This window comes from Colletes gigas, unplaced genomic scaffold, assembly GCF_013123115.1.
Source record: "Colletes gigas isolate AHSC1104 unplaced genomic scaffold, ASM1312311v1 Colletes_gigas_Sc00007, whole genome shotgun sequence".
NCBI classification, from domain to species: Eukaryota; Metazoa; Arthropoda; class Insecta; order Hymenoptera; family Colletidae; genus Colletes; species Colletes gigas.
In genome coordinates, this window is record NW_025106636.1 from 5,898,372 (window position 1) to 6,186,729 (window position 288,358).

General features: G+C 38.9%; 19 protein-coding genes across 30 annotated transcripts; 11 read left to right on the top strand and 8 right to left on the bottom strand.

The window, feature by feature from the left end:
• The first annotated feature begins 29,543 nt into the window (after positions 1 to 29,543).
• On the top strand, positions 29,544 to 33,665 carry LOC122396588. Its single transcript, XM_043395126.1, has 8 exons — positions 29,544 to 29,693; positions 30,120 to 30,236; positions 30,302 to 30,419; positions 30,725 to 30,947; positions 31,614 to 31,698; positions 32,675 to 32,808; positions 33,305 to 33,437; positions 33,511 to 33,665. Exons 1-8 carry the CDS (start codon positions 29,544 to 29,546, stop codon positions 33,568 to 33,570), a joined length of 1,020 nt encoding a protein of 339 aa, XP_043251061.1. The 3' UTR covers positions 33,571 to 33,665.
• LOC122396058 (sister chromatid cohesion protein PDS5 homolog B-B) lies at positions 30,434 to 53,954 on the bottom strand. Of its 3 annotated transcripts, XR_006259010.1 has the most exons (18): positions 53,695 to 53,954; positions 52,875 to 53,029; positions 52,603 to 52,797; positions 52,290 to 52,480; positions 52,004 to 52,211; positions 50,768 to 51,916; positions 50,585 to 50,689; positions 50,076 to 50,495; positions 49,629 to 49,991; positions 49,263 to 49,494; positions 48,902 to 49,149; positions 48,532 to 48,828; positions 48,082 to 48,117; positions 47,924 to 47,974; positions 46,688 to 47,866; positions 33,693 to 33,697; positions 30,622 to 30,625; positions 30,434 to 30,444 (listed from the first exon to the last, which is right to left on the bottom strand). XR_006259010.1 is itself a non-coding variant. In XM_043394162.1 (15 exons), the coding sequence occupies exons 2-15, from the start codon at positions 52,953 to 52,955 to the stop codon at positions 47,810 to 47,812; spliced, it is 3,633 nt and encodes a 1,210-aa protein (XP_043250097.1). In that variant the 5' UTR covers positions 52,956 to 53,029; positions 53,695 to 53,954; the 3' UTR covers positions 45,766 to 47,809. The 3 variants fall into 3 exon arrangements, 1 of the variants encoding a protein (XP_043250097.1); XR_006259011.1 differs by lacking the exon at positions 48,082 to 48,117; XM_043394162.1 differs by lacking the exons at positions 30,434 to 30,444; positions 30,622 to 30,625; positions 33,693 to 33,697 and having other exon boundaries at positions 45,766 to 47,866.
• On the top strand, positions 34,283 to 38,308 carry LOC122396060 (reticulon-4-interacting protein 1 homolog, mitochondrial-like). The gene is made up of 9 exons (XM_043394164.1): positions 34,283 to 34,416; positions 34,541 to 34,690; positions 35,265 to 35,502; positions 35,770 to 35,915; positions 36,359 to 36,508; positions 36,589 to 36,878; positions 37,268 to 37,453; positions 37,522 to 37,699; positions 38,105 to 38,308. Exons 2-9 carry the CDS (start codon positions 34,643 to 34,645, stop codon positions 38,306 to 38,308), a joined length of 1,440 nt encoding a protein of 479 aa, XP_043250099.1. The 5' UTR covers positions 34,283 to 34,416; positions 34,541 to 34,642.
• On the bottom strand, positions 38,642 to 43,070 carry LOC122396061 (flap endonuclease 1). Of its 2 annotated transcripts, none has more exons than XM_043394167.1 (8): positions 42,950 to 43,070; positions 40,585 to 40,687; positions 40,328 to 40,494; positions 40,138 to 40,247; positions 39,464 to 39,667; positions 39,153 to 39,371; positions 38,861 to 39,043; positions 38,642 to 38,774 (listed from the first exon to the last, which is right to left on the bottom strand). In XM_043394167.1, exons 2-8 carry the CDS (start codon positions 40,659 to 40,661, stop codon positions 38,697 to 38,699), a joined length of 1,038 nt encoding a protein of 345 aa, XP_043250102.1. In that variant the 5' UTR covers positions 40,662 to 40,687; positions 42,950 to 43,070; the 3' UTR covers positions 38,642 to 38,696. The 2 variants fall into 2 exon arrangements, with proteins under 2 accessions (XP_043250102.1, XP_043250101.1); XM_043394166.1 differs by lacking the exon at positions 42,950 to 43,070 and adding an exon at positions 40,814 to 41,116.
• Positions 42,049 to 45,448, top strand: LOC122396059 (probable ATP-dependent RNA helicase DDX27). The gene is made up of 13 exons (XM_043394163.1): positions 42,049 to 42,187; positions 42,306 to 42,488; positions 42,617 to 42,707; positions 42,770 to 42,915; positions 43,002 to 43,307; positions 43,395 to 43,522; positions 43,613 to 43,810; positions 43,898 to 44,042; positions 44,119 to 44,300; positions 44,363 to 44,694; positions 44,805 to 45,059; positions 45,139 to 45,220; positions 45,314 to 45,448. The coding sequence occupies exons 1-13, from the start codon at positions 42,101 to 42,103 to the stop codon at positions 45,405 to 45,407; spliced, it is 2,229 nt and encodes a 742-aa protein (XP_043250098.1). The 5' UTR covers positions 42,049 to 42,100; the 3' UTR covers positions 45,408 to 45,448.
• Positions 53,955 to 55,353: 1,399 nt separating the features above from the next.
• On the top strand, positions 55,354 to 56,305 carry LOC122396169 (40S ribosomal protein S20). The gene is made up of 3 exons (XM_043394332.1): positions 55,354 to 55,478; positions 55,847 to 55,952; positions 56,026 to 56,305. Exons 1-3 carry the CDS (start codon positions 55,476 to 55,478, stop codon positions 56,280 to 56,282), a joined length of 366 nt encoding a protein of 121 aa, XP_043250267.1. The 5' UTR covers positions 55,354 to 55,475; the 3' UTR covers positions 56,283 to 56,305.
• Positions 56,306 to 56,416: 111 nt separating this feature from the next.
• LOC122396168 (eukaryotic translation initiation factor 2 subunit 1) lies at positions 56,417 to 58,345 on the bottom strand. The gene is made up of 6 exons (XM_043394331.1): positions 58,177 to 58,345; positions 57,704 to 57,949; positions 57,367 to 57,598; positions 57,060 to 57,292; positions 56,849 to 56,964; positions 56,417 to 56,757 (listed from the first exon to the last, which is right to left on the bottom strand). The coding sequence occupies exons 2-6, from the start codon at positions 57,939 to 57,941 to the stop codon at positions 56,584 to 56,586; spliced, it is 993 nt and encodes a 330-aa protein (XP_043250266.1). The 5' UTR covers positions 57,942 to 57,949; positions 58,177 to 58,345; the 3' UTR covers positions 56,417 to 56,583.
• Positions 58,346 to 59,547: 1,202 nt separating this feature from the next.
• LOC122396167 (ubiquitin carboxyl-terminal hydrolase 20) lies at positions 59,548 to 66,263 on the top strand. 2 transcript variants are annotated; one of them, XM_043394328.1, is made up of 5 exons: positions 59,548 to 60,133; positions 60,292 to 62,043; positions 62,134 to 62,405; positions 62,508 to 62,798; positions 66,045 to 66,263. In XM_043394328.1, the coding sequence occupies exons 1-5, from the start codon at positions 59,715 to 59,717 to the stop codon at positions 66,110 to 66,112; spliced, it is 2,802 nt and encodes a 933-aa protein (XP_043250263.1). In that variant the 5' UTR covers positions 59,548 to 59,714; the 3' UTR covers positions 66,113 to 66,263. The 2 variants fall into 2 exon arrangements, with proteins under 2 accessions (XP_043250263.1, XP_043250264.1); XM_043394329.1 differs by lacking the exon at positions 66,045 to 66,263 and having other exon boundaries at positions 62,508 to 65,611.
• A 672-nt stretch (positions 66,264 to 66,935) lies between these two features.
• On the top strand, positions 66,936 to 70,831 carry LOC122396205 (vesicular inhibitory amino acid transporter). The gene is made up of 4 exons (XM_043394397.1): positions 66,936 to 67,193; positions 68,085 to 68,388; positions 68,553 to 68,685; positions 69,217 to 70,831. Exons 2-4 carry the CDS (start codon positions 68,102 to 68,104, stop codon positions 70,399 to 70,401), a joined length of 1,605 nt encoding a protein of 534 aa, XP_043250332.1. The 5' UTR covers positions 66,936 to 67,193; positions 68,085 to 68,101; the 3' UTR covers positions 70,402 to 70,831.
• A 6,638-nt stretch (positions 70,832 to 77,469) lies between these two features.
• On the bottom strand, positions 77,470 to 79,831 carry LOC122396109 (ER degradation-enhancing alpha-mannosidase-like protein 2). Its single transcript, XM_043394236.1, has 2 exons — positions 79,654 to 79,831; positions 77,470 to 79,540 (listed from the first exon to the last, which is right to left on the bottom strand). The coding sequence occupies exon 2, from the start codon at positions 79,537 to 79,539 to the stop codon at positions 77,470 to 77,472; it is 2,070 nt and encodes a 689-aa protein (XP_043250171.1). The 5' UTR covers position 79,540; positions 79,654 to 79,831.
• Positions 79,832 to 80,015: 184 nt separating this feature from the next.
• LOC122396154 (protein phtf) lies at positions 80,016 to 85,462 on the top strand. Of its 2 annotated transcripts, none has more exons than XM_043394311.1 (17): positions 80,016 to 80,605; positions 80,703 to 80,799; positions 80,893 to 81,032; positions 81,163 to 81,374; positions 81,444 to 81,630; positions 81,713 to 81,849; positions 81,998 to 82,100; positions 82,185 to 82,394; positions 82,673 to 82,737; positions 83,355 to 83,524; positions 83,685 to 83,821; positions 83,879 to 84,188; positions 84,384 to 84,612; positions 84,744 to 84,839; positions 84,905 to 85,048; positions 85,128 to 85,223; positions 85,296 to 85,462. In XM_043394311.1, exons 2-17 carry the CDS (start codon positions 80,774 to 80,776, stop codon positions 85,443 to 85,445), a joined length of 2,412 nt encoding a protein of 803 aa, XP_043250246.1. In that variant the 5' UTR covers positions 80,016 to 80,605; positions 80,703 to 80,773; the 3' UTR covers positions 85,446 to 85,462. The 2 variants fall into 2 exon arrangements, with proteins under 2 accessions (XP_043250246.1, XP_043250245.1); XM_043394310.1 differs by having other exon boundaries at positions 80,016 to 80,333.
• A 3,235-nt stretch (positions 85,463 to 88,697) lies between these two features.
• LOC122396144 (microprocessor complex subunit DGCR8) lies at positions 88,698 to 92,870 on the top strand. Its single transcript, XM_043394291.1, has 6 exons — positions 88,698 to 89,247; positions 89,516 to 89,599; positions 89,741 to 90,125; positions 90,211 to 90,488; positions 91,284 to 91,720; positions 91,823 to 92,870. The coding sequence occupies exons 1-6, from the start codon at positions 88,806 to 88,808 to the stop codon at positions 92,153 to 92,155; spliced, it is 1,959 nt and encodes a 652-aa protein (XP_043250226.1). The 5' UTR covers positions 88,698 to 88,805; the 3' UTR covers positions 92,156 to 92,870.
• Positions 92,871 to 95,328: 2,458 nt separating this feature from the next.
• Positions 95,329 to 98,157, bottom strand: LOC122396099 (RILP-like protein homolog). Its single transcript, XM_043394223.1, has 7 exons — positions 97,905 to 98,157; positions 97,166 to 97,510; positions 96,949 to 97,090; positions 96,721 to 96,848; positions 96,171 to 96,541; positions 95,966 to 96,061; positions 95,329 to 95,886 (listed from the first exon to the last, which is right to left on the bottom strand). The coding sequence occupies exons 2-7, from the start codon at positions 97,475 to 97,477 to the stop codon at positions 95,763 to 95,765; spliced, it is 1,173 nt and encodes a 390-aa protein (XP_043250158.1). The 5' UTR covers positions 97,478 to 97,510; positions 97,905 to 98,157; the 3' UTR covers positions 95,329 to 95,762.
• A 3,080-nt stretch (positions 98,158 to 101,237) lies between these two features.
• On the bottom strand, positions 101,238 to 109,697 carry LOC122396649 (FHIP family protein AAEL005291). 2 transcript variants are annotated; one of them, XM_043395239.1, is made up of 12 exons: positions 109,621 to 109,697; positions 108,690 to 109,284; positions 108,379 to 108,590; positions 107,667 to 107,918; positions 107,447 to 107,597; positions 107,108 to 107,353; positions 106,387 to 106,434; positions 104,994 to 105,161; positions 102,930 to 104,207; positions 102,649 to 102,847; positions 102,269 to 102,425; positions 101,238 to 101,990 (listed from the first exon to the last, which is right to left on the bottom strand). In XM_043395239.1, the coding sequence occupies exons 2-12, from the start codon at positions 108,837 to 108,839 to the stop codon at positions 101,828 to 101,830; spliced, it is 3,024 nt and encodes a 1,007-aa protein (XP_043251174.1). In that variant the 5' UTR covers positions 108,840 to 109,284; positions 109,621 to 109,697; the 3' UTR covers positions 101,238 to 101,827. The 2 variants fall into 2 exon arrangements, with proteins under 2 accessions (XP_043251174.1, XP_043251175.1); XM_043395240.1 differs by lacking the exons at positions 104,994 to 105,161; positions 106,387 to 106,434.
• Positions 109,698 to 110,309: 612 nt separating this feature from the next.
• On the top strand, positions 110,310 to 113,206 carry LOC122396329 (translation initiation factor IF-3-like). Its single transcript, XM_043394627.1, has 2 exons — positions 110,310 to 111,072; positions 111,521 to 113,206. The coding sequence occupies exons 1-2, from the start codon at positions 110,539 to 110,541 to the stop codon at positions 111,683 to 111,685; spliced, it is 699 nt and encodes a 232-aa protein (XP_043250562.1). The 5' UTR covers positions 110,310 to 110,538; the 3' UTR covers positions 111,686 to 113,206.
• A 177-nt stretch (positions 113,207 to 113,383) lies between these two features.
• LOC122396328 (spondin-1) lies at positions 113,384 to 137,140 on the bottom strand. 6 transcript variants are annotated; one of them, XM_043394623.1, is made up of 17 exons: positions 137,006 to 137,140; positions 129,147 to 129,348; positions 123,487 to 123,730; positions 122,095 to 122,281; positions 121,642 to 121,806; positions 121,318 to 121,441; positions 120,949 to 121,079; positions 120,011 to 120,200; positions 118,447 to 118,615; positions 117,710 to 118,055; positions 116,258 to 116,474; positions 115,878 to 116,048; positions 115,523 to 115,645; positions 114,695 to 114,846; positions 114,548 to 114,626; positions 114,414 to 114,482; positions 113,384 to 113,832 (listed from the first exon to the last, which is right to left on the bottom strand). In XM_043394623.1, the coding sequence occupies exons 1-17, from the start codon at positions 137,006 to 137,008 to the stop codon at positions 113,657 to 113,659; spliced, it is 2,748 nt and encodes a 915-aa protein (XP_043250558.1). In that variant the 5' UTR covers positions 137,009 to 137,140; the 3' UTR covers positions 113,384 to 113,656. The 6 variants fall into 6 exon arrangements, 5 of the variants coding, with proteins under 5 accessions (XP_043250558.1, XP_043250557.1, XP_043250559.1 ...); XM_043394622.1 differs by having other exon boundaries at positions 117,710 to 118,052; positions 119,975 to 120,200; XM_043394624.1 differs by having other exon boundaries at positions 117,824 to 118,055; positions 119,975 to 120,200.
• A 2,435-nt stretch (positions 137,141 to 139,575) lies between these two features.
• On the top strand, positions 139,576 to 143,853 carry LOC122396589 (paramyosin-like). The gene is made up of 11 exons (XM_043395127.1): positions 139,576 to 139,659; positions 139,739 to 139,957; positions 140,034 to 140,435; positions 140,493 to 140,947; positions 141,076 to 141,195; positions 141,312 to 141,424; positions 141,486 to 141,625; positions 141,772 to 141,890; positions 142,008 to 142,360; positions 142,585 to 142,783; positions 143,829 to 143,853. The coding sequence occupies exons 1-11, from the start codon at positions 139,576 to 139,578 to the stop codon at positions 143,851 to 143,853; spliced, it is 2,229 nt and encodes a 742-aa protein (XP_043251062.1).
• A 300-nt stretch (positions 143,854 to 144,153) lies between these two features.
• Positions 144,154 to 145,578, bottom strand: LOC122396274 (splicing factor YJU2). Its single transcript, XM_043394510.1, has 3 exons — positions 145,437 to 145,578; positions 144,628 to 145,353; positions 144,154 to 144,554 (listed from the first exon to the last, which is right to left on the bottom strand). Exons 1-3 carry the CDS (start codon positions 145,458 to 145,460, stop codon positions 144,222 to 144,224), a joined length of 1,083 nt encoding a protein of 360 aa, XP_043250445.1. The 5' UTR covers positions 145,461 to 145,578; the 3' UTR covers positions 144,154 to 144,221.
• Positions 145,579 to 243,793: 98,215 nt separating this feature from the next.
• On the top strand, positions 243,794 to 286,943 carry LOC122396587 (G1/S-specific cyclin-D2). The gene is made up of 5 exons (XM_043395125.1): positions 243,794 to 244,932; positions 252,856 to 253,071; positions 275,675 to 275,837; positions 281,059 to 281,204; positions 283,216 to 286,943. Exons 1-5 carry the CDS (start codon positions 244,735 to 244,737, stop codon positions 283,432 to 283,434), a joined length of 942 nt encoding a protein of 313 aa, XP_043251060.1. The 5' UTR covers positions 243,794 to 244,734; the 3' UTR covers positions 283,435 to 286,943.
• The last annotated feature ends 1,415 nt before the right edge of the window (positions 286,944 to 288,358 follow it).

Here is a 288,358-nt window from a genome sequence, read left to right on the forward strand (position 1 = left end):
GAGAAAAAAAAAGAGACACGAACGTCAACAACCCCGAGCAGGATGACAGTCCTCGAAAGCCCGCTGGCCACTTGTTGTCCACCCCCGACTTCCTCAAGCCGCGTATTTCCCAGAGGGTGGAACCGAGGCCGGTCGGTTGCATGTCTACCACTTCCTTCTCCGCAGCCAGGAATTATATTCCGTCCGGTAACAGAATCCCCCCCGCCCCCGCCAGGTCCTCTCGACCAACCACCAGTCGTTTTCAACGAACATCTTTCCGGACGCTGACGAAGGAAGGGGTTTGCTGAATCCGGAACGAGTTGACCTGATCAAGTTACCGTTAATGTATGTGCACAACATGGACACTCAGAACCTCAAAGACAACAGGTGCACGGGAATTTATGTAATACCCTTTCTAAAAGACACGATACCATCCTTATAACTCGAATAATGAACGCTTCAAATACTATCTTATTGCTGCTTTAGCCCAAATTGCAATTTATGGTGGATACTCCCCAGACCAAACGGTTGATCTGAAACAAAATTCCTTTGAAATTTCAACAAATGTGGCGAAGGTTCGCATAAAATTGGGACAATATGAGAGGGGACTGTTATGGTCTTTTGATAAACAGAATTCTATATCCACTTTGTTGACTTTGGCTAGCCTATATGAAGAATGTGTTGATATCGATGACTCACCTAAGTAGAAGGACTTACGAACTATCTTTTTATTACTAGTGATGCAGTAGGTAGCCTTTAGGTTATGTGTATAGAGAAGAATGTAGCCTTGACCTATTATTGATACCTAAGGCTATTACCAGCGAAGTTTAAAGATAGCTACAATCAAGAAGAGGAAGACCTATCATTTAGTCTGATGCTTAAAACTCTACACTCATTTTGTTGGCTACTCGAGGGTAGTCAATATGAAGAATGTATACAAAGTCTACCAACAACTCATCCAGAGTAACTTTTCACCTTTGCAGATTAATCATTGACGACGCGATGAGTGACCATTGGTTTGCGTGTGCAAAATGGAATCCTACGTCCTTGGCCTCGTCTCGTGGCTAAGGCTACACTTGTCCTGATATACGAAATCTACATTCATTTCATTAACTAATAATGCCTAGCGACCTTAAGTGACCCTGAGGTAACTCCAGCACGACATGAAGACTATTAAAAGTACGGGAGAATATTCTACATTTCCGTTGACTGATTCCCCAGACCTTGCTCTAGTCTCCCCAACTAAATATTACTACCAAAGTTGTAAAAGAGGGCAAATAAGATCGAGACATCTACCACTACATAAATCGCTTTTGGTCGTTGGCCAGAGTCTCCGACGTTAATTTGCAAATATGGACACTTAGAGCGTCGTCGTGGTCTTAGAACATTTGCATGCCGACCGCTTACTTATCCGCAGACAGGAATTATATTCCGTCCGGCAACAGAAACCCCCAGGTCCTCTTCAACAGCCACCGGTCGTTTTCATGGGAAATCTTTCCGGATGCTGACAAGGGAAGGGGTTCGTTGGATCCGGAATGAGTTGAACGACGACTCGGCAAGTAGTCCGGGACGAGGTGAAACGGGTGAGCAATCACATTACCGAGGGAGCCCACCCTAGCCCTATTTCGATGTCCCCGTGTCGCCCGTCTGCACCGAACCTTCGACCCTACCCGCTTCGATCCACCACCCAACATCCCCTGCCGCGTCCCCGTTCCACCCCCAGCGTTTTCTCGTCCCGCTTACCGTGGCAGCGCACTGGAATCGAGCCGTGCTCGCTGGATTATCAATCGAGAGCCACTTTCGGCCGGTCATGAATAACTCCGGGGGCTGATGGTGTCCACGGGTCGACGGGGGGAGAGGGAGGGTGCGACTCCGCTGCGGGCCAGAGGAAATCGCGTCGGGGGGAAAAACGCAGCCGGAAGCGTCGATCGATTTTGAGAGACGGTTTTCCGCTCGAAGTGTTTCGAGGTCTTCCTGTCGGGGGGTGCGTAACAGGGGTGGGTTTTTTACGCGATATCGGAATATTCGCGAGACACGAGACGAATGCAAATACCAAGTTTGCAATGATAATTGTTGGTACGTGGAAGAATTCATTTTTAAACGTAATAATGATTTAACGCATTAATTTTCCGCGAAACGTAGAATGATATATTTCATATATTTTCTTAGAAACTTTGAAAGATCTTTGCCTGTAACTTTGATAAAACTTCAATGGATACTTAGAACGCGTCAAAGAGTGTAGAAAACAATTTGTCTTTTGAAAATTGATTCCGAAAGGACGAGACCACCCCTTTAAAGCTTGAATAATCCATGTTCCCACGCATTTCCATGAAAATTTGAATTTTCGTCGAAAAATGTCCCCTCGGGCGTCAGTGTACACCATCGGAAACCTTTTCCTCTTCTTGACCACCGGAGTTTCATCCGCATAATATGAAAATAGCAACCGATGCTCAAGATCCTCACGACGACAACTTTTTAATTTTAGATCTCCGTGCTCGCTATGAATTTAATGAAAGCTAAATTTATCGCCTAAGGAAATTCTGCAGGAAATCATTAATTGACACAAAAATAGAGAACCACGACCTGGACAATTAGCTACGTCGATCGTCCGCAATATCAAATATCTGCGCCTATACTATTTACGTTACTATCTCTCATTGTCAATTCATCGTTCAATGTAATTCTGATCTTCGTATCTTCTGAATTTCTTATGGATCTCACAGTGATTTTCGTTTTCGAGTGACAAAATCGGAATCGGGACACTTAAAAGCGACCGGTGGCGAGTTTTATCTTTAACCGAGGTCAAGTCTCGTGGTAAACTGATTTTGGATCGCGATAAATTTTTCTCAAGGTCGTATTTCTCACGATTTCAAGGTCATCGATAGTTTTTAACGACAAAAGAATAAAACTGTTAACAAAAATTGTACACGGTGTGCAACTATTTAATGGAACTGAAACTGAAAAATTTTGTTTCTTTTTTCCTTTTGTATCGAAAATATCGCGTCCTTCAAATTGATCAATTTCGTTCTGCGCGGGTCAATTCTATCTCTGGCGGGTTTCTCAGTCGCCTGGAGAGTCGCAAAGTTCAAAGAAGCTTCGAGTTTCAGCTGGCTCGATAGCTCGTAAATCGGGGTCGCAAGATTAAAAAGGCCCGCAGAGTAGCTGTCAGGGATTAAGTAGTGAAAATCGCATTCACGTGGCTGCTCGCGAAGACGAGAGAGAAGGTGTTTCTTTGAGTTCTTCACGGTACTTCGCCGTGGAACGTCGAGATTGCTCGTGGTGCTTTCTTCCGCGGTGAAAATACGCCGCTCTAAATAGTTAAGGGTTCCACGGTATAGGCGGTACTGAAGCATAAATCAAGTGTGAAAGACGAGGAAAAAAACTGCGATCTCTTTAATGGGAAATTTTCTACTAAACAATTAATCATATTATAACACAGCTAAAGTTACGTTCGATTCTAAAAAGGTATTAAACCTACAAAAATTGTTTGACCCGAAAAAGTTTTATTCGAACAATGTGGATGCCCGATACGATCGATACACAGCAATTTATTCGACCACCTAAATTCCTATTTTTATTTACGATATATCGAGCAAGGAATTGTCTTCCATTTATTCGTTGCTTAAAATACTTATTTAGATCGGAATATTACGTCTCTGCCCGGTACCGTAAGTCTTCCGCGGGCTCTAAACTCCAGCTGCCATCGCCGCATGAAGATGCAAACAGGCCCATGGTCGAACTTCCCGTCCCCCTTCTTCGCCATCAGCGAGCGCAATAAACAAGCCTTGTACGCGTTCACCGGACATCCACGAACGTCCCGGTCCAAAGCATAAGGTATTGGACACGAAACGTCAGTGCAGCACGTGAAAGCGTCCCCCTCCACCCCTTTCGTCCTACACGCTAGAGCCGGCCGTGTACCGACGGAGTCGCACGGACACAGGCCCGCGCCTGTACCGACGGAGCGGCACGCACACAGACGCTCGCGAGCGCGCCAGGACGGTGTCAGTTTGAAAGTGCGAGCAGGCATCGGCCCGCGGCGCGACGCATCGATCCCACTTTCCATCTCTCACCCTCCCCGAGCGTCATATCCTCTCGGTGGCTCGCCTCCACCTCCGCCCGCCACTTCCACCTCTCTAACAGCCCTCGCTCGCCCCCCAGCACCGTGCCCGGTTTTCCACCGTATCCCGACCTCGCGCTCGCAGCGACCATTTATACCACTCCACCCCCGCGTTACGTACGACGGCTAACCATGATACAGATACCAGAAATCCACTTCCACCATCGTGCAGGAATGAACGAACGAACGCTTGGGCGTGGGCGCGCGTTTACACGCGGCCGCGTTACCCGCGTGTTACACGCGCCGCCTCGTCCCTACGCGTCCTGCTCTCCCCTCTGTCCCCCTCCCCTTTCCTCCTCCCCCTCCCGTGTACCTGGCGCCGCTGCAACACGGCTCGCCATCATTTTAATGAAGATGTAATTACGGCCGTTTCGGCGCCGGAATCAGCAACGCGGCCTCGCCGCGCCGCGACACATCGACTCGCGTTATTGGCTGCCTTATTAACCGGCGCCGTGCACACGCTACGTGCTTAGCCAGGTGCACGATCCCCTGGGGGGTGAGAGGCGCCGGGGGAATCCAGGTGGAACGGGGGCGGAACGGCGCAGGGGGAGGCTCGTGAAGTAGGATCGGGAAATTGAGTGAAGCGGCCCGGCGTCGGGAAGAGGGCGAGACCTCGTGGGGGGAAAATTGGGAAAAGTTTGCATTCGGATAGAGGGACACTTTGTCTTGATCGTCTATAGAAATGTGGTTCCATATTTGGAATGGGATTATTACACGATTCGGGTGTAAAAGGAAGCGGTGGGTGTTTATTGACTGCAATTGGGTGGGTGGTGAAACCCGAGACTCGAGTCGGGTTGGGCGCGACTTATGGAACCCGGAAAGTTCATGGTGCTCGGGTTACTGAAATCGGAGTCTGGTTGGAAACCCGACTGGAACCAGAGATATCGGGTTACCGCCCACTGGCTGACGGAAGCCAGCGGCACTACGAGTCAAATGTGCGAATACCCTTTCTAAAAGACATAGTTATTATCGTTAAAACCCGAATTATGAACGCTTCAAATAGTATCTTATTGCTACCTTAGCCCAAATTGCAATTCATGGTAGAGACTCCCCAGACCAAACGATTGATTTGAAACAAAATTCCTTTGGCAAGAGCCTTGTGCACTTATTGACCTGCCGAGAAGTTCAGTTATAGCACATACAAATATCGAGGTTGCTGTCACCGAATGTAGTGAAGGTTCACATAGCAGTACACAAGTCTACACAACTGTTACCTAAGGAATTTTGTGTTGAATCCACTCTACTTTACGAAAGGGTAACTACCAATGTCTAATTGTAAGCCTGTAGAACGAATAGAATGTTTAAAATTCCTATAATAATTAAGAAAATCATTCCAAAGAGAAGTAGCCTCACACAGTGAATCCCCCATTACTTATGGACCATGCGTAGCGTATCCAACCTTACTTGTTGCTCAGCGACCATCCCCTCCACTTATCGACACCATATATCCAACAAATATCTCGCCCAATAATTAAGATTTTACCGTGTATAAGAGAAAATATCTTTCACAGGCAATAAAGGTTGTGGATCTCGTTTCGCGATGGATCATGAAGAATCAACTCTGCATGTGCCCGCGAGAAAAACTGAGTCTGAATTGGATCCTGGGAGAAAGTTGTACGTAAATCCATGGAGAAAACTGGAAGAAGCGAGACTTGGTTCAAGAAACAGACTCCTATAAACGGTTCTACTTGGGAAAATAGGAAAAAGTTAAAACCAGTAAAGCGAGGGAACGATTCTGTTTACCTCCGCAAGGGAAAGGGATAGCTCGAAGTTAAAGACGAAGTGGAGCCTTGAGAATCGAATCTATTTGAACTCGTCGAGGAAAAATGGGAAACGTTGGAATTGGGGTAAAACGTGCGCGAGAAATGGCGTCGTATTATAGGGAAAACATCTGTTCTACGCCCGTCCGTAGGGGGAAATTCAAAGAGCGCACGGTTTTTAACAAAAAATTTAGGGACCTTCGGTCGTTCCTCCGTTTGCCACGGCGCGTTCGAACCGCGGCTCGCGGTTTTCCATCTGAGAACCGTGATGAATGTCCCCAATATTTCCGCTCGCATAAAAGTGGAAGCTGCGCCGTCAATATATACGCCGCGGCAGACATTTGTCATCATCGGGACGAAGATGTAATTACGGATTTCGGTATCGGAACCAGCATCGCACCTACGGGTGCGACATATCAGTCGCATTATTGGCTGCTTTATTAAGCGCTGCCACGCACACGTCCCCTGTCACTCGATTATACACCGCCGACCAAAAGTTTGGAATCGTTCCGCCAATTAAGAGAAACCGGGATCCAATCAAAGAAAAATTCACACGACCAAAGTAACCGATGAACATTTAAGAAATAAACTAATAAGCGACGAATACGTTCTTGTACCACTTTTTGATCCCCCCTTTTTTCTCATAATTTTACTATTTTAACTATGCTTTGTAAAACGACTGTATTTCGACAGTAAAAATATATAGTTCTATTTTTAAAAATGTGTGCTTCTTCCACCCCCGAAAGAACCTTTCCCACCCAACGAATCCTTCCCTCTGGTAAAAAAAAAACACAACTGCAAACGCGAAACGACCCTCTAAAGAGAAAGGAGCTAATTTTGCCAAAGGAAAGTCTTTTTGACCGTCGTTTTCGCGGTTCAAAAACGACGATCAAAGATCGTTCTAGCGACAGCGAGAAATACTTCCCACCGCAAGGGGGTTAATTTGCCCGCGACCGAAACTGCCGGCTCATGCATAATTGCAGCGACTCTTCCAAGATAAATCGACCAGTCCATTTCGAGGTATAATTTGAAATCAGATCTTAAGTCCCCAAGGCGACGGCCGCAGGCAGCCCTCCGCCAACACCGGGGACCGAAAGCCAATCGGATACTGGGCGTACGTGCGCTTGTATACGAACCCCCGCGAATAGGGGCGCAACGATAGGGGTTGGAATCGCGCGCGCGCGCGCACCGATGTGTACAGACGGGATTGCATAGCAACGCCAAAACCTCGCGCGCACGTCCTGTAATCCCGTTAGGGGAACGAATCAGGCAAAGCACATTAACCACCGTGAAGGGGATAGTTGCCCTTAACTGCTCTAATTAATATAAGGGTTTCCTCCCGGTCATTCGGCTATCGAGAGCATACGTGAGTTACCTGTCGTGTTAAACTATTACAAACTCAACTGGCTGGCTGCGTTCGACGTTCCCATTCGTTTTGTTTCTACATACGAGTCCCCGAGTGGTTAAGTTGCCTCATACGAAATCCATAAATTAGTTTAAACCATTTCTTCTCCACATTGTATAGCTTCTATTAATTATATTTTGGGACTGTACGTTAGCTACAAAACGAGGTTTCATAGTAATTGTCCGTGCCATAGCAAAGTATCTCTAGCTAAAACATTTATACTTAATAAATATATTTATAAAGATATTATAATTCTTGAGGAGGGGGTTCCTCCATTGTCGAAGGACGATTCTAACCCTAACCTCGAATCTGGTAATCTGATCCAATGGCGGAAGCGAATCAAAACTATTAATTGCAATTGCATAAAGACCAAGTACAGTCGAAGAATGATTTTAACCCTAACCTCGAATCAGGTAGTCTGATAGAAAGAATCAAGGTCAAACTCGATCAGTGCAGGCAGAGAGCGATCAACTTGGCTAAGAAAGGGGGATAAAAATGGCGAAGAAGATCGCGGAATACTAATCCCTCGCACTACCCCTTCCCAGGTGGCGAGTGCATCATTAGAGTTCTCGAAGAGACCCATCGTGGAAGGTATTTTGAGGGAGCGAACGATGCTCGTGCAAGGGACTCGGCGACGGTGAAGTGCTTACAGTGCCCTGACCCTTTTACAACTTTCTTTATGCGCTGTCACCGACAAAAAACGAGGAAAATGTAATCCGTTAAATCACTTCCATTGTAAAACTCTTCGACGAGAAGGAAAAGAATGTACACTTTTAATGACGCCGGTAACTTCTTGTTCCAAGCACCTCGGTTCGATGATAACGTGTTAGGTCGTTAAGTGCACGGATGCCTCGACTGAGCTTGTTTTATTAGTTTCTTTGACGGAGGCGTAACCACGATATTATGAAAAATTCTCCGGAAAGGTTCTAGAAAAATTTCAATCGCAGTCGTTGGTGAAATAATTCAGCGTTCGAAGTCGTTTGGGGAAATTTTGATACTCCGTCTTTAGTTTCGAAAAACTATTCTTAGGAAGATCAAGCTACACGTCAACGTGTTAAATTGACAATTTCCCCCATAGTTCGTTTGATTTTTATATTGTTGATATCGAGCACACCCTAACTGAGAAATTTCGTAGAATTTTGCAATATGTGTAATCGCGTATACCGCAAAGTAAAAGAGAAAGAAAATTTTCGCGCCTAGGAAACGTTCCTCGAGGCTGAACTGCTCAACTTTTAATAAAAAGCAGCTCCCATTACTCTCTCGAGATTTCGTCCCTCGTATCTGGATCCAAGGGGTGGAATCCAGTGACCCCAGTGACGGGAACTACCCCATCCAGTTCGGGGATGCTGCGTGGTCCAGCGCAACCGAATCTTGATCTCGCAGAGAAAGGTCAGAAGGTCGTCAACGAACTTCTTCCAACGGTCACCAGCGGACCAGCTCTGCAAAGCATAGTTAAATCCTCTGCGGACTCAAGTGTCAACACGGACCAACCAATCCCTGCAAACTTCCCGCAGGGACCTCCAAAAATTATTGTATCGTTGCTTACGGGAGAACCGTACAATTTGTAATACCAGAAAATTCACGAGATTCATTAGACTGTCCAGAAAAAACTTAATGAAATTACCAAATCTAATTTAATGTGTCGACCTACTTTCTTTTGGGTCAGACATTGGAATCAATATTACATACTAAATGTAAGCTTATAATATAAAAAAACGAAGACTAAGGTTACGCAACCTACTATCTATGCCTTGTTATTTTTATTTTAATCGACTACAGTTATTCTAATTCTAAACGACTTGTTTTGTTACATAAAACTGTACAATATAAACATTCCTTCGTATCTACCATAATTTTAGTTTCTGACGATGGTCCAGAAAAAGGAGGTAAAAACATTAAATAGAATTTGATAATTTAATTAAATGTTTCAAGTTCGTAGCTTCTATTAAACAACAGTTAACTTGTGAGAATCTCTGTGAAAATTGACTTACTACCCTGTAACGCGGAGTGCATTTAATTTAACCGGAATTTTTAGAAGCAACGAAGAGCCGGTTCCGTATAATTTGAAACAAACGAAAAATTTTTTGCATAGCACGCGCGCGTGCTTCGCTCGAATATTACCGTGGAGGACACCTTTTGAATTTTGAATGATCCCCAAGACTACTGCAGTCGTCATTGATATGAACACCCACGCCCTTTCCCCCATTCGCGACGTATTCGCCCCATCAACTATCGCCACTTCGTGCTCTTCTCTTCCGTTTCCCGTCTGACGAGGCTCCCGAGGAAATTCCCCGGCGCCTTATGCCTTTCCGCGTCAACTATTATTTATTTACCTAATTGCGACAGCGTTGCTGCAGCGCCGACCGCCATTCCCCCCTCGCGGGACAGAACGATTATTTTCTGCGACGCACCACCCCTCCAGTTTCCGGCTACATTAATCATTGGATTAACGTTGCGAAGTAGCGTCGTGTATATTTCGAAATCGCGGTCGTTTTGGATTTGCTGAAGTTGAAATTACGCATTGCCCCGAGCGAAGATTATTTTCTGGTCGCAGATTCGAACGAAAAATAAAACTATTGCATTAACTTTCGAATGGAACACTGTTTCTATCAGACTACCATAATCGACGTGACTTTCTGAATACGTGAAAAATTCAAAATTTGAAATAAGAATATACGGAGCGATCGATAAAAAATAACGTAAGAAACGATAGTATTAAATGTCGTTGGAAATTATTAAATTAATACCTGAAAATTAATCTGTCTAAAACGTGGGAAAAAGTATTATTAATATCGTCGTCATATTATACGTATGAAATTTATTAACTTGCAACTTGAAACATTTTCAACGCACCCTGTAGCCGAATAATTTATGCGCGTTTCATTGGATTTTATTTATGACCCCGAAACGTAATGTCTCGCGACAAAACATGCAAATTCCCCGCGACTTTATTTACTGCAAGAAGATCACTCGATAAAGTGCTTATACGTGTCGGTGAAAAATTGTAATTGATAAATTTCCATTGAGGGAAACCCCCGTTGGTCGCTGCGATCGAGCACACCTTGGCTAACGTGTCTGTTCATTACTCGTTATTTCTACTTACAGTGATCCCTCGTTAACGTTCGCTGACTCCAGTCCGCGCCGTGAACGTTATCGAGGGAGGTAACTGTTCTGGAAATTGCCCACTGTTATCTCTGTGTTAGGCTTGATCGAATTGCAGGCGAAACCGAGAAACACTGAGTAAAATAGAATTGTTCGGCATCTATTTGCGCTACTGACTCCAAAATCGTTTAGAAATCAAAGCACGTGTAGTTTTTTTATAAATTCTAGGATTCTTATATATGGGAACTCGACATTGAAACAGTGAAGTCTGATTTGTTAATAACGTTACTTATTTTTGAACTTCATTTTTGAGATTGATCATGAAAGTTTGATTGGTTCTGTGCACGAGCATTTAATAACCAGGTTTGCAACGTCCATCGATGCAGTTCTAGGAATTGATGGGGATAATTCAGCGAGCAACGTCGAGGGACTACGTTGATGTTTTTAAGTGAAAATGGTATTCCTCGTTGCTCGAACGATATTGAAAATGACGTAAAGCTCCAGGACGAAGAGTCCATTGTGAAAACCGACCACGCTCGTGAAAGCAACGTATTTTATTCTTTTTCCATGAAGTAAGGAATACCGACGCAACCGGGCGAACTTTGTTCAAGCTAATTCACAGCGTGGCTAATTGCCCCCGCGTTCCACGCCGCCTCGTAGATCCTGCGAGTCTCGCGGCGCTAATTTCCAACGGGACGGAATTTTCTGGCGACAGAGCGATCGCGATTAATTATTAAACGCGTCGGCGCTCGCTGGCGCACGGTGATTAGCAATCGTAAAAGACAAAACGGTCGACGAATCGGTCATTGATTTTCGACGGTCGCCCGAGGTGCCAGTTTGGCGCGCGTTCAGCCAGGTATGATTATCGATTATCGCGTCTAACCGGGTCGAGCAGCCGTGACGCTTTCGTCCACCGATCACGCCAGATAATTCGAATTGTAAAACCGTATTTCTGTCGTTCGTCGACCACGCAATACGGCTTTTCGGTCCCATTGTTGGCGCGCTTTTAAAACTCCGCAAGACTCGCTCCACGGACGTTGATCCACGCGTTACTGACTTTAAGAACATCGCTGGGGAATAACTATCCTTTAACTTTTTTCAAGTTAATCATAAACAACCAGCACTCGCTTCGTGGTTACTACGGGTTGCAGCGTCTGACTCATAGTAACCGAGTTATGATTTGGGTTCGGTAACCCGCTTCGAACGGGTTACGGATCGAGTTACGGATCGGATTACGTTTAAAATCCGAGTGTCAAAGTCGCGTTACTCATTTCCCCGCAGAATCCGTCCGAAAGCACTGCATGCTTATTTCAATATTCCTCGACGTCTCCGCGTCGCTGTAATAATATCCCCCAACGGTCCCTTTTGCGCCTATTACACGGCCTGCGGCCACGAAATTATGTTATTCGAGTAGCTAGACTCCGAGGTATGGCGCGACGCGTCGGATATATATCGAAATCGTTGAAAATTATGGGTACGGTGCACGGGCTGAAAGCGTAAACACGCGGACCCGCTCCATACCGTGGATGAATGGATGGCGTTAAGCCTCTATTATTAGCAGATGGTAGATTACATCGATCCTTTTCTCGTCCTCGTCGTACTGTCACCCCGGATCCCTCTATTCCTGTTCCCCCTCGTAGCTACACTTGGACACCCCTCCCCCTCCATCCCCAGGGGCATCCCTTCCGCAGTTTATGCGCCCTACGAGGGCGTCGTCGCGCTGCCAATTACTCCGCGACGCGGCCCGTGCTTCGCTGCTAATTAATTTCTAGCGCGCCGAGCGGAAGTTGCCACGGCTCCAAGACGTAAGTGGCGCCCGTTAAGCGATACCGGTAGTTCGATTTTCCGTCTCGCGAACTTTTCAACGACGAAAATCCTTTAAAATTACCCGCTTTCAACGAGCTGACGGGCACAGTTCGATCTGGAATTCTGAACAAAAAATTGTTTATTTTATTTTCGTAGCAAACTTAGACGTTGCAAGCAATCGTGTCCCATCGGTGTCCGCCCGTCGGAAGTACGTAAACCGAGCACAGGTATTCGGAAGTCGACTGGCACGAGACGGCTTATCAGCTTTCGAATGGCTTTGCCGAGCGTTAATGGAATTTTTGTCATTCTCCGATTTTTGTGGAGAGCGTTAAGAGGCCTTGAATGCGGGTGGCCAGTAATTCGGTGATCCGTATTAGGAAGTTTCCAACGGGCGCAAACGCATCCGCCGGGGTATTCACTTTTATCCGTTTTATGCGTGAAATTAAAATTCGTTTGACGTGGAACGGTACCATTTACATCGGTTTACTACCGTCTATCTCTTCGAGCGCCATTGATTCACCTTTAAATTAATTCCTGCTATCTTAATTAACCGATGTTTCCGCGCCGACTGCAACAAACTCTCGATGCCTCGGACCACCGGAAACCGCCCGGTTCCCACGTTTTTTTTCTCCTCGTTTCTCGCTTTCGTTTGTTCGCCGAATCCCGCGTATAAATAAATAAAACTGACCGAAGGTACGTATAAAAATCTGCGGTTTACTCGGAGGAACGTAATCTGAACCGCCTCCCCTCGCGCCAGGTTTGTTGAAACGTCGTTGAAAAAGATGGAAACCCGCCAGAAGCACCTAAACGCCGTCACGATCGTAACCAGGCGTCGCCAGGAGCCCCGATACCACCGATCGGTCCCGCGATTAACCCCCTCGGTCCCCCTACGCGGTCGATATCTCCTTTTTTTCGAACGACTGCTAACGCTACCGAATCCCCCGGCTCCGAGAACACGCATCGCGTGTCCCGAAAAAGGCTTAATCCTAGGCATTCCGCGGGATGGGTCGAGTCACTCGGCCCGAGGAAGATAGCCGTGACGATAACAGGATTCCAAGAGGGCCACGAGGAAGACGGAGAGACCGCCGGGACAGGACCAGTCCTCTCCTGGAACCTGCCCGACCGGACGTCTATCCTCGAGGTGATTCTCCGAGGGGAGCGACAGCTATACGGTCGGGGTAAAGATCAGAGAGAGAGAGAGGTAGTCGCAAACCGAGAGGATACGAGGGGCAAGAGAGAGGATTCTGCTCGGGGCCAAGGATGAAGGGAGCAAGAGAACCGAAGGAACTGAGAAAGGATCGAGCAGGGCCAAAGAAGGGAGAGGACAAGGGGCAGTCGAGAAGAAACGAGACGGAAGAAGAGGCAGGGTGATAGAGAGGATGCAAGAGGCTTATAAAGAAGGGCTGCAAGCGACAGAGACCCCGTTCAAGGGACTCGAGAAGAACGGAGCGAAAGAGACGTAACGCTGTAAGCGAGAGGAGAAGAGAGAGGTAGAGCCGAAGGAACGAGAGATTTAAGAAAATTGTAGGGGTGGTAAGAGAGTACGGATTAAATAGGGCCCAAGAAATAAACGAGCAAAAGCGATGGGCCAGAGAAGAAACAGAAGGAACGACGTCGAAAAGGGCCCGGGAAGATATCGGGAACGACGCTAAAAATCTAGGAATGTCTTTGACTCGATGTCACTTAAGTTAAATGGGTCTGAAACTCGATTGTTCGGAAGCAATAACGTGTTATAACCGAATTGAAGCCTCGACACCTTAAATCGAGAACATTGTTAGAGACGTGTAAGATGTAATTAGTAAATAGGAAGAGGGTACACCAAGGAGGCTGAGGAATATCTAATTAGTGACCCAACGGTTTGAGAAATTTAAGGCAGTTCAAGAGGTGCTAAGAGAATACGAATTAAGTAGGGCTCGAGAAATAAACGAAGAGGATACCAGGGCTGAAATGGAAGGGAGGACCTAAGAAGACGTCAAAAGAGGACTAAAGAAGAAAGAAACGATGACAGAGAATTGTTAAGAAGGTGACTGTAGTGCTGCTTCATCTGATTTGCGTATATCACCACGGACAGAGAATTTTTATTCTAATTAAGACATAACTAAATCTATGAGTACCACTCACTCTTTCGCACCCTGTACTAACGTAAGTCGGTACAAGGCCCCAGGGGCCCCACGTGGAGGTGAAATGAGTGGATTTGACCAGAGTGGGCCCGCCAACTTCGCCGAAATTCTCTGCACCAGGCTACTATCAAGACAATAGCCCAGATATAGGAGAACATCAGCTAGATCGGGGTTTTCGACCTGACCAAAGCCAGGAAGTCCCACTCCAGCCTCATGCCCCCTTAAGCGTGAAAGAGATATACCTAGATTGCCTGGAAGATGCAACTGAACAGGAATAGTGTATGTTGGTCTGGGTCATCTTTGCTTTTTGGTCAAATGGTTTATAGGGCCCAAAAATGAGGGAAGGCAAGGCCAGAACAAAAGGAAGGCATCGTCGACAAAAGACCCAAGAATCGTAAAAGGACCGAGGCTGGAAAAAATGACAGATAGTGGATATCCAAGGATGAAAAGATCCAGAATAGCGTAAGGGAGGTATGCTAAGGAATGCGTGGAAGATGTAACTAAAATGGATTCACGATCAAACGGTTCTACGGGTCCGAGGAAGTTGACGATCTGGTCAGAAAGGAAGGATTAAGTAGGATCCACGTAAGAAACAGGAATGAGTGATCGAGAGGGCCAAGCCAGGGTTAGAAGAAAGAACGTCAAAGAGGACTCAAGAAGACGTCAGAAGGCTGAGCAAACATGGATGAAGTGACGCAGACTGGGTATTTTCAAAGGGATGGAAAAAAAATCCAGGAAATATGGAGGGAGATGTGCCTAGAATACCATGGAAAATGCAACTGGAAGCGAGCTAGGAAGAGGACCGGGAAAAACGTACGCTGGAAAGGCTTTAAAGAGGCTTGGAGCTTCGGAGAGGTTTTATCTTTAATTTGTGATCAAACTGTTCCGCGGGTCTGAGAAAGTTCAAAATATGGTAAAAAAAAAGAACGAATTAACGCGACAGAGACGGTCAGGCATAGCTGGAACGAGAGAAAGAATAATCAGAGAAGGGCCAGAGGTGTCAGAATAAATTCAATTTGTTATAAAACTGTTCCACAAAGGTAAAAGAGTATCATGACAATCAGGATCAAAACAAAAGGATCATCGAAAGATGACTTGATAAGATGGAAAGGATCTAGAAAATTGTGGTAGTACGCCAACTATGCGACGGAAGATACAAGTAGGAGAAACGGTGCAACTAGGGAGGGTGGGGTATCTTTAATTTGTGGCCGAACGATTACAGCCCGATTCCCGAACGGTTCGTTTGCGTCGCGGAGCCTTTTCGTGGTATTTAGCCGAACGAGTAGCAATTTCAGCCGCGATACTCTCACAGGACCCGGGCATACGGAGGATAGGGAAACGAGGGTGGTAGAGATATGGGGGTGGCGTAGGAGGGAGAAACTGGCAGAGAGAATTTCGAACGAGAGACCTTCAGCCAAGCGCGAATTAATTCAACGCGCACCGTACTCACTCCCCCTCTCTTTCTCTCCTTCTTTCTCTCTCAGTCACTCTTCCTTCGATTTTCCCCTCTTCGTCCTACGCGTCGCTCGGTCTCCGTCGCGCACGCACACACGCGAGCCACCCTCTTCGCTCGTAAATTTGCCCTCGCCGCACGAAGGGCTTCGGGGAAAAAGAGAAAGCCGGGATGACGGACGCCCGGGGATCCTGGCAGCTCGCGGAATGATACAAAAAAAATGGGACGAGATAGAGGGAGGAGCCAGGGGAACACTGGTGGCGAAATACCATACGTCGGAGGGTCAGCAAGAGCCGGAACGATGAAGCGGACCGACAACGGGTTTTAGTGGGGCCCGGTCCCGGGGCCCTTTATCTCCCGACACGTGTTTTTCCAGATTCGAAATCGGAAAACTCGTTTACGACCGTGGAAACTGTCTGAGGCGCCTAGGACAAGCGATAGACGATATAAAATATGTACAACACGTGTATGTTTATCAAAAATGCATAGGGCAAAAGTACCTAGTATGTTCACTCGTAGTATCTTGCAAAGCAACCACTAAAACTTATCGTTCGTGGTACGAATTAGCCCTTGGGGATTTTTGTGAATTTTAGTAATATATTGGTCCATCATATTAAGAGAAGATAGATCTAAAAATTCTAATGCAATCATTGTTCTCACGTTGTCACTTGTATGTAGGAATAGGACTGCTAAAACGTTCCGTTCGTGTGCCAAAAAGTATAAATGTTAACGCTATTTCAGACTATAAATATGATTATTAAGTTTCTCAAAAACATATTCCAAAATTTCAACTTTCAGCGAGGATCAAGTAGTCTACTTTTGATCTAAGATCCACAGATATGAATGTACGACTGTGTGTCGATTGAACCACACTGGCGACACCTAGCGCCGCAACGTTCACTCGATCAGTGCATTCTGTATGTTTTAAAAGTAGAAAAACTAATCTCTTTAAATCGATATTACTTAACCCCCTTACTAATGCATTGTTTTTATAATTTTATAATAATCATTCCCAACTGATTCAACGTTCAGAAGAACTAGAACTAGTCGCAGAACCTCGACCAGAACGCAGGTTCGAAGGGGTTAAAAGTGGGTCGTGGTGCACAGTTTTGCCCCAGAAGTGTTCCAGCGCGACGCGTCCCAAATGTCTCGAAACATCATCGCGTCAATAACCTCGAGCCCGGTCCCGAATCCCCGAAACCTCTCCGCGGCCGCTGGAACGTCCCCCCCTCCCCGCGACACCGGTCCGCAAAAAAGGAAAATTCCCCATAAATTGCAATCCGCCTGCGGCCTGGTTCCGCTATCGACGCCGCGGTGGAAAAGGCGTCGAATAAGAGAAACGACGTGCTAATCGGCTCGTTTACAGTCACGTGCACGCCCACCGTCCGCCTGTGACGTTCGATTTGCATCGGCCATTTAACGGGTGTACATAATATATGTATCGCGGCTGCGGCGACCGCAATTCCGATGTCTCACCGCTTGGACCCTCGTCGATTCTCACCCACCCTTCCTCTCTCTCTGTCTCTCTCTCCCTCTCGCTTTGTCTCTCGCGTTGTCTTCGTCGAACGACTCCCCCGCCCACCCTTATTTTTCTCACCCGCTGTTTCGCTCTTCATCCCACGCCAGAATCCGTCCGTTTCTTTCTATCTCCATCGATTCCCTCTCTCTTTCTCTCTCTTCTACATACATATATATCTCTCTCTCTCTCTCGGTTGTTCGTCTCGGTCCGATCCGCGTTCCTCTCGTTCCGTGGCTCTTCGTCTGGTCCGCGTCTGTTTCCATCCTCTCTGTCTGAGTCCTCACCCTCCCGTCCGGCACCCACCCGCACTCGAGAAAGCGTTTCCACCCTCCTGGCGGCGAGAGTAAAGTGAGTTGGCCCGGAGAAACAAAGACAGGGGGTGGGTCGCGGCGCGAGTGCCAGAGGGCAGGGGCAGGCCACCCCCTACCTTAACAAGCAACAAGGGTGGAGAATTAATGAGAGAGGGCGCCCCGGCAGACACTTGTGGCTACCGCCCAACCCCGGCCATCAAACCGAGCAACGATCCACAGAAAACCCTCGAACTTAACGCACCACGCCTGCCGCTTTTCGATCGCGTGCCCCGGAAGTAGCAGAGAGGAAACTCGCTCGGTCGACGCACGACCGGATGTAGTGGGTTTTCGGCCAGCCTTCTCCCCTCCTACGCCACCTTTACTCGGACTCTCGTCCCTGGAAGAACGGTGCAAATAATGTAAACCCCGTTCGAGTCATTCGATTCAAAATGGTCTCACCCTCTTATCGCAATAATTTCTGAACGGTAGAGACTGTCTTCGTGATCTTTGGATTAAGAGTTCGACTGTTTGAAATAGAAATTTCGAAAAATCGAAATCGAAAGTCGGGGGTGCAAAAATTTAGTTTACGGAATGACAAATGTTTTTTTTTGGGGGCATTTTATGCAACAAACGAGTCTCTATAGTTGTTCGAAAACAGCACAATTTTTATTTCAAAGGTAACGATTCGCAGAATTTGCGTGCTCGTGTAGAACCGGAGGGAGGAAACTCGATCGACCAACACATGACTGGATGTATTGAGTTTTGCCCCAGTTTTTTCCCCCGCGCCTTTTTTCCTTCGTCGGGATTCGAAGGGGGTATTGAATTTTCGAACGAATTTGGAACAGAAAGGAAGGGTTACTGATGGAAGCTGATGCAAATTATGGCCAAGGAAGAAATTAGTGGGGCTCGCAGCCGCGAAAAAATTGTGATGGTGTAACTATTACTGTCGAAAATGTAACATGGATAAAAGATATACAACCCTCTATTCGTTAAATAAAAAGTACAGTCACGGTTTACTTTATCCGTTATTAATTTTGATGGAATTCTTTTATTTTTAATTTCTAACCATTCTTGTTACATTTATTTAAATTAAAAAAAAAAATTGTTTAATTAATTTAATTTGTATTTCTATATACAAACGTGAGTTTTAGACTAGAAAAACACGCTCATGCATACATAAATTTCAAAAGCAAGGAACAAATTTTCATCCGTTTTCCCCTGTGGTCTTAAAGTTTTTGGGTAGACGTTTTAATTATTAAAAGCGAGGAAATATGATACGTTCTAAACTAGTACCTGGAAAGTTCTGCAACCTCGTTGTCAGCTTTTTCACCCTCAATTTGCATTTTGCTACCACATCGCGGAAAGCAGATGTTCAATTATTTTGCAACAATGAAATATATTATATAGGCCATTTTTGATGTAACACCGGTGACTATAAACACGTACGAGATTTAATCGAAAACAATGATTTCATGTATTTCTATATGCAAATATTATGAACAGATAGAAATTAAACAAATAATAAAAAGATAGAAATGACGTTAATATTAATATATATTTATTATTTGTATTTGCATGTGAAAATATTGCAGCATCTCGGTTTTGATGCACGGAACAAGCAACGGCTTAAATCCCACGCGTCGAGATTGATCCGTTCGACGTCAAACGCCCCCGCGAAGATACTAACTGAAGAATCGGGGGCAGAAGGAAGACGATTTTCAACGAGGGTGTCAACTACTTAACTGGCAATATTTAAAAAAATTTTAGTTTAAAATGATCAATTTTAAACTAAAATCAAATTTTAATCATATTTTTTCGCTTTCAATGGCGTAGAATATATCTTTCTTAAAAAAAGGAGTCGAAGAATTGCAAAAACAAAGCAGCTTACAAGCGACTTGCGATAGTAATTTCACATCGTATTATTTCAAGACGTCTAAATATACATATACTGCAGCACGCGTTAAGCACTAGCAAAGCCGCCAAAACAATGCAGCGTAAACATATCCCAGAACAAATAATATATAATATACGACTGACGATACACTTTAAATATTCATGAAGGCTCGTGTTTCATACGTTCATGTACTATTTTATAATACATAATTAGCCGGGGACGTGCAGGGCACGTTGCTGCGAAATTCTGCAGGTAATACGAGAACGCGTCAGAGCCGACGCTGGGCGTTAAGTGATTAATTTACGGAGTGTTAATCACGTGGGTTACATCACCTGCGCGATTTCGGAAAATCGAAAACGATAATTCAGACCGTCCAAACTAATATGAAAGAGGTATTATTGAATAATTAATTGCAATAGAAAAGATTTGGGTCGATGGGTGGCCTGGGACAATGGACCAAAAAATAGTTGTCCTACTATTAGCACCACCAACGGAGGGACGATGAAACACACCTACTATACGTGCGCAAGATGCACAATGTGTCTCCTGCGCAGGTGCATTAGTTGCGTTTCATCGTTTTTTCGCTGATGGCGCTAGTAATGGGGGGGATCCCTTCTTTAATGTTATTATCTATCGCGTGACGTATGAGTTTTCCTCATTTTGCATTAGTTTTCAAAATGGTGGAATTAAAATTCAGTAAAAGACTGATTATGATCGTTTGAAAGGAAGGCTTTTTGGTAGAAGCTATCGTGCATTAGTTGCGTTTCATCGTTTCTTCGCTGATGGCGCTAGTAATGGGGGGGATCCCTTCTTTAATGACATCTATCGCGTGACGTATGAGTTTTCCTCCTTTTTAATTAGTTTTCAAAATGGTGGAATTAAAATTAAGTAAAAGAGTGATTATGATCGTTTGAATGGAAGGCTTCTTGGTAGAAGCTATAGTTTAGGTATTTGTTTCGTAGGTCCTCGCGAAGGGGACGTTGGGGAAGGTGGTGGAAACGGGTAACCAGATGTCCGAGGCTCTGCCGGTCGCGTGACACATCGCCGTCGCGTTTTTGAACCGGGCAGTGCCCATGAATGCGACGCGCTGGTTAATGCGACCACCTATGGACGCATGCTTAATTGCTTTAATTAAAATTCATGCCGCGCGCCGGGACATCGGTGCGCCGCGCGAGGGGCGTCGGGGGGAGGGGTTCGAGGGGCGGTCAGCGCTGCGTTGGGGCACAGGAGGGAGGAGGAATGCGTAGGCACGTTTATTCGAATGTTTCTGTGCGTACGCGAAAGGAAACGGTACCGCTCTTTCTGCCTCGACCACGGCTCCGGGCGGCCAGGGAAAAAAGGAACGGCAAGAGCGCGGGCGTTCATTGGTCTCTCCCCGGCCGGTTCTCTCCGACCGCTTCCGGTGAGATTTTCTGACCGGCAGCCCGAGCTTCGTGAACCGAAAATTGTTTCACGTCGAAGGATTCGAGAACGGTCCAGCTGGAATATCGTTAAATTCGACTTCCTGCGAGCGTCAATTAATCCTCGTGAACTATTCAAATAATTGCTACGCCCGGAGCTTTTCGAATCGAATCGGAAAAATATCGAAACGCTTAAACGAATATAATTGTTCGCGATAAGTGGTTCATCGTAAACGCGGACCAAACAATTACGAAAAATTTTAATATTATGGTCCTCTCTAGGTTCACTTTTAGTTTGAACACTAGTAGTTGTAAAGGGCATATACATATAGTAGAATTGCATTGAGGATATATTATAGTAGAACCACGATTATTGACCAAACAAAAGGAGTATTGTAACATCAAAATGGCGATGGCTGAATTATTAATACGAATCGGTGGAGATGACTCCGCGAACTATATCGAAGGAAAAGCTAACAAACATTAACGAGGGACTACCCCATTAACATAATCACATCTTGAATGTTTGTTTCGTTCAGCGTAGCTCCATGCATTTTACGTTTACTTTTGGAATTGTTTGAAGCTGGCTAATTTTAGATTGTACCGTTCTGTGGCTCTCCGATTAATTTATAGAGGTAAAAAGAATGGAACCTAAACACGTTAGCGCAGGAAGAGGGCGAACCTCCCGTTCCCACAATCCGTCCACCCTCCCCCTCGGTTCCATCCGGTCTAATTCGTTGTCCCCTGGCGAGGGACAGGACGGGAGGGCTGGAAATGCAAAACAAGACGATTTTCGCGAGGACAGAGGCAAACACGGGTGCACGGTAACTCGGTTTCTCGCGTCGGGAACGCGACACCGACGCACACACGTCGTTGCCCAGGTAGACGTCGCGCTCCGGTATCGCCATTTTTCTAGCCTCCCCGTCCGCGTAACTTAATTCCTCGATCAAGTCGGGGAAACGAAGGCGGCCGGGCATCAGAGCCGTGGAAAAAGAGAGAAGAGAGCGATTCCGGGGTGGAATCGGGAAGGGAGCAAAGGACGTAAAAACGGTGGCAGGTACAAGGGACGTACCGTGGGGCTCTCTGCGCGTCTCGTATCGTAAAAATCGAATATTTCCACGAGCGTGGGTGAGCACCGTCACACGCGAGCCGGGCTAGAGCCACCTTTATATCTGTAGACGTGACTCCGGTGCCGGCGCTGCCTTTAGAAATATATGGTGCCATAACGGTCGCTGGTGCGAGAGCTCGTGCATGGGCCGAGGAAGAGACAACGGGGGATGGGGAGGTATAGCGTGACAGAGAACGACAGAACAGAGAGGAGGAGAGAGAGAGGCGAGCTTATACCTTCCTGTCCGTTGACCTACGGGACCCTCCTGGCTCTGGCAACCCTCGCGACCCTGTTATTTGCATACGCTGACCTCCTTTGCCGATTTCCATGGACAAACACAGACATCCCGCGGAATCTCCGGCAGCCTGCTCCCCGGCTCCCACCTCCTCCTCCTCCTCCCGCCCGGCGTTTTCGCAGCCCGTGAAGTGTCGCCCGACCGTGGAAAGTCTGAACGCCGTGACAAAGTCGCCGTGAAAACGCGCGACTCGCGGGACAGCGGGGAACCCGTGGCATGTGTCGCGAAGGACTCCGGAGGAAATTGTATTGGAAAGCGTGGCTGAGAACGGTGTGCCCGTTTCTGGATCCCCGTACAAGGACGAATGCTCGCGCGATATTTTTTCGATAAGTTTCCACTCGCGAAACGGGCCCCGTCTAGGATAGGTCTGGGAATTTACTATTCAAAACTGCAGTGGTCACTCGAACTCACTGTCAAATTACTTGCGTTATCGAGCTTTTGTCCAGGTTCCTTGAATGATACAGGCTTGAGTCAGAAAGAAGAGACCTGAAAGAAAACGTGGTTACTTACGACTGTGTTTGGAGTCACGATGGTGTCAATTGAGTACCTTTCCTCGTTGATATGGAGAATGTTAAGGGAGCTAATACTTCTCTGTATCTCTTGGGGCAGTCAGGGATCTCTGGATTAGGTGGTTGCAGACCGTATAGAGTCCGGGTCCGGGTGCACCAACCGTCGACACGCGAAGCAACGCTCACTGTTCTTGCTCCGTCTCCCTTGACTGCTTGGTAGGTACTGCGCAGAGTTGGGAAAATGATTAGCGAGACAAGGACCCAATCCCCACCTTTGGGATCTCAGCGACACGCTTCGATACATCATTAGTTTGGGAGATACTTTTATTCTAACGTTACAGAAATGATTCTTAAAATGAATCTCAGTCCTTGATTCGCAAGTTGAACATTTTCATCCCTCACAACTTGTATGATGCGATTCCAAGGTTCAACGATATACCTGTGTATAAAGTTCTGACAGAACGGTGTTCGTTTTAAGAAAAGATTTGTATGATTTTGGCAAAAATGCTTCGCAAATCTCTTGTAAACCTCGTTATCGAGAGTTTCGAAGACCGTTACTTGTCAAACTGTTTTGGGTGTTAGTCTTACCTTGCAAATTAGAAGCACATTTTTATCTATTTGAAAGATTTCATCATTTTTGGGGGGAGAGGGGGCGTCCTGTGGATCCGCCCCCTGAAAGGGTTCGATGAAGCGGGGGAGTCTACGATTTCGCGTCGCGACACGAAGCTCCCAGTCCCGGAACCAGGCCGCGGTGCTCGTGAACCCATTGTCCCAGGCATGGACAATGAATTAGCGGTGGCGTGATAAAGGCGCCGCAAGAAGACGTTCCCCGTAACGAGACGGCACGATGGGAATATGAGATTGGCCGTGGTCTGGGTGTCTGCGCGTTCCACGAACACGTACGTATCGGCGTGTCGTCAGCTTTTTGGCAGTCGCGCCATACCTCATATTCGCCTCGTCGCCCCTTTGTCGCCCGAAAGTCGTAAGCGGAATGCACTTGACAATAAAGGAGCCCAGCGTGTACGTACGTACCGCGCGGTTAGACGCTATTGCTCCGCATATCGCACAATAGGCCCGTGCACATTTACACCCCTCCCCTCCCTCTCGCCCTGCCAACCCTGGGCCACCCAGCTCTGTCTACCTTCTGGCTCCTCTCGGATCGCTCTTCGTCTCGCTACTCCCCTCCCCCCTTTTTCATCGCCTCTCTTTGCTTCTCCATTGAGCTCCCTTTGTTGCACGATCCTCTCTCCTAAACCTCTTACTTCCCGAATCTCTCCTTTTCTACATCGAAAAGTCTTTCTCCGGCTTGGTCCATCCTTCGATCCCTACGTCCTGGTATCTTTCTTCGTGGGGAACACTCTTTGCTTCAAACTCTTGGTCCTCGGAGCGACGATGGCCAAGATAGAACGAAACGCGTCCCAAATAGACGAATCTCCTCTACGAACGATCGTGGATGAAATAATACGAACAATTATATCGTGTTCCGAAACCCCTAACCCGGGAAAATCAAACTGGGAAGGAGGAAAGTTCTAGTAATGGTCGAATCTACCGAATATGCGTGCCAAATGTTTTATTATTAGCAGGTCTAGTTCAACTCGTACCTTCCTAGCTCTCCATGATAGGAACTTGGCGACGCCTCCTGTACTGGCCGGCAGAGGGCTATGCTCTTGTCTCTCTCACAAGTACTCGACTGATCATCGAATATCCCCAGCGTCTAAGGCTGTATTTGCTATGGTTTCTTTACCAATAAGTCCACTCGATTGCTACAACAAGAACAGAAGAAGTATTTGGAGAGCCTGACGTCTGTCTACTAGCGTTGCTACATATTCCAGACAACAGCCCCAGATCAAATGGACTCGAGGAGTGGGGGGGGTTGGACTTTAATCGTCCAGACGCGGTGACACGCAGCCGTAAAAGAGGGAATCGGTTCCTGGAAAGGGGCCAAGGCGCCAGGAAGCACGAGTGAAAAACGTGACCCACGCGACGACCGTGTCCGGGGGACGGTTTTCCTCGAGATCCCCGAAGACTGTTCCCGTGAAACAGTGGCCTACGAGTCGCCGATACGTGGCTGCGATCCGCCCCGAAGAAAATTACACCACGTAAAGTTTATAGCCGGGAGCGACTGTTCCAAGCGCAGCTGCTTCACGGATACGATGCAATTTCCGCAGTTAGAGTCGCCTAGGCGGCCCACCTCTGCCGGGATCCAATAATCGGCGCGTGTCAATGTCGACACGGAGGATGGCCATTCTGAAAGCACGGCGGTTACGTTCGTTTCGCGCGTTTGTTGACCCAAAGATTGTTACTCGCCGGCCCGCTAATGATAAAAAAGCCACGCCCCTGTTGACATCGTATCTTACGAACGATGTCTGAAATTTACCGACCGACCAGGTCATCCCAGGTGATTCCGTAAACTGGGCCAAGTCGTACGTCTTCCGTCGTTGCTGATAAGAAAAAAATACTGATGGAAAACGTCGAATGACTTAAGAGGTTGGGTTTGCCGCCGGTGGGACGGGATCGATTCTTCTCGCTCTGGGGGTCTGAAAAATGAGTGGGTGGAAGCGAGAAAGGAACGGAAGGACGAAAGTGTTCCGTCCTGTCCGCTCAAAACAGTTAAGGAGCCCCGTCGCAAGTTTTGCCCCCTCCCACGGTTGCCCTAACCGATGGGTTAGGTTGGTTGCTCAAGAACCAAGATTTAAACCTTGAAGAATGTATTGTTTAACGCGTTTCTCTATAAATTTACATACACGAGAAAGGAAAATAAATTGTAAATATTTTTGATAACTTCAAGAGTCGAAATTAAAATAAACGATCGATGTTTTGGTAACGCTGAAAAATACACGAGGAATTCCTTGTTTGTTTACACCGAAACAGCGTGATGGAGAAATTTTTGTTCCATGGGGGGATGGTCGATTTTTGAACCGTGTTTTCGGAATATTGTGTTATAAGAGGGTCGAGTGCACCGCCACTTGGAAATTTTATTTGAATTTGCGTTCACTATTTTGGACTCGTATGGTTACAGTGGAGAGTTAGGCATTTGCAAAGTCTTAACGCAACACTTGCGATTAATATCTTCCACGATGGAAGGTATTAATCCGTACGATGGAATATTATTGTTATTCGAGTGTGACTAGGTAGTTATTATTTGCCTAACTCCAATCTAACTTGGGTGTGCCAAGAAACGGTTGTTGGAACTCCACTGCACCATAGCAAACCCTACCTTAAACCATTGCAATGCCTGGCGTGGGAAAACATGTACAAATACTGTTACCGTTTTCTTCGTATTGGTAAGTATTGAGACAAATCTATGTGTACTATTCTTTTGTCCTCGTAATTAGAATTAGCTCCCAAAGTTTGATCACTTCCGGGACACCATGTATGCAGGAATCGATGACTGGGAACAGGATCGGTTTGGATGGCTCTCTAGTGGCGAGTTCGAGAGGCGCCATCGGCATTTTGCGTCTGAAAATATTAAAGAAAAATATTACTAGAGACCCTAGGCGCATATAATGTTTCAAGTAAAATTTGTTACTGTGAGAAATAAATCGTCGTTTGCAAATAGGCTCGTCTAATGGTCTTGGGAAGAGACTATCGACAAAGTTGCGAAACTTAGCAGTGACTGCACGCGGGGGACGCGTTCCGGTGCGGCGAAAACAGGCGCCATGTTGGTTCTTTAAGTGGCATTAGCGATCTTTCGCAATTTCGGGGAGGATTGTTCGCGAATTCGACGCACACCCCACAATGGCCACCGATAATCCGCGACAAGAAGCCTCGACGACGGTCCTACTTGGACGCTTCGACAACTTTCAAGCAACCGGCCGCCGTGATATCCCGTAAAAGGATAGGTTGCTCGCTGGAGAGAAGCCAGGGCTCATTCGGAAGAACGTGCCTGGACGGTTACCAACTTGCTAATGTGCCACGATCCCCGAGCGTGCCGCGTGACGTACACCCATGCACACGTCAAAAGAATTTTTTTCCCCCCGCAATTTTATAATAATCAATATTTAGCTGGCTGATAATTCGAACGAGCACCGAGAACCATTTTTGCTTGTCCAGGAGACACGATCGTCCAAAACTCTTGTTAACTCTAATCCTACAGAGTTTGGGTCGTGTGCCAAGTTTGAGTGTGGAATCTGAAAATTCATATGGCAATGTTATTTTAGTTATTAATTAATTATATTTTTACATTATTGTATTAGATGATTGAGCACTTGGTTTGAAAAATAATACTTTTGAATCGTTGCATTGGCGCCTAACGTCGGAGATTTATTTAATTTATCTGTAGAGAAATTTATCATCTAGCGGCAATACGAACGAACTAAAATGGATTCCAGCTGATACGCAACTCGTAGTCGTCGCTTATCATCGATAAACGATGTTATAGATTTAAAAAATGTGTATGAATTGCAAATCATTCTGTTTGTTGCAACGATTGTCAATGATCGATATGATCGTGTTTGCGGGTGCATCGAAGATGTGTTCAATTTACTGATAGAGGAACGCAATTACCATCCAACAGTCACGTGCATAGATGTGTCCAATTTATTGACAGAGAAACGCAATTACCATCCAACAGTAACATGCATATAAAAAGTTTTCGCAAGATTAATAATATTAGCGTGTAAGATTATTTGCAAAAGATATGAATTGGTAATTTATAATGACGATACCTCGTTTGTGATGGTAGCATTCCAATTTAAAAAAGTATGATTAGTAAGGAAAGATTGCTCGAAAGCTATCACTTGCTATTACTTGCAACGATTATTATTTATTTAATAAACTTAGTCCGAAGCTTATGCTTTAAAAATGCATTATTATGCACTATTGCACCGTCGATAATATAGATTTATTTATTCAAGAAATAAAATGCAACGCCATCTACGGCAGAACATCCAAGTTTATCGAGATATAGTACGTACTGCATCAGTTTTTTTCAATACTAGATGGCGACTAATATTCAATGAGTATATATTAATGATGCACCATCTAGTATCGCAAAAAACGTACTATTTCTCAACAAACTTGGACGTTCAGCCGTAGATGGTAGTTCAATTGTTCGCCCAGAGCCGAGGTATACTACCCTCTAATGCAGAACAGAAATAAGCTGTTAGACTACTAAGGAATGGACTGAACTTACCATTCAGTATCCTTAAAAATAACAATCTAAAAACGTAACTTAAGTGTCAAAGCTATGACACTTATAAATAATAAGAATAAGCCAAAAAACTAATAACAATTATGACTGGTATCTCTAACCCTAAGTTTAGATTATAGCACATTCCTTCTAAGCCTGACAATACTGCAAAGTTAACAGAAGACCTTCACACAGGCTATACTTCACAAGACTTTATATTTATAGTTACATTTTTATGTATATAATTATATTTACATACTAGATAAAATAGAAATTTACGTATATTTTTACACTGTGCAATATTATAATGTACATTTGTTGTATAAGACTGTGTAACAATAAAGTGAACACATAGGCCTGAGAGAGGCTGAAGCTGAACTGTCATTAATAAAAAAAAAAAAACAAGGTATACGAGTAAACCTTACATCCAATATATTTTTTCTACCCATTTTTCTGAAGCTCTAAAGTCCCAATACCATCTTCGTGTCACTCGCAACATTATAAACAAGTTACAGAAATTAACACAAAAGGACGTGACACAGAAAATGAAATTACAGAAACATTTCTGGCCAAAAATTATATTTTCGGTAAAGAATTTTTTTCTCGAAAATGGTTAGGATTTCGAGAGTATGTCTAATAACCAAAAATGATTGTAATTAACCCCTGCGATCGAAAATAATTTTTACAGAGTGACTTGACACTTTTCAATTTCGCTGAAAATTTTGCCCGCTTATTGAATTTTTTTCTCGAAACTGCGTAGGATTTCGGGGGTATATGTATTCACCGAAAATGATTACAATTGACCCCCGCAACCGAAAATAATTTTTTTAGAACGATTTGAAAATCTTTTTTGTCGAAAAATTTCTGCACTTACGGAATTTTTTTCTCGAAAGTGCGTACAATTTTGGGGGTATATCTATTGACCAAAAATGATTGTAATTGACCCCTGCAACTAAAAATAATTTTTTTAGAATACATCTATACGTGTCGATACTACTTTTATCACTTTCAATTCTCCACAGATTTGCAATACAAACACACAATTGTATTTTTCCAAAAACATAAACTGAACAAAAGGATAATGTTTACGCAACGTACACTTTTGTCGACTAACTATAGACGAACACGACAGCTATATTTTTCCGCGCTTCACCCCTATGCAAGATTCGATGCAACGGCAGAACAAAAATTAAAAGCTATACTTCAAATATCACTTTAAGTGCGAATACGCTGTTTGGCAGGTGACATTAACTCTTACGTTACGTATGCATTTCATCCTGTGCTCTGTTCGAATTATATATAATTATAGCTGATAAAGAGTACCAATTGCACTAATGGGAATAAAACGATAAAACGATAAAACGTTCATAAGCATTAATTTCGTTAATAATTTAATACGAAGCGATGTAGAGTTACTCAAGCACGCAGTGAATAAATGATGCACGGCGATTTTTACATCTTCGGAACGGTAGCCTCGATGTCGACTCTCTTAAGTAGGTACGAAATAATTCAGTAATCGGAAGAACACCTTATTACAAAGTACGACCGCTAATGGGGGGAATGAAAATTCATTGGAAATAAAGTAGTTTCGCTCCCGCGCAAGACTACACGTTCGGTGTGTTAGTCTGATATTGCACTCGATAGCTTACGCCAGTATGGACGTGAGGGCGTTCGAATACCAACATTTCCGTATTAACAAATTCTTTGGACAAATAATCGGGATATGGCCTGGTCAGAGTAAACTTTCGAGAAAAGTGGCAATATTCACTATGTATACCGTTATAATAACAGCAGTCGGTGTACAGGTACAAAGGGTACTCGTTAGGGGTGCGTGGGATTCCCAAAAATATCCGGGATTCCCACTAATGTACGCTACATAGAATAATATCTGGGATTCTTGGAACGCAATTGTGTGATTGACTATCCATTCAGAAATATCTACCGATATTAAAATTCTACATTGTCAGAATTATCGAAATTTGCAATTATTTTCTACGATATTACTAACATTAATATTCCCGATTAATAAGATATGTAATCTTCGAGAACACAATGGCTTTCAGATTCTAATAATTGTTGGAAGTATGGAGAAACTTAAAATGGGAATCACAGATGTTTTCTCGAGAAAAATTCCCGTCCCGATCGGGATCTCGCACACCCCTACTATTCGTTAATTTACAAAATGTCGGATACAATTGGTTGAATTACCAGATTTATCGTTGAATCCGTAGATAACAAATGTATCGAACAACTACACGTTCAAAAACTTAACAGATCAACTTCCTTACGTGCTTCTGGGTGTAAGTATGTGTGTAAAGTATTCCAACTACGTCATCAATTCGACTAAGGTCAGGTAACGATTAGAATTTTTACATTATTCCAACAATATTACGAATCATCCTTAAAATCATAGTTAAAGGATCTTCTGCATAGTATTATACAAGATTGGCAAGTTGAAAGGTCACAAGTGGAGGTGGTAATTTTGGAATTATATTCACGAAAAGCAGTAACGTTGTCGTTGATATACGCAGGTGACGAAACATTTTTATAAATATTCTATATTAACACTTTACCGACCGATAGCCTATTAATCGACTGTTTTACCGGCCAACGCTTACCGACCGATAGCCTATTAATCAACTGTTTTATCGGTCGACGTTTACCGACCGATAGCCGATTAATCAACCGCTACCGGTCGGTAAAGTGTTAATTACGTTAATTGATCTAATGTACTCAACTCCATTAATGGCGTTAGTAATAGGCGGGACAGCTATTTTTTTAGCCCCTTTTTGTCACGATTTATAATCTCTCTAAGTACAAATTGATTGCTTTTCAGTGACTATATGTTTCACGGCGTTGATGTTCGCCATTTTGCCGGCTATGCCGCGCGTCCTGGATATTTTTCTACCTCTGAACGAATCGCGAGACCGTGTGCTCATATTTCCAGCGTACTATTACGTGGACCAGGATAAATATTATTATTTTATAATCGCGCACGAGATCATGGGTGCGATGGCAATCGCTTTAATATTTAGCGGCTGCGATGTGAACTTGATTTGGTTTGTACAGCATGCTTGCGCCTTATTGGCTATAAATTGGCGAGTAATATTTTATACCAAATAAATCAAACGACGTTAATTACTTTAGTATCGTCCGCTATACAACGCTCTTTGTTTCATTTCTTTGAGGCACAAATAAAAAGAACTTTACCGTTCCTGGCTCTTGTAAAACTATTCAACACAAAAGTTGAAGTTTTGTTGAAGAAAATTTCTATTCGACGCAAACAGTTTGCAAATTAAAGATCAAACAGTTTTTGTTCGTTGCATTTTTTTACTTTAATAGAAACAATTAGCGAGATATAGTAACTTTTCATAGTCAACATCCTGCACGTTCCTCCTCCTAGCAAGAATTTCGTGGTATCGTATCGCTTACATCTTAAGTCCAGCTACCCTTAAGATACACTCTATCTTTCATGATAATTGTCCGTGTAAGACTATCCATGTTTTAACAAATGCAGTATCGTCAGAGGTTTCACAGATAGTTCCCTATGTATGAGTGGAATGATACATGTAAACTATGTGTTTATTGTTGAATTGTGCATGTCAATGGCTTACAATGCACGTAGTGTAAGTAACTATGTCCATTTTTAATGTTTCTGAGAGAAACAAGCTTTGAGATTCAATAATACTTTAAAACTGAATAACGAAAAACGAAAATGACTGCAGGTATCGTTTCCAACACGCATTGGGCGAGAAATGCACTTACTATGAGGAGAGCGGACGTGCAGTGAAGGCTAAAGATTACGTGAATGTATGCGAATCTATTAAAGATCACCAAAAAGCATTCGAGTGAGTATCATCGCATACAATATCCGTCTCTTTGATTTTAGATAAAAAATAGTTTGGCGGAACGCTTATAAAGTTCTTAAAAACCATTATTTCTCTATTACAATATCTATGATTAATGTCTATTAAACTGATAGAACTTTGTAAACATCCGTCTATGTACCCGATGTCTTATGTCTACTTGACTACTTTATTTATATATAAAATATACAAATTTATAAAAAATCCCTGGGAAAAATTTTGATGACAAATTCTAGAGACCAAAATAAGACGAAAATCAAGAATACCAATTTATTGATCGAGACTTCGTTGAAAAGTTATTAACGTTTAAAGTTCCCCCTGTAGCACGCGCAGTTGTTTGCAGACTGCCGTCCTACATGCGTAACTTTAAACGTTAATAACTTTTTAACGAAGCCACGATCAACAAATTGGTATTCTTGATTTTCGTTTTATTTTGTCCTCTGGAATCTCCCCTCAAAATTTTTCCCAGGGATGCTCGAACACCCTGTATAATTACATGCTAAATGTTACATGTTGCTTATTATAACATCGGAACAGATATATACAGAAAATTGCAGCTTGCCACGAGGTACTTCTCGTCATCATCGTACTACTAATTATACTGACTTTGACGGTTACACTACTAAAAGCAAGTATTTGATCGATCTAAACGTACAGTGGTAAGCATATAAATACAGTAACAATTTTATAGGTATTGTGAACCAGCATCTTTATGCAGATATTTTGGACAAATATAATTAATTCCGTTTGGTCAAGAAAAATAAAAAAATTCCTAATTCTGATTAACAATTAATTAATTAATAAACCAATGTATTATACTTGAAAAAAAATTTCACCCTATTTATATACTCGCCACAGTACGTACTTCAACGATTTGTATCGCAACGCGTGTAATTTAATCTTCGATTTAATTCTTCAAGGTAGCAGACGTGGAAATGACTCTTCAGTACTTTACGTTTTGTGTGTTCATGGTAGCCCAAGTAATTCATGTTCTTTTTTTCTGCTTGATGGGACAGTGGATTACCGACGCGACTGAAGAAAGCTATGACAAGATGTGAGGAAAACATTTATATATAACATTAACGCACACCGATAGCCCATGCATATTCTGTTGGAACAGACGCCATATTGTTTTACGATGTATCTTCCAACTTAGACGCTCCTTTGTAACTCATGTTATACAAATTAAAAATAAACGAAACTGAAGCTTTCAAGTTCCAAGTAATTTAGATACGAATTATCGTAGTCTCTTCGTTAATTTTCCTACTGTTTCTTCTTTTGTTCATTCTTGCAGCGGTGTTCCGATACGTAGCGTCGTTTCCTTCCACGTAGAGCTCTGAATCTTACTTATTAGAGAGATGGGAAATGTGGTGCAATCCTCCTAGCAGCTTATTTATAGATATTGTCATGTTTCTGTCTTCCTACTCATGATGCTTTAGTAAGCATTTTTAATCATCCATAATACATCTTGGTTTTCATTGCGAAATTATGTAATTGTCGCAATGCATTATTTTCAAGTGATTATGATAAAATGCACCATATTCTCCTAGATACGAATCGTACTGGCATAACGGTTCAACAAGGACACAATTATTGTACATAATGGTATTGCGAAGAAGTCTGATGCCTCCAGGAATAAAAGCTGGAGGATTGCTTCTGATGAACTTGAATACCTTTGTACAGGTAAACTCTCTGTTCCCATAGTATATCTAGAATCATTTTAAAACTCTTGTACGAGTAACCAATTTCTTTTCAGCTGCTAAAAGCATCCTTTTCTTATTACACGGTATTGCAGACCCATGATGAACTGCTTTAAATGTAGAAGATCCAATAATTTTTATTACATACAGTTGATATTATGTATTACATACGTATACGAACATAATGTCCACTTAAAATTATTAATTTAATAACCTGCTTCGACCTTGTATAATAAACTAGTACTTATTTGTTTTAATTTCGTATATGATTAAAGATAAATAAATCTCGTTAGAAATATCTACTCTTTACGCCTGGTGATTACAAGTGCTACACATTTTCGTAAAAATAAAATTTCTATTTTTCTTCAAATTAAATGTATCGTAAAAATTAACGGAACTATTTTTAAGTCTCTTTTATTTTTGTAAAATTTTCTCCACGAGTTGTTAATAAACGATTAAAGATTATAATATGTAATCGTTAATCACCACGGAACGCAATTACAACTGGTAAAAAATGTTGTGAAATTCGTCAGAATCGTCTCTTCGAAAAGTTCTCCACTAATCTTTTGAGCGTCGAGCGTAACGGTAACGAAGGAACTGTTTATTGGAAATAAGTGGGACACGGAGACACGTCCGAACAGTTCGAGTGTCGAACAAAGACTGAGCGCAACATGGCCGCTTCCCCCACTCTCGCAGCTAGAGTGAGAGGGAAGACCGCAGTCCCCAAATAGGATCTGATACCATGTCCTCTGGCGGTTCGTTCGAGAGATATTACCACTGCAGGACCACGTGATAACAATTGCACAACCGTCGTTACATCATGTCCATATTCAAATAAATTTGTATCAAATAGAGAACATAACCTATTTAAACAAAGCACCGTTGAAATAAATAATAAGTTGTAGGATTCATAAAGGTTACCAGATGATGACGGTTAAACATATGGCATACATCACAATGAAGTAAGAATTCTAATCCTCGATGCCCAAGAAGCTGTCATGCTTTAAATCAGACTTTATAATCTATTTCGAGTCATATGCAATGCGTTAATCGTTTATTTATATCACTACTGTGCTGCATTTCCAGCTGACTGGCCGTTGTGTACAAAGCTGTATCACCGCAAGCACGAAATATAAAAAAAATGTTACATTAAATTTAAACTGTCAATAAAAACAAGTTTGTAAAATCATGGACGAAATCTGGTTTCATCTATCAAGTCAATTTGAAGCACTTCAGGTAATTCCACGTTTCCGAAAATTGTAAAACAGTCTCTTTTTTTTATGTTTACACGATTTATGTAATAAGCATACACGTTTTTTTTATATAATAAATCTGTCGTTATGCTGTAAAATCAAAATAATAAATTTGTACTCTATTTTGTCAAAATAACTTACATGCTTCCAATAATTGTTATTATTATTATTAAAATGTAATTTCATTTTTGTCTATCCTTTAAACTGTTTAGAAACAATTAACAATTTTTATCACTTGCACATAAGTTTTAGACTAATATAGTATCTATATTTTATTTCTATTATTACTTTTTCTAATAATATTATACAAAATTTACAGATTTAATCTACATCAAAATATAAAAGGACAATCTAAAGTACAAATAACATAATTATTATATTTGTCTGTATATATCTAAATCTATATTATATTACTTTTAATTATATTACAAACATTAAACATTGCAATACCCCCCGTGCGATACAACATAAATATGTAATACAAATTTGTGAACACTACCAAATGAAGCTACTTGTCAAAAGAATTAGTATAGTATGTGATAAATTTTTTGGGAAAGGTTCAAACATCGGTAGTTGTACAACAAGGGCAACAATGGATCGCAACATTTTTAACACATGCACATCAATTTCTTCATGAATTAAACTACCAATTCATGCAAAATGCAGATGATGTCATGCAACGTGTATTTACTTGGTTTCAAATAGTTTGGGAACAACTGCAGAGTCAGTATTATAACTCATATTTCAATATCAAAACATTTTATCGACAAATGAGAAATGAATTTCATAATGAAGGTATTGCTGTAACTAAAAAAAATATAGTAAGTTCTCAACTTGTGCAATTAATTCGATCTGGAGCTTTTTTTTTTTATAAAATAATTACTGTACAAATCGAATTGTAAAAAAGAAAACTATATTTAATGTATAAATACATACATAGAACATAAATGGAGTGCAATTAGGTATTTCACATATTTGCATAACTTGAGGACTCACTGTATCAAGGTTATTTGTTATATGAATATTAAAGATCAGCAATGAACTATAATTTCTTTTTTTCAGTCTCAAAAAGAGAACTAGGATTTTGTCTAGCAGGTATAGCTATAGGTACTATCATTGGTTATTACATAAGAATTAACTGGGGGTATGGCTCTCATCATATGCATTCTATAAGAGCTATTATATGCCATCACTATATTGGTATTGAGGTATTGTATACGAGGATTGAGTTATATTGACAAAAAAGTACTTATATTAAGACATTAATTGTTACTTCAATACCTTCATCACTAATAATACTTGTATGCATGCAAGCCAAAGAAAAGTCACGAGTAACGTGAAAGTACCTACATACCATGTTTTTTACTTATTTAAAATAGCTAGAATTTGTTAACAGTTTAATACCAGCTTGTTTTAGTCATTGTTCAATTCTAAGAATAGTTTCCAGCTCCTGTATCTGAAAAGACAATACTAGATCAATGGCTTCCAGTCTGTAGAAATGAAAATTCACTGTTACAATATTAAAATAGACAATCACGAGTGAAATTCTTGTATAAGTACTTTTTAATGTTTTACTTAAATAATATATGTTCAATATAGTGTATCTCAATAACTTATATCGTGTATATATATACACACACACATGATACAGGGAGTGTCCATGATACATGACGCAGAAATGCCTATGATTAAAAAATCTAATGAACTATTGATACAAGTTAAAGCAGCCTCCATTAATATTGTCGACACAAAAATTTGTTATGGCTATTCCAAAACTTATAGAAGACTTCTTAATTCTGGAGTATGATATTTCGAAACTTGTTTTATTTTAGTATTCACGTTAACGTGCATTATTAATCAACTTTATCTGTTTATTCTTAGAGACATAGGGAACTCCCAGTAATATTAGGCAGAGATTGCACAGGGAAAGTGATAGGTATCGGACAAAGTGTTATTAATTTTGATATTGGAGATGAAGTATTATTAGCTGTACCTTCATGGGCTCCTGGTACAATGGCAGAATACATAGTTGTCCCAGAAACTTATGTTGTTAAACGACCGAAGTATTATAGTTTTGAGGAATGTGCCAGCCTTCCCTATAACGGATGCTTAGCTTGGGATGCCTTAATTAATAGGTCTACGATCGAAGAAGGCAATGCAAAAGGAAAAAGGTACAAATAATTTAAATATTATTCATGTAAAAGTTGTTTGTCATATTAGAAATCAATAGAAATCAAATCTGAAATGGAAAAGCTTTTTAACATCGAAAAAAAGTTACATGTCGTTTCTCGTTTAAATAATATTATATTCAATTGTTTTAACCTTACTTTGGACAAAAAAAATTTTTTATTAGCCCGCTAACAGCAAAATAGTTTAAACTAATCAAGGTCCGCGGTCAACCAGTATATGGTGTGGTCAAAAATTGACGTAGAATTATTGAAAAATCATTATGTAAACTATGCTTATGTAAGTCATTGTATTTTTTTCCTCTGACATAATTTTAAATGGATACATATTATTACCTATATGCAAAAATCAAATTTAATTTAATTTTGTACAGAGTACTAGTATGTGGTGGAAATACTCCAGTTGGTTGTATTTTAATACAATTAGTTAAACTGTGGGGTGGACAAGTAGACATAATATGCAAACCAAACGCAGTTCCTAGAGCAAAAGCATTAGGGGCCAATGAAATCATAACTTTAAATGGCTCAAATCTCGAAAAAGAGTTACTACTTTACGACAAGTACGTGTGACACTGAAACGATAAATCGTTAATTATGAATTAAACGATAAGAAATTACGTTCTTTTAGATACGATGTTATTTTTTATACTGGCGGTCAACCAATCGATGAACGTATACTAAAGCAACGCTTAGTACCTTATGGTTCCTATATATCTACACTCCCGGAACAGTTAACCTCCGATTCGTTAGGTTTTCTGCTTGGAAGCATATTTGCTGGTTACGTACGAATAAAACTGCTCATACAGGTATATAAAATTTTGTACAGTGCTCCGCTGACTTGAAGTCCCGCGGGACGACACAGGGGCAACAGGAGTAAGGACGTCCATCTTTCTCTCTCGCTTCGTAAGTATAGGTGTATCCCTTCTACTTTTCTCACATTCCTGCCACGGGACTTCAAGTCAGCTGTGAACTGTATGTACTTGTACAGTAGTGCCCATTTAAATGTCCGCAGTTATCCCCACCAATTCTTGGAAGCTGGTTGTTATCGATAATATGGTTTCGAGTGCCAGCTATTGTATCTCACTCGTACTTATCCTTTTTCTTTACCATGCCCACTTAAACGACCGCAACCGGTCCCGAGCGCGGACACTTAAGTGGGCACTACTGTAATTTGATTTTGAACTATTACTAATTAATTGCTCGTGTTGCAGTATATACTTGGATTTAATTCAAGACAATGGAAAGATGGTTCTAAGCTTAGTGCAATATACTTGCAAGCATTATGCGACTTAGTCGATGCTCAACAATTACAAACAGTTGTCGATAAAATATATAGACCTTATCAAATTGAACAAGCGTTGAATAGTATATTAGATCCTGACGCTATTGGTAGTATTATAATAACATTTCAGTGACAAATAAATGTTATAAGAAAGAAAGTTGTTTGGACTTATTGTATACAATAGCCTTCTACATAAAATCATAAATGCAAACGTAAGTTACGTGGTACTAAGATCAAGACTGAACAACTATTGTAATAAAAACATCATAATTGCACATTTTCTATGATTATCATTGTTATATACTGTTTATACGTATAAATGAAGTGAGCTCGCGTAATGAAGAACTATGAATTACAAAATGTGACAAATATTGTTTAATATACATATACAAAATGAGAAATATTGATAAATCTGTACCTACGATATTTTATGAAATAAATATACAAATGTGTAAATATGTATGTAATTATTCACAACGATTTTATCCGAATATAAAAAACCTCCAGTCTTTTATAACAAATTATTTTGGTTTTCTTCCACGTGGTTTTCCTGTTGCACCTTTCTTAGCTTTTTTAACTGTTCCAACTTTTTCTTCAGTCTGTTTTTCAACACGGTACAGACATTAGAATTAATAAAAAAAGAGAAAATATAACTTGAAAAACAGTTATTATTGAATTTACTCACCTTACGTTTAATAGGATTTGAATTTGGTAAAACCTTAAAGAATGTATCTAATCTACCTTGAGTAGAAGTATTTCGTGCTTTAAATAACTTTTTTGCTCCGTTTCTTACTCTTTCCTCATTGAATTGCTTATCGCCGCATAAGTACGCAACTAAACCTTCTTCGTCGGGTTCTGTCCATTTTAACTTAAATAATTGTAAATACAGAGAAATCAAATTTTTTTTATCGGATTTCAGTTTCCACCGAAGTGTTCTAATATTAATATAAATCACTATGTAATGCATATTTCCTTACATCAATTTCGTTAGGATCCAACACTTCGGGCTCTTGAAATAATATTCGAGCTTGCTTATAATTCCAATCCTCTGGTATTGGGAACTTTTTCAGATCTATATTTTCTATGATCTTCTCGAGCGATCTATGTGTTTTAATTAACTCAATGGCTCTTTTTGGCCCAACGCCTTTAATACTGCTTGTATAATCACAACCCAACATTATACAAAGATCAATAAACTGAAAGTTACCAGAAATTTAAACAAATCATATATAAATAAATAACCGAGATAAAAATCATACCGCGGCTCCAACGCGATAGGCTTACATACTTCGTCATGATTTAGTTCAAGATCTTCTAATACTTTATCAAAATGAAACTCTTGTACAGGCATTTTCCTGCTTTCGCTGAATGTTAATCGCCGTAGCAATACATTGCATCCGAAAGTAAGCGCGTCCATATCTTCAGTGGCAGTTGCAAAAACCTTACCAGCTTTTACTAAAGCAGAGCACTGAGCCTCGGCTTCGCACGGTGCCTTAAAAAAGTATACACGCATAATCCCTCAACAACGGACTCTGTGTCGCGCACGGACGTAATTTAAGTTTGTCTACTCTGCCTTAAAATTAATTTAAAAAATAATACTGCTTAATTACTAGGGACGTGCAGGCTCAGATTATCAGGAAAACAGTGGATTTGGACGAAACTCAATACAGTAGTGCCCAATTAAGTGACCACGGTCACTTATGTGGGCATGGTTACTTCTCAGAATTCAACGGAGGTAAGGAAAGAGGATAAGTGCGAGTAAGATACAATAGCTGGCACCCGTAACCATATATACAATGTATCTTCTAAGAATTGGTGGGGATTACCACGGACACTTAAATGGGCGAAACTGCGGTCACTTAAGCGAGCACTACTGTATATCTCTGCCCAAATTTGCTGATTTTTGGCATCAGTACAATCTGAAAACAGTGCTAAAAAATTACATGTCTATTTTTTACTTACATCGACGTAAGGAATACCCATTAACTGCAACAATTGTTTAACTTCTTCTGCATGCTCTTTCGTAACTTTTACCAACCGCCTGTTAAACTTTTCCATGTCCTCGACATTCCCTGAGGAAATACAACAGAAGAAAACTTAAAAATGATACAAATGTGTTAACAAATGAAAACACATCGCTATCTATGCTTACCAGCTTCTTGTGCAGCTTGTAAAAGCTTTTGTGCTTCGTCTCTCTTTTCGGCACGTTTAGCTAATTCACCGCCTTTCAAGTTTGGAGGTTTTCCATCGAATACGTATACAGGTTTTACTCCATTCTCTACCAAGCGTATTGTTCGATAAAACGTGCCCATTAAGTGACTATAATAGAAAGGAACATCAATGTGAAATGTTATACCTTAAAAGTACGGGACTTTAAATATAAATTAAAATACACTATGAAAAACGTACCTTGTTGTTTCACCATCGACTGTTGTTAACTGAGCACCTTCGCTTCGAACGGCAATAAGAAATTGATACAAACACATAGATGCATCTATGGCTACTTTACGACCTGCCATAAAATATAAAAACATTAAGAATTCCCATTATAATAAAGTTAATTGATTTACAGTAAATTCTTCAAAAAATATATATAATCCGCTTTGATAATAATTTGGTAAGATAATAAAAAACGTACCGAAATAATGCTTCAATTCTCGTTCCTTAATAGCATGCGGTGCTATATCAGCTATTAGTTTTGATAAACCTAAGATACCCATGACGTTAACTAACAATTAATTAAATTACAATCACCGAAATGACGAGAACAAGATCGCATAAACTACTACGATTCGCGCCAATATTATTCACGATTGTGACGTAGCATCCCACCGGATTTATTGTAGTATATGTTGTTGCCGGGCTTTTGAAATCACTATTCTACGTTTGATGCAACTTCATGTAAGTGAAACCAGTTTATAAACTGTACTAAAATTATGTAACTAGGAGAATATGTAACGAGATCATTTTCTCGTCTCCCTATTATAACCTTCAGAAGGAACTAACCTAAAATCTATTGACTGGTGGAATGTGACGTCGCTAGTGTTGCTCCACCAATCAGTATTAAAATACTACTATGGAAATAGTGATACTAGGGAAAACAACCGACTGTATTTAACGGTTATGAGTTATATATTTTTGCGCCAATATACTACGACACCACAAAATAATATGAGACTCTGTGACTCTGTTCTAATAACGTAACACGACTCATGTTAATCTGCGCCATCTTGCGAATACACTTCGAATAGTCACTACACTTGAATGTTACCAGACGGCAGACCAATGCACACTGAGCACTGCGCAGAGGACTACCCGTCGAATGTGAATCTGTCCTTCTCACTCTTGAAGTGGTTTAAGTCCGATTTGCATGAACCGACATATGTATACCCATTATACCATAAACGAAGTAGATACAGAATAGATCTATCGATTAACACAGTTATAATTCTGTCAACAAGCAGTCTTTATAAACAAAATCTCGTGATTTATGACAGGACAGTAACGATGGGACGCTGTGCCCTGTATAATTACTATTTATGAATAAGAATTATAGTTATACAGTAAAAAAAAGTAAATAAAGGAAAATATGTAAACATATCAAATAAAAATAATATTTCAAAAACATAAAATAACCGCCTGCAAACATTGAGGTCCCTATTGATTCTCGAACATTCAATATTATTATACATTCAAAATTTTAAATGCCTGATAAAATATTAATATATTTATAAATAAAGAATAATATTTTGTTTTAATTTATATATCGTTTTATTAAATTGACATTAACGAAAATGGTTTTATTCAATCAATATTTGACGACTTATGCATAGTATTAAATATATGCACAGCGCACGTGTGTTTTATATCCACGTGGGTTAAATATTGATAATTGAATGTGTCTTCGTATTATTTGTTATGGAAAATGGATAATTCGTACGATTTAATAAAAACTATCGAAGACGATCAAGAAGTACCAGATTATTCTGAAAACTCTGACGAAGAAGACGATGTGAGATATTATCATACAAACTATAATATTGTGTTGTTTAGAAATTCCAAGAAAATCAAAATGTAATTTATGCATTTTACATATTTGTATACACAAAAATAATTTTTTATTCCCATAGTTTCAGCCACGAAAACAAAAGAAAAAGGAAAACAAAGAATTCGATAATAATTTTCAATTTATAAATGATATTTCTGAATACAATAAAGACACATGGAATGATTTGAGCAAGTATATTAAACGAAAAGCAAAGACAAAGCTTGATGATAAGATTAAAAAGATTAGAAAAGGATCTGAAAACGAGGTGTGTAACTATATTATTAGCATACTTGCAAGCTTTAATTTACTATATGTTTACTTTCTGAGGTTACAGTCTGAAATTATATTTAACATTAAAATATAGTTAAGGATTATAGTATATCTTTCTTACAGATTGGGATCAACAATGATTCTGTCATAGATCCCTCTGAACATAAAATAGAAGATGATGAAATTTCTTTATCAGAAGATGAACTTAAAAAGGGTAATATCGATAGTTTATTATATGATTTTTAACGTTTAATTAATCTTAATGCTTTGTTGTAGATATGTTTAAGACAAAAGAAAAGAAGAATAAAAAGAAAAAGACTGCCAATGGAAATGACGAAGAAACAATTAACTTTGAGGAGTACACTAATGTAGAACCATATGCAACATTTTATCAAATGAATTTGTCACGTCCGTTACTAAAGGTACGATTGTATTTTATATAAAATTAAAACTTACTTCAGAATGTTCCAAGCATTAATTTTCAATAATCCATGCATTTTTATTGAAGGCTATAACAGCTATGAATTTTGTGCATCCAACGCCTATTCAAACTGCCACCATTCCTGTTGCATTAATGGGTCGTGATATATGTGGTTGTGCTGCTACAGGTACTGGTAAAACTGCAGCTTACATGCTTCCAACCCTAGAAAGATTATTGTACAGACCATTAGACGGTCCTGCTATCTCTCGAGTTCTTGTACTCGTACCGACAAGAGAACTTGGTGTACAAGTGTATCAAGTTACAAAACAATTATCTCAGTTTACAACAATTGAAGTAGGTTTATCCGTTGGTGGCTTAGATGTGAAAGTTCAAGTATGTAGTTATATTCAATGTAAATTTAAACATCCATAAGTGTTCAATTTATAAATAATTTTTAAAAATGTTTTATTTTTTAACCAGGAATCTGTATTAAGGAAAAACCCAGATATCGTGATAGCCACACCTGGAAGATTAATTGATCATTTAAAAAATACACCCACATTCTCGTTAGATAGCATTGAAGTACTCATTTTAGATGAGGCAGACAGGTAAAATGGAACAGAATACAGTAGTGCCTACGTGTTTTTACGTTAACTTTACATTGCAATGAAATTATAATAGTTCTATGATCATTTTAGGATGTTAGACGAATATTTTGCAGAACAAATGAAATATATAGTACAACAATGCTCCAGAAGCAGACAGACAATTTTATTCTCTGCTACTATGACAGAGGAAGTGAAAGATTTAGTTGCTGTGTCGCTAGATAAACCTGTAAAAGTATTTGTAGATAGTAATCAAGATGTTGCCTTTAATTTACGCCAGGAATTTATTCGGTATGAAAATCAAAATATGAAAAATTGCTTATATTTATACGTTACATAGCAACTGGAAATTGTTTGTAAATCTTCTTTTTAATACAGGATACGAAAAGAAAGAGAAGGAGATCGTGAAGCGATTTTAGCTGCTTTAATTTGTAGAACTTTTCACGATCATGCCATGGTTTTTGTTCAAACAAAGAAACAAGCTCATAGACTTCACATTCTCTTAGGATTGTTAGGTGTGAAGGTACTTGAAATATAATTTGTTTAATAAACATACTGCATGATCATTGAAATATTTCTATTGATCTTTTCCGTCATAGGTTGGAGAACTTCACGGTAATCTCACACAACCTCAACGTTTAGAAAACTTAAGAAAATTTAAAGATGAAGAGATCGATATCTTATTAGCAACAGATGTTGCTGCTAGGGGTTTAGATATAAGCGGTGTAAAAACTGTAATTAATTTCGTTATGCCAGTTACTATGCAACATTACATCCATAGGTATGAATGCATAATTTATCTGTACATCTATGTATATATTTATTTTATAATTTCTTCGTTAGAGTTGGAAGAACAGCTAGAGCCGGTCGTGTCGGAGTATCGGTATCATTGGCTGGCGAACAAGAACGTTCATTAGTTAAAGAAATTATTAAAAATGCAAAAAATCCAGTAAAAAATCGAATAATACCGCCCGATATAATCGAAAAATATAACAAAAAATTAGAGTCTCTCCAGCCCGATGTGGAGAAGATTTTGGAAGAGGAAAGGAATGAAAGAGAAATAGCCAAAATGGAAAATCAAGCAAATCGCGCGGAAAAATTACTCATGAATGAAAATGGTAAAGACGAGCAAAGGAACTGGTTCCAAACTCATAAAGAAAGGAAAGAAGAAAAAGGTTTGTTTTAAACATTAATGTTGCGACATTATTGAAAATTGTGTGAAACTGACAGCTTTGTAAAATTCGGTACATTGTATATTTAATTGAAATAATTTGTTTTTTTTTAGAGAAACTATTGCTGACGGAAAAACCAAAAAATAAAGGAAAGAGAAGCAAAAGCAAAAGCAAAGAGCCTTCGAATATAGTTGAAGAGAAGAAAAAGAAAGTGACCAAAGAATCAAAGAAAGAAACAGCAGAAGATAGAGCGAAAGGAGAATTAGACAAAATTGCAGCGTTTCAAGCGAGATTAGCTAAAAAGAAGAATAAACAAAAGAAAATTCGAACAGTCATGGATGATGATAAATTTTCAGTCAACAGAAAAGGTATATTACAACGCATCGTTATTTTTAACTCTAATATTCAAATATAACTCTATTTTTTATAACACTGATTATATTTTAGCGTCGCTAAAACGACCGAAATCTTCATTTGCTGCCGATTTGACGGATACAAGTAAAAAAGCTGTAAAGAGAATGCGTTATGAGTAAGTATATTTCATTATTTTATAACGTGTAATAAGATATTACATATTCTAATACATATATATATATAAACCATTTTATCTTGTGCATTTTAGAGCAAACGTTAAAAAGAATCAAAATAAAAAGAAAGGGGCGCAGAATTTCAGCATAGGAAAGAAGGATAATAGAAAAGTTTTTAAAAAACGTTGAGATGAGTTTTTATATCTGTACCTACATCTTATTAAATACATACCATTTTACTTAATTTGTTTTATTATAGAACCGTTACAATGCGTCACTTACGTCTCACAGATTGACAGATGAATAGCACTGATTAATTGGTTTTTTTTTCATCAGAATATGTATACTTCATAATCTATAACCTGTTTGAAAAAATTGCAGTACTATGCAATTAAATACATGGAAAAACAGATATATATATATATATATATACTACTGAAATACTATAAAATAAAATGTAATGTATTGCAAACTAGTGTAAATCTATAAATTACTTTAAGAGATATTAAACGAAATTATGTTTATTTCAAATAGTAACACTGCATTGTTGATGTTTTACGAAAGAAATTGAGAATTGTAATATTTGCATTGTACTGAAATTTTAGTGAAGAGGTAATAGGTATGTGTTAATTCTATAATGTTTAGATAATAAGATCAAACATTCATTGACATTCACGACCTCATACGCAATTCCCATTCATCCTTAGGTTTAATACAGTTTAATGCTTAATCCTAATAATTCTAATGTTGAGAAAGGAAATTTTTATAAAACCTAGGCCCATTTTAAATTACTCGAGAACTCTATTCATATTTGTATCCAACTTCTTCTCCGTCCCCGCAAAAGTTAAGTTACTTGTTTACTTATAACATTTAAATTTGTACGAAATTTTAAACGAATGGTCCATTACGTCAGAATTTCTGATAGATTCTATAAGTAAAGTGTTTTTTAAATGGTGGTTATGGTAATGACGATTAATTGAAACATTACTTGAAAGTAATTTATACTAAAATGCCAAATTTAATAAATGAGAATACATAAGTTAAAACCCACTCGTGTATATCGAATTATTGTTACATAAATATTTATAAATACAACGGTTTTCCCATTGGCGTGCAAGCCGTCTCGAATTAATAAGAGACATTTATAAAATGCATAATAATTCTAATTTCTCGTAAACAAATGAATATTTGTATAAAAGCTATTGAAACTGTTATATCGGGTCATAAGAATAATACTCGTGCTGTAGTTTTCGAATGTAGAAAAGCTTTTGGATACAAATTTGAACTGAAGTGATACGAAATTATTTTATAATACATATACAATGATGACAGTGATACAGGAATAACTGTCACGTACAAGGATGATGAACTTCTTTAATGGATTATCATAATAATGATACGTTCCCGTTATGTTTGCATAACAAAAACCTTTAACAAATAATTTTTATATTAATGCGCACTATTCGCACTATTTATATGTATACATGTATAGATACTATTGAAGTATTTATAAGGTCACCTTGTTTGAAATAAGTTAATTATTAGCGGCCGTGCGCTGACCAAATCTCAAATATTTTAAGTTAATTTTACAATTAAAACATAAACAGATAATTTTACGAGACAGTATACGTCTTATTACAAAATAGTGATCGTCAGAGCTGGATGATGTCCTCAATAAAGTAATAATAATAATAATAGCAATAAAATAATTATAATTATATTAATAATAATGATAATCAAATTAATAGAAAGAAACAACTTTGGATCACAAAACCAATTGACACACACCCTTTTATCTAGAACACAATGTTTACAGAAATCCAATAACGTTATGTTGTTCCCTTCTGCGTATATAAACATGTATTCTAATGAATTTCGTTAGCAATAAACTTATCATCAGTTACTTTTAATTAACAATGAAAACTAAATCCGACAATACTACTATCATGAAGCATGGATTTTACGATTTACAAACCGTTCGTTAAAACATATTTTTTTTTTATGCAGTCTCGGTTGCTTATCCGTGAAAAGAAAATACGCATGAAATGGTATAAACATTTATATTCATTAGTGCAAAAGTGAACAATACAACAATTGTCAGATATTTCACAAGGAAGAAAGACCTTTGATTAGGAAACATTATTCAAGATATCTATAAAAGAGAAATGTTCATTATACATTTATCGATTGTGAAGGAATCATAGTTTAATATCGTTGAATGTGCTACTGCTTTAGTTAACATATAAAGACATTTAAACAAGAATGAGTTTATCTATCCTTTCGTAATTAAAAGAAATAACATTTTCGAAATGATGTAAAACAACCAATTATTAAATTTGTTTCAACCCCACAAAATTTTTTCAGTCGTAAGCCTACACGTATTAATTATTTCGCGTTAATGTATAATTATCTTAACATCTTACTGTCTAGACATACGCCAACGACAGGTTTATTAATTGTTGTACATAACCAAAATATTCTGTTTTCTAATTTGTAAGGTATTTTTAGATTCTTTAATTTTTATGATCATCACGTCCCTTAAGTCTTTCCCCTATTCCTAATATCCCCTTGGATACAGTTCATTCACTTAATTATTTATTTACTTTATCCGATTCTCTTAATGCCCTCTTTGCTGGTGGTTCTTCGATCTAAAAAATTATAATCTTATTATGTATCAAACTAATGTGTAAGCTTATTGTACTCACTTCTTCTTCTAAACCAGGTAATTGAATTCTAGTTTCTGACGCTTCCGCTGGCTGTAAATGAATTTAAAACCCCGTAAATAACGTAAGTTATTAAAAGTCAGCGTGTAATATTACGAGTAACGCAAAATTTATCCTCGTGAAATTTCAAACAATTTTACCTGTGCATCAATGCATTCCACTTCTCCAATTTGCAGCTTGAAAGCATATTATACATAAACATCTTTTAAAGCTATTACTTATAAATTATTACCGTTTACACGTATAAAAATAAAAAGCAAAGAATAATAATAGTTAACATCATTTTTCTTCTTTTAAAGTATGAAGTATAAATTTGTATTAATAATTTAAGTGTAATTAAAAAGAAATAATTATATAGTTGATCATTCGTTATTTGATAATAAAAATTTCAAAAATAATTTCTTCGTTGGTCCGAGTCAACAGACACATATGACTTTAATAATAATAACCAAAATGTTTCTAGTTTATAGACGATTAAAATTAGCCGATGATATTAATAACATTCGGTTATCGTTGTTAAAATAATACAGGATCGCGCATCGAAACCAACAAAGAAATTGTTTGTGAAAGAATTATTTAATTTATCTTACCCTTGCATCAGTTTCATTTGGCCCGATACCCACTTCTTTTTGCTGTTTAGACTTAGCTCTGCGTTGCGGCCTTTCGCTAACAGAATGTGCATTGTGAAGGGAACCCTTTCCTTTGGGACTTAACATGTTTATTTGCATTTCAGCCGGCAAATAATTCCTGATATTGGTTAATAATTCATCTGCACGCTTGAAGTACATAGTAGGAATTCGTGTCTCGCTCGGGAATTCTTTCATATCGAAATTTGTCGTCTTAGTGTATATCACATTCATAGCTAAATCACAAACAGCCCACAGTTTCTGTATATAGAAAAATAACGTAAATTTTTTATATTTTATTTACATAGCACGAGGGATGATTAAAAATTATTACATAATTTATGTTGTTGTCCTCAGGCTTCAAAGCATCTTTGTGGCTCTTCATTCGTTCTATAAGATTTTTATAAAAACCATAGCAATAATATTCGTTTTTTGTTATTAGAGGTTCTAGTATGAACCATAAACATTGCTGTATAACTTTCAACTGAGTCACTATTAAATGACTTGTAAATTCAGGATCGTGTGCAAGAATAGGGACTGCAAATACTAACATGTAATCAGGAAGAATGTGGGGCAGTTGACCTGTAATCATAATTTGATCAAGTAATTACTTTTCACTATCGTAATAATATTTTCAACAATGAAAAATAATATTAAACAATATCTCCATAATGCCTTACTATTTAGTTTCTTACCCATGGCCCGCTCTACGGTACCCAATGACAATGTTTTAACATAATCTCTTCTTTTATTTATATCAGTTTGCATGTAAGTTTTCAAAACACACTTTAGTCTTTTGTCTTGTTCTTTGCCAGCAAGGGCGTAATAGCCCATAAAATCTAGCGGCAAGCATTTATTTGGAATTCCCCTTCCAAGTCCTTTATGTAATTTGCTACCAAAAGCCTCTCGTACTTGCGGGACTTCATCCTATAAATCAATGTCAATAATTTGAACATAGATTGCATCAAATTACGCATTCATATCCAGTTACTTGATCAGTTGCAAAAAATATTCGAATAGAGAAAAATTCAATAAATAGACCCAGCTTTGATTAAACATACCACCATGAGTTGTGATAAATTATAGAACTGTTCTGCCGTAAATTGGTCACCGACACCTTTCTGCTCACATATCTTCAGCATTGAGCAACCAGCCTGTAATCGCAACCAACTCATTTCCGCTTTACTTAAACGACCTTGCTGTAAAAGGTCTCCTTTATTTACTACAAATGCATTCAGCATTCTGAAAGTTTTTTGTGCAGAGAGTACATCAGTCTTCAATCCCAATAACCAGCGTGCCATGCATTTTAAGCCTTCTAATCTACAACGCGTTTCTTCAGGTAATTGATCCTCTCTGCACCAGTCTCCATCAATGGTATCAGAAGTTTGTTCGCTGCTTTCTTTTACTAATAGCTCTTTGACTATCTGCAATTGCATAATGTATAAGTTATACTGTATTATATCACATTATCTTTACTTCTATACGATTAACCATTAAACACGACTTACTTTTCTAGACACCATATTTTTTATTTGTACTTGATATTTTTCTGGTAAATTATAAGCTATATGACCTAATGTGACTATAGATGTTCGATAATATTCGGATGCTGGTGTAAGAGTATTTTTAATTCTCTCAATAATTTCAGGGAAAATGGTATCATGAATATTGGTCATATTAACAAATAAACACCGGACAGCTTGTTTTGCTTGTTTCGGTGTTCCCGTTTCAGCAAAGTTTTTACATATTGGAACCATAAGATTCATGATATCTGGCGCCACGTCGCATAAAGGTTTGTATTTTCCTAAAAATGTGAAAATCGAAAGGACCAATGGTGCTACCATTTCATCCTCTAATTCCAAGAGATGAACAAGTTGCATCAAAATATCATTATGAAGAAAATGTGGACCGAATACGAATGAAAGCATCTGAAAGAAGGTAAATGATAGTAATACACAAAAAGTATTAATAATTCAAATCGTATAAATAAATTTACGAGACAGAGTAATGAACATACCACAAGTAACCTTAGACCTTTTTCACCCGCATTATTTGGATTAAGTCCGACTTCTTCTATCACGTTACCTCCTTTTAAACAATCTAATACATATCCAATTAAAACCTGTTGATACAGAATCAATGTAAAATACATATGCGCATCAGGAGCGATTAAGTTGAATATTAAAATTGGGGAAATTACCCTAATCGCTTCTTCGTCAATCATAACAGAACTGACTCTTTCCAACAACATTTTTATTGTGTTGTAATACAAATTTGTCATTACTGGTTGACCTAACTTTTTGAGAACCATACTTATTGTATCCGCACATTCCTTGCAAGAAACATTTGGCTGAACTATTGTTTCCATCCCTTGTAACAATGCCGTATCTTTTCTCATATGAGCACTAAATTTCTGTAAAAATTCTTGCACCTTCATAGGGTCTGGTAGAAAGCGTGATATCTGATGAATTTTTGCTACCAATTCCACCACAGCATCTGGTTTTTTTACAATTTCCAGCCATTCGACTACTGCCCTTCGTACGGCAAGCTGATGTTTCTGAAGTTCGACAAACGCTTTGGATGCATGATCATCAATTGTACCTAATAAATGATATAGCTTCTTCATCCTTTCACTAGCAGGTAGCTGATAAGGTACTAAACATGTGTTTAATAACCTCTCTACTAACAATCTATCTTCCATGCCTGCCATGTAATAACCATGCAATATTTTATCTTTTATCCAAGTGACAGCTTTTTTCGTAGCTTGCGGTACATCTGCATCATTCAAATGCTTTTTGTATATCATTGCCAGCCCTGCCATCGCTTCTTTTCTTATTTTAAACTTTTTGTCCAAGGTTCTTTCTTTAACAAATTCGAGCAAATCTTCGCTATCCGATACAACCTCAAAATCCCTTCTGGCAGTGGTCACTATAGCCATGACAACTTCGTATCTGACGCTTTCGTCTGCATCGTGTTGTCTTAATTTTAAAGTATCAGTAATATCCTTCCTTAATTCAGGATGGTTCAGTAAAAAATGCATCGAATATTGTACACACTTTATACGTATTGATACACTGATGTCATTAAATCTTCCTAAAAATGCTCGCCAGAGCTGCGTGTGTTGTACAGCCAACTGAGATCCTTTTTCAGAGAACATTCTGGCTAATAAAGCCACAGCGCCCAATCTTTCAGTTTCAGAGGAAGATTTCAATTTACATTCTAATTGTGGAAGGACGGACAGCAAGACGCTTGGACATATGTGATTTAACTCATAAATCAAATCATATACTTTCTTGCAAATTTGTAAGCTTTTCTCCTCTTTGCCCAAAATCAATACATGATTAAAAAACTAAATTTAAAAACAGAAAATTTGACATAGTTACTTCATATAATCGATTTAAAAACAGAAAGAAAATTTAAATCTTATTCTACTTACTGCTTGAATATATGGTTCCAGTGTATCACTACATTTAATTACTAGCTCTTTTGCTAGCAAATATGCATTCTTCTTTTGTGTTTTATTTGGTTCGACAATATTCATGAGTATAATGTCTAGAAGTTCATTGCTGACAATGTCTGATTCCGTAATAAGCGGGCATAACACATCCAGCATAAAGCTTTTAACTTTCCCAGAATGTTCATCGCTGCAATTATGATTATAAAATTATTTAGTGCCGGCTATTCATCAATATGTTTTATTTTATGTTCACGGTTATACTTACTTTACTATTCTAAACATAAGAGAGAAAAGTGCGCAGAAGATTTCTTGGCAATCTTCTAATTCAAAGCACATATTAAATGACTTGACATATGCCAAATTTTCCAAAAGGTAAAAATATCTTTTGAAGGCAGGATCTTTAGGATCTTTTAAACCAGCCAATTGTTTAATCAAAAACAAGAATATCGTTTTCACCTGCAACAATATAAGATTAATTTAACGCAAAAGTAAACTTGGGAAATTAATAAAAATGTTGTGCACAAAACTTTGGAAAGAATAATTATACGAGTCATTATAATGAGATAACTTTTATTTACCTGTTCTGCATCTTTATATGGAGCTTCAGGAGCATAAACTCTTAGAACATCAGCAATACAACATGCAATCAGGAGTTGTACATCTTTGCTCTGATGCATCAGAAAATGCTCTTCTGCCAAATGTAAAGCGAGCGGTATATACTGCTGATACATTCCTTCATCTTGTCCCATTGCTTGTAATGTGTGAGCTAAAGTCTGTTTAACCAATTTTAATGTAAATCATTTTTGTCTGTTCGTATTGCTGTTGCTTTCTTTCCATTCTATAAATATACCTTTAATCGTCTAATCAGTTCATCTGGACCCAGATCTTCCGTAACAGATCTGCACCCTTGTGGGTAAATTATTTCTGACATGGTGTTTACTGAATGATTCAACGAAATATGAGAAACTTTATGTCCTTAAAATAATCTAGAACACTGTCCAAATTCTGTAACATTATACATTATGTTATGCATTCTCCTGTAGTCTACACAATATTATCTTTAATAACTTAATTAATGAAAATAAACTAATAACATAGAAAACATTATAATCACTTGTACTAAGGTACTTAAAACTTACATGTATTTTGGAATATACTATCAATAATTTATATAATGTTACTGAAACAAGTATACTACTAAACCAGGGAACACACACCTTTCTAATTCAAAAAATAATTCTAATAAATGAACATTTTATTGATTAAACAAAACAACAAGCATCAATGTTTATACCCATATTAGAATAGTAGCTTTCACAATTGTACACTATAATAGCTTCTATATCACTACTACAAACAGTAAATGTAAATTATTGCATATGTACAATAAATACAAATGCAATAACGTAAAATATGACTTAAATCGGTACACTAAAAGTATGAGTTACATGTTAATCTACATTAACTTCCGTTAGAACACAGTATCAATATTCTAAAGCAGATTATTGTGAAATATATCGCGTAGGTTATGTCTACCGTTAGCGTATAAATACAAGAAAACGACGTAAACAGTACTATTATTTAAGACGCTTCAAACTATAAAGTATTCTAAAATGTACAATAGTAAAAAAAGAATGTGAGCTATTGTATCTGTTAAAAGAATGCATTACCTCAAGATATGCATAGGCACCACAAGGCCTGTGACACTCAGAATATCAATAAAGCAAATATATGTGATGGATACACGGCACTAGCTTAGTTTTTGGGTTTCACACACTATCGCGATGTAATTATTACTAAGTGCGAATGTATCGCCTTCGACGTAACTTTCTGAATCTTTTGTAAATATTTGGCATGGTAAAACGATCAAAATATCCTCAAAAAAGTAGCGAAACAGTTTTCGTAAACGGTTAAGCGTGTCAAAGGACGCAACAGCGCAATTCGATCACTTGAAGTCAACTACATTTCGGTATACCAGGAGATACTTCAGACTGCTTCAGCTTAAGTGGTTAAACAACAACACTACGTGAAAGTACCGAATGAATGTAACGACGATCCTATTGGTTCGATTATATAAAAAAAACATAATTCATCAACGGTATAAATGATCTTGTTACATCAAGTTGAATCACAATGCAATGACTAATTCTATTTAATGCGCATAAAAGTCACGCAATAAATTGCGTATTATTCAAAGAAAATATTTAACTGCGCTCCGAATCTAAATAAATTTTTGATTTTTGATAGTAAAATATGTCAAACCGTCAAACGTAATTTTAAACTAGATCGAAATTTTAAACCGATGGTAACTAAGGCTAAGACGACTAGGGGAATTTATTAGTAATTTGAACGCCTCAATAATCAAAATATTTGGCGAATATAATTTAAATACTTTGCATATCGATCAAGTAGCTGGATATTCATGTTAGCTCAACTTGTATTGTAATAAGACATCTGTACTTTTATTTTTGTTACAAGACTAAACCCCAATTTCAACAACGATAAAACACAAGCTCCACTCAAATAAAAATACCCCAAAGTCCCCCCACTTCGTTGCTAATAACTACAGTTGATGCAACATTAAACTGTCAAAAAAGAAAAAATATTTACATATGAATAGTGCAAAGAATGCAATTGTACAGTACATATAGCGTATGAACTAATTCAATCGATGCATGACCGATTACAACTTGAATAGCGCAACGTGAACTATAAGTCAAGTTCTTTAAGTTCGTCCTTTTTATTTAAACTTTACTTTCGCGTATTTTGAATAGTTGATTAAAAGGTGTTAAGGGATAGTTCCACGATATTACAACACTACTTTTTTCTATCACTTTTCCCAACCCAACATACGTAACGACTCCCGATATTACTCATTCTCTCTCTCTTTCACTCTTTTATTGTCTTCAACTATCTTTACAGGACATGTAGTTTGCTTTATGGGTAGAAATATGTATGATGTATGGCACGTTTCAGAACAAACAATTTATATAATGACTTAATAATTTTAAATAAAACAAACAGCATATAGTATATAACATATACTGTATATCCATTGCAAAAATTAAAATTGTTAAATATTATGTGTGTAATTGTTATATATATACGTAAAAATGTCTACTATGTGCCGCTTTTTACAAGTAGTTATACACAGATATGTAAAAATACAAACAATAAATTTTGTCTTTCAAGAAGTAGATTAGTATAAAATTTAATGATGTATTGTTGATAAGCAAATGTAATATATCATACATAATATAAAATATTTTTAAATCGATGTTTTTCATCCATAAAAATTTCATTAGAACACGCTTAAATTACTGCTAACCGGAAATCATGTTTCCTCGTACTCTTTCTATTTGGCACATACAACGTGTGCAGGGACTGGTTCAGCGCTGATCAGTTTTGTTTAAAAAAAATTGATTACCTCGACCAGGAAAAACTTTAAACAATGGTGAGCGTCTATTTTAATAGTATTAGTACATTTAATAAGTTTTTTAGTTAAATTATTGTGATTATATTACAATCATTGTAACGTAAACGTTAGCTTGGTAGGTTAATTATGGACTCGGACACGTTTACAGTATGTATGATATACAAGGAATCACAGAAGAATTTGTACCTTAGAATTATTTAACATTGTTTAAAATGTAATAATTACGTGTAACATGAAGCTTTTAGTGAATTGACGAATAACTCGTACTTTTACAAATCGCTACTAAATATAACCGCTCTCGTTAGAATCAACATCTTGTTGAACCACTTTCGAATTTAGTAAATAAATAATCGGATATACTGTAAACTAATTTTGAAATGCTTTAGGCGAGTACAAAAACTGACAACCCTGAAAAACCAGGACAAGAAGTAACTCCTATTCACAGAATTAGGATTACGCTTACTTCGCGGAATGTACGCTCACTTGAGAAAGGTACATTGTTTTATATAAAATTAATACTGTTTGATGTTATTACGATGTATACTAATAATGTATGTCATTTCAGTTTGTTCCGAGTTAATCTGTGGAGCAAACAAACAGAAACTTAAAGTGAAAGGGCCAGTTCGCATGCCTACAAAGATCCTAAGGATAACCACACGTAAAACACCTTGTGGAGAGGGATCAAAAACTTGGGATCGTTTCCAGATGCGTATCCACAAGAGAGTGATCGATTTATATTCACCATCAGAAATTGTTAAACAAATTACAAGCATTTCTATTGAACCTGGTGTAGAAGTGGAAGTCACAATTGCTAATGAATAAAACATTTGTATAAAACTGTACAAAATTTTAATAAAAACATTCTAAACAAATTTCAAAACAGTACTATGAAAAAACTCCTATAAACAATGCTCCTATTAACAAGAATTTGGATGCGATCGATTTGTTTATTTTATCAAGTTTATAGAAAATTATTTATAAATTATAATACATTGAGTTTTGTATAATTTATTTGAAACATTCTGTCTAATGTTCAACAAGACAGTAGCACACTTCCGAAAGTATGGTTTCTGATACAGAAATAATTGCCAGTTAATGAAAACTGATTTATGGATTTATTCCTTTACTCTTCTCCCTGGGATTCTGTTCCAGATTTTTTATCTTCTTCTCCACCGCTAAAACCATCCATTCCTTCTTCTTCTTCATCATCATCACCAGCAACTTCTGCATTTTCAAGTTCAGCTCGTTCCATTTGTTTTGCTAATTCTGCTTCATCAGTTGCAGTAACGACTTTCGGCTGTAAATTAAAAAAAATTAATTATATACAGTTCATATATCTTTAATATGTTTAATTAGTAGTAACGAATATATTTGATGAAGAAACTTGCAGCCATTTGAACGTTAAATACACCTCCGAGCGATGTTATTTTACTTTGTATAACATCGATTGCATCACTCAAAGCTTTCAAGCCATCTTGTTTTTCTGGTGTAGACGTTGTCATGACTAAATCATAAGAAAAATATAAATTTTATCAGTTACACTCATACCAAAGTAAATTTTTATTCAAATAAAAATATAAGAGAAAAAAATAGTGGTACCATATAATGGTGGTGCAATTAAATTGATTTTAATTGGAAGTTCGTCTGTAGAAAGGGCCAAGCCAGTTTTTAAAGCAGCTTTTACTGCATCAATTCCTTCATATCCATAACAAGCTACTTCTACATCTGCCCGAATTTTAACTGCTTGAGAAGTCAATTTTCGTTTAATATTGTTTAATAACACCTCCTTTGTACGTTCATCAAGACCACACTCAGCTAGAATAGATGGATCCCTGAAGTAACAATGTTTTAACAATCATTATCATGCAAATAACATTTCTAATATTTTTCCACATTTTGTACTTACGAAACAGATTGTTTAAAAAAATCATACGCGGATGCTTTCTGTTTTTTATATTTTTCTTCAAAATGCCATGCAGTTTTTTTATATAACTTTTCTAGTTGATCGTCGCTATCAAAATGCAATAATTCTGCAACATGTCTTAAAATTGAATTAACAGCTTTAGCTTTTGCGTACCTCTCTGTACATTTTTCTACATCTTCAGCCGATACACGACGTTTGCTAAGATCTATATAACCTAGATTAAATTATTTAATGTGCTGTTAATAAATACCAACAGAAATTGCATATTTATGTAGTTTGTTTAAAAATATTCTTTATAATACATTTTCATTTCTCTTACCTTTTTCTTTGTCGACTCGTATAACAACAACTGGCTCAGTTTTCCCTACCCTAATAAGTTTGTTGATAGATCTAATACGTCTTCTAGACAATTCAGATAGAAGAATCATACCTTCAATATTATTATATTCTAATAGATGTACATATGCTCCCATTTCAGCTATACTTCGTACATTTACCATCACTACATCTTCCACTTCTGGATATTTTTCTTTATAAAACCGACACGACAGTACCATCTTTAATGCTGAAAAATTAAATTTACACTTCATTCACTTTAATTACATATCACGTAACGTCTTAACCAATAAAAGGAAAGTTATTTGAAACATTGTTATTAATACATGTTTGTTTTATTCGAGAAAAGATTTAGTTGTTGAATATCTTGTTAAATAATTAGAAAACAAAAAGTTATTGTAGAGGTTAACTTCATGAACTTTTCCATTTTAATGACAGTACTATTTATACAATTACCCTTGTGAGTATATCGTGCAAGGAACGATAAATTCTTTATTTATACTAGCAAAATATATTTAAAACGATGCAAATATACTGAAATATGTTAATAATCCATGTGCAATCTTAACTTCAATTTCGTCAGATTATTAAAAGGAACATAGAGCGGCACAGCGTCATCCAACTTGAATGTTATTTAGGGTTGGGCTACTAATCAAATATTTTGTTATTTGTATATTCGAACACTACAGTAATTTAAATATTCGGCAAATGTTATTCGATTATTATGGAATAATTAATACAAAGAAGTTAAATTAATTTTTGTTCGTGTACTCTAATACTATTCGAATATTTTGTACATTGATCAAGCATCTACAACATGGATATTTATATAAAATTATGTGAATATGTATTGTATCGTGAATTATAAATCAACTTTTTGAATTCATTATACTTGTTTAAGCTTTATTTTTATTTATATTTTATACAATATTTCGATTTTGATAAAGAAAAACCAATGTGTTTACATTTTTCAGCTATAAGCACCTTCTTCTTGCAGTCACTATATTTCTAGTTACAAGACTTTTGGCGGAAGAAGTACCAGGAACGTATAAAAAGTATTTTGCTAATTTTATCACGAAAGAAAACTTATGTTAGAGAATTCGCGTTGTGTTCAATCATCGGAATAGTAATAGTACACATTCAAATAATAATATTCGAATAGTAATATTATGAATATGCAATGATATTCGAAGATTCAAATATTCACATTATTTTATCTAACAATATAACATCTATAGTGATAGATATCTTGAAATAAATATCGTAATTAATATCAACATATATAAATGAAAAACGCTTTTCATGTAAATGTATTTTAGAAACAATAATCGAGAATCAGTATTAATTTCTATACAAAAATAATTGTTACTTTAGGGATGCGTAGGGATATCCAGGATCACCAGTAACAACACCTGTTCCTTGTACGAAAGCTTTATTGCGACTTGCGACTCTTTGGCGTGGCATTCTACACGGCTGCCACACCAACTCGGTCCACAGTTTTTTCCTAGGGACACTAACGTGCATGTCGGGGCCTAACTTGGAGAAGACTGACCGTCTCGCGAGGACCAGGGAGTGCTTAGAGACAAATCCCCTAGTGCACCCCAGTCTCTATCTCGACGGTTGGCATCGGCGCCGACTGCGCCATCTGCAGGAGTAACTAGGGAGTTACATTATGCTCCCTAGAATTTTGAATAGAGTCTACTCAAATCGATTATCGACTGTAACACGTACACCAACTTATATTCTTTTTCTTACATTGACTATCCGAGAGTAATAACTAATTTTTTCAACACAACTATCTCCAATGACAATCGTTTTCGTGGATAATGTTCGATTACCATGAACGACATGTCTTGATCAGGTTAGAAAATAATTGTGATATCAGACAAGTCGCGTGTAAACCAAATTTTAGACGAATGTAAAAAACTAAAGTATATGCCCGATCTCGCGTCCTAAGATCAATAAAAATCGACGGGACAAATACCAAAATCCAAATGCCTCTCATATCGAGGAATTGTCCTCACATCGTCAATCGTGGTGATCTCGCATTTATAGAGACCGTTCTGTCTCAAAAGGAAGGATTTGCAAAATGTAGCGAATGTAATACTGGTGGGCTTAATTTATGGCTATGCTTGTTTCCTGATTGCCGTTGGATCGGATGTGCGGAGACACACTTAGATCATAGCACTGTACACAACCAAAAATTTCCAACTCATTGTGCTCATATGAATCTTTCAACGAATCGTATATGGTGTTATGCATGTAAAAGAGAAGTTATAACTAGGCATATACCATCACCGCCATTGTCACCCACACAGGTGGATATTAAAACACAAAGTAACAAGTTTTCTGGTGATGCACCTGGTAATGTGGATTGCAAAACGGATGATCTTAATAGACTCATATTGGATAAGTAAGTACAATTTTCATGATGCTTAATATTTATACATAATGGTAATTTGTACATCATTGTTTTGCATATAAACTTAGTATGGACTTACTAATTTAATCCTTTAAATATGTAACAAGGTTTTAAAGCAAAAATTATATTTCTTATTTTGTAAATAACAGGTTCTATGGTGAACTCATAAATCGAGTTAATTATGAAAAAGATGGCATGACTAATGAAAAGTCTGGAGATTCACCAGACAGTACAGATTCAGATGAAAGTAAAGATTTCTCTGGGAAACCAAGAGGACTTGTTGGTCTTCAAAATATTGGCAATACGTGCTACATGAATGCTGCACTACAAGCTTTATCAAATGTACTTCCTTTGACTCAATTCTTTCTGGATTGCGGTCATATGGTTAGCTATATGTGCAAAGATAGGAAACCTGGTCTAAGCTTAAGTTACCTAAATCTTATTCGAGACATGTGGAATAGGAGGACAAGAGGATATGTTGTACCACATGGAATATTATCTGGGATTCGGACAGTTCATCCAATGTTTAGAGGATATCATCAGCATGATACTCAAGAATTTTTGAGGTGTTTTATGGATCAGTTGCACGAAGAATTGAAGGAACATAGCGAAGATGATCACGATAGTGCATTAAGATTAAAGGGGCTTGGGGAACAGTCATCAGACGAGGAGGAAACTGAAATTGATGGAAATGGTTCTAGCCAGTCTGATGCTGAATATGAAACCTGTGATTCCGGAGTAAGCGAACAGAGCTCCCTTAGCGACGAAGGTGAACGTGGTACAAAAAGAAGGTATTCCCGGGTGTCTCAGTCGGAAAAGCTGAGAAGTAAATTTACAAACAGAAGTATAAAAAAGACCGTTGATCAACCATTCTCTCAACCGCAAAGGTCAACACAAAACTCACCTATCAAATACAAAACCAAAAAACAAATGAAAACTCGAAGTATCATTAGTGATATATTCGATGGTAAACTTTTAAGTAGTGTACAATGTCTTACTTGTGATAGAATTTCGACAAGAGTAGAAACTTTTCAAGATTTATCATTGCCCATTCCAAGCAGAGATCACATTGATATGTTGCATCAAGGATCTCTCACTCCGCAAATAGCAGGACCATGTTCAGATGTTGTATATGTAACAAATCAGTCTGGCTGGCTTTCTTGGTTTTTGCAATGGATGAGATCTTGGTTCTGGGGGCCAGTTGTCAGTCTTCATGACTGCCTTTCTGCATTTTTTAGCGCGGATGAACTTAAAGGGGATAATATGTACAGTTGTGAAAAGTGTAATAAGCTGCGCAACGGAATTAAATTTTCCAAAGTGTTGGAACTGCCAGAAGTACTATGTGTTCACTTGAAAAGGTTTCGTCACGAATTGATGTTTAGTTCAAAGATAGCAAATTATGTTTCGTTTCCATTAGAAGGACTAGATATGCGACCATACTTGCACAAAGAGTGCGTTTCTAAAGTAACGATGTACGATTTGATATCGGTAATTTGTCATCATGGAACGGCTGGTGGTGGTCATTATACCTGTTATGCATTAAATCCTATAGTTAATAAATGGTTTGAGTTCGACGATCAATGCGTTACAGAAGTATCGCCGGAAACTGTAAAGCACTGCGAGGCTTATGTATTGTTCTACAAGAAATGGTCGCCGGAAATGTTACAGTTACGCGATAAAAGTATGGAGTTGATGGAAATATCATCTCGACAGTTATCCGATTTAAATTTCTTCGTATCACGGCAATGGATAAATCGGTTTAACACGTTCTCGGAACCAGGACCCATAGACAACTCCGATTTTCTTTGTCCACATGGCGGTATTAATCCTGTTAGAGCACAATTTGTAGATAAACTTAGTATGCCCATTCCACAAGCAGTTTGGGAATATTTATACAATACGTAAGTGTTACTTAAATGCATATATTAAACTCTTTATTCTTTTTTTTTTTGTTGCAATGTATGTTATTGATCGGAGCAATGTTATTTTAGATTTGGAGGGGGTCCAGCATGTACACATTTATACGAATGTCCGATTTGTGAAGAGAAGTACGAATCGCTACAGAAAAGAAGGCAATACGAAATGGAAGTATTTCAAAGGCTAAATCACAATGCTGATAATCCTACTGCTATTTATGGATTAGCTATGGCTTGGTTACGGCAATGGCAAAGTTTTGTGAGGGGTAAAGAGACTCAACCACCTGGACCTATTGATAATAATTCTATTATAGTAAATAAAAATGGTCAGAACATCCTTAAAGTGGGTAAGTTCCATTCGGATGCTCGAATCTTATATCGCGAGTCGGGCGATTTTTCGATCGAGTTCTACGTGCATGTTATGCTATTAATATAAAAATTATTGATAGGTTCGGATTACGGACAAATACCAGAAGAACTTTGGCAGTTTTTCTTACAAACGTATGACGGAGGACCAGAATTAATGTTGCATTCATGTCAAAGACCTGTTTCTGCTCAATCAAACGTGTTACATTCCACTTCAAATTCAAATCTAGATCAGAATTTCAAATCCAGTCGCACAGAGACTAAATCCAATAAACTGTGTATGACCAGGAGTTCTGAAACGATTTCGCAACAAGACAGTGCTATTGAAAGTTTAACTTCAGATAGTGATTCCCATCAAACTCAAAGGGATATCAGTGAGTAAAGCAATTGCTTCAATATCCCCATAGCTGTGTATACAAATTAACATTTCCACGTTGGACGTTACAGTTACAATTGATATACTTTATGTAAAAAAAAAAATCAACTTTTAACTGTTATGTCCTAATTGTCTTACAGATTATAATTAGATTTGTAAAACAAAAATATCTTCTTCGATAATACCACTCACACTATTTGTACAGTATGTAGTATTACTTGTACGATATTGTGGAGCATTATCAAACGAAAATTTTAAGCAATTTCTGTGAATCTTGTGACATTCTCTTGTGTGTTCTGTTTATCACTGTATGCAATTAAATGTAAATTTGTGGGTGTTATGTGTACTTGGTGGGCAGTTAGTTAGTACAAAATTTGGTACATACGACTGTATTATTTAAAGACAAATATTTAGCTATGATTGTGTGTCATTCCTGCATATATAAAACGTTTAAACATCGTTCAAAATTACATATTTCCTGGTTTATACGCATTCGTTTAATAAAGCAAAACCATATACATACACATATACATATGTATAAGCGGAAGACTGAAAAGTAAATCGACTTGATTTAGCAAAAGTTTTAGTTCACGTTGGAAAAAGCATAACTAACGTGATTTAAAACTACAATAAAAGTTTATAAAATGTCAGTACTACATTCAAGCTTTGTATTGTAGGATGCGCTAATGGTAAATTCGAAAACTTCTACTGTAACCATGATATTGTAATTAACTTATAAATGCATTAATATTGTACATCTTTGAGGTAGAAGTTATATAGAAAAGAATTTTTCGTTTTGATCTCACGGCCTTCTATCGTTACCAGAATTATTAAATTCAATTGTTAGTGTTTATTTTGTATACAATATTCTAACGACGTATTCGTATTGTACGCGTGAAACGCTGGTTTGAATGTCGCTATAATTTTCATTAAAAACGCAGGGACGCAAACGATTGTATAGTTAATAATATCAATGATCACTGTGAAGAATAACATACCTAAGATAAATAATAAACAGATTGGTTTCTTTATTTATTCAAATCGACGCTGGTCTTTATTGATACCTTCGAATATTATATTATAAATTCACTTCATACACGAAGGATATTCGTGTTACTTCTCAACGCTATTATAAAAATCTTCTTACTTGAAATTTATCGATGCTTTTTTATCTGTAATATTAGCATATTAAATTTCACCGCTATCTGTTACTGTTTTGGAATGCACAATGAACGTTTTATCGACTTTTGTTATCTGGTATTACGTTCCCAAGCATTGATTATCGCGTTTATTCGTAGTAAGCGTTCATATTACAAATTCTAAGTAAAGTATAAGATACAAACATAAGATATAAGGTACAAAACTCAAATATTCCTTATTTAAAACGCGAATTATTCATGAACTTGCTAACAGTCGGAGTTTAAAGATTTTATGTACTGGATGTTTTCAGTTTTAACGCACAAAACATTTAGAGGTATGGAAAATTAAAAGAAAGTCGAAAATAGATTGAATGTAACAATCTAATAGTGACAAACATGTATGGGAATTTTCAAAGAGACGAAAAATTGAAATTTAAATTAAATATTGATTGTGGAATGACAAATTTAATAGTTTCTTATTTGAAAGAAATGAATGAATTATTTAAAGAATGTTTAAAATTATTTTAAACAAAGTATGAAATTAATTTACGAATGTATGCAAAAACCGAGGGTCGAAAATGTTCGGAATAAATACACGTGTCTGCCGTTTAAAATTGTATGCTTTACGATTCAATCGATTTTTGTATATAAAATGTGAACATAGGAGAGAGTTTAGAATATCTTTATTTAATCTGTAACAACAATGTAACCAGCATTTCATTAGTAATAAGTAAATGAAACAAAGTTTAGTACTATGTAGTTGGCTGTAAAAATTGTACAGTTAAAATTAGATATATTTGTATCATAAAAAGTAATATACATATATTGTTTATATCATTATTTTTTAGGTAAGTCACGATTAATTTTCGTACATCTCACTCTCGAGAAACAAATTTCACGAAAGTTGTGCAAAATTCTGATGCCAAAAAAGAAATTACATTTAATTGAAATCATATTATTTACAAAATTATACCTAGTCATACCAATATTAATCCCAGACCTACACACGTTTCCATAAACATTTCTTCTCGTTTTGCGCGCCTCGATTCCGTAACAAATGTTCGTTAAAATGCAAAATCGCCTGTATTTATGTTACAAATCGTAACACCCGTAAGATAGATTTATAAATATTTTATAAACACAAAGAGACATTGTAAATAAATTAAAATTAATCTTTTATAACTCGCTGTAACTTTGGCGTTATATGCTATACGCATGTGCAAATGTAAAAATGTTTTGTCATAATCCGTTACAACATTTTCAATGTTCGTCAATGTTCAATTTTCAAACAAAACGAAAAATTTGAGTTATGGAGGGTTGAAGACTAGGAAGAGGTATTTTAATACTGTGCCAGGAATCTGGAAATGTATACTAACGTTTTAGCTGAAACACATGAATCTATAAAAACAAAGAAAATACTATTGTACATTGTTAATCCTTATTTCATACCTGTATTTTCAAACGTTTTACTTTAAATTTTTATTCGGACGAGATATTAATTTTTGAAATTAACCAGTTGATTCCAAATGAAAAGACTTCAGTGATGTTCGTAATGCTTTTCACGATAGTAATTCTATTAGTTATTAGTTTACTCGACACGAAATCGTAACTAATATTTTTTATCATGAATGGCTTAATACTTTTGCGTTGGTTACGAAGATATTTTATTGGGTCGATTTAAATAGGGCACATTATAATATATGTATATGTATATGGATCATTCGTCAATTCGTTATTCGAAATAACGATTGCCCACTACTGGTTTAAAAAAAAGTAATTTTAAATTGTAATTTTTTTAAAAGAGACTCCACGTTTTCTCTTCTTCGACTACCTTTAATGTTGATAATCCTATACACAGTGTTACAAGTGTAAATGGCTATAATACGACTGAGTTTCCGATGGAAGTTTGTAACTTTGAGCTTGTTGTAAAATCTAAGGTAAATTTTATGGATACGACACAAGCAATGTACGTGGTACAATAATGTTATTATTATTTAGTACAGAGGTGCCGAACTGGCGGCTTGCGAACCAGTTGTGGCTCCTTCTCCCACATTCCTGTTCCGCTTAAACGCAGAAAAATTACCCCCTGTATGGCTACTGTGCAGAATTGGGAAATAGGCTCGCTGGGCACCTAGCGTGGTACCTGATGATGGGAAAATCGGTTGGCTGGTAATGGGACTCCCGTGGCTCTCGACGAAGAAGATGTTCACCATCCCCGATTCAGTATACCCATAATTATAAAACTGTTTGTCAATTAATTCTAACTAAAATCAGATAATTATTGTTGATCAGTTGCAAGGAAGACAAAAATTATTTATTTTTAATCATACAAATAATGTTAGAAAAACATTAAAGCTCAATTTTGTAACGTAACTTTTTCATCCCCCAAGCCCTTCAATTATATTCAATATTCCGTGTAAACATTGTTGATCAAATACAATATTAACACAAATCTAATCTTGTCTTAATCTTGTCTAATCTTGTACTATATTACAAATACCGATGAAGCAATTATTAGATGTGCGTGTCGAGTCGCAATATTACGAGAAGACGCTTAACGTTCATCTGAATTATTGGTTGGCCTAACAAAGCTGTACTTTAAAATGAATTGATAAAAGAAAATGTTTACGAATTTATTTCATGAATCCTTTAGATTTACTATAACGACGAAGTGATAAGCTACGTTCGTTTAAAACTTAAAAGGAACAATGTCTTCGTGCATGTCCACCGACGATCTATTGGCTGGCCTAATAAAGGCGTTGATTTAAATTGGGTTGAAAAAAAAAATACGATCGCCAGTTTGTTTCCATGATTCTTTTCGTGTAAGGGAGACGCGATTCTCGAGTACAGTACTGACGTATCTAGAGACGTTCTCGTGGACGGCATCGATCGAGGCTTGCGCGTTCCAGGGATGCTGGCCATATTCCTCCGATCTCCCAACCCCTGTAACACGCCAACCCCTTAGTCTATGTCGCGATTAAGGGCTCGCGATTAGGGACTCGACGATCGCGGGTAGACCGTAGACGACCATGCGGTGTCGTAGCCCACGTAGTTAGACGGTTTCGACCCTTTATTTTCAAGTATTTCCGTTATTATCCGGGCCTGCCGCGATCCTTTTTTAGTTTGCCCGTCGGTCTGCCCGATAAAACGAAACGGAATTCGCGCTGGAAGAAGTTTTTGCGCCCGACGTCGCGACGTCCAACAACCGTGCTGTACCTCTGCGAAATTGGAAGACGAATTCTATTCGTCGATCGGTAAGTCTAACAGAGGATTCAAGTCCGAGGGGAGAGTCAGCGAACGTGTTCAGAAAGTTTGAAAGCGATTTTATAGAGAACCACAAACAGGTCACAGAACACGCGACCAACGGTCTTTTTACCGAACGTTAATCGTGATCGAGCGTGTACAGAGAAGTGTTCTTATCGAGTATAGTTTGCAATAAGATTCTTAAAATTGGAGCAGCCTGAACCGAACACGGTACGGTTCGTCTGTTGCTTTAATAATTTTTCGTACCGCGTAAGGGATCGTATCAGAGAACGATCGGAAAGTATTCTGAAAAGTGAAGAATTTTATATTTATTCGTTACTTTTCCTTTATTTTTATTGCTATCCTTCGTAAACTAGAGCAACGATGGTTTTGCATTCTCACATTGACCAACGTTTTCTGACAAACACCACTAGGTGGCTATTTGCTTCAACTATTTCTCGTGGTCGCGATAAGCTAGCATTTCATCATCAATCGTAAAGTTTAATTCACTGGCAATCCAGAAGAAAATACTGGATATTTTTTATATAACATGTAAAAGATCGTTACCCAGTGTTCGTTACAAAAATCGTTACGTTATTTTAATTTGCAGGTCTTAAACCACGTTTATATAGCTTCCAAACTATCTGTTCGCATCGTGTCTCGGTCATTGAGCATAAGTCACGGCGAACTAGTTTCTCTTAAAAAGTTAAATGAAAAATAAAAGAATTGCATAAGTACTCGTGGGTAGTAGTTACTTAAGCTTTCACGATACGATGTTGCAACAGTTGATAGCCGATATGTATCTTCCCATCGAGATCCTTAAATAAATTTTACCGTGTTCCGTGTAACAACGATTTAGATATTTATCGAGAATTGCGAGGGTCAGTCGTGTTCACTTCCAGAAACAACGAATTAAAAAATGGCCAATTTCCGTGGATACTACATACCATCCCTTGGGGCGACGATCAACGTCGCATGGGAAACACTGAAGGCCAAATGGCCGGAGAACAGCCCCTGCGTGGAACTTATTCGCGGCAATGGCACAGGACAACGACCGGCTCCAGGGCACAGTGGCCAAGAACAGTTCAAATCCTTCGACGAAGGCCACGATAATACGGAAATGATGACTATGAACGGAGAACAAGCTTATCGGGACCAGAACAACGTGGCCATCGCCGAGGACACTTTCAGCTACCAACGAAACGGGTAAATTAATCCGCTATAAACGAAATTACATTTAATTTATGAAATTGAATTGTACAATAGAACAAATTTTTTGTTTTTAAATAATTTTTACACCGAGATAGCTTCGATCTTTGTCTCCGTTAAGACGATATATGTTCATCAACAAGAATAATTAAATCTTACAGGGACAAAGTCAGGACAGGAAGCGTAAGCAGTGGCGAATTCAGCGAGTACGACGAGGGTGGCGGCGAGTTTGGCGGATCGGGGGTGAAAATTAACGAATGGCAAGCCGCGTGGAACGTTACAAATGCTATACAGGTATATTTTTCAACACTGGTTTCTAACAACACATACAGTTCCAAAACTACTAGTGCTTTATCCATAATTGAGCCATTGTTAGAAGCGGTAAACCTTCCTCTTTGAAATGGTTTTTGATTTATATCGATCCGACTTTCCGTTTTGGAAATATATTTGGTAATTTTTACGAATTCGACTATCTCTGTCTCCGTCCGTGTATCCAAGAATTTACTACGCACTGTTTACTATTTACGCGCGCGCGAGTTCATTGATCTCATTGAACGTAAACAAACTAGCCATCGCATCGACTTGAAACTAAAATCCTCATATCTCCGGAACTAATTACGCTATCGACTGGTACAAACGCTCATTTTAAAGGGCATTTCATCCCCTATCTAATGAATGTAACAACTATTGTAATTTATGCTGCCTTCTATGTCTATTTTGATATTTATATATAGGATGCAAAAAATTAGAAGTACGTTGCCTCGTAAAACAGAGAGGGAAAGACTGGTCATGATAGGAACAGGTGTACACGAAGTGTCGTTTCAGGGTATGTTCATCGTGTCGTTGCCATTCGCCGTTCTGCAAGGCGGTTACTGGGCCATCGCCGCGATGATCGGTATAGCTCACATCTGTTGCTACACCGGGAAAATATTGGTCGAGTGTCTGTACGAGCTGGACACCGTGACGGGGCAACGCGTGAGAGTCCGTGACTCGTACGTGGCCATCGCGAAGGAATGCTTCGGTCCAACGTGGGGCGCCAGGGCTGTGAACATCGCCCAGATCATCGAGCTGCTGATGACCTGTATCCTGTACGTGGTCGTGTGCGGCGACCTGATGATAGGCACGTTCCCCGAGGGCGCGATCGACACCAGGAGCTGGATGATGCTGATCGGTATATTTCTGTTGCCCCTCGGTTTCCTCAAGTCCCTGCAGCACGTATCGGTGCTCAGCTTCTGGTGCACGATGTCCCACTTGTTCATAAACGCGATAATCGTCGGCTACTGCATCCTGGAGATCGGCGACTGGGGTTGGTCCAAGGTGAAGTGGACCCTCGACTTCGAGAACTTCCCGATCTCGCTGGGCGTGATCGTCTTCAGTTACACGTCCCAGATATTCCTGCCCACCCTGGAGGGCAACCTGATCGATCGTTCCAAGTTCGATTGGATGCTGAATTGGAGCCACATCGCCGCCGCCGCGTTCAAGTCGCTGTTCGGATGGATCTGCTTCCTGACGTTCCAGTACGACACGCAGCAGGTGATCACCAACAATTTACACTCGGCCGGCTTCAAGGGTCTGGTGAACTTCTGCCTGGTCGTGAAGGCCGTGTTGTCCTACCCTCTGCCCTATTACGCGGCCTGCGAGCTCCTCGAGAGAGCGTTCTTCAGAGGCAGACCGAAGACGATCTTCCCGACGATATGGACGGTGGACCGCGAGCTGAAAGTCTGGGGTCTGGCGTGGCGCGTGGGCGTGATCGTCTTCACCATCCTCATGGCGATCTTCATACCACATTTTAGTATTCTCATGGGCTTCATCGGCTCGTTCACCGGCACGATGCTGTCGTTCATATGGCCGTGTTATTTCCACTTGAAACTGAAGAGAAACTCGATGGAGTGGGGCGCGGTGGCGTACGATTGCTTCGTCATCTTCCTCGGTGTGCTCTTCGGCGTGATCGGTGTCTACGACTCGGGCTCTGCACTGATCAACGCCTTCGAGATCGGTTTACCTTTCTGAACTACCTTACGCGATGCTGCTCCCTCGGTTTTCGTTTGCCCGTTCCTTCAAAAATTGTATCACGTTCAGACGCGCGACTAGCTCGTGAAAACTCACGTTTCCGATGGTTCTATTTGCACTCTACAAAACGAGACTGCGACTCCTCCGACCGGGCACTTAGCGTCAACCTCGAGTATTTCGAAATCGTTTATCGATTATTTTGATTACCACGGTGACTGTTACGATCTTCTCCGCGACGTTAAGTTCGATCAAATGAATCTTCGGTTATAGAATCCCGATATTTAGAGTTTAAGAATCTAAGGGCTAGGCGCGCGTTCGAACATTTCGAGATTGTATATTTATATCCAACCAGAACACACACATATCTAGCAAAATAGTCTATTTAAGGGGTTGAGAGGGATCGGTAGGTGAACAATCTACTTCGCGAGCAACTCGGCTTCGATAATTGTCCCGCGTGTTCGTTTTCGAGAATTTTGACAATGATCGTCGACATCAGGGGCTTCCTTAGGCAACATCTAGACTTAGCGCGCAGTTAATGTGACAATATCTTTGCTAGCTGTAAGTTGTATCGATGTCTTCCACACGGTGAATATTGTGCGTACAAGTTTAACTACTGTTACACGAGTTTCGGGATTTTATAATCGCATTGCGGGTCTTGTAATTTCTATCTATCGCGTCGATCACGCGCCGGGGAGGCGTTCGATAATGGCGGAAATTGGGGCACGCGTAGTCAGCAGGAACGTTTATCAAGGCCACTTCGATGCATCGGGCAGTCGACGTTACGGTAACAACGATCTAACGTCTCCTCGTCGTTGTTAGATGAGTGGAAGAAGCTGATTTGCTTTCAGGATCGGCCCTGAACAGCATGAATGTAACCAGTTCTGTACGAACGAGTACAATTAGCCATGTAATCCAATGTCTTCCGAGGCCTCTACAGGCCGCATAGATCACACGTTAGTTTAAGCAATATGGTAGCCAATTCTGTAGTTCGGCGAAAACTGCGAGATGCTCTTCTTAATTCGTACCGATTGTGAAATTTCATTGTCTATAATGTAAAAATTGATCCTAGCGTTGAGAAAGATTAGATAAGACTAGCCTTAACACATATCAAACCCATCTTTTCCATTATAATGAAATAGGCACGGTGCCTTGGGCCTAAAATAATGTCCATTTTGTTTATTCGATGGAAAACGGTGCTTACGATTTACGCCTCTTTTGATATCGAATGGGCAGATGAGACGAATAGCGAGATTTACTAAAATAAAAGTACGAAAATTATTATCGTTATTTTGTCCGTGGATCGTATGTTTTGTCAATTCGATAGGACGATCGATGTATAAAAGATTACGCTTCCGGCCCCGATGCAAGACATAAACGTTTCTAATCGATGTTAGAATGAAATGTAAAGACAAAAAGGAAATCAAGAACATCTCGCAGTCGCAGAAAACGTGTTATTTAAATGAGATACGATAATATTTATGAAACGAGTCTTCCAATGATGTCTTCCAGAATGATAATACTAATTAACGTAACGCGATCTATTGATCGAAGAAAATCTTTGTCAATGATATTAAACGTTATACATATACATATACATATATATATATATATGTATATACAGGGTGTTCGGCCACCCCTGGGAAAAATTTTAACGGTAGATTCTGGAGACCAAAATAAGACGAAAATCAAGAATATTTCTTGACTGAGGCTTCGTTAAAAAGTTATTAAAAAATTATTTTTGACTGCGGGGGTCAATTACAATCATTTTTGGTCATTACGCATACCCCCGAAATCCTACGCATTTTCAAGAAAAAAATTCGAGGAGGTGCCTAAATTTTTCGACGAAAAAAAAATTTCAAATCGTTCTGGAAAAATTATTTTCGTTTGGGGGGGTCAATTACAATCATTTTTGGTGAACAGACATACCCCAAAAATCCTGTGCATTTTCGAGAAAAAAATTCAGTACGGGCGGAACCTTCTACGTTAATAACTTTTTAACGAAGCGTTCATCAACAAATTGGTATTCTTGATTTTCGTCCTATTTTGGCCTCTGGAATCTCCCATTACAATTTTTCCCAGGGTTGGCCAAACACCCTGTATATTGAGAGTTATAGGGGTTAAGCGTTAATTGTTAAGGCTATGATCAAATTTAACGTATAAGTAAAATCATCGCTGTTCATCGTTTTAACCTGTTTATCCTTTGTCACGGGAATCGTTTCCTTCTTGGACATCATCAAGGTAGACGAATGATAAATGAAGTGAAATATTGCCTTGTCATTTGTAAAAGATCGATATCATGTACAACATTAATCGTTTATTTAGGACACGTACAACTCGAACTTTGATTATAATTGTCGACCAAAGGTACAAGCGGTAGACAAAATCAGACTACGCTTGGGCGTGATACAACCGCAATAATCGCAAAGAAAGAATCACGGAAAGCGTTCCGCTAAGAAATCCATGTGTTTGGTCATTTCGTTCAGTCGAAATTGAAAGAGGAAGGCTTGAAATAATTATTAATCGAAAGAACGCTATTCTCGAAAAGAGACTGTAAAGAAATATTCAAAAAGTATGCGCTTATTAACGCTTCCAGACTGGCCGACGCTTCTTAATCGCTCACTGACCAGCACTACCTATCTTGTTTCATTTTTATCTTTATACGCCTGAGAACGATGTAGTTATCACGTATGGCTTAACTATCGATTAATATGGCACGTTGTTCCTTTGTTAATAACCCACAGTGCAATAATTTTACGAGCCAACAAGATATTAAATGTTACGTTAAAAGAAAAGAAACAAAGATAATCAACGAGAAATAAATCTAAGAAGCAGGTACAAAATCTCATACTCGAATATGTATTCGGTTTTATTTTCAAAATAGAATCCTCGAACGGGCATTTCGCGCGTCGGAATTTAATTACCAGTACAGTCGTTAAAGAACAATGATAGAGATTAATCAATTTTGGACTTTGGAATCCAAAATATGTAATTATTTAGAACTTTTCGTTTCACTTTCCCGCTGCCTCCGATGTAAATAATTATGCATTTCGGATTCGTTCTTTCCAACTTTCGCAAAAGCAATAGCAAGCTAGGTTGGCAAGGTTATTAATTTATCGTGTAAAATACAAAAGGCCGGAATGGTGTTTAACGAAGCAATGACCAAAGATCGAGCGATTCGGGAATTCAGCAATCGAATTTAGTGTGCCATTGTATAGTCTATGGACGCGTGGAGAGCAGTCGCTGGTGAATTTGTTTAAATTCGTATCGTCGGTAGCTATAATTGTATAAAAGTATGCGGAATAATTATCGTCAACTTTACGTCATTGTTCATTCGAGCGATTTTCACTGATTACGCTCCGCGACAATACTATAAGACACCATACATATCAAATCATGGAAGTCTGCGTTGCGGGAAGAAAATTCATCCTTTGCGCGGAGTATGTTATTGTTTGCAGCAGGTAGCGTGAAAAGGAAAGCAGTTCGATAGTGTACACGAATTGAAGATATATGTTAAAGAAAAATGAAGGAATATAAAGCAAAAAACGATCCAAAAACTGTACAAATCTATTCCGCGAAGAATATTAAAAGTTATTAAAAAAAAAAAAACAAAGGAGACAATGCACATTATTAATAAACTGTAGAAATAAATTTAAAATGTTAATGTCTTATAGTTTTATCGCAGTTAATGAATGGTACTTTGCAAAAGATGTCTCCTAAAATAAACAATAACATACTCTGGGTACGTAAAATTCTTCCTTATATCAAAGATTTATATGGTTTTATGTACTGTTTTACACTATTATTGCGGACTGTAGAAACTCACGTGTTCCGATAATTGATCATTTACGATTAGATATCAAACGTAGTTAAATATGAAACGTATAGGCGTTACAGAACGATGTAAAATGGGCTTCCAAGTATACATACATATATGTATATAAATATATATAAATTATGAAAGACGAAAATACATTATCAAAATTTTACACACGCATGATTTACTTTAACCCGAATCATAAAGCTCGCGAGGCAACATCAGTTTTCCAATAAGAGTTTGCAATCTCAATAAATCAGGTTCTATCTCACCAATAACAGGAATGATGTTTGCTTCGAGATCGTCAACTTTCGTTGGTCAGTATTTTCACTGTCACTTTTTAAGAACAGAAAGGAGAGTTTCTCTATGCAAAAACCTATGTAAAAACCGCGAAACAGTTGAATCAGTTATGCTCTAAATACTATTTATCGGTACATAAAGGTATCGTTCTATTTGAAAACGCCATTGCATTTAAGCTGTTCAAGATGAAGCTATTGGTAAGTCATAAAACATTTATGTCGATAAATGTCGTTCGATAACTAATTTTTTCCAAGCCACATCTACAATTGTATTTATTAATCTTTACATTTTATTTCTTTCACTCTTTGTACAGTCTCGTCAGGAACAAATGGGGGGAATTAAAAATTTTTATTCGCTCGTGACTCAAACTCGAGACGTTAATTTCTTCGATTTGCTCGCGACAAGACTGAATAAAGTTCCTATTTTCTCCTCAGTTGAAAGCTCTCATATTAAATGTCTGTTCTTCCAGAAAATCAACCGTTTATTGTACTTCCTTGCTTTGGCAACATTAATAGCCGCGGAACGCGACACAGGAAAGAAACTACTGCAAGACGAAATTATACAAAGTTCAATTCCAGACGAAGTACCTCGCGTAAAGGTACAAGTGTTTCGAAACCCCAGCGAAGGACCAGATGGAAAACAATTTACTAATTGGGGATTTTGGATAAAACAGCCAGCCGCAGTGGACATATCACGTTGAAATATTATTATTAACAATTATTTACCACCTTATCCGCAAGAACTGTATCGTTGAATCGTAACAAAATCGTCAATTTGTTTTTTAAAATATGAATATGAGAAAATTGTATGAAGTATTTGTAAAAAGAAAGTAATAAATGTTAATGCTATCTCTGTAATCAGTGGTAATGATTATTAAATTAATATTAGTAAATTCTATTCAGAAATTTGTATTTTATAAAGTCAGGTGTATTGTCACATTATTAATTAAGATACATCTCTTTTTATATAGATATACAATATTAACAAAAATTATTTTTTAAAATTTTTGTTGTTTGAATTACATTGGTTGCTATGGTTGTCTAGGTCGGATTTCGTCCCAGTTCCCTTGTACCCAGCAGTATGGTCTGCATAATTGGGATTCTTTTGGTTAGCATAATTGTCTTGGGCCGCTTTATCCATCTATTAAAAGAAAATAAATTATTAAATATACACGAATAATAAACCCATCTAGTTACAAATAGATACATGTGCATGATTACAAATGCAAACTGTGCAATGCATATGCGAACGTAATATTTGAAAAGTAACTGCGGCGTCTGCTGTAAAGTGAACTTTTGCTTTTCGTTAAATGTACGTTTTATTCTTTGTTCGATCAGAAATGCGTAGCATAAAATGAACTGTCGAGAAGCGAGTCGAAATTTTGAGGAAATGACGTAATAAAATGTAAAATAAAACTATATTTAGTAAAATAATGGTAAGTGTACGCGATTAAAAAAAATAAAAATAAAAAGAAATTCATTCAATTGCGGTTCATCTGTTAAATCGTTTCGTTCATTTCTTCTTTTTAAATTAAAGTTTACATTACACTGCACTGTTTCTACACGAGGGCACAGAATTCAGAACTAACAAAGAGAAAAGTAGGTAATACGTCGCAAGAACACCACCATACAAATGCACGATCAAAATTTGACATATTTCAATTCAATTTATCATCAAATTAGTAAGCATAAGGAACAAGTATTTTTTATAATTACCTTTCTTATTTTTCAGAAGATATTTTCACAAGATATTTTCACAAGATATTTTCACAAGATATTTTCACAAGATATTTTCACAAGATATTTTCACAAGATATTTTCACAAGATATTTCTCACGTGCTCGGTACGTTGTCGGAACAATTGTGACAAACTGTTGGCTTAATCCGATATTTATAGCTGGCGCGATCCGTTGAACGCACACTGGGGAATCACCAATAGCAATAAAATAGTTCGTGGTATTTACCGTTATAGCAAACCACAGGTTTATAATTTATAATGTATGATCCTTGTTTGGAAAGTAATATAATTGTTCCAATTTTTTTAGACCTCTATAGAAGCTATTTTAAATAATATATACAAATTATTCGCCCGAGTTAAAGTATGACTAACAAAACTCCTTACTTCCGCCTTCCGTCTTTTATTGGCAACACTGTGAAACTAACATTATATATTTTTTCAAATTGTATATCTATAAAGAAAGATAACGATAGAATTGATTTATTGTTATCGATAATTATTTAATTGTTATAAATGATTTATAACAATAAATGTAACTTAGCAATAAGTAAATTGAAATGATAAAAAGATAGTACTGTCAGTACTACCAACAAAAACCGAACGCAAGCTTAAAGATCCTATTGCTCATTCAACGAAAAGTTGAATGTAATGTAAAAATAAAATGATATTTGTAAGAATATGCCGGAATTTATAATTACATAGTACATAATTAGATAAGTTAAATAGAAAACTGTTTTATATTCCTACATATGTAATTAATATTATGTAATATAATAGCCAAAAATATTAATTAAAAAAATTATTCTAATATATTACATGTAATTTATGAAAGCTTTAATAATTTTTCTTTATAAATTGACCAACATTTCTATTTATATGTACATATTTGCATACTATATATATATGCAAAAAAAAACAGAAAATATTGATATTAACAATATATGCTATCTTATTGAAAACAAATTAAGATGTCATTCATATTTAATCTATATAGATTATTTTTAATCGTATTGATAAGTAATCTAAATAAATATTTTAATCGCACGAAACATTTATAATCGTTACAAAATTGATCGATTTACCGAAATTGTTTATAATAAATCACATACTTCAAAGAAGGATAACAGTTGAATTCACATTGCAATTTATTTTTTAATGCCAAATTTACATTAAAATAAACTATAATATATTTTTAATGTACAACATTATCATAAGTATTAAAAAAATTCTCCCATAATGGATATACGTTGCAGGAATGATTGAGATTGACAAGACAAGATCTGATAATTCTGTCTCGCAGAAACATTTGTGGGATATAAATTTCCCTTTCTAATATTCTCTAGTAGTATTTGTGGTTCAAACCTTGTTGCTCTTGTATTAGTCTGTTTAATAAATGATTTTGTACGATTTCTTAAACCAGGCGCAGAATAATGACCATCGGACGTAGATGTTTCAAAAGTATCGACACTTTCACTATCATCAGCTTTATAAATTACTGAGGGAGGTGCAACAACTAGTACTTTCATGGGCTCAGTTTCTGAGTTTATATTTAATTTATTTTCTTCTTCCGTTATTGTGATTTCGTCAGTCTCGTCATTTATGGGTGGAATGGGATTAACTAAATTTGTATTAAGATTGTCTTCTGCATCACTTGTGAAAGTATGCCTCATTTCAGATAATTTTACAATTTTAACTGGTAGTTTATCATTATATTTATTTTTTATGTCATCCTGATATGGTGTATTATATTCTGCATTTTCCTCTTCTGTTTGGTCATTAGCAGGAACAAATTTCCATAATGCTGCCTTTTGATTCGGGAACAAATTTTGATTTTGATGACAACAATACAGTGCTCCAGGGTCTATGGGATGTGCTTCCGTATTGAAAATATATCCACCTGCATCTACAATACATTGACCCCATTGAGTCTGAATAATTTCACCCTCCTGGCCAGAATTATGAATAAAGTTATCAAGATCAAAGAGGAGATAAAGATATTTTGTTGTCTCTGCTAAGAAAAATGATTCCATTCTGTCTGCCTTACGATGATCCCTGACATCATTGATTGTTGCATACCCACATGTAGTTTTCGCGCTGTGTTGCAGGCTTCTTAATATATCTACTCCTACTTGTATCAAGTAAGGATCACCCGTTGCTCTATACAAATACATAACTGATTCTACAAGCTCTGGTCTTAATGGATACCCTTCCCTGTTAGTGCCTGCTTCTGCTTGCGGGATATTATAAAACTCTGGTGTAAAACCAAATTGTTTCCAAACGCGATGGTAATTATGTACGGACTTCATAGCATCTCCAATTTCACCAAAAAGGCTGAGTACTCCGGGCCAATAAGCATCCAGAGATTGAAAGACTGGTAAGGTCACTTGACCTTTAGTCATAGAAACCCACAAATGCCAATCTTCTTTACGAATATATTTTTCAATAGCAGCTTTGTGTTCATGAAAAATTGTTGCTAGCAGTGGGTCTTGAAATAATAAGGTACCCTTTGCCAAATATTCAAAATAAGAATCAACTCCTGCGCCAATTCCAGAATCTTGAGCTGTCCAGTAACCCGTTAATACGTCAACATGGTTACCAACCAACCCAATGTTCGATTTATAATAATGTAATGCTTTAATAGCATTCATGGCAACTTCTTCATACAATGGATCCCCAGTTAGTCTAGACAAAGTTCCAAACTCTAACAAAAATGTACCAATACCAGCAGTGCATGTGATGCTTGTTTCACCTTCTGGCACTCCATATTTCAAATTAACTGTACCATACGGCATTCCTGTTGGAGTATCAAAAGCTGCAATTAATCGTTTTGCCATATCTTCTGCAAGACGTAATAGCGGACCGTTACAAGGCCATCCTGGCTCCAGATTGACACCAGCTTTACGTGACAAGAGATGAGCACTGAGTAACCCTCCGACTACTCGGATATTAGTTTCAAATACAGATACGTTTATGTTGGCTTCAAAGTTTGCTCTGGCGCTTATAATCGCTGCCACGCGTCGAAATTCGGAAAAATTGCCCATTACGGCAAGAGTGTCTAAAGCATCGATAAGCGTCAATGAAAAACTACCCCATGTATCGAATCCATCGCAACTCAACGACCGTAGTTCATCGTACGGGTAAGCATATGTTAAGTAACTCGAATAAGCATGATCGAACATAGATCGTACTTCTTCCCTTAAAGCAATTAAATCTTTCTTCTCGTATTCACGTAATCCGTTCACCGAACATAAAAGACCAAGAAGCAACCCTATACTGAGGATCAACATCCTGAAAATAAGTTCGTGAATACTCCTATCGTCTCTAAGTATTTAACGAGCCTAGGAATTGTATTATAAATACATGTACAACGTAAAATAATTTCTTTTGAAACATTGCATTACTTCAAATAATGTCAAACCTCTCAAGGCCCGACATTCATTTCGATGTGTTTCGTAACTTGTTTTCATATTACTTGTACACACGTTGCACTCAAATGTGGAATCCAAATATATTCCAATGATTCACTTTTATCAAAAATGAATAATTGCTATAATATTGCAGTTAGGTACATTATCTTGTCATTATTAATTATCAAATAGGTATCGATACATTCTTGAGATATCGATAGGATTTTGTCGATGTATCGATACTGGATCGAAATTTATAAATTAATATCAATAGAATCGATATCGGTGTCGATCTTAACGCTAGAACATACACCTTTTTCTTAATAATTATAGTTTTTGGTTTATTATAAATATTGTAGAGCATATGTCAGAGACAAAACAATTAAACATAATAGCGTGGGGCACATACGACCCCATGGCTTGAATAGAAAGTATCCAAAAATGTATTATAAACCCATTAACATAAAAACGTAGTAAACGTCGAGAAGTTATTAAAAAAAGATGTTGAATAGACGTTTCATGAAAATTTTTTTAAAATTATTTTAACGATAAATAAAGAAAACACGATATGTAAACGATGACCAATAAAAGCTCTTGTTCTGTACTTATTATCGTAAGATTGGTTGTGATATTCACTTCGTAATTTTGGATAACGGAAAGATACAGGTTTAATGGTAAGTTGGTAGGGTAGCGAATGCCGACAACCAATGGACTCGATATAAGAAATATTGAATGCATGGGAAACTTATCTCATATACCAGATTTTACTAGTAAACAGTTGTAAATTGAAGACAATCAGAGGCAATCGTGCTATTTAATTGTCACGATTATTACCGAAGGTCGTTGAATAATATCCAATTCTAAGCAATGCCGTGAAAACTACTAAATGTATCACGAAATCATTCGTATTTTATTTCTCGTCCGCTCGAATTCCGTGAAATAAAAGGTTGTTATTAGTTGTCGGTTGTTATATATTATGGGAGCAACATTTTCTTTAAATTTACTAAGAAAATTATACGGAAAATTATCTTCCGTTCGTTTAGACGCATCCAACTATTGGATAAAATTAAAAATTAATAGTTATTGCATAGGATTACGATAGCGATCGGCAAAAATGAAATTGAACGAGCTTGTTTATTGGTAAGAAATTTTGTATTTTACTGTTGGATCTCCAAAAAAAAAATTACTTGAATCGATGTAACGTTAATGCAATTAATGATTTTTGTGTTCCAGGTATCAGAAGAAAATTGGTACTTACGACAAGCAGCAATGGGAAAAGACTGTAGAACAGCACATTCTTGGAGGATTTACGCATGTTCCGATGAGAACTGCAAAATTAAAAACAGAACTTATCGATGTGGATCTTGTACGAGGTAGAGTATTAAATTAAAAGATTGCAAACAATTTTGTTCTGTCGGAGCATTAAAACATGAAAATATATATTTTATAAGTATAAGTATATACAGATTAATAGCAAATATCGAAAGAAAATTTTCATTGCAGGTTCTTCTTTTACAAAAGCCAAGCCAAAACATGGATTATCAACAGTCGCTTGCTTGGCTTTTCAACGATTATTATTTCTCCCTTTGTATAGAAAATGGTGGATGCAGCAGACTAGTTTAAAAATTTTTACATTATTTTTATTATTGTATAGTTTACAATTGATCAATATGTGTGTATATTTTTATCAGATGGCCAAGGACAATGAAAGTGATGTACGATAATAATTATATTCCTATTACAAACACCCGCAAATATTTAATAAATTACATATCTTTTTACAGATTGTGTCAACATCAGAAGTATTAATACCTACTATTATGATGTTAGTGCTATGCATTGTTCATTCTCACATTGTATCAACTCATTCGGGTCCATCAACAGTCGATGTGCATAGTAAACAGAGAGTAGTTAGACGTTCGCGACATACTAGGAGTCGACTGGGAAAATCAAGGACAAGACAAAACTTACGTAAGCTTTCATTATTGTAGGATATAAAGTTTCTGACAAATCACCTTATATTTATATTTACTATGTATTGTATCATTTGTAGGTTTGCATGAAGATTCCAAATCATCTCAAGATACTGTTTCTGGAAAAGCTAGTACAGTAAATGGCGAAGTTTTAACTTCTGTACGATTTGCTAAAAAAGTTGTAATCGAAAATTCTTTGACTGCTAGTCGATCTCAGGTAATTATATTTTATCATAGATTTTATCACAATGCATGTTATCCTATGTTGGCAGTATTTTTTGCTAATTCGTTCATTAAAATGCTTAAATATTTATCTTCGAGAAATAGACTCCTGTAACAGATTTTTAATAGCTTATCTTTTATAGGAATTTGTGACTGCTCAAGGATCCTGTGATAATGAATTAATAAATGCACCTGTGAGCAATCCACTTCCAATAAATGAAGCTTCAACTAGTCATACTCAATCAAGTCAGTATAAATTATATGCTTTACTAATATTTTTCGTCTTAGTTATATGTTTATATTTAAATATAAAATATATCTTTATTATAGATCAAAGTATAAAAAATGTACATCAAGATGATGATGGATTTGAAAGTTTAAATGGAAATGTATCAAGTGATAATGATAAAGGTATTGCACGAGCAACAGTAGAAAAGTTTAAGCAGAAGAAAGATATACAACATAAAAATAATGAAGAGCGCAATCTTCGAATAGAAAACTCTACTAGTCAACAAATTTTATTACAATCGAAATTCTCAGGTTCGATTGGCAACATATTATAATATTTTATATAAAAAGTTTACAGCATGATATATTATGTAAAACGCTAAACTTTTACAGAAAGTAATATATTTTCATAATTTAAATAGATAAAATTTTGAAATATATTACTCATGATCTCTTTATTTAAAAGTGCAGAATTTATTTCTATAGTTATCCGTGATTTTGTTTGTTTTGAATTGATAACATGCATTAATCTTTGTTGGAAAGGTAAAGTGGCGTATTAGCTAAATGATTGTCTTCCACTTTCCATGCAGCACTTGAGTTATTGAAGACAGAAGATATTTCTTCAAAGAGTGCTGAGGAAACTTCTAGTAAAGTGGTAAGTATTACTTATTCATTTATAAGTTTGTTTTAGTTTTCATACTACAACCATTATATTACACCAGCAATATAGACTTAGTAATTTAATATCACATACAGTTAAGAAAAAACAAAAATATTTGCTCGTATAATAATTTCGTAATATTACTTGTAACAGTCACATCTGATATATTATGCATTTGAAATAAATTTAAAATACAACCATTTTATTTTATAATTTCGTTTGTACGCATCTATAATTGTAATCTAAACCGAATGTGTGTAAATAATTTTAAAATGCACTGTTAATGTACGAATATTTGAATAAACTTCTAGTAATTAAATATGTAATATTCCGAGGTAATTCACAAAACATCCCTAATTTTTATGTAATCTCATCATGGCAAGAGCGCCAATGATGCAAGCTGTACGTGGAAATTATGTTTGTATTATAATATGAATAAACAAATTACTGACAATGTATTGTGAACGATTTTCAAATATTTGTTCATCTCTCATCTTTTAATTTTCTTATAATATATTTCATCGTATTGGATAATTATGTAAGTTTCGTAAAATTTCTTTTTTCATTTGCAAAATTATACAGAAGTGTTAGTTTTAAATTATTTTTTGAAGGATAAAGATCACTGTCCCTTGGCTATTGGTCCAAGAAAAGGTCGTCAACAATACGAAAGTGAAGAAGAAGGAGAATGCGAAGAAGCCGCTACGCATCATTTAACAGAAGCCACAACGTCTGCTACCGAATGGATGGGAGTAACAACAAACAGTGATGACTGTAGTTACAGGTACAAGATTATGATACTACTGCTGGTATTAATTTTGTATTGTTTCAAATTCTTTTTTCTATCGTAAAAAATATCCTCAGCTCCTTTATTACATCCTCAATATTCTCTATTATAAATTGTTTTTTTAAAAAGATAATATGAACTTCAATAATTCTTGCAGTTCAGAACTTGAGGAATCCGATTTACATAGTGAGACTAATAAAAATTATGGGGAATTTGTGGAGCATCCCTTCTCTTGGGAATTTGAATTACCGCCCTCCATAATGCTTAGCTCTAGTTGTGCCTCATATGATCGTGGTAATGTATATTAAAACAATAACGTAGATATTATTTATTTCATATAACATATTTCAGTTTCGTGCGCTATATGGACACGACGTGATATAAAAAAAGCTGAACTATCGGTGCTGGACATCAGTTCAGCGATTATTGCCAGAGTGGAATCAATGCCCGAGAGTATGAACTATTTTTATGGAGGCCTACTGCTTAGCGTTGTATTGTCACTAATACCATCCATTAAACGATTAAATGATCACGTTGGAATGGACAATAGTAGTAATGTAACCAGTTCCTTTATACCAAATGACTTAACTTACGTCAATTTGGAAACTTACAGCGATATTATATGTAAAGTGATAAGCTTGGCATTTGGCGCAACTCTTTGGTAAGTGCGAAATGATTGAATAAAATGATACAATACATAGAAAACTTGAGCACTTTTGAAATAACGTTACTTAAAAGATTCAAATATTATTTCGAATAGTTATTATCTTATATTTTGTATATGTATACTCCGTATAACAAATAGTGTGTTAAGTAATAGTCTGTGAAAATTGATAAAAATTTTACTTAATTTCAGGGAACGTATAGTAGTGCTTATATCGGCATTCGAGAGGCTAATATTATCCTGTTTATTATTTTTTTTATTAGCAGTTGCAGAACGTACTTATAAACAAAGACTCTTATATGCTAAATTGTTTTCACATTTAACATCGTCAAGACGTGCAAGAAAATCAGAATTGCCGCACTTTCGATTGAACAAAGTGCGCAACATAAAACTGTGGTTGAGCGTTAGATCTTATTTGAAAGTAAGATGAACCATTATTATGTATATTTTTATCTTACAGTGTACAGTATAGTTTTATCTTACAAAATACTAACGAGGTTGTAATTTCATATTATATAAAAAATATTCTTCTTAATATATAACTTATTATAGAGAAGAGGGCCTCAACGTTCCGTAGACGTAATAGTATCAGCAGTATTCATTGTTACATTATTATTGTTATCATTTGTGAGTCTGGAGTTAATTAAGGTAAACAGGAACAAGTACATAGTATAATAAAATGATAGTAATCAATAAATATTATCACTTTATAGGATCTTGAAAGTTTACATTCCCGATACAACGTGGAAGCACTGTTTTGGAGTTTTTCCTTAGGGATATTTATACTGCGTTTTATGACGTTAGGTACAAAAATTAATAAAAAATATAGAAATCTTTCCGTCTTGATAACTGAACAGGTAATTACAATAAAATACATTTTTCTGCAGATTTATATTCCTGTTGTAAATATTAGTATTTGATTTTGGTTTCTTTTAGATTAATTTATATTTACAAATAGAACAAAAACCGCATAAAAAGGAAGACCTTATGGTGGCGAATAATGTACTCAAATTAGCAGCAGATTTGATAAAGGTAATGCAAATAATTTATTTTTACTTCTAACTAAATATTTAGTATAATTGTAAATTCATATATAATTTACAGGAACTTGAAAGTCCGTTTAAAATATCTGGTTTATCTACTAATCCCTATCTGTATACAATCACAAAAGTGGTATTATTATCTGCACTTTCAGGAGTGCTTTCAGAATTGCTTGGATTTAAGCTTAAATTACATAAGATAAAAATCAAATAAAAAGGTGATACTATATTAAATATTTATTTTCGTGTAACTACCTCAATGATGTTGAATAATTGACGAAGATAATTCAGTTTTTATTTTAGAGTATTAGGGAGTTTAATAGAAGCGTTCGATGTTAAGGTTCAAATAAATATTTTATTTCTTAATAGTTTAGTTCGATGAATATTTATGATATATAACTGTTAGAGGTTTTTATGTTTTAACTAGAAATTTATAGTATTTAATTAAAATAAAAAATTATTTTACTGTTATGGTAAATGAGTATAAGATATTTACTTGTAATATTATTTCATTAATTTTACATTATTCCATTATTCCTCGATATTAGAATATTCTATTGAAATATCATAAACAAATGATAGTTTTTTTGTCAGCAAGTACGAAAAAAAAAAATTACTAGCGATGCTAATTATTATTAATTTACATGCATTACAGTGTATTGTACCATGTAATAGTAATATTTATATAGGCACAATCATCGATGATACTTAACAAACTCTTCAGATATATAGTTATTGGTGCTCTGTATATTTACGACGTTTCAATACTGTGTAATTATTACAGTGTAAATACTTATACAGCAAATAGTGCTTTGATCCAGTATAATAATTGTAAGCATAAAAGAAAAAGTGTTAATAGTTAAACACACGCGCACGTGTGTCCTATGTGTGTAAAAAAATATATATAGATATACATATACATATGTGTATACATCTTTGCAAAGTTGCGAATGTTGCAAATTAAATGTAAATGATATTAATTTTGGTAAGCTAAATTTTTTAAATGTACTTGTTAATAAAAATCAAAACTACATGCAATAATCGTCACTTTTGTTTAGATGTGTTTGATGATTTTTATGTAAATAGTGTATTATATCATATAAAGAATAGTACCTGTGCAGAAATTTATCTAATTAATTACATCTGTGGGTTATTTTAAAATAATTTTAAGTGTATCTAGGCGCGTTAAGAAATAAAATATACATTCGTTTGTGAATGCAAATTATAATTTTATGGTTATCATAATATTTTTATATTATGCAATTGTTACGATTTAACAATTATGTATTCATATTTAATGATACAACAAAAATGGGGGGAAAACCAGTAAAGTCGGTGTTAAATCTCGTAAAAGAATTGAAACTAGATATTATAAATACCAACATGAACAGTTAATTATTTCTAACAATAGTTCCCATTGCAGAATTCAATATTTTCCATTATCATATTTTGTATATTTTCATTTAAAAAAGAGCTAAGCTTGTTCCAATTTCTAGAAAGAAAAATTGCAAAGTGAAAGGGAAACAATAGATTTATTGAATGGTTACAATTTAAGAACAAGGTTAATTGGGCCCCATATTTATACGAACTCTTTTCATTCTGTGTTCTTAATCAATTTCTGTAATATTCACATGTTATGATACATTCTGTATAATACAATAAAATTATTTGAGCCGAAGAAGGTAGCACTGCATTTTATATTAATTATTATAAGAGTTTCCGACCTATCTTATTCTATCTCGTAAAAAGTGGCAAGTATGTGAGAGGATGATAGTGCTTTGCATGAAATGCAGTTGAAGTTTAGACGAATACAGTTTTAGTTTAAGATAATTATATAGTGCTTGCAATTATGTGTTCCCAATAAGACTGATACAAAAGCTTTTTTCTCTATCATTTAAGGCTAAAAGTAACAGAACTATCAGTAAATTGAAAATAATCAAAGATAGACGGCATCTAACCAAACATCGAAAATTTGGTAGTTGGAGAATTAATCTTTATAATTTTCAGAAATAACAGTATTGTGATATACATAAAGGTATTATTATGGAATTGTATGAAATTAACAATAATATCGATTTGTGTTACATATAAAATTTACGTATCACGTATGCAAGTTATGTAATACTGTCGCATTTTTAACGTAAAAAAGTAAATTCATGTATTGTTATAATCGTAATTATAATGTAATTTATTGTCGTAGAGTAATAATAATGGTGTAGTTAATATGATCAAATTTTTGAGATTATATAGAACAAGTTAATTTAAAATAATTCAAAGAAGATAGTAAATTGTCATGTAGTAACATAACGAAACGAAGAATCTTATCACGGTAAAAGTTTGTTTATTTAGAGTTAAAGATATCTGCTTCAATCAAGCGAAGTTTAGATAATTCATAATTTATTGTATCTTAAATTATTTAATACGCCCGATTTCAAAGTTTTTATAATGTATTATTTTTATATATATTTTGTATATATTTTCTAAGTATTTAATTTTATCAATAATTAGGTTGGCCAAAAAGTTCGTACGGTTCTCAACATTTAAATATAACACAGAGTAATTCTTTTATAATACGAAATATCTTTATTCAATAATGAATTTTCTATTTTAATTTATAACCTATTCTCATCTGTGAACCCTTCTGTTTCTCTCAAAAAACTAATCAAGAGCTATTTAATAGTCTCTTAGGAATCGATGGAATTTTGGAAACAGATGATAAAACATTTTTTTTTTATATAAAAAGACCACTTTTGGTACATGCATTCTTTGATTACATTCTCTCCATACATTTTACATAAATTTTTACAGGATTGCACCTTGTTGTTTCTTTCTTTATTTCATTTGTAAAATTATAAAACAAATTTAATCTTCAAACTTTTTTGTTAATGTGCTTTTAAGATTTGATCTGAAGTTGTGTTTCAGAATGTCTGAAGACAAGTATTGCCAAAATCTGTACATACTTTTTGGCCAACCCAATATATTAAGAAATATTGGAACTGAACATGACCTGTGTTATATTACTATCAGAAGTGCTTCGGATGGTATTTTAACAAGAAATTTTTTTCTTGTCAGCGCGTAATCCAAGTTAGTAACAGGTTCAATTTTTCAATGTTGTTCCTGTCTAACTTTGGAACCAGCCAGCTAAATAATACACCGAACTATAACAGCTATCTTCTGCGATATTCAGACAATATAATATTCGTACGATATGTACTCATGGATATATAATAGGCCCCAAACTGCTAACACTAATGCAAATGTCCAATTTTCGTTGCCATTTTCTAAGTGGTTTCAAATCGATTGGACTTTGGCCTCATTGGTGAAAGTGGTGTGGCCATACGACGCAAATGATATTATTTAATCCATGGGTCATTATATATGGAGCTTATGCTTAATTTTAAACAATATACAATTTCTTCTAAGCAATATTTGAAAATTCTTTGCCAACTGTTGACGAACACAGCAAACATTTTATTAAATATATGAAGTTTAGACAACAATTATAATTTTGAGCTTGTATGTCATTGGTTATTAGACCTTATAGTATTTTAGCAGATACCTTGTCGTTCACATAATGGATATGGACAAAGAAGTACTTGAAGAAACACCTGAATCGAGTATGAATTCTCAGAGTGAGATGGACTTGGACAATCACCAAAGCGCTGTTTTAACTAATGCAAAGTCTGATGAAAATATATTTGAAGCTGAAAGTGTATCAGAATTAAATACTGATAGCGATAATAGAATGTCCAGTAGAAGTCACTGTAGACACATGATGGAAGAAGAAAATGCATCCGCCGACGACACAAGCGTATATAATAGTTTAACCACTGAAGATTGTATTATGGAGTCCAATGCAGATTATATTGTAGTTACAGACGATTTAAGACAATTTGATGTTTTGGATGATTTAGAACGCCATCCAGATCAAAACTGCTCTGATATGGACTCAGACACAAATGAAAGTATGGATTCCGATGTACCTGATGAAGAAATTGAGGCTATGCTTGAAGAAGGTAAATTTTAGCGTCCGAGCGAAATCAATTATTCTAATAAATTTTTTTATCTTCCTACATTGGAAACTTAAGTATGGAGTACATAATTTTAATAGAAATTTATAACGATGCATTGAAAGCCCAGTATACCAAAGTATGAAATGTGCAGATGTAAGAGTCAAATGATGTAGAAAGAAATCGGATTACTTGTTTTCTCTTTTTGTACTTCTTACATAGATCGTGCAGCCGCAGAGTACTTTTTTAGTTAAGTATTATATGCCACTATTAGGTTTACCAGAAGAATTTAAAGGCAAAAAAAAGGACAAGAAAGATAGCGTCCCATACGAAGAGAAAGAGAAACTTGTGTTGGATGGTAAGTATTATTCAAAATTAACATAAAAACTGTGGCGTCATTTAGTCATTCTAACACCCGACAGAAATAGTCTTAATTACAGCATTAAAATAAAGATGAAAAAAAAAAAAATAAAATTTATAAATGTAACTCCTTTTGTAGAAATTGGCCATAATCATTTTGATGTACTTCCGGAAGGTTGGGTGCAAGTAACGCATAACAGTGGAATGCCTTTATATTTACATAAACAGAGTAGGGTTTGTACTCTTGCAAAACCATATTTCCTTGGGCCTGGCAGTGTAAGAAAGCACGAAGTGCCTGTTAGCGCAATACCTTGCCTTCAATATAAAAGAGCTTTGCACGAGGAAGAGGAAGAAAGAAAAAAGGAAAAAGAGCATGATTCAAATGCAGAAGTTTGTAGTCTTCCTAGCGCAAAAATTGAAACGATTCAGGAAAATCGAGAAGCTCATTCATTAGATAGTGAACAGTTGAGAAATTATTGCCAATCGCTCTTTCGTTTCAAAGCTATTAAAGTGATGAGATTTCAGTAAGTGCACATCAAATGATGTTAGATCACTACTAATATCCTAATATCATAATTAGTCTGATTAGCATTTTCATTATACCTTTAGATCATGGTCAGCAAGAAGGAAATTTACGAAAAATAAAAAACATCGTAAGCAACTCGAACGACCGACTTTACCCGATGGAACGAAATTAATAACATTTCCAGTTAGTAGCTCTAGTTTGACGGGAAACAGTAGTGGTACTACGGGAGATGATAGTGGTGGGCAAAGACCACCTAAACATTGGATTATGAACCCCTCTGGCAAAAGTTATGTTTGTATACTTCATGAATATGTACAGCATGCACTTAAAAAGCAACCAACTTATAAGTTTAAAGAATTAGGTAAGTTTAATATGCATGTAATTTGCAACCTGTAATTTGATTACATTTGTCACGATCACTTCTGCAAAATAATTGCATTGCAATCACACTGTAATTACTTCGTAAAAGTAATGACAGGAAAAATTAAAGTTCTTATTCTTTCATCTATATTATTCAAATAAAAACTCACCCTAGATAAAACGTTGTTCGTCTATGCGGTTGGATTATTTGTCAGGCATTCGAAATTATTCCATAACTTCACTATTTTGTTGACTTCTAAAATAAATCTCCAAGAATATATTCTGAAACAGTTAAATTTTTGTAACACGTAAGAAAAAATTGAAGAATAACCGTTAATTTAGCCCTCTGGCGGACGCACCCGTAATTAGAATAGGCGACTTAATTTCGCGATTTACTCTTTCGCCAAAAGCTTTTTTTCCCGTGATCGGATCGATTTCGGATCTTTTTCTATTCCTCGCTTGAAGGTTTTTCTATCTATTTGGCCCAAAAGTTAACATTTCACAATATCGACGCCGCGTGTACGGAGATACGAAAAAAGGCGCGCGATTTACGGTAAAAAACGCGCCCGCCGGAGATACCATGACCGGAAGCAACTAACGATTTACCCAATCGATTAATTCAATCGTTAGTCGTTACGAGCGATTATTTCAATAGTCGATGAAGTTTTGATAAAAATGCATATATTTAACACATATACATATAGTTCAAAGTAATATACAAGTATTAACAAATTTGAGATTATACAATACTAAGGAAAATGTTTATAAATCTGGTAACAGGGACAATTGGTTTCAGAAAATGCTGCAACACCATACTCTGCTGTCGTTTGTATCAACGATATGGAGTATGGAAGCGGTTTTGGTAGCAGCAAGAAACAAGCGAAAGCTAATGCTGCACGAAAAACCCTTGAAATTTTAATTCCACAAATGAGAGATAAAATTTCTGGCGATAATGCTGGGAACACAGCTTCCGGTAGTAACAGCCGAATGATCAAGGCATCCAGAACAAATTCTGACGCGGATCTATCGTTCTTCGATGAAATATCGATAAACGATCCACGTGTCGCAGAATTTTGCGCGAAAACAACCGAACCGTCGCCGCATGCTATTTTAATCACTTGTCTTCAACGAAATTTTGGACTGGGCGATATGCACATTAAACATTCTGTGAATACATTGAAACACCAACGCAATGAATTCACAATGCGTGTTGGGAAACACGAGGCTACCGTCGTAAGTAAAATTATAATATATTAACGCTTTTACGAATTTAATTTAACAAATTAATATGCTTACGATTTATAGTGACATTTTGTAAAATTCTAATAATTCCAGGTATGTCGTAATAAGAAAGACGGCAAGCAACGTGCTGCACAAGCTATTCTGCAGCTTATGCATCCTCATATTCAATCTTGGGGTTCTTTGCTAAGATTGTATGGATCTCGTAGTGTAAAATCTTTCAAAGAAAAGAAACAACTAGAACAAGAAATTACGCTGTTACAAGGTAAAGCCGCGGTCAATCAACCAAATCACGCTATTTTAAGTAAGCTTAGGCAAGAAATGCGCAAATTGGCCGAACAGCGGCAAGCAATACAGCCAATTGGTAAGTTCGTCCCGCCAGACTTGCCGACAGGATCCGCGGCCAATTTGAACAACGTAGATTTATAGCATACTAGTCAACTTTGTGAATCATACAAATGTTAATTTATTTTGCAAGTTTCAAAACGACAGTTTGCCAAGCTTTAATATACTTTGAATTTGTTTCATATTCGTTGTCTCAAATGTAAACGCGAAATATTTTATATATCTGATTTTACAAGGTAACAAAGTAAATTTTTAAATGGTGCTGATCATTGAAACTATTATTTGCTTTGTTACTTTTACCGCATTTTTATTTTATACATATCCTAGCCGATGATTGTTAATAAACAGCCAATGGTGTAATTGAACGTTGATTGAGAATAAATGTAGATCAACTTTTGAAATTTAAATTAATTAAATTATGTTGCATTAAGTTTACTTAAATCTAAGCACGAATCGAAGTATCATAATATGCTACCTCAGTTGCCTTATTCCTATTGCACCATTGTATATCGTTAAATGAACCAGTTATTATGAAAGTGGCTAAGGCACGGAATCAAAAATATTGAGTTGAAAATAAAACAAGTTGCCGTGAAGTAAGTAATAAAATGAAGTTGTCATATTTATTGTTATCTGCTGCATACTTTGGTAGTGGTGTTAGTCATTTTCCCCCCATGCATGATATTAGAAATATATAAAAAGAAGAGAAAAATATATGACTTGGGCCACTCTTATAATAACTGGCACAAATATAAATGACCAATCTCGTATCTTTTTTAATTAAAGACATTTATATCTTATAAGGAGGCTAATATTCGTGTAATTATCAATTATGTATAAAAGATGTTGTTTTACGTATAACTATTAAAAAGACAACAGCTCGCAGAACATGTTCATTTATTCTCAAAGAACTGATTACAATAAAGTATATTTCAGTTCCATAAATGTTAAGGCATCAAAACTTGCGTATTAATAACAGTGATAATGTATTCAAAAGTATTACAATCATTTTAATGAAATTGCTAATAGAATTAATTATATAAATAAACTGTGAAATCATGAATAAAACATTTAATTGCTTCCACGGATATATATACATTACTTTAATAACTGTACTTATTTTCTTTGGCACTTTTACACGACTTGTTTTTTTTATATTATTTCTGTAATCCTATGTTCTATGTAATACATTACTAATTATTACTAATATTCAACAATGTGAAAACAAAATTAACGCAAATGTTGAATTTCTACTTCCATAATGTTTCTACTTTGTTGTTCAATACACCATCACACGTATTACTATTGTATGTATCTCGAAAGTGATTGAAAAGAGTTTCCTTTTACTTTATTTTCTTACTCGTGTAGAAAATACAAACATTAATATTTATTATTTGTGTACTATGAATAATTTGTGTTTTGTGTTACATGTATGAATATTAATTATGTTAAATGAAATCGTCGTTACTTTAATTACGATGTAATATATTACATATATAAACGTCTTCCTACGTAATTAAATACGTGTAATACCATTAATTATTGCAAAGTGTGAATTTTGCTATAAATGGTAGTCAGTAATATGACTAATATAATATTCTTTGTTAATAATTCTTCATTGTACATGAGATACAAGATTTTTATTTGGTTTGATTCTCTCTTTATTTCTAAAGATTATTACTATTCTTGAATTACATGCTTTGAACAATTCTAAATCTAATGGTTGTTCAATACTTTAAACATGTTCACTTTTCATTAAAAACACAACAAATCTTATTGTGTTTTACATAATATTAATAAATTCTTTTTACCAATTTCCTTCAGGAATTTGTTAACTTAGTATATCGAAGACGAATATATTTATTTAATAGGCACATTTTAATAGGATCAGAATTATGATGATTTTAACAGATTATAGTTGAAAAAAATAACTTCATTAATAAATGAACGTACATCGTTCATTTTAAAATATAACTTAAGTTACAGATATGTTCTTTTAGACTTTAATGATTTAAATTCTTTTTATACAATTCATAAAATTTGAATCTGTTTAATCAACTATGCGTGTGTTTACTATTTTAAAACTAACTTCTTTTCCCGCGTGTTTATCGTCACGCATTCAAAAAGTATAAAGCTTTTAGAAAATTTTACAAATATCTATGTTATGTTGTTGAAATGTTACAATTCAACTGTTTGTTACGATAATTAAATTAATAATTGCATCTTCGTATAATTACATTAATGTATCGATTTACTAGTTATGCATAAATTGTTTGTAAGTAATGTTGGTAAATCAGTTTCTTCTCAAATGTATTTCAAACGACGCTGGTGGTGGATTCATTTTGATTATTTTTATAATTTTAATCATTAACTAAAGACACACTGCTACTGTGTGCTTTACGTGTCACGCGTGAATATTATCCAAAATGATTAGATATTTCTCACATTAATGCTACCATTACAATTTATTGTACCGTTATATATTAATATCTTTTTGTCAATGCATAATACCTTGTAATATATTACCTTGAATACATTTAAAATTCGCGATTTCCAAATATTATTTACAAACTATATATGAATACAATGTTTACATTTGTTTTCACATTAACCTCCAGTGGCACAAATTATAAAAAAAAAAAATTAACTCATTTTAATACTAACGTGAAAAAATAAACGAAGTATACGTTATTTAACTGCATATAAATTTTCACCTTCCGACAGGCACGGCTTTTTATCGTAAAACGAGCACGTTTTTTCTTACTCCTTATACACGGTGTCGATATTACAAAATTTCTACTTTTGAGTCGAATAGATAAAACAAAACCTTCGAATGAGGAATAAAAAAAGGTCCAAAGTTGATCCGATCACAGGGGAAAAAGTTTTTGGCGAAAGATTTGGCGCTCGCTCCCGTCGGAGGGTTAAAATGTGTTTCAAATTATGTTCAGGTGTAATTTTTTCATTTTCCTGAATAAGCTTTTAAAAGATATAAATATAAATGTATTATAAAATAATCGTTATTTATGCACTCCATTATAACATTAAATAATTTTATAATAATAAAGATATCGTATTCAACGTACTAATTATTAAAATATTAATGTACCTCTAATTAGTACATGATAACAGTAGAGAAAAAATTGCATAATTTCAAATGTTGATAAAATAAAATTGAAATTTTCATTCGCGTTGTCTACGGGCGTCTATTTCTTCGTTAAATATACTTATATTAATTAAAGAAAATATCACCAAAAGTTCCAATGTTAAAAGTAATTTTACCTAGTTTTATTCTGTATACTGTAATTTATAGAAATTATTAAATAAAAAGATAATATTGTATGCATTATTATCATGCTCACCTAGCAGAATGCAAATTCATTTTTAAAGATAAGAGTACGTAAATAGTAAAATGTCTTTCTGATTTCTGTATGAATAATAAATACATATTAATACACATGCAAATATTTGAATGTTTCGTTTCTGTATAAATGCCTACACTCGTATCAGTCAATTATCTAATTACAATGACTAATCTTGGTTGGTTCTAAAAAAAACTACGTACGTTTTAAAATAATTTTTCTGAATGTATAATCATTATCAAGGAATAAAATACTGTTAAGTGGATCCTAGAGCATTACGTTCAATTATTTTTTGCGGGGCATGTGAACTTGTTTAGTCGCTTGGTAAAAAATCATTATACAGATTCATCACATGTACTATTTCCTGACAGGGCCATCTTTGATAGACTAGAAAGACTTCTGCGTGGACTACTACCAACTAAGAAACTACTGCTGGACTCTGAGAAAATTTTTCGAAAACTGAAAATTAAATATCGTTATTAAATGTTTTTCATAATTAAAATTAGTAATTTTCGATATATACATACACACTACTTACAATTTACGAATTCCAGATTCAGACTTTTTCCATGGCGCGTCATCTGGTTCGTAAGGAAGTGGTCCTTGGACAGGAGCGTCTTTATCATCCTCCACTCTGTCACAGAATAGAAAGACAATTTTTTTTTTTTTTATAAAACATGTAAATCGAAACAATTATGAAAAAAACAGCTGATATAAAATCGCATTTAACAAAACTGACGTACATTTCAGGCTTCGGTCGATACAGTTCCAATTCGTCTTCCAAATCTGAGACCCTGGCTTTTAGTTCATTTCGTTCATGTAGAATTTCTTTTAATTCGGCGGTGGTAAACCTTGGTCTATCAGGGTCATCTAGATCATAAACAGCCTTATTCGTTAGGTCTGGACATCCCTGCAATTTACTTAGATCTTCGTTTTCTTTTTTTGCCAAACCAAGACGGGCTCGAAGATTGATCAATTCACGATTTTGATCTTGCAACTGTGCCAAAAAGTCTGCTCTTTCTTCTACCAAACCACGAGCTTGCATTTGCGCTTGACGTTGTTTACGCTTTAATTCTCGGCCAACGACCCCAAGTTTTTCGACTTGCGCTGTTAGCTTTGCGTAACATAAAAACGAATTAGGATGACACGTACCTATGTTATCATCGTTTCGACGAAGTAAAACAAATACTACATACTAAAGGAAAACTATTCATGCTATAGCAAATGTATTCTACAAGTAACGTTTAATCGCTATTTATATCAAATTACATATGAACATAAGTACCAATTTACATTTTCTATATCCACATTTTTCTGCTGTAGTTCTTTGTCTCTTACTCGAATTTGATCTCTTTGCTTGTCTATCATGGATCTTAAATGTTGTAACACTGCTATATCAACTTCTTGGCTAGCTGTAAAAGCTGAAATATATTTATGTAATCAATAACATATACATATATGTATATGTACAAACATATAATTTCAGCATTGTGTTAGTAGATAAAGATAGTTTGTTAGTACTTTGTTTACTGCTGTACTGACTGTCACTGCGTGACTCTTGTAGAGCCTCTGCCAATCGTCTATTTTCTTCCTGTAATCTTGTAACCATTCCTACTAGTTCACGAGACTCTTGCCGCCAATGCTCTTCTATTTGTTCCAATTCCTACACAGTAATTAAATGTCTTAAAGTGAAAAAAATGTCAGAAACATTGCTAAACAATCGTAGAAAGTAAAATACCTTTTCAAATCTTTGCCTGTCCTCTGCTTTTCCGATCTTATCCGTTTCCAATTGTGAAATCTTTGCACGTAACTCTTGGACTATCGTGTTTTCACATTCATTTTTGGTTGCGAGGCTTTCCAACAGCTCTAATCCGTGTATCACTTTTGGCATAAGATTGGTCACAGATTCTACACCAAATGCATCTATGAGTTTCTCACATTCTTTCCCTATTTCGGAAGCAATGTCATAGACATCTACAACCGATACATCTGATACTACAGAATATTCCTCCATATTACAGATTGTATAATTTTTCAAACAAAAAGGCATCAATAGTTAAATTTGGGTATGCTACGTATGAACCTGTGAAAAATAAAAACATGTAATTGTTTAATCATCGAATAAAATAATTTAAGATAACAAATTAATATGGAGATGTATATTTTGGTTAATATCGAATGAGATTTTTTACGCGTTAAAATATATATTTTATAATTATAATAGAAGTGTTAAATATAAAAAAACACGATGAAATAACGAAGTATGATATCAGATTGCTGTTAACGTAAGACCTTAAAAAATGTCTTCAAAACTGAACATCACATATATAAATGACAACTGTTATAATTTGTATTAAACATACTTGAGAGCAAACGAATATTATTAAAAAAAGGGCTCCTACACTTTGCACTCAATGCAACATGTTTTAGCGTTAGTTTAGGCGTGGCGTTAATTAACAAAATAATATTCAACGTACAAGAAAGTTAACAACTACTGTGTATTCATTGATGGTGTTTAAGTGCATGGAACTGTGAGATCACGATGATTAATCGCGTTCGCAACGCTTATCTTAAATTCCACTCAGCACTGCACATTGTCGTAGAATAGGACGCATTATAATTGTTATGCATGCACGTACATATGGATGTACATACAGACTGTTAATCTGAACGTATACACCATATGACGATCATCGAAACCAGCAGATTTAAACGAAAGAAAAAGTTAAAGATCCGAGTGCCGAAGATCTAGTGACTCTTGATTAAAGCTAGTTTCTTTTTCTGGTTCCATAATTCTTGTGAACTGTATATTTTGGCAAAAACGATCAAAGCGTTGGCAGCGATTGGATCATTTCGATCGAGCAAAGTTAGATTCGTTATAATTATTCCGTAATTGGACATTCGTAGCCGTTTACGGTTAAGATTAACATTTTTACTCCCTAAAACTATAAATTGATAATATTTATACAAAGGCAATCGCAATTTTGTTAACAGGGAGCTCTAATTTTTTTTCTCTATGCAACTCGAAAACAGCTGTTAAAACAATTTCAACGATATAACAATGGTCAGGTTCAGGGTCGTCTGAGACCATAAATCGCATGCGAAATGCAATTTGTTAGTATTTCATACATATTGGAATCGAGAAAATGTTAAAACCTATCTTCTATTATAATTCTGCTTCCAATACGTATCTATTAAATGACTTATTATTATATTATTATATTGTCCGTCGGTTCTACCCTTCTGTGAAGTTCTTTTGAAGAACTTCTGTTTAATACTTAACAGGTGATTCCTTTAAGCATTTTAGACTGTCTAAGGATTTTTTCCCCGAAGGCTTATATTTGAAATAACTATTGAACATTAACTTTTAGATTATTAAATTCTTCTTAACCGGCGTTTTCATGTTAGGTATTAAAAATATAGTTTTATGTTAGATAAATTAACCCGTAAACAGGCGCACTATAATATATTAGTAAACAGGGGGCTGTTTATGACGCGGGTGCAAAAGGTTTATTTTTGTCACACCTGAGCGGCCGTAAACTGTTTATTATATGTAAAATTCCTGCTAATAAGGATAATAATATTCTTAACATTAATATATTAATGTATATCATAAATATATTAATATTATATAAATAAATATATATCGAAAATATTAATCGTAAACTATACGTGAAAATTCTCTAGACAAAACATATCAGAGTACTAGGATTTTTAAATTAGAAGGATAAAATTTGGTAGGATAGAGTAAAATTTAATTTACACAAGTTATAATAATTACATTTTTGTATATTGCTTTTTATTAAAACATTTTCAATATAACACGATAATATACGCTCTATTTTATATTAAATTTACAATGTACAATTCAGATAGATAACATTATATCCAAAATTTTGTATGTATATACAGTAAATTTTGAAACTCAATTTAATAATTGTGACAATTATCTAATTATGTAGAAGTAAGTAAATTTTTGATGCACTCATTCAAGAACTCGTTTCATAATTATTATAATAATTATTATATCACTGCATAATTACTCTGTAACAAATTGCAGTATATTATTCTACAACAAAATATAGTAGATTTTTAAATTAAAACAGGAATGCAATTCTATAGCTTTGATCAAATACGGAATTATATTACTTTTGATATAACGATAAAATTTAATTATTCCATACTCTTATCGTTTATAGTATACAATTTACATTCTCTTTAGAAAATTTTTCGAAATAATTGAAGTAATAAATTCGGCTATTGGACGAAAATTATTACTTAAATATATAAAAATGTATACGCAATTCTGAATGATCTGAATCCTTGAATAATTACAATAGACTATTTTATTCTTTAAATTTATCAACAACTTTAAACATAACAGCAAAGTAAATGTTAAATTAATAATAAATATTAAATTATATTATTTGTAATAAAACACCAAGCATATAAATTTGTTTGAAAATACTGCATGCTTTTGATGAAATATACGAATTAACAAAATTCTGTACCGCGATGTATAGATTACGTTTCGAAATATCTATAGAAATAAATTTAACAAATTGTTGTTGATGTTAAGACAATATCGTTACCGAAATAATATTGGGGCTTGTTAATAAAACTAGAAAAAATAATATCACCGCAACATGCATTATATTCAAACGTTGCAAGCAATTATTAAGTTACATAAATTTGATGATAGTATTTAATCTAACACTATTGTCTTTAACGTTATGAAGAAAATGCTTCATATGAATTCGATATCTTTAAAACAAAAATAAAGCTAAAATATTTCAATAAAGACAATTTACGAAGAGCCTAGTTTAATATCACATTACGGCAAGTATTTTATACTAAATACAAATTTTAAAGTGATCAAAAAATATGTGATTCTACAAAGATAAACGCAATTCATAGTCACAATGTTTTCTGATATACATTTTGTATGCTCACTGTTATTAAATTGCATCTTAATTCTCATAATATATTAAAAATTGCACTCATATTAATGATCATTAACAAAAAATTGAGCTGAATTATTTCACGTATTAATAATTAAGCTTTGATATGTAATTCATGTACATATAGGCAAGCATTTAATATTTGTGCAATAAGATTGCAATATTGGCAAGTATTAACTACTTTTCAGTATGTCATACCATTGTACAGGTAGTTGCAATGCTTTATTTTCTGTGCTTTACAATATAAACTGTAAACGACGAAAAACAAATTGGACAATTGATATTATATCATTAATATAAAAGCATATAATGAAACGTTGTTTTACACTTTATCCAATATGACAGTAGTAACAATCGCAATAAATATATTTAACAAAATTATCATCAAATATACTGTACATTATTAATATCTGTCAACTTAGATTGACGTGCTCATTTTTAGCAACAATTACTTAAAAGTTCATGATCTGAGGTATAAATTTCCGTCTATATGAAATATCGTGCTATTAAATTTTTAAAATATACTTCTGTATGTACATTAATTGGTAATTGCATGAGTTTGCTCACGTAATAAATTAAGTACAAATAATAAAAAACAGGGTCGTTAATTATTTTATATTATGCACCGTTATCAAGTGTAAAATTTGGAAATTTTATACATGCCTATATATATTACTCGTTCCTTTTATAAAACTAATTTGTTATAGAAATTATTTGATTGTTAAGTTGTGAGAAACATTTGGAACAATTTCCAAAATGTCAAATATAATATAGAATATTAAAACAGTAAATTGGCACTTTTTTAATTAATACATATTTTTTTTAACTATTTCCGGTATTGAATTGCTGCACAGATTCAAACATAATTACAAACAAAATTTATTAATAAATTCGATTTGTTATATATGTAATAAAAAATAATTAAATTCTGCAATAATGTAGTGTGTAAATATCATATGGGAAATTGCTCTAAATGTCAGTCTTCGCAATAAGATTCGGCCGATTATGTTTAAATATTAATTAGTACTTTGATATCGCCTATGAAATAAAAGTTTGTATATTATACTCTTCCGTTAACACGACGTTAACGTAACGTAATTTCTGTTTCCAATTAATAACATTAACAGAAACACAAATATATCTACAACATTTTGCGTTAACTACTTAATTTGTCGTTTCTATATTTGCAAAATAAAATAGAGTTATAATTTTTGTATATGCAGCAACATACTGTGTATATTATTATATTTTATCGGGCAATAAATCAAGATAATCATTCTATACGATATAGTATGATTATTTCTATTATTTATAAATCTAGCAGTATATCACATATTTATTTATTAAAACCCTGCAAAAAGGGGAAAGTGTTTTTTTCTCAATAGAATTATCCTATCGTCAGCTGAATTTTAATTTGTGATCTTGTGTCATCTTACATATTAAATTTTAAACTCCAGGCTATGTGTAAAAGACATAATGGCATGTTCCTGTGTAATAGCGGCCAACTCTTTTAACCATTCGTCTAATATAACTGCACATAAGACCACATTTTGTACTGGACTTACTTCGTTTGGGGATTCCCAGGACGTTTTCGTAGAATACCTAATGAATTACGAATTTCATTCTGTTATTATAATTTTTCAAAGTGTTGTAAAAGCATTTACGCTGATTGCTTGTAGCGTTATTGTAAATGAAATATTTTTCAACACACTTTTCTGCAATATTTATAAACATCTCTTTAACGAATAAGAATAACGATTTATCTAGACAAACTTTTAACGAAAACGTCTGAAGTATCGCAGAAGGCTTGAACACAGTAATCTGACAGTGTAAATGGTAATTTTCTTTTAAAACCAACGGTATAATAGAAAATTACTTACCGGTATCCGGAACCATGTCCAATAGCTTCTAACTGATTTTCCGACATACCAGTTGGTTGATTAATAGTACCAATTAAACTATTCGAACCAGAGCTACCGCTCGACCTTCGAAGCATTTGTGTAAAAGACGACGTTAAACTCCATCTTTTGCTTTCGCCTGAAAATGTAATTCTTTAAGTATAGTCTTGATATCTAGTATTTATTACTTAGGTTTAAATTTTGACGAGTGTACCTACATTGTTTGAATACTTCCAGAGCGTGCGGCAAACGTTAAAAGTAACATGATATTAACTAATATAATTGTATATGAGTATGAATGAAATATTAATATAAAACGGAACAAATTATATGAAAATGATAAAAATAATAATAAGCTATACCTCTCGAGAATGACTCCCCGCTTAAAGAATTTCTTTTAACAGGCACAGAGTGGGCAGCAGCCTCTAATGCATTTTTTCTCGCGTTCACTAATTTATCTTCACGACTAATCAAAAATAGCCGCGCTTGTTCTACCAATGCATCCACATTATTATGCTGAGAAAGATACTGATCTATTTTATGTTTCAACGATGCGAGTACCTGCAGGAAACAGAACCATATTTTAAAATTGTAAACAACGTACAGTAAACTTGTACTCAAAACTATTTATCTGATTACGAACCTGGAACAGTGATCTAATACTCGGTTGAAATACCAGGGAATGATTTAAAAGAAACGATTGCAATAAAGGCTGAGGGTAAATCGCCAGTCTACTGATAAGTCCGGTTAAATGTAAATTAACATATAAATTATTGCTTGTCATGCATTCGAGCTTTCGTAAAAGAACGTCCAAAAATATGCCGACATTCGGCTGCCCGTTGAATACATCTTGACGATAGCCGTCTTTACTTTGTTTATTTGCCGTTAAATCTTCTGGTGTGATCGAACTCGATTCCATAATATTGTGAAGAAATATATCATGCTCTTTGTTTGATTCAATGCCTAGCTTTTCGTGTTCGCTTATCCGATCTTCGCTAGGTTCGTTATCCGGAGTTGACTCCGACGAACCCTTAAACGCGAAACTTTCGTACCCGCTACTTTCCCCTAACGACAACAGCGAGTTCATGGCGGTATTCGAATCGTCGATAACACTATCAGGTTCTTTTTTATCTACCAACGAAACTTCCTTAATAGACTCTAATATTCCAGTGTCCTCGCTTAACAATTCAGCAATATCTGCATCCAATTTCACCTGTTCTTCCAACGACAATTCTATTCCTGTTACCGCGAGGGATTCTGTTTTTACATCTTTTTCTACTGCATGTAATTCTTTTCCATCCAACAAGGTTTGAATATTAAGTACCATATTATCCATCGATAAATTTTCGCTAATTTCATTGGCAAGCGTCGATCGCTTTAACGTTTCTAACGACAAAGCCTTGGTTGCATCGGATCTTTTTTTAGGCTTATCTAACAATACACTATCATCTATCAATGTTGCCGCGCTGCTGGTTGTACTATTGTTAGGCAATTCTCCATAGTACTGATACGACCAGCTGGAACACGCGGTTCGGCAAGCTCTTATTTTCTGTCGAGCGTCGCATAAATACGCATGATAATTTCCATACAAACTATCCGACGATCTGGCACCGTAATTTATGGACGCGGGCAACGATTTCAATGGTTCGGACGTGGCGTTCGAATGTTTCTCTTGCGCCACGTTATTAGGCAAAGAATTGAATTGCGAATTCATGGACGCAAGTGGCGAACAACAATTTGGCATCAGTGATAAAAATTTTTCAGCGGCGCGTCCGAACGGATCCACGTCCCTTAACCTTCTACGCTGAGAAAGCATCACGTGGGAACAGGGACTCAACGCGCCTAAGCATAATTCTAACATAACGTCTTCACAGTTTAAATTTACCAATGTTTCAAACAGCGCCAGAGTTACTATGCACAACTAAAACACAAAAATGTTACAATCGAATTAATGAATTGTTTAAACAGAATGATATTATCATAAATACGTTAAACATATTTGTTTATACTGTATGAATTATAATTATTTTTTAAATTTAATACTGTCGATCGCCAGGGGCCGACATAGCGCTTAATGTGTTAAGTTTATTTAAACTTTTACAAATCACCCCTGGGAAAAATTTTAATGAGGTATTCTAGAGGCCAAAATACGACGAAAATCAAGAATACCAATTTGTTGATGTAGGCTTCGTTAAAAAGTTATTAACAATTAAATTCAAAAATTTCAAATCGTTCTGGAAAAATTATTTTTGGTTGCAGGGGTCAATTACAATCATTTTTGGTCATTACACATACCCCCGAAATCCTACGCACTTTCAAGAAAAAAATTCGAGAATGTGCCTAAATTTTTCGACGAAAAAAAAAAATTCAAATCGTTTTGGAAAAATTATTTTCGGTTGCGGGGGTCAATTACAATCATTTTTGGTGAACAGACATACTACAAAAATCCTGCGAATTTTCGAGAAAAAAATTCAGTATGGGCGGAACTTAATACGTTAATAACTTTTTAACGAAGCCTCCATCAACAAATTGGTATTCTTGATTTTCGTCTTATTTTGGCCTCCAGAATCACCCATTAAAATTTGTTCACCCTGTATATAGAACAAGAACAATCAAAAACTACAAGAGACAATAATCTATTACTAATGGGCCAATTTTCCTTAAATTCTAATTAATTGTCAACAAATGGCAAATACTAAAAATATACCCGCGATCTGGAAGATATCCTTTGAATAAGACTGTCCAATATTCTGCACTCATCGTAATTATCTTCGAGTAAAAATCTAACAAGCGATCGCAAAAGACCAGGATCGGTTACGGATCGAAGAAAGAGGTCAAAATATGCTGTTGCTGCAACTAACTCTTCCACAGTTGTCTGTAACGTTAAAAGCTTAGTCATCTATAACTTTGTATAAAGATACGTTAAATCGTTAACTTTTTCGACCAAATATTTGGTTTTAAAGTAATCCAAATACTTTAGGAACGCACGATGATACGTTAGAAATGTTTAATTAATAAATAAGCAGTTATTAATACAGTGAATTTTCGACTTATGCGGAAAACTTTAGAGCGAATTAACCGCATAAGTTGAGAACTTACTATGCAGCGCATACCAGAATCATGATTCGGGATTTTTATATTTAGATATTAATATAATAATATAACATTAAAATTTTACTTCGTGGTAAAAGAAGGACATTAATCTCCACAGAAACACAGTAATGTAATACGTTGATTAATTTAGTTAAAAATAACAGACAATACGATAATTAAACATAAATATTTTATAACCAGTTTCACAGATAATAAATGAAAGTTAAAAGCGATGCATTTTCTCGGTAGGCACAATCGTTTAATATCTTATAATCATAGCCATTACTATAATTTCACCATTCAACATAAATGTCAAAAAGAGTAACATTTACAAATTTTATTTAAAATATAGGAAACATAACAATTAATATAGTTATAGTACTTTAGATTATTTTCAAGTGTATTACAAATGTCTAAGAGTAAGCATTACCAAAATAGAAAAGGTAATAATCTGTAATTTGAGAAGCAACTATTTATTATATAAAGTATGAAGTATACACAAAAACCAGGGAAGATTGTAGGCCACAGCGATTTGCGAACGTATATATTAAAAGTACATATAAAAATACATTTATAACTTGTAAACCACATATTCTCTTAATTTATTAAATAAATAAAAACATGAATGGTATAAGTATAATCTTCGTCTATAATGTATTCTAAAAATTACCCCTTAAAACGATCAAACATAATATTTAAAAATGCAATTTACGTGTACGTGGTTTATAAGTTGTTGTATAGAAGACATATGTTTAAAACGTGTGATGCGTTTAAGCACAGTGTTTTAGTAAAAGCTTAAATCTGTATCAAGAACTTGTTATTATTGTTTTAGATATACATAAGAAACTCTATGTCTAAAAACGTTACTCGTTTAAGCTCAAGACATTTATATTTTTAATAAATACACGAATATGTTTATAAACATTTACATTAGTTTTAGATTTATGCTTTACTGAAACTGTAATCATTGATTTAAATTCACGCTACTTAAAGTGTTTTGTACTAACCCAATGTTCTTGTGCATCTAGTTGTTCTATGGTCAAACCAAGAGAATCCTGAGCACCATAAAAATGCCACCAGATAGCCACCAACAACCACACCACAACATAAATAATTTGAATGTCATTAGCGTTAGGCACGAATGTTTAGATCTACCATCACCATACTGACAATGCTATATGCATTTGGTAAGACAAGTTTAAATTAAGATATTAGACAAATATGTGCCTATAAACTGCACTAAGTAAAAATTGTTCGAAAAATCAACGATTTCTTAGTGAAATTAAAATTATCTTGATATTTTTAAATAAATAGGCAGAAAGTTAAAGTGAGATCATTAAGCGAATTATTTCAATAATAAATACACTTATTAAAAAGTATAAAGCGAATGTTTATGTATTTAGTATATTCAAAACGTTTCGAGGAATTAACTATTCGATATTTAATTTAATTGAAAACTATAAATACAATAATAATAAATTATTTGATAGAATTTAAATACCTTCTTTCACCACATACAAATTTAAAGTAAAAATGATGATAACGTAATACATTATAAAAAACAAAATGCAAATCTATATTTTAATAAGTGTTCCTTATAATTATAGCATTAAAAAATACTTGTACATTCACAGTCCTAAATCTTTAACTGAATTATAAAATACCCAGAAAAGAAACTATCATTTTGAAGATACTACAATACAAAAATATATGTATATACTTACTCACCTGCAACAGAGCTGGACCCATTACAGGTACCAAAAAGCCATGATATAAAAATTCTAGTAATTGTTTTTGAACCATAGGATGTGCAACTTGTGCAACAGCATTGCAAAACTCCAGAGAATTCATTAAGTGCATTAGTGCTGGTAAATCGTTAACATCGTCTGGCGTCAATCTATGCCAATCATCCGTTTCGATATCTAATTTTCTAGGCAATAGCGAATACAGTCCACTTAGACCTGTAGCTAATACCTAATTAAATAAAATTTGCGTCAAGTTATGTATCAGTAATTGAATCGCGCGTGTATTAATTACATTTAGCTTTTTTTTGTTAATATTACGTACGGGGCATATATTAGAATGATCTGCGATATACACTCCAACTTCATCGTTTTTTTTAGACAGAGACATACAAAGTAACATGGCGTCGCGTGCTTGCTGTCCTACACCACCCTCTCTATGCACGTGTGGTATTAACAGTGTAAAAATAATAAATCTGTAACATATTCGAATGTGTAATATCTCGACACGCGTATCTTACAAATAATATACATGTTCTACCAACTTGTTTTTCGCTACTGCTGTTGGATGAAAGAACAGATCGAGCAATGCCATATTTTGCATTAAAGTAACACACAATTGATTTAATAGCACTACCAATTTCTTTTCTACTTCTAATGGCATAATATCGTTCGCGCAATCCTCGAGTAATCGTAACAGTGGCCTGGCAACTGGTTCATGAGCAAGAAGAATACTATTATGCGATACTAATAGTTCATAAAGCTTTAATTGTTCCAAACGTACAGCATTATTAAATCTGTAACAATATCGCGTATCTTGGAACAAAATCTAATTGATGTTATAGTGCTTATAACTAATGCGTAACACCGAAGGGAGAACACCACCAAATGTAACATTTCTAGATTATTGTCCTAACATAGTAAAACGGATGGTACAGTAGTGCCCACTTAAGTGACCACGCTCGGGACCGGCCGCGGTCACTTATGTGGGCATGGTTACTTCTCAGAATTTAACGGAGATAAGGAAAGAAGATAAGTGCGAGTGAAATACAATAGATGGCAGCCGAAATCATATATATATAATCTATCGATAACGACCGGCGTCAAGTTACGCTCGACACGCTTGGCTTCTAAGAATAGGTGGAGATAACCATGGACATTTAAGTGGGCACTACTGTATTCCCCCATAATTGTATTATAGCAACAAAGTCTGTCTATAAATGATTACTAAATCTTCTTCTGTTATAAAATGTCTACCTTCCAGTATGTATACTCCAGTCATATAGTTTAACAAGAAGGTTTTCGCTTAGTAAATATTCCAAACAAGGAGAATGCGTTGCTGTTGTTGATTGTCTGTAATTGGTATGAGAATAAGAATCTCGCAATTCTAACACTAAAAGTGTTATCATGTGATCTATGTGATTAACAACTCCAAGAACATCATCTTGATTCGGTACTCCTTTAAGCGGCTGTAGAAATATAATGAATTATTTTCAATAATCCTATACAGCATCAAACATTATTCAAATATTTTCTAATTGGACCGAAACGTTAAAATTTAGACTCACAGACGTGTGCAAGATGATTTCGTGAGCTTGTTGCCAGTGTTTACAAAAGCTGTCATAGCATGCCGACGGATCAGCGTCTTTTGGCGGAGAGTCTCTCGATCGTTGCTTGCTGAAACTAGTTCTCAGCGGACTACTTCGTAACCAACTCATTTCTTCGGCTTATATTTTATTCACTTTCAGTTCATCAGAGGCCTAATTTCACGCATCTTCTCTTTTCGAAGTCTTTCATGTTATCGACGATCATAAAGACGGGGTATTCTTGTAGCCACCGCGATCCCAACTAACCAAGTTCCCCTGTCAAAATTGTCCTACTTATGGAGATAATCGCCCACCTACGCGACAAGGACACAGTGATAATACAAATCGCATATTTATTAAGCGACTTGCGCATTACCAATGCTCTAACTAACGTGTGCAAACGTACACGCTGTAAGAATCATTTCGTATGTTGATAACTAAAATCACAATCACTTGCAATAACAAGTCAACCCATTTTTATGAAATCGCCATGTTTATTCGAATAGATCTAGAGATTAATTGTGATCTTCAATTTCATTCCTCGCATTTCTAGATTTATTCATAACGCGGTCCTATTCTATTAAGTATTGTTTCGATAATTACAAATCTTTTAAAAAACAGAAATTAACATATTTTAATTATGACTTAAAATTTATATGTAGTTAGCACGAAGGAACTCTGTAAAAAGTTATATGCGTGTGACATAATTTATCAAAATCTGTGACATAATTTATCGATATATTTATAAAAATCTGTGCTTTTAAAGCAAAATGGTATATTTCATATTTAGTTCGGTAATTTGAATTTAATTTTATACGTAAATGTTGAAATACTCTTAACAACACGGATTTGTGCCGCAGGGGACGAAAGTCACCAAATCCTAAATAAAACTGAATAAAATATGGCATTTGACTTGAACACTTTTGATGTATAAAATTCTGGGAATTCCTGGGCAAATATAGGAACCAACGAGAAGAAAGCGTGGCAATTTCACGTAAAAGAAGAGGCGTCAATGTTTGCTACAGTTAGGGGAAATCTAGGAAATTTCTAGACTCGAGAAACGACATTGGAAACACTCCACCTATGAAAAAATACGACAAGACAGGGGAATTCCAGTTTATGGTCCAGTTGCATACGTATGTTACACCATAGACATATTGCACAAAGGCTAATTTTCAAGTTATAACTAAAAAAAACAATAGGATATAGACATCTGTACTCGACGTAAAAATTGTATAAATTGAAGTTCAAAATTGGTTCCGCCAGATGGCACTTGATGCCAATTACTAGTAATAACCTCTAGTCACCACTACCACACAAAGAACATGTCCCTAGACCTAAATGTGGCCTAAAATTTACTATAATAAATTAAATTATATAAAGGACACATCACCACCTAAAAGAATTGAATTATTACTGAAATTTAGAACATTCATTATTCTTTTTTCTGATATTATGAGTTCGGTAAATAGTTTATTCATAAATTCATTAAAAGTTTTTAGCTTTTCCTGAAAATGTACTTTCTTGAAACGTATCTTGCAGCCCATGTCCCTAGATCTAAATTAATGTGGCGGTTTTTATGTGAACGAATTGTTTACGATATTTACGAATAAATCAAGTTAAATTGGTAGTTTTTAAATACAATTTACTAAATACAGAAATATTATGAATGCCTTTACTGATTGAGAAGAATCATTGTTTAGGCAATTGATCCAAAACTTCATCAGTTTTCGTGCCAAATTTTAAGTCGTACTTAAATGAATGACCGTGATTTGCAGTGAACGATAACCTTGTACATAATTTATTATTATTTCTTAAGTGAAATTCTACGATGTTACGAAGTTTAAAAATGATTAAATTTTTACATCGTGCCAATAATTTACTTTCACTGGAGAAGAGTAGTGAAATCGGTCAAAATGTCTGTTGCAATTTCTTTTGGAGCCAAGCAAACGTTAGGTTAAATAATACAATAAGTTCAATAACCATCGATGAAGATGAGAACAAAAGACCAAAGACTGTAAGAATTCCTAAAATTACGCTTATATTACCCGATGAAAGTGTAATCATTACCGAATTAACGGATGCTGAAAAGCTTGCCAAACGACGGAATCTAATACTAGATAAATTGAACTATGATTATAAATCCAACCGAGAAGTTTACAAACTTTGTAAGAATACAGATTATACTAGTCCAAAAGATGAGAAACCTATTAAAGAAAAGAGTATGCTTAAGGGACAGAAGTTATTTTTTATAACATGTAAAATTAACTATCATGATTTAGACATAAAAATAAATAACATTAATAAATTATTAGAAAAAAAACATGAAGTTAAATTAATACTTACTCTCAGAGGAGATAAAGAGGTAAGAAAATCATTGCACATTTTACAATGTTATTCTGTAGCATTTTCCTTTTATTTGAATTATTAGAAACGAACACATTTGTACGAAGATACCTTTTATGTATGTATATTCTATAAATTAATGAAAAATATGAATTCTATTATTATGAAAGCTTTGGTCAAGGAATTTCATTATTTTCATGATATTTATTGTTTAACCCATTAATTATGGTAAATTTGATTACGAATATGTTGCTACTGTACGGGGCAGTCAAGACATAAATGTAGATTTCACCAAATACAGAGCTTAACATATTTTCTTGCATCCTATAAATTATTGGTACAATTATACTTCGCTTGTGAATAAAATTTGATCCACTGTTTTAGGAATATGCCGTATGAATGAATTGTGTAGATGTTAAATAAAACAATTATTTTATTTTAATACATATAATTAAAATAACTTTTAGGAAAAATCGTTTCAAAGAATAAAGAAAAATATAAAGGGAAACTTATTGCAAGAGAAATTCAAGGGAAAAACTGTTAATCTTCTATATGCTCCTTTATTGAGTAATGAAATTGATAATTCAGAAAAAAATGATGATTCCGATAACATTAAATTGAAAGAAACTTAAGTTTTGCAAGTAGTAATACAGCTTGTTATAAAATTATACAATAATATATTATAATAAATATTATGTAGATATGTGTTGTATAATGTGAATATCAATATTATGGAAACCTAGAACAATTTACATTTTATTTATGGGGGATTCATTATATGTATATTATATTTTGTTGATAAACTAAAAGAATATACATATAATTTTTAACAATCTAATTGAGAATATGAAATGACAAAATGAACAGTATTTTTCTGTATTATTGTACAAGATTTTATATCTTACAAAGTACTAAAATGAGATTCAAAACTACTTCTTGCTTGTAAAACAAAACGTTCTATTGTAATTTATTATTAACACTGTATCCGCACGGGGAAAAGGAACAGAGTTTTGAACTTCATTTTATTTATCATTATCATTATTGTCAAGTAAGAGTAAATAGAATACTGTGATAATGTTTTTTACTTAATAATAAATAAGCATCTTATTATTTATCGATATGTTACCTATACGTAAGAACAATTAATGATCATTGTCAACAAATATTTTTTCCAATACTTGTTCAACTTGCCTAATTGATTTTATTTAAATCTTAACAATGTATAATTTTAATAGATCGTATCGAAATATTTGGTCTTAAATTGAGATCTATATTTCCTTAAATCTTATGTTATAAATGCCATAAATATATATTTTATAATACTTGTACAGACAAATATGAATTACTGTTATAAGTGGGCTATATTGGTCGATAAAACATTTGAGAAACTGCACTTCCAAATATTTAATATGTACCTTTTTACATAACATATTCTTTTCTGGTATGTTTGTTTCTTCCATGGAATTTTGTTAATTTTAGTTACATCTAATTATTTGAATATTAAATATCTATTATGATTATACCGTGATAAATTATATTTTTTATATTCATTGACCTTATTTTGCAATTAATTGGAATACAGTTTCTTCTGACCGAAAGAACTATCAATATATCAAAATTAAACATCAATTTTCTAATAAGGCCGTAAATAAAATAACATGTATAATAAGGATAGGTTTCTTCCTACAAGTCTGACTGGTTAATGAGATTTTGCTCAGAAATTGTGTTTGAAACACTGAAGGGTATGATTAGGGGATTTTTACGGGAACGCAATTTATATTTTACGAGATATTTAACATAAAAATTTTGGTGACCTGTTTATCTATAAAAGTGAAGAAACAGTTATGTAAAAACATTAATTCAACATTAAATATCTTTTGAAGTATTAATCATATTCTTATAAAATCATGATCACCAGTTTCAATATTTTAAATTCTGTACAATTTCATTAATCAGTTAGACTTGTACCGAGGGACGTTTCTTTGCAAATATTATCTCTTTTTAAACGTTACATAATTAAAATATTTAAAACGAAGGAAAGTTACGTGAAACGTGGCACGATTTCTCTGTGCGTTATATTAGACTAGTTGGTCTAAAATTTCATTATAAATATTCTCTGTAAACTTTATTCTACGAATAAAGGAGAGTAAATTGTTCATTTAAAGCAGTTTTTTGATTAAACGATAATATCATTACATCACAATAAGTTGATAAAACGTATTTGTATCGAACGTTTTATTAATAAATCATGGAAAAAGATTAAATAAAAATTCTCGATTTGAAAATGATATGTATCAATCCATCAAGCGTTTTAGAAAACTGTATTCTAATACATTAAATTTAATGATTCGATTGTCGCGTTATATTCATGGTGTCTGCAAGAATTTTTAAAAATATGTTACTATAAGAGGTAAAAAAAACTGTAATGTTTTATAACAATTTTATATATCGTTGTATAAAGTTCTATTTCATGTTAAATATTCGTCGCGCTTGATCCAATGATACATACCACGTTCCAAGTAAAATTCAAGATTCAAATATTCTGAAGGTACGAGCGAAATAAAAAAAAAAAATGGATATGTAAAAACTTTGGATAAATGTTACTATGGACATTCGATTGTGTGACATTTCCTATACTCTACCAAAGCAGGGCACAGTTTGCTTCTAGGACCACGGGGTTGAACTTTGACTGTTCTTCTTCTGCACTGCGATGCGTCGCCACACGTTGCTGTACAACGCGACCAAGTGGACCACTGTGTCATTTTGCAGTCAACTGAGACTAATTGCAAAAATGATTATACGATATTATATAGCGGTTACATTACGATAATATGGAAACAAATACTGGTAAGATACCGATACTTCAAAATATACCGGTATTCAGTCTCTGATTAATAATTATTAAATTAATTTATAGTTAATATGTACATGAATTATTGAATATAAACATTATATGAGATCAAGTTATAATATTAAAATGAAGTTTTGTTTGATTTATAAAATTTCATATAAATATATGTGGCGCTGCTTTGCTGCGGGAATCTCGAGAAACTCATAGGAGGACCTTGTTAACGGGACTCATCCCAGTAAGGCTTTCTAGCAGGCCCCGTCTTAGACGACTCGGATATTACAAAGTCGATTGAGGATTGTATATATAGCAACCGAGGGGTCAGTCGAGCGCTTGTGAGAGCGCGAGCCCTCTGGTGGCGAGCATGGGAGGCAACGCCATTATATCTTTCTCTATTACCCGTCGTTAGATTTTTATTTGATTAATCCCGATGTAACAGTTATTCTTTCTTTCGCGATAAAAATTTGTCGAGTATTACGTTTTTATTAACAGTCGTAAATATTGAAACTTACTTTCGTTCTCGTTTATTTCCGTATTTCGGTCGCGGTGTATACGCCGTCTTGGTCCATCGCTTTGCAAAGCTATAAATTTCAGTTGTAATCATTTCATCAATGTTATCGACTACTTTAACGATTACAGTACTTACAGCATGGCGGTATCTTGTGGCATTTCCTTTTACGGTGAAGTTTCTTCGGACAACTTTTACCATTACCGCTCTGTGGTATCTAAATGGCACAATAATTTTATCGCCTTTCGTTTTTTATTCTTAGCTCGACGATAAAACGATAGTTACCATGATTTCCTTCGTACTGACTGTATATCCACGGCAACCTATACACTTGGACCAACCACTCCATTCTGTCACCTGACAGTCGATATCTTCCACGTTCTCAGATGATTCTATCACCTGGCTGTCGGATTTCATTCCCTTGAATTCTAATTTTTCTGTAAGAAATAATATTAATGAGACTCTTTCAGGGATCCATCATCATTGTTATTATTATTGAACACTTTTATTACGCATACGAAATAAATACATGTGTATATATTTATGTAAGTGCGAAAGAGATAAAGTGCAGCCTGAAATGCTATTTTAAAACCTATCATTTTAATAACGTCAACGGGTGTATCATGAAGAGTAATTCTCTAAGACTAATGAATGCTCAACATGCCCTCTTACAGTCTTCGAGTAGAAATCTTAAAAGATCGTGATAGCCCCAACGAATGTGAAAGTTTTGAAAGCGTCGAAAGCCTTTCAATAATTGGGACTTCTAACGAACATCGGTTATGATAAAAATTGGTACCAGTGGTTCCTTTGAAAATAGAGCAGAGGGGACTTCCCCAATCAAGGTTTAACACTATCACGAAGATGGAATGATAGATATGAACGTTGCAGTTATGTATTAAAATGGCGTTTAAAAGTTCAGATCGAAATTTTCTAATTTCGATCAATCGTCGTGAAATAAAAACTTTGCTACAGTCAGATCGAGCTCGATTGGTCGATCGAGGTCACGTGTATCGCTGCGAACGGTTAAGAACCGTGTTGACTGGCGGGAAGGGGTAGCTCTTCCGCGACCTTGAACGGCCAATTGATTTCGTCCCTACTGAGAATTAGCGTCACCGTGGTGAGCTCGTTTCGTCTTCGTGCTGCGTTGCTCCTGCGCGGGTATGTGATAGCTGAGAACGCTGCTGAGAGACACCTTATAGTTTTTCACCATTGTCGACAAGTTTGACCTTGACTCCCCTTCGTTTCACGAGGAAGCGTGCACAGAGCAAGGGGGGAAGATTCTGTTAAAAAGGAAGACTTGAACGGCGCTACGGCAGTTTTTATATCGTTTAAAAAGTGTTTAACGAAACGTACAAAAACATATTACAACCTTATTATATTAAAATTCCTCGCCTGCGAATTCATTTTCTATTTGCAATTCTCTTCTTGCCGGTTAAAGTATTACATTCTTCGATCGCGCGAAACTTACTTTGAAAGTTGCCGCAAACATTTTTGCAGTCCTGCTCGGTGGGGAAGTTATTTCGATTTCCATTGCAGCCGGAGTAGCTGAACAAACGACAACGACCAGTCTCTTTGTGGAAGTACGCGCGTAAAATGTTGCGATTGCATTGCCCCTTTTCCATCGGTTCGCTGCATATTTCTGGAAATTACGATAAATCTTTGTTATCGTTCGATCCTCTTTATCTCGTAAGGAGGTAACGATCCACCAAGTTAAATCCCCCTTCAGTTGGATAAAATTAAAAAGATAGAGACTAAAGATAATGTACATATAACTAAAAGTCATTTAAATCTAATCTTCTCCTACCACTGTACCGTATGTGCTCGAAACATTTCTGTCTTTTGACTTACGTTCTGCTTCGTCTTTAGAGAAATCACAGGTCGGAATAGTGGCTACGCAGGCAGCCTGCTGGACCTTGCATTCCTCCAGAGTCAGGTCATCGTCGGTGTCACCGAGACTGCTCCAATTTCGATCGACGAGTCTGGACCTCATTTGGACACCAGGGCCACAACTGGAGCTGCAGGGCGACCACCAGGTCCATGGTGTATAGCGATCCTCGGGACACTTCTAACATGGAAACGGATTTACGAAAAGGTGATATTTCTGAACGTCGAGAATCCTTTCGATCAATTAACCCTTTTGCACTTGCATTTGGCACGTTCGGTACTTTTATTTGCTTTGTGTTAATAGACAAGTTTCATTAATCGTACTCTAATTAGTGGTATTGCGTACTAAAAAATATTTAAAATGAAGCTTACACGACGAATACCAAATTTTAGTGCAAAACGCTTTGGAACAATATTTATTGATGAAGAAATTAAATGGTGCTACCGTATAATGAACATTAGTAGATCGCACTTGTCGGAAATTTAATTGCAAAACAAGATAATGTAAAGTCGAGAAATGAAGTTATTAAATGAAATTGTGAGATGGCAAATAACGTGGAAATATTATATCGAACGAGCAGAAGAAAAATTAACAAAATTATTTTATATGTTGATGTTTTGATTTTTGTATTTTTTTTTTTTAAAGAAAAAATAGAAATATACTTTGACCAATAGTAGGAGATATGAACAATATCTGGCACTACTGAAGTACTAAATTTTTTGTGACGCAAAAAAGAATTCTTGTTCGTTGCTTCTGACTCACTCGTACCTCAAATTAGTGGATCATCGTTTCAGTTTTTCATGAGTAAATCGCTCGACTTACGTGAGGATGCCAGTGCCATGGATGGATCTGCGAGAAATGGTGCAGGTATGATTTACAGTTACGTTTCGAACGATTCGAGATTCGTTAGTGATGGTTCGACTATCGTACGAGTTATTAAAAAAAAAAAATTTGCAACTTAATAATAATTCTTCAACCTTTTTAAAAAAATTGATTTCAAATGTTTTTAATGGTATTATTATACGATTCTTTTGCATTAACACATCGAACGGAAGCACTGTTAGAACAAATGAAATGATAAACGACGAGAAACAGTGGAGATTCACTTGTTACACCAATTTCCATGTAATAACTATAGCTTAACGTTTTAAAACAATAACAAAGAAATAAAGTGAAGCAGAAGGGCCGTCGAATCCCTCAACCCTGATATAATTTTGAAAAATTATTAATCCAGCGAAGGGTTAAATATGAAATTCTCATTAAATTTGTACATCGTTCTAGCCTAGTTGCACAATTCGTCTGATGACGTGAGCCAAGGTGTTATTGCCATAAAGGTGCACGTGTGTTGCAACGCGTAAGCCGTTGTTACGTGACAATTAGCAAGAAGTTGTCGTAAACTCCGAGATGTTCTGTACCTGCATCCATTCCTCGGTTACCTCCATCGCCGGTTCCTCTCCCTCGTAATCCTCTCCGTCGCCATTGTCCTGATTGCTATCATTGTCCTCCTCCTGAGCGGACGGTTCTCTTACCTCATCCCCGTCGTCGTCTAAACACGGAGGGTTATCACAGTCGATTGTCTGCTGAAGTTTCGGCCCGTCAGGGATGGCTCTGCACTGTTTGCGATGCTTCTTGTCGCGGAAATTCGTCGATCTCGTCTTCTGACCCGGGCCACAGGTCGTCGTGCAGGAACTCCACTCGCTCCACTTCTCCAGGGCGCACATGTCGGTGTCCAGGAGAGCCTTCAAGGGTCCTGCTTTGCTACTACAATACGACGATACCTCTGTGAGAATATCAGCAACGGATCGACGAGGTTCTCCCGATGAAAATGAGTCCAAACACGGCCACATTCGGACTATGTTTATTGTTCGTAGAATTTTAACTATTGCATGGACAAAGAAAAATTATACCTGGCTAGAATTAACAACTGGAAATAGGAAACGAAGCGTGTACAACAATCTCCAGACGATACATTCTACTTACCGATTATATTACATGTCCTTTAACGAAGGTCCAATCTTTCTTTCTCTATGCAATACATATGATTAAAAATATGTCCGAATAAAGTCGTGTTTATACTCATTTTCATCGGGGAAACCTCGCCAATCCATTGATCACACTCTCATGAAGGTATTAAAAAAATCATAGTAATCACCAATGAGGACTCGAGCCATAACACGTTGCCCTGTCGGTCAGGTTGGCGTTGCATTTGTACAGCGTCGCGGCGACTTCGTCTTTGTACTGTCTTTGTCTGAGCTGGTTTCCACGACCGCAAGTCACGGAACAAGCGCCCCAAGGACCCCATGGCGTCGTCTGGCAGGCTTCTGCGTATGTCAGAAATTCAATTATTCGTCAAGCATAAATTTCGTGCCCCTCGTGGCGAGACAATTGGCGTTGCTCCGCACCCCCTGCGTAATCACCTCCACTTGGAACAATTTATAAATTCGCACCATTGTACCATTTTTTAATTATTAAGATAATCGGAAAAGATATTAATGATTTATAGCATTGAATTTGATTGACTTTATAAATTGTTTATGACGCGAGGCTGGGACGTTTAGACTTCATACTGGATGTGAAAGAAAATGAAAGTTTATTCACCATGCATGCTTCTAACTTAATTTAATCTAATTTGCTATTACCATTTCTACCCTCTGATCTATGATTTCTAGTTACCCATTTTGTACATGGTTTTCACCATTGGAGGGACTTTGATGTTTTTTCTTACTTTTCATTTTAGTTTAAGAACAAGTAGTTGAGACATCATTTTTGGCTGTACCTCGTTTCTTGCGCATTTGTATACTTGACCTTCGTGACATTTACGTATGTATGTATATGTGTATGTACCTTGACATGTGCGTAATAAAAACGTTCAATAATAATAATACAAATATAAATAATAATAATAATAGTATGTTAGTTTCGTTACACTATTTATGAGTGGTTATTAATATCGAAATAATAATGTGAACAAATACAATGAAAATTCTGAGTGACGTTTTGTGACATGATAATTTCTGAATTACTATTAAATAATCTACCATGCTACAGAGTCTAATTCTTATCTAATTACATTTTAAAGTAAGCGTACGAAAGAATAAATAATTTTAAAAATGAATAATTCGAGTGGCGAGCAATTTCATTTAATTTTGCCACGATATTTTTAATTGTCTCCAATTATATAAATGAGAAATACCATTCATTGATTCTTATCGTTTTGCTGTGAAGCCAGATTTCATTAAACGCGGGCAAGAATCGCTCGCGACTCGTCAGTATCCAATTTCGATAAACAAACAAATCGCGTGAGAAAGCGATACTATTTTCGTGCTTTGTTTACCTCAATTTCCTTCGATCGAAGTCAGCTTGAACATCTCTTACAGCGATTAAGCAAACAACCCGTGACATGGAGACCCCCAAAGAGGAAGCGATACTCCCAAACGAATACGGTTCGTGTGTGCACACGGTGATTTTAAAATAACATTGCAGAATTTGTCAACGTCGTTTTCCACGTTGCGAATCCAAAGAAAAAAAGTTTGGAACCTTTCATAAAATTGGGAATTTCGACCAGATAGATTTCATAATAAAGTAATAAATATTTTTTTTTTACGAGGAACTCTTCTTAATTTTGGTCCCCATGATCACGTCTAGAAGGTAAAATAAAACAATAAAGAAGCAATACTTGCTATGTTTGCGATTATGTTCCGGGGGAGAAGTAACACCTGTGTCAACAGCATCTTTTGGGGTGCCGACGCAAGTCTTCTCGTAGAGCCTCTGTCGATTTAAGTACAGCCTGGCCAGGGGCTTCATGCCCAAACCGAAAGGATCGTAAAAGGGAGACCTTGAATCGTTCGGATACGTCGAAGTTATGCGTCTGATGGGCTCTTGTTCGTCCCTTGGCGAATCTGGCGACTACGAACACCCGGGGATTGTTATTTTGATGTACCAAATATTTATTAACTAGATTACCTCGTTATTTCGTGGCTAAACACATTCAATTTTACATTCGGGGATATTAAAAACCCTTTTTCTGTTTATAATTTTCCTGTAAATATTAATAGCTCAAGAACGAAAAGTACGATTTATTTCAAATTATTATAATCAATCATTCCTGGTTTATCATTGTAAATGCTCTTCAGTTATTTCGTACATATTTCTAAATCTGATCAAAAAGAAAAGTTGACAATCGAGGAATTTAAAAATGTTAAGTTAGAAATTTTTATTATTAAAAGCATGGTGTTTTGTACGTTCTAAACTAACGTTCTGTTACAATGCTGCCAGCGTTTCATCATTTCGTCCGTATCTGTCGAGGAGAATCTGGCTGTGAAATGGTGCGCTTTTCAAAACCGGAAGGAGAAGCCTTCGACGTCGTCAGCGATTTTCACGCGACCTATTGTCAATTGTTAGGGTGGAAGCCTCCCGTCAAATTTATTATACGATTCCCTGCAGCCGACAGTCGACGTTCATTTTGTTCTCCGCGCGTCCAAGGATATCCCAATAGTTCGAGCCATTTTTATTTCTCGAACGTGAAACACATTTATCGCTAACCCTCGTCGCTGTATCGTAGTTTTTCTACCATTTTCCCAAAGAAATAATTTTTCAACCGCGCATTCTATTCGCAGACTCCAATTAGAATATTTCAGAGGACATTTTTACTCACCAAATACGTGATTCCGTCGTCGGTACCCGCATCGTAAGGATAGAGATTGAGTTCCTTGTGCTCTATCCAAGTACAATCATCCTGACACAATTCTAAACCCGACACACCGACTATCCAGTCCGGCGAAGGATCTATAAAATGATTTATCACATCCCAAAATTTTATCAGTCGATTTACCTTTAACTAGTATTTTAAAAAACAGAGATTTCCTTATTACATGCACGTGATCACACGAAAGAATAGAGCACAATATTATTTACGAATAAATTGAAGTAGTCGTTGGGTACCAATGATTGAAATTTCTTCTGAATTGTTATTGTAAATTATAGCAAGTTTAGTTAGGAGCATGATTGACAAAAGTAGTCTTACCAAGCATAGATACCAAAGACATGAGATGGTGCTTCCGGTCGACGCGAAATACTGCAAAAGTTTTGCCAGTAACGTTAGGGTAACTTATTCCTCTGGCTTTGATGATCGTTCTGATATGCTCGCTCTAAAATGAAAAGAACATCTAAACATCAATCATCGATATTAATTTAGTTGTTCCCATTCGTGAGAGTTTCAAGTCAATTTCAAGATCACTTTGTTACAGATTATTGAATTCATATTTTCGCGACTTGTATCCTGGTGCAATAAAGACGTACTGTTTTCATTATTATTAGAAAGATTTATAGATTTAGAAAGAACAATTACTTGGTCTTTTAATTCCGATTCCAATCTTCTGGTTGATCCAAGCTCAGCCACTTGTCGCAAACCAGCACTGGCCATGCCGTTGTATCTCCAAAATCTGTAATCTACCGTGTGGGAAGCTCCAATCACGTCTGAGAATCGAATCAGCCATCCTTTGCTGGGAAAGTCCTGTTTGAACAATTTTTTGAAATAAAATTTCCAATGCCTAGAAAAATCTGAAAATTCTTTATTAAATAGAATTTCAATTTGAAAAATGTCTTAAAGCACTTAATGTGAAGGGTTGAAAACGATCGAGCTTGCTTGTAACGACTAAAACTATTAATTCGAGCAAAAATAAAAAAAAAAAAAAACTGACACATTCGATATATTAGGTACACTGTTGCTCGATAGGCGGGATCGATAGCTAAGTTCGATGCCTTTCCGTCTGTCGATTTTATTTGACAAACTCTTACGCGCCTTGGGGTGGGTGTTCCTGGACCAAAGTCCCTCGAAAGTAACTTCGTACTTCGCCTCGTCACAGGTACAGCAAGTTTCCAACACTGGTCCCTGATCGTCCGCCTCGGCTTTCGAGTCTTGACATATTTTCAGAACTAAGTTCGAATCATCCATGTACCATGTATCCGGCGTTTCCAATATCGTTGCCCTGTGCTCCAAGAAAAAGCAAAAGGACACACGTTATTGATCCCGCGTCTGCGAGAGTTTATTAGCCCATCAATGTTCAAAAACTTTGAGCCAACATGATTGAAAAATGATCGTACTAGACCCCTGCCATCCAAAAATAATTTTTACAGGCCGATTTGAAATTTTTTCATTCCGTCGAAAAATGTCTGAACCTACCCCTTGTCGATTTTTCTTGAAATATCGTTTTTGATTTTTAGTAATTTTATTTGATGTTGTAGGGATATGTTGCTTAATACTTTTTTTTAAGTACCAATAAGCTCTACGTCAGAAATAAATTTCATTTAAATATATTCACTATTGTAGGAGTTATGGTCGTTTGAATATTGCACTACTCTTATGGGGTTTTCCTCATTTTACGGGGTTAAGGAACAACTTTTCTAACATTCTTAGAATTTCTACATATTTTTCGTTAAAATACGCGTTGTTTGCATTTTTTAAATTTAAAATCCTCCAATCCGTTCGGGAGTTATGATTTTTTAAACATTCGCATGAAATTTCAGTAGAACTGTCAGATATATGGTCAGACATTGTATTTTCGGTAGAGAATTTTTTTCTCAAAAGTGGGTAGGAATTCGAGGGTATGTCTATTGACCAAAAATGACTGTAATTGTCCTCTCCAACCGAAAATAATTTTTTTAGAACGATTTAACATTTTTTATTTTCGTGGAAAAATTTGTCCACCTGCTAGAATTTTTTTCTCGAAAATGCGTAGGATTTCGGGGGTATGTCTATTCACCAAAAATGATTGTAATTGATCCCCGCAGCTAAGAATAATTTTTTTAGAATGATTTGAAACTTTTCATTTTTGCCGAAAAATTTGTCCACCTTCCTGAATTTTTTTCTCGAAAATGCGTTGGATTTCGGGGGTATGTCTATTCACAACAAATGATTGTACTTAACTCCTGCGACTAAAAATAATTTTTTTAGAATGATTTGAAGCTTTTCATTTTCGCCGAAAAATTTGTCCACCTTCTAGAATTTTTTTCTCGAAAATGCGTAGGAATTTGAGGGTATGTCTATTCACCAAAAATGATTGTACTTGAACCCTATAACTAAAAATAATTTTTCTAGAACGATTTGAATTTTTTTTTTCGCCGAAAAATTTAGGCATCTATCTCGTGTCGATTTTTCTTATTTTTCACGTTTGTTATTAAAATATCCTTTTACCTGATAAATATGCAACCGCTACCTTCGGAAGGGCTGGTCCAAGCCACGGATATTTCCTCTTTTGGTACCTTTGAGGTCTCCACCACGGCGTTTGGACAAACCTCGGAGAACCTTGTCAACGACTCGTCTTGAAGATCGAAAACGCCGCCATTTACTGTGTCATCTTCATTTTCTGGCCCGCTGGATATTAGAAACCTCGTGAACCTCCGCGGTATTACTCCGGTACTGTCTGCTTGCACGGTTACTGAAACGAGAATTTCCACTCTGCTCCATTTTGTACCTAATATATTTTATTTGACAAGATTTATAAAGACCATCAGTGCTGGATTTAAATTTTTTCCCGCACCGCATATACATAATAAAAAGATCGAAGGGTTACGATTTATACGACCCTTTTCAAATGCTAAACAGCATACAACGTTTCTTTATACCCGTATCATAAATTATTCAAAAGAATTGTTCCATTTTACTAACGTTTTAATTAAAATGGTTATATTTTCAGCGATTATTTATTCCATTGACAATTATTTTATCATGCATTCAATAACGTTGTAACGTATAATCGATCGCTTGTTTTATTCATACGTGTTGCAGTATATTTTGTTAACGCAAATTTACATACAACCACGGAAAATAAACATTTGGAGTCTCCTGTGGGAAAGTAAACTTTCTAGTATAGGTAAAACAAATTCAAAATTAACAATAAGCCACGTTGCTCTTCTTTTTAGTATTCCTTGATAATTGTAATATTTATGTAATTATGTGCATAAATATTTTGTCTATTTGTCGCAGGAGAAATTACCAAACGAAGATTAAAAATTTTCTAAAGATACACAAAGAAAGATCTATTCTATGCAATTGTTTTAATAAACTTTTTCACGATTTGATGTTTTATATAACCTAGACAGCAGCTCGTGTTTGTATAGTCCCCATGTATCGAAGGAATATTCGTGTGTCTAAAATAGAAATATGGAAGATCGCTCTGTCGCTCGCTATTTATAACTTGGATTAAACGCGATGTACGCTGAACCCGGTGAAATATTGGAGGCGAGCACGATTTTTTCGATGGCGTTTAAAAGCCATTATATTCAGATCCGCGTTATTTGTCCGCAGTGCGGCTCTGTGGGCCTCATAACGCAAATATAAATATCGAAACGCGGAACAATGAAAAATTGGGAGATCGAAAGAATACAAAATTAAGTATAAAGATAAATTGAAAAACAGATCGTGAAACGAAAATTGAATCGAAGTCTTGAAAAATATGAAACATCGAGGAGAATATTTAGCTTCGAGAGATCGAAAAATTGATAACACGTGGGAATTTAAAGACCTTGCAAACGTTTTGTGGATGCAAGAAACGTTCCAAGCCTTTCCAGTCGGTTTTACTTCGACTGGTGTGTCTGTAACCAGGGTCGTAACACGCAGGTGTTTAGAGCATTTATGGCTTCCAGTATTATGGGTCTTCGCAAACTGCGTCTACCTTGAATATTCAGCTTCTACTTAACGCCCATGATAAATATTTTTCACGCGGTAATCGAAATCTGGTTTAACGAGTAACTTCGTTTTTGCACGTTTCGTTTATTCAGACTGTATCCACGTAATGCATACATAATATTTTTGTTCTCTGCGTAGAGAGTAATTGAAAAACATGCGGGTAAAAATATTCAACAAAATGTCTCGTGTTCCATGACTTCGAGAGGGGATTAATATCACACTATTAGTTTCTTAATTCCTGGATGTTTTGAAGGTCATTTCAAGGTCACCTTTGGTCTCCAATTCTATCAATTTAAAAAAAAATTACAAAGGTCACGAATTGTTCATTTTCTTCTTACGAAATTCTAATTTTTATAATTTACAAACGAAACGATATAAAATAAATCTGGACGCGCGCGTGTTCAAGCGTAACACCCATTGAAAGTCAGAGTTGCGTCAGTAAATAGTGACGCATGACCTCCCACGATCATTCCCATAACCCTGAATTAGAAGAATTAACCGCAAAAAAAAAAGGGGGGGGGGGAAACAGAGTTAACTAAAACCTTCGTCCGGGTATCGTGTTTCCCACGCCAGTAAATAGAAACGAAAGGAAAGAAACTCAGCCTCGTCGAATTTGTAACTGCGCGTCAAAAAAAAAAAAAAGATCTTATTTAAGAAGATGCTGCTTAATTACTCGTGGCGCCATTATGGTGTTCCCTCTAAACTTGGAAGATTAATGTATATTGCTATAATGCTCTTATATTTAAGCTCGAGTCGAGGTAAACCATCGATCTGGGATATTATACACGAACTTGAGTTTCGCTTAGAAAAGATTTGAAAAAGATAATAGTAATTTTAGGATTCTTTAACAGTCGATATTCTTTTATTACAAGTTTCAACCGACTGCTGATGTAATCTCTTCAAACGTAACGTCTAAACGAAGCAACTTTGTTACGTAATCGCTTTTCCATGACCTTAACTGACCTTGCGTTGTAGGCGTGTGTATTCGTCTTAAGAACTGCTATCGGTCGATAAACAAAAAAACACGAGACTTTTCACTAGAAAAACAGTAGCGACCTTCGTGCGTATCTACCAACAAAAAAGCTCGATATGACGACATCTTTGGTATCGAATAAATTTTTTTTTAAAAAGGTTAAATCCAAACCTGAGTCCCAATTTTACCAAAATATTTTGTCGTCCACAAACAAAGTCAAGTGAAAAACACTCCGTTGTCTATAGAGTCGCGAAAACTAAAGCTCTGCTCGAATATTACTATCGCGGGATTAAAGAAAGAAAGTAATGGCGGGCGTTTGTTAAAAAGTATGTACAGAGTCTACCAAGCTGAAAATCGATCCAATAAAGCTTGCACTCGGTGCAGCGTCTCGTGAATTTAGTTGTCACGCTGCTTGATCGCCTCTCCGTTTACGTCTTTAGAAGCCCTTCGAACGTAAATCACGGAGATTTGTTGTCTGCACGAGCAGGTTTAATCGAATTCCGGATAATGCGAGTTCTTGCCTCCCCTGTTTTTTTTTCTTTCTTTTTTTATTCACCCGACTTTATTCCCTCCATTTTCGTTCGATTTTTTGTTCTGCAGTTCTTCACCGACTTTTTTTTACAACCACGGTTCCCCTCCCTTCCGCGTGCACTACAACGACTCCATTTTCGTTCTTTGCTCGTTTCTTTTTCAAGTTGGAAACGGCTCAACGCTTCTATTATTTAATTCGACTCGAGCATCTGACAATTAATTAATGATTTCTTCGATTTTTGTACGATGTTTAGTATATAAATTGGAATGTAATATTATTAATCAATCAACGATTACAAAAAATTCGCATGGCTTCGATAATTAAATTGATATCTATTTCCAATAAATGGATCCACCGACCGTGTGCATACGGTTTTGAAACGGCCATAATTGTTATAAAAGCCACACGATTAATTATCCCGCGATAATTTAATAAAGTCTGTGAGAAATTAGTTTTTTTTTTAATTTATTATCTTCCTTTCGCAACAAGTTTCATTAAACGCGACTGTTATACGGTCTAAGTCGACGTTGCAGGAACCTTTCCATCAGCCAGAGAAAGAAAAATGGCATCACGGAGGCGTAATTGCCCGCGATATATCTCAGTAACCATAAATTGTAAAGGGACGATCATTTCTTGTCAATTAACTGCTTCTAAAGTTTAATTGACTCGCGAAGCTTTTACAGCGCGGTTTGCTCCACGGGGTTTCGTTCGATTTCCCTGCAACAATTATATAACCAGCAAGCCGATGTTTGTTTTTCTTTCAATCGCTTTAACGTTGCACGCGGTACTTCATTCATTCTCACGAGGGAAAACGAATATTTTATCGCAAGAACGCGATTTATGGGAACATTTGTTGGTACATTAAAGTATTCGAATTTAAAAAAAATTAAAGATACTCGTAATCTTATGATATCTTAACGAAAGGAATCTTCTTCGTTCGGATGATAATGTTTGCCTAAGAATTTCTCTTGCTGCACTATTTTTCGTCGAATTCAATAGCACGCCCGAAGTAAGAACGGAATCTGAAGAATGGAGGCTTTTAATTGCAGCGAGGGAAAGCTGAATTCTGTTTGCGCCACATCCTTACCTATTCATTACTCCTTTTGCTGGAGCTGGGTTTGAGGGATGATCATAAACCGCATTCTCCACTGTCCGCGTTCTATTGTCTCTTTTCACCGCGTTGCAACTACTTTCGCGCCACAAAAGGAGATTAAAAGTTTCTTCCTCAAATCGAGGCATCTTGATGCAAAATGAGACGCGGTTTAAAACAAAATGTCGCATCTTTCTATGCTTCGCGAATAGTAACGTCGAACAACAACAAACACGAACCCATAACAGTGATTTGGAGATCGATTCATTTTTGGCGTTTCAAGTAACTGTGAAAATTAATTTTAAAATCATTTGTTTTGCAAACTTTTCAGAACGCCCAGGTCTGTCATAGACGATCTCGAGGTTGGCTGTGGGGATACCCCAGTGACATATAAGCGGACAATACTGTAACGTCTTTCAGCAATTAAACGGTGTATTGTTGAACTACTGTGCTCGGTTGTTTCCAGACGAATCTCCTCGAATATTCGCGAGCGATCTCCTCAAAAGCGATTAGTCATTCATTGTTCTCCGTGGAACTGTCTATTGTCCACCCGTGATTTCATCGCGTTCTTCGACGTTGCACTCGGAGCATTCGTTGAACTGCATCCACGCAGAGTTTGGCGCCTGGCGCGCGGCCAGCATTACGCAACACATTGATTCACCGACTCGTCGAATTTGCATGCGTTAGTGGCCGCGTATAGTCGCCGTTCCACGCTTCGACTGGCTCGAAGGGGCATTCTACCGTGAACCTTTGGCAAAATCCATTTACTTTTTTTCCAATTTTGCTCGAAGAACGAGCTGTCGAAAATGTATTTCCCGAAGCTTGCGCTCGGCGTCGCGATACCTCTCGCGCTCGCCAACAGAGGGACACGCTCGACCTTTGTCTTTCTCGCAAGTTGCTCCACGTGTCTTTCATTCCTACATATACACTATATAAAAGTAGCCAATGGGATGAATATTATTTAACCTATTCGTAAACGACATTCCGAAAACATCACTATGGAGAACCAAAGTAGAAATTGGAATAAGAATTACTTATTTAGAAAATTTGTACCTCGAAGAGTTAATAATCGAAAACAGGTAGAGCTGCGTAAACTATTCATTGCAGTCTTCGGATAAACAAGTAATTTGCACGCTAGAGTACGAGTTCCTCTAACTATTCGAAGTTGACGCGAAGAGAATTAAAAGTTTCACTGGCTCTGTTCAAGTTCCTCCCCAACTTTTCAGAACAAAGTTCATTACGTCGGTGTCTAGTCCTGTTCTGTCAAATCAAGCGTGATTCAATTCCTTGGAGCATTCTTTTGAAGGTTACCGATACATGCATTTAACCATTTTTTTACAAACTTCGAGTTGAAGCAATTTTGATAAGAATATATGATATATTCTCATTTATAATCTTATTTTAGAAAAATTGAATTTAATTAAAATTAAAGCATAATTTAGTGTGCAGATGTATATTATGCCCTATTAAATTTAATAAATAATAGGGTTAAGTCTAAAGAAGAAAGAATAAAAAAACATACGTCGATTTTGAACTGGAAAACATTGGAGATGGAATCGAATGATACTTACCAGTGTATCTGGTGTTGGGCATGTACGAGTACACCATTTCCGTTCGGTTGAACAGCGTGACAAAGAGATGGTACTTCTCTTCAGCGTTGGAACGTGGCATTGTCGTCCCGTCTATAAGTCTGGTGCATTTTGATGCACTTGCGCTCGTTATCGCCGCCATCAGTAACAAAAAACTGCGGACGGCCCTTAACCATTTTAGCCCCTGTAAAAAGGAAGTGCAAGGTTGTCATTAAACGAGTATCTCATCAAGCTTCCTACAACAACGCCCTTCGTTCTCATACAATACTACATTAAACTAAACTGAGATGGATCTAATGATCCATTCGTGTTGCTTTCCTCTTTGAACCACAATATTTCACTGACGTGTTTCAAGAGATCTCACGCGAAGTAAAAAAGAAGAAACTTGCGAGCTGCAAGTATAAATGCTCCAGTTTGCGTTCATGACATAGTGGCAACCCTTTCCTATCCGCTGTCTTCGGGCAGACTGCACTTTCTGCGCTGCGCCCGCATCCTCGATTCGAAATTCGATAAATTCTACTTAGCAAAAAGGGGAATTAAGTTAATGGACGCAATATGAACAAAGTTCCTAAGCAGCATTTAACCGAGAAATACGCTAGAAGGTGACGTGGAATAAGGTAGCCGTATAATACATAACTGATGCACAGCTGTTTGTCATCCTCCGAGTAGTTGCGTCCATAGGTGTCTTCCAAATGTCTAAGGAATAATTTAATAAGTGAGAAAGCTTTCTTGGGTAGCATGATTAGCACGACATTATTTTCACGCGAGGGGACGATACGTCCAGTGAATCATCACGATAGTGCGTAGAGTCGACTGTGCAATTATGGATGCGCGTACAATAGAAAGAGAGTACTTGAAAATCAACAAGCTTTTCGGACAAATTATTGGAATATGGCCCGGGCAGAATAAATTCATAAGAACATTATCACGAACGTACATATATATTTCCTTTGCATTATGCGGATCAACGCAGGTACCCTGTTGCATTATTTGTTAATTTACGGAGTAATTTTATTCGTTTAAATTGTATTTCGTTTGTCGGAACGATGACAAATTGAAGAAACTTTAAACAAAATAATTTCTTCGATCTCTGAATATCAGTTTGTGTTGCTGTTGTCGCGATATTTTTCTAATATTAGAATAGCTCAACGAACCAATTTAATTTTCCTATTTATTAGTAGCCTGATTTGTAAATTCTACTGATAAATTTGATTTTTCAATGAATTTTAGATTGCATATGTGGTGAAAAACTACAGCTACCAGACTTTGACAAACCAATTTCCTTTCTTGTGTCTTGTTGTCGGTGTTTTTATAAAATACTACAACTACATCGTGAACGAAGCTAAGGTGCGACAGCAATGGAAATTTTTTTATACGACTTCGACAATGTTACTGATCGTCATTAAAATCATAGTTCAAAGTTCTTCTAGATGGTATTGTAAACGATTGCCGGGAAAAGTCGGAGGAGGAGTTGGAAATTTTGAAAACTTATTTAAGAAAGGCAGCACGATTATCATTCATGTACACAGGTGATCTTTATAATCTATATTTATCGATCTCGAATACTCGATAGACGCGATTGATTTCAGACAATTATTTTTCCGTTCCCTTATTATTGGATTTATAATTTTTAAATGTCGCTATTGTTTTTCAGTGACTATAACGTCTTCCTCGGTTACGTTTACAGTACTGCCACTTGTGCCGCATATCTTGGACATTATTCTGCCGCTAAACGAGTCACGACCTCATCCATTGATGTATCCGGTATATTGTTTCCTGGACGAAGAAAAATATTATTATTCGATAATGATGTGTCAGATGACGGGGTCGGTAATTACCATATTTCTAGTTTCTGGCTGCGATGTAAACTTATGGTGTTTCATATATCACACCTGCGCCTTATTAAACATAATTGGGTGAGTAATTTATTCGATATCGGTTCATTCTTGAAGGTTTTTTTATCGAGATGCACGCGTTAGGGATACTTGCAATTACGCAATATGGCGGTGCAGATTTTATCGTAAGAGGCAGTATTAAAATTATTGTGACCTGACGAAAATTACTCTAGATATCGTTTTAAAAATGCAATGAGCGAGAAGCATGATAAGTGTAAGAAAAACATTTATCCGCCGAACGATGATAGTTACGCGAAAATGTGCCAGTCTATCCGTATGCATAAAAGGGTATTCGAGTGAGTATTCTTTCAAGCATAATCTTGAGATTTCTTAAGAATTTTCAAACAAACGCTGCTAATATTATATATTTTATTCGTGTAATTTGGTCACTCGTCGTGTGGTGTGTGTCGTTTATTGTAATATCGTACTAGATACCTAACGGATCTCCAAGAATGTCACAGCAGAGCTGTCTTCATGATGCTAGGAATACTTGTATTGTTGATAGCGGTAATATTCACGAAGGCAAGTTCAAATCTTACCGGAACGAATGCAATCTATTTTGTCAGGTTTCGTTGCGACTGGGGTAATTTAATTAACGATCGTATTTCTCCAAAGTCAGATAAGCGCGGTCGAAATGACTGCCCAATACCTGACGTTCTGTGTATTCACGATGGCCACGCTGATTCATGCGCTTTTCCTCAGCATGATGGGGCAGGATATAAAAAACTCGAGCGAAGAAAGCTACCAGAATCTGTGAGGAAAACATTTACATAACGTTTGTGTGTACGGATGCATCGTCCGAGGATTAACGTGCACTTTTGATCATTCGTACTGCAACTTGGCTTTTAGCATACAAAATGTAACCGTCTTGTTGTGTTATTTTCGAATATTTCTAATGAATTGTACGATGTTCGAACAGATGCCAAGCGTTTTGGTATGAGAAGCCGATAAAGACGCAACTCTTGTACTTATTGGTATTGCACAGGTGCCAGACGTTTCCGGATCTAACGTTTGGACTGGTTGGGATGAATTTGAACACCTTTGTTCAGGTAAGTCTCGATTTCCCAAATATCTACCATAGTTTGCGGACTCATCTGTATCGTGACTAATTTTTATTTGTAGATTTTAAAGGCATCTTTTTCATATTATACCGCAATTCAGAGTACGGATGCAATAACGTAAACTAAGAAAGATCACAGTGGATTTCGCTTAAAATTGTTAGTTGCATTAGCAGTTATATTCATACAATTTAGAACACGCAAATGCCCATACAGATTCAGATTTTTAGATGGTATGTATTACAGAATGCTATTCAGGTATTAGACGCATCTTGGAAAATTTTAATAAAGCGCTATCGTAGTTAAAACTTTCAGAATACATTTAGGCCCTGTTTCTTTCGTGTCTCTAAAATATTTTATTACAGACAGCAATACGTAAATTAAAAAATGTTTAATATCCAAAATAAATCTAAAAACACAATGTTAATCGAATCATTTAAAATCCTACGTAATTCAAAGTTTTTAAAAAATGATACACCTTCATTATAAAGTTCGAGAGTTCAAATAGTACAGCTGAAATGTAATCTTCGTGTATAACGCTCTCGTTTTAGCGAACGTTCGTAACAAACGCGAAAGTTGAAGATTACGTTCGAACGAAGATCGTGAAATATGAGGATCTCTCTCGTTTTAATTAACTTTCGGATGCACGTTTTGTTAGAAATTGTTCAGAACTGAAACGATAAATAAGAATGATGCGTCACGGGCGGGATTAGGATCGGAAACCGATTGACCCAATTTATCCATGAACACTCACGACAGATGGTAGCAGACGGTGTGCTTTCATTTTATGAGAATGGAGGGAATTCCGTTTCTTTGCTTCGATGGGTTACACTGGGGAAACGAAGATACAAACTTTCCCTACGATGCTGTATTTCACTTTATAATCTCTCATTCTTGCCAGAATGTGCAATTTGTGTCTGAAAAAGTTCTCGAGCTTTTCGAAATTTCCAAGTACATATTTACTAACAATAAACCGTGCCCCGACCTAATGTAACCTGAATTTTATCAAAGGATTTTCAGACGATTGTCGCGAAACTATTCTGCGTCAAGAATATTCAAAATTATTCCAGCTTCGCGAAACATTTCGCGTGACTCATCGGCTTTTACAATTTGTGGAACATTGTTACGACATTGATTCCTCCTCGGCCATATTAAAACGGATTCGGCACGTTCGCCACGGCCAAGATCTTCATCAAGGCAAACGTCAGTGATACGATAAGCCCCTGGCATTATGCAAGAGAAAATCGTGTTATCGGTCGATTGAACGAGCCACGTAAATACATCGAGCCGCGAAAGTGTTCCAACGCGACAAAAATTTTCTATTCATTTTCTGCGCCCGATAAATAAACGATGCATCAGTTTTTTTCAATCTTCATCACAGGCTTATTTAACATAAATAAATTAAAAAAACATTATCGATCATTTTAATAGAATGTAATTTTTACGTATAAAATTACCTATTCCATTAAATAATAATTTATGATAAAAATTCTGTATTTATCAGTTCTAATTATTTCAAGAATAATTTACGAAATGTCTAATACGTTGATAACAACTATCGATTGTTTGACGTTCGTGTATACGTTGGTCCCGTGTCAGACGACAGAGGTTTGTGTTTTATACATTGTGCGTCGCCATTACGTAACCCCGATGCATTGTGCAATAACAAATATTCGGCGGATAACCGGCGGGCACGTAACACGAAATGTCACTTTGTCGGATGTCGCCACTATTAAATTAGAATTGCGAATATTCGAGTGTGAAGCACGTGAATGCCAGGGACCACGGCGTTTGCCAACACGTGCGACCAAACGTGTGTTCGTACTACTTGGTCCGCCTATACGTACACGTGAACTACTTAGTGAGTCATCTTGGCAAGTCGCAACGCGGCGTCGTGCAGCATAACGATACGTTTCGTCGTACGCACTTTCTCTTTCTACCTTGGTATGCGCCTATTTGCAACAGGATCGTCCGACTGGTCGATCGAACCGAACAGATACATCGCGACAGGTACAATTTTAGGCTTACACTCGATTTATAAAGAACAACAAACCGTAGAGAAGCCTTGAATCCTTGAACAAAATTGTGCATTAAATTTCTAAACAACTTCCAATCGCTATGTATTGTCGAGCTTTAAAAAATAAAGACTTTCTCAGTCTACTCTTCGATGTAAGAAAATTGTCGAGAAACACGAGACTTCGAGTTTTAAATCTGTCGTATGTTGGGTCTTTAAAAAGTTACGACTGGTCAAAAGTGGGACGATTATTTGAGCGATTAATATTGTATTGAAAATGACACAACAAACGAGTCTACTGATTCGTTTTAATAAATTTATTCCACTCGCCATAAACAAATGGATGATATAGCTCTCCTCGCGTCAGATCTAATGAGATCTAAATGGAACGCCGATAGAATTTGGGAACAACAAACTCGGTGATAATGACACGTTGGAGAGGAAAATCATGGTCGTGAGTTATAGTGAGGTATTGTTTGAATTCCCGTTGGTGGTTTGAGGTCGGATGCAACGAAAATGGCACAATGCCAGTTCGAGTCGACTACCTTTGCCCTCTGAGCACCTTCTTAGACCCCTATATATTCAAGTACGAAGGATTTATGGTTGGGCAGCTTATTATTCGGTCACACTAATGTTCGATCAGGCAAGTCGAGCGAAATTGCTTGATAGTGGAATATTTGGGTGGCTTGGAATGTTCATTGGACACGGATTAGGTGATATTGCGTGGACTAAAATTCACAAAATATCTTCGTACAGTCCATGGACTATAATTTAAAACCAGACCTGCATTCATATAGGATTTTTACACTTGAAAATATTTGTTATAATTATTAATATATTAATATCAAATTAATAATTTTAAACTGTAAAGTTAGGTTTTCCTATAAAGTATACGATATAATATTTTTTTTACAAAAGACAACAACTTTAAAATTTCGAATGCTGTGGTATGAGAATTGTATTCAGGAGGATTGTACATTCTGTTTGTTCGTGTAAGTGAGGTCGTAAGAAATTAATAACTCCCATTATGTGACTGTGGACGAGGAAAGGGTGTCGGCGAACGGATGAAGTGGAATAAAAAAATAGAGAAGAGAATAGGAAGGAAAGAGGCTTCGAAAATTGCGTCGAGTCGAGGGAAACTACCAGCGACAGATTGCAAGGGATGTCAATACATCATTCGAATGTCAATAAGTCGGGGGTGCGAAAGGTTTTAAGCCCCCGTCCCCGGAATAGTAGCAATTTTTCTAGAAATATCTTCGCGAGCGTTTGAATGGAAATCTATTTAGGCAGCCAGGTGCGTTCGCTTTTGTTTCATTTTAAAAGCTTCGATTCTCATTTACGCCGGGCAGATTGAAAACCGGTCAACGTTAGCGTTAACTCTGTGTATTTTCAAGTTAGCGCGCGCAGCGAAATAGATTCGCGGAATACGCCAGTAAAATAAATTCAGTAGCGTTTCCAATAGCGTGGAGTTATATTCCTTATCGACGGACATTGGACATTTTTAAAACATAAGATGCAAACTTATGTAAATTGAAGGAGATATCTTATCTTATTATACATGACTTTCTGAGAAGAGAATCAAGAAAAAGTATAAGAAGATGGTTTCCCGTTAAAGTGATTGATGAACGTAATCAAAGGATGGAAGGAAAAAAATATCTGCTACGAGGGTTTCCTTTTAAAACACTGGGGAAACGCATTAAATGTCAAATTTTTATGCATCTAACCGGTTTATTAAACTTTCTACGTTTTTACAGAATTTTAATTAGATATCGATCTTTTTTAAAGTACGAACTCAATTAAGAATTTCTCATTTTTTATTGAAATTGTGTGCGCTTTTGTTCTTTTCTACTACCACTTGTTATTTCTTATTTCTCAATTTAAACGCGTGTCGCAGAAAGTTCGAGAGATCGATATTTATCGCTGGTACGGCGTATCAACAAATGCTAGAACGCGAGGTGTCATTTCAGGGGTCATTGTCAGTCTGCATCCTTGCTGCGCTCGTGACCTTTCATGGAAAAACTAATCATTTCTAGATAACATATTTTCATCATCAACATTGGTCAATATTAATACCGATCAAAAATAAAACCCTTTACTAAATGAAATAAAGTTGATGCACAAATCCTCTTTAATGTTAAAAGTGAAATTTGTCAATCACGTATCACAGGAAATTAAAATTATTAAATTTAGCCGTTCGACTGACGTATTGTCATCAATTACTCTGAAAACGCATTACGCCAAATTAAAAACAATATTCTGCAAAATATGCACGCATTTATCCGCGAATATTTACCTTGCTCCACATATTCATGAGATTTATCGGTTTTGGATTATTATTTATTTAAATAGGCGGATTAATTTTTGATTGGAGAATTGGTTTCGAAAAGGGAAAAGCTCCAAATAAGAGATTTGGATTGGCAGAGACATTCGAGCATTCTGCTAATTGAAAACGGTATATTTATGCAGTGTTATAGGATTTAAATCTCCATTTTTATCAAAATTTTTATTCCTACCAGGCAGTTATTTAATTGTATAATTGTTTGTATAAGTGTTATATCTCATATCTTCCATTCGCCATCATTAGCGAAAACAATAAGTAATTTCAGTGTACACAATAATTAATTAAAGTGCCATTACAACGTAATGATCTTGCCGCATTAGGTCAATAAATAACAAATTTATATACACGGATCTATTTTATAGAATTATAATATTTGAGAAGCTTGATCATAATATCTTAAAAAAAAAAACAACATCTAAACATCAATTTTTCCTAAAAGTAAACTCCACGATTCCCCTTTCTTAGTATTCAAATATAGAACGAAATAGTATACGATTTTATTTTTAAAACGGTACGAAAAAGGAAATGCTCACCATTGCGACGATTAGATTGAAATGCACACCGATGTTCAGGACACGTGTACTACAGTTAAAACGATTGGTTTTCGTGCTTCATGTCACGTGTTTGAACCGCGATTGAAACGTTCATCCGAAGAGATCCGTCGCGTACGCGAGTCTCCGGGCAACTGACTGCGCCTCCCGAGGTCTGCTAATAACAACCCGTTACTTGCGTGGACCGCGTGCGCGTTGATCTTCGAAGGAGATTCTTCCGTAAGGGTCAGACACGGTTCGTTTCATCTTGTATAAAATTCAATTTCAAAATATTTTAAGGGGGAATACCGCTAAAATACCTTCGAAAGATCGATGTTTTCTAAAAGACTGAAATATCTAAAATGTTCTACTGTATAATTCGAATCGAATAAAATTTGACGAAGTAATAAAAATTTCAGTGGAGCATATTTCATAATTAAACATTCATTTTCATTCGTTTAATGGACTAATAAATTTGCCAAATGGTATTATATGGCATGCTTATAGAATCATTATCTATTAAAATAAACGATAAAGTAATAAATTTAAATAATATATTTAACAAAATTTAATCAATGTTACAATCAATAAAAATGATTATGTTAATAGTACCGATTATAGAAATTGCAATTTTTCGAGTAATTTAATAATCGTTTGGTTCAAACGGCAGGATTCTCTCCATTGTCACAGACGGCCATTGACAAGTGTTCCAGAATAGAAAGTACGAGATGATTCACGATATTTCTAGAAGGTCTTTTAAAAAACGTTATGGTCATTAATTAAATCGACCTTATTCCCGACTAAATTGTTCCATCTGTTTTAATTGCGATTCGTCTGTACGGGCAATTTTTGGCAATTATCATGGCGCCTGCGTTTCCTTGGAATTTATTTTATTTCGTACAGATACTTAGCTACGTCCTGAGAGGAAAATTAACAATGACGTGTACTTGTAGACGAATCGTCGATAACAATTTGGAAAGTTTTTAAATTTTTAATTCGATATTTTATTAAATTTCATGGTTGAAAACAGTTTCGTTTGTGCATTGTTTTCGGTTCTCGTGGAATAATTTAATCTTATTAGCTTTCTGACACGCTGCACATCGCTCTCCCTATTGTTTATTCGGATTATGAACTTCTGGATTTGACATCACGGGCCATGAAACCGGGATATGTAAATTACGAGATTCATACTGCAATAGATCAGACTTTGACTCCTTCCTCACCTCCTTCCGACCGAATTTACATAGAGCTAGAGCCACGGATTTAACCCTTCCGCTGTGGCGTGCGCGTAATGAAGCTCAGGCTATGAGGTAGAAGAACTATACTGCACGAACGACCGCAGGATTTCCCCTACATTCCTCTCTATTAGCATACTTCAGCGTTACGTTATACGTGTTCCTGACAATGGCATCTTATGAAATAAATTGAAAGATAAAATTAGTAGTCCGAAGATTTAACTAATAATTTAAAATATCGATTTATTAAAAGAGTCCATCGACTTCACTCGCGTATCAAGAGACTTCCATACATTTTTTTATAAAACGAATACTATTAAGAACCACTGTAATATAGCATTCGTCGTTCGAATACTTTTTTGTCCATCCCTGGTTGCAACGCAATAACAGTTGCTCGCTACACAACAGGGTTTGTCATTTTTTTTCTCTCCCTTTCGACGCGTACCGGTTAAATCATCGTGTTTTCGACGAAAAATCTCGCAAATAAAACCGAACCATACCGATGTAATTCGTCGCGCGTCGAGTATGCCGTACGACGATCAGACACGCGTATCCTCTCGTTCGTAAGTGAAAATATCAAACTTTTTTTACCCCATTCGCGCGATCGCGAACCTGTACAATCAACGTCGCGAAGTCGTCTACTGTCCGTCCAAATCGACGATCATGCGATCTTTGCTGTCCCGACCAGTGGGAACATGAAACCGAATTTCGGCCGTTTTTCCAATAACAGCACCGCAAATTCGTCCACGTGCCGCAGACATCGTAACCCGGTCATCCGTTCATCGTGTCGCCGAATTTATTTTTGACCATAATGAGCCAGACGACAGCAGCGCATCCATCAGGTTGTTGGACACGGATCGTTATTCCGTACTATATTTCTTTCGTTTTCGACCACGTCGTTGATTTTTTCGCGTATTTACTCCTCCCTCCCCAAACCATTATCGAAAAAGTGCATAATACTTTCGACGACGCGAATAGGTTTGTCGACAAAATTTCTCGGTTGTGTTCGTGTCACCAAATTTTGGTTAGCTCTGTAAGTTTCGTTTCTTTCACAATTGGGAATTGAAATAGTTAATAGTCGAATAATTTCTAATTAATTATATGCGAAGCTCAACGCAATTTTTACTCTTAATCTGTAGTTTTCCAGAAATTTTTATCTCGAGAAAAAAATCTATATTTGGGATGGAGGGGTAAACAGAGTCAAGAGTTTACTATGAGATATAAGAGTCAAGTTTAGTATGCTCGATTGCATTATTTCGAACGCAATGTTATATTTTTATGTATTCGTTTAAATATATAGAGAACGCGAAGCCTGAGAGCATTGCGGAAAAAGGTGCAATGTCAAATCGTGGGAACAGGCCTGCTTTAACAACTCAGAGGAACAGGACACCGACGACTGAATCAGCACGCAATGCGACTCATGTTTGTTTTGAAACTTGCAATATCAAACGAGTCTCTCAAAAGTTGAAGTTTATCGTTAAAATTGAAAATGCAATTTTAGGGGGATTCTGCGAGCAACGCCACGGAAGATGCTTCCGGTGGCAACAAATCGCGGAGCGCTTCCGCTCGACGTTCGTCCACAAAATCATCGGTTAGCCCCAGTTCGTACAAAAGGCCATTATCATCGACGCTCGCTGGATCCGTGATGAGGCTCGAAAATCAATACTCGTTAAAAAAGAAACGATACCAAACTCTAAAAAAGGACTTGATGGATAAACAGGTAATTATCTGGAGATCCATCGCGAAAAATATCGACTTTCGTTCGGCTAACTTTAAGTAACTTTCGATCTGTGCAGAAAATTGCGCAAGATTTGTACAACGACATGGTCCAGCTTCGCGAGAAAGTGATCGCCAGCGGCGCGAAGGATCCCGGGAAAATGGAAGATGTTAAAGTCGAAGTTGGATCGCCGAAACCGCCCCCACCGATCGAACAAGTCGCCGAGGACGAGCAGGCGGAGAGCTCTGCCGAAAAGTTGGCCATCGCCAGCGAGTTCATGGACACTCTGGAACGTCAGCTGCAGGAGATCCCGAGGAAATCGCAGAATCTCTGCAGGGAGCTGCTGAACAAGCAATCGGAGTTCGTGACTTTCGTAGGTTCGCAGCTGAAGACCAGCGACGATGAGAACGAGGAAGACGACTCGACGGTGAAGGTGTCCGCGCAGTTGGACGTTCATCGAAAGGATTACGAGAGTCTGCAGGTAACGATGGGGATGTTTATTTATTTCGTGCACCACCAAGCAATGAGATTCCCGTAGGCGTGTCTGGATGACGTGAAAGCGTTAGAAACGAAGACGGTGGAGGACATACTGAAAAATGCTCGAAGCATGATGGAGAAGTTCGAGAGCCACGGAACGAAGGCGAAGGAGTCGAAAGGCCCGGAGGGTCAAAGGGAGCTGCAATCGCAATTGAACACCACCCTGGAGGAGCTGCAAATGGAACGGGAGAGGAGCAACCAGAGCAAGGAACGTTTGAGACAGGCGGAAGCCCAGTTGAAAGGGGCGCGTGCGAAGATACGCGATTTGGACGCGCACGTGGCCAACAACGAGGGAAAGATACAGATGTTGCAGTCGAATCTGAAAAACATGGAGAACCAGATGAGGCAGAAAGAGCAGACGACGGAGCTCAGAATGAAGGAGTTGCAGAAGACCTTGAAGAGCAGCGAGGTCCTGATCGCTAAGGTCGAGAAACAACGGGACAGCTACGAAACACGGTTGATTTTTCTATTTTCAGCGAGTACACTGTTATTCGGATAACTGAGACTATTTTAGCTTCTGTTATTCGAAAATCTGTAATCGTAAGGCCTATTTTTGTCCTTCCTTTTGACCTGGTCTGCTTTAGTCTGGTGGAACTGAAGGAGAAGATAAGCCACAAAGAGAACGAGACGATGAACAATGTCAAAGAACTGTCGGAGAAGCTGGACGCTGTCACGGCTGAAGTAGGCAGGGAAACGGAAAGAAGGTGAGGAAATTATCGTCCTTTCCGCAGGACACGATAATTAGGAGGATAATATTGGCGATACGAATTTTCTGTAAATGTTATAACAGTTGTGCCTGTATGTGTTCTATTTTAAACAGGCAGGAAGTTGAGGAAGCGTACAGGGAACTGCAGGAACGATATAAAGAGCTGGAAGAAAAGAGTAACCAATTGTACGAACTCTCGGAGAAGAACAAAGACATTATCATCACGGGTACGAAACATGGTAAACCTTTGTAACGACTGTCAGTTTGATATGATCGTTGTTTATTCAGAGGGACATCATTCGGAGAACGAAGTTTGCTTGTTCAACGAGCTCCAGGAGGCCAAGGAAAAGTTGGAGATGCAAAAGGATATGCTGCAGCAGATGGAGCAAGAGAAAGAGCAGATCGTGGCAGTGATGCATCGAGCGGTCGTTAGTTTGCACTATCTTCGGAACATGCCTTCGTCTAAGTCCTAACAACTGCTCATTTCGATCATTTCGTTCGTTAGATGTTATTCTATTCCAGCGTAGGATACGCGATAATTTCTGATCATTTCCTTTCTCTTCGCATGGCCTAGAGCCTCTCCGAGGAAGACGACTCGAAAGAGAAACTGATCGCTGATCTGGCATCCATGACCAACGACTATCAGAAACTGATGATGAAGTATTCGGAGTTGCAGAGGGCCGCAAAAAACGCGTAAGTTTGTTACAGTTTCGATGGCGGATAATTTTGAAAATGGCCACGAACGGTTGGTCGAGAACGTTTAACAAAAATGATAAATAGGTTCTCATGGTTTTACTGGACGATTTACAGCCAAGAAAACAATGGGATCTTGGAAGCTCAGTTGATAGAAATTCGAAGGCGGCTTCATTCGCAGTCCAAGGAAGGTGGCATAGCTGGGCTAAGCGCCCACGTGATCGAGCTTCAGCAATGCATCTCTGATCTTCGTAACAATTTGGCGGAAGTGACTCGTCAGAACGAGGAACTGAAAACTGAACTGACCCAGAAGCATTTGGAAGTGGAGCAACGGGATCGCGTGATACGGAATCAGACGGAGTTTTTGAAAGCCAGGGACGAGTTGCTTAACACTTTGAAGGGCAACGTTCAACAAGAAAACGCAGACTTCTCTAACAGCGACGAAAACAACGAGTACATCGAGCAGGTACCTAAAACATTGGTTCACTGTTGGGTCTTACGACTTCTACTAATTCGAATCTTAATCTTTCGCTACATAAACACACCGGGTCTCGTAGGATCTGCCGATTTGTTAAATTGATTCAACGCTATAAAAGATGTCTTATGAGGAAATTAATTATATAAAGTTACCTGGTTCTTGGAAGACTCGGTGTGTTTGCGGAAGAATCGAGAAACGTTTATAAACATCGCGTTGATAAGCAGATAACCGCGAAGACGGAGGCAATTCAGGAGCTGTATTCGACTCTGGAGAGCAAGCAGGTGCAGATAATGCATTTGGAGAAGATGGTGAAGCTGATGGAGAACCAGCAGGACCGTGCCCAAGCTCAGCGGACACGCATGGAGGATCGAATCGCCCAACTAGAGCTCGCCCTGCAAAGCAACAGAGAACAGCGGTATGTTAGGGCCAGGTCCTCGTTTCCTTCAAAAGTTCACGCGTACAGCGATCGGGATAGATCATCGGCGAATCACTCTAGCGATCTCGATCAACCTCCGTTGCAGCAGTCTTCCAATTCGCCTTATTTCCCGCGCAAGAACCAATACGATTTTGTCGTTCGAAGGTCAGACGTTTCGCTTAGCTCCATCGCCTCGCAAACTAACAATCGGTCGTTGCACGATTACGAGAGACAGACTTCTTCCGACGAGGAGCAACCTTACATTTGTGAGTTTTGCCGCCGAGAAGCTGTGCCCATAGAACAAGACGGACAATGGTCGGACAGAAACGATCCCGACGATAGCTCGCGTGAATCATTTCGTGACAGGTTCAAGGACAGGCCCACTCTGGAAATGACAAGACGTACAGCCGATAGGCACAACTTCCACGACGATAACTACGTTTATGACCCACCAGCAACCGTTCAAAGTAGAAAGTACACTGGAACGTCGTGCAATCTGCACGAACAGTCTGATAACCTGGACGACAGTAGCAGGGAGTTGTTAGGTCCTTATCAGAGAGAGGGCTATCGTCATCGTCGTCATCCTTTTCATTATATCGTACGGCCATCGTCGAGAACTAGGAGGCCCACGTCTTCCAACGATGATTTGTAAAGACACGTTTTATCGTTTATTTCACTCAGATGCTTCTAGACATTGTTGTTGCAGTAATAAACATCTTCGACTTGCTTGGTTAGAAAATCTCAAATATCTTGAATTAACAATAAGTAACATTTAAGTAAATTTGCCGAACGTTTTTCGAAACTATCGTAGAAATAATTTGCATACGTATAGTTTATAATGTGTTAACGTGAAGTGGTGATGTATATTTACCAATAAATTTGAAGGTGTAGTGAAAATGGTCTGATTTAATAGGCTAGGTACTCCCTGCTACGGTTTTCAATGCTATATCGTTGATATGGAAGTTCCTTACAGAGTGCCTAGCCTTTGAAACAGACCGATTTCTAATTTCATCATCTCTGATCGATTATGTTTTCTGTGTTTTAGGGGTAAAGGCTTCAGCATCCTGTAAGGAACTTTCTAATCGTCGTCAACGCAAATGTCTCCGTGAAATTATATTGCAGAAGCCTAGATCAAAGAGGTTATTTCGCATTACTAATTGTTAAATGTTTGGTGGGCGGCATGATGAGACCTGTACGATTCAATCGACAAACATCGTCGATTAAAGCAGAAATTGTTTGTCGTGTTTAAAAAAAGCATAAAAATTAAATGGTAATCCCGTATCTACGACTTCGAAAAAATTAAAAGTCATTTATGTATTTTGATTTACATGTATATTGAACTACGCTTATTTATATCTGTGTATTGTGTTTATAGGTACATTTTATTTTATAATAAATTTTATAAAATTTAATTGTATATACAATATTGAACATTGCGTTAATCACTGTCGTTATCACTGCTGCCAGAATATGCTCCTAGCAAAGACAGAGCATTGCGATTATTGCCTGCTGAATTATTTGTACTTTCAGATGTGATTTCATTTGCACTTTTAATACTTCTCTCTTCTGTAGAAGCATCTTTTTCTTTCTCTATTACAGTTCGAGGTTGTTGCTCCTCTATGCTAATATTAGTAGAAGTCGCGTTCACTTTTACACCTAAATTTGTTTTTCTTTTGACTATACCCAATAAATTCTTTTTATTCGACGACGATCCTATATTTTCCGACCATAATGATGTATCAGGTGTTTTTGCAGATCGATTATTTTTAACCTAAAAAAAGTGACATTTTATTACTTTTACAGTTTCATTAAAAGGAAACAATTGAAAGAAAAGAGGTATTTACTTCTTTTTTATCTGTTTTTGAAACACTATCGCTTTCCTGACTATTATCACTTGTTTTAATTATTTTCTTGAGCGGTTCGATTCTTTCATCTTCGTCCAGTTCCACAATTTCTTCTTCAACGATAGTTGTAGGTGCCTGTTTTTTGCCAAATATTGACTTGATATATTCTTCGTCATATTCCTCCTGCTCTTTCTGTGTTCTCTGTTTAGCAGCTACAGTATCAAACTGTTCTAACATCTGATCATAATCGATAGTTTGCTGTCTGCGATTCAAGTCTTTCAACTCTTCTAATGATTCTAATAATTCTAACTCCTGTTTTGATTGCAACGTTCGTTTTTCTAACAGTTTCATAGGATTGGTGGCTTCCTCTTCTTTCTCTTCGTCTTCTTCCCTTTGTGCTTGCTCTTCGGCCAATTTCAGGGCCATGAAATTCCTAGTAGCCCCTGCTTCGATCTCATAATCCGTGTTCTTAGGGTCTGTCTTGAAACTTATTTCTTGGAGGCATCTGGTGCACTTTATGTAAAACCTGTAAATTCGTATACCTAAATAATCATCACCTTCAACATCCTCTTTGCGGGCATTGAATTTCTTTCCTTTGTAAATGTATTCCCCGCAAGTTTTGCATCTCATGTTGAAAGGAGCCATCAAACGTACTGTGTATTGTCTATTTCGGGCCAATTTCATACGAGGGATTTTCGACGGATCGAAATCTGGCGGGTAGTATTTCTAAAATCATAGTTTATCAAATAATGACAGATACGTGATCGATATACGATTATAATGGGTCTATTTCCTAGAAATTTACTTACGTTTAAAACTTTACGTTCCGACATGTTGTTGGGTTAATTCGATACAATTATCCGTAAAATTATCGACAGTTTATCGTGTAAATATTCAATGCTGTAAAATTAAAGGTTAAAACCAATTTTGGTTATGTTTGCCAACAAAATGTCAGCTCTATAAGAAAGTCTATGCAGGGCTGCCAATCATGTAGTGCAAACATGTTGCAGGTGCACTTGCATGCAGGCAGTTGCATGGCCTGATATTTTACTCGTTTTAAATACGAAATTCGGGAAATACCTCGATAACCGTTAATTCGGCCATTGTGCTTTTTGAAGATGCACACGATATCGTTAGATATTAGGGCACAGAAATGCGTAATATGTAGGTACTTATTAAAATAAGAAGGTGAAAGATTGATAAAGACATTTACTGAAACTGTTTACTGTTGTATGAATATATTATAATAGAACAAAATTAATTTTTATAAACATGTTAATTGCCACGCCAGAATTTTTATGTCTAGAGATATCCTCGACAATTGTTTAAATAATAGTGTAAAAAATAGAAATATTCAATAATTCAGTGATGTACCTGTTCTTTTATCTAATTTAGCAACACATTGTGACCACCATGGCAGTCAACGTGTTATTATTAATTTGCAATCGAATAGTTTATAATTATAATGTGTGTCTATTGACAGTATTATTATATATATGTTATTTTTAATAATAAACTTTATATATTAATTGTAAACTTTAATTACGGTAAGTTCAAATTACAACTATTATTTTATGCTGTTGCTATTGTTTATATAATTATTATTATTTATGAGAAGACACCATTGTCATAATGGTAAATTAAATTAAGAATCGCAGAAAAATTTCACATTTTAATTGCAAAAGTATTGATTTTTATTTTCATTATATGCTGAGGACCAACGTTAAATTATTTCAAATGTTAAATAGAATACTTTGAAGGACTTTACGTTTTAGTAAAGTAATAACTGAAATTTTAAATTACAGAATTATAATTGGCACCGCTGCAATTAACGTGCCATTGTGGGACCTCTCATAGAATTCATTTCACGTGGGATGAATGAAAATCGGTGCTAAGACCTCCCCGGATATTTCTACGGGGCTCTTCTCTCTAACGTGTATTTAATATCCGTAAATATAATACGAGCATTTCACCGAACGATGAAAGCGACCGTACACAAGAAGAAGACCGTACAGTCTTGCTTCGAGGAACTGCGATTCAATTCGGCTTCGAGTGCGTATACATGCATACAAAGGTTATTCAGCTAAGCTCAAGGTCATGAGTACATGACTCGGGTCAGTCGAGCGCGTAAAACAGGCAAACGAGAATCTTTGTGCAAAAACAGCCATTAAAGACACCACTATCCCACGTCCCCTTTTGTGAGACGAGTGAGGTGCGTTTGTGAACACATTGCTCGTACCGTGATCCTTTAAAATCTGTTGCGCCATGCGCTACAGCAATGGTCTCCATACTTCTTGGAACCCTTCCTCCCCCCTTAGGTTCTTTATTGCTTTCAATGTTTGTTTATTTTATCATTTTTATAGAAATCTTTTTACTCATGTTAAATTACAGTCGAGAACTTTATTATTGATGTGAAATTCAAAGTCTGTGTGTTTGTGATGTTCCTATAAATCTTACTACCTTGATCCGTTCCAGATGAAATTTTGTATAAATATAGGCTACTTAATTTGCAATAATAATAATTAAAAAAAATCCTTGAACGTTTTCAGAATTATTTGTATAATTATTCTGTAATAATTGGAAAATGGATGAGTTAAGGAATCTTCAGAATCATTTATATTATTTTTTAACTGGAATCTATAGTTTGTCTTGATCTAAATAGAATATATAAAGAGTTCGATTACAATGTATTCTGAAATACGATTTTTTTTTTTAAATTTAAGGCGATTTAATTTTATACAGGGATATCTCTGATCAATTGCTTTCTTAGATCGTGGCACCTGTGGTGATCCGAGCTCATAATTTAGCATGTGAACGGATCACGATAACTAAGGTTGAGAGTTCCATTGGGTGGTCCCAGATGGTTGCACATTCTACACCAAAAATTTGATGGTATCAGCTAGTCTAGACGATCGTATGATTCTGAATCTTTAAGTTTAGCAATTTTAAAATTAGAATTTTGCTATACATCAATAAAATCTGTATTTTTTTATAAAATGTATATTATAAATATTCCTAAAATTATAAAAATAAGCGATAAAAAAGTTGTATCAGAAAAATGCGAAATTGTTGCTAGAATTTTTCTTTGTTAGTATTCCGCCGTATCTCAATAACGCAGTAAATTCTGCACGTGTTCTTGGCGACAAAATTAGAACGAGGAAGTTTCGTTGTAGGCGTCACCGTCCTTTATTTTATCGTATATTCATTTTGTGGTTTTTCAGTCTTGGTTAAAATATAAAATCGACGATAAAAAAAGCATTCCATGGACACGAGAAAAGATTTTCAATCTCTAGACTTATCATTTCCACTCAAATCATTCTTGAAACATTATAGTATCATAGTCTGCCTAATTTAAAAAAAAAATAGTTTCAGTGGAATATGGACTATACTAAAATTCTGTATTTTTATAAATATAGATATTATATTTTTTCTAAATTTTTCAACTGTTACTTTATTCAAGCTCGATTTATAGTGCTCATAATCTCGTAGGAAGAAATTCATTTAGGATAAATGTGTACAAATTAGCAGTTGGATGCGTGAAGGGGTCACGAAGGGGGGTCGCGATTTTTATGTCACGCGACTACCATGAAACACAATCATCGCAAATTGCATTGCACCTTTGCCGCGTAAGGTCAAAGAGGCTTTAACCTCACCGTACACGTCCCGATGATGGACGCGATAGACGAAATAAATAAAACATTTAGGCACGCGCGTAATTTCACCTTAACGAGAGAGAATCTTAATTAGACGTTTTCGTGCGATGTGTTGCTGGTCATCATTGCCGGCTGTCATCTTGCAATTTTTGAGTGGGCTGTACTATTCGTGGAAGCCGTTCCATTCATGGAGAGTAGATGCTTTTAGCGGTCAGCGGTGCTCATTTTACGCACGCATTTCGGTACTTCCCCCGGTAAAAAACCGGCCTTTAATGGGATCGGAATGGAGTGCCCGCTACTTTTACGCTTCGTTGACTTGCCTCTTTGTTACGTTTACTCCTAACTAAATATTTTTTACTCCAACTAACCGTTTTTTCGTATTATTTAACTCGTGACTCGTCATACGAATCTTGCATTATTCGAATCCTGTATCATTTCAATTCTACACCGTCTGAACCTTGCATCATTATCAGAATCGTACGTCATCCGTATTTTTTTTATTTTACAATGAAAAGAATAATTATATTAATAATTCATTTTATTTCAAACTACTGTTATATTTAATCGGTAAATAAAACTCGTATTCGTGACGCCCCGTTTTGTTTCTATCGTTAAATCGTCACCGTTTAGGGGCCCCGGTGCTCTATATTTTACTAAATCATCCACGATAAGAAAGAGGAACGGCTACGTGCCCTCGAATCTCGAAGCTCCGCCAGAATTTTTCTCAGAAATGTTTCGCACCGTACTTTTATCCCCTCGCAACCGCAAATCGTGGTATGCCGCACATTGTTATGCGCGCCACGACACACTGAGCACAGCTTTCTTTCGACCCGCCTGAAACTTTTCATCGTCAAATTTCAGGTTGTTTTCTTGCCTCTTTTTTTTAATTTCTGTACGGCTTAAAAGAAGCGATAAATGACTATCGTAGCGTTCGTCTGCAAACCGCAAATTTTTGTAATCTCTTGAGAATAGTTCACGAAGTACTCAGTTTCGATTGAAAATTTCATCGCATTTGTATAAAAAAATGTCAGGATTTACCTTTGCACGAGCAATATTTTTTCGAGATCGAATCTTTCAATTCAATGTTTTAGTTAATATCCTTCGTTTATTATATAATTGACTTAAAAGGATCAAGCGTATAAACAGAAGTAAATGTAATTAAGTCTAGTAACTGTTTTATCAGCAATACGTAACACGATTATTTAATTCAACGCGTTGCTTTCGAACATCATTCAAACCGCGAACTTTTCGACATATTTCTGTTTCATTCGCGAGATCGTGTACTGGCCGTTTCGTATCGTTCCGATAAACATTTCCGTGACTCGAAATACCCGAACAGGAATTCTACGTTCATCGTGGTACTTAAAAGGCAGACGATACAATTTCTCAGGGAATGCCGCAACGAATTCCCCGCGATCCTTGCAAGGCATGCGCGCATCCTGTCCTTCTGTGAAGGAACCGTCGACTACTGCCAAATTATAAGGGAACAAAAACAGTCGTCCGCTGGCGCCACCAGACGAGCTCCCCCTCCTTTTCATTTCTTTCTCCCTTTTTCCGTTCGACGTGATACCATGCTATCTCCAAGCGGAAAGAAATCCACGCCACGTCGGAGCTTGAACCTCTTTTTCGCTCTTATCGCCATTTTTTTCATTTTTTTTTATATTTTTTTTTTTAATCCCGTTGCTACCCACGCCATCTGACGTTGCCACGTTCAGTTAGCGATCTCGTCCATCGGTGATTTAATCCAGGGGGGCCAACTACGGTACCTCCCACTGAAAATCGAAATACGACCTTTTTCATTTACTTTTCTGTGTCCTTAAACATTTTTCACGAGAAAATTATAAAATGTTCGTGACGAGTATTTCTTGTACTTTTTTTTTAAACAAATAAAAATGGTAGAAATTACGATGTTAAGTAAAATTGTCATGATATGAGATCAAGGGAGTCCCCTGCTTTGAGAGTCGAAAAAGTAAGTCACGTTTGGGAGTTAATTTAGCTTAAAACGTGGAATTGCCTTTTGGAACCGTATTTGGGTGTCGCGCATAGAGCTTGCTACAATACATTTTCGGACTTTGTCTCTCACATAGTAGCCAGAAATGGTCCCTAGAGAAAGCAGGTTGCCCGGAGATTTCTAATGTTCCTCCATCCGGAAGGAACCTCTTCCTTCGCACGTTCGCCGAGATTTTCACTGTTCTTTTATTAAGAGGAGGATCTGTCCCCGGGGGTAGCACGGTCGAGGCCACCGTGTCGATCCTCGATCGCCTACCGTGGTCTCGGGGACGGTGGTTCATTGTGTAGCGCACGGAAGACAATGTCCGTCCGGGTGGACAAGCCGCGAGGACGTAGCCCGGAGGGGAAAGGGTGGCGCGTCTTGGAAACGTTTCTCGGAAAGCCGAAAACCGAAACACGAGCTGGCCCCGGCCTCCAGGAGAGCGGCGGCGTGTGTGACACCGGAGAATCGCCGCCATTCCACAGTGGCCAATTCTCTCTTTCCTCGTCTGTTCGTGGCTCGGTGGTTTTTTCGGCCGTCAGCCTAGCCGCGAGCTTGGTCTAAATGGCCGCGGGTACCAATCCTCGGGCCCCTTATCGAGTTTCAGCGGCGCAGGTAACGTCTTAATTGGTGTTCAGTTCTCGCGGATACATTGTCTCCCGGTCGAACAGTGTCGTGAAATTTTAATCGGTCCGCTATGCCCTCGTCTTCAACGGTGCGCGAACATCACACGGCCCCCGGGCGCCTTGATCAAGAGCCGAAACAAAGTAGCACGCACGGGGACGACCAGTTCGAAACGGACGTGCCCGACGATACGGTTTTTCTCTTATTTTTTTTTCTCCCGATCGCGCCACGCGTTGCTCCTTTTGCGATTCCCGTGTTTCGCGAAGCGTTTGAACTGTTACCTTCGCGTCACTCGCCGAATTGTAACGGAGAACCGTCGCTACGGGTGTCGAAACATTACGCCCCGGTTCCTAGGCAAACGGTTTCGCCATTTTAATAACAATGTTGAAATCGTCACTATTAGGAGACGACACCGCGAGCTAAACAACGCAGAGAGCAAGGGGAGTCATTCGTACGCTCCACTGTTTAGGTTCTTGGCTCAACCTTGGTCCTTAGTTTGTTTAAGGACTTCGTGATCGACTTACTCGAGGAAGTAGAGGGGATTACGCGGATCGTGTCGTCGCGACGCGTCGTTTAGTCTGTAGTGTGACTCCCAACAGTACCTGTTTATTATTGGTCGATATCTAACTACGTCATCGTCTTCCAATAATGGCGGATTCGCGAGGTAGCAGAGAACTAGTCAGGTATCAAGAGTGGAGACGCCAACACAGCCTAGCCTTCTTTTCGAGTGAGTGCTGTACAAGCCCATACAACCGCAGACAGCTGCTCCAAAATAGGTTAGTTGCTTTGCATTCCATTCAAAGAGGTCATTTTAACGTTCATCAAATATCTAATATACAATATAAAGAAGTTAGGAATCCGTTTGCTTAGACTAGATCAGTTCTGTCCTTCACTAATGTTTAGATGCAATGTTTAGGTCTCTTACAGTTTATTTTGTGCGTATCAGATATTTGCATGCGTTAGTATTACCAGCCATCCAGGATATATTGCTTTTAATACCAATGTTACTAAATATAATTGATACGATTATTTGAATTGTTACATGTATGGACATGTTGTACGACTTCTCGAGCCACGACGTGACTGTGATAAATGGCAGTATGACGCTGTCGTACGACTATCATTGCAGCTTGACGTACGACTCGTCGTAGAATAAATCATTACGTCTATGGTAACCATAAGGCAGGGTCCGCTTCCTAAGCTCTCGCGACGAGTCTAACTGGCATTTGAACGGTTTCGATAGTTCAGTAATACATACGTGATTAGTTTGAACAGATTATTTGAACGATTAATGGCGTCACCCCTAAGGTGGAATCTGCTCGATACGCTGATCGTTTCGACTAACAGACGCAGGACAAAACGCTATTGCTGTATTACGGATTTTACTATGATTGATTAGGGTATTTTTGAGAAATTCGAAAAGATTAAGTTCCTAGACCCTAAACATCAGAAGAAGAACGTTCACTGTCCGGTGCCTTAGCGGCGTATTCGAAAGCGTGGTGCTGTGGCCCGTATACGGGGCACAGACAGTGAATGCGTTAGGAAGTGACAGTGTTTAGGGAAACTTTGCGAAAGATTTTGATCGAAACGCACATGGAAGGTACATTGTTCTGGACTTCGTCAGGCAATATCATAAACTGCCATCCTCGGACGGTGTACAGCCGTCAGGCCGCGGTCATTGCACCGAATGACGTGCAATTCCGCATACTCCTTGCCGATGGTGTCTTGTAAACTCATAAAACACATGGATCCGAAGACATTGAAGTATAGCTAGAGAATTACTGTCTAAAAAGGTGCCTACAAGCCACGGGACGGTAAACGAATAATTTTTCTTACCGTAATATAAATGGCGGCAATCGGTGACCATATAAGTTTACTATCGAGTGTCCGATATGAATATTAAATAATCATAAAACCGCAATAAACCACGTGCGTTAGATGACGGTAAAACGTGTATTGTATTAATGAATATAAAACGAATAATTGAACAACGATAAGTGCACAAAGTTCCAAACTGTTTTCAGTAAGTAGGAAGAAAAATTAAGGAAGAACAATGAATACTAAATAACGATAAAAGTACAGGTTTCTGAACTGTTTTCAGTACGTAGTAGAGGTGGAATTAATTCATTATGTACCAGTGGCATAGTTAGAAGACATTCGGAATAAATATTAATATGGACGGTTTCGTAGTATATCGAAAGAAACCAAAATGGACGACGGTCTTGCAAGAAGGATTATAGTATTAAAGTGAGGGCATAGTTTTCTTAAATTAGTTTATTTTGTAATAAAATCTCCATTAAATGTTATAGTATATCTAAACATTCGGTGTACCCTACATAATTTAAAAAATTTTGTTTTATTGCAAGTTGGTCGTCCACAGACAGCAGGGTATCTTTACGGTCTGACAGAAATTATCTTAAACAATAAAAAAGACCGTCAACCAAGTATCAGTCGTTCGAACATTCGTGCCATTATTATTTACTAGCTTCTTCTAAAAAAACTGTTAAATTTTGTCTCTATAAAATCTGTTTGTGTAAAAATTGCAACAAAATTGGAGAGTTGCAGTGAAGGTAACAATTTTCTTTATGCAGCTATCACCGGGATACTGTCGCCCTTTCTTCCTTTCGTTCAGCGTATTATTGCCCATTGAGCGCGACAAAAGCATCAGTTTCCACGGTCGTAACTAGTTATGTCAGGTTTCTCCATATACGATAGCGCCGTCATCGTCGTCCAGTGACGGTGCGTTTCAAACTATTTCTTTCAGTACTCTGCTTCGCGTATTACGCCTTTGTTTCGCGCGAGTACGCTGACTGATAACGTTATTTATGCAACGGTAGTGGAAGACACGCGAAAGCGGACCGTGAGAACCCCGAGGATCTACCGGGTGACGATCGTGCACCAGATATATCGGTTACGCAAACAAACACAATTTCTCGAATTTATCTTCTATTGTATATTGTTCGTCTCAAAAGCGTCGTTGAACTTGCTGGAAGGAACATTTTCGACGACTTTCGTAAAAATCGTGCGTGTAACAGCTGGATGACGTTCCTCGTTAGCGCAAGGATAAAGAACTGTGCGTTATGTTTTTACGGAAATATCGCGTCTCTGTCAGTCAACGGGGTAATGGAGGAACCACGTGTCCGTAGCGTTGCAAGCTCCAGCCATTTTCGAGCACTATACTCTGTAAGAAAGGATCTCCGTTGATTACCTGGATACGAGAAAGGTTCGTAGTCCTCGTCCCCGGAGATCCGATCAGCCAGATTCTCTGTTCCCTGTGTTTCTGTTCGGAGACTCGACCAGTTGGCCTAGCCGTTCGTTAAATGGATCGGAAAAGAATACTTTCCTCGGTCGAAAATACCTCGATGGAGCCGGGGCCCCCGGGGTCCGCGGTGTATTCGGTTACCGCACCTTGTCGGAAATCCTGTTTGATCCCACGGTCCGCTGGATGGCCTCCCCGATTCGTACGTGATAAACGAAAAAACTTGCAGCGCAACTGCGGCACCTACGTGACACCCTGGTAAAGAGATTATTGAATTCCTCCTACCGTTCTTTTCTCCCTTGCTCCGAAATGTTGTCCGGCAAGAACATGCCCCGCGGATTTCCTCGTACACTTTCAGCAAAAACCGAATACTTAGGCGGCTTTTTGCCGATGTTTTGAGTCCTCCACGTGCCTGCCGCTTAACTGAGTTACTTCTAAGGGGTGCGTCCGGCTTGACGTAATTGCCGTAAAAAGAACCCAAATTGCGGTCCATCCAGGGGGATACTTTGCCCGATCCAAGGGTATCTCTAACCCCCTCGGTTCCTTGGTTTCTGGTTCAATTTATGAAGCTACGTTACTGGATTCCTTGCGCGTCAAATGCCCAATTTATCTTCACGATCGTCTAAGAGACCATCGCTAGAAAAATAACGTTTCTCTCCCGATTTGTACAGTGTCTGGTATTTTTTATCTGCTTGGAGACTAGTCATATTTGGTGTGAGTTTCAAAAGTCATTTTCTTCGCTTTTTTGTTTGCATAAGAAAGTAACGAACGACCTGGCCAATATTATCCCTTAATTTTTGAAATGCATCAACTCGGTGTTCATGATCATATCGTTTAACTCGTCTCAAAGCATAATTTTGATTATCGAGAGAAAAAAGAGAATGAACAAATGTCGGTGGCAAGGGAAACGAATCGAAAAAGGATATCGCGGCGGTGTTCGTGTGATTTGAGCCGTCCTTGCCCGGAGACCGGCCCGATTTCCGTAAACGTCGAATCGAAAAACCAGTCGAAAGTCGGGTGGGACGGTTTAACACGGTAAACAAGGAAATTATATCGTCGATTAATCGGTGCTCGTTTACGGCAACCCGTTCCCCGGTTAAAAAACCGAGAAACAAACGGGGAGGAACTTTCGTTCCAGGCATCGATGGCCGCGTTCCCGATGTATCCGCGGATCATTTCACGAAGGAAGTCGCTTCCTTTTTCTTCCGCGGCGGTTTCGCGTCCGTTCTGGGGCACGCCGACGAGCTGCAGGATTCCGAGGTGTGCACGGCAGCCAGGATCGCGCCTCCCGCATTGCTGAATTCCAACCGCACGGAGCCGAACTGTCGAAACAGCCGTTGCATTCGGAGCACACCTCGCCAGGTGATCCTGCAATTAAATTAATAGTCGATTCCACGACCTTGCCTACCCCCGATCGATAACTTTTCCGATCGATTTGCTTCTCTTTCGCGAACGGTTCGTTTTTACGAGCTCGCCGCGTGTCTCTTTTTAATTGCTTCAATCATCCCGATCCTCGTCGATTGATTTCCACAGGCGTTTGCCAAGTATCACTTTGTGTGCGTCTTATCGTACACTCAATTAGCTGGATCCTGTTTTTACGCGGCTTTCTGGCCCAATGGTATTCCGTATGCGATCCAGCCACCATGGGATTGATAAAGGACGACCCAAATCGATCGAAATTCTCCGTGATGTCGGAGTTGGCTAAATCTTTACTCGTTGTTCGCGAATAAAATTTTCAGATTAATTCGTGAGCTTTCGAAAATTTGGAAATTATTGCCCATCGATGGGTTTTGATAGATATAGTGATCGAGAGTTTTTATGAAGGATAGATCGAACCCCAAAGTGACTAGATACTACCAAAGTATTTATCGTAGATAAGGAAAATAATCCAGGAGTCGATTAAAATTTGGCGACTTCAATTTCTAGATCTTCTTCGATAAAATTTAGACTTAAATTATTAAATTATTAAAAAGAAGAACAAATAGTTACCAGCACCAGTGGTTGAGTAGTTTGTACAGGATGTGTAGAATAAATAAAAGAAAACAGAAAGAAGATACGTAAATACCTCCCCTGGCTTCAAATGTGCAGAAACCCGTGTAAGACGAAATTTAGGTAGTTTCATGGGACGAAGGTGCTGAACAGAATTTACATATTTTTGTCGCTCGCGTGTCGCAGCTGACATCAAGACATGTCCGACCATGTTCTACAAGACGACCTTGAATTTTGAATCCAGGATTAAACAAGAGAACCTTTTAGACGTTGGCATTCTCGTACCACTAGGTATGAAAGAGAGCAATGTGCATAGTATGTTCAGCAACGTATTTACAGTTAAAATCACTGTTTATCTGTCGTTTAGTTGCAATCGTTGATGAATGTTTTTTTAGTATGTTCAAAATCATTCAAAAGTCATACTAAGTATCTACAATATTCACTTTTCGTTAATTCAATAAATACAAAATTTGAACAGAGTTAAAAACTCTGAAAAAGTGTTTTCTGCACCTTCGTTGCCCCAAATTTACCTAAACTTTATCCCACACATTATTTCGTATCTTCAGATCCGACGGTTCTCTTTCGTACGAGTCACTCTGTATGCGAAGCACACTTGTTACTTTTCTTGTTCTGTTAAAGGGCTCAACCTGTTTGTTCTGATAAAATAAATAAGTCGAGTTCAATGATCTATGACACAAGGTTATTCACGATCGTAAACACGTAACGAAGTTTTAAACGAACACGTACTATCATTATTTTGACGTAAACCCGTAATCTTTAATTTATTCCAAACTGCGAGCCCCGCGACGAAAATAAGACACTATTTTTAGCAGTAGTTAGCACCGAGAATTTTAAATATTATTTTTTAAAAACATTTTCGAGCATCCTGAAATACTTGTTTTTAAATATTTAAAAAATCACGTATTTCGAACGTGAAACATTATTACGGGTTGCACGTTCAAGATTCCTTCGTTATGTATAGGTGACCTTGAGTGACCTTGAACGTTCTTATGCCATAGGTCGTCGAACTCCACGTAAAAGCGCTCGTCATCGACGATGATGACTCTGAAACTGTCCGAAGCTTCAACGCGTAATCATTTCGTAACAAAATTGAAAAATACTTTTATTTACGATATCAAATGCAACTTAATTTTTGTGAATAATCAAAAAAAAGGAACACCCTTCCACTACAGTTACCAAGAGGTAGAGACAGAAATTTAACGGTAAAAGAAAAATCTTTCTAAAATGGTTCCCCAAAATGGCGTTCTTGCAAAAAAAAGAAACTAGACTCATTCTGTTTTCAATATTTCAAAATTGCACGAAAAATGTGTTTCTCGAGGGACTCGCTGTTCTGAGGTTTAATATTGTATCGTCGAACGCTATTTGCCTGGTGGCGTTGGATCCCCTTCGTGACGCAAACGATGAAAATTCCTAGGGGGGAAAAAGGTGCAAGACAAATGGATTAACCGAGATTCATGGTACAAGTTCGCCCAGGGATGCAGGATTCCAAGGACGCGTCGGTTCCGTCACGCTTCGAATACCAAAAGTATTCGAACTGTCTTATCCGCGCGCGAGATAGCGTACCGGTTAATTTTCCAGTTTTGCTGATCATTTTTCCGCCGCAATCAGCATTCGCAGAGACCGGCGAACGGCTAAGCAACTGGTTTAACCAGACCGGTCGACAACGATTTTTTCGAAACGATTCTTTCGGCGGACGGCCGATTTTTTTTCGCCGCTCGACGAGTCCAGTTTCTAGTCTAGGCTGAACGTTTCGATCGAAAATATATCCAACCGCGGCCAGAAACGCTCTTTTACGATAGGATACGCTGTTCCGTTGCAACAGGTTGCACGCCGATCGAAAAAACTTCGCCTTGCAGCCTCTGGCATTCTGATAGGCTTGATCGATCATCGACTGCGTCTGTAGAGCACCTACATTTAGATCTACGAAGATCCAGCGCGTTGGAAATTAAAAGACGACGGGGATACCGTCCAATAGATTTCTCAAAATGGACGTCTCGAATATCGTGCAATTTTTTGAACTTTTGGACAACCATACACTTTTCGTTACATTGAGATTAATAACATTTTTAAATAATCTACTAGGTCTAATTTAAGGGAATATATTCACCTAGATAAAATTGTAGCCATTTTGTCGATTGATATAATTATTATCTCCAATCGAAATAGTATTGAATTGATGTGTCGTAACAAATTCGTGGAAATTTCTTTTATTATTTCATGAATCGTCGCTTGTGAGAGGCCCCCAGATTGCACCCCGTATGGCCACCCCGTTAATCCGCGCCTGCATCCCTCCGGCTCGGAAAACACTGGTGTATCTCGTGTCCGTGGTGGAAATAAATATACGTGGGAATCAGAAAAGGCCACGGAACGTTGTGAGGATGATCCACATCGGGTGTTCCCGCAAAAAGTGGCAGGAAAAAGCGGTATTGCCCCTGCGTGCGCACATCTACCTACATACTTGGCCGCCTTCGTTGGCTACCGTGGAAATTCCATTCTGCTGTACACGTGGTTCCACGGGAACGACGAGTGGAACAGGCTATAAAAATAAAAGGAAACCTTCTGACGAGGTTGGATCATAAAATCGGGACGTTTCAGGGTTGCGGAGGCTCGCGTTCGTCATAGGGGTGACAAGGTCGCGGCGATAGGGTGTTTCCCAAACGTGGATACTTCGCCGAGGAAGCGTTCGAAGGGATAAGTTCGGCATTGTTTGGTCACGGACGATTTTTCGGGTCGAACATGCTGTTCCTTCTTTCGGGGATTCCCCATCCGTTTTGTAAACCTTCGTGTTTGTGTTTTATCCCGCGTGGACTCCCGTGGGGTCTTAAAAGGCACTGTTGATTTTGAGAAAAATTCATTTCTCGCACCTTTCGACCAAAAATAATTTTTCCAGTACGATTTGAAATTTTTTAATTTCGTCGAAAAATTTGTCCATCTACTCGAATTTTTTTCTCATAAGTGCGTAGGATTTCGGGGGTATATCTATTGACCAAAAATCATTGTTATTGTCCCCTACACCTAAAAATAATTTTTTTAGAACGATTGGAAATTTTTTAATTTCGTGGAAAAATTTCACACCTTCTCGAATTTTTTTCTCAAATGTGGGTAGGAATTCGGGGGTATGTCTATTCACCGAAAATGGTTATAATTGTCACCTACATCTAAAAATAATTTTTTTAAAACGATTGGAAATTTTTGAATTTCGTTGAAAAATTTCACACCTTCTCGAATTTTTTTCTCAAAAGTGGGTAGAAATTCGTGGGTATGTCTATTGACCAAAAATAATTGTATTTGACCACTACAACTAAAAATAATTTTTTTAGAACGATTGGAAATTTTTTAATTTCTTGGAAAAATTTCACACCTTCTCGAATTTTTTTCTCAAAAGTGGGTAGAAATTCGGGGGTATATCCAATGACCAAAAATGATTGTAATTGTCCCCTGCAACCAGAAATAATTTTTTCAGAATGATTTGAAATCTTGCAATTTAATTTTTAAATAACTTTTTAACGAAGCCTCAATCAAGAAAGATATTCTTAATTTTCGTCTTATTTTGGTCCCTGGAGTGTCTCATCTGATCGATATTATTATCGTAGTACATTGTCGAGATACCAAAGATGGTACTCGAATTTTTGCAGAATTTTTAAAATAGCAGAATGGAATCCATTGAACGATGGAACCGCGCCGAAACGATTTGACGCAGAAACGTTATATGGGCCGAAGATCATAAGACAGGCGTTATAAATAAAACATGATACGCGGCGCGATTGTTTCGCATGTAGCACCGGATGACACGACGGAGCCTCGTCTGAATCTCCCGTAGATCGCCGGTGCGAGATTTGGTTCGTGAATGGCAGCCATCCTATAGCACACGTCGCGGTATGCGATGGGATTCGATAAAGACGGGGCCGCTAATCGAACAAGCGTCATTCTCCGGCCGAAGAATTCTGCTTTTGATTATGCACACCGCATCGAAGATGATGCCTTCTTTGTAAATCGGCAAGCATCATTCACGCGTGCACCGACACGCGTGACTCTCAGCCTCTGTTCCCCTGATTTCCAGTTAGATCTGCCGGAGCTAATTGGCCGGATTAGGCTCGTTACGCGACCGATCTATGTTATTAACACGTTCGCTGCCGGAACACTTCGATGGAACTTGGAAAATTATTAATTTCAATAGTTTCGATTCATAAAATCAATCTACGAGCCTCTTTCAAGAGTATTTTGCAAAAAAACCGCAAGACTCTCTCGTATAATTTTTAGACAAAATATTCATTAAAATTATTTAATACCTTTTGCGAAGGCGGGAAATTTGTATGTTTTGTCAAATATTTCCAAAGAAAAGTACCACTGGTTCGATAAATATTTTCTATGAAGTTTTCAAACCACGCAAACGCGCATGCGAAAGCTCCGATGCGGCGCGGAATGTAATTAATTTTTCTAACACGTTTCGAAAAGACGTTGTAACTATTCAAATGTACCATTTATACGAAGCTTCACGTATCGTGACACGGAACGTCATTCTATTTACTTTACGTTCTTCCTCATCGACTTACAAGATGCATTCTTGCAATTGGTATGCATTCTAGCCTCGCTCAACCTGTCTGGCCTGTTGGTATCACTTCGGTAGCAATATTCGTCGTTTCCTTTCTTCTGCTTTCTAAAAATAGGAGAAACAAACGTTTGGTGAGCAGACGTAAAAAATTCAAAAATTATTTAAATACATACTTCGAGAGTATTAAAATACATTAGACTATCAATTTTGTATATAACTTAGGAAAAAAACAATCGTCTATCTTGGTATATGTAACTAAAGAGCAATCGAAGACGACTTTCACCAATAAACAATACAAAGAATGGTAAAAAATCGAAATAGCTAAATTTTAATTGTTAGACACGTTCAAGCCATTTTTTTTATTTATTATTTGTTTTAATGCCTTTTAAAAATATTTATTAGATCTTACATCCTCTATTTTCTTTATCAAGATGGCTCCTCGTTTTGAGCCTCAAAATCTTAATCCGGTCTCGATTGCATTTAATTTATTTCCATGGGATAGATCGAACAAAAAAAATGGATAGAATTGTTTTCCGTTATATTTTCTTCTTTACGGGCTGTAAAATAAAAATCCCTTGATCGATTTTCCCCCGATGTTTGTCTCCATTCGTCGGGCTATCCGTCGCGCGTTCATCCGATTCCAACGTCTTCTTCTCTCACCTGAGCGTCCTCCGCGGTAGAAACAACCTCGTGTGTGGCACACGTGATTTACATGTGAGCTTGTGGCTCCCAGTGACGGCTCCGTCTACATAAAACGTGCGTGTATACACGCGGACGGCATCATCGCGAGCATGGTAGCTTTTGTACGTGGAAGAGGCGTCTGCCGATGCAGGATGTTTTGGCGAGGCTCGTGAAGGAATTGCAGGGAAAAGTCAGGGGAGAAGGGGGGTTTCGTGTCTCCGTAGCGATGGGACTAACAAGGAACGTCACAACCAACTGTAACAGATCGATTTTGACGAAACTTCACACGTAGACAAAACACATATTCTTTTTGTGGATTAAAACTCTTATTAAGTGAGCGAAAAGTGCTCTGATAATCGCGAATTAAACACCTATTTAGAATATTTATGGGGGATGATTCTGTTGCATCTAGCCGGGGGAATATTGTTTCATATAACGAGACACTACTGTTTCACGTACTATTTTTTTCAATCCATACTAAACGTGCACTAAATGAACTCCTACTTTGATTTTACGCGAACAGTGGGAGTTACTGAAAGTCGGCGATTATCGAGAAGCGCGACGACGACGTTTGGGTCAGCGCGATTACATCGCTATCGACGTCGAATAATTCGTCGGGACGCGAGGTTGTATTTGAAAGATGAGTTAGGCGATTGCGGGGAGTTTTGAAGGAGATTCGTTAAGAAATTGTGGGGGAGAAAACGTTTCTTCCTTTCTTTTTGTTTCACTGCGCGAGACAGGCCCCGGGTGGTCCCGTGTGATCACCGAGGTACCAGTTTATACCTACAACGTGGGCTGTGATACGCAAAACATGATAAACGGCGAGATGACGAATACGTAAAGTTTATATTGTATCAGATATTTTGCAATGTAACGTATCTCATTACTGGGGAGCAACGTTGGGACCGTTTCGGAGAATCGGACCCCCTCTACTCAGATTTGTTTAATGCATGTGAAATTAGATTTGTTCGAGGCGTGTAAAAGAATATTCTGTGTTTCTTCCGCGTTTGTGAAGACCATTTCGCAATTTGTAATGTAAATCCTGGTGTTCGTTGAAAATGAGACTGAATCGTGCACGAAGATGGCGCGCGACCATACAGAAATAAACGCGCAAACAGTGAAAAATTCGAAAATCCCGTGGCGAATCGTCGACCGGAACTCGAATGAAAAATTTTCACGTCGTAAATCACACAGGCTGTCCCTTTAACGCTTCCTGTTTCCCCAAAACGAGAAAAGGGAAGCACGAGTTCTGCGTCCGCGAAGAAATATGGCGAGGCTCTCGGGGTATTTCAAAAGTGCGGTCGAGAAAGTTCCTCTCCGTTTCTTGTTTTTTTTTCCTTTTTTCCTTTCATCCTCCGGCTGGTCGGTGAATAGCCTTCAGGAAGTCGTCTGCAATCATTGACGTGCCAGGGTGTCCTGTACGTAGGTCGTGATGTGCAGCCCCGATGACCAATCTTGTTGAGCGCGGATACATGCAAATGTCACGTGTTGCAGGATTCCTGGCCATTGAAGGCGAAAACTCCGCACGGACAGGATTGAAAAACCATTTTTCATTCCCATTCACTTCTGCCACGGTGTTCGCGCGAAGTCATTCCTAAACGATGAAGTCGTTCCGATGTAAATACGCCTCGCCGTATGATTGGGAATGATTTACTGGTAGTAAGGCGCGCGAAAAAAAATTCAACGCGGTTTATCGACAGGGGATGAAATTATTTATAAATGTCCTCCTATCGAATTTTTCAACCACGGCTATAATAAGTGATTCTGACGTTTCATTCTAAAGATGTCATTCTACAATATTCTAAAGCGTTGGTTTTAGTTTTGAATAAATGCAAGGAAAAGTCGGTCACTTAAGTTTGTTTGTAGGGATGCGTGTATGTTGGTCTCTGTTTAGCTTTGTGCCTCGGAGATTGTTCATCAAAAAATCTTTTTAGTGTGGCAAATTTGAAGTTTATGTCTTTTACACAATTCTGTTTGTAGAGTTATCTGTTAAATCGTATATTTCAGGGGTGGTTTATCAGAAACTCATGAAATTCGGTATGGTGGCTACTATACACGAGGCATCGATGTTACCAAATTCGCAAAAGAATTTGACGAGTGTTATTTGTATCGAGCTATTCTTTACTGAATGTTGATTTATATTAAGTTGTTATTACCCAGAAAACACACCCATGTTATCCAAACACTGTACACGCACCAGATAAGGATTAGATAAAGAACCTAACGGTTAGAAGCAATATACAACCGTGATAGAACTGATATTGGTGCCCTAACCGCGTGTAATACATTCAGTTTGACAGTATCGTTGACCGTGAGTTACGTTTACGTAACATTTTTTCTTTAATCTTTATTTTTCAATGCTCGTTCGATCGTTGCCCTCGAGCATGGAACTGTGTTGCAGTCGCGTGACGTTGCTCGCGATAGCGCGTTAGAAATTTGATTTAATAAATCAATGACGAGACCGTACGAGGAACGAACGATTCGGTGCAGTCATGTTGTTCGCGGCACGGCGCCAATAGTAATGCGAAATAGGCACGGTCCGACGTGATTATGGTCGGAAGGAGAAGAAAGAGGATGAGAGTGCTCGAGAGGCTGCTACACAGCCGGACCCGTGGCCGTTCATCGGCAGTAAATCCGTCCGGATGGTTAGAGGTCGGCGCAGTGGCTTGTTACACCTATTTGGAATTCAATGGAGGGTAAAAGTAACGACGAAACCGATTACCCGTCTCTTTCTCGGTTACCGCCATACCGATCGTCCTTTCGATCCCTCTGACTTCCTTCTAATCAAATAAATAGCATATTTAAACAATAGATAATTAAATAAATAGCAGCAAAGCAATTGAAAATAAAATCATTTCGAGACAATTCAAATATAGAAATCCCAAGTTTCCACGATCAGTCCATTGTACAATTTTCGTAAATATTTTCGTGAAAGAAAAATTATTTTAAGGCGATGCAGGATGTTCGATTTGAGTGGTCGAAAGCTGAAATGATGAATAATTATCGATAAGGTGTGTGAAATTTCGCGACGATCAGCAGGTCGATGTTCGTAGACGGCGAAACAGGAGACAGAGAACGGAATGTGGAACGAAATGCGCATTCCCCGACGATATGCTCAGGTGTACGCTAAGCGGAGCACTGCAGTCACGTGACTGCAACACTGTAAACTACGCCTCGTTTTCTGCGGGCGTTTGCACCCACGGCTGGAAGCGAAAATCACGGAAGTGGTTGGTTCTTACACACGAGCACGCCGAGTTGCATAATATATGTATATTCTGTCGGGGCATTTAAATTCTTAACGCATCGTGGCCACCAGACACGTATTAATACGTCCTTCATTAGAGCAGGAAAAGGGGCTTCGAAAAGCCGGCACAGATAACCCTCGAACGTCGTAATCGGGTTCTCAGAAATTCCCTTTAAAATTAAAAAGAATTCTCTAACTAGATCATTGCTTCGAGCAAGTTGTTATCGTTTTAAATAAATTAATCTTGCAACTATACTGTGTTATATTATTGAGAAGTTAAATTTAAATGTCGTCGTCCATGTTACAATGATTAAAATATTAAACGGGGCACGAGCGTCTCCGATTGCAATGGAATTATCGGGATCTTTCGATTCAGGTGAATATTTTCACAGAATGGGCGAGAAAGGCCATACTTCCGTTCGATAAAACGGTGTAACGTGGCCGGCGTAAGGAAAAAACACGATTCATGATGTCTTATCGTAGCTCGTTAAGCGGCGAGAGATTAAATTATCGAACCGCGTCTGCACCCGCCTCTGAATATAATAAATCGTCGATCAGCGGTTGATCGAGTGAATGACCAGAATGAAACAGGGTGGCCTGGCTTTCCTGGCCTAATGATTTGTCTGTCCTTAGCTTATCTCATTAACGAGTGTCCCGTTCAACGTCGTCGAAAAAACGAAGAATGGAGGCGCGTTCGTCGACACGAATTAAAACGGATCTGACGTCGGGACGCCTCGAGTATTTTCACCCCGTTACAGTTTATGATCGAGCTGCTTGCAACATTGTGATATTAATTTTTTTTCTTCTACGTAAGCTCATTCATCTTGGTACGATTTCGTAACTGATCGAAGTTGTCTCTCAAATTGCGCTGCAAATTTTTAACGACTCACTTCGTGAGGATGAAAATAAAAATTGAGAGGTTCGAAAAATTCTGAAATATATTTTTATTTTAAAACTTCTTATGTCGTCAACCTCTGCTACATTTAATAGACATTGGTAGTAGAGATCAGAAGATTTGCAAATAAACGACTCGAAACTCCCAAAAGAAGAGTTATCTCTCCTAAGTACTTTCTAAAACAAATAATGCATATTTTGTTTTTATTTAATGGTATTCAAAGCGTATGGCAGACGTACCGGAGCAGTAGCGAATCGCAGTAGAGCATACGTGTACGATAATAGATAAATAATGATGCAATTAGTGCGGCGCACCGGTCAATCATTGCGAGGATCGTTGCTGGTTGCGATTTAAATTTTAAACCGCGTTCAATTAAAATTCAACAAGAGTCTTTTTTATAGCCACTACGTACGAGCGATCCGTAGATCTGGCATGTAAAGGATTCAAGCGTGAACATCTTAATTGGTGCGTACGGAATAACTTTCTGATTACATGTGGATCATGAAAAATTCATACTCGGCTCGAAGGGCTTGTGACGGGGAAATTATAGCGTAGCCTTTTAATGGATACTGATTTCATTCGGTCGAGTTTTTTAAACACTTGCTCGAAATATTCGTTACACTGTGACTTTAATCCTTGATCGATGCACCAAACGTTTCGATCGGCGTTCAAATCCTTTTTACAGACTTTCTAATTTTCAAATAATTATATTTTGAACAGTTCCTCCTATTTTTTAATTCCAAAGAGTGACTTACGGTTTCCTTAGCAATCCTCCAGCGTTCGACGCTGTAGATCCAGTAGATCAACAAAGTCGGTGGTTGGTTTTACAAAATGGACCCAATAAAATAATAAATTTGTAATTCAATACTCCTTCAGCAATATTTATATACATGAAAGAGTAGAGAACACTCATTGTGTTCGAATAATAGCACGATCGTGTGTTGGAACATTTCTACAATGGAGGTTCCGCTGTATCCCGCGTATTAGACGCAATTGGTGTTCGGAGCAATTTTTTTTGTCGGTTTTCCAGCACTAACGGGGTGTTCAGATTTCACTTTCGCAAGGACGATCATTATCGAGCGACGAGCACGCTGCTCGGAACAATAAAAGCTCCGTCTCGGTGGAGAACGGAGCTGCAAAAACGAGGCTCCTTGGGTCGGGGGTAGCCATATGGCGTGAATTTGATTAATTGTACGCGCACTGCGTGGAACTTCACCTTCATTTGCAACGATATAGTCCGTCGGAACGTTGTAGTCATTATTCGAGAGACGAATCGCTCCGGCGAGCCGCCTCGCCGCCGAAGGTGAGCCCAGTTATTTAATAATCACGATCCTGAATAGTTACATCGATTACAATGAAAATGTACGAGAATCGTCTGATCATTGTGTATGCTTAATTGACCGAAAGATTCGAGCGTGGGCGCAGCAAATCCTTCGGGTAGAATAAAGAAATTGATAAACAAAAGAGGGGAGGGTGCAGAGAAGCTTGAAAGAAGGAATAAAAGGGTCTGTAAAATCGAAAGATTTGTAGATTCTAAGTTATTCCATATTCTGGATTCCTTGGTGCAAAGAACTCAAACCAAGTAATGGGAAACAAGTTTCTTCGAATAAGAAACCTGACTAGGAAACTTTAAACGAGTTCCTTGGGATGGGGCGCAAGACATCCGAAGTAAGAAATCTCGTGTAAATGGTTTAAAATTAATTTTCGAAGTTTCCATTTAAACCTTACGACGATCATTTGCTTTAATAGGTATTTCAATTAATTGAATCGTTCACATTTCTATAAAATTTTATAAATAATAATTTATTATTTTAAACGTTTGTAAAATTGATCGGTATCGACGAGTCTGGTACGCGAAACGTATATTCGGAGAAGTTAAACGGGCGACGTCTGTCGAAAGACAGCCAGTGGTCTGAGGGTGCATAATATTCTTATCTTTATCGTTTATTATAATTAGTTATGGGAAACTACATATTCATCGACTAGTCTTCGAGCGAATACTGCAGACTTGAGTACACATAAGGGGATCCAAAGGATCCTCAATTAAACAATTTTAAGTTTTGCAACCCTTACATATAAACATCGACCAACACAAAAAATAGATGCTTATTCTAAATAGTTCCTCGCGACTCGAAAGTTATTTTTATTATATTTTTCGAGTGCCAAGTCCAACCGAATTGGACTGTTTCCGTGGGCCCCAGCATCGTCTTCACCGGGGGCAACGTTTCCTAATCGCGACGCGGATGAACTTAGGATCAGCCAGGTGTTGAGGGCCGTACCCTCGCCGTTTCCTTCGCTCTATTACGTCGTCGAAGATTATCGAAGCAGGGCCGATTTCGTTAAGGGTGGCTGGTCAGGCTGGCTGCGACTTGCACCCTTGGCAAGCTCGTGCCAAGCAGATGTCTTATTGTCATGCTAAGGGATCACCCTTGTGCGACGCGTAACGTCTTTCAGCCTGTCGCCGTCGGTTTCTGCTTGTTTGAAATTATTTTTTCGCAGACCAAAAGGGGGAGGCAGGGGGTTGGCCAGGGGTAACGTATCCTGCGGAGAAGATTCTGCGCCCCCTCCCTTTCGGTACCGGTGCCGGTGTCTTTGTGCACAACCATTGCTCGTCTATCGATTAAACGGCTCCGTGCGTTGACGTTACGTGCACTGGTTTTTTAACAGGTTCCTCCCGTTACAATACATATTGTGATATTTGCAGGATAAAAAATGCAACTGGTCGAACCACAACGCCAGTTTAAATGTCTGGGATCACTGGCATTGAGACCTCCGGTATACTTGCTCACGATCATAACATTTGGAAACACTTTGTTTAATTTACGACACGCAACTTGTGGAGTGTCGAAAGAAGTTTACGTGCGTACTTGATTGTATGATTCGGTATCTTGGTTCTATGGCGTTTTGGGCGGTTTATCCTTCTTCAAATATTGTTCAACAACCTCTAAATTTTACTGTAGGCTAACTAAGTATGTGCTATACAAATCATGTTGTATTTATACATTTTATGAAACGTGTGTATCCTTCCATCTGAATAGAACATACATCGAACATTGTCGAACAAACTCAAACCATGAGGTTTGCTCCTCTAAATTTTACTGTAGGCTAACTAAGTATGTGTTACACAAATCACGTTGTATTCATACGTTTCGTAAACTGTAAAAAATCGACGATTCCATGTAGGAAATACCATCGAAAAGCAACGGTTGCTGTTGGCTGTAGTCGCAGCCGTCGAGAGCCGCAAATTTTCGGGGTCCGTATGGCGACAATGGTCTCGTGCCTTTGGCTTTTGATTTCACTCCCCCTCTTCCTTGTGTCCTGCAGTCGCCTGCAGGTCTTCGAACTCGAAATATACTTTCTTGGCTCCTCGACAGAGACGATCACGAATAAAAATCCGCAGCTGCCTTGGCCCTTTGTGTTTCACGGCACGGGCCTAGACGCTAGACTTTTGTTGTTACCTTGCCTTTGTCGTGGCTCGGCCACCGTCGCACGAGTGACTTTCGATCGATAAAGGATCAACGGGCGTCGTGAACGCGAGTTGGTGAACGATTGCGGAGGAAACGCGATACCGAGAGGTCGATTTATTCCGGGGACCCCTTTATTTCGCGAATTTTTAACCCATCCTTTGTCGAGCTAGCTACTCTTTCTGCAACGGAACACTTTCGGGATTGTTATTCCTCGACGAAAAAGAAAAGAATTATTAGCAGCATCCGCCATCACAGTTTCTGGTTGGTTCGAATAATGGAGTTCAAACACAGATTGATTTACAATATTTTACTGAATTAAAGAAAATTGTTGTTCGAAAGATATTTAATTCAGGAGCTCGCGTTTAAGAAAAGATTCTTGCTCCTTTTTGTGAATTTTATTATTCAATTAATTTTGTATCTACAATTCTGAGTCACTTTGGTTCAACTTGTGGGAGTGTTACAGAACTCTAAATATAACCAAATTTTTACCACTCGTTTAGATCTAAAAATTGGTTATAACGAAGCAGGTCTATGCATTTAACCCTAATTTCCCTTATTAGTAATTTCCTTCGTTTACCCTGAGGCGGCGATGCGAGTAATGGACTGTTACTTTCCACTTATTATCATTAAAACTTCCTTAGTTCCGACCGCGAGGTGCCATTAAATTTTCTGAGTCATTTAACTTTCTTATTGAATCAATATTGTAGTGTCCTTTGTCCCATGCTTACATTGACAACGTGAAACCTGTTCAAGACGGGAAGTTTTCTAATACGGAGAATGAATTTCTTAATGTTGAGTCGCCACCTAAATTACTCGAAGACAATACGAATAAAAAATCCAATACCAACCAAGATATTAACTTATTCAATCTGGAGGATGTTGAAAGTGTCATCCAGCTATATTTAATAATTTTAAGCAAAATGCACACGTGTGCTGGGTGTATCGTAGTCTCCAGGGGCACAGTCACCATCTATAGAAGCAATTTCAACGTATGGAGTTCGTCATACGTCGTCAGACGGTACTTTGCCCTCTCCCCCTCTCCAGAAACCGTTCACGGGGATACCCTACCGTTTTCCTTTCATTTCGCTTCTTCTCCTTCACCCCCAGCCCACTTCGTGCGCCACCGAAATAGTATTACGTTAGACGATAGACGGTAGTCGATCGCCAGGTGTCCAAGTACCCTGCGCTACCCCCTGAAACGCAGGTGTGCCGGCACGCGTTCTCGCCTCCTCTTTCTCCGTTCAACGATTCCACGATGTGTTCCTCTCTTTCCACCGTTGGCAGTCGCAAGAAACGCGGCTGCAAGTCGTTCCTTAAACGGTGCAACGCACTTACATCAGTGGGTTCGATTACCCGTTGTAAATTCACCTTCGGGACGAACTCGACGAGCACCTTCTCGAGGTGTCTTTGAACAGCGCAAGTAGCAAAATCCGTCTGGGGAATAAAAACTATCAAAAGATCGCGGTTCAAACCGTGTTCTGGACCTTCAACGGTTCACTCCACGTGGTTCGTATCTTCGATTTCAACATTAGGACCTCGTTTATTAAAATTTAGCTTGGTGCAAAGAGACCGTAATAATATTAATCCCATCCCCTATTAGTGGAGTCATAGTATCGTGTGGGAAAAATTGTAATTTTTTTAATTTCACCTATCAGAGTATTCGGACAAAGGCTTGCCAAGCAATTAGGAACGCGATAGTATGTTTGCAAGAACTTGATGGGGAATAACGACTATTGTCGAGCACCAGGAATCACCAGAGCGACAGCTTTCCGCTGGAAAGGTCTCCATCTTGAAAACAACCGTCTTGAACATAAGGTGCTCTCCGTACTCGTACCACTTTGCTCGTACGTGCACGAGGTGCATATGCCTTGCGCCATTAATGCACAAAAGGCATGTGCCAAATGTTTTTTAATTAGTGGCTCTAGTCTTTCTTCATTGTCTCGTTTGCGCCATCGTGAACACGTCGCGTGCGTATGGAAATTCTTGGACTGCCAACGATTAACGAGCAACTCGTTCTAACGGTGTCGAAGATCCCGAAATTTTCAATTTTTTTTAGTAACACTTTCGAAAACTCTAACTTCCAATCAATAATTCATATCGAGTTCTTATATATAATATTTTGTTTCTTCTACTTACATATCTTCTTATGTTTATCATTTTAAAGTTGTGCATGTATAATAAAACAATTGGAATTCGTAAAACGGGACATTGAGTCTAAATTATAGATTTATATTGCATTGGTATTTCAATCCTTAGTTTGGTGCAACACAATTACATTATAGATATTACGTTTTAGTTTCCAGCCTTTAATAATTCAATTCACATATCTTTTTAACATGTTTCAAGTCTAGGGATCGATTTAATAATACTAAAATTCTTAAAAGCTGGAATTATTGACTCAGAAACAATTTGTAGCATCTCACAACGTTTCTGTTCATTCAAAAATGTTTGTTCGAACGTCGAAGGTAAAAATGTAAGATATCAGAGGAACGTACAAGACTATCGATTGTTCCAACGTCTATTCGGTCAAGGAATACTCGTAATAACAAGGTATACGAACGTGAAAAAGCATCGAAAGGAGAAATTGCGTCGCACCGCCTGCAATTTACTCGGGCGGTTCCGACAATGGGAAACGAGTGGCTGCTTCACGTTCAACAATTCGGCTTTTCTTCCATGGAACAGCCGTCTTGAACATAAGGCGGCGGTCACTCGTTTTCTAGGGCCGGCCTATTGAAAACGGGGTGCATAAGTATCGTTGCAAGGCGCTGGCATAAGGCGCACGTGCTGCACGCGTGCCACCCCGCCAGATGACTTCTAATTGAATTATCGTAATCACCGGACGAAAATTTCGGCCCGTGCATTGTCTTGCTTGAAGGACCTCACGACGGCCATCCAAGCGGTTATTAGCCTAACAGTGGCCCACGAACGTTTTCTTCCCACAATATGTCTTCTGAGTCGTTTCGAAGTGTTCCAACGGGGTGAGTTCGACGAGAAACTAATATCGCCCCGACACGGTCGGCGGACTCCTTTTAATCCGAAAAATTAACAACCTTCCGCAGTAAATGGGTCGGTTATTATCAAATTGGCCTAAGCATCTTGGAAACAAATGCATAATTAACGACCTCTGCCGTTTTCTAAATTAATAGTACACCCCAGTTGATAACAAACGAATTTCATTAATGAAACGACTTAAAAGATAATAAATAAATTTTTATTTATTTTCTGCTTCGAATAACAGGCTAAGGTGTACTAAAGAATTAGAATTGAATGAAAGGGAATAAAAATTGCCTGCAACTTTGTCGTTAATAGACTATGATTTACAGACAGATCTACGAATGAAATTATAGTTAGTTTACGAATCAATTTTATTCGAGTTTGCTCGACTCTGGTATTTAATAACTCCGATTGAATAATCGGGGATAATAAATATTTCATTTCGGATTATATATGCAGAGGTGTTTTAGAGAAATATTAGGAAGCTCGCACATACTTGCATACGAGCTAATAAGAACACTCTGCCATGGTAATGGTCTTCCGAAAAACGCTCCGTAATTATACCGTTCGTGTCGATATGCTGCGTGACTTGAGGTTCCCCCGGTGGCATCACAAAACCTTCTTTGTAATGCACACGTACCCTGGAAATGCCATCTTATCACGAACAGGGAGACCACCTCGTCGGGTTTCGTGTGTACGAATGTGCACACATTTCGTCCTGGGCAGTCGTAAGAGGGCCAATCATTTCCGTAATTATAATAATGCTATTTTGCCAGATTTACCAATCTATTGAGTGGCTCCATCTACCACTCCAATGGCGGGCCCAGTGTCAGCGGAGCTTAAAGGGCCCTTCAACAAACTCGATCGAAAAAATCTTTCTTCTTACATTTCCTTGCAAAGACACTTCCATCAGAACGGACACGAATTTTTCTGATGCAAGATAATAACAATTCTAGAAGTTATTTAACAATATCCCTTTTGGAGTTTTGTAAATCGATGGTTGGAATTAACTTGATAATTTTAAACATGTGATTTTATAGATAATATAGAAAGATTAGTTTCGATAGAAAACACCGAAGAATTTTCAATATTCCACGACGAAGGAATATAAATTTGCCTCGATAACTGTACGATGGAACGAAGGTCTATAATTCGAATAAAATTTTCTGCGAGGAAGACACTCGTCGAAAGTTTCGCGTATTAGAGCCGTGACATCTGTCCCGTTAATTCTGCGGGCAGTAGAATTTTGAACAACCGATGCAGATGGACGGATGTGAGTGGAAGGTCAGGGACACGTTGCAACGGAATCGTTTTGGCGAGGGCAACCGATAAGTGGGATAGCCTGGCGACTGTCTTATCATTTCGTCTCAGCTGTTCGCCCCACGCAGTGTCTCGATTCTCGGAAGGTCCTCGTAAAAATATCACAGGATGTAGACGCCTGCTATGCCAAAAACCGACCTGCTACATACTGGCGTAGGACTCACGTTTCACTTTCTCATCCCTTCGTAACACATGGTTCGATTTATGGATAGCGCACAGCTCATCGCCATAGTTCATCGGTCCTTTGAACTTTCAGGCCACTCCCAGAGGGCTTAAAAAATGCTATCATCGAAGTAGATAACTAACTGGATCACTTGGATACATTTACAGATTTAATTTTTTAAAAAGCAAATTAAATTATGCAGAATTTGAAAACGAGAATCACGTTTGAGAAGCCCCTTTTGAATTTGTTAATAGCATATTTTTAAGTCATAAAGAAACACAAAGAAATACCAAATACCACTTCTAAAAGAAAAATATTTTGTATAGCAGTTTATTGCTACATTGTGGCTCAAACAACAATTTTGGTGGGAAGATATTTTGCCAAGGATTCGATAAGAATGCGTCGGAGAGAAAATAATCGAACATTGAACTTCCACAAAAATTCATTCCGTGGTGCCTACGACATTTGTCGGAGCGTGAGAAACGCCTGACAAAATCCCACTGTATTTACATAAAAAGGAAAGGAAAGGAAAGGAAGGACCTGCGGGCCAGGAGTCAAGGATTCAAGAAACACTCCGATAAACCGCAAGTTCATGGGGTCCCATTGATGCTAGCTTTTTGTCGCATGGCGCCTAACCCACCGAAAACAAGACCATAAAATTAGGAATGAAAATAGTCGAGATTTTAAGAATCGCGTCGATCGATTTTTCTCCCAAAAAAGCGTCGATTTGAATCAAATGACCGACAATTTCGATATGGAAACGTGGAAACTAACCACCCAACTATACAAACGTAAATTCCATACGTGAAAAAATGCCACCTTCAGCGTCGACTCAACTTTGCAGATATTAAAAAAAAGGGATTCTTAAATTTCAAGATTACGCGATATTTATGGAAAATGAAAGAAACAAAGATTTTAAAATAAAAAAAAGTCCAGTATTGCGATACAAATTTCACGTATCGTATTACGCGGAAGAGGTGAAAGGGTTAAACCGACAAACCAACAAATTTGTTACACAAATTCTCCGCCGTTCCCGCAACGAGGCAAAGAACGCATCTCGTCCGATGCCTTTTCGCTAATTAAAAAAAAAAAAAAAAAAAAACAAAAAAAATAAAAAAGGAAGTCTGATAACCGCAGAAAAAGGCTGACACGAGCAACGAAAGGTACCGAAACGCCGGTCGGGTAATACCGCCGGAGAGGAGAAATAGAGAGCGAGAGAGAGTGAGAGAGAGAGAAAAAGAGAGGGAGAAACAAACAAGACGAATTTACATGGGCCGCTAACGGGTGGAAAGGCTTCCATTCGAGTCGAGGAAGCATGGAGAAATTCACAGGACCTGGCGGATCCATCGCAATTTCGCATGCGATCATTATCCCTTCGCAGGTTTCCAGGCCTATTCGGAATTCCATTGACAGTTCTCTCGGGCAGCTTTCTCGGTGGCGGGCATTATCGTCAGATTAACCGTTTCATAAGCAGGGTGGCCAGAGCCCGGTCCAAGACAATCCGCACACCAACATCGCTGGTTCTTCTTGTTCTGCTGGCTTGGGCTCTCTCGGACCAACAGACCCCGGGAGTACAAAGACCCACCAGACGGGAATACTCGTTTCTTTCTGTTGCCTTTCATCCTCCTCGGCACTTCCTTCCCACCGTCTGCTACCTCGTCCCCCGCTGCAGGCCCCTTCATTCCTCCAGTGGCCAGCATCTTGATGGACCGTGCTTTAAATTAACCTTTTCTCGCGATAATATTGCCGTTTCGCCCGGGAAACGCCGTGGTCCGCCTAACAGCTCACGAAGATTAGCTCAATTAACATATATCGTCTAACAACTGACGCAAGACAACGTTATCACAAGACAAATCCTCTTCGTGTCGAGTTTTTCTAGTTCATACTTTGAGTATCAACTAACAAGCTATGCTTATCAGCTAATTGTTCATGTGGACCAACTGACAATTCCTGTTGATCAGCTAATAACTGATGTAGAAGAGGATTACTGAACAATTCTTTCACGTTATGCTGCTGATTAGCTAACAATCGACGTGGGTCAGCTAACAATTAACATACATTACCTGACAACTGAGTATACTCTGGGTATCAACTAACAACCTATGCTGACCAGCTAATAATTGTTGTAGATCAGTTAACAAACGCTACAAGGACAATTGATGTAAACCATCTGATAACTGATGCAAGACATTGTTTAACAAGAATTCCTGTTAATGGCTGACCTACTAGTAACGCTTTCTACACTATATTCTACATAAAGATCATCTGACCAGTAATACAGATCATATAACTACAAACCTAGGCTTCGACTTGGTTCTGTCAGCTACTCTGTACGAATCTGTACTTTAAAAAATCTCCAGATGGGTTACTAGAAACCAGTTATTCGAAATTACAAGTGGGAACGCCAAGATCGACCAGCAATCATCAGTTACGTGCAGATTTATGGCATTATGATGTCAATGTCATCTCGAACGTAACCTGCCTGTATTGTATAACCTCCGGAACGCTGCAACCTTGCTGTTTGCGAAGACCATCACGGTAGAAAATTCCATTTGCTAGTTTGTCCAGGTGACTCATCGTCTTTCAAGCTCTTCAGGATGCATGGTGTCGTATTTCGAGTGGGTTAGTGGAAGGTACTACTTCACGGGATCTTCTTTTTACGCGAGGAAAGATTGTCCATCGGACCATATCGTGCTATGGTTTAAAACTCTGAACCAAGTATAAAATGTAACTGGCCACTCCGAAGAGTCCAAGCGAAATTCAGATTCCAGCCGCCATTTTGAGTATTCCTTTCAACGTATATGCTTTTCTGAAATTTAAGTAACTTGAACAGTGGTATTTAGTTCGTGTTTCACATTCGTACGACCAAAATATTTTCGTCTTATATCATACTGAAGACCAACTAAAAGGAATTTTATATAGATTGGACCAAAATTATAGTAGTCACGAAGAAGTCACAAACACACAGATTTTGAATTCTCTCACAAGTTGTATGGCTAGAAGTTGTTGAACGTTGATTCGTTGAACGGTATCCGCGTACTGGCATTTTCAAATCACCGCGGCGAGACCGTATTATCACGTTACACACGAAATAGCGTGTTGCGAGGTTAACATCAAAAGCCACGCCATTATCCTTCCCTCCGTTTTCGTTCTGCAATTTAATCTACGACGCGGAATACCTTTTCCCCTTATTGCGCCGGCTGATTTAAGCACACCTTGAACGGACGCGCGAGGAGTCTTTAAATTAAGCATCAACAGATTAACGAGCGTCCAGGATACGGACTTCCAGGCGCGTATTGGCCAGGAATTATATTCTGTTTGCAGCAACAAAGTACAAGCTTAATCCTCGCGATGGAGAACTCCTCTGGCGGAGGAGTCCTCTCGCCTCCGGAGGAGTCGGGTTTCTTTGAATGATACACGACTGTGGCGAAGACGCCAAAAAGAGCATTTCTGCGTCAATCCCCGTGGCGGAGACGGGCCCTTCTATGGGAAACAGTGTCATCGTCTGTGGCGAGGCGCACCGTTGCCCGGTGAAATATTTTCATCCGCTTGGACAGGCCTCTTCATTAATCTGACCGATGACTAGCTAATTTCGAGTTCGGGTGGCGGGAACGCTGAAGAGGTTATGGATGAAGGATACGGAATGGCGATCTTCTTATTTGCGCCGGGAGTATCGTTGCGAATTCGATGACTCCAGCTGTGGATGGTGTAACGGGGTTTCGTACGCAGTTCGCGCCAACCCGGGGGTCGGTTGTTATTTTAATAGCTTGGGGATTCATTTTTATCCGGATAATTATGGGAACGTGACATTTTTACTTGGACCGTCCGCACCACTAGCTTTCCATTTATAATTACGAATGGTAGACGATAAAAATCTATAAGGTTGCATCGACAAGGTGACCTCCAAAAGTGACCAAGAAGAGCAACAAAATTGTCCAGTGTTATTACCTCGAAGAACAGTGTACATCTTTATTTCTTCACCAATCTTCAATGCTTTGAAGCTACCAGCTCTAACGCTTCTGGAAACAATTTCCCATTACGACGAGGAGTACCGCGAGTCAACCACCTAGAGATCTAAGAGACCAAACCATTATTACGTGGAGAGGAAGGACAGAACGAAAATGCTACTCCGTGGCCACGAGTTGAAAACGAGTCATAACAAATTGAAAAACACCGCTGGTAACGCGACGAGTCGCCCCGAAACCGCTTCTCTCCACTGGCGTGAAAGGGAGAGGCCTGCCACTCTGGACCAGCCGCGTTCTCCTCGTGTTTGATGAGTGCCGACCGTAACAGCTCCTCACGTACGATCTAAGTCGGGTCAAACCGGACTGACAACCGTTCTGTCTGCGAACGCAACACGCCCTAGCATAGCTGAAAATAACTTTTCATTTCAGCGAGGAATGTTCGAAACGAGATACACCGATGCCCGCTTTCAAGTGACAAAATTGACGTCGCCGATTGACTCGGACACGGGGCAGGTAGCGATCTTTTTGCCTCGAACGATTTCAACAAGTGTTTGAAACAAGATACAGAGCAATACCCGCTTTCAAGTGATGAACACGTCATTGGTTGTCTTGAAAACGGGGTAGGTAGCGATTTTTGTTTCGAATCGACAATTAAAATAATTTGAGAAATAAATATACACGTGACGTTGCATATTTATAACAAATGTACAATGTCCTCGTGACCTTGGCTGAAGTACAGTTACTCTACGGAATAAGATAAGCATTCGTTACGAAAATGGTGTAAGTCCATGAATACGAATGACTTTGTGTTCCTGGAATAACGAAGTTATATTCTTAGATCCTACTACATTAGAAATATATTAGGTGTTCAAATAAGTAATCCACTACGTTTTCTCGAATTCATTGTTTTAACGTAAAAGATTTTTTCGATTATTATTTTCATCAATTTCAATAATTGTTATCGAGACCAATAATCGCGATAAATTAATATTTCAAGTTTATTCAAACTTAATATAATTTGTAACTTGTTATCTTTAGATCCAAACCAACACAAATCCACTATAACAACAGCGAAAAGTAACTCGTACGTTGTTTTTAATTTTCAAATTTCTACCAGTAAGATTAATCAATTTTATATAAAAAAAATGTATGCATACTGCAGTTCCCCTGCTTTCCAAATTTACAAAAAAGAACTACGGAATTATAATTTACGAAGACAAGATGCGGGTCAGAATCGACCCGTCCTCTTCGACCGTTAATAAAGTTATCGTAATCCGAGTGGGGATGTTTGCTTCTAGAAAGAGAGTTTCAGGAATGTCAGAGTTATCGGAATGAGATTCTTTCTCGGGTAACGTCTCGATTCTTTAAACACCCGATAAATGCAGTTATCGGTCAGCGTGAAAGGGAGATGGCCGTAGCTGTGGGCCCAGTCGCGTTCCTCCTCGGCGTTTGATGAGTGCCGACCGTAACAGCTCCTCACGTACGATCTAAGTCGGGTCAAACCGGACTGACAACCGTTCTGCCTGTGAACGGAAGACACCCTGGCATAGCCAATGAATTCGTCTGCGACCGAATGGTAATGTTACTGCGTGCGGTCCTTATGCCGATGACGAGGCGTAGCGCAAGCCGGGTACACACATTGTACCGTCGTGCAAACCGGGCCCCGTGTGTACGCCTATACGGCGACCGTTTGCAATTTATTGTCTGGCCTCCAATTTGCCAAGTGAGTGGCCGTGGGCGCTACCGCCGCTTCCGACGGATATTCGGCGTCGAAAATTGCCAATTGTCTCAATGGAACTCGATTCGTATTGTGCACCAACATAGACACGCGACTGAGCGCGGCTACGTGTAACCCGGGAGTCCTTCGAAGGGCAGCGTTGCCGTACAAATTCGCGAAACGACCGCTTCTTTCGACAAAGAACGGTCCTCGCGCCGATCCTGGCATCCATCCTCGCCCCTGGCTGGACCGATCTCTCCATACATAGCGAGGATCGTCGGTCTGGGGCTCAAGGAGACCGGGCACAAGCGCGTTCTTTAACGTAAACTCTTCTTTGGTGGTTGGTTTCGTGCAATGTTCATGTGTGCCCTAAAGAGGATCCTGGGGGATCCGTTCTCACCTCCAATCTTTCCCTGGGGAGGATGATCGATTTAGACTTGGGAGTTAATTCTGTTTCATAGTGTTCGTATGTATCTTAGAGAGGATTCTAGAGTCCAAAAAGTTTGAAAAGACATCGAGGTTTGACCCAAATCTAATTATCTCAGTAACAACAACGTGGTGCAGCATCAAGTTGTTCGACATCCCCATTGATTCGTCCATGTCGAGTTTATCGATCGTTCTGGATTCCCATGGTATCCGTTGCTTACCACGAGTCAAAGACATTCTCATGGGCCCACAGAGAGTCCGTATCGTGGCATCCTGATGCCATTAAAATATGAGGGTACGCACGATACGCATCTGTCTACCTTTATGCGCAATTACGACGAAGCTGGCATTGCACCCCAATGCACCGATCTCGGAGAAGCCCGCGAAGAGACGTTCTTCTATTTCGTGGCACTTCATGGGGGCTTATTCACCCGTGATTCTCGGTATCTTGTGGGAATTTCGTGAGTGACATAAAAGCCATCGTTCCCAGCTTTAGAACGGAACGTCCATACGGGAGCAAAATATTTGACCACGATCCAGCGTTGTTTGCCCCCCGGGTATTTGCATCCACCATAGTTTCTCCCTTGCTGATTCAGATCTTCCATCGTTCAGAATGTTAAAAAGAATGTTATTGTATATTGTCGATTCGTTTTTTCATAATCCACCCATACTCGATCACATTGCAGCAGATACACCCTGTATATCGGTACCAAGTCTTCTACGAAATAGGTTTAAATTATGCGAGTCAAATAGGAATAATTGCAAGGAACTTCCAAAAGTAACGCAAGAATATAAAAATTTGAAAATAGTATTAGCTTCGTATTTGAGGAACTTACAAAGTGCAACGTCCTTTTGTTTATTAACAACCCATCCTTATCATCCTAATGCTCAATGACTATCAAATCGTATCACTTATGATACATCATTAAATTCGTCTTTCTACCATCTAAAAAAAGCACTGAAAAAAGTGTAATGTGTCGTTTAAAAAAATGTGAGGTCATCTCGTTATACTTCTTAAGATACGAGGTATGTAAAAAATTGAAGTTTCCTGTTCGATAAGTCCCTTCGAACATGTCTTACTTCGAACATTTTTTTTCTGGACGAAGAAGTTATTTTGGGTGAAACGATTCATTATATTTAAATTTCACCAATGAGTTTAAATTTTAAAAAGTAAAACTCGTCGATAATCGATTTAGAAAAATGTGGATAACCAAAAAATTTCTTTTCGTTAATTTAAATATTGATCACCGGAGTTTAACGGCTGCGGTGGTATATTTTTCTTGCATCTTTTTGAATCTACCCCTTATCTCGGGTGGAAAAAATTTTGTTTCAAACAGGCGCCTTCAGGAAAGTTTTACAGAACGTATGCTCCATTATTTACAGCTCATTTCTCAAATTCTCTGGTTCTGCGCGCAAGGCTGCAGGAATCTACAAATGTTCCACATGTTTGAAACAAATAATCCCAGAGGAGGTAGCATTTTATGACGGCGTTATCTCGGTCGTTTAGTCTCTGTTTGTACTTTATGAAAATAAACCGATTCGTAGAAAATTCCTAATTTCACGTGTCTCACAGAAACCCATCTTGCTACAAGTGTCGCTCCTTTTATAACATTTTTCTGTTGCAATATAACTGCATAACATCTGCGTGGGCAGCTGCACTGAGCAAAAACCTTAAAACTTGTTAGCACTACTTCTGTTTACAATTTTCTTCTCGTTCATTTCATTTAATAAATTCTTCGTATCTTCATTTCCCCCAGCAAATATTTTTCTATAACATTTCTTTTTGGTAAATAAACTCATTAAATAAAAAAGTATTTCATTCTATGCTTCAAATTATAATTTTTATTCAACGAATAACAGATAAATGGTAGTCTATTAATTATTGAAAATTTTCATTTTGTTTGTAAAAAATTTTATAGTCCTGTTGAATTTTCGGATTGAAAGCAATCGAATTGGATTTAAAAGTATCTAATTGCTTATATAGAAAGCACGCGCGAATGCGATACGGCTGGGAACGTATCTTACGCGCGTGATTATGAAACCCCCGTAAAAATCGAGCAAAAGGAGGTTTTGAATGCGGTACCAAAAAAGAAATGCGAAGGAATGCGACACAGTGTTCCTAATGGAAGCACGCCCACGTGCGACACAGTGCATTGACCGTGGCAGAAGTTTCGGGTGGCTCGCGGTACCCTAATATTCCGCCATAAATTACCGGCAAGAATATACGGGAAGACATTGTTTGGTTAACCCCTTAACAGCTCGCCAATCAACCGCGAGCGGCCGCTTTAAATCGCGAGTTCTTTTACACGAAATACACTGCGTAATAATTCGACGAACCCGTAGGTCGCCAATTAATTCCGACATCAATTGCTCGTTGCGCGATAATTGCAATGTCGGTGAAAATTTTAGGCTATAGGTCAACGAAGATTAATGCAACTTCGCCATTCTTTTCGTGCAAAAAAATATTCACATTTCCTAAACCATTTCATTTACAAAAAGTAAATTATATAACTTCGTATTATATTAGAAGTTTAAATGCTGAATATCTTTATATTAAATTTAACCCTTCGCCCTGCAATGATGAGGCTACACTCATCATCGAGTCTCATACATTAAAATCATCACATTTTTATATTAGCGAGGTATATGTCAAACAAATCTGTTCTTTTTTGTGGTCATTCCTCTTACGAATAAATTTAAATAAAATTAAATAGCGTACATTTGAAAAATTATATGGAATTAAATCGTACGTCAAGGGGTTAATATACATATTACTATGTTACTTATGTTCACATTTAAATAAATATGATGTAATATGATTTAATATTAACATTACTTGAACCATTTTTTTTTAATAAAATTTTTTTAATAACTCCTTCCATTTTAAAAAATCTATTGCTTTTCCCTTCTCCTAACAGTTTCAACGAATAAATTCATAGCATACAAGAAGATTAGCCCAATAAAATGTATCGGATATCTCCGTTGGTTTCTGAGAACACAGTCTGTAACATTTTATTTGGACCTTCTGGTACGACATCTATTATTTCGTACGGTGTCTCGGGTACATTTTTTGTTGGAATCTTATCCTCCTCTGCATCTTACCACCGATGCTCTCGAGAGACTTATCGAGCGTCCTTAAAAAGCTGCGGAGGGTTAACGTCACGATAGTGAAGTACGCGATGGACCCCGACGCGAAATTCACACGGCTCATCGAGAAGTTTGATAAAAGGTACGAGTTCGAGAAGTGAATCTTCCAGCAAAGAAGTTCCAGTGACACGGTCACCAGCTCCTGGTGGCATCGGGCCGCATAAAAGGCCGGAAGGAGAGAGAGTTCAATGGCTGATCGTCCTGAAGGACTCTCCCACGGTTCGCCAAGAAATTCCTATCTGCTCCCCATTGACACTGATTTTTCTATTGCTGGCCGTGTAAGTAGGTCATGGCGGCCACTCGCAGATACACCGTAGCGAAACCCATAGAGGAGTTTTTATTACCTGATGGGAACCCGCTAACTTTTCTGCCAGTCGAAGACTTATAGGAAGCCCGACTGGCACGTGGGAAACGCCCTTCCACGGATAATCGGTACATTGATTGGTCATTTAACCGGGTATTCTACCGTAAAACTAGTATTTTTAACAATTGTTCAAACGGTTCCAAAAACAACTGTCCCGAATTAAAATTTATTTATTTCCGTTTCGAGAGGCCATTCGTCTGAAACGTTGATTAAATAAGTGTAATTTCCAAAGTAATGCACGGTTATTGCACGCAATTTGTCTCGTATTTGCATGAAAACGTTCGAGCGCAAAGACCAGTCTGCAGAGTTTAAATCTTTAGTGTTTTCTCGCGGCGATTTGGCAAACAAAGGTATTCATGTGTCACGAGTCGCATGAATTTTTATGTTCGACTACAATCTGCATATAATGATGAAGATGATTGGACCGGATGCGCCGCTCCCACAGCGAAACTTTATCTCAATATTCAATTAAAGAACCCGATGTTACCCGAATGTGACATTCCAGGGCCGCTGATGCGCGATTTTCGGGATTTAATAGCCGATAGCCGCGGAAATCGACGATCGTTCAGCGCGTAAAATTATTTATCGCGTTCTTGCTTCGAGCATTAATTAACTCATGGATGTACGAACATAATTTTAAACTTTCTTTTACTTAATTTCAAACGTAGAAAATTATGCAAATTGAAAAACATTGCATTTACTTATTGATCGTTGAACATCTGCAATTGTAACTCGTATCTATTCAAAATTTACTCAATTTTTGTTTATTATATTAATAATACATGAGTGGTGACTGAAAGTTACATTTTAAATAAAATATAAGATTTACTCGGATTGAACGTAAATAACAAAATAATAAAACAAACGTTCCCAGATAAACTGCAGCACGTTTCGTGTATCCCCGACGAGATAAATAAAATTTTCACACCAGATTACATTCTGGGGGGCCCACTCCTCTTCCCCCTACTTTCTCAAGAGTGGAAAGACTAAACTCCGAAAAAAGAGGCATAAATAAGACAGTTCCACGTATTCTCAATAACACGAAAGCTCGATAGGCGACGTTAAGAGAGTCTGTGTACGTGTGGTGTAGTAATTTAGGATCGTCGAGTGCGTACGGGAAAGCAGTGGTTCAGACAAGGAGAGAAATTGAGGGATCCATCGGTCGAATTGGCTCCGAAAAGCCTCCCCTCTCATGGGAATCCTTTTTTTTTTCCTCGAGCGTTTCAAAATATTTTCCTTCGGCGAGGACACTCGAACCACTGAATAACAGAGGATCCTTGGCAAACGGGAACACTTGCCTTAGTTTCCTACGCAGTATCGAAGCAACAAGTTGGTTGGAGCCAGTTCGTTCTTGACGAGATTAGTTTAGGTTAGTCAATCGTAATTATATTACACATTTATTCATTAAAATTACGGCCACATCTTTTAATCGTTTGTTTTCTGTGATCAGTCTTTGCTACAGAACTATTGTTCAATTTTCTATTCATATTCAAACATTATTTTAATCTTAATTTAACTTCTATAGAATCTCAATTTATGTCTGATCAATTTCCATTCAATTTTGATTGAATTTCAATGTCAAGGGCTGATCTTAAAAGGAGGAAGTCTCAAAGGGACAGAATTTGGAGCCTGTAGGTAGTTGCTTTGCTATTCCTTGGCTATTCCTAACAATGTTTAGGCTCAAGTGTATACACTGTGTCGCCAGGGACCACACACCGCACGAGACTTCCTCCCTTTTTCGAAATTCGAGTTCTTCTTTGCCGCACTTCAGCCGAAGTTTATTTTACACACATGGCTTCTTCTAATTCGAAGAAGTTTTCGGAATTGCAAGTGCTTCCTGTGCACAACTTGCATATATTTAAAGGGAGGATAAAAGTACTTGTACAGCGGTTCTCAAACTATCAGAATCAGTGTTAGAAAGTAAAGATAAAAATTCTATCAAAGTTCGTTACTCGTATAAATAGATAACAAGTACGTGACTCTGGAGTCACGTTTAGTTATTAAAGGGGATGGTTTTTGTCTAAAAATAAAGTGTTAAAATATGATGGATCAAAGAAACGTTCGATTCCGTCTCGAAAACCGCCAAACACAATCACGTGGCCGGTCGGCGCCATTTTCTCGTGGCTATCGCGCACCGCGATGGAAGAAAGGGAGTTCCCCTTTTCTTCGATAGTTATCGTTTCTCGTCCGCGCGTAGTTAAACACCATATGGCTGGTTTTTGCTCCGTCGAGGAAATGGCGAAGGGAGGCAAGGTTATTTATTACATTACTTCTTACCTACGGAAATCTGGGCTATTGCACCGAAGCCTATTGTCGCTCGAGAGAGGAGCAGGTTCCTAGAAGGGAGGCCCCGTGTCTTGGAGCGGTTTATGAGCCACCACCTTTGTACGGTACACAACCGAACAAATTCACGAATTTGTTTACGACCCTGTACGAAATTAATCCAGCGGGCAGAGCTTCTGGAAAAGTCCGACGCGCCTTTTGGGGAATCGCTGTCGTTACAGGGGTTGCGAATCCTCGACGCGACTGCTCCTCGGGATCAACTAATGCTGCTAATTTGTCTGCGTCGGGTAGTCGAAAGGAAGACACGCGTTGAAATTATAAGCGTAATTTGTTTCGGTGGGATTTGAAGATCTGCAGCCAGAGGGATGCAACCCCATTTGTATTTGCATTTTTTACGAATTCTTTAACTTGCATCGAAGCATGTAAAAAATAATTGCAAATCCAAAACCCAGAGTCAGACATGGAGTTGCACCCTCTAGTTTGTTTGTTTAAATCGCGAAGGGTTGAAGCTTCGTACCATTGTTTTGGGGGGGGGAACAAAGACACGGATAGTAGTCATTAGAGATCGTTTTATAGGATGTACGATCTATATCGTACGTTTTCCTTACAATTGGAGCAATTCAGGGGCACAATATGTCTGTCAAAGCTCACGAGACGTCACAGAAGGCTGCCCACGCCTTGGATTTCGATCTCCAACGACTTCCTAGCCACCTTGCGGTTACCCAGCTCCCTTAGTCGTGACCCGATACACCACTAATTTCGTGATTACCCTCGAAAGAAGTACGTTGACACAGAAGACTCGATGAGCCCTTTGTTCGTCGATAAAGGGACACATGTTCCACGAGGGAAGCCATCTTTCGTGGAAGTAAACATTCAATGCTTGAGTAAAGTTCGAAATTATCGTTCGAACTTCTTTCGGACGACGAAGTGACATTCGAGCAGTCTTCTATTTATCCATTTTTCCGTTTGATTGCCTCCATTTAGCTTTTGTCGGTTCACACAATGAAGAATGATGAACTTCACTTGTGTAAAGGGATTGTTGCTCTTCGAGAAGACGATCTTCCTGGACTTCTTTCGGAAGTAAATACTGCTTTTTGTAGTGCTTGTTATCTTTGGACGGTTTCCAAAGATGGTGATGCGTCCACAATAGTAACAATACAGTCGATTTGTTTGCCAAGAAAGAATTTTAATCTTTGTGTTCCATTTCTTACGCATAACCTTCAAAACGGAAATGGATCAAATTATAAAAAAGACACATTAATGAATTGTATAATAATTTTCATTTTAAAATGTACTTCTTTAAGGATCATTTACGGTATAAATTCTTTAACATTTGAATAGTATTTAATATTAATTTTTGAATTATAAAAATATATTCATTTTATGATTAGAAATTTCTTTTGGTTTTCTTTCAGGTACGATTGGCTTCGGTACTCCAATAACTAAATTTATGCGATCGTTTCGAGGTTAATAGTTTTTCCGACGCAGATCCCGCGTGATCGTCGTGCAATTAAGAATCACCCTGTATATTTTCCTCCCGGAGGAAGTGAAGATTTCTCTGAATGCATCTGCTTGCCATGCAGAAGCACATCCTAGCCTCGACATTCTCATTCTTCTCCCTATAGGTTGTTGACGCCAGCGAAGGAAGTTGTAGCATTCCTTCTTGTAAAAATCCCGTTTCTGATGCATAATGCATCCCCAGAAATTTAAATGCGCACATCCAATTTGTGGCGGGAATGTGTCTTCCCCGTTCGGGTTTTCGTTGCTACCAGATACCAAACTGTATAAATACAAATATTAGGGGTGCCCAGATTCGATCGATCGTTTTAATTCCGATGGACAAGACCGCTTTGAGTTATTTAAGAACGCTGCCGGAGTCGTGTTTGCTTCCTTTACGCCCCCACCAGAATATATTATTACACATAATTTGTTTGTATATCATATGATTTTTAAGATAAATTGCATTGTATTGCTTTGTAACCTTTTCGGAGTATGTTACGAATGGGAAATTAAAGTAATGAACAAAAAAATTAAGGGTGAATCGGTTGAAATTTAGGAGTTTTTGATTCAAGAAAAATTACTTTCTTTCTCGAAAGAGTAAACATCGAAATCTTGAAGGTAATTTCAGTGCTTGACACACAGTGGCGAGTCAAAAGCAGGATGTGGTGTGCCACAAAAGTTTATTGCTCATTAAATTGTCGCTTGAACCTTGCACGTTCATGCCTGCAATTTTCATGCTCAAGTTTCTGGGTTTCTCGATAAACAAATCTATTTTTCATTCTATTTTTATTCTATTTTGACTGTATTTATTACAGTAATAACATATTGTTTTATTCTTTTGTTTAACAGGTTCCAAAATCAGCCCTCGAAGTTTGTGCTGTTATAATAATTTATAGATAAACATTATTTTTTTTTCATGCAAATTCATAATTTTATTAACAAAAATGTGAAAATAATTTGTTATTGCTATCTCGGTTTTATATCTATGAAAACAATAGTGGTGAGTACTATTGCTCCAACCATATTTGCTGTCGACAGAAATTATTGCGTTATAAAGATATTTAAACACAGTACAACATTGTTCCATCGAAACGTCTATTACAGAAGATAAATATTTACCATGGCGCGTGATTCACCATAAATAACTGTTAAACATACTTATACGACTTTAACAATGGCACTAGGTCATTTTACAATTGAAATAGACATTTTAAAACGCTACGCGTGGCAAGTTTTGAACCATCTATGCCTCGCTCATAAATAATCACCGTTTATTTGCATGTACCCCAGCATGCACCCTAACTGTTCGTTTCTAACGGTCCCTTTTATGCCATTTTACTGTTGCACGAACAGAATGAAAAAGACATGCATGAATCAAATAAAATTCTATTCAAAAATTGTGTCTCTGTAATAAATACGACGCAAAATGTTCGTGGAAATACATGTACAAGGTGTCGTATATTAATATCGTATATTATGATATCGTAATCATATGAAAATTAATCGTGGGTCACTCGAAACTTACTGTGGGTCACTCGAAACTTGCCGTGGGTCACCCTGTAAATTACCGTGGGTCACGCGATAGTTTTCGCGATAAAAGCAGATTTCTCAGACTATACAGATCGCTCACAAAGGAACCCACAGACTCACCCTTTTTAATCATGTTTGCCGGTCTTCGTATGACACTGGCTCGATTCTCGATCGACGTTTGACTCCACGAGGGCTCGATACTTTCTTTTTCCTTGGCATTATTCTCACGCAATAAAGTCTGACCGAGTCGACCACCCTCTTGGTGCGCGGGCATCGCCAATTACGCGAAATTCCGTTCACTTTAATACTCTGTGGCGAGATAAAAATAAGCGGCCCCGTGTTAATTTAATCTTAACGACGACGAGTACTGTGGAACCGATTAAGAACTCGACGGTGCATATATTCGTTGCCCGCGAAATCCAGCCTCTGGTTTCGCGAACGGGATCGTTACTTATTTTTATTCGACCGGTCAAAGTGTCCAGAGTCATCGTTACTTTGAGGAGTTCGATTACCCTCGGGTTTATAAATTTTTAAGCGATTCCTTTTTAACAACCATCTCGTTATTGTGCCGGTTTCTCAAGTTACGGCGTTGCCTGTCTGTCACTCCTGTCACTCAGTGTTTATTTTCAAAACTAAAATACGAATTCCCCTTTTGTTAGTATGTTTAAACATAACTAGATAGCTCCGTGTTTTATATTATGAAAACAAACCATTTTATCCATGGGTGGATCCAGTGGAGGGGTAGTCACCCCCTTCTAAATACATTATTTATTTCACATAAAACAAAATTCAAGTCGAGGAAAAGAATGTTTGGAATATTTTCCTTGTTCATAAGCTAGAGAGTGAAAATATAGAAATTTTACTATAATGTCTCGTTAGTAATGGTAAATAGCCTAAACGCGTTTCTTGGACTGTAACAGGTATACCCTGGTCGCGTTATCGATAGCAAGAATTAAAATGTGGGTTAATTCGTGACACGTGAACGCCATTAGCCTTCGAAACAAGAGTGCTCCCCTAGTCCGCCATTTATCCCCGTGTCCCTACACAGTGTCGCGTGTTCCAGTTACGGGATAATCCGATCGACATAGTGTTTAACGCTCTAAACCGTCGTGCATCTGCTGCGGGCGACTTTAATGCAGTTAAAGTTATCTTCGTCCAGATAACTGCAACACCAAAACGTCGTTAAAAAGAAACTAAAAAAACACCTGGTCGTCGCCATTTTGTTATTACTATCAAACAAACATACGAAAGCCTATCGTTTGGTTCGATGATAAGGATTTTTAATTATCGATCACAAAAAAGAATCTCAATAAACAAGATCCAAATTTATTAATTCGAAATGGAATTGGAATTTTTAAGTTCAAAGAATATTCCAATTTACTGACTTCGAAGATCTTTCAAATTTTTTAGTTAAACCAGAAGCCCCGCATTTTTAAACGACAGATCTCCCTTGTAATTAGAGATTGAATTTGTATAGTTTCAATTAAACCTGCCTCCGGAGATAAAATCGAAGCGACGGTTTCCGGGAATATCCAGGAAATAAAATTTTTCAACGAGCATTCATACGGCACGCGATGAACATTTAAACGTTAAAATACCGGTTATCATAATTAAGAACTCATTTGCTTTAAAGGCCCGCGCGCCTTATTCAATTAATTTCTCCGTTACGCAACTTACTTGATTTTCATCGCTATTGGTAAATTATTCCCCGAATGAAGTATCGTGGTGCGAGCACACGGTCGAAATCAGTTTTCCTTGATTATAGACGCGTGAATGGATCGAGTTAATCCAAAAAATTGCTTAATTATGAATCAGCGAAGGTTTTAAAATCTCCGACTGAAGTCGAAGTCCACCGAGGTTTATTGAACTTCAGTTGGCACACAGGTGCATCGCGCTGTATATGCGATCTTGACCGAGCAGCATTCTTTCGAAAATGACGATATAAATAAAAAGTATCAGGATATAGAAGAAGGAAGAAGATAAAAAGCACCGGAGAAGATTTCAGCAGAATCTGATAATGACCCATCATTTTGCAAGAAAATCGGACTCAGTCAAAAGTTTTAGACGACATTCTCTTTTTGCAATACCAGTCCTCTCCAGATTAAATCCCCTTCCTCTTAACACTTTTTTTTTCATCACGATGAAAGTATTTTTATATTCAAATTCTTACAAATTTATTATCAAAATTTTTTCAATTTGAAAAGAAGAAGATAGTAAATTGTTTAAAGCTTTTTCCTTTTTGAATTATCTAAACAATCGTACAATTTCCTGTTCATTATTTTGTAATCATTGCAGTGACGTAATATTGCCACAGAATAGTAATTTACAGTTTCCATAAATTATTCATTCCCATAGATCAATGATTCGTCATCTATTGGGTCACCCAGTACATGATCAGGTTACAACATCGTACACAAACATTTCCAAACAGCTATTCAGTTCTTTTTTCTATTTAGTTTCTCCTAGTGATCATTAGTCCCCCTTTTTCTTCTATTTCCTGCCACTTTTCGTCTCCATCTTCAAACACACCGATCTTTCGGTCCTCTTCTTCTCCTCTAACCGTCGCCATCTTTTTTTGTCCACCTTTCTTCCTCTGTCGGTTAATCGAGTACACATTTGGAACGCAAATTTTATTATTACTACACGTTTACGTGGTCGTAGGAAACACAAAAATTATTTTACCATAACTACCTAAATTTTTTATAATAGTGCAAAGCATAATCTAAATGTTATTCTCGAAATTGCTAAACTATTCAATGAATTCTACTTCTTTGCAATGAAGTATTGTTTATTAAGATACCAAGATCATCGTCCTTAAACTTTATTTTCCTCGATTTCCTGTCGCGTCTCTGTCTTGAAACGTACAGATCCTTCGTGTCTCGTTTTTCCCGGTGGCCCAGCATCTTTTTCTTCCACCTTTCTTTCTACGTCAGTTCATTGAGTACACGTCTGGTATGCGAGGACTTCTTACCCTGGATCGGATCCCGGCAACCTAATGGGCGGCCCAAGGAGCGACGCAGGAGGCTCGTAAGGACGTTCGTGAGCGTGAAACGGTCGACGAGAGAGCAGGATGGCCTTCAACTTATGGAGCCAAGGTTTGGAAGCTGGCGGGGGCCTCCCATCAACAGGATACGCGTGCGGAAAGGAAGCGTTTCGACTCTCGAACTCTGCGCGCACAATAAGTACATACGAGATGCCGATGAAAGGACACCGCGAATTTATGATTGGCTGACAGGTGGCCGCAGTGGGTCCGCTGGAACCAGTCCCTGGGACTTTAAATCCGACTGGCCGCGGAGGGATTGTTGGGCACCGGGCTGGCCAACACGTTTCTTGGCAAGTTGCCGATGCGGAGAACTTCTGAAGAAGTTACGAAGTCCTTAACTTCTGAAGAAGTCTCGAAGAAGAACCGTCGAATCTTAAGAAGAAGTTCTTCAAGTATACTTCGAATCAGAGAAGTCACTTCGTAGTATTTAGTCGAGAGACAACGAATACAACGAGAAATTATTTTCCAATGGTACAAAAATCTGTAGAATTATTGGTAGGATCAGAGAACGTCTGATTCATTATTGTTCCGGGATTAACGAGTTGGCCAAAAGGCCGAGTTCTTCGACGTGAAATATTACCGTGCCTCTGCTAGAATTTAAATGGCTCTCAATCGTCGCGGTAGCCACGGTGGAAACGTCAGAGTAGCTGCAGGTACATAAATAAACAGTAATCTGATCGTAATATAATTTTACACGAGGATATATCAGTTAGCTCGTAAGTAGCCTAGCGTATAATAGCGACATTGTTGAAATAAGTGTATAGGATGTCCCTTCAGAACTGGATTCGCTTAAAAACAAATAATTTTCTTCATTACACGATCCAATAATCACAGTACCCTTTGTCATCTTCAAACTCTTGAAGACATCCGCGAACGAAGAAATCAGGAGCATAGAGTTGGTCGTTATACTTGTCGCAAGAACTTCGTACAGCGTGATAAAAATACACGGTTGGCAGGCGTGCTAAGAAACAAAGTTGAAGTCTTAATGTTCTCGGTTGGAACGAATTTTTGAAAACAGGGAATGGCAGGGAGGGGGACACGAACGACAACGCCGCGCTGATGTACCTGCGAAGAAGACCACATTCCTCTCTCACCGCCTCTCGCTTCGCGCAGCGTCCACTGTGCCACTGATATCTTCATTTTATTTTATCATAACTCAAACGACACAACGCGAGGATGGCAAAGCCGACTGGGACAAATCGCCCGGTACACCTTGCGTCGTATGTTTCGCCCTGACACAGTTCTGACGGGCTCCGTTCCGTTGCTCGTGGTCCTTTTGTACGATTCGCGCGTTTTTGTACCATGAGAATTTCTCGAGATCTCCTAATGACGCGTTCTCGGGCGTAGGTGTGCATCGTTGATGATTGGTATCGGTACAACACTATTTAGCCACGTCCTCGATACTATTAGACCACGCCTATCTTACAATTTGTCCGCTTTCTTCGTGAATTTGGCAACACTTACCGTTCCAATGACTGTGTAGAATATGATAATCGTAGCAAAAGTTACGAAGAAAGTAACCAAACGATATGGTAAGTCAGGCTACTGACATTGTGGTCATACTGACCAAAAAGTTGCTAAATGGAGTAATCAGCATAGCGATATTGTATTGTAAATGTACTGTAATAGTATTTCAGACGTAATGAGTGTAGTCAAATTGTGTGGTGGGCGTACTCTAACTACGTGGGAGGCGTAAATAAACGATATTATAGGCGTGTTTAAACAATTTAGTGGGCGTAGTCAAACGATATGAATGATTATAGCTCATAGATCGTGGTCATGCGATTGCACACCATCATTATTATCATTATTCGTATACGGTTCGAAGAACTCTAGTTGAACTGCTCTTCGAGGAAATGCAATCGTGTATAAAGAAGGTATTGATCGGATCGTATAAATAAAAAGTTGCGGTTCTTAAATAAAGACAGGCCTGTGGTGGGGGTGGGAATCGAGAGTTAACAAGAGATGAATAAAACGAGGAGGGTATTCTCTTCTGAGGTCGATATTGTACGCACGTACGCAACCACCTCGCGAGCAGCAAATCGCGGGTTACGAGCCAAAGGAATTCCTCGGCTACCCCCATTAAGGCTGATCCTCATGAAGCCGCAGAGGCTGCAACAACGCTCCGCGAATACCACGCGAACAGAGAGACGAAATCGAAAGGTTGGGGTCAGAGCACAGACCGGACCACGTGTACACCCACACCATGCAACCGAGAAACATGTTCCGGACGATTGGCGCGCTCACGTGCACGCACACCAGCGACGATTTCCATTCGATTCCGTACGAGTTGCAAGCTTTCGAGTAAAATTACCGTGTGTGGGCTCGGAACCGCCTCCAATGGTAATCCCGTCGAAGCTTTTCCTTACGTAACGGAATTTACGGCGATATTAGAACGTAAAATTTTAATTCGTCAGCAAATACCGGTAGGTGGATCGTTTCACGCGTATATTAAATCAAATGATCGTTATTTCAGCGTGTATCTCAGGCATCTATAATCGATACAAGGAAGTAACTTCGATACCACGTATCGCGTCACCCTCGTAGATCATTATCAATTAGGTTAACTCTTAATCAGATAATTTTCTTAACGCATGACGCTACTTAATACCAGCCACCGTGTTAATTAAACGCTGGAATTTACGAAAAAAAAAAAAAGAAAAAAATATGTAATAGCAATTGGCTATGATTGAGCGGTTAATAATCTCAGAGCCGACCGATACAGTATTTTTTTCTATTTTACGAGCTCGGTTAATAAAGTTTCGGTCACGAGAACGAAACTCCACGATGCATCGTTGCGTCGAAGAGCCTCGTTAAATAACTTTTACGAGGCCGCGAATCGCTCTTACAGAAACGAGCGAAACGCCACCATAAATCGGCCGTAAGCCGATTAAAATTCTACCGGGAGCATTACAAGATAATATTCCTACAAACAAGGTGTAATCTCGATTCAGTTTCGATTATTTCGCGGCGGTTTACCGTCGAACCTGTCGCTTAACGTCGCAATTTGTCACTCGAAGTCTGACGACTCGACAAAATCGGTCGAGAGCATGATTAACGGGCTTCTGTTATTAATGCGAATATGATTTTACGTACGGTGCCATTCACGTATCACTTCACGCTGATCTTCTCCGACTTTTCCATCCACCTTCACCCTTTGTCGCTTGTTGTTTGCATCCACGAAGGTTCGAAAGTCGACAGCTAGAACCTAGAAGACATTTCCAATTGGCGATAAAATCGCCAGAATCTCAACGATGTATTTTCAGCTGACTTCGGTGCCTCAGAGCCTGTAAAACAAACCTGTGCAGGCTGAAGTCTAATAAAAATGACACATCGAGTCTCAGGAATGGATTTCCAAGCGACGTCAACACTCGTGAAGGCTTAAGAGTCGAGGACTAGCATCTCGTGACCTATCAGAACATAAAAGCGATTCGCCCCCTAAGGTCGCCACTCCGAGGAATCGAAAACCCACGCTGTCAGAGGGCAGAACCTGATCGAGCAGACCCATCAAATCCCGAAACCGCGTTACCAGACGCGCTCCAAGGATCCGGCGAGTCCGAAACCCGATCGACGCGGTCCATTACGGCCGAAAACGCGTTCCCATCAACATCAACAACCGCTAGCGTTTCATCATCGGCGTAGCAAGGTCGCGACGCGGGTAAAATACCAGGCCAACGACACGGTTCGATCATCGCCCGGCCGGCCCGGTCGCTCGGCGGAGATGAATCCGCCAGCAAGGACACCGCCGTCGCGAAACCAACACCGAAAGACATCGCCAACAACTACAATAACAACAACAAACGATCACGCCGAGTGCGAAAGCACGGACCCGGCGGACCCGACAATGCGGCAGGTACCTACCCCGCAGGCATTCCATCAAGATGCTATCGAAAGTGGCTGACCGCGAGTGGGGAGGGGCCACAGGAGGAGTCGGAGGGGCCGGAGGAGGTGAGGCCCCGGTCGAGCGAGCGACAAAGAGAAAACGCTCGAAGGAGGAGGCCGCCGAGAGATATTAAAGGATGCTGTGCCGCCGACCGGGAGAGAAGGAGAGGCATCCCATGGCGCGGTGGGTCCCAAGGTACGAAGGATCAGAGTCGGCTTGCGCGCCGTGTTCGGGGCCCGGGCCCATCCCTCCCCCCCCTCCCCCCAAACCCCCGCCCTCGCCCGCAAAACCCCACCGCGAACGCCCTCGAAAACGTGACTTTCCGTACGGCGCACGCACGTTCCTCGTTTCTTCTACGGTACCTGTGGGACCAACGGACCCAGATTCCGTCAGTGACGCGATTTTTCTGGCCCCCGGAGGTTCGTGACGACGATTATCGGCTCGTTGTCGGCGATAAGCGTTCGATCCGGTGGGAAGATCGCCGAGAACGATTCGAACGTTCCGAAATTTCGTGTCGGGGATGTTTTTGTGACGGGGCACGATGCAGGTATAGAAATCGAGACGATCGAATATGAAAATAGGATGGGGCCCCTTTGGAAAAATTTTGGATTCAATGTCACGGATCGGATTAGTCGAATTGGTACTGGTCGTACATTTATTTATTTCGTTAATTAGTTAGTTGGGCCTTATCTTGCATTGGTAATTTAAGACAATAGAATTTTGGATTCCTCCTTAACAAGGAACATTTGATCTGATGGTGTTAAAAAAAAAGGTAACCGTCTATCGTGTCCTCGAGATTAAAACGGAAGTTCCAAGTGGTCCACATCAAAGTTAATCGGTCCGAATATTACCTGAGATTAGGGACTCCCGAGTGTCTCGTCAGTGTTGATAGATTCAGTCTCGAAAGTCCTGGCGTTTTGCCGGAATCTCGAGATTGAAGGTTATCTGAATTTTTAAGAACCAGCAGAATATAGGTTAGGCTTGAAATAATCATCCTGCTGCTATAGTATTCAGGACGATAGATTACAAAGATAAAGAGGAAGAATGGAGGAATGTCTACCTTGGTAGGCACAGCATTCGCTGTTTGGGGCTCGAGTATAAAGACTTGTCGACCACGTTGTAAATTATAATTTGCCAAAATTGAGGAACCAGAGATGCTGATAGACGTAAAACAGCAACTTTGATCCTCTCGATCCTTTGATTTATAGGTTAGATTTAATAACAGTAAAGCTGAATCTTTACTCAAATTAAATTAAATGATCCCCACTACTTAAAAGCTACAGGTGCAATACATATAAATTAGAAATTCAGTAAAAATATAAAAGTATTTGTTTCCATAATATTTTCAATACTCTGAAGGATTATGCCACCTGTTAAGGTACCTGTTTCTAACAGAGTATTCGAACCTTTCGTGACGTTCAAGGTGTTCAAATAAGTTGGATCTTTCAGGTATGCATGAAAGACTTTACAGGACTCTCGAGCGCTATTAGTTTCAAACAATATTGGAAGTAATTCAAGACTTTTATCCATTTCATGCTACTATTGTCGGAATGGTGTTTTAAGAAGGATCTCTGTTTGCCTGTCAGGAGCTTCGGTTAAAGAAACTTCCGCCTTTCGGAGATTTTAAGGCTTCCACAGTTCTGGAGATCTTCACGAAAATAAACAAAAAGAAAAGGGCTCGAGGCCGAAGGCATTTAAGGAAGATTTCCCTCTAATAAAAACATAGCTGGAAACTCCACCCAAATTGTCTCTACCTCGTTAAACAAATCCGAAAAATCCTTTGGAGAAACGTTTCCAAAAACGACTCCAAGAATCTTAACTAAAGCTCTCCCTGAACACTTTCTGAATCTCGCAATTCCTTCTCCTTTTCACGCCTTCAAACTTCGTTAAACGATCGCAGTTAACTATTTTTAAATCTTAGCAATTCTTTATCTAACTCAAATCCCACCAAAAGCTTTTGATTTACGACAAAGATTCTGTCTCAACGTATGTTTGACTTGAGGATTCGAGAAACCTGAAAACGTTTTACGAAATCGATACCGCGATATCGAAAAAATTCGAGTAATCCGGAGAAAAGTTGCCCCAGAGGTACGGGTGAAGGTACGGTTGAACGTTCCGCTTGTAAAAATTAACTTGATCAGTTTATGTGGATATCGTATTGTTCGTGTCAAAACAAATGTTTTATCCAGATAATCTTTTCACGTGGCGGGGCTAAGTGAACAGGAACTCTAGAAGTTTCATCCAAGATCGGAGATAGGTGGCGGCGTTTCCGCGCTTTAAATGGCATCGCTTATTACACAGATTGGATTAAAGGTCTGCTATGTCGAGCAGAGTGGTAGGCGGTTGTTGCGGGACCAGGAGGGAAAGAACGGGACGGGGGACAGAAGGTGGTTTAGGTTGAGACAAGAAGAAGGAGGGAAAGGTATGCGGCGGGGCTCTGTGTATGTACGCATGTACGCTTACACGTGTGCGTATGTACGTACATACCTGCGGAACCGGCGGCCCACCTTCACAAGGTGATTCACTGCGATCCTGCCGCGCTGTGCTCAACCATTACGTACACGAGAATCGTCGCAGAAACGTTCCAGACGTTTCGACGTTGTCCACTACCTAAACCAGCCGCCATACGCGTTCGATCGGAAGTAAACAACCCGGGGAAACGTTACCGAATCGAACCACGACCGACGCCACGGTTAGACCGACCGTAAACGACCGACGTTGCGTGTACATTGCGTGGCTTTGCTTGCAAGTTTATCGCTGGACGCGTGAATAGCATTCCATCGGGTACTTTGTAACACTCGACCAGAGAGGAAAGAGTTGGTAGCTGGGGTGGGTAGCTCATAATTGTTCAAGGAAGCCAACAGTCTATTCTTAGTACTGGATGCCTGCTATTTTCGGATTTTAGACGCTTCACGGCCCTCGACGTGGGAGGAAAAAGACTCGAGGGATAGGATAGGATAGCATTTTAGCTGGGTTTTGGCTTTAGGTACTTTGGTAAGACCTGGTAAGCAGGTTGGGCGACTCATTGTTGTTTAAGGGAGACGCCATTTTATGTTTAGTCCTGGATGTCTGCTTTTGGTACGAGAGGGAAAAGAAGGCCCATAATTGTTGAAAATATAAACTGCTCCACCCTTAAAATAGGATTATAGCTAGTTTACCTTCCACTCTAGTACACTTGGTGCTAGAAATGAAGACTTGGTAACTAGATTAGGAGACTCGTCATTGTTTAGGGAAGACACCATTTTGTATCTAGTCCTGAATACCTGCTTTTGGTACGAGAGGAAAAAGAAGGCATAATTGTTGAAAATATAAACTGTTCCACCCTTAAAATAGGATTATAGCTAGTTTAGCTTCCACTCTAGTACACTTGGTGCTACAAAATGAAGACTTGGTAACTAGGTTAGGAGACTCCATCATTGTTTAAGGGAGACACCATTTTGTATCTAGTCCTGGATGTCTGCTTTTGTTACGAGAGGAAAAATCTCAGTTATTTTTCACGCTTTGTTGTTCGCGCCGATGGACACGCGTCGTGGAAAAAGGCATTCAAATTGCGAGGTTATTCCCGCCTCCCGCACGACCAATCGAACAACACGGCCGTGTTTACAGTTTGATTGTATACGTCTGGCCGGTGCAGTCTTGCACCGTGAAACGAATGTGTTGGCGTCCAAAGCGACGATGCAATGGGAACCGCCCGAGGCGTGTCGGTGCACCCTGCAAAGGCTCTCAATCGCAAGAATGTAAAGGCCAACCGGTCCGCTCGATTCCGATCAGAATTTCGGACGAACGTGCCCCGTAAACTTCACTTTCGAGATGCATTATTTTATTATTTCATGATCGCGCGAAAAGGATCCCTCGGCGGAAAACGACCGCTGGATGCAATATGCAAAACAACTCCAAAAGAAACTTGTGCATTCCAAAAATAATTGTTTTATAGGGGCCAATTAGATATAATGTTATTTCTTAGACTCCAGAAAAGTTTATGTACCAAAAATGCCTTTGAAATTTCAACGTTTGATGAAGTTTGATCGAGTTTGATCAAAATTATATAACACCAACTTATTCTATTAAGTACTCCCTAAATAATTCTGTTTCGTAGGAGCCAATTAGACCAAGAATGCCTTTAAAATCTCAACGTTGGTTTGATAAAGTTTGATCAAAATTATATAATGCCAACTTATTCTATCAAACTTTGAAATAATTCACGAATCTGTGTAGAAAATGACTTTGAAATCCACGTGAATCGTACTCGGTTTGACAGCGTTTGATGAAGTTTTGTGCATTTCTTCTGTGCATTTCAAAGTTTAAAAATTTTAGTTCTTCACAAATTATTCGTTACAAATTTTAACGAAAAAAATGATTTTCAAACGGTCAAAGCTGCAGCATTTCCGTGCTGACACGCGTCACAATTGAAAGAGAGAAAAGAGAATGGGGGAACGTGTGGCGCGCGGGAGACCCTAGAACATGCATTGAGAGATGTGTAGCCGAAGAGGTACAGGTCGTTAGTGAATTCCTGGTAAGGATTTAATTTATTCAGACGTGGCCTCGCGAACTGATTCTCATGTGCGACTCGGATCTTTAAAAGCCCGGCTGCGCGAGTCACAAAACAAACAGTCCGGTCGGTATTAATTCTCGTTAGTGTCCTACGCAGCGGGATTACCGATTACTTTTCGAAAGAAAGAAGGGAGGAACCCAGAAAAATGTCCGTGGCGTTGGTTTATTAAGATCCGGGGCGAAATATGCCTGGACGCTTTGGCCGCTTCATCGTGAGAGCGATCGGTTTTCTTGTTTTTCCGTCCGTCCTTCGGCTTCTTACTGTTAAAATGTTGCTTCACGCGATTCGTGCAGGAAGCTCCTGCGAATTCTTCCGCCCTTCTTCCGTATCCGGTTCGACCAAGGTCCATCAACAGAATTACTGACTCGATTATATAGAAACTACATAAAAGTTGACATCGAATTTTTAGAATTTTATTCTTTATTCTTTTGCACCTGGTTTGACGAAGTTTGTTCATTGTATTATTTTAAAAAATACTGAAACAATATCGTATTATGTAAATTCATTGACAGTATCGAACTGAAAAGTATTTATTGATTGAGTTTGATGAAGTTTGTACATATTATAAGAAGTTTTCTTTTAATTAAACGCCTTGGTGGTAAGACTCACACATGTTATTATAAATTTAGTATAATAAATGTATTCGAGCGCATCAGTTAAAAGGTTATTTGAACGTGGATTTTAATTTTTCTTGCGATGGTCGCAGCTCGCATTGGATAATGTTGGAAATGTTTCTCACGGAGCTGATCGCCTTGAAAAATGATATATCTTGTTCTGATTAATTATTGCCAAGTCCGAAAAACGAGGAAACAGAAACTATCTGTTAAGCAAAGTTCCGTCATAAATAACTGCCATACTCCAAATATATTTATTTTTGTCTGTACTATGTAACATTACTTTGTATCATCAACAATGCACTTAACACCAAAGGATGCAAATTCAAGACGATAGTTGTAAATTGCCCGTAAATTACTCTCATATTACCATAATCGGTAGTAAATATTTATGGTGCAAAAATAATGATATCCAGTAATGAAAATTGCATCGATACAAAGAAATACAACAGTATTTAACATTTAATATTTAGGAATTAAAACACAATTTTAATACAATGATACCCTTTTTAATTTTAGTGAAAACATTTTATTAATTTTAATATTTTTATGTATAAATTTACGACAATAAATTGCTGTTAAGTAATCTTGGCTCGAGCAATAAATTCTGATCCAGCAGTTATGCAATATACGCAACAACAAATAACTGTTGGTTTACCATGACTTAAGCAATAATTAAGAACAAATTACCAGTCATTTTACACATTCTCATAAATCATCGCGATCGAACTTTCACGAATGTAAAACTGTTCATTAAACGCAGAGTACACTATATTTTGCTCAGCCTTATTTTTTAAAACGAAAGCCGTTTCATTTTTGTTCTCGTTTCTCAAAAAATCGAATTTTCAGGGGAAATCCATTCCTCTTTACCTTGGAAAAGAAACTTTTGAAACTCACGTTCTGTTATTATAATTTAAACATAATTACATCTACCGACACCGAAGATAATTAAAAAAATTCGAGAATGCAAATTCGGTGTTTTTTTGGAGAAATTTGGATGCATAACATGATTTATGAATGAACAAACATTCGCTATAGTTTTGCATAGAACGAACGCGGAATGGGAAGAGGGCACATTTTCTCACGTTGATAATTATCACCGCCTCGAGAAGTGAAAGAGGGATTGTGTTCGCGCGAAGGACGCGAGCTGAAGTTTGCATATTCGTTCGCGCAATTGACGATAACAGGTGGAGTGCAATGACAAACGCGGTGCAAAATGCAACGCCTCTCTGAGCACGTTGTCGGTAGATCAAAGATCTTACCAAAGATATTACACCCCGAAGACCCATTAACACCTTCGAGATTAACAAATGGTTCACGACCTGGATATAACTTTCTACATTTTGTACGTTTTGGAGCACCTGAACACATCGTTCAGTTCTTCTGTGAAGCTACTATTTTACACGGACTAGATCCAGTATGATATTACTATTCTACAAGAAGAAGTTCAAATATGATGACGGAATTCCACAGGAAAAAGTTCAAATATGATACTGGAATTCTGCAGAAAGGAGTGCAAATATGATACTGCAATTCTATAAAAAGAAGTTCAAATATGATGCTGGAATTCTGCAGAAGGGAGTTCAAATATGATATTGCAATTCTATAAAAAGAAATTCAAATATGATGCTGGAAAAAGTTCAAATATGATACTGGAATTCTGCAGAAAGGAGTTCAAATATGATACTGCAATTCTATAAAAAGAAGTTCAAATATGATACTGGAATTCTGCAGAAAGGAGTTCAAATATGATACTGCAATTCTATAAAAAGAAGTCCAAATATGATGCTGGAATTCTGCAGAAAGTAGTTCAAATATGATACTGCAATTCCATAGGAAGAAGTTCAAATATGATGCTGGAAGAAGTTCAAATATGATACTGGAATTCTGTAGAAAAGAGTTTAAATATGATACTGCAATTCTATAAAAAGAAGTCCAAATATGATGCTGGAATTCTGCAGAAAGTAGTTCAAATATGATACTGCAATTCCATAGGAAGAAGTTCAAATATGATGCTGGAAGAAGTTCAAATATGATACTGGAATTCTGTAGAAAAGAGTTTAAATATGATACTGCAATTCTATAAAACGAAGTTCAAATATGATGCTGGAATTCTGTAGAAAGGAGTTCAAATATGATGCTGGAATTCCATAAGAAGAAGTTCAAATATGATGCTGGAATTCTGTAGAAAGGAATTCAAATATGACATTATAATTCTACAAGAAGAAGATTCAATAATAAGATTTTATAATTCATCATAAAGAAGTTATATTGTGTCATGATTGTAAAAGAAGAAACACAAATATATCGATGATATCGTCCAAGTGCATACTCGACTGTGGCACTTTCCAAGAAGAATTCCAAATATAATTGTACAGGAAGAAATTTGCGTATAATTTATGGGGCATGATGTAATTTCATAGAAAGGTATACGCAAAAGTTCCCACCACTAAATTTAAGCCCAGTCCAGTATTTTGTTCGCTTATTTTCGTCAGGCTTTAAAGCCACCATGCTCTGGCCATAAAGACGTCCAGTTCCCGAAAGCGATAAACTTCTTTACGTTTTCGCGATTCCCTAAACACAGCGAGTGATTAAACCGGATAGAGGCTGCCGCGGCGGTATAGTAATTAAGACCTTACCGTGGATCCTGAAGAGTCATTCCGGCGCAGCGTTCTATCGCACAATACATCCAATTTAATGACCCGATGCGTAAATCAAATCCCTCCGCGCGCTGCTCCATCGAAATCCCTGCTAGCTGTCGCTTCCTCTCTCTTCATCGTGTTCCCTCGTTCCTCTTCCACCACGTAGGAGGTGGAGGGTCTTTTGAAACCAGCCAACCACCACCATCGCCACCCGGCATCACCATCGGCACCGTCTCTGGTAAGGTGGGTCGCCTTGGGTGATACATGACGTTTCTCACGGTGATAATTATCACTGTCTGCTCGGCCCCGGAGACAGAGAGCCAGCCTTTGTACAAATACGCGTCATTAAAAATTCGACTGGACGTTGGAGGGAGGTTCGAGCTCTCGTTCGACGTTGACTGTTTACAATTGGAGTTAGAAACCTTGCATAGGAAAGCCTCGCTCTCCAACGTTCGGAAGTCAGAAAAGAAATACTCGAACTTCTCCAGAAACGCAGAATACTGTTCGGTACACCCTATAGGAACGTCCTTTTATGCAATAATATACCAATTTCTTCCTGTACTTCTTGGTAAAATTCTGTCTTGCAATTGCAATATCGTATTCTAAATTCTTACGAAATATTAAATGCCGAGACCGATGGAGAAACACGTGTACAAGTCTCGTAATATCCGTAACACCTTCCGATTCAGAATTCGCAATCTCGAAACCGGAATATCATCTCTCTCACATGCCCGCTGGCCATAACCGGGTGAATCGATATTTCGACCTCTTAGGCGATTCACGAGGGTCGATTCGAGCCAGGACTGCTCCCACGGTGACTTCAAGAAGAAGACTTCGAATCGTTTACAAGGGGGGAAACAAACAACAAATAATAAAATTCACCAAGTAAATCGTAAACTCCTACCTATCCTACCTGATCGGTATGAGTTTGTTTATCGCTGATACTACAAACGTAGGGCCCAGAAAACAATATTCTATTCTCTCGAATTGCAGTCCCATTTTGGAGACGTATTCAATATTCACAATCGTTTCCTGTATAAGTTTTGTACAAACTATGACGCACAATGTCCTTCAGCTAAGGCCCAAAATCTCCCTCGGGGCTCCAGCTAGGCTTCTCCCTTGGCGGGGTCCACCCCAATCGCGAGTCGCCAAAAAGGAAAAGCGGCATCCTTGCTGCGCTATCAATCCCCCGTCAGAAAAAGCCTCCTCCCCCTTCCACCAGAAATTCCCACGTGTCCGGCATTCGAATTCCAGGGGACCAGGAAGATGCCAGGAAGGGGCCTGCCGCGAGGGGCGAGGGATTCGCGACGAAATAAGACCGCGGCAAGAGTGGTACACGAGGACCCACGGCGGAACTCATTTTAATTAGAAGGGGTCCTTCGCTTTATCGAGTTATTCCCTGGCCCGTGCGTCTCTCTCGCGCCCTTCCGCGGCCCGTTTCGCCCCCTCCACGGTCCCTCTATCCCCTCCGCGGCGCGCTCGATCGGGGGCCCCGTCCGTGAAGCCAGCTTGGAATGCGGTTCTACGGGCCCACGGGGTTCGTGGTCGTGGCCGTACCCGCGGTGTCTGGGGGTGTTCGAGTGTGCGTGAGCGGCGCAACACCACGTCAAATCGCACACAACCGACGATCCCGTATTTTTTTCGATGCTCTACGACGCCAAAACGACGCTCGAAGACGCGGAAGATGACAGTCGCTCGGTTTCCGCGGTGCTCCAGGGTCAGCTGTACGGCCCTTGTTTCGAAACGACGCCCAACTCTGGGATCATACGGGAAACGATCGTTTTTTCAAAAAGCATTTTCACTCGAAAGTATCTCACGGAGTCGTATCATAAAATTATTCGACGCTTTTGATAAAAAGTGTAAACAAAGCATAGAAGTTACACGTAAGGCCCCCGATAGTGAAGATACTGGCTTGGCGATCCTTTCATAGTTTTACTTCTCTTGAATCGGATGATACATACCGGAGCTATAGGTCTAGGCGATAGTCCCATCCCCACTACTCGCTCACCCATACTCAAGCTACTCCCCGAGGGAACATATTAAAATTATGTATCTGTACATGAGAACGTTCAAGAATCTCTGCAGCAATATCATGGAAAGGCCACAGAATAACATATAATTGCTACTTCTGGGCCCCACGGGCATTTCGAACTACCAAAAGGAGCTATAATTGGCATTCTTACCTGCCAAAATTAGCTATAGAAGTAAGAAAGTAGTTGGGCATGTGAAAAGAATATTGTCACTTTAGAGAATCGATTATCCTATTTTTGGGCCTTACCGGCTCATCGGTGATTAGATGCTCGAAAGCTGATAGAATAATTACATATCTGTTGGAGGACAGTAATCGAACGAATTGCTTTCCAGTTACTGTTGCTTTTTCTTTATGGTCAATAAGGCCCAGAAAAAGATTCGATTGTTTTAATACTATTCATTAAAATCATAGACTTGTCTCTACTTTTTCAGCAATCCTATAAAAAAGTAACTCAATAGATAGTAGTATTACTTTTGGGTCCATACATTTTAACTCCAAGAAAATATCAAAAAACTAAGTGAATAGTATTTTTTGTGCATCACCAATAGACTGAAAACATTCTTTTAAACATTAGGAAGTCTGCAGAAACCTATCCATTATCCATTACACTATAATCTTCTATTAAATACTGATCGTTTAAATACCAATTTTACCTACGATCGTGAAAATGCGAAAGGCTCATCGACGAGCCTCCCAATCCCTGCACGACCACCTCACGGAGGACGAGATCCAACTCTTACTCCTCTCGAGGAGTAAAAGGAGACCTTGTCCTTTGCGAGGCAACCTCCTCGCCCCGTGTTCCTCTTCGTCTTCATCGGGCCCCGTTCTTTCGGGGCCTCCCTCCTCCCGGGCTCCTCCGTTAGCCTCCCTTTGCCTATGAGGGGCAAGAAGGGAGGGAACGGGACCTCCAAAGCGGCGACCAAGTCCAGGGAGGTCCTTCCTTCCAGAGGCCCAACGCTGGAAGGAACCAGAGAGAAGAAGGAAGGGAACGGCTCCTTGGCAGGATCAAAGGATATGGCGAGATCCTTTTTGCTTCGGAGGGATCGGCCACGGAGAGGGCCAAAAATGTTCAGCTCGGGTTTCGGGGCCGCGTTTAGAGGGAACGCTTGGGAGATTGCGAGGAACGATCGCGTTCGCGGAGCTTGTCTCGGGGCCCGGGCTGATGGTTTTTGGAATATGGGCCGGCGTGATGGGTTCCTTTCGGCCCGCGGGTATCGAAAGGGACTTAACGCGTCGACCGTCAAGTCCATTTTCACGAAACTCTTTCAATACTCGAAACCTCCATATTCTATGATACAACTAAATACTAACAATGCAATATCAAAATAAATTTTGCTAAACACGAACTTCCAAATTGGTAAAATCAAACTAAAAAAATGTAGATAATTGTTACGCAATTTAAAAGTGACGCATGGTGTTTGTCGTTAAAAAGGGGACTGGAATAATTGTAAAAATAATCGTCAATCCGATGGGAATCCCCCTCTTAATGGGCTAACCACAGGAGAAACGCGGAGAGAGGATGTTTCGTGAAACTCGTAATGCCGATGTTCATGAGATTCCCACAGGCGTTTCTCGCAGGATCCATCCTGCGCCAGGGATACCGTGGATCCTTTCTCGTTCCGTGGAACGCTTTCGGCAGCCGGGCACGCGGCTGGATAAAAAAATGGCGCGCGTTTCTCACGCAGAGATTCCCCTGGACGCGAAGCACGCGTGAGCGGGAACGGGCCGCACTAATTGAACCGTATTATCGGTGCCAATCATATCGTTCAGAGAAGCCGCGTATTTACATACATGCGAAATCCAGAAGGACGCCGCTTTGTGGACCGCTCTCGAATTCGTCGGCGCTGATACTTAAATGGCGTGCCGTTTCCAGAGTTTTTTCGACGCACGATTGGCCATTTTATTTCGTCCATTTTTGCTAATTCCGTCGCGTTCATCCACCGTGCGGGCCGCTTCGTCCACGGTTGGCGTGATCGTTCCGACGCCATTATCTCGACGCGACCACTGACATTCTCGGTAGAGAAATTCCTGGCATTATTCTTACTATCCGTTCAAATTTTTTCATTTCCAATCTACTATCCAACGCGGAGTTACGAGCTCATAGACTTAAAATGTCTAGAAGTCATACAGACACTTGTGGAGACTGTTTCTGTGGACGTCAAACGCTTATAAACGCAAGTATTTTCCCTTTCAGTGGCATACAAACAAACAAAAGCTGTTATGGACTTGCATAATCGTTGGTGGTTACTAAAACATTTGATACATTACTATTTCTATATAATCTATTGCTTCAAGCAATGAAGATTCTATTGTACTTTGAAATCTGGTATACGTCCTCTGCATTTTCAAACAAACTCCATCAAACCTGACTTTACTCTTGGAAAACATTTATCTAATAAATAATAAACACGTGAAATTGCATTCTTAACGATTCTTCTGGTTCGCAGAGCAAAACATTCGCCTACTAAAATTCCTCTTCAGGAACCTCGTTCCATAACTCCACACAACTCGACAAGTGTCTCAAAAAACATATCAAAATCTTCACGTACTATTCTAAGAAGACTACCACGCCAGAATTTTCCCAAATTTCACCAGTCCCCCCGTCCCCCAAAAAAGCGATCGTAGCCCAAGCGAGGAAACGCAAGGAGTTCGAAGAAAAAAAGCCGCAGGATCACCCGTGGAATCCGGCAGGAACAAAAGGACGGTTCGTCGGGGCCCCTTTGAAACATAGTCTCATTATTTGCAAATCCGATAAATCTCCCTCCTCCCGGTCGGGTTCCACGAAGTTCGCGGCAGAATCGGGCCACGGAGATTACGACGACAAGGCTGGCGGAGGAGCTCGACGGAGAATCGCGTGCTGAGCCTGCTGGCCATCTTCGTTTCGGCCTGGCCTCTCTGCACTTCGATCCTCCGCCCTTTCATTCGTCGGCGAAATCTTTCCACGCACGTCTCCCGGCTTCTCCGTTCGACGATTCCTTCGGGCTCGGCACTTCCACGCGTCTCGTCCGACTTGCCCGCAACACATTCAGCCGGAGAAATGGTAGAAATGTTTGAGGTCAAGGTCGCCAGCCAGGATGCCTGGACGCCGGGTCGCGATCGTAGTTGGATGATCCCCCTTGCTGCCGCTATACTTGATCCAACCTTAACCTAGGAGAAGGCTAGATCTGTTCAGAATTATTGGAAAGACTGTTCCTCCGGTGATGAGGATTTTGGATCACATGGACCAACGATTAGCAGCATTGCTAGTGTGAAAATACAATGTATGAGCTGAAGGATGAATGCCCATAACATGGTCAACGTCAGTTAAAAGAGTTTTTTATTGATCTTCGTTTGGTAGGGTGTAGGATGACCCATCTCTTAGCCTGGCAAAGGCTAACCTGTTAGAGGTTATTTCACTAGTGGTCTAGACTTTAGACCACATGGACTAACAACTAGTAACATTACCATCATATAAAAATAATCTATGAACCAAAGGATGAATGTCTATAACATGGTCAGCGTCACTTGAGATGTTTGTATTTTATCTAACTGATTACCTTAACCTAGGAGAATAAATATAATATCGTTTGGTAGACGTGTAGATCGAAGGACTATCGTCACCAGCCAGCTCTACCTATCTCTCAACAAACGTCTTATTAAAAAGTGTTGCCTTTGCTCGTGGCAAGGCTGCAAAAGTCGAACCGAGCAAAAGTCATGGCGGAGTTAACGACAAAGTAAAGCTTGGGCCCCGACATATGTAGCCTTGGCGACCCGTGTTCAGAGTGTTCAGGACTGTCGTGTAAATAGGGAAGAATCGTGTCCTTCGTTGAGCTAAGCGGACCTGTTTCTCTCGATGCAAACGATCGTGTGAAAGTCTCGCCGCCTCGTTAACGCCACCCTCCTGAGCCTTCGCAAAGGATGACCGAGAGGGAGGAGTCTTTTTAGCCGGGGCCCAGAAGAAACTGCCAGTTCGGTAGAGCGGAGCCAGGGACCGCGGGGCGGGGGGAGGGGCAGAGCCGTGCTGGGAAGAGCAAAGATTCCGGGGAACAGAGAAAAATAAACGGACGAAGACCTCTCCCGGCAAATTAGCTACTTTATCAACAGCCTGCCGCTTTGTTGCGACGACTGTCGGGGCCCTGGCGAGGCTACGGGGCCCCTCGAGTTTATTGGCTTTTCCTTCCACGCTTTTTCTGATTTCCTACCGATACTGGCAACCGCCGTGTTGCTAATCTCTCTCGAACCTTCGTCGACGGTTTCCGTTTTGCTACCCGCACTAGTATTTTTGGGACTTCTAGTAGACCCTTTCGATATGTGTAAAATATTAGGTGTAGATACGCGTTGAATTAGTTTTCAATTAAATTAGTGGGATTACGATCTACAAAGTCAATTGTACATGGTGTGAGACTCACTAAAATTTCTAGACACTGCTAACTTCAGAAATAAAAATTGTTCGCTCTAAAATACTAACCTAACCAGACCCTAAAGTGCACGGTTTCTTGGAAGCAAAAAATCCGCGAGATGATCGGTTCAGCGCGCTTAGACGTCTCGACGAGACGTTCCCGGATGACATCTTCCGTCGTTGGTGGAAAAAAGAAACGTCGAAGAAAAACAGGAAAGAAAAGAAGTATCCGCCTGCGAGAGAGTCGCGGGGAAGGCAGCCAGCCTAGCGGGGGAGTGAAGAGGGAATGAGTCAGAGGTTAATAAAATCGACTGGACCCGAAGAGTCGCTCAGAGAGAGGGAACTCTGCGGTGGTGCCTCGCGAGCATGGGAAAAGGCCAGCAGATTCATTGACTGCGAGGACCTCGAGAGCTGCCACCGGGCCCCCCCCCCCCCTCTCCCCCTCCCAACCCCCCATTGTTTCATTAAGCTCCGGCGAGGACTGACACATGCTACGGTCTTACGTGCCCCGTCCCCACCCCCTACGCGCGCATGCCCAGAGCAAATCGCTTTTTCCCCGGTTTCGGGCCCACGTTCCCGTCTCATCGACTAATTGGAACAGTCTCCTTAGACCATTCATAGACGGGAGCCTCTATTTCCGCGCTGCTGGCTAATTGTTTTGCACGCCTATCGGTGTATTCTTGGAGACGTCGTCTGCTCAGGGTGTTCGTGACGACGATTATCGCGTCAAGCCTTTCCGCGAGTATGCAATTGCGTGGCTTTGACACCGTTCAACTGTCACTGCTTGGCACAAATTATGACTCAATCGTCTGGAGCAGGGCAAACTATTTCTTCCTTCAAGGGGGCAGACTCGTGTGAAATGGTGAAACATAAATATTTTTACAAATTCTTTACTTGAATAGAAATATACATATTTATTGATGGGAAGAATTATATGCTTCTGAATAATATTTTATTTAATTATGGTTTTATCACTATGATATTAATGACTAAAATTAATTTGCTTTTAAAGTGATATAAAAATCCGTATTTTTTAAATTTTATTTTGAAAATTACTAGCGAATGTCACCCTTCATCCCTCAATGGGGACGTTTTTGCGACGGTTGAAACAGTTCCTGTAACGCGTGAAAAAAATCGCACGGTTAGGTGAGTTTCGAAATACATGCACGAGGAAGTCTAATTGAGCTTATCGCTTTTAATGAATTTTAATAGCCGCTGGCCGCGATATTGCCAACGACAGTCGACCGAATGGAATTCCACGCGCGCCATTCGAGCGTCTGAAGGCGATTAAAAAATCGAACGCGATTTTTCCTCGCGTTTACGAGCCCCACCACAATTTGTCACGTCGGCTAATTGCGAAACATTTTCTGCAACGATGATCCATCGTCCTTGGGCGCTGTTCCCGAAGGAGTGATCAATTTTTGAACACTCCTTCCGCGGTGGAAATTTCGACTCGGGTACCATTTAATTTATCGATAGTAAGAAAGGATATATCGCGTGTAAACTAATAATTTTCCAAGAAAAAATTGTTATTCGAAGAATCAAAAATAGCCGCGTAGGATTTGCTTGTTTTGTTATTCGACGTTCGAGGGAGCGGAGCCAATTAACCCGGAGCAGAACTAGTTAACGAGCGAATCGAAAATTAGTGTTCGTCGTTCGTGAATAAAATTTGCCCAACTTTGGTTCCACGGGATCGAAACGAGCCTGTATCGCCTTTTTCTTTTGTCTTCGCGCGTCTCTCCCGCCTCTTTCGCCTTTCGTGACCGCTTTATTGTCGGCCGACTTATTTCGAGCGATTACGCAGTGTCCGTATCGGGCGGACGATGGAATCGCTTCCTCGATAACGCAACCGACGTTTTTGACGAAGAACGCCGCGACGAATTCACGGAAAGAAAGGGTGCAGCCACATTCCCCGACGGCGAGGATCGCTGCTCCTGGAAGGGAGCCTTTTTAGAAGTCTCTTCTTGCAGTTCAACGAGCGGAAAGTGCATCCTTCTGGGCGAGTCTGCATTATGAATAGAGATGAGATTCAGAGTCACGCGTGTAATATCCCAGCTCCTTTAACGTCTGCCCGTTCTATACTTACAGTTGCACACGCTCCATTCGAATCCCGTGAAATAAACAATAACGATTAAAAATTCTATCGCCTTTATTAGAAAATACTGTACTATAGGTCGAAACGAATAAAGAAATAAACGCATTTTCTCTCGAATGTCGACCTCTGTATCGCTTTATATCACAGGAATGAAAATCAAGAAAACTAGTACAATAGTGTTTCGATTATCCGGCACCTGATTATCCGAGTAACTATAATAGAACGTGAACTTTTTCGGCGAAATTAAAAAATTTCCAATCGTTCTAAAAAAATTATTTTCAGTTGCAGGGGCCAAGTATAATCATTTTTGGTCGATAGACATACCCCCGAATTCCTACCCAGTTTTGAGGAAAAAATTCGAGAAAGTGTGAAATTTTTCAACAAAATTAAAAAATTTCGAATCTTTCTAAAAAAATTATTTTCAGTTGCAAGGGACAATTACAATCATTTTTGGTCAATACATATACCCCCAAAATCCTACGCAATTTCGAGAAAAAAATACAAGACTGTAGGGCTGTCGTTACGTCACTAACTTTAAACGTTAATAACTTTTTAACGAAGCTTCGATCAACAAATTGGTATTCCTGATTTTCGACTCATTTTGGTCTGTAGTATCGCCCATTGAAATTTTTCCCCGAGGTGGCTGAACACCCTGTATAGCGTCTTCCGTTTCTCTTTCCCAGGGATGGCCGCGCCGACGTTTGTGGTCCGTTTCAAATATTGGCCGTCCACTCGTGGTATGCGTGATACCCCAGAGTGCGCTTAAAATATTGAAATAAGATGCTCGTACGCCGCTCTTCGAATTCTTGCCCGATTCCCCCGTCCCCCCCTTCGCCCTTCCTTTCCACGCATTCTTTTTCTCGTACGCGCGCCACTTTTCCCTTCTTCCCTTCGGTTTCTACGATCTTCCAGCTCCTTTTTCTCCCGATCTCCCCCCCCCTCCCGCCGTACGCCATACCGCCTCGACGAAGTTCCGCGAACGGTCAATCTCGCGAAGTTCTGCTTTTCAACATTTTTCACGAACGATTTGTTTACTTAACAGTCCACCGGCTTCTTAACCCATTTAAACCGCATTACGGCGATCAAATATTTTGACGAAGCTTTCGGTCTTTCACGAGTGTGGGCACTTTGTATAAATGCACAAACTTTTTTGCGAGAATTGTTATTCTCACTGTTTTTATTTTGATTTCTGTTTTTCTCCCTCTTTTTATCTATTATCTCTATAATTTTGTTTCGCCTATCATCATGGCGTGTTTAATGGCTCCTAACAACATAACCTCTAAATGAAGACAACCTCGAAAACTTTCGAAGAAGTACTCGTAACAAACTTAAATTTTGAGCCCCATTCAGTAGCAAAAAAAGTAATAAAGACGGAGGAATTATGACGTTCATTTGGTGTATTAGGCTAATGTACGATAATTAAAATTGCCACGCCCTTATTTGATGAAAATGTTTGACTCAAAGTATACAATTTGGCTCGCATCGTTGAAGAATTACAGATAAGCGGACGCGGCATTTCGGCTTCTTTAGCGGCTACAATGTGCCCCTTTTTTCTCTGGTTTAATCAACTCCTGGCTTATTTTTTTTATCTTTTATTCCCTACCTGTGGCTTCATATTTCTTTCGTCGCAGGTCAACATTCTGCAAGGAACGTGGAGTCCTGGAGTCCCGAATAATACACGGTCCCTTGTTGTTACTTAAATACAGTTCGCCAATTCCTTACACAAACTCGAGACAATCTTTCAGAAAATTTAGAAACGTTCGACATTCATAAATGATGATATATTAAACCTAATGACACCTTTTTTCTAATCTCAGAAATTCTTTTCAAAATTCAACGGAAATAAAAGTATTGTCAACCAATTTTTTAGGGTTTCCCAATAAAAATGAATCCAAACACGACATCATTCTGATAATTTTTAATTTTACGAACTTGAAAATTTTCCAAAAATTATTCGAAGAGCGTGTCATCAAAAATAGTCCAAATGGTATCACGTTTGTGTTCATTTTCATCGGAAAAACCTCGCCAATCTATTAATAACACTCTCATAAGGATATGTTAAACTCTCATTTGCATAAATAAATATCAGCTAGTCCATTTTCAAGAAGCTGACGTCCCAAATATTTCAACTTGACAAAAACTATTTTCTCTAATGAGATTCTTTGTTTGAATAATTGTTTCAGGTTCACGGTGTTTTAATTATCAACTTTGGGAAATATTCTGGTCACTCTGCCGTTTCTACGTTTCCGTGTAAACGTCAGCTTGCCGCAGGGATGTAAATTCGTTCCTTAACATCCTGTAAATAACAGACGATGATGATATACGATGCACCGCAGTAAATTGCCACGAATAAGGGTATGATTATCAGTTGCAATACTAAAAGGTGAAACGTGTGATCTTCCGTAAGTACATTGATTTTATTTTTCCATTTTCTTTCCTTTCCCAGACCGCGTAATGAGACCACGCCCGATGCTCACCGACATTATGCAATAATTCAGGTTTATTATGGGATTATTATCCATTAGCAATTGCCCCGGTCAGCGTCTCTCGCGACAAACAGTTTTCTTATAACCTGTAAATGCTCTGTTATTATGGCTGACATGTTCTTTCGACTCTTTCTTGCATCGTTATTGACTTACGAAATTTTTCGTCCCATCGAGTCCTACTTTTTACATTTCAACCTATAGAAAAAGAAAATATTCTAATCAAATTTTGTTTTACCAAAAAATACGTTTTAAAACCCACCCAAAATTCAAAATAAAATTTATGGAATATATTTGACGGTAGAAATAAATAGTGGCGGTGTAATTCATGAATAATATTGCATAAAGGACGAAGCAAATGAACTTGTAAAGTTTTACTGCGCAGAAAATAAACAAAAACGCATAGGATGAGTAATATTTTTCAAAGGAGCACGAGTACAAGAAAGAATGTTAATCATGCGATACAGTATTAATTGTCGTAACTCCGTAGCTTTTCATTCATGGTGAGCACCATGCTCCATTCATTCGCGTTAATTAATGTCCTCGGGCTAAAGGATGAAACCAACGCCGCACCTTAATTGTGAGTGAATAGAAACATACAGAAAAGGTAAATACAGGTGCGACTTAACAAAACTACGACGTCGCATTAAACTGTAATTTATAAACTCATGAACACTTTGAATATCGTACGTTGTTTAATCCGATGTGGATGCAAGTGGTCCGAGGAGAACTCATTTCAGAATTCCGTTAATTTATTCAATTCAGTTTGATTCATGTTACATGAATTTTGTTATAACATTACTATACTTTCAAATGAAACAAAATTTTATTTATATTGCTCACCAATCTATTGATGATACTGTCATGAATATGTATTCAAAATACAAATTTTTATATTTTTCATTATACCTTGATGGCAATATTAACAATGAATTTGCGATGTTTTCTCGGTCAAAATAAGTCCAAACACGACCATGTTCGAGCTATTTTTGGTTTCACGTTGTTCAAATAATTTCCAAAATTTTTACAATCTAAAATTTGAAATAATCACAGTAGGGGCGTGTTTGTACTCGTTTTACTCGGGAAAACCTCGTTGATCCATTGGTAATACAGTCGCTAAGATATAGAGAAGTAAAAATTGATTAATTTGAATTAATATTGCATTGCATTCTAGCGAGTTGGGCTCCGCCGTGACAGTTGACGTGCCCCACCGCGAACTGAAGTTCGGCCATCGGAAGAAAAGGTGCAGGCAGGAAAGAAATGGTCGCGCGTTGCAGTGCACGCGCCCCTTTTTCCAGACGGTGAGTCGCTAAGCTGCGTGTTCCCCTTTTTTTCGGCGGCGCGAACGCAGAGGAAACGCGGCCTCACGCCACAATGCGATCCACGGCCGCTGCGGACGTTACTTTGGCCGCAGAAAAAAAGGGGCCGGCAGCATTTTTGTCAGTCTGGACACGTGTTCACCCGGCGAGGAATCGGCCTTCTCCGCGTTGGTCCCGGTTTGTCGCGCGTTGTTACATGGCGCGCGCATGTGCGCCAGTCAGGACGACTCGCATGTGCTCGATTAACTCCCTCCTTCACGGCGCAGATGCTCATCCACCGGTCGTTTAAAGAGACGCTCCTCGTTTTTCCTTTTGATATCGAGCCACTGACGCGGCGCTCGACGCTGAGAGTTTCACTTTTTGCGCCCGTTAATGAGACCTTTTTCTCCCCCCACGACATTTCCTTTTCCACCACCGAACTTCCCAGTGCACAGAAATTCGCGAGAGACAAAGGTTTCCATCGGAGGGACCGTGTGCTTTTCGATTCGGAAACCACGAGACGCTGCCAACGGTGAGATTTGGAACGCCTATGGGCGTTTACCGCACACGGTGTACTGCTCAATCGTAAAAAAGTAAATTATTTGATTATAGATGACGTTGAATATATACGTAACCTTAAATGGAACTTTTCTGAACGTAACACCTTTTTAGATCGAGGTTTAAATATTGCAAAATAATATAAATTCATAACGATTGAAAAGTTGACCGCAGACACTTTAATGCATTACCAAGAATTTGCACAACGCAATCTTTCCATCGAAATCGTTTCACAATTCTGTCGGGGCGTTCGTTTAATTCGAAATTGTCCGGTGAAAATTGAAAACCATAATTTGTGGATCGATCGTTATTTTTTCGTTTTTTCCCCCGTTAAATCCGCAAGTGGCGTCATTACCAAGAAATCGTGCCATCATAACTTTATTATGACGTAATATTTGCCATCGATCACTGCATTACGATACCGTCATTTGACGATACGGTCGATTTGACGCTAATCGACCCAAATGATTCCGGTTACGTCACTTGGTGAAAGCATCCTCTTAACGGTCGCAAAAACCTAACGAAATCTGCGTGTCGCCGCAATCGCCAACACCTTCAGCGACGATAGCCATTTCTTTCGGCCGCTTCTTTCATTCTTTCGCGTCAAAATCCGCGACGAGCGTTGCGAAAGAAACGCATTATCGAAATTTCGGCGGCAGATTAACTGATTTACGTGCTTCATTTTTACGTAAGATTGGTTCGAAAAGCAGCTCGAACAAAAAGGTTTATCGACGAGACGGACACCATGGGGTGCGTTTCTTTTGGTGCAAATTATGTCGCAGAAGTTGCGAAAATGGTCTTTCGTCGGTCGCATTGTATTACAGAGACCTCTCCGGGCAGTGAAAAAATTCCCTCGCGAGATTGAACCGTCTGACGTTATAAACGATAAATGAGAAACGTAATTTTGCAACAGAAACAAAGCGAAGCCTTCGTCATTATTGGATTTTTATTATATTTTGGAGCGAGGTCGATACAGTTGCATAACGAGTTCCCGGATGACCAAATTAATATAAACGCTGATTTCTACAGCATCAAAACAATTTTTGTTCGATGCATTCCATAGTCTATTGAGAATGACTTTGATATATACATCTCGTTGCTAATCTCTGTGTTCTGTGCATTGTTAATAATGTGAATAACGTATAGCTATGTATACGTGTCGACCAATGAATTTCTGTATTCTCTTTCAAAAACTATTAGGGTATTCAGGCCGAGAATTGATTAGTTTGGAAGTTATGACAGTTTTCCTGAATATCCACATACGCGAAAACTGTGAGCCAGCCACTCTGCACGACGTAACGATGCGCGAAAGGGGTGAATTCCCGTCGTGGCTCGCCGTGGGTTCCGCGCACGTTGACTGCGCACCGTGGCGCTGCGCATGCGCCGCGAAAGCGTCCAAAGCTCGCCACCGGCTGCGGACAGTGGGGATAGCGCTGGCGGCGCGGGTGGGGGAGCTTCATTCATAAATGCCTGGCCGAGGGCGTCAATGGATGGCCCTGTGAACGAGCGAGACAGCAACCCCAGTTCTCTCCCCGCCGTTCACGGATTCCACTTCCTTTCTTTCCTCGCCGGGCACCGTTTACTCCCACTCCGCGGGCCCTCCTCGTCGCTGGTCGCAGCCGACTGACGTTCCCGCCGCGTAGAACGCGCCGCTGCATAGGATATCCAGACAGGAATTTCACGGCACAGGTGCTTTGGACCGACGTTTTTGGAAAAGAATCTGTGCGCCCCGCGAGGAGGAAGAGAAAGGTAAAGTTTTGTTACGGCGTCGGTGACCGCGGAGACGAGTTCGATGGGAGGAGGACAGGTATCGACGAGGCGCAAGGTGGCCCATCGGAGGGGAAAGGACTACCGAGACTTTATTCGACCGTAAAGCATCCCTTCGCTACCGAGAGACTCGGTTATGTCAGCCTATTAAGTAGCAAAATTATCTTCTTTTCGAAGTTTATGCTTCTGCGTACTGTTCTTGGGGATGGTTTATTAAACGGGGAAAATAATTTGTTCGCGAGTACTTTGAAATACCGCGACTCCTGGTAGTGGTAATTATATTGTAATTTTCGATTTGTTATTTGAAATTGTTAGCTGGATAAGAATTGTGCCCATTTTTGTCGCCTGGGTCTCGATTAGAGGGAACACGGGAACCCTCGGAGCCATTTATCTTGATGGCGCGTAACTGACCATTATAACTGTTACGAATGAAACAGTGGGTGAAAGTGGTCTTGGGGAAACCCGCTGAGAAGGAATTTTCTGAAATATTGGGTCCATACCATAGATTCTACAGAAACGCCCCATCACTTTCCCTGTTCATTCTTCTCAGAAAAGGTGAAGAAAGTAATTATAGCTGCAACAAGCTCATTTCCAAGATGGTGAGAGACGGATAAAAACACCAAAATTAAATGGTATCATTAAAATACACATTTTATGCGTTGGTACACATAGACGACCCGTAAACATCGTCACATTACCGTGCTGTTATCGGTCGCGTAATAACATTTGGCAGCAAATTGCGCGCAAAATAAAGAAGCGGTCGGTCGGATCGGTTGGCATAAATATATGTAGAGCGCGGCGTTTGTAACTGGCCGCTCCTTCGTTATGCATCGACAGCTCGTTTCGCACGAGGTGTCCGGGGCCTATCTGCTAGCAATCGGGCCCCGCGAAAATAATGCCCTCTGGCGACGAAACATTTGGAGGTCGCGGCTGGTATTCTCCGACCGTAATTTACGGACACCGGTGAGGTCAGTCCGGTTCGCCGATACCACCGGACTAAAGGCCCATTTTCACGCGACGTAAAGTCACGACTTTCAATGCCGTAAAATCGAATGTCACGACAAAACCTAAATCTCACGCCGCCACGAGATTTCTATCGCGAACAACGCGTTACGTCGCCTCGACACTTTCTTCCCTGCCAGTCTATACATTCTGCATCGATGTCCGCTTAAGTGTCCACGAATCTGTCCGCTTAAATGTCCACGACTTCTCCCCCAACACTTTCAGAATCGCTCGAATCGAACCTCCGTGTTATCTACGATCTGCGTCAACGTACCGATTTATTTACGTATGTTTTTTTTATTTTCGTAAGAAATAAAATTAAGTCTTCGCCATAAGCAAAATTACGGGATGAGTAAGTCCCTCTTTCAGCATCGCTGTCACGGCTAATATAGTGTTATTTACTTAAGGTGCATATATTTCGATGCAAAATAATTACTACCCACTACGTCTTCTCCCGGTTTAATTACACGAAATGTTAGTTAGCGATTCGCCACGGCAGACCGCGAAATATTCAACGGTACACAGATACTACGATACAAATTACGTCAGGACGTGAAATACGAGTTTCGGCCACCATTTCTGATCGTCGGGACGCAACATGGTTGCACGCATTCAATTAAGAGCCCAGCACCATGCATCAGGATCTCGTTGACAACGCGCGCAGAAGTTACTGCAACATCTTTATCGTTTCCGTGGCCGGGCGGCGTTCGATTTTTCAACACGAAAAATATACTGCGGTCCAGTTTCGTTACACTACGCGCGTCAGACTCGTTTCGCGCGTGTCGTCATAACTTTCCTTGTCGAATTATTATTCAGTTCGAAAGGACTCGGTAGCGAAACGAAACACAACGATCTCACGACCGTCTCCATTAATTAAGCGTCGATTTTCTTTATATTGTCTATCGAATGAGATAATCGTGATAATTTTTTTTATTTTTTTATGTTTGGAAAAGAGTGTTGTTCTTTTGGGTATGGAGGAAAGCGTGGATCGGTAACCCTAATCGTTGGTGACACGCGTAAACGGAACAAGATCGCGCGGGATGCGCTCGCGGCAACTGCGTGGGCATATAAAGGCGATTCCCGCGCGATTCTCTCTTCGTCCTTTTCTTTGGCCAAGCGTGATAAGTGCCCACCGTGAAAAACGAGACGCCGGATGTGACGTCACCGCGGCCCCGCATATTTGCGTACACAACGACGCGCGATTGCACTCCGGTGCAATAATTCGGTGCCGACGAGGAGGCTGCGCCCGACGACCGCCTCCTTTCGTTGAAATTTCTTTCCCTCCGTCGAGTACTCGCCCCTCCACAAAACCAGGCTTCAGACAATTTTTTATACAGTGATTTTTACGGTCGAGCGGCTCGCAAGAAACCGGGGGAACGTCAATTTTAACAAATTTTGCGAGTGAAACTTTTTCTTTCGAGTCTCGACGAAACTTAAACGCGACACAAGGGATACAAAAATGATCTTAGTATTTTTAAATTAAACAAACTTAACGATAAATGTTTCGTAGCATAATTCGATAATTTGACTGTGTTTAGAAAAAGCAATATTTTTGGTTTCACAAGGGTTACTTTGTAGGAAGCGAGTTTTTGTCGATTAGGATGGCGGAGGAATTGAATTTTGGCAAAAAATTAGCCGCGTTCCAGACCACTGTGCAGCGGTCGGGGTCCGTCGAAGCGCTTTGGAAATTGCAAACAAGCGGGGCACCGACAATTAAGCATACACGGTGCGAGGCAGGAATTCGCGACGCGATGTGCGGTCCTCGTGTGCCCGCGGTTCTTCGTGCACACATCTATCGTCCCCGGTGCCTGGGAAGAGTAAAGAGCACCGTGCTCGGGTTCAGGGACAAGTTTGTGCAATCAGACGGCATCGCGGTTAACGCAAATATTGTAGGTCAAATATCGCTGGTGGTGCAATTGTTGCTGGAGCAAACGCGAAACTCGAATTATCAACGAACCAAAAATGCCCCACACCCGACAAATCCAACGCAATTAATCATTTCATCTGTTCTAACTGTTAATAACAAAATAAAGAGCAGCTAACTTGAGCAATATTGATCGCAAATTAAATGAATTTTAGTCCTTGGGGTGTCGAATATCGGTCAAGAGTTGAGATTTCGAAATAAATTTAATAGAGAAATAAATTTTCGTGTAAAAACAAGTCGAAAATGTGGAACGAACTTTTTCTCTACGCCTTTCCATTATCGAGAAAAATCACTATGAAATGCTGTGGGATGCGGCGCGCGTGATCCAGCTCCAAATCCTAACTTCAGCTCTATACTAAGCAACCTTGTACCGTTTTAATCAATTTTTCAATAGAATTAACTTTGCAAAAATCTTGATATTCGAGAAGATTACTATTATTATTAAACAATGTGGTTTAAATATTTGAGAAGTACTTCGATAAAAGGATCGATAACAAAAGAGAGTTTGAAACCCGCGAAAGGCAGTATATTTAAAAATTTAACGAGCCGTCGAATTTTTCCATTTAATAGCCTCGTTCCTTTTTACACGGTTATGCTCGATTTTTCGCTCCGTGAGAATCCCCGGACTCCTTAATGCGCCCAAAGAGATAGGAAAGAATTCGAAACAAGTTGAAGACCTCCTGCCTGGTTGGGTACCACGCCTACGTTACCTTTCAAAGGTTCGTTCCTCTTTGGAAGAAAAATGCACGCGCGCAGGTTCTTTGCCAGCGAATAAATATCACTAAATCATTGTGTTGAAAAGACCAACGATCCGTGCCGCGCGAAATTACGGCATTGTTAGGAAAATTTCCTTCTGTGTTCGGACAGCTAAAGATATTACGGCGTTTCGAGGAATTTGCACTCGATGTCGTTGCATCGCCTTGTAAAAATATCCTTTTCATTCTACAAACGTTAATTTTTATTATTATATCTATGTCACTGCTTCCTATTTTATTAAATTCTATTAGAATACTTTCAATATGATTATTAGGGATTACTAGAATTTTTTAAATTAATTGTGCATTCTTTTAAATATTTGATCTCGTAAAATGTCGAAAGAGGTTAAGGCACGCTATTGGAGCACAGTTCGAACGTACGCTAATGGGATCTCGTGACGTCAGACGCCGATTTCCCGCCAATAAGTCGTCCCTAACCTATAAAAGTTACAAAGTAATTATAGATAATGCAGACAATATAGTTTATTGTAATGTAAATTACACATCAAGCTTCTGAATAATAAAATTTCGTTAGCACGTCTTGTTCTCAATATAGATATTGTAAAATGTCGAAAGAGGTTAAGGCACGCTATTGCAGACGTCGCCCCTAACCTACAAAAGTTACAAAGTAACTATACATAATGCAAACAACATACTACTGCTATTAATTTTATTCGGTACTTTTAAACATATGGGAAAAGTAATAAGGTTCCAAGGGGTTCTTTATGTATTGTATATATAGAATTATGTGGTACGTGGATGTTTGGGTGAAATGGATCGTATATTGATAAGCTATAAATATTTCTTTCGTTCAGGATGCAGCGACGAAACCGACGCGAGAAAAACGTCTTCGTAACGAACCGAAAGCCCGTCGATGTCGGTTCTTTGCCGGGCCGCGGTGGTGGGTGTGGGAGCGAATGCAATATTGTGCACCCACGTGCAACCACTAAGCCTATAACTCACGGGCCGCGCGCGTAAACACACGCTCGCGACAAAGCGCACCTTGGATCCGAACACCGTGAACCTTGAGTCCACCGTGCGCGCATGCGTACGCATATATAACGTATGCACTCTCCGGGATTGACCGGCGTCCGTGTGTGCACCGGTTCTCACGCGATGCATCGCGGACCGACGCGTCGCGACGGTGCCACGAGCCTCGACCAATACGCGTCCTAAGGTTGACACCACCGTGGCCATCGATTTCCTACGAATCGATCACTCGAATCGAAACGTTATTTAACCCTTCGAGCCCCCGGTGACTGTAAAATGTATCGATCTAGAAATCTTTACTCTCTAATATGCTTATATTTGTAAACGAAACTTCTTTTCTGTGACATAACTCTAGGAATAAGTAAAAATTAGGCAGAACATTGTACCACGTCGTTTGAGATTAAAAAATCGTTGGTTTAACCCTTTGGGAACGACTGAGTTTTGCTCTAGATTGATCAAAAGAAATAAAATTATCATAGATTAATCTAACTCATGAGATCGTTTCACTGGTTGCGCCAAATCGATCGTTTCCCCGTGGGAATCCTCGACTTCGATAAATGAAGTCTTTTGAATCATTCTCAGAATCCTACTAGATGGGACTAAATGGCCGTAGAAAATGTAATTTATTAGAGAGTGTGTGAAGGTCTCCATTGGAGTGACAGTCGATATTGTTAACTTAATTAGAATAATTCATTTATATGTATATTTCCCTGGAGCAACCACTTCCTGCAATGCTAATTGCCCTTATCGGAGCAGTATCGTTGTGCGCTATCAAAAATGTGCCTGCAGTCGTGAACTAAATTCAACCAATCGCGAGCATTCGAATTTTCTCGTATTTTTACAAAGGTGCTCGCTTCCTCTGCCTCCGGAAAAGATTAATATATACTACTAACCATAAAATTAGGTTATATATCATTTCTTCTTTTCACTTAATTCTTATTTCTTAGATCACACATTTAGCACGTTTAACACGGTTTACCTATGCAATAAAATCTTCCTCAAGATTTTAATAACAAAATCAGGTTAGGTTGGATAATCTAATTTTGTTATATTGTTGTTTCAAGATCTTTGGGTGTGAAAAGTTAAGAGTACGTTGATTTGCTTACTGAAATCAAGTGTCTGCGTATAGTTTCGAAAGAGTACGGGTTATTAACCCCTAAACAGATTAAAAATACGGAGCCGACGCCATATGCAATATGGCCGCCAGTGCGCGTATGTATACACGGGAAGCACGTTCCAATCTCGAAGGGATATCGTTAAACGTACACAGATATGGTTTCTTGAATTAAATTCGTCGGACGATAAGGCTGCCACGATTACAATTCATTCATGAACACACATTGCAAAGAACTGCGGTACAGAGATCAGAGAAATTGGAGTCTGCGGCATTCTTGCAGCTACTCTGTCATTTGTAAAAATAGAGTATTCGATCAAAGCTAAGCCAAACAATATTCTAACCTCGATAAGAGACACGCTCTCGAAGAATGTTCGGGTTGCTAATCCTAAATAGATTAAAAATACATATGGGGCCGACGCCATACGCAATATGGCCGCCAGTACGCGTATGTGTATACGCGAAGCACGTTCCAATCGTGAAGAAATATCGTTAAACGGTAACTCGAGATTCTCGAGTGGCTGCTGGCGTTCCATGCAAGCTGGAATACATTTTGATGCACTTGATATCGTTCCTTTAATTGGTATGATTGATAAAATGAGCGGCAACAGCAGGATCTTTTTATGAAGCAGGATTTACAGTTCACAAAATACTATGATACTTGTATTACTTTGAAGATAACAATTATTGCGGTTGAACAAACGTGACATTGTCGTCCAAGGCCAGAAATATTTCTTGGAGACATGTTGCTCGTTTGTTATAAAAGCAGAAGTAATAAGCATCGAATGAACATACCATATATGTTTCGTGTAATATACGTTCACGTAAAATCCAAGCAGAACTGAAAAGACGAGGACCTAGAAATAATAATGACAGGAGGGAGCATCGACTGTATCAACGTCAAGATGAAAAAGAAATCACAAAGTAAAATGAAGAGAAGAAAACATTTAGATGGAAGAGTTACGAATTTCTGTTTGTAAACGAGAAAAGAGAGGAAAGAAGGGAAATTTGTGATTAAAATAAAGCCAATAAGCGTTTCTCTTCCTCACCTTCGCGTTACCCAAGAAGAAGAACTGAAAGGAAGAAGTCCCAGTGGCCATCAGCAACCGACTGCCCGCCAAGATTCCCATCCTCTATCCCAACCGAATTGTTCGTGATGCCCCTAGCGAGAAATTCAAAAGGGGAGTGCCCAGGGGACACGTATACATGTATGTATGTAACGTCGAAATCGAAAGGGACAGCCGACTCGACCAGCCAGAGTGGCATTTAAAGTCATTTGTGCTACGTGACGTAATGCGTTGTCTGCTGGTAGATCCAAGGGCCACGCAATGAGAATTTAGAAAGGATCCAAGAAAAATTTCGTAGTCGTTCCTCGGCAGAGATCACGAAAATTGAAGCAAAAATGGGCAGAATTTACGCTATAACCGGGAAAGAAAGCTTAATCTTCTCAAACTAGATTTTTTAAAAATGGCTACGCTGGTCTAAAAAATTGTTTCCATCTCTGAGTCAAAGCCAAGTGTCTCAATAAGAGGGCTATCAAGTGTAAATCTTGACAGAGATTGGAAATAGTTATCTAGTTATACAGCGCATAGATACTTTTTTTAAAAGTAAAATTAAACTTAATAAATTATTTAGAACTGAGAAACCAATAACTGTATTAAACTGGAGAGCAGTTTAATAAATCAGGATTTTATCTTCGGTTATTGGATATCCTGTTTCAAACCTGAAATACCAGAACTTAATCTTTAGTTCATAATAATTATTATAGCATTTAATTGTGGAAATAGTTTAATTAGCAAGGAATTTATCTTGAGTTATTTAGTATTAATTGAAACTAATGCCTTGTGTTAAACCTGAAAGACCAATAATTATAATAATTATTATAAAACTGGGAAATAATTTAAATAGATAAAGATTTTAACTCGTTTTTATTAAATATTATCTCAGGTTATTAATACCACTTGAACACAAGTATTCTGGAAATTATTTTCCTTCTCATAAAAATTTTGAGAATCAAACAAGACCACTTCTGATGAACAGTATTGCCATTCATCAATTACTCAATTATTGTTTAATTCTATTACCGTTTCCGATGGACAGTGTTATCATTAATCAATAATTCATTTACTATTTCTGATCAGTCATTTGTCACACTCATCATAGACACAATTGACATTTGGTCAGACTATCAATACCACTTGAATTCAATTATTCAATTATTATCAATTTAGTATCATATATTCGCGATCAACAGAGTTTTCAATCGCTCGAACACAAATATTTAGCAAATTAACCGCGTTTCATGGAAAGGGACGAGAAAATTAGAAAAATTTGTGAAATTTAAAGAATTACGGGGAAAACCAGTTCGGACTAGGCGTATCATCATTCGTCATTCTCCAGGACCGCGGTTCCGAACAGGTGGTGCTTCGAGTTGCGTGTCAGCGAAAGATTTTCGAGCAGCCAGACTCTTCCGAAGCTCGATCGGAACTCTACACTAAGAAGGGTCGTGTTGGGGTAGGCTAGACCGAATCCCAGGCTTTAAATCTAGCCAGATTAGACCGAGGTAGCGTCTTTAATCTGGCCGCGTCCCAAACGAAGGACTGCCAGAGACACTGCGGACAGAATGAAAACGTGTGACTCGAAAAAGATGAGACGCCATCCGCTTAAGCATTCCGGGGATCGCCTTGCAACTTTGGGAAATGGTTCCTTTTTTTTCCAACTTTCGAACGATCACGTTTACCAAACAGTTGAATTATCCTTGAAACGCAATGTCCTGGAATGTCCTTAACAAACTGTACTTTAGAATCACTCTTGAGAAAATATTTTTATTTTTACTGAGCTTAGAATATTTTGGTTCGCGTCAGAATATTGTAGAATATTTTTATCCCTAAAAATTATTTTTACACATAGTTATTATTTATTGTGCGTGTTATTTATGTATTGTATCGTTTAAAATTAGATTGCATAGAAACTTTCATTTCGATAGAGAAAGTGGGGGAGCTGATAATGATTTGCAAATCGCTAATGCGTGCAGTTGGGCGTTAAATTTTGCACTTTATCGGACGTCAAGGAGAAAATCAACACGTAGCGAAACGAGTTACAGCATCGTCGGCGTTTCCTGAGAATCCATAAGCGGTTATTGTACAACCTATGTTCAAAGTACTTTAGTCTACACCTCCTTCGATTTTTGCTCTATACTAAGAAGCACATTCCACAATGCCTAGTCATCTCAAGTTAGCGAAGTATAATGCGTAGCTTTGGAGAGCCCGTGGCTTGCACTCTGCAAACAGGACTGGAGCTATTTACCATGCAGGTCGTTGAAAACTGTAACTATTGCCAAGCAGCTCAGTCTTCGAATTGTCACCAATAAACTGGACAATTCAAATTTACACATTTTATATAGATTATAGAGGATAGTATAATTATAAAGCTAGTATTTTTAAAGTAATCTTTTGTGTTTAGTGATATTTTACTAAACATTCATGAATTTTTTTTCAACACACATATTAAGTACATAAATGTTCCCTCATCGTGTGTATCTAGATCATGTTCATATCTGTAGTAGTTATTTATCTGTCACCCTTTAACTTTTGACTTTATACGATCGCCATTTTGTCGGGAAACTTTGCTCCATTTTAAATCAGACAATAGAGACTGATCTGATCTATAGATTAACCCCTTGTGTCTGACTCGTCACAAGTTTCTTATAAATTGACATCAACTCATTTTTACAAATTTATTTATAATATTTTATATTTATTTTTTTCGTGACCACTCCTCGTACGAACAAATTTACACAAAATTAAATCGTATACGTTTGAAAAATTACATTGAATCGTACGTCATGGGGTTAATATCACATTCAATCGTGGCAGCCATTTAGAACATACAATTATTCAACTAACAATAAGAATAAAAGTATAAAAATTTATTCACGGTACAAAAGGGTCTTGATTGAAACAGCTGTAAACATTTTTAAACGTAAACTAAGAACACGCGATGAAATTCGATAGAAAAGTGTAACGGATTCCTTCTTTTTTAATTTTAAAGAACGCATAATTGACGTCTAGACTAGAGTGTACCCTGTAAGAAACGCGAGTGTTGGCGACGAAAAATCAGCATTCGCTTGAAAAGAAGCGCGTCTTGCACACTCGAACCCGTTAATAAATAAGCAAAGAGACCGTAGAAGTCTATGCAACGGGGGCTAACAAACGCCCGTGGAGCAAAGCATCCCCACCACGATCGGCCATTAGTATGTCCACGTACCGTCCGTGAACAGTTTCTCCGAAACGGCCGGGAGAACCGTGGGTCAGGGGACGAGGCGGGGAAGAGGCGAGGAACCCGTAACAGAGAGGAGAGAGAGAAGCTGATAGAAGGAAGGGGGATAGGTTAGTTGGCCGGTTACGTTAGGATAGGTTGGACCGTTTGTCCACGGGGCCCCATAAAGGGCCCGGCGCTACGAGTCTAGGTTGGCCCAGCCTTTAACCTGCCCGCATCTGCAAGCGACGCTCGTCTCGGCGCCTCGTTCCGTGCCACGTTGTAAAGTAGGAAGCGTGACGACGGAAGAAGACTGATGCGGGCACGAGATGAACTGTCAGACTGCTTCCTCCTTTTTCGTGGTGGCAGGGGAAATATCGCGAGAACTGGACGTTTCGGGGGATTACTGGGGTCGTCGGTATACGTGCACGAGGGAAAATTGCGCTCGAACGGGGTTTGATACGGTTCGATGGCCTGTGTGGGAGTTGGCTCGGTTTATAAATGGGTATTGATGATTTTAGGTCACGTCAGGCTCCGGTAATGTTACCATTCCCGATGTGTTTTGTAATTAAGTTTTATTAGCAAGAATATTCTCCCTTGAAACGGTTAATAATTTTAGAATTATGAAATATTAAGAGATGTACCTAATTTTTACTATAAAATTCAGTAGAAACGTGTAACCCTTCATTTTTAACTCAGAAGGTGTACAAATCAAAGAGATATCATACACTTGAAAATTACAAAATAGAACAATAGTGTAAGTAAATCAGACATTTAATTAAATTTGTTTAAATTGCCCTATTTTTTAGTTAACGTAAATTTAAAAAAAAAACGCATAAAAGCGTGGGGAGCTGCTGGTAACAAAATTGAAATATAATTCGGAGTGCAAAGGGTTAATGCAAGGATTTTAATAAGAGGAAAACCCTTAATTATTTAATATTCCTCGGTTAGAAAACTTTGTTTCGACGTGTTGATATAAGAAAAATATGTTTCGTGCACATCCTTCTGTATACAAAATATTCTCTCGTCTCCCCCAGGGGTCGCGACCCCCCACTATGGAGAACATTGTCTTACTTGATCTGGACCACGGTATAGCGACGCCTGAAAATGTGGGCATTAATGAAAGTTGTTAAGGCATACAAAGCGTACATTATTGATGGATTCGATAAGATACGATTGATTATGTGCACTTGAGAATGCATCTATCATTTGATCGATTTAAGGTTCAATGCATTTGCTAATATGCGGGTATGGCAGCATCTATTGATTCCCGGTCTTCGTGGGCTGTGGAAAAAGAATGAAATACGAGGACAGTGGGAATTTAGTTCAGATCAATTAATACATTTTACCCTGAATATTTTCCATTAATAAAACTCAAATTTAATAACGTGAAATTAAATTATGTAATCAAGGTCAGTTTAATTTCTTAATGTTTGCAAATTATTTATTACAGTCAGTCACTCAGTTTATAGTTAAATACGTTGTTCCTTTGCTGTAACTTTTCCAAGTAATTTATCTCTTTTTTTTTTATAAAAACGAAACTCGATTCCCCGCGTTATCAAGGTTATTATTTGAAATCGTTATTTGGTTTGCACGCCTAGTAGACAAACTATGGTATTGACAATATTAATCAACGCAATGGACGTACGATGGAAAATCTAATCTTCCAAATACAATACTAAAAATCAGCCGCTTTAAAGTAAAGCAAGGAGCGGTCGAATATCGAAGCCTCGAACCGTCTCTTATAATGCAACGTATGAAATTTAAAAACCACGATACGGGTTAAATATCGAGATACGGTGCTCGTACGTACGCGATTAAAAATACTTGCGGTTCTTTAAATTTTAAAATGCCCTCGAGACAGTTTCCTCGATACAAGTTTCATATTTACCATAGATAAGCAAACTCATAAATAAGAATTCCAAGTAACAAACAAAATATAACTATTTATATTACAATTTCACATAACCATAGTCAATGAAACAGGCAAAATTACTAAAATGTTAAAAAATGGGGCCAGAAAAAATCGTGAAAAATTTCAAGAATTCGACGATCCGTAGTACGTTTGTTAACGAATTTTTTAGTCAATGGGAAGGTGGGGGGGCTCGGAACTTAAGAAGTCAGACTTAAGAATTCAAAGTTGGAATTTAAAACACAATGGAAGGGTTAAACGAGAGATGGTATAGTGTTTCTGGCAGCCTGGTACGTGAATCTTGGCGCAGGAAACGAGACGTTATGGTGGGGATGAACGTTCACGTAGAAGATAAGCGAGATTTGGGCTGTTTGGTTCGACGGAAGGAGACGTGGAACCGTCGCTAACGCGAGAGACACGCCTTGCATGAAGAACACTTGTGTTACCGGGAAGAATGTGAAATCCAAACACGGCACAAGAAGCATCGACTACACGTTCGACAGTGTCTGGTAGTCGCTTACTGCTGGATCAACAGAACCTCGTGTTTCCTGCACGATTAGGCTTATATTGTGATAAACTGTACGCAAATGATAAACCGCATTCCTGCAATAGTTCCGTTTAAATGTACACACGGTGTACAACGAACCAACGAAACCTGTTTCTAGAATCTGACAATAGATCGTATTCGGAGCAACGACTGTGACTTTCGAAACTACGCTCGAGTCGACTGTTGCTCGTATTTTGGAACTGTTTTTATAATTATAATGTCCCAAATATTCGGGCGTAAGGTCCTTCAACATTTGCTTGTAAAAGACTATGAATCTAGTTGTTTTTATCTTCATTTTAAGTGACTGAATAGGGAAGTTTCACTTGAAACCGGCTAGTTTCACAGACAAAGACTAGTGATACGACTTAATGTATCTTCAGTATTATTTTTCTACGTATTTTGTATACCTTTTATCACAGGAAAAGCTTCTACAGTATATTTCCACTTTCAAGTGACAAAATTGGGGTTACAAGTTCACTTGAAAGCGGGGTAGTCAAATAGATTGTCTTTCAAAATGATCTAACTTATCCTACCTATCTCTACTGCATTTTTACATAGTTCCAATATACTTTTTTCGTACGTAAACGTCCTAGAGTAATGCCCCCCTTCAAGCAACAAAGCAGAGATCACAGATTCGCTTGAAAGCGGGGTAGTCAAATACACAGAGTCTTACAAAACGATCCAACGTGACCTGCTTAGTTCCAATGCACTTCTTACATATCCCCAGTATACATTTCTCATAAATGGGTGCCTCGTTCCTCGCGTAAGCGTTCCAAAGTAATTTACACATTCGACTGACAAAATGGCGACCCCGTGGTCGCCTCGAAAGCGAGCTACTAAACACACAAAGGCTTACGAAACGATCTAATATATCCTTAGCGTATCTTAAGCGTGTCTTCCACACTGGCAAGCACGGTTTTTACGTACTTGGGAGGTATCTACCTTTTTTCCACGCATAAGCGTCGTCGGCTCTGTGGACGTTACTCGCTTCTGTCTCGCTCGATCGCGCGGGGCCTTGTCTTAATCGTTATCAATGGAACGCGGTCGTCCGTCGCGATCGATACGACGCATCGATGCGAGGAAGAGAGGAGACCTGTGGAAAAAAAGAAAGGAAAGATATCGAGGGTGCGATACGATGATTTATGCTCGACGATAGAGCGAAGGGGGCAAAACCAGGCAATTATTGGCGCCGGCGCCTGGTCATTATCATTACGCGCATGGTACAGCCGCGTAGCAGCAAACACGCTGTCGTCCATATGTAATAAAGATTGCGTAAGGGACACTGTTGTTTCCCGTTAATTACACGCGGTTACACGGACCTGGCTATCGATACCTCCATCGTCGCTGTTCTGCGGCCATTACAATTAACCGAAGGCGAATCTTACGTGAAGAACCGCGTCACGTGACTGGACTTTATCGATCGTTAGGCTCGAGGACAAACGATTTTATTTTGATTCATAAATTATTCACAAAGTAATAATAATAGAAGCCTTCGAGTATCCACGTTTTCAATAAAACAGAAAAATGGAACTATTGCAATTACAAATTACAGTCCTGATTTGTAGATCACTTGACATTTTACGATTAACAGAAAATAAGGAACATATAAAACTCCTGGTTGAGTATAAGAGAATTTAAAGTCTTCAACAGATAAAGTGTTAACAGATAGTTCCTCGGGTTTGCACTGTAATTGAATAACACAAACAAACCAGAAACGGGTGGTCGATTAGATTCTAAAATTACCCGAGTAGGTACCGTTCTCGATTCGATAAAGCCACGAAGATTGCTGGTAGGTCGCAATGAAAGCCCCTATTTTTACAAACAACACCGTTGTAACTTCGTATCGAGCGCTCCTTTATCAAAGAAGAGCGGAAGTAGTTATCAACGCGGGTCACGATAAGCGCTACTATTTGATAGATTTAGTTACAGAAGATCGTTGAAAGGGTGTGGTTATTTAATACCGCGTTATGGAGCAACATCCCTTTCTTTCGTGGTGTCAGCAATCGTAAATAAAAACCTTGCTTTCTCTGCCAATTGGAGCAGCAAAGTTCAATTTTCAAATTTAAAAAATATTTCTTGACACAAAATTTCTCTAAGTCTTAGATTAATGTGTCTCGAGTCCCACAACATCTAATTATTTTTATTCAATCGTAATTCTCTCGGAATAAACAATGTTTACAAAAACGTGTCCTTAAAGAGTTTTCGAAAGCTAACAATTCTTCGAAACTCGAGGTGTCCTAGCTACGAAGGACTCCTCCGTGTCCCAGGTAGATCGAGTCGCAGCAGGACAACCTGGAGAGCCGCGACCATGTTCAGCAGTAAATTTAAGGCTGTAAATCCGACGGTAAGTCGAAGAATCCTTCGGCTGAATGGTTTCCCAAACTCGCTGGAGGTCCTGGAGGCGTCCATTGTACGGTTTATTGTCGTTGAGCAAAACCCTTGAGGTTGCTAGCCACCACCGTCGGAGAAACAATGTTCGAACTCTGGGGATTCGGGATAGGCACGAGGAGCTGGGGGTCATTAACGGTTCAGGTACGCCGGCCATCAGCTGAAAACCTGGTTTCCCGTTTCGGGGTGAAACCATAGCCGAACGAATCCTTTTACACCTGCCGCCCCCTTCTTAACTCGAAAGGCGAGATTCCTGATGGACAATACGACGATTACGGTTCACGCGTTCGAGGGTGTCCAAACAGGTCAATTTTACCAGAACTCGATCGATCTTTAGGGCACGGCGATCGTTCGACCTATATAATAAGATTTACTCGATGATTAGTAGGGGAAGAGGGTGGTTTTGTCGAGCTAGCGAACCGAGACATTCCGGGCCTATATTTTGGGAATCCTTAAGGCAATGCACTGTAAGATTAGTGTGGTTGCTTGTAAAAGCATGTTCCAATTCTGGGAACTTTATTGGGATCGACTGCCTTTAATATGGAGAACTGTCCACCTAAATAATAACACTGAACGTCTATTAGGGGAAGAGGGTAGCTTTGTAGAATTGAGGAAACCAGGATAAGGTGCAAGCTTTTCACTCATCATCCTCAAACAATACAAGCATATCTCTGATCCTCAATTATTGCATCCTAGTTCCATAATCCTAGGATCGAAAGGTTCCCATTACAAGTTAAGCATTGCTCTCTAAACTGTTATTTTTTCGTCCCTTTTTGTGATCTTTCCCTTAATGTTAGGTAGGCAGTTTTGTACTGAGATTTTGCAGACATGCAGAGTATTATTTTCACGGAAAGATAGTAAAAATTGTGGGAGTTACAATGCAGTTTAGACAGCAATACCTCCTTAAGGACGTAATCCGCGTCAGCTGTGTCTCGTTCCTCGAGAAAAGACTTTATCATCGCGACTGTCAAAGTGTCTCAATCATCGGCGATTACCCTGGCAGCGGAGCCTGGCGAAAAGGTTCACGGCGGTACCCAATTGAGATAACCTCGTTCACCTATCATCGCCGCTGTCAACGTCTTCCAATCATCAGTTATTACCCGAAGGCCCAAGGTGAAACACTTCGTAGCGCGTTTTCGCCTTGGACTGAGTACGTACCGTTCGCGAAAGGAAGGCCCCCAGAGAGCAAACATCCTCCAGCTTTCGAAGCCGGCGTACGTGCTACACGCGGGACTTGTGACTCGTACAATGCGAGAGGCTGGCGCCACGTCGAGGCTTTCAACAGTCGCGACGCTAACCCCGTAGTCACTTATGCAATCGGAAGGCTCATCGAAGGATGCGACACATTATGCACCGACGTATAAATCATACGGTCAGGGCTGCAGGCATCGGGAATTATCGAGCACCGCCCACTTAGAGGCAGATAAGCCAAATAATGTTTGGGCCCCAAGACGGTCTCGATCGAAAGTACGGTCACCCGGGAGCCACGGAGCAAGACGGGAGCATCGTGGGATCGTTTAATTGGATAATTTCGCCGAGTGGGAGTGACTTGGTTGGGTTCCATTTGTTTAGCCAGCGGCTCGATGAAGTTCGGGTTTTGCGGAATTTCGGAATTAGGGTTGGATTAAAGTCAATTGCCTTGGCGATGAGAGCATTGTAGACCAGATTTAACGTTTAGCGAAGAGCAAGTTTGATAGTTTTGTTAGTTTGCATTATAGTGTTTGATACTTACGTTTTGCTCGTGTTAAGTTAACCACTGTTTGGGGGGGGGGGGGATTGCTTCTGCGCCTGCGCCAAGAGAATAGAGCTGGAGTGGTGGGGATGAGCTCTGTGGTGGCCTTCAGCAGCCAATTTATAGGGAACCAACTGGTAATTGTAGTCGAGACTTGGGTGATGTGAAATAAGGTGACGATATAATTGGGTAAAACGATTCGAGAGAAGTCATATTTTTAGGAAATTAATAAGATAATACAAACACACTAAATAATTCAGAATTAAATAGAATATTAACGATAAAATGAAAACAAATATATAGAACTAAAAAATAAATATATCTTAGGCCAAAGGTCAGGTACAGCTGTATTATTAACCTAATGTTACATTAATTACAGATTTAAAACATTATATATACATATAAGAATTTATTTACAAAGGATCTTAACATTATTAACAATTTATATTAAACATTCTCTAAACATCATACATTTGAAAAAGACATTATCAATAACAAAACTTGCACGATTTTAGCCAAATTTTTTTAATGAAAATATGATATTAAAATGATAGTAAGAAAGTTTTGGTTGAATATAATTGATAAAATTGACTATATCAATTTTTGCAGCGATTCTAATTGAAAATTAAATTTGAAACTTGCCAAACTGGACACAGTTTCTTGGGCACATGAATTTCGATAAGAATTTTTGTATCAATTCGAAGTGAAAGTTAAATTTAGAAATGATCGAAGCGAAAATCATTTTAAACGGTACGACGACACTCGAAAAATGTTGCGTAGTATTAATAGTATCAATTAGATAGATATTACTTGTTAAAAATTGCTTATGAACTTCGCCAATATTGTTACACAAGAGCAATTTATCTTCCCATTCAGTATCTCATGACCTCATTCATACTTTTTCTTCTTTCATCAATGAAGATTTTGCAACAATTATGTACAAGAACACACATTGCTGCTAAGAATGTGTTATCGTGTTCGAGCAATATCGAGTGCAAAGAGCATGTACGATTTTTTCCTCGACGCATTAGAATATTTAAAGCCTTTAAATAGAACTCGTGACACTGTTCGACTTTTACTTTTTATAACACATAACATTTGATATTATTAAATTCTTTAATATTTTAAACACTCGTATTCGTTTTTCTAACATTTGACGATGTTCAATCGCGTAACGTTTAATATCATTCAATTTCTTTCGGTGCACGACAATTTTTTAACATTTTCCACGGCGCATTTTCTTAACAGCACGTTCCGCGAAGACATAAATCACTGTCGAAAGCGAGTCACCGATCCACCCTTTCCCAAGAACCTTTATAAGCCCCCGTGATTGCAACACTGTCGACGCGAGTAATTAATGTCGAACTGTCCGCGGTCGATCCAAATTTTTATGGTAAGTCCGCGGTTGAATCTGTTCACACGTGTCATCGGGGCAAAGAGTTCCGGGAAACAGGTGCAGAACGAAACGCGAACGAGTTTATCGATGGACCATCGGTGGCTGCGAGCTCCTTCGCTTTCGGTTTGCTCGGTTTGCTGGAAGGATCGTTGGAAATGTCCGTTAAGGTAAAAGTGGCATTCCATTCCTCAGACACCATTGCATCCTGGCCGTGCACGAACTTGTCTCGATTAGCTGGGAACGAAATTCCGGCGAGGTCTTTATAAAAAATTCCGAAAAGAATCCCCCAAAGAAGCTATCTGGCCCGTTGATCGGACGAGTACCAATAATCGATGGAAAGGGCCTCCAAAGCCGACCAGACAAATCTTACGCTTTCCTCATTGAATCTTATGAATACATTCGCTCGCCTTTTAACATTCCCTCGAATTAACATTTTCTGTATTCAATTTTCGACAACAATATAAGGGTCTCCTGGTCTCGGGAATGGGAGAGAAATGATTTTCAGTAATTTTTTCCAAAGAAACCGTGGAACTTTTCAGTGCACCAATTCTGTCACATACACGTACATGTTCCGAGAGTGTTCACGATTTTTTTCAATAAAAAATAATAACAATTGTAAAAGTTACTGGAAACATATGTGCAATGTGAAAATCAAACTACTTCAACGATTTTAAAAGCCAGGCAAATTCGAACTTTCAAAAAATTAAATCGAGCAACTTAAAAAATATTTTGAAAGTTGGACGATCTTCCGCAGTAATTATTCGTCGTTTCTGCAATTTTTTTTTTTCAAACATTTTCAACGTTAGAATAAATTATTATAATTACTTTGAGTACTGCGGGGCTCTCGTAACATTAATTAAAAATTCTAGTCGTAAAACGAGGAGGCATTTTAATGGAGAAACATAAAGAATGGCACGGTTCGTAAATTAAACGTAAAGGCACGTACGTGGCAACATCCCTAAAGAGGTTAATCGTTCTCTAAGCACGCGACGCGATCGAGAAAATCTTCTGCGGGCATTTCGTGGCGGTGGCGCAGCTTCTTCGAGTCCAGAGAGTCATTACGCCGTGCCGAGGGGCGTGAACGGTCAGAAAAAAGAAGATTATTTCGCTAGTTAAAACTAATTAGTCCCGAGCGGCAGTTCAGTTTGTCTGGACGGTCTTGCTGTTACAGAAACGGGGGACGTTGATCCGTCGAAGTCGCTTCTTCAACGTAACAGGCGAATAATTACTTAATGAGACTCAGGTCACGGTGCCATTTTGTGTTTGTGCATCCACGACAGAAGCGTGTCCATCGATTTCGACGCGGTTTACGAAACAAAAGGAAATTAAGGGTGCATTCTGCCGTAAACCTTACGAAAAATCCATCACTCGATACCCTTAACTCGTTTCTTTTTCTCGAAACTACAAACATTCACCTTTATTGTTTCTACGAAAACCCTTAGTTCGTTCGTGTATTGCTCGTAGAGTGAAAAACCACCCTTGACCCACATGCGGGTCACCGGACAGCGAACGTGTCGATTGGTGATTATTGCACGTGGAAAAATTTTTAAAAAATTCACTGGGTTGAATCAGGCAAACGGTAGTGGAATTATACGGTTCGAAGCTTGAAACGTTCCGCGATATCTTCTAGGCTCCTTTCGGGGCGTTTCGACGACGCTAGAAGCAAAAAGAAAAAGGAACGGTGACTTAGTATTTTTCCGAAACGGCTCGTTCCGTGAACCTCTCGTTATCGCCGTGAACTCGAAAACACTCGAAAATGTGTTACATCGCGATCGCCGCGAAGCCACGAAGATTAGATTTCCGTGTGGAACGATACCGTATCTGGCGCTCTGGTGCAGCGCGTTTCCCGGGGCCCCGGGCTGTTAGGCTCGTGTTTGCAAAAGAAAGGAAAAAGCCCGAATCCGCCTCGCGACCTTCTGAGAACCGGCGATAATGTCGATTATCGTTTTAAAGGACGGCGGAATTTTTATCGCCCGGCCAGCGCGCCGACGGCGATACTTTTCACGAACACCGATATCGAAACGATCCACCGAATTGGGGATGTTGGATTCTTAATTGGCCTCTACAGCGAATCGATCGTTCCGAAACCGAGTATCGACGATTCGAGTTAATTCTCTAATAAATAGACACACGAACTTCGCGCAGCGTTTTATATAATAGCAATAAAATGGCTGTTCTCGCGAAGGAGTACAGTTATTCTGCAAACGTAGAAAACTCTTTGGAATAATTGCCATTAGTCGAGGCACGATCGTGTCATTAGTCTCGTCGCTAGTTACGTTACTTATTAAACGTGATTGCGTCCCAATAAGTGTCATTAAATGCAATTTGGTTGCAAGCAATTCTGACATTCCATTACACGACACGTGTTATTAATGGTCTAAAAATATATCTAAGATACGCTACAATGTACCATCAATTCACTATTAAAATTTGAAATTTTAGTTTGTAAAATTATTCAGATTATTGTCTGTTGAGAAAGTGAACTTATCCTTTAGTTTAGTCAAACACGAATCTTTTTTAAATCGGTGAGTGGTAAATTGAATCAAAATTTTGAATGAATTGAAATACAGAAGAGTTGGGTAAATAATTAGGAATTTTCCTCTGATCGAATTAGCGTTAAAAATATTACGAACACGCATTTTATACGGTTTTCCTGGTTTGGTCGTGGAAGCCAGGACCATCTCGTCCACCCGCATCCACGGCTGCATAAATGTAAATGCAACAAACGCTTATCAGGCCACATTACGTACCGATAAGCAACCAACGAGCCCGGTTAAAGATGCCGACTCCACTAGAAACCGGGTTCACGACTACAAATGGCTTATTTACCTGAAAAGTGGACCGACTGGACAATCTTCGTTCCAAGGGAGGAGCCACTGAAAGTTCCTTCTCTAAAAAGAGACGAACCTTGAATCGCCATGACCCAAAACGCGATGCTTACGAGAATCGAACGGCCACAGTTAAATCGAAATCTATTTTTTCGATGTCCTTAGTCGGCCACGAAATTCGATCTTCTTGCAAATATTTATCGTCCATATATTATTTGTAATGCAACAATTCTCGGTGCCACGGTGCACTCGAATACGTTGGAAATAAAATTATCACAAATACCGAACGCAAATTGTATGCTAATGTAATGCTTAAGTTCTTTTGCTTTTATAGTCAATATACATGCAATGAACAAGTATTATAAATTTTTATTTGGCTACATCGAACGACCACGATCGAACAAAAAACGATGTATAATAAAAGTATAATATTTTCAACCCTTTGCAATAGATTTATAATATTAATTTCTTTATAAATAAACCTCGAAGCAGGTCCAAGGCTTCAAAAAAGACGTATCTCAAAGAATAAATGAAGTTTGCAAGAAAAATTAAATTGACCCTCGAAACATGTTCGGGGAAGTAAATCTCCTTAAAATGCGAAGCTTACGAGATTCTCAAATTACGATTCTCAAATTTTACCGTGACACATCGAAACCACAGAATCGCTGAGCCCCCGGAAGCAAACCTCGAAACATGTTCAAGTCGTCGAAGAAGTATAGAAACCTAAGAATCGTCCAAGAAGTCGTGTAATTCCACGGTGAAGCAGGACCGTGTCCCAAAATGACGATCCGTGTGAGAAAAGGGTTGAATTTCCGAAGGAAAATTGAATTTCTCGAAGGATGTGTTGGGATCCGCGCAGTCAAAGCAAGGCTTCTCTGGGTTCGAAGGGGAAGAAGTTGCAAGGCGTATCGTAAAAGATGGGTAAGCACCGACCGGAACATTCATGCTCTAGTGAAATTAAATACTAGCGCGGCGAGAGTGCGTATACAGAGCCGCCTCGAAGCCATTTAAACCGGCCGGAGGCGAGGATATTCGCCTGGCTTTCTAGCAGCATAAATCTTCGAAGACATGGCGACCACGTGGTGCAACCGGTACGTTGGCCACTTTGTCGCGGCCCCGTCGAGTGGACTCACTTGGAAGACGCGCGTGAAACATTCGTAGAGCTTCGTTTATTGTTACAGTTAATTATCTTATCTTCGTATCGTTGCAGTTAATTATTCCACGTTTCAATACGATTAAATAACTTATCGTGTTCGTCAAATCACGGAATCAAACAGTTTTTATCAAGAAAGTATCAACCCCAGCGCATTAGTCACTATAGTTTCTCTTAAATATAGACTACTATAGTCTCCAAGTAAAATTTCAAGATAGAATTTCGTAGAAGTCGCATTTGGCATAAATTACAATTAAAAAAGCGACATTGAATGTCCAATTGAATTTATAGGTTAATAGAATGTTTCAGCAGTGGTCTATTAGGGTAATGGAAATTATACATGCTCGATTTCACCATTTTTACTCCAAGCCTTACGTAACAGCACAACTTTACGAATTTTTTGCGTAATATAGTACAGTTGTTTGGAGAAAAATTGACCAAATTTCGAATTACATTTCTCACTGCTGGATTTTGGAATAAAAATTAAAAAAATTTTTCTTTTACTATAAAAACACCAACAACGTTGCGTTCGCTGTTAAAAATTTGCTCTTTAAATAGCTGGTCGTTCCTCGAGCCGAACGCGAAATTACTATACGTGCACGCTTAAAATAACACTAAAGCCTAATTAATGTGAACTAATAACGAGCAAAGCTGTGAAAAGATAATTAATGCAACCGCGGATACGTTTTGACTTTCAAATTTCATTGATACGATCGGCATTGAAAGTGAAGAAAGAATTGTTAATGCTTTTAGTGGTGTTTGATATAATTGCACGCCACGAAATTACGAGTACCGTCAATTAATCGAGCCACTTTATGCGAAATAAATTATAAAAAATTGTAACTATTTTTTTTATTGGCTTTTAACCGGTTTTACTGTTATTATCATAATACTCCTGCTACTAGTGCTACTAATTAACGTTACTATCGCTAACGTTACGAGTAAAATAATAATAGCTTTTTTAACGCAGGAAACAACTATAATATTCCTGAAATTACGAGCTCAGATTTAAAAACACTTTGGTTTTCCTCTACACATTTTATTTTATTTCACTAATGATAGCCATAATAACTTTATACGTACAATGCCATTTGTCTCTCTAATGGAGACGATATTATCATTATTATTATTGTTCACATGTATAGGGATAGACATGTTAATATTAAAAAGAATAATGAAACAGGAAGTGAATATGTACATGTAGAAATGACGAGGTGTAACTAGAAACGATGTTTCAACCTAACCTCAATATCGATCGCTAACGTTGTTATTCAGGTGGCAGGATCAATAGTAAATCAAGACCACTTGGCAGTTCGTGACTTCGTGTTTGCTCAAGTCGTGAAATGATCGTATTGCAATCAAGTCTTCATCGTAGTAACTACTACTTGTCACTGTCACTGTACAATGGTACATTGACTACGCCTATTATTATTGCTTTTAATACCGCCACTGCTACTTCTGTCGCTATTATCGTCGCCGTACTGATCATTTCAATTCCCATTACTACTTATGGTAATTAGACTCTTACATCACGCGCTATCCATTTATTACTTATTCAGTTACTGTACCGTTATATTGTATAATATTCTACCGTCGAAGATTATCTCTACAACTCATCGATTCCGAATCGTCAAGTGCATAATTTCTTTTCCCGTTACTCGTTCCTTAAATGTTCGATATAACCGACACGGTCACATCGACGATCTATCGAAATACAAAATTACGAATTCTTTTTGCAAATTATCATTTCGTTACAGCGTGCAATTTAATTCTCAGCCGTTTCGTTGACTAAATTTGTCGTTCGTCGTTAACATTCATGAGAATCGAATACGCCTTGGCTGTAATCGAAATACATGGATCCATTTTAAAAAAGTTGAAGATGACATTGACAGTTTTTCAAGTGAAGTAAAATTCAGGTATATATTTTATTGTTTATTTATTAGGCAACATAAACAGCGTGCGTACACATTTATCTTTCAAATGTAAAACATAATATTAGTAGTCGTGCATCCTGATGTGTCAGCATAGAGAACAGTTTCCTCCGTTACCAGACAGTACTCGCACAGTCTGTCAAGTTCAGTACTAATTAGGGGAACGTACATCACGATCTAAATACTAATTATACTATGTTGTTATTTCCTGCTAGCAATCGTCCAATCTATTATTCCACGAATGGATGAATATCCGGTTATCCGGTTTTCGTAGAAGACCATTCGTCTGTACGGCTCCGAGATCGTTCCGACCCGCTCGTAGTACTCCAGCGTAACACTTATTGTTCAGTAGTTACGACGTCGTCTGGTACGCGCGGCAACATCCGGTCGCGTAAGTTGGACGCGCGTACGACGCCGTAGTAAACGCGTAGCAATCGCAAACGAACCGAGAGCCCGCGAGTTTCGTGCACGAAGGACATTCCCACTCCTACACGGGCCGTTTCTTTCTCCCTCTCGGTTGAAATTATCCAGCGGAAGTGGCCCTTACTTTCCCTGTACACGCTTCAAGAATTTCTCAACCGAACGGACGAAGGAGCCCCCATTCGATCTCGACAGCAAACTCCTTATCTAGATATTATTATTATTTTATATCATTACTATCCCCTGTTAGTCGCGTACGACGAGTATACTCGTCCAAGACATTATATCTGAATTAAAATTTTATCAATTTTAGTTGAACAACTTTTGTCCAAGTAAGTTTGTACAAGTAAATAAATTTGATTGTTTAAGCTGTTAAATAACTATAACTAAAAATGTGGTTGTACACGTTTCGCCCCCCTCCAAGCGAAACTTCTGGTTCCGCCTCCGGCACTTCCTTTAAAATTCATAAAAGAACTGAATGAAAGAAGAATCCCAAATTCAACTTCTTGGCCAAGAAAGTATATCTCGACCCCGGTATCACCCTAAAATTTACATATTTACAGAGAAAAAGATGTAGCGATTACGCTACTTCGGAGAACCTAACCCCCGTTCGATCTCCATGGGAGAAACGCGTTCTTGGATCATAGATGGCAGTAGACTTTATATTCCGGAAACAGTCGAAATTGTATATATTAGAATGTCTTAAACAATTTAGAAAATTCGGAAAAAGAGACTCTTAATAAGGAACGAATCTCAGATTCAAATATTTTGCCAAAAAAGTATAGCTCGTCCTTAACATTTACATATTTACACATATTCCGTAACAATAACACAACGGTAAACAAGTGGTATCCCTGTACGCCATGAAATCGATGTTTATCGATATTCAAAAGGTTCGATTCGATATCGACTCTTCGATATGTAGTTTGATGTTGCGATTAAGGTGTCGAGTTTTGAGGTTATGCTGTGTACACTGAACCTTGCATTAACCTCAAAATCTATTATTCTAACAGAACGGAAATCCAGGTATTTAAAAAATTAGTTCCTACATTACTTTGATTATAAAGAATTGTAAACTACATAATCGAAAATTTCTCCTAGTACTTATTTTTCTAACCTCACAAAAATTCATGCATTCTATCGAGATGTATTAGACCTTTTAGTTTCATAATGAAAAGTCCTGTCACTCGTATACATATGAGCTGACGTGGCAGTCAAAGTTTGATAGAACTGGATCCAATGGAAAACTATGAATTCGAACACGCTCATCGAGTCGGTTGCGTTAAGAAATCTGGCTAGGTCATCGGGTAGTCCGACGGCAGGTTAAACACCACCAGGTTGGGTCCGTCGTTCTACGTATCGTCTCAGAAACAGCACGAGAACGCTGAAGGTGACGACCCCTGCAGTCGGTAGACGTGCAGGGTTCTTGTTACACGATGCGAATCCTGCACTGGCGCCCCAGTCATGACAGCCAGTGGTGGGGGATCGGTTACGATTCACGTGACACTGGCGCCCCGGTGGTAGGGATCGATGCGTGGTCATGTGACCAGTTGGCGCCGAATGGTGGGGACGCACCTACCACCCCTTCGGGAGGAGCGAACCGGCGAAGCAGGAGGACCGGCAGCATTCTGACCTGGTAAGTCGCCAGTGTCGGGTCGTGAGAAAGTGAGTAAGGGTAGGCTTGCATCGCTGGACATTTAAATCGACTGTAAGCAGACTTGTTCGAAAAGGAAACGGTTTCCTTGCGTATCGGGAACCTACCGCAACACCGTACACCCACTCGCAATCACTTCACGCACAATTCTAATCGGCTTAGACGAGAGCGACCGGAGGGCCGAATTACGCTTATTTATTGAAATCTTACGCAGAATCCCTTCGAACGATCATTCTTATTTATTCGCTAGTGTTTAGTCGAGGCACGTCCGTTTCTTCGATCGAGAGAGGCAGCTTCGACCGAAGGATACCGAGAAAGAAAAAAACAAAACGGAAGAAAACAAAACAAAAAAACAATCTAATCGGGCAACTACGTCGGGGCGTACGACCCACGAGAGACGAAGGGAAGTGTGTTTGTTGTGCATAAAGGAAAGTAGAACACCGTACACGTCTATTCTCAATTTCTTTTTTTTTCTTTTTTGTTCTCGCTCGTGTTGTATATTTGTTTTGCGCGTAGACGGCCTCTAGGTGAGTGTTAATCGAAGTCATTGCCCGAAACCAAGGTCCTGTACGTGTACGTGTACACGCATACGACACGTCCACGTGTGCACGGGTTATATTATTTTGTGAAGTGTTGAGTGTCCCCGGGAATCGTCTTCCCGTGCGAATATTGTGTGAACTCTTCTGCCGTATCTTTGCGATCGATTCGTGCATGCTCTGTCTGGCCGCGGCGGCGAAAAACGGTTTGGCAACGTGGCACGTGAATAAAGTGAACCGCGACGACGGCGACGACGAAGACGACGACGACGACGACGGCGACAGCGGCGAGAGGAGACGGGAAAAAACAAAGGAAAGACGGCCGAACCGACAGCGTCGTCGTGCTTCTTGGCACAACGCGGAATCTTCGATCGCGAGTCGCCAGAGAGAGGCTGGCAGCCGCCTGCGTGATCCGAGAGGTTAGAAACGCCACGGGAACATGGATCTGCTTTGCTGCGAGACCACGGAAACGGAATGCAGAGCCTACGCTGATCCAGCTCTCCTCGGCGACGACCGTGTGCTGCAGAATTTGCTGAAAACCGAGGAAAGATACGCACCGAGCAGTTCTTACTTCGAGTGCGTGCAGAGGGACATCTCGCCGCTCATGCGCAAGATCGTCGCGGAGTGGATGTTGGAGGTGAGCAACCGTTTCCGGTCCACGTGTCGCCCTTGAATTTATCAAAATTTCGCGATTTCCCGACCGTTGTTCGATCCGCGACATCGTCGAAACAATTCTTTGTATTATTCCCGATACGAAATCCAGAGGAGTCTTGCCAGATAGTATTTAAATATTGCATCTTGCGATCAGCTGTTTCGAAGGAACCGTTGCAGTGAAATCGACGATTCTTTGATCTGCGTGTGTATAAATCGGTAGTGGGCAGAACATAACCTAAGCAATAGTTAACAATGTCAAATGCTATTGTAATCGTTAGAAGCTGTTAGAGATTTGTTTTTGCAATTTAACTAATCAAGTGGAATTCATACATTTTGTAAAAGTGTCAAGAATATGTGAACGATTAATTGTCAGGAATAACCAATGATTGCAAAATGTAATTTATTACGCCCAAATCTGATAAAAACAGTTGTACGTAAGCATACGCAAACACAGCAGTTCGTTCGAGATGATTTATAATCAACGTAAACGCATGAGTTCTTTATTGAAACACAAATATTTTACAATATTCAAGGAACATCTAGATACTTAATAAATAGAATAATTCGACGAGTCTCTAGTCTCGGTAATACTCGATACTAAAGTCCCTCTACTCGTTAATGTTTACTCATACTCGAAGTACAATTTTATCGTTGTTTTCGTTCTTTTCAATAGCCGGATAAACACACGGTCGGATCGTTGGGGTTACGTAATCGTACACAACGAATCCCCGCGATGCTTAACACCTACGCGCAATTATTTGCATCGGGAATGGAAGACAGTACGCATTTTTCGACTGTAACAGCCGTTTTCAATGTCTGCGTTCGTCCATTGTCCGATGAAAACCCGTCTCAGGGTGAAGGCTCGATTTGCGTTGGCAAGTGTCACAATAGGTTATATATATACATTTTTCTATCGCCCACGTTATTTGCAGGCCCCCTGACAGCACGTACAATCGAAGTTTTTCTCTGTCAGCCATGGTGGTCACCGGTGACCGATGCTTTTAACTCGAAACGTTTCTCGAAAATACTTGCGAGTACGCAACGAACCCTGATGTGAAATTTAGAATAACTTCGTTGTCGTTGGAAATGTTGTAAAATGCATGATTTTAGTAAATTCGAGAATATTTCTGTACGTAGAAAATTAACGTGGTGGCCAACGTGATAGAGGTCGCGGTGACGCGTAGTTTCGTTCGTCGAATCTTTCAGCGGCCACCATTACCGAAACTCGAACGTCGATTTCGAACAGGTTCGAGCGAATTCGATTTTTCGGTTAGGCGGCGGTTGAAAGTCGCTCAACGGCCGCGGATGAACGTTTAGATTATTTTTAGCCGTGGGGCGTGAGAGACGGTGACGTCGAAGACGCGTCTGGGGTCCCTTTAAAATTTAAAAAACACGCTCAATGCGTAGGTGCGCGTTTAGGTGGCCGAACGGCGTATAAAGACCAGGATAATAATGCTTCTTGAAACAAAACTAATCGTAGACTAGCAGAAAAATTAACAAACACGATCGAACGTGACGAGTACATTTTTATAAATTTAGTATTCTTAGAATTAACTTTATTTGAATGTTTTAATTTACTTCCACTTGTTCAGGTAATATTATCTAAATGTGCAAATGATATAGATTGTGATAATTTCTATAATACAATTACATCTAGTTACAGTATATAAACTTTATCCAATTTTTCAATTGCAACTGTCAAAAAGATAAAAATAAGAATCGATATAAACTTATCGCGAAAATCGGCAAACAAAATAAATTGCCTACTCATAATATGTAGGTCACAACCGACACGTGGATTTTTAATTTCGTGCAATCGTCGAACAGCATGATTGATCAAATACAGTAAACGCTGATTCGATTTTAATGAAGATATTAATTAACTCTGTTGTGTGTTCGTTACGTTCTTAATACTTGGCGATAAGGAAATAATAAAAGCTTTGGTGTATTCGGTAACAAAATAATAATGATACAAAAAATTTATAATTTTGATTTTTAAAATACAATTTAAAATTTGAAACGATGAAATGCTTTTGACGACGATGGTGTGTGTTATTTTGTTATCGAATGCTATATTTTTTTCTCGAATATAAAATGATAAAATTAAATGTAATTTGCTATGATTTTTTTACGTTTACAACTAGTTTTATTCCAAGAATCGCTCTGTGCCGATAATTATGTTCGGCACCGTAGTTTCGTCGTCATTAACGAGGCGAATCGTGTCAGCACGATAAGTCACGGGTTACGTCACCGTGCTTTGCCAAATGCGACTCGATAAGGCCGCTGGCATTCATAATTAACATTTAATGCTCCCAGCGAATTCGAATCACCTTTCTTTTAAGATCAAATTTCATTGTTTCGCGTGTATATGACGATTTCGTTACCGATAAATTGAAAAATTAATTTTAATCAAATCGTCATTAAAAAACGATCGAGAAATCAGAACAATAACAATGAAACAATTTTTATCTTAATGTGTGTCATTTTTGTTTTATATTTAATTAAAAAGGAAACACGTGTAATTGCATATACGATCGAGAAATCACAACAGTAACATTGAAACAATTTTTATCTTAATGTGTGTCATTTTTGTTTTATATTTAATTAAAAATGAAACACGTGTAATTGCATATACGATCGAGAAATCAGAACAATTTTATCTTAATGTGTGTCATTTTTTTTTGTATTTAATCGGAAATGAAACACGTGTAATTGCATATACGAGCGAGAAATCAGAATAATTTTGTCTCAAGGTGGGAGTCATTTTTAATTTTTTTATATTTAATTTAGAATATTGTTCTTTGGTTTGAAATTATCCGACTATCCCCGCTTCTTCAGTTCTCTAACGCCCTTTAAATTCTTGTCGATGGTCGCTTCGCGCCAAACTCCTTGGTCGACCGTGGTAATGAATTCCCCGCTTTCGGATCGAATTGCACGATTCCACCGTTCGTTTTTCCTTTCAACGTGACTCTGGGCCGCTGACAATGTAGTCTGTCCAGGCGGGAAGAATGTTTAAATGCCTGCTATCCGAGCGTGCCACGATAGAAATATGCGTGTTTCGCGCGCGACAATCTTCCTCTTTTTTTTTCCTCTTTCTTTCTTTCTCGCTCGTGGCTAACGCTTGTAACGGTAATTCTTTGTTTTTCCTACCGTCCTGGCAACCAGTGGCGCATTATGCTATGCGCAAAAAACCAGGGGTTGAAAGAGCCATGGATCATTTCCAATAGATCTCTTCTGATTAAAATTCTCGTATCATACAGTCACGATCAAAATCAGTACACCAGGTATTAAAAGGTTCAGAGATTATGCAGAAGAAATAATATGATGGATAGTTTTAACAGAAAGTAAAATTGTAGATGAATATTAATATGAAAATAAAAGTGTATAAAATATACAAATATATATATTTTGAATGTATCTGGATTTATTATCTAGTAGTATACAATTTCGTGTTAACTGTTGGCATCAAGTAAGCAATATTTGAAATGGTAATGCAATTAGAAATGAAAAGTTTAATGTGCCATAAATTCCTTGTTATTGATTGGGATGTGCATTATAATTTGAGCCATGATTCCATGATTAATGTCTGGCGTTCAGGTTCGTGGCCGTAATTTGTAATTGTCAATTACAAGAGGAATGTAGTCTGATTTTATTTTATGTTCGGTATCAGCGTGAAATTAAAATTCTTTGGGATCTGTTTGGTCACTTTTGATGCACTTGGGTTTTGTCGTGGACATTTTTACGTGGCCAAATTAAATTTTTACTGTTTGGTAATGAATATTAATTAAGCAATTTTATAATTAAAACGACGTTTTCGTGATTCCGATTTCACTGATCGATCCGTCGAGAGCTAAGAATCCTCGCGCTTTCTAATGATGTAATTCACGTCAAATTAGAAATCGTTGCTTAAAATCATCGCATTCCAACAGCAATTAACCCTCGGATGTTACATTTCGTCATAACACCGAAGCGTAAAGTTCAGGTTGCATTTTATAAACGCTAGTGGGAAGTAAACGTGTACCTAACCTAGAAAAATGGTTCTTGATTTGTATGCAATATTAAACTGCTTAAAAAACGAACAAATTTTTATTTTGTAGAACTCAATTATTTAGAAAACTTATACTTCAAAGTATCAGACAAAGTTGCACTTCGCAGGAGAAAGTAACCGACTTTATAAAAATTAATACACTGTACGGGGAATATCCAATATACCAAACAGAATATCGAAATTCCGAGGTTTTATAGTAAATAGTTATTTTTTAGAAATTCTAATGTTTCTTTAAATATTATATATTATTAATAGATATAAATATAAAGTGTATTCGTTTGTAACGCGGTTCCACGATTTCGATGGAGGCCAATAATTAAATCCGTGTTCGTCGGTTACCTAAAGTTCAGAGGATTAAACGTCGCCTCGAGTTCCTGGAGAACGGCCATCTTTGCCGGTCAGATTCTCGCGATTAGAGGTTCAAGGCCCGATATATTCGACTGTCGATTGATTTTTTGCGCGATTAATTGCAACGACCGGGAGGTTTGTAAAGTCGACCTTGAAGCATGCGACTACGTCGAGAACGTGACCGGACTGGGATCGTGTATACACGTCGTGTCGAAGTCCATTGCTTTGAATTCTTCGGCATTAGAGCCACTGGCGGCGATTCGCTCGCCTCGAGTCGACCAACTCATCCTAGAATTCGTTCTCTAGCGTGTTTTCTACCAGTAAAACACCAACGTTGCCTCGTTTTCAAAGAAAAAACAAAAATGGCACAAATGGCACTCGTGATTCCTAGCGTTGCGTCCATAATATTTCGAGACGACAGAATTCTATTTCAACATACCATCTCGTCAGAGCATTCTAAATATATTTATTTTTTAAACATTATTTTATGGGGTAAAAGCAGATTCTGGTAAATGGCTAAAATGGTACCCTAGAAATTCGAATAAAAAGCAAAAATGGCACAAATGGCACTCGTGATTCCTAGCGTTGCGTCCATAATATCTCGAGACGACAGAATTCTATTTCAACATACCATCTCGTCAGAGCATTCTAAATATATTTATTTTTTAAACATTATTTTATGGGGTAAAAGCAGCCTCTAGTAAATGACTAAAATGGTACCCTAGAAATTCGAATGAAAAGCAAAAATGGCACAAATGGCACTCGTAATTCCTAGCGTTGCGTTATTAATATTTCGAGATACCACCTCGTCAGACCATTCTAAATATATTTATTGGAAGATAATTATTTTTTAAAGATTATTTTACGGGGTAAAAGCAGATTCTGGTAAATGGCTAAAATGGTACCCTGTTTGTATCCTTGCGTCTCTCTATTTGGAAGCAGATAATGTTTTTATCGAAGATAAAACTTGGAATAAGTGTTGTGGGGACTATTATTAGCTGACCCCCGTGCGCCAAACACACCGTGGGCTTGTTTCCTTTCTTTTCTTCGGTCGGAATCGGGCGTGTAGAAGGACGGATTAAAGTTTATCGACGCAGATAACAATGTGGAAGCCGCTATCTGGCCCTCCACGACCCGCACGAATGTTTGAGGATCGGCGAATAGTTGTTAGAGGCTGCTGTCCGAGGTTGATAGAGAAATATAGCGTGTCCCCGAGGCTTTTGCGTCGGTATCAATAACTTCTGTTCTACGATAGATAAAAATAATCTATACTATGAATTACACGGGATAATTTACGGCGTTATCGACCTGGGTTAGGGTGATTTCTTGTCCAAGGGTGAATCTTTAAAGCCGTAGAATAGATTCTTTGTTATGGCAGAATTTGTTCCGAAAAATTCTGAACCTACTTTCTTCGCAATAACTTGAATTTAAATTTAAATTTATTATCATTTGCAATTGTAATGCATTTAGCAGTCTCTGTGGAGGTTAGGATTAAAATAACGGGGTTCGCAGCGACTCTGAGGACACATCTGCGTTACACACTGCGCTCTGACTGCAGGAAAACGCCGTCATAAATCGCCACCCTCGAAAAGTGTGGGACGGCTAAGTTCTTAGAAACGACCACCCTGAGCCTTGGAAAACTTCATTGTCCTTGAAGGGAATTCGACAGTTCCATGAAAATTTGCCTGAGGCATGTAAAAGACATGTGGAAACAGTATTTTCAAAACATAACCTTCGAACCCCTACAATTGCACGTTCAAACGATGGTCAAACAGTCTCAATTCTTTCTAGACGTGAAAACAGCCCTTTTCCGTGCTCGTAATTCGCTGGAAGAAGCCAGAAGTTTCTTCTGAAACTCGAAGGTGATCACGCACCCTCGTAACGCGACGTTTAATCGATGATAGGACACGTACAATTATTTCGTGAAGTCGCTGGTACTAATTGGTCGTGGTGTACGCGTCATGAAGCAATTACGAGGGGTGTTGGAAAAGGGTAGAACGTTGGTCACGCTCAATAAGTCCCCCCGTACAACGGCAGTGGCCGATTCGTACGGCTGCACCTACCGGTTGAAAACAACCGGTGGGATTTCTGTGAACCCACCGTGGAATATTTCGGGTCAACCCCTGCGTTCCGGAAATTGGGGTGTCTCTCGTACCCTTTCCGAGCGTTTCGACCGTGTGTTTAACGTTGGGGGGCCCTCACGTTTAGATGTCTCGATAAATATTGTTCTTGTTACGTTCAAGATTATTGGAAATTAATTAACCCACCGTAGCCTGGTACATACTTGGAACTTGCTAATGGAGAACGGAGAAGTGTTTCGTTTAGGGGATGGAGGGTTTGAAAATCTTCGATTTCTGCTGAGATTGTGTCATTTTAAAGCAAATGTACTCCAAATTTTAGTTTGTTTCAAATACGACTATTTATTAATATTGAACACTATTTTTGTGTTTTTTTCACCCTTTGGATATTGATCATGGTTATATATTGTCTTCGTAACTCAATTTTCAGAGGACGTATATATACGTCTTTTGCAAATGACTGCCTTTAGAGGCCATATCTGAGGGTTAATTTGTTTCAAAAAAATACAATAAATAAAGAAAATTAGTTATCAAAGTAGAGCTGGAATTGGTATTTTGCATATAATCGCGTCTCGAGTACCCAAAGCGAAATCATAATCGTCTAGACGAGAGTCCCTTTCGACCCCTCGGACTGGAATTTCGTTCCACGTCGAGAACTCGTTATGCTCTTCCTCAGCATCGACTGTATCGATTGTATCTGCTCCTCGAGAACGCTTTGGAAACAAAAACCGAGGTCCCCGACCTGTGCCCCAGGGTGATCGATTAGACAAAGCCACGATGGTAAGTTACGGAGGAAGGAAATCCGGTCCGACGTACCCACGCCTATCTCTTCAGGGTTTTACCGGGGCTTTAACACTAATTTGTCATTGACTCTTGTAGCACTGTCCATCGAGTTCTCAGTCGTACCTTGCAAAACACCAAATTTTCCGTATTTGTATATCAGTTTAGCTTTACCATTATTCTCAGCAAAAACCAAAACTGTTCCCATAGGTCAAAATGGACGTAGACAAACGAAAGTGCTCGCTTTATTCCTACAAAGTCTCCTCGAACAACCGCGCGATCGTTAAGCGACTTTAAGCTTCGTGCAAAGGTGTCGTCCACGCGCCTTAATAAATCAGATTCCCTCATTTGCGCGCCGGTGACGCCCAAGAAAATCAACAAAAAGCCCCCCCGAGTTACCTGGCAACATAACTGTATAGCCGCATTCCGATCGACTGGAGCCCCCCAGGTATCCGCCACTTTCCTAATTCAGGAGCCTCGTAGAAAGATCCCCCCGAATCGCGTTCACCCTTGGAAGGCTCGAGACGCGTAGGTACCGCAAAGGGACGCGTTGAAAGCAACCCCTTGATCATCCTTTGTTCCAACCACTACGACAGACCCGACAAAGAACAAGGACGACGTTTCTAATCTCGTTCTCGATGATCCGTGGCAGGTATGCGAGGAGCAGAAGTGCCAGGACGAGGTCTTTCCCCTCTCGATGAACTACGTCGACAGGTTCCTCTCGATCTGCCCGATCAGGAAGTCGCAGCTGCAGCTGCTAGGAACCGCCTGCCTGCTTCTCGCCTCGAAACTGCGAGAACCGTCGCCGCTCACCGCCGAGGTGCTCGTTTTCTACACGGACAACTCCATCACACTGGATGACTTATGGGTAAGTGCTCGGTCATCTCGTTTTGCTCCTCTCTATCTGCATATTTCCGAACGGAGAACGATTAATCGGCCCCACCGATACCGACTTTTCTGCACTCGACGCTGGGACTAGTCGGACATGGGGGAAGTTATGGTCCACGGTCCATTGGAATCGATTGTTTCTATCTTAGGGACCACTGTTGCTTTAATCGCCTCTGTATCAAATTTCTCGAATTTTATACATTTTAAAATATAGTTGGTGCCCTGAAAAAGATCACTAGCAAGTCGAGAGGAGTCTGTCAGTTAATGGTGAACATTTTAGCGCGAGCATCGATGCTTTTATGGTTTTTTTTTCAAGGGCAATGCAGTGACTATGTTTTACAATAGAAACGAGTCTAAAAGTAATTCTTTTAAGGCCCAAGAAAGGGAGCTTGATAGTCGGTTATAAATACTTGAGCAGTGTGTCGGGTGAGGTCTTTTTGTTATTGGCGATAAGGGGAAAGAGAAAAATCCTGTTAGTAAACACTATCATCTTTCACCGATAAAACACTACGCGCTAATGAAACGCACCTAACTTATCGCTAATTGCACGTCGGTACACGATAAGTCTCGGGGTATACCAGTCGGTATGCCGTGAGTAGGTTTTCGGTGGATAGTGTTGACCGATACCTTCCGATCTTTTCTGTCTGGCGAGGTAGATCGCTGTACGATAAATTAGCCGATAATTAGCGAACTCGACTTTCCGTGTCGGATCCATTCGAAGAAATTAGCCGTAAAAACATCTTATTCCTCGGGAATTTCTGGCCACCATTTTGGTAATCCATTCGTTTTGGAGTAGAACATTTTCTAGACTTCGTTACCTGACACGATTCGTTCCACTTCTTCCATATACAACTTCCTTTTGTGAAAATTTCTCCATCGATATTTATAAAATATATAGAAATGCATTCAAAGTAAGATAACTATGGCTGTTATTATAAAAATATAGTAAATAAAGTAATAGTTTCCATGATTTGAAATGAAAAATTAAACGAACAGGTTACAGAAAAGAACAGAAGAGGAAATGAGACAGACAATGAAATTACAGAAACATTTTTCTGGCCATAAATTCTGTTTTCAGTAAAGAATTTTTTTCTCGAAATTGCGTAGGATTTCGGGGGTATATCTATTGACAAAAAATGATTGTACTTGATTCGTGGAACTAAAAATAATTTTTTTGGAACGATTGGAAATTTTTTAATTTTGTCGAAAAATTTCACATCTACTCGAATTTTTTTCTCGAAACTGGGTAGGATTTCGGGGGTATGTCTAATCACCAAAAATGATTGTACTTGCCCCCTACAACTAAAAACAATTTTTTTAGAAAGATTGGAAATTTCTTAATTTTGTCGAAAAATTTCACACCTACTCGAATTTTTTTCTCGAAAATGATTAGGAATTCGGGGGTATAAGTATTGACCAAAAATGATTGTAATTGACCCATGCAACTAAAAATAATTTTTATGGAACGATTGGAAATTTGTTAGTTTTATCGAAAAATGTCTGCTACCATTTTTATGGGGTTTGTTTTTTCTCTTCGAAAGCCTGAGCCACTGAAAATGGGTCAAACGTAACAGTGGGTCTGTGACGCAGTGGATTTCCTTTTCCCGTTAAAATGTATCGCTGGGGGATATCGATCCTCGTGCCTGTATGCTAAATGGCATGAAACTTTCATAGGAAAAGTTTACGGTACACTTCTTTCGCCATTTGGCGAAACGATCGAAAATAGGGCACGTTATCCGTATCTAAATGCTTCTATTTTTCGGTCCGTTCCTCGGCGTGACCGTTAAATGGCCGTCGACGCTGCCGAATCTCGAACTGGTGATAACCTGTCCCACGAATATCCTTATCGATCGACGGTCTGTCTTTTTTTTTTTTTTAGAGGACGAGAAAGCATTCATGCTTTATTTTACATTCGTAGAATTGGAGGAATACATTGAACATGGGCTACTTTGTTATTTGGTCGAGGCTTTCCAATCTGGTGAACATGCTGTTTTGGTTGCTCAAAAAGAAAGTTTCGTCAGTGATTCTGACTTGTATTGATTATATGATTTTAATAGACGGTCTGGACACGATCTAAACAGGACACAGACTTAAGATATTGCATTAGATAATAGAGTTTAGTGTATCTAATTTGCATTTGGCTCAGAGGTATACCTAACACGTTCTGAGAAGACATCTTATCAGTCAGATTTAATCCACATAGCTAGACCTTATCCAGAGGCATTATAAACCTAACACAACTTTGATTTGAATAAGGTGTATGGTTCTAGTTCACATTTAATTAGTATCCAACACAAACTTGTAACTAATTTTAATATATTTCTGAGGCCTGACGTGTTCCTAGATATAATTGAAGTATAGTTCCAACCCACATCTAATTTGGATTTGACTCACTCATTACTAACATATCCTACATTTCTCAACACAGATTTAATTTACATAGACTATACAGATGAGTCACAAACATAACAATGCTCGATACTAACTTGAGGTATAGTTGTAGTTCACATCTAATTTGGATCTAGACTAGATCTGTACCTAACAAACCTGAGAAGACACTATCTTGCTAAATTATATTTAATTAACAAGACGTTAGTTAGCTCTACTGGGATATAGTTGTAGTTTAATTTAGATAATCTAATTTAAATCTGACGTAGGACTATATCTAATGCAGTCTGTTACATTATCATTTTGTACAGATTTAATCTGTGTCTAATCAAGAGTTGTCAGACCTAACATCTACATAGCTCTGAGTCCTAATTCTAGGTCAGATCTGATTTCTGGACTGACCTAGGTCTGCGTCTAATAAATTTCTGTTACACAGCCAGGAAGATTTAGCTTGTTAAGACAGACCCAGTGTATGTTGAATCAGACTTAATCCAGAGGTGTCAGATCTAACACATAACCAGTTCTAATTGAAATGCGAAGAGTATCATAATTTTGTACAGACTTAATCTACGTCCAATCTAGGTCTTGTCTAGAAATACCTAATTTATTTTTCCAATTTCCAGATCCAATTTGAACTGACCTAGACCTACCTAGATCTACCTCCACTGTACTACATACTTAAGACCTATCACCTTTCTCAGGTATAGTGAATCACCACCTAATCCTATCCCAGATTTACGAGTCCCGAAACCTCGATGAGAAATTCGAGATCATTTGTTCCATAACAAATTGTTTGTACCAGAATCACAATCTTGGAAGAAGTACTGAAAAATTAAGCGTTTCGTAAATCATTAACGAGAAATAGGTTAAAATGTTGCAATTGTCAGAGCTTGTTTACTATCTAATCTAGCCGAATTTATCGTTAATTCATTAAAAATCTAAATGCTAGCTGCTCTTTATCAGATAAAAGTATCACTATCGAGATTTCGGTGTCTTGCTGTTAGGTAACCGAGGTTCCCAAAACTTTCCGAGCAACTCGAGGCATTTAAATCCGCCCGGGTATCTTTTCCAAATCGATCTGAACTTTCTATCTGTTATTCGCGAATAAAATTTGTCCAAATCTTGAATCGGAGGCGTCTACTGTGGTTTTTAAATGCCTCACGAAACCGACAGAGAGTCGAATGGGCAGTGTCACGCAACGAACTCCCTCTTTTCGAGAACACGAAAGCGTAACTGGGCTCCCCGGGCAAACAAGCGATAGCCTAAGCAAGCCTAAATAGATAACAGCTGATACGGGAAACGTTATTTAATTTCCAGCCACTCTTGGCTCGCTCGATTGCGTCCTGAACATTCGGGCGCCTTCCGTCGATCTCTCGAAACTTTCGAGCGATTTTTGCCACCACTGTTTGGTGGCCAATGGAACTTTCTGCGATGAAAAATTGAGAAACGCCTTGGGCCTTGTTTGAGATAAAAATATTGAGAAAAAAAAAACCAGGACAATAACAATGCTATTTTAGGAATCGAAGTTGGAGCGTTCCACTCTGTAAAAAGATTGTTTTTTTATCTTCAAACTCCATAGAAAATTGCGTTCCAGGGTACTTCCCCAAGCCTGAAACAGGAGCATTGAACTATGATTTATTCCCCAAGAATTTATCGCTATCTCGACGATTTTTAACCGCAATAGTGCATTATCTCTCGGGAATGTTTTTAAACTACGGGGAGAATTAACGCCAGCTATGAACATATTTTTTATCGAATCGTTTTATTATAATTGCTCCCAAGGTATGCGATACGTTCGCAGCTTGTCCGGGTTTCTATTAATAGACTAACAAATTAGTTGTTCGTACGAACGATACCAAAACACGTTCAATGTTTATCGTTTGAAAAATGATAATGAGATATATATTCCGGAGTAATGTTTAATCTAGCTGTTACGAGCTTCTAATGGTCCATATCCATTCCTGGACGAGGAATGCGGTTGCTCTGCTTACATTCGTCGTTCAGATAAGCGAAACCGAATGCGCAAATATTTGTTCAAAAATGAATATAACACTCTCAAAGCAGCAATTGCATTGTGCTGGCCAAACTTCTTGAGACTCGATTAATTGCTACGCATCGAAACCGTGTTGTAAACAGGCCTGGACATTATCCAAATAAATTGTTTAAAAGTTAATTGGTTCGAGTAGTCAAATAATCAAATACTCTCTGATTCTATTACGTCAAGAATTCTTATTAATTTCAATTCCAGTTTAAATCATTTGTCTCTAAAGCAGACGGACAATTTATTTAATGTCTTTGTTCGTTGTATACAAGTGAGAAATCTGTCGAAACGAATAAACACGTCGTTATGAGGCGAAAAGTTGGTTGACCAGATAATCGCCGCGCAAACAGTCGAAACGTTGAAAGGGTAATTGCTGTTTTGGGGCCAATTTTGTCGCCCCCGAAGCAATAAACTCGATGCAGGCGGTTGTTGTGCCCCGTGCTCGACGAATCGTGTAACAAAAAAAAAAGAAAGAAAAAAACGAGAACGACCACTGACTAATCATCGGAAAATAAACAGGAAGGTGTTAGCTGAGGGCGTCGATGCACCTGCACCACGCAGGAATGCACACTGCACCGGCACGCGTGCAACAGGCACGAAAAAGTTTATCGATCGAGCGACCAACACCGGTTGAAATTACGGAATTTAGCGGCGACCCGGAAACGGGACTTCCCCCCTTTCCGATAGGTCGTTGATCAACTTGGCGATTGGACCGGGCAACGCAAATTAGGTTAATTTTATTTTACTCGCAAAGACGGAAATTTTCATTCGTTTTAAATATTATTGCTCTTAAGAGACGAAGCATCTTCTCGGTTAGTTCGCGAGTTCATTATCGCGAGCCCATTACAAAGCAGAGCTTCCACGCGTTCCAGGCGAGACGATCGAAACGCAACTCATTATTTATGGCGAAATTACCTTGCAGAATTCGCGAGAATCATTTCTGGGCTGCTTCGTCAGCAACGTAATCATCGTAGCGCATATTACTCGACCGCGACTACTCTAGAACTATGATTAAATTAGTAAAATACTACTCTTTTTGTCTCGCAATAATTCAAAAGGTTCTGGTCAGAATCTTCGTCAAGAATTTCTCAAAAATTGGGGCCCATTTTGACAAGTGCTTTCAGAGGTCTTTGTGACACTAGTTTACTGTCGTTTCAAATGCGACTTCCACATCCTGGGGTTTCCTAATAAAACAATCGGTTCCGTTTAGAGGAGGAACCGATCGCAGGAAATCTGCGACTTCCCAGGCCCCCGTGGGCCCGACAGAAATTGGGCAAAAAAGTTGCACGAGGGACCAGGATACGGCAGTGCGCGGCGTTAGATGACGCAAAAATGCCCATAGAGGCGAATTCCGGCCGGCTGGGCCCGTGCACCGCGCGGAAAGGGAGGGGAGCAGGTGATGGGGGGCCAGGTGCGCCCGTCGTCGTCGTCGCTGACGGCATCCTGGCTCTTTCAGGACTGCACCGGGCCCGGCGTTCGATGCCCAAAGCAGCTGCGTCTGCGAACAACGCGTGCACCCCTTTCTTCCTCCGCGAGTCAAAAAACCCCTCTCGGGTGCATACTGGGTGTGCCACGGTCAAGATCCGCCGCGGAAGGTAGCTTCCTTCTTCGTTCTCGAGGCAGGAGGCTGTGAAAGCGAGCCTGGGTGGAGCGCGATTCGTCGCGGATGTGGGCCAGGTGCGGCGTAATTACAGTGGAAACCGTCACCTGTTGATCTCTGGATATCAGGTACATGCAGGGTCTGCTTGTCCGGTTGACGTGACACGATGATTGAAACAGTTTTCTCGCTGATGTCCAAGATTAAGTGCTTTCGGCGATCGGGAGGTGTCCCTGGGTGGTTCCTGTTTTAACACACTTGTTGCAACAGGTTCTTTGTAACACTGATCACTTTCAGAATGGCCACAGATAACGTATATATACGCCCTCCCCAACTGACCACTTTCAGATGACGTATATACGCGTCTCTTGCGCGAACTGACCACTGAAAATGACCTCAGGGAACGTATATATACGTCTTCCCCAACTGACCACTTTCGAAGGGCGTACTATATACATATTTTGTAACTGATCACTTCTATAGAACGTATACGTACATACGACCTTATTTTAAAATGCACAACATGGATCAATTTAATATTCCGTATAATGTGTCACGCACGTGCCACATTGTTTATGGGTCACGGTTCGTTTCACTGACACGAAATTAAAAAATCATGACTGTTACATATACGAGGCGGTAGAAGATTTATGCTACTTTTATGGTACGTGTACCTCGGTTCTTTTTATCAATTTCTTTAGGAGATTAGGCTCGTACACCGTCTGCGATCGGAGAAACGTAATTCGTATGCACCGTGCTATTTACAAACGCTAAGAACGGAAGAAGGGGAGCAGCTGTCGAAGCTTTCGACCCCTTCTTTTCAGCTTTTGTCGAATCGGGAAGTTCCTTTAGACTTTTCTCCCCTGGCCTCCTCACGAAATCCTCCCGAGCAGCTCAATTCCTTAAAGCCTTAAGATCGACGACTCCAAGCTGATCGTACAGTAGCGTCGAAAATTTGTTATTAAAATTATCAGGAATAATATTGGTACAAACACCAATTGTAGTCGATGTTCAGAGATAGTTTTCAAATCCAATACCTTCCAAAATAGCGTTCGAATCGTGTTATTTTAAAGAATTTCTCGACTGCTACAAATCGTGGATATGGATAATTAAAAGTAAAACGAAACTTTATCGCGATAATTTCATATGGCGAATGCGATCCAGGTTGATTTCAGCCACCCCACCACCTGCTTCAGAGCGATTATGCATGCAGATCTTGTCGCATTTCCCGTATTATTAAGCAAGAATTAACGACCCAGATAGTTTTTCCCTCCGCAATTACTTCGACTATTAATTACCAATTAATAACCACGGTGAGTTTTGTCGATCATTACGGCTGTCGCGTATAATTCGTGACCATCGTTCCACGAATCTGTCTGCAGTGGCCGATATAGTCTGCTGACGATGCGGATGTTGGCGAGCCACTAGCACCTGATGATTCTAGCTGATAAGAAGCTCAAAGCACGCGATAGTTCGGTTGCACTTAATCATCTCATGCTCAGTTCGCTTGATCCACGATATTCTTGGTGTTTCCGAAGGGACTGGCCTCTGGAGGATGCGTCGAAGCACCTGCCATGCGTTCGATTAGGAACCATGTGCCTCTCGAGACACCCAAACTGCTTAGTATTATCCCACATGTGCTGGAAATTTGCTCAGGGGCACGTGTTTCGATGTGGTAGACGCGTTCGACAATGTTTTAACGTGTTGAGTACGAAAAACGTATATATACGTCCTGCAAAAATGGTCACTGCACCATTAAAAGCATGTATATGCGGGTAACACAAATAGTTAATGCTTGGAAATTGACTGAGAGGCATGTGTTTCGACGTGGTCGATATTTTAACATACTGAGTATGAGAAACGTATATATACGTCCTGCAAAAATGGTCACTGCACCATTAAAAGCATGTATATGTGGGTTACACAAATAATCAGTGCTTGGAAATTAACTGAGAGGCACATGTTTCGATGTGGTCGATATTTTAACATACTGAGTGTGAAAAACGTATATATACGTCCTGTAGAAATGGTCACTGCACCATAAAAAGCATACATACCCGGGTTACAAAAGTAATCAATCCATTATACTGAATGAGAACACACGTTCCAAAAAACTAGTTAGGCCATTACATATTGCGTATATATACGTCGTTCAATAAACGTATATATAAGAAAATTGCGTATATCTGAAAGTAGGCGGTCGTTTCACGAGAACGTATATATACGACATTTGAAATTATCCATTCGTTTAAGAAGAACGTATATATACGTCGTTCACGGAACGTTGCTCGTGCAAAGCTTGGCGAAAGTAAAAATGCGAGACTCGATTAGAAATTACTAGACGCTAGTAACTTTGTCGAAAGATTGCTCGAAAGCTCGACAGTAGAAAGTACAAGTAGACGATGGAAAATAGAGAAAACAGCAAAACTCGTAATAATTTTTTAGATGGCAAGGCCATTGGCTGGATCGAGTCAGGGACGCGGAACGAGTCGTTCCTTTGTGAAAATAAAACTGCTACGTCATAAACTAGGCGATTCTAGGATGCAGCGTTCTTGGCATAAGCCTTCAGATACGCGAAATACTTTCATAAACGATAACTAAAACTTTGAAAATTGTTAAAAAAATTAAATATTCTGTGTTTCGATAAATTCGATGAGGAAATTATCAAATATTCAATTTTATCGAGCAAAATTCATTTAATTCTGAGGAAAGTGTCGCGTAAAAATGTCTTGGAGGTTACTAGCACGTTAAACATTACCTTCTCCGATAAAATAATTGTCACACGTTCGTTCGAACAGTTAAATACGTCTTTAAAATCGAGAAGAGAAACGCATACTGACACGTGCAGAGGATGCATATGCAAATTGCCAGAAGTCGAGTGTTGACGACGCAGGCAAGATTCGCCGGCAGTAGATGAATGCATTCATCGTCAGACGCCTCTTTGTCTCCAGAAACGATTATCCCCCGCTACAGAGACTCGATTATTTATTTTATTTCTCGATACATAAATCATCCGACGTTTCAAATTGCGCTCGAATCAAAATTCTGATTAATTTTCACTTTGCTTATAAATTTAATCCCCCGTGGCCTGCATCGAGTGCATCGTCGGTGCATCGGTGCAACTGGTCGGCCGACCATCTGTCGGCGCAATTAGGGGGCCGGCACACGAATCGTAAAAAGTTACAAGCACGAAAAGGTGCTGCTTTCCACCTGTTTTATCGTATTTTTCTTCTCCTTCCGATCCCGTCGTCCCTTTTCCCCGTCGATTTTTTTTCTTTATCGTTGTCCTTTTGTCGCCCGCTGGAAACTCTCATTCTTCCACTCCTTTTCTCCGTGGCCCCTATTCACTGGCATTTAAATTCCCCGTGGCGCGTGACGCGTACGTGAAAAATGCCGCCCGGGCCCTACGTGGCGTCACTTATCGAACACAAATAGAGTATCGCAAACATTGGGTACCATTTTCTATGGAAGAAAAGTGAAAGAGCTGCTATCGATCAACGATGTCCGTCTGTTCGAAGCACGAATGTTGGAAAGTAGGACGAAGTTTGGAAAATAATATCCGTTTTAACGGAGGAAAAGCAGAGACGTTGAAAACCCTGTTGTTGTTAAGAGAGCAAAAATAAATTCGAAAGTAAATTTATTAAGATGCACGTTGCTTGTGGTGCACGGAAGGAAAGAGGCTGGTGGATGTTGTGGGGCAAGAAAGGTGCATGAAAGTATTATGGGGCGTTATCAGACACATGCTACAACCTGTTGCGACATTTGTAACCGGCACCTTGCGGCCCTTGACCAATGAGACGGTCTTCCTTTACACTGCCTACCTTAAAATAGCGAAACGACAGGTGCCTCGTGTCCGCCAGAAGGCTTCCGTTCTGATGAAACTGGGACGAACGGATCGCTCAGGCGATCGAAGGAAACTGGAATTAAATAGACTCCTTAAGCCGCGTGAAATTTAATCTATAAGGTCAATTATGACCCTCGTCTTTTGCATTTGCTCTCCAGATATTCTCCATCCGACTATGGGAATTAGTTCTTTTTCTTTTGTTCAGCATATACTATTTTGTGATATTTTAATTATCGTAGTGGATTGATATTTCAATAATTTGTTTACCTGATCGAATTGTGTAACCCATGCTGTGCGGGAATCCCATAGACGAATATGTTAATCGTATTAACTGCACGCCTATGTGCGTCCTCCGCACATGATGCATCGATCGAACACTCGTCGAAGTAATATTTTATTCTGAGAAAGTTTAAACCAGAAGACAATTTAAAATAGTGCAATTTGCGATCAAACTATTTTGAATTGTCTACGTACGAAAGTTTAAACTAAAATTTAACCTCTTGGTCCGAAGAGTAGCTTCAAATATTCACCGCTAGGTGGCTGCATAGAATCATATCGAGCCAGTAAAATTGAAGTCAAGAATTCTAAATGATTTGGAGGCTTATGAAATCCAAAAAAAATATATTTTTAGGGGTCATGAAAGTTCCCTAGATATTTCTAATATTTCTAGTTTCTTTCGTAAATTCAGCCTTCGATGATCCTTCCAAATAAAAATTACAAATGGACGTTCTCGGTCCAGAATGTAAGGTTCCTTTCACGCGATATGTAACTTCTGCCACACATATTATTCAAACGTTAGCGTACACGCGTCTGTGGAACTTTCTCCAAGCCGTTAGAACCGCCATGATGATCCCGAAAAATCCTCTGGCGGCGACTTTTGTCGTTATGTAAAAATGCCCTGAGAAACGTGGAAAGAGAAAACTCAAACACAATAGGGAAGGCCAGTTTCTCAAGTTAGAAAGGCGCTGTTCGGTGGGTTCTTAATTCAGCCTATTTGCCTATTGTTCGAGGCGTCACGGAGCCGATTTTGTCGGCTCGTAGTCGACTATTAGAAATAGTTTCGCCCGTGAAGAGAGGTCGGTGGGGGCGGTGACCAGCCCGAGGCCGCGTAAACTCGCTTTTCTGGCTCGTGCATGGCCAAGCATACGCTTTATCGTTGCCTTCGACAGAAATTCAGGCGTGACGTAGGTCGATGATGAAGCCTATCTAATTTTTTTTTTTTTTTTTTTTAAATAACCTTGTCCGCGCACATCGTGGGTGGCGTTGGATATGCTCGAAGCAGGGGTGGATGCAAATTGGAGCGCTGTCAAAGCACAACGCAAACGAGCATATTCTAAACGCGATGAAATTTACGTGAAATACAAACGAAAGACCCGGGGAGGGGAAAATTGCAAATCAAGTGTCTGTTTGACAGGATTGAAATAGAATTTAGGGAAAATAAACGCGAGAAGTAATGTGTAACTCGACCCATATTAAGTATCAAATTATCATTGTTCTTAAATTATTTAAAATTATTCAAATAAATTTTAATACCATTAAAAAAAATTGATTCGAATGACCTTTAAAAAATGTTGAATAGGTCGGAGCAGAAATCGCGAGAAAAGTATAGAATGGGAATAAAAGTTTTGATGTATTGCAGAATGTGAAACAATGTTATTAGATCCTCGGATAGGCTAATGACCTCATCGCAAAACTTGAACGACATCTTTATACTTCCTTGATACACCAAACGCTGTTCAGCGACTGGAATTTAAATGTTACTTTTTTTGCGCACGGCTTTTCAGCGATCATTTTAACTCGCCGATGGCATCATTCCTGACATACATAGTTGCCAATTTTTTGAATCTAGGCGAACAAGTTTATAAAAAGAATTTACGAACTTGTTCCTCGCGAATTTTTCTTCGAATGCTCGGTTGCTCATCTTTTCATAATAGGATTCACAAAATTCAAAAATAAATTCATATTGAATAGACCACAATGTTGGGACGTATATATACGTCGTTGTTATATGATTGTAGACTATGATGGACGTATATATTCGCTCTTGATATATTAAACACTGTGGACGACGTAGTATCCACTTTCAGAAAACGTATATATACGTCCTTCGTGCATCATAGTGAAATAAATTCAGAAATATAACTAATTCAAAAAATTTCTGTGCTACAACTGTTGCAATATTTATTTTCATTAACTATCAGCCAGTTCCTTCGATTCCATTGCTAAAAATAAAATGATACAAACGGTGGAAAACGACAGATCGCGTGAACGAATTTGTGAGTCACACACGAATGCCATAAATAAAATTGTACACATATATTCTCCCCTCGTGTATGTAAACGTGATTGAAATAGTTTATCATAGTTTTGGAAAACGTGCTTTTTTATTAACAATTATAAATGACTTCTTTTTTAGGACGTATATATACGTCTGGAAGAAGTAAATGGCTGTGTCCTTTTGTGGAGCGTATATATACGTTTGTAGGGCGTGGATATGCGGTTTCAGTGAACAACCGTTCATTTTCGTGCGACGTATATATACGTTTTTCGTAATTTAAGGGGGTTAATAAAATTATCCGCGGCGCGTCGCGCATCGACAATAGAATGACTCGGCTGAAAATCGTTACCATTCGTCCAAAAACGAAAGAAATGAAGAACAGAGCCCGGCCGGAAGCAATTTTGCAATTCGAGGGCAAGCACGAAAGCCAGTTGATTTGCGTAACGTGTCGCGCGAGAAACAATACTCCCGACCGCGAAAACAATCGTTTTACGAGCGAATGAAAATGGCTTCGTTAACATTTCGTAACCCACTGCAATTTGCAGGAAGCGTTTTATGCGTTTGCCATCGTCTGATTTGTTTTTCTTTCTTTTTTCCCATTTTATTTTTTCGGTATGACTCCGTTCCTTTTTGCACGACGAAGTGCGCATTGTGTTTGCGTATTTAAAAATTTTCGAACGCCCCGAAGCTCGTATCGATGCAAATATAATCCGAGAATATTGCTCTAAACACAAAGAAACACTGTTCAAGTTTGATACTATTCAATTCGAACTTTTCTCTTTATTTCTTTTTACTATATTCTCGTTCGAAATCTTTAAACGACCATTTTATCTTCGCGTTTAGATTTATCAGAGAATTTTTGTCCATTTACTCGAGGAAAGTGGAGTCGATCTAAATTGTTATTAGGTCGGGAAGAATGCTTCCTAGAAGTCTGTGAGTGCAAACTTCCGGTCGCGCAAGCTACCGTGTTACGTCAGAATTTGTTGCGAAATACGAGCGGGTAACAAGCTCGATGTGGCTCGTTTTACCCCTTTGCTGTTTGATCTCCGTAAACCAGATGTTCGTAAATATTGATCGAGCCAAGGCCAGATATGCCGCGAGAATTGGCTTTCTAACTTCTAAAAGCAACAGCCGCTCGATTCTTCTTGCCATTGGCCTCGTACGCGGACGTGGCAACCTAACCTATACGCTCGAACTTAACCACGTGTTGGAGCTCACTTGGGTCGAGTTTGTGACCCTGTGCATCGATAATTGTAACACGAAAATAACTAAAAGAATAACCCTATTAATTATCTTAATACTTTGAGTCCATTGGATTTAGGGTTAGCTTAGAAAATAGCAATTGACCCTACCACCATAGTCTATAGACAAATTTGAACTTGAATCACTTTTTTTTTTCTGAAATATTTCATAAAAGACAAATGTTATTTTTATGAACATATATTGTCCTGTTGTTTTTCTATTTTGACAAACACAACAGTTGTTGCTCAGAAAGTATATTTGCCCCTCAATTATTATTATATATTTCCTTTATTTATATGTAAATTTTAAGGGTTTTATAAAATAAAATTATTTTTTTTCTGGTAGAAAATGACTGGAAAACTCAGGAATGGAGAAGTCTGTTTAAGACAGTGCTATTAGTCTTTAATTAGCATAAGGTTTTTGGTGTCTGGCAAAGAATTGAAAATTGGAGGAAGGCGTAAAATTAGCTGGAAGCAGGAAGCGTCTGATCCCCTGGAAATAGAAAACCCTTGAACCTTCGGGTCTCCGTCGAACACAAAGTGAATCTTAATTACGTTTTTCCGGGCGCTCGAGTCTGCATGATCCACGAAAACGTTCAGTCGTTGACCGTGCACCGATCCTTCTCAATTTCGTCGTTGTAAATATCATTTTGGACGGTGCTGACGATCGTCATGCGGGCACCCGTAGATCCAGGTACACTTGGTGCGTTGACACTTTCCTAGAAACCTTATTGACTGGTCGAATTTTTACAAAAGACACCCATAGATACTTCTTTCATAAATCTTCACACATGGTCGAACACTGCAAGAAATTCAGCCAACTCGATTCTCAAATTTTGTTGGGATAATTACAAATTTTGATATAAGAAATGTGCATTTTTGGGGGTTGGTACGTGGTCCTAAATTTTGAATATTTTTAGTCCAGGGAAAAATGAAAAATCTTTGCCCATCGTTGGGGAAGTATGTTTTGGTCAGGATCAAATAAAAGGCGTTGCATCTGAAGGATTGTTTATTATGGTATAGTTGCGGGGGAGGGGAAAGTAGTTTACCTTGTGTAATTTGGACGAAGGATGTGTCGATAGGTATACAAGGAAGAGTTGCTAAGAGAGGTTCCCACGGAGCAAGGAAAATACTGACAAAGACCACGTGTGTCTGCCTCGAGGAATCAGTAGTCGTTGCCAGTACAGCGTCAGACACGCACGATGAGGTCACCGTCGTCGTTCTTCTCCAAAGTGAACGTAGAAACAAGTCGGACAAGGTTGCAGCGAGTTCTTTAAGTTTCCACCATTCAATTTCTTCTATATTTCTTTTTTTATAAGAACATTCTCCCACGATCAAATTTTAGAAACATCGAGTAAAATAATAGCGATTATTTCGGGACAAAATTTCACAGAGAATTAATGTTTAACATTAGTAGTTTCTATACTGCAATAATAAATCAATATTTGCAATTTTAATTTTTATAAAATTAGGAACCTTTTTAAAAGTTTTTGAGGGAGCTTCGACTGATGCAAAATGATCGTGGAAAATTAATTGATCTATGCAGAACCAAATCCGTTGATAGAGGGTATCGGTGACATTTTTTCTGACCGCGTTATGAATTATGGGATACGTTTCACGGTTGTAGGTGATGCATAAGCACATGTACAAATAGAGAGGTAGTTCGAGGCAGATGTCCCACCCGATTCCTGGAAAGGAATCGACAGCAGGACGATGCGTATTTCTGTGCATACACACTGCAAGAGGCACTACAGTGCTCCCATTCAGAATCCTATACAAATATAAAAATATACGTATTTACAAAAATTCTACTCGTATTTAAATTCAACCGAGCCTGGCACGGTAACGCTAATATTTAAACTCAGTCGATTCCCTTTAACCCATTGATTGCCAAGCAAATTTAGAGCGTCTTGCCCTGGGAGCCAAGATTTTATTTTAAAGACAGATTTCGTATTGAAATGACATTTACAGTAATTTTTATTGAAAAAAAAACACGAGATATCCCGGAGTCAGCAGTTTTGGTACATACGCTTACTACGAGATATCTCGTAGTTGGCCGTCAATGGGTTAAATGATAACATTATTCTCTGATAATCTGGCATTCTTAATTTATCTAACAGTTTATTGTCATCGTGGACTTATCTGAAAGTCTCGCGCGTTATCAAATTGATATGACATATGGACGATTAGGAAATTTAGACATCATTCTATTAAATCAGACACGTAGTCTTCTGATGAAGATATGATAACGTGTCGGATAGCTAATGACATATATACATATACATATTAAATAAAAATTGCATTTAATATTCATGGAATACAGAATTTGTTGAATAATTTTTTGTAAACACTCGGTATTGAATATCCTTCGTTAGTCTTCGTTAAATATAATCGTTGTTATCTGATTAACGGTTATTATTAGGAGGAACGAATATATACGACTTTAAATGACGTATATATACGCTCTTTAAAGCTAGTCAGCTGAGGGGCCATTACGAAGAACACATATGCGATCATAATTCACGATCACATACGCTCTTATATAAGTGACGTATATATACGTCATTCAACAAAGTGACCTTACAGGAAGAACGTATATATACGTCCACAAATTATATTTGTACATGTGAGACTAATTAACAAAGTATATTTATTTAGCGTTTCTTGCAAACCACCCCTGCCTTATAGAATCTCTAAGAAACTTCCCCCACCCCTTCCCACAGGCCCAAACAAAAACTTTACCCATTTTGTTTGCCGGGAATCAAAAATTTACCCCTCCGCGCCTAAAAAGGCCCCCCGGACACGAGTGGTCGGGTAGCGTGGGGAATCACCCCGAAGAAGCCTCGAATATTTCCACGGTCGCGGACCATATTTCACGCCGCGGCCGATAAAACGGCGCAAAGGGAACCTGGGACTTCTGTTCCGGTGCCCAAGTAAAAGACTGGAGGGTGGGGGTCCCTTACGTGCGAAAAAGGACCCGACGTATACCCCGGTAATCGGAGCAGATGTCCTGGCGTGGACGACGGTTCCTGGAAGTAGCGTTGCCCCGCGCGTTTACTATAGATGGCTACTAGAAGGACCAGAAAACGACCCCTCGAGCGCCGTTTCGACTCTCGACCGTACCTTGCGACGGCGGGGAGGGTGGCAGGGGGTCTTCGCTTCCTCTCCCCGGGAATGCCTTACGCCCATGGCGGGTAAGGAATGCCGCGGACGGTGATTCTGCTTTTTGTTGCCAGTTACGCCGAGAGAAGGAGCTCTCCCGGCCTTTGTACTTTATTTTTGGCCGGAATGGTAAACACCTTGCTCACAGGCGCCGCCCTTCGATCCTGCATCATTCTTTCCCTCTTTCTTCCTCCGTCGTGGCCCGGCTTCCATTCCTGTCGGCTCGTTTTCTACCTTTTCTTCTCACTTTCTCTTACCCTCTGCCCGTCGCCCGATTCTTCGGCCTTTTCGTCCACCGGGTGTCCCGAACGTTTCGAAAACGAACGGAACCGGAGGGTGTACGCTGCTCCAACCCCTTTGGGCACGACGAGTATTCGATGCTCAATTTTTGCGTATATAATATTCATTTGTACTCTTTAATAGTCGGGGTATGAATACGATATAAATGAACATCATCGTAATTTATTTTACACGCTAGAAATGTAACAAGAAACTAGTTTGAACCATTTGCTTGCGCTCTTAAGTTCTTCGTCCAAGATGGCGGAGAGCTGAGAACGATAGCGCGGCCGATAGGTGGCGACACTCGCGTTTAAGGGGAGACACGTCGTGGCACAAGACTTTTTAATTGATTTCTGAAACTAAAGATACTCGAAGGGAAATGGAAACAAGTTTAATTGAAATATACAACGTTAGAAAATGTTTCATGTATCTTTTTCCTCAATCTTTTTCCATCTAACCTAAAAATAGAGTCTTGTTGGCCGTTTCTCGCGGCACACCGTCTATAGTTCGGCTTCTACCTTTCCGTTGCAGGCCATCTCCTATCGATTCCTCATTGCGAACCAGATAAATCGGACCCCCGATTCTCGGAACCGGCCAGGTAATGGCAGGGACGTAACCCTCCGCGTTTCTCCTCTCAAGGAAAGCTATTGTCCGTTAGTCTTGTTGGCCGTTTTCGAGCCGTAGTTTCTCGGTCTGTCTAGAATTCGGGCCGCTTTCGTTTGGCAGAAATTGATCGCGCCGCCTTGGCTCTCCGTGTTTCTAAATTCTTTCGTGACGTAACGCCGCTCCATCGAATTCTGGATACGAGTATTCGGCACACTCATTATATTTAACATTATTTAACAGACGTAGAATCGTTTAAAGAATAATTTAACAAGAACATTAAACATTTTTTAACGAAACATAGAAAAGGATAAATAATTTTGGTTTGTGGGTGGAATTTCTGAAAGGGTGAAGTTTGAAAAATTTCGGATTTAGACCATCGATAAATTATTTTATATTCGCGAGAAACATTTTATTCGGCGGTCAGATCGTCTGAAAAGAAAATGGCGGGCATTCACGCTTTCTCCCGTTCGCCACCTGTCGCACTGATTCCACCCCCGACCCGACATCTGGACGTCCCGAAACTTCATCATTCCCGTACATTGAAAATGATGCAGCATAATACGTGGATAGTCCGTAATTATTCCTAATAACTGTAATTATTATGCGTCCTGCTATCGCTCTGTACTATCCGATTTCACACGATGTCTTATCTCCTTGGCACAGCATATGTTGGATGCAATTTGTCGTGGGCTGACGTATGAGAAATTTGAGTTTCGATGCTACGTTATGAGAAATGGTTGTATTAATGCCAGAGGAATTTCAGTGGATAATTTTCATTATTGCAAATTATAATAAAAAGGAAACATGATGCGTACATTGTTATTGAATGCATAACAAATCAAATTGTTATGCATTTAATCCGATCCACGGGCGATAATGGTGAACTAAACGGTATCGAATCCTATCAGACGAGACCAGAGGGGGTTAAATTGCACGTGGATCGCGCATGCACACTCGTTGCGTCATTCGTACGTGCGCATGCGTACGCGCGATACGCACTACCGCAAATACCACGGTGAATACCCAGTATCGTATCGAGTCACTCCTGCGTCCATCTTCGGTTTCTTTCGAAACAACTTCTGTTCGAGCTCCAAACAGAACGATTGAAAACTGTACGTGTACGGATATTTAAAAGTCGCTGTATATGGAGAAAATGATACATGGGTCCCATTAAACTGATAACACACAGTGATGCTAATTTATGTAAAGACGATTGGGTCACCCTGTACAGTATAATACAGTTTCGTTCAATACTTTGCTGCAAGAAAATGAGTCGCATATATGTATACTTTGGAGTATACATACATGCCATAAAGATAATTGTGAAGGTTATGTTCGCTAATTTTATCCTCATACGATTGCATTTTGGGTTTCGAGTTTGATGGTTTATTGGTTTAATTTAAGAGACTAAAAATTGCCCAAATTGATAATATACGAGGTACAACGTGCAGAGTCAGGGTTTTATAAAAATAGATCTATTTTGCCATTGGAATAATAAGTACACTACTAATATAAATTTAAGTTGGCAAGACGTGTAATTTTTTTCACGAGTTCCACCGACTACTCTGCTATGGACAGCCTTATAAAGTACCCCGTAAATGGCGTTTAGATTAAAACAAGATCGAAACAGCTACGGTATAATGATCTAAAGAATGTAATAATAGTCTTCTTCCTTTCTTCTTCGGTGCGTGGCCCCTCCGTTTGACGTCACATCCCTGTTACTGCTTACATACTTATTACAGCACCCACAGCTTTGCACCTGTGGACATACCATGTGTGTAGAGTTCGAATATTCCACGTCTCACGGTACGCTCTTTCTTCATCTTTCTCTTTCGTGCCTTGTACCGACTTTCTCTCTCGGTTTCGTGCCCGATAACGCGTATCGAGCCGGTAGAAAGCCAACAGGAAGTTTGATTTAATGGTAATAAAAATGATATTGACCCTTTCGAGTAATATTCGTTCGGTGGACTTTTTGGAAGATAGTATTTACGTCCTTTGTTGAATCAAATGCAGTATTGTTACTAGATCACAATAATTTAGTGGTTCTTAACCCCTTTCTATGCTATGGTCCTTAAATATTATTATAATGCACCAAACAGGATTGGAAACTGTAGTGTTTCTAGTTACTTGAATAACTCGTTTCTTCGAAAGATACTACTAGGGAATTTTGCATCGTCTTCCTCAGTCTAGTAACCAGAAATACCCCGACTTTGGTTAAATTGTTGTAAAAGTTTAATAGAACTCCGTTGTCGCGAAACATTCGTCCAAGTATTCTGTCGAGGCGAATGAATAAAAATGGATTACGAGAAGAAACACTAATCACATTCCGGAGGGCGAAAACTCGTCCTCGTGAGAACTGGCTGACTGGCCGTTAGAAAAACGCGAATGCGCAAGCCCGGCCGCGAGATAGCGTTGCATCATTTAACAGGGACTTACGTCGGGGCCGAGACACCAGATATTCCAAGACGAAATAATAAACGGCCTGGGCGGAGCGGGTTGTCTTACTGTCTCTCTCTTCTCGACAATCAAGAAAACCGCAACGCGTTACTTATAAATAGTAAACGCGTATCCCTGAGGCGGATCGTTGGCCTCCCGCGGAATCGTTACGTTTACGTTCGCGTACGCATCGTACCGTGTCGTGCGTAGCCCCGGTAGATCGCGTCGTTGCACCGTGACGCATTCCGTGACGAGTCCTCTACAACCATCGACGAGATACATATTACGTGCCTCGCGTTGTTCCTCTTTTTCTCTACTTTTTCTTCCATATTTGCATTATGCGTCTCAGTTTTACAGCCTACGTTTAATCAAATTAGATATCTGTTTAATTACATAATTACGTGCGTTCCATAGGAAAGTGAAGTTGCGTGTAAACAGGGCTTGTCACGCGGCTCGAATTTCATTGGTCGACTTTGCCCAACACAATGCACATACTAAAGTACGCAAAATTTAGTAATTAACCCTTTGCACTCAGATGGCGCCACTAAAGAAATTTCTTTCGTAAATAAGTATTTTTTTCTTTGAGGTTAACTACTAAATATTTGATTCGTTCGAACCATGAAGTGTAACTATTATCTGTCTTTAATAAAGATAAATGTTCTTCGTTCACTGATTCGTTGTTACAATGCCAGTCCCCTAACAGCTTTCATATGTTCGAGCAATCTTTTAAATCGCTGATGTTTTTATACAATTAACGCTCGATGCACACTGACCGTACGAGCATTTATTTTTTCTCTCCTCCGTTCGAGAACCCTGATGGTTTTTTGCTGAATTTTACGCCTCGTAGAACTTAATGATGAATATAGTTTACTTTCTCGTTTTTTCAACTTTCTTTCCTTTTTCTTTGGCAGATGAGAACTTCATCTTGCTCGACTCTCGTACCTAACCTCGAAAGCGTATACCTAGGTGACCGTAACGTCTTTGAGGTTAGCTACTATATGTATGTAAACACCGTCGAGCTCTATTGTAAATCACTTTCCCGGCATTCTACATAAAATAAACCATACGACTCGTTTCCACAGCGATCGATTACGATCGACCACTCGGGAATCGACTTTTCGCCGCGTAAAAATCGTGCCTATACCACTGCACGTCGTCTTTGTTTCATTCACCGGCACTCTGCGTGTCGCGTTACAAGTGTGTACGCGCGCACTCGAGTATGAAGCTCCACCCTCTCAAGGATAAGAGGTCAATCGAGGAGGTGAGACACGAAGGAGGGAGATAAGATTCGCAAAAAAAAAAAAAAAAAAAAGACCGTTTCGAATTTCGAAATAGTTACTTAGAACGGCACATGTGCCAAGATAACGTGTTCGTGCCGGTAACCATCGTGCAAGTAAAATATGCTCCGTGGTATAGTTCATCATTTGGACACCAGAGGGTAAAATAAATCCTCGCCCGGTAATAGAAACTAATTAATTTGACAAAGAACCGCGTCTCCGGTTTTAATTGGGATCGACTCCGCAATTACTTTCGAGTCCATTTCCAGTGTCAAATGACGACGGCCGGTTCTAGCAGCCACGTTAATGATAATTCATTAAAGACGGTCATGCTTTATTTGGCGAGCCGGCTAAAGCCACGTCATGCTGTTTCGTAAGAGAATTTCGCAGCCTTGAGTAGCGTGCCCGCTGAATTCAATGGACTTTTAATCAAGCCGAAGGACACGTAGTACTCCACGTAGTATAGCCGCCGTGTAATTTCATGGTCGGGAGAAAACGAGGGTACTACGACGTACTCGAGCGAGCAGCGCATCCGCGAAACGGAAAGGAAACAGAAAGCGTGCGTGTACGGCTACTACGATAACGCGATATACCGCGAGGAAATGAGCGTGTACTGCTCCGGAGAGCCATGCGTAGTTAAATGGATCTCTCCGGGATAATGGGGGGATGTTTAATTTATAAAGGGAACAATGCGCAAGAATGAACGATAAGGATATCCAATGTACACCTGGAATGTGTAGCACAGAGTGTTGTAAATGCATAAGACGTGTAGTACTGGTCGGATATCCTATACCTCACATAACCTCACATAACATGTCTCTACATACGTTTGGGTGAAATTTATCGTAAAAGCAAATGAAATCTAAATATATTTTGCTTCCCTTGTTAGTACAAAAGATATTACATTCGATGTTTAATACTTTCTATGGTAAAATGGAGGATATTCATATAATTTGTATCGTAAATGATTACCTCGCCTCGTTACGTGACTATAGAGGAACCTGTGTAGTCTATACGATATCCAATGTGTAGCACAGAGTGTTGTAAATGCATAAAAGGCGTGTAGTACTGGTCGGATATCCTATACCTCACATAACATGTCTCTACACACGTTTGAATGAAATTTATCGTAAAAGCAAGTGAAATATAAATATATTTTGCTTCCCTTGTTAGTACAAAAGATATTACGTTCGATGTTTAATGCTTTCTATGATAAAATGGAGGATATCCATACAATTTGTATCGTAAATGATAACCTCGCCTCGTTACGTGGCCATAGAGGTATCTGTGTTGTCTACGACATCCCACATATCATCGGTCCCACTATCCACCCACCCACGTCCCCCCGTTGATAAAAAGAAAAAAAAAGAAGAAATGGTCGTTCGAGCAGTCAATAACGAAGTCCTAAACGCGTTCTCTTTCGTGACTGTTGCAGAGGTGGGAACAGCTGGTCGTCTCGAAGCTGAAGTGGGAATTATCCGCAGTGACGCCCGGTGACTTCCTGATGCACATCCTCAGCAGACTGCCGGTGCCACGTACCTGGGACTTGGCGATGGTCACGAGGCACGCGCAGACCTTCATCGCCCTCAGCGCCAGAGGTGAGAAACGATCGGGATTACCGAACTGCATATATGTATTTATGTATGTGGGACGAGTTCGCATGCGAACGCGCTCCTCGCCTCGCCACGGAAAACTCGAGGGTTCCGTGGATATTCGCTCGTGTTAGGTTAGGTTGTAGTTCGCTGTCTGGAAAATCCGGTCTTCTTTCCGTCTTCTTCCCTTTTCCCGTCGGACCTTCGTGAGAAACGCGATCGTGAAAATTCCATTCGGCGGTTACGGAAGTCTGGGTTCCTTTCTGAACATTTTGAGGTTAGAATATTTCTTTTCGATGATAGTTCCGATCTTTCCCGTTTATTTTATCTGCGCGAGGCATTTATATAGCCAACTGCTCGCTACGTGGCGAATAGTCAATTTTATTTGCATTCGTGTCGCCGAGTTAGGTTATGTTCGTTTGTGTTGTAGGTGGAGATAGTAAGTTTACAAATTTGGTAATTAACCTCTTCGACACCGTGGTTATTTATACACGTTTGGTCAGCGTACCACGTGCGTCTGACGCCTATGGGCGTTCCATGAATACGGTTAAAAATGCGTCTACAGGATTTCCGCATAGCGTACGTGCATAACGTACGAATGACATCGCCCTGGGGATTAAACATTATCGCGAACATCGAAAGGAGTTCGATTTTAAAATGCGTACAATAGTACGAGCTATTTGAAGGAAAATTATAATTCGTTCTACTTTCCTCGTATATGAAACGATTATGGCGAGTTTCTAAGACTCGTGGCGTCTTATGGGTATAATTTTCATAATACCGCAGTTGTTGCGATAAGGATAATTAACAAAAGAAACAAATTCACGTGGAACGGTTAGACGGCGGAATATTACATAAATTTGTAGCACGAGCGAACTTTTAATATTTGCTCTGTTTTCAATCACATAATTCAAGCCCTATCGCGCGTTCGAATATTTTTAAAGAACGATAGCCCTTTTGATACATATTTTTGTTCCTTATATCGATCGTAATTATACGCCTCCAAGGGTTTTAATTTAATTTGATTGTAACACACTCGTGGTGTCTGGTATCCTGGAAATACATGGAACGAACGTTCATTAGGAAGGGTAATTATCACTTAAATCTCCTGGTTAATTATATTAAGATAATAATTAACCGTGCAATTATTTTTAAAAGATTATAGTTTCTTTTATACCATAAATAATATGAAGAACCATATCGAGATCCATATCTCGAAGTAATTCATAAAAAATGTTAAAAACTTTAACGCGAAGCAGTCATGAAGTGTTTAGTAATTGATCTTCAGGGTTTACAAATCAGAGTATTATATCTCCTACTTTAGCTGCCTTTCAAATAAAGGTAGTTTGTTTCCAAAAAGGTTTAGAATATCTTTTGCAAGTTTTACAAATTCCATCTAATTTCATTAATGGGAACGCTTGTCGCGGATCGGAGACATTTAGGTGGTTATTGAAAGTTATAATCGCGTCACGCAGCGGCGCGATTTAAAATGCAATTCTTATGCGCCGGGCCTTCATTGTCAGCCTCGTTAGAACCGTGCCACGGTGTCGTAAACAATCGGGAACGTGCATCGTTAACTCACGCGTTAATGAATATGCTTGTGCATCGTATATTGCACCCGGCGGAAACCATCGCGTAACTACGTCGAATCGATTCCTCTGCGCTTCTTTCTTTTAGCTTAATGGGTCATGCGCGCATACAATTATAGATAGAGCCTGAAACGACAATGGAGCAACGAAAGTGACCGAGCTGTAACGCCTGTCTGCCAGAAACGAGCAAAATAAAATATTCAACGGAAATAAATTTAAAATCTCAAATTATACTATTATTTCTCATACAAGAACAACGATAATTTATTCAGGAACCTCGTGCCGTGGAACGCGAAATAATAAAATTCGGGCTCGCGTCATAATGGGCCCGAATTCCATCGCGTTGGGTCGGCTAGGACGGTTGAAATATTTTGGAAACGAGCTCATCAATTAGAAGAGACCCCATCTCGGGCATTTCGCCTCTACAATTATCGCAATCGGCCCGGCGGATCGATGTCTTCCGAAAACAAGAGGCGAGTCGGAGAGAGAAGTGATCGAAATCATCGGCGAAGGCGCGCCTTCTCCTTGGAAAGCCGCGACTCGAAAGAAACAAGGGGACCAAAAGAAGAGGCGGACGAAGAAGAAGAAGGGACACGACGAGATCGAGACACGTTTAAATCCCTCCTGGCCGCTGCCAGTCGGTTGTTATTACAACCGTCAATGGCAAAAAGCAAGGACCATCGTCCTTCGTCGTCTGGTTGGCTGCCTGGTTCCGGCTGGGGAAGGAGAAAAGACTAGAACGACGGTGATTGTTTCTCACGAGCCAAACTAGGTAGTCGACGGGGCCCAGTTCGAGTCGTTTGACCCTCTTTTTCAGCGGCGAAAAGAGAAGCAAACGGCGCCACGAATTCCGACCGCTTCCTTGAATCGCGGAAGGTCTCTGAACCTCTTTGCCTCCTTTTTTTTTTTATTTATCTTCTTTCGTTTTCTCGTCCTTACCCCACGGAAGGACCACCGCGCTGTCTATATTTAATGATCAACTTGTATATTAGAACAGCGCTAAAATTAGAAAAATCAGCCAACACGGGATTGATTACCTTCAGGATTGTCCACCTCTAGTACTTTTCTCATCGGTGAACCAACCGGAACACCTTCATAGATAACTAGAGCGTTAGGAAAACATGCGATATGCACAATAAATAATCAATTTAGATTGGATAATCTAATCTGTATATTTTGTCGTTTGAAAAAGAATACGTTTCACTCTGATAAGTGAAAAGTAATAGCACGTTGTTCTACCATCTTGGGGAGGTTCATGTACTCTTAAAAAAGACACGGTTGGTAACCCTAATTATGAACCACGAGTCTGATTCGACGTTACAAGGCATGGAGTTAACAACTCATCTCGCTTCTGTATACTTAACTTCTTCTATTAACCTTTCTACTGTTTCTACCTCATTCTTCCAATGCATTCTCCTATTTTCTTGTATTTATATGTACAATCACTTTCCCGCCAATGTTCCTAACCTCTGCCCTAGGTACTTTCACTCTTGTCTAGTATTTTTCTGTTTTCTCTATTTAAATCTTACATTTTCCCGCCCTTTTACACTTTTACCTAATTTATTTTCCTTATATACCGGTGAATACCTGTAAACGACAGAAGAGAAAAGAGGACTATAAGAGGTAGATGCAAGAAGAAAAGGAGCAGAAAAAGAGAAACTAAAAAGAGCCCAAAGAAAAGTAGAATGTAAGCAGGAGAAGGTTGAAAAAGAACCGCCAAGAGAGAATGAACAAAACAAACTGAAAGGAGACCCAAGAAAAGATGAAAAGAGGTCGTCGTCAAGATAAGAAAATGAATGGGAAATAAAACGAGAAAATATCAAAGAGCTCAAGAAAAATGAAATATGAGTTGAGGAAGTTTCAGAGAGGCTCGACAAAAGAAAAATATTACATTCATGCATGAGCGTTTTTATTTTCTTGTCTATTGAGGTAATTTTAATTTATAATGTTACGATTTCCATCCATCAATCAACATTCTTTATAAAATATTTTTTAAATTGCTTTTGTATAACGCAATAGTTCCACCATTCCAATACAAAATGGCGACTGGAATTGCCAACCTGGAATATTAAAATCTCTAAAACTAAGAAAGAATCGAGCACCGATGAAAAGTGCAGGATCGATCGAGGAGGCAAGGATGGAAAGTTCGAAAGCAGAATCTCCGTACGGAGATATAATTGTCAGGAGAAACGGTCATAAATACCCCGAGAGATCGATCAATGGGGGTGGTCTTCGTAGCTGGAATGTCGTCCTCAAATAATAATTCCCCGTCCACGGGGCAGAGGGACGCACCTGCGCGAGGCAAAACGAACTCTCGCGGCTCTGCAAATTTAAGAGCTGCTTCGCGGAATTCCATTCTTAATGGCTTTATTACAGCCGTCTGTGCGAGCGCGCACTGTTGAATTTCAGCTCGTCCACGGGACATTTCGTTCGTCCATGGAACCTGTTCCCGTCTTTCCCGTGAATGAATTAGTGCCTCGCGTTCGCGAAAAATCCGGACAAAACGCGCGCACGAGACCTCTCGCGGGGGAAGATAAATATTGCTCACCTGAAACGACCAAAAGTCACTAGTATCTAAAATGACAGTCTGTGGTTTTCTCTTCCACGAGATAGTTCGGGGGAATAACGGATAAAACTCTGCTTTCGTAGCCCCCTCCTTCTTAATTCCACTTTTGAACAACGAAAATATTTGGTATCCACCGCTAATTCAAATATTGGCGCCTCGCGCGTAACCTCACCGCGGGGACCGTTAAGGTTAAGGTTAGGTTAGTCGACGACGCGAGCGTGGAGCGTCGTTACGGTTAGAGAGTCGTGGTGAAGGTCCTATTATAGCGTTTTATCATTATTCTCCATTGCTGAGTACACTAAATTCGTAGCACAAAAATTCGGATACTTTTTGAACGTGTAATTTATCATCCACGTCGGTTCGCAAAAAAGGATGTTCTCATTGTTCGAGGAAGACGCTAGCTTAACAAAGGCGTTAGAAAGCCCTGGGTCGTAGTTTTCTAGCCAATAGGAATCACGGTTAGTGGTCGAGATTAGCGAGCGACGAACCAATCTGATTTAATCTGTAAGACAGTCGACTTAATTGTCTGCTTCTCCGGTTTCATGGAGATTCGGCCCTTTCACGCTATTCCGACTAGGTGACAAAAGCTTTCACGCTCGAACTGGACGTAATACAGAGGGGGGGAGGGGTTAGGGCGAGAGGGGCGGTGCGACTAGTGTGTGTTTGCTGTCGGTAACCTTTGGACTTCTGCCCCCCCCTGCCCCCCCTCAACCCGAAGTCCGCAGTTTTCAACGTCGTAAATCTCGTTTCAGACCCGGGGATCTACCTGCGCGGTTCTATTAGCGAATTTTTCTGTTTCGGGGCCTTCGAGGCCAACGTCTTCCGGGCGCAAAATTTTCCGTCATTCTTCCAGGTAGATTCGGGCACGAAAAAAGAACGAACGTGCAACTAACGTTATATGCTGTCACGATCCTCATTCGCATAAAAATATTAAAGGGATATGAACCGGAAGTGGTTTAGAAAAAGCTTTGTTCGAAACGTTTCGTTGAGACTTTCGAGCGATTGATTAAGTACTGAATTAAGAACACGTTGTTGCTGACGCACTAACGCAGCGACGAATTTCTTTTTGCAGAGTACAAATTCTCGATGTACACGCCGAGCATGATCGCGGCGGCGAGCGTCGCGGCGGCCCTCCATGGTCTCGATTGGACTGGGAAAAGCGGTTACGGGCTGGCTGGCCTCCTCGACGAGCTTACCCGTATCACGGCTATCGAACAGGTTTGTCCTCCTGTTGATGCTATTACACGACACACGAGAAAACATCGGGATAGCAGTGTCAGGGAATAGGTTTAATCGCGAATCCATTTGCACCCGGTTTATGCGAGCGTCAACGGCCAAGTGTCGCGCGCGATACGTCTGACATCTTGCATGAAACGAGCGAAACGCAATACGTATACGCTTGACGAAATAAAAGAGACAGGACTTTCGCCGTGTTTTAATAGCACGCGTTAAACCGATTCTCAAGTCCTGGTACTTCAGCCAATGATAGGTCTAGACGAATTGGCGCGAGAGGTAGTATTCCAGAACTCCATGGGGAATAATAATAACGGATGAATAATTACAGTTTTACATACTATTCTTGTAACAAACGAAACCGAATTATTGACTATCAAATTCAGCTAACAGATTTTTACTGGTCTATGAGAAAAGAGGCTCAAGCTCTAGCAAAACTGTCTCCTAACCTTAAAACCTCGTTGACCAAGGGTTACCTAACCCCAAAGTCAGAAATGTGTTTATAATTTTGCAACGATCACCGCTTTGGTCGGATTTCCTTCATGCACGAACGATTCTAGATCATGAATGAAATGGCAGGTGGCCAGATAGAGACTCGAGGATGATCTTCCTGCTCCTAAACACATGTGGCTGGTAAAAATGTTGCGTTTACAGGGCGTGGACCCCATGCCGAGCCATTCACGCGTGCACTTTATTTGCGCTTGGTGCATTACGAATGTATAGTCTGCGCGTGTTCGAATAGCGCGATGCTCTTTGCCCTCTTTCCCGCTCTCGTCACGCTCGCTCTGCCCTTTTTTCGCGTAAACATGTGCCCGACACCTGCTGCACTCTCCTCGTCAGGAATTTTTTGCACGACGTCTTGGCTGGATTCGCGAACGATCTCTTTCTCGAAGTCTTTCTTGAAAATTCCCCTTCGTCGGTGATAAAATCGTTCGCAAAAATCTGGCTACTTTTCTCGCTATGGGTGCTTTTCGAGGTTATGTTGAAAATAACTGATTTGGCGTAGAACTTCCTTTTGTAACAGAGAGACGTTAAATAAAAGAAAGTCATGAACTACTAGGTAGCAGGATATACGAATGGGACTCGATGATTAGGAATTTTCGAAAAGTTCGTTTCAGTATTGTTAATGGTTAATAATAGCATAACTATCATGAGAACTCGTTTTATGGGCGAAAAGACGGATTTCACATCTTGAGCATCGGGGATAATCTTTATAGCTCCGTGCAGTACATACATGGTGTAACGGTCGACTCAGTTACCGAACTAACCTAATATTTGATCGCACGAAGGGTGTATCTTATTTGGTCGTCAAAAGCAAACTTCAGTTATGAGAATAAATTTATTTATCTCAACGTTTCGGCTATACGGTTTCGCCTCTCCTCAAGGGGAATATAAATCATTGGAAAGAAAAACCGTATCGCGATAAAGTAACTTAAGCTTTTGAGGTTATTCTGATAATTCTTATAATTTCAGACATTGTACAATCACGTCGTGTTTTCTCTGTTCAAAAGTTTACCAAGCACCTTTCATCTAGTTAAATATAAGGTCAATTCAATAAATCAAGAATTGTCATGTACATGTTGTATTATATTGGACAAAATTAATGCTACAAAATGCACTCAATATTCATTCCATTTTAATAAAGGATTGTTGGTTAGTTTGGGTTATTCTTATAATTTTGGGCATTATACAATCATGTCAGGTTTTCTCTGTTCACAAGTTTACTTCCAACGACCATGTATTGTACAAGTATCTTTGATCTAGTTAAATATAAGGTCAATTCAGTGATCAAGTCAAGAATTCTCATGTACATATCGTATTAGATTGGACAAAGTGTCTGGTTCTTGCAAGTGAAATAAAAATTAATGCTACCAAATACACTTAATATTAATTCCATTTTAGTAAATGAATGTTGGTTAGTTTGGGTCAGGTTAAATTAGCAGAATAAGATGTAAGCTTGTGTGATGAATTATAACTTAATGTTTCTTAATTTCAGGATTACTTGCAAGGGTGCCTGGAGCAGATAGAGGAGATGGTGTCACAGGCGCACGTGGGCGGGGATGGGACCGGCGGAAACGGACATCAGGTGACAGGGACGTCCGTGTCGAGTGCCCCACAGAGGCCGCTGGGGGACGAGATGATCACCAGCCAGGAGAAGATCCTGGAACACGAGAAGGCGGGCACGCCGACCGACGTGAGGGACGTCCATTTTTGAGAGACGCCGCTGAGGGAAACTCTGGCCAGGGTGACTCTCTGCTGAGCCTAGAGGCCGGGGAAGAAACGATAGCCAGCAGCGACGACGACGCTGAAGGACCCACGGCCAAGAAGAGAACCAGAATAAACGAAGACGCGAAGTTCGAGAAGGAAGACACTTCTTGATGAGAGTGGAACAACGTCTCGAACGATCAAATATTTTCCTTCGTTTCTGCGGAACCGTCTTCGAGAAGGAAACGCGAAGCGCTCTTGCGTCGATTATTTTAATTTAAACGCGAAAGATTCATTTTGTAAGGGTTATGGTTCAGAGGGTCACGGCTGTCCTGAACCCCGACCCAGGGCACGTCACGTTTGTTTGTTTTGTTTTTACTCGAGGATTCGGCGTTCGGAAGCTCGGGGCCGTCAAAGCTTCTTAGCTGTCCGGATAGATTAGTTTTACTCGAAAGCCAGAGGAAACGTCCTGGACGGATCATGATTCCTCCAGTTCAGAATCTTTTGCTCGCTAGTCGACGAAAGACGGCGTCGCGAAGGGTGGGTCCGCCAACTGGATCTCGTTGTTATTTAGTTGTACGCGTTTTTACTTGGGAAATCGTGTTCCCGATGTGGCGTTGGAATTAGGTTTTTTTTTCCTTTTTTTTTTTTATTTTTGCTCGTCGAAGTCTGCGCCCGTCTCGAATCATGATCTACAGTTTCCAGAGACTTCTTTTTTTCGTGTCGCAACGGGATTATCGGAGACGCGGAGGCGCGGGTTCTTCGCTGGAATGTCATGGTCGATTCAACATTTATCGTTGGAATTTTTCACGGGTGTTTAGATCCTCTCCTGCTAGAAGGGAGCAAATTAACGTATACGAGGAGCTTCGCGCGCGCGAGATGATCAAGTCTGCTCTTGGAGAACGAGTATACTTCCAAGTAAATTATTTTAAAAATCGAACAGAAGGTCCTCTGAAAATTATAGTAAATCAGAGGAATAATAACCGGATGTCGCAACGTCGCAGCGTGCGATTTTACGTAGTCCGAAACTTTCACGTTAATATCGGCTCTCGATCGACTCGCTTTCCAGTGATTTTGGGTTGTAAAAAGAAATTGATCTCCGAAGGGGGCTCGACGGATCGGCGACAGTTTACAAAGAGATCAGGTGACTCGGTGTCGAAACTTCTATTTTGAACGAATCGTGAGAGAACGTAGTCGGGGGGAAGGACGCTCGTTGAGAATCCCTCGCGGCCGGAAGCGTCTCCGAGCCCGGGTGTCGGCAGAAGATATTATCGAGCATATATCGTCGAATAAGAAGAAAAAGAAGAATCAAAGAGAACAGAAACCGAAAGGGATCGAGAGGAGGCGTGCTGTTGGGGGAAGGCAATGCAATACGCTTTACGCATCTATTTCGTAATAGAATTATACACTTAATTTTTAGCCGGACGACTAACGAAACTACCACGCCAACTGTATCGAATTCTCGAGGGGGGTGAGAATAAGGGGAGCGCGCGGATTATCCTCCTCCGTGAGACTAGACACGGGAGGGGTACGAGGGAGGACGAGAAAGGGGGAGAAATGCACATAGTCATGTCGAGTCACTTAGTGTTTTGTACATAGGTATACATATGATGAAAATGATTATATATGAATATATATACATGTATACACGAGGTATGTGTGCGTGCATGCGAGGAAGAGAGAGAGAAAAAGAGCGTAGGGAAGAAAAACCGCGGATAAGATTGTGTGTAAATCGCGCGTGAGAGCAAAAGAGATGTTAGACGGTAGTTCCCATTTTTTTTTTTCTATTTACGCTAATTGTTTATCCAAATGATTTGTCCCGGGTGTGCGACGCGACCCGTCGCTTATTCCAGTCGGTTCCTAAGATCGGTCGCGTCGTCTCGTCTGTAAACGCCGGTGTGTGAGTCGTGTGTGCGTGTAATTGTGTGAGAAACGGGGAGAAGGAAGCTTCTGTAAAAGGTTGATTTCAAAAACTGAACAGTCAACCGTCGCTTCAAAGCTACGATCAGGATGTAACCAACCCGAAGGCTGTATGCCAAGCCACTATGTTTCTACTATGGTCCGCTACGTATGTGTAATTCCATTAAGATTTTAAACGTTTAATATTTATTGGCTGAAAGAGCTACTAAATTTCACGCGTCGATGGTGTATCGTCGATTCAGTTTTCGAAACTAGCGTTCTGCGTGGTTTCTGTCCCCCCCGTACCGCGGCTGTACATATGTAGGTAAGCTATACGAGGCGTACGATTAAAAGTTAAACGCGTAGTCTGTGTAAGATAGAGCGACAGAATTGTGAAGCGCGAGAGAAACAAGATGGGGGAGCTTATCTGTGGACCCCGATGATTCCACGCTTTCGGTGCTGCGATTGTTGGCGCGTCTGTATTTTGGACCTCTCACTGAGCTTCTAGGATTCAAGATTCAGGTCCCTGAACCGCGATTCTCACTGATTCTGCGAGGAAAGATGTAAACTTTAGTTCCTAACTTCTCCAAAATGCACACGATTCAGTCAAACGGGAACGAGTCTCGGTAGCTCGACGAACGACGGGTCTGTCTATGGCACAAAAATATCGCAAGTTCAAATCCCAAAGGAACAAAGTATTTTAAGCAGTACTTCTCGTTCGATGCCCTTGTCGTCGCGGGGAACAGAGATGATGGCCTGACACGAAAATTTTAAATACTCCGAACGAAATTTCTATTCAGTTTATACAAGAATCCTCCGAACGCTACTTCAGTGCATCAGATTTTCAAAAGATGAGCAGCACCGAAGGAGTCCAACCTCGACCACTGTCGTTCCTAACCTAACCTAACGTTAGGGTCAGGTCACGAGACTCCTGAACGAAGATCCGTGTGTATACTATTTGTAATCGTTCTGTAAGCACCGTACGTGTATAGCTGTATTGTTAAATAGTTGTAGGGTACACCGATGCAACCAAAAGAAGAAAAAAAAAAAATACGAAGAGTAGCGAACCAGTTACGATTCGTCGGGAGTTCGAACGACGGTGGTCGGAGGCTTGGCTGACGTCAAACGTCTGAAAAAAGATCGAGGAACGATCGTCCAAAAAAAAGAAAACAGAAAAAATATTAACTTGTTAGTACTTAAAAGAAAAAAAAAAAAAAATGAAGCGTCGATAGAGTTAACGAGAAAGAGGGGGACGGACATATTTTTTTTTTTTTGTTAGGAACGCGCGTTCCTCTTCTACTTTCGCGTTGGACCAGAAAGACCGCCGACGAGGGACGCGCGTTTCGTCCGCGCTCGTATCCGCATTCCGACTAACAAAATGGGAAATAGCCCAGTGCCACAAAGCAAACTAGTTAGTAACATACTCTTCAGTAACCAAATCTTAGTACAACGTAGAGATCGAGTAATATAAACTGTATCATATCCCGGCTGGGTACGCACAGTTGACCTTTTTCTTACTTGTACTACTAGTGCGTGCATACTGTAAACGCGTTCTATGCACGCAGACCTATTTTACATGTATATTATGTACCTTGGAAAACGTGGGAAAATTGTCGAGAGACGGGGCGCATCGGGAAAGCGTCGATCAAGCCGGGAGAGATGGTTCTTTGATGCAAGGGTCTCCGATTTTTCTCGAGTTCGAAACGATTATCGATGAAGTTTGTTAAATTTTGTGCTAGTTAATAACGTTCAACGACAAATGATAACATTTAACGATGTTTAATCTACCGATTAAATCTGTTTTTCTTTTTTTTTTGTTTTTTTTTTTTCAAACGCAACAGAAGCTTCTGGAACAATTTAAGTTGAGAGATGAAATGAGGTACTCTGCAATCGGTACAGGAAGTGACTTTTGAATCGTTCGTGTCGATTTATGGTTTATTTGCGGCGATTTTTGAGGCTTGTATTTTTCGTTTGTAATAATTTTCAAGATACCCCGCTCTTTTGTACCAATCTTTCGTTGATTCGTATCATTTTTTGAGCTTCGTATTTCTTTATATCTGCTTTCGATTTTTTTAGATTAATTTAATCAGGGTGGCCTGCATGTATTTATTTTAGTCACCGAGTTGTTTATGCTAATCGTTCGATCGTAGTATCTGCGTTCGTTTCTATGGGTTTTCAAGTTACTTTAATTTTTTTTTTTTAGAGCTGTTTATACTAATTTGGAACGGTAGAACTCATTAAATAGAGTATACTTTTATTTGTAACTGATCGGTGTTTCCTATTGCTGAATTTTGCTTTAAGTTATCGAGAATCGTGGAGAGCTACTCCGATCGATGAAAAAAGGTTACGTTAACGCGACGAACTCGAGAATAATATTTTAAAAATGATCTCGATAAGAGAAACAAAAAAAAAAAAAATCTATCGGAGACTCGTGCCCCTCGCGAACCTGTTCCTAAATCGCGTCTCGTTCCAATCGAACAACCCCGTATTTCCACCCCTGTTTTAGCTTTGTAAGAACACGAATGAGCTTGCGTCACCCTTTTCTTCTTTTTAACGGCCGAACAAGATTTGTAATCGACGTCACAGCGAATTTTCACTTGCCGGGGATCGCGCCGACCCCCGACTATTCATTTGTTTTTTCTCGTTCGATGCGAGCACAGGGTCCTTGAGCACCTTCGGTACCGTGTGTGTCACCGAGTAGGGTTAATTCGCCGCGCGCGACTTCACCTATACTCCGTCACGCGTTATCGCATGCATGAAAGTCGAAACAAACTCCATTGGCCGCTCAGGGTCATCGAGTAACACTCCCCCACCACTGTCTCTTCGCGTACAGTTGAATACAACACTCGAAGGGATCCAGAATGGGGGAAATTGCCTCGAACAGTCAATAGAGTTTGCGATACCGATTATAGCCGATACCACGTTATACGTTCCCCATATAAATTCAATATGGTCGTCGTGAAAATTGTGAATGTAACGCTGTTGTCGATGTTTTTTTACGCATACGCCGAAAGGGCTGAAGGCTCTATCTCCTC

Coding starts and splice junctions, on each gene's coding strand:
- LOC122396588 (XM_043395126.1), top strand. CDS start 29,544: ATGGACGTGAGGGCGTTCGAATACCAACATTTCCGTATTAACAAATTC. Junction 29,694..30,119: donor TAACAGCAGTCGGTGTACAG/GTACAAAGGGTA, acceptor TTGAATCCGTAG/ATAACAAATGTATCGAACAA. Junction 30,237..30,301: donor ACGTCATCAATTCGACTAAG/GTCAGGTAACGA, acceptor TTAAAATCATAG/TTAAAGGATCTTCTGCATAG.
- LOC122396060 (XM_043394164.1), top strand. CDS start 34,643: ATGGACGAAATCTGGTTTCATCTATCAAGTCAATTTGAAGCACTTCAG. Junction 34,691..35,264: donor GTCAATTTGAAGCACTTCAG/GTAATTCCACGT, acceptor TTTTTGGGAAAG/GTTCAAACATCGGTAGTTGT. Junction 35,503..35,769: donor AAATGAATTTCATAATGAAG/GTATTGCTGTAA, acceptor TCTTTTTTTCAG/TCTCAAAAAGAGAACTAGGA.
- LOC122396061 (XM_043394166.1), bottom strand. CDS start 40,895: ATGGGTATCTTAGGTTTATCAAAACTAATAGCTGATATAGCACCGCAT. Junction 39,668..40,137: donor TGGGTATTCCTTACGTCGAT/GTAAGTAAAAAA, acceptor TACTTTTTTAAG/GCACCGTGCGAAGCCGAGGC. Junction 38,775..38,860: donor CAAATCCTATTAAACGTAAG/GTGAGTAAATTC, acceptor GTTGAAAAACAG/ACTGAAGAAAAAGTTGGAAC.
- LOC122396059 (XM_043394163.1), top strand. CDS start 42,101: ATGGATAATTCGTACGATTTAATAAAAACTATCGAAGACGATCAAGAA. Junction 44,695..44,804: donor AGAAAGGAAAGAAGAAAAAG/GTTTGTTTTAAA, acceptor GTTTTTTTTTAG/AGAAACTATTGCTGACGGAA. Junction 45,060..45,138: donor ATTTTCAGTCAACAGAAAAG/GTATATTACAAC, acceptor ATTATATTTTAG/CGTCGCTAAAACGACCGAAA.
- LOC122396058 (XM_043394162.1), bottom strand. CDS start 52,955: ATGTCAGAAATAATTTACCCACAAGGGTGCAGATCTGTTACGGAAGAT. Junction 52,798..52,874: donor AACTGATTAGACGATTAAAG/GTATATTTATAG, acceptor TTGGTTAAACAG/ACTTTAGCTCACACATTACA. Junction 50,690..50,767: donor TTGACGAAGAAGCGATTAGG/GTAATTTCCCCA, acceptor CTGTATCAACAG/GTTTTAATTGGATATGTATT.
- LOC122396169 (XM_043394332.1), top strand. Junction 55,953..56,025: donor TGTACGCTCACTTGAGAAAG/GTACATTGTTTT, acceptor ATGTCATTTCAG/TTTGTTCCGAGTTAATCTGT.
- LOC122396168 (XM_043394331.1), bottom strand. CDS start 57,941: ATGGTACTGTCGTGTCGGTTTTATAAAGAAAAATATCCAGAAGTGGAA. Junction 57,293..57,366: donor TTTTTTAAACAATCTGTTTC/GTAAGTACAAAA, acceptor TTGTTACTTCAG/GGATCCATCTATTCTAGCTG. Junction 56,965..57,059: donor AATTGCACCACCATTATATG/GTACCACTATTT, acceptor CTTATGATTTAG/TCATGACAACGTCTACACCA.
- LOC122396167 (XM_043394328.1), top strand. CDS start 59,715: ATGCCTCTCATATCGAGGAATTGTCCTCACATCGTCAATCGTGGTGAT. Junction 60,134..60,291: donor AATAGACTCATATTGGATAA/GTAAGTACAATT, acceptor TGTAAATAACAG/GTTCTATGGTGAACTCATAA. Junction 62,044..62,133: donor TGGGAATATTTATACAATAC/GTAAGTGTTACT, acceptor ATGTTATTTTAG/ATTTGGAGGGGGTCCAGCAT.
- LOC122396205 (XM_043394397.1), top strand. CDS start 68,102: ATGGCCAATTTCCGTGGATACTACATACCATCCCTTGGGGCGACGATC. Junction 68,389..68,552: donor TTCAGCTACCAACGAAACGG/GTAAATTAATCC, acceptor TAAATCTTACAG/GGACAAAGTCAGGACAGGAA. Junction 68,686..69,216: donor ACGTTACAAATGCTATACAG/GTATATTTTTCA, acceptor GTGTCGTTTCAG/GGTATGTTCATCGTGTCGTT.
- LOC122396109 (XM_043394236.1), bottom strand. CDS start 79,539: ATGTTGATCCTCAGTATAGGGTTGCTTCTTGGTCTTTTATGTTCGGTG.
- LOC122396154 (XM_043394311.1), top strand. CDS start 80,774: ATGAAATTGAACGAGCTTGTTTATTG. Junction 83,822..83,878: donor TTGTGCCTCATATGATCGTG/GTAATGTATATT, acceptor AACATATTTCAG/TTTCGTGCGCTATATGGACA. Junction 84,189..84,383: donor GCATTTGGCGCAACTCTTTG/GTAAGTGCGAAA, acceptor ACTTAATTTCAG/GGAACGTATAGTAGTGCTTA.
- LOC122396144 (XM_043394291.1), top strand. CDS start 88,806: ATGGATATGGACAAAGAAGTACTTGAAGAAACACCTGAATCGAGTATG. Junction 90,126..90,210: donor ATTAAAGTGATGAGATTTCA/GTAAGTGCACAT, acceptor TTATACCTTTAG/ATCATGGTCAGCAAGAAGGA. Junction 91,721..91,822: donor GGAAACACGAGGCTACCGTC/GTAAGTAAAATT, acceptor TAATAATTCCAG/GTATGTCGTAATAAGAAAGA.
- LOC122396099 (XM_043394223.1), bottom strand. CDS start 97,477: ATGCCTTTTTGTTTGAAAAATTATACAATCTGTAATATGGAGGAATAT. Junction 97,091..97,165: donor ACAGGCAAAGATTTGAAAAG/GTATTTTACTTT, acceptor ATTACTGTGTAG/GAATTGGAACAAATAGAAGA. Junction 96,849..96,948: donor TCAGTACAGCAGTAAACAAA/GTACTAACAAAC, acceptor AATATATTTCAG/CTTTTACAGCTAGCCAAGAA.
- LOC122396649 (XM_043395239.1), bottom strand. CDS start 108,839: ATGAGTTGGTTACGAAGTAGTCCGCTGAGAACTAGTTTCAGCAAGCAA. Junction 107,919..108,378: donor TGGAGTATACATACTGGAAG/GTAGACATTTTA, acceptor ATATTGTTACAG/ATTTAATAATGCTGTACGTT. Junction 104,208..104,993: donor GGATATCTTCCAGATCGCGG/GTATATTTTTAG, acceptor TTTGTGTTTTAG/TTGTGCATAGTAACTCTGGC.
- LOC122396329 (XM_043394627.1), top strand. CDS start 110,539: ATGTTACGAAGTTTAAAAATGATTAAATTTTTACATCGTGCCAATAAT. Junction 111,073..111,520: donor CTCTCAGAGGAGATAAAGAG/GTAAGAAAATCA, acceptor AATAACTTTTAG/GAAAAATCGTTTCAAAGAAT.
- LOC122396328 (XM_043394621.1), bottom strand. Junction 121,442..121,641: donor AATCGGAATTAAAAGACCAA/GTAATTGTTCTT, acceptor TTTTCATTTTAG/AGCGAGCATATCAGAACGAT. Junction 118,056..118,446: donor TATGGCTCGAGTCCTCATTG/GTGATTACTATG, acceptor GTCGTATTGTAG/TAGCAAAGCAGGACCCTTGA.
- LOC122396589 (XM_043395127.1), top strand. CDS start 139,576: ATGTCAAATCGTGGGAACAGGCCTGCTTTAACAACTCAGAGGAACAGG. Junction 141,196..141,311: donor GGCAGGGAAACGGAAAGAAG/GTGAGGAAATTA, acceptor TATTTTAAACAG/GCAGGAAGTTGAGGAAGCGT. Junction 141,891..142,007: donor CAGAGGGCCGCAAAAAACGC/GTAAGTTTGTTA, acceptor GACGATTTACAG/CCAAGAAAACAATGGGATCT.
- LOC122396274 (XM_043394510.1), bottom strand. CDS start 145,460: ATGTCGGAACGTAAAGTTTTAAAC. Junction 145,354..145,436: donor CGGAACGTAAAGTTTTAAAC/GTAAGTAAATTT, acceptor CTATGATTTTAG/AAATACTACCCGCCAGATTT. Junction 144,555..144,627: donor CAAAAACAGATAAAAAAGAA/GTAAATACCTCT, acceptor CACTTTTTTTAG/GTTAAAAATAATCGATCTGC.
- LOC122396587 (XM_043395125.1), top strand. CDS start 244,735: ATGGATCTGCTTTGCTGCGAGACCACGGAAACGGAATGCAGAGCCTAC. Junction 244,933..252,855: donor TCGCGGAGTGGATGTTGGAG/GTGAGCAACCGT, acceptor GATCCGTGGCAG/GTATGCGAGGAGCAGAAGTG. Junction 253,072..275,674: donor TCACACTGGATGACTTATGG/GTAAGTGCTCGG, acceptor TGACTGTTGCAG/AGGTGGGAACAGCTGGTCGT.